The sequence below is a fragment of the Crocodylus siamensis genome, chromosome 1, assembly GCF_052110815.1.
Source record: "Crocodylus siamensis isolate JL-2025a chromosome 1, ASM5211081v1, whole genome shotgun sequence".
Lineage (NCBI taxonomy): Eukaryota > Metazoa > Chordata > Crocodylia > Crocodylidae > Crocodylus > Crocodylus siamensis.
This window is the reverse complement of record NC_143395.1, coordinates 164,457,783-164,744,459: the sequence shown is the minus strand read 5'-3', so window position 1 is coordinate 164,744,459 and position 286,677 is coordinate 164,457,783. Positions and strand designations below refer to the sequence as shown.

General features: G+C 43.6%; 6 protein-coding genes and 1 long non-coding RNA gene across 11 annotated transcripts; 5 read left to right on the top strand and 2 right to left on the bottom strand.

The window, feature by feature from the left end:
* Positions 1-15,292: 15,292 nt before the first annotated feature.
* Positions 15,293-27,355, top strand: SRP9 (signal recognition particle 9). The gene is made up of 3 exons (XM_090047849.1): positions 15,293-15,446; positions 22,871-22,939; positions 25,709-27,355. Exons 1-3 carry the CDS (start codon positions 15,375-15,377, stop codon positions 25,826-25,828), a joined length of 261 nt encoding a protein of 86 aa, XP_089903975.1. The 5' UTR covers positions 15,293-15,374; the 3' UTR covers positions 25,829-27,355.
* Positions 27,356-44,283: 16,928 nt separating this feature from the next.
* EPHX1 (epoxide hydrolase 1) lies at positions 44,284-88,591 on the top strand. The gene is made up of 9 exons (XM_090047860.1): positions 44,284-44,433; positions 70,025-70,212; positions 72,092-72,272; positions 73,983-74,210; positions 76,426-76,555; positions 77,274-77,488; positions 80,251-80,359; positions 83,770-83,895; positions 87,099-88,591. Exons 2-9 carry the CDS (start codon positions 70,030-70,032, stop codon positions 87,322-87,324), a joined length of 1,398 nt encoding a protein of 465 aa, XP_089903986.1. The 5' UTR covers positions 44,284-44,433; positions 70,025-70,029; the 3' UTR covers positions 87,325-88,591.
* A 384-nt stretch (positions 88,592-88,975) lies between these two features.
* On the top strand, positions 88,976-104,863 carry LOC149873598 (uncharacterized). Its single transcript, XR_016442393.1, has 6 exons — positions 88,976-89,116; positions 90,175-90,243; positions 92,621-92,969; positions 93,933-94,282; positions 97,361-97,447; positions 103,104-104,863. It is a non-coding gene; the product is annotated as an uncharacterized LOC149873598 (long non-coding RNA).
* Positions 104,864-105,931: 1,068 nt separating this feature from the next.
* TMEM63A (transmembrane protein 63A) lies at positions 105,932-148,304 on the bottom strand. 5 transcript variants are annotated; one of them, XM_090047804.1, is made up of 25 exons: positions 148,223-148,303; positions 145,461-145,716; positions 144,462-144,740; positions 143,500-143,696; positions 141,535-141,614; positions 139,952-140,015; positions 136,685-136,722; positions 135,152-135,294; positions 131,761-131,812; positions 130,401-130,509; positions 129,911-129,981; positions 129,274-129,354; positions 128,561-128,684; positions 127,226-127,359; positions 123,420-123,557; positions 120,869-121,022; positions 119,994-120,100; positions 118,032-118,118; positions 117,643-117,705; positions 116,476-116,638; positions 115,587-115,692; positions 113,752-113,919; positions 110,144-110,259; positions 109,531-109,593; positions 105,933-108,416 (listed from the first exon to the last, which is right to left on the bottom strand). In XM_090047804.1, the coding sequence occupies exons 4-25, from the start codon at positions 143,683-143,685 to the stop codon at positions 108,258-108,260; spliced, it is 2,406 nt and encodes an 801-aa protein (XP_089903930.1). In that variant the 5' UTR covers positions 143,686-143,696; positions 144,462-144,740; positions 145,461-145,716; positions 148,223-148,303; the 3' UTR covers positions 105,933-108,257. The 5 variants fall into 5 exon arrangements, with proteins under 5 accessions (XP_089903955.1, XP_089903930.1, XP_089903938.1 ...); XM_090047812.1 differs by lacking the exon at positions 148,223-148,303 and adding an exon at positions 146,413-146,451; XM_090047798.1 differs by lacking the exon at positions 145,461-145,716 and having other exon boundaries at positions 148,223-148,304.
* A 30,651-nt stretch (positions 148,305-178,955) lies between these two features.
* On the top strand, positions 178,956-183,157 carry LEFTY1 (left-right determination factor 1). Its single transcript, XM_090035943.1, has 4 exons — positions 178,956-179,175; positions 180,162-180,405; positions 181,467-181,706; positions 182,818-183,157. Exons 1-4 carry the CDS (start codon positions 178,956-178,958, stop codon positions 183,155-183,157), a joined length of 1,044 nt encoding a protein of 347 aa, XP_089892069.1.
* Positions 183,158-210,980: 27,823 nt separating this feature from the next.
* Positions 210,981-224,424, bottom strand: SDE2 (spliceosome associated SDE2). The gene is made up of 7 exons (XM_090047784.1): positions 224,213-224,424; positions 221,860-221,977; positions 218,985-219,096; positions 218,278-218,447; positions 217,357-217,468; positions 215,989-216,352; positions 210,981-211,836 (listed from the first exon to the last, which is right to left on the bottom strand). The coding sequence occupies exons 1-7, from the start codon at positions 224,318-224,320 to the stop codon at positions 211,621-211,623; spliced, it is 1,200 nt and encodes a 399-aa protein (XP_089903910.1). The 5' UTR covers positions 224,321-224,424; the 3' UTR covers positions 210,981-211,620.
* A 28,642-nt stretch (positions 224,425-253,066) lies between these two features.
* On the top strand, positions 253,067-261,355 carry H3-3A (H3.3 histone A). Its single transcript, XM_090047704.1, has 4 exons — positions 253,067-253,222; positions 254,522-254,676; positions 256,983-257,136; positions 260,691-261,355. The coding sequence occupies exons 2-4, from the start codon at positions 254,549-254,551 to the stop codon at positions 260,817-260,819; spliced, it is 411 nt and encodes a 136-aa protein (XP_089903830.1). The 5' UTR covers positions 253,067-253,222; positions 254,522-254,548; the 3' UTR covers positions 260,820-261,355.
* Positions 261,356-286,677: the final 25,322 nt, after the last annotated feature.

Here is a 286,677-nt window from a genome sequence, read left to right as displayed (position 1 = left end):
CCGCTACTGGCTCCTGGGCTCTGAGCCTCATGCTGCAGCACTACAATTTCCCTATACCTTGGCTCAGCACTGAGGGCTGTCTTAGCACAGGCCAGGCCCTTCAGGCTCTGGCCGGCCATTCTCATGCTGGGTGGCTATCCCAAGCAGCCTCTGCTGCTCCACTGCTCTGGCCTGTGCGCCACCCTGCGCACCGTGGGACCTGGCCACTTGCCAGGAGATGAGATCTGAGCCACCTAACTGCAGACCCAAGACCTTTGCCCCGTGTGCTGCCCCACACTGTGTGACCCTCTGGCCCTGCCGGGGTTGCAGACTCAAGCCACCACTTGTGGCTCCCAAAGCCTGGGCTCCGTGGACCGAACCGTGTACCGTGATGGGCCTGAGCAATCTCACACCACTCCCAGGGCCAGACTCTGTGCACCGTTCCTGTGCGCCATCAACCGCCTGAGGGGTCTCGCATTGCTCCCAAGGCTGCTCCTTCAGTGGCAGCTTCAGGAGCCTTGGGCCTATTGCCTGCTGAGGGATAGCTCCCAAGCTTTTCTTGGCTCCGCTCTTCTTGAGTCCCTTGTTGCATCTCTCCTTGTGCTGGCCCCGCAGCTCCTTTATATGCTCCAGGGCTCCACCCCTGAAGTCTTCCGGACCTGACAGTTTACAGTCTTCAACCAGGTCCAGAGAAGCTCCTCTCCCCCTCCCCTCAGGGAAGGGGCGTGACTTTATTTCTCCTGCTGCCTCCTGATTGGTGGATGGGCTCCACCAATGAAAACAGCAGGACCTCAAGGCTGGGACTCAACCCAAGCTCTGAAAGGTTATCCTGCTACACTTGTAATCATGAACACCACGTGCCCCCGAAGGCTAGGGGGGCACAGCAACCTCCCGCAGGCAGCGACCAGGGCGGGGGGAAGGGTGTTGAGCACCGACCAGTGGTCAGAGACCGGCCAGTGGTGATCAGAGACCACCCGCAGATGCTCCTGCTCGCCAGTGCTTTTTGCAGGGGGTGCACCACCAAGTTCAGGGGGTGCATGTGCATCCCCTACACATCACCAGTGCTTGTAATGGTAAGTCTGCACTCTCATCTGCACAAACATTCTGTCAAATGCAAACACCTCTTCAGCACTCCACCTTGCTACACAGAAATGTACCGTATGTGAATGCAGGACAGCTCTCCTGCACCATGGATTCTACCTAAATGCTGGTGTCCTGAATTGTTTTATTGATTCAGAAACTAATTCAGTTCAATCCCCAACTGTGGATGCAGTTATACTGATATAAAGGCACTCAAGATAGACCAGTAAAGTACTGGTAAAACTCTATTTTACAGTAGGGGCTTGTATCACTTTAAATACAATAGCATAAAAAAGTGGGAAAAACAACCCCAAGTCTAAACTCCTATCAGATAACACTTTATTTTTCATTTAAAGAATGACATAAGCATGGCTGGCTTTTGCCAATGCAGGGTTCTGCAAAATCAGCATAAAATATACCTGGGAGAAAAAAATACATGCAAGAGTGAGAGAAGTGGTAGAAATTATGAAATCTACAGCAAAATATGTAATTTTCCTTTTGCTAAATATTGTAAAATCAATTGCATAATTCTTCACCACTCATAAATATGTATTATTATTTTAAATGCATTTAATACAAATATGTAACACAAAGATAGGCCATATGAAATTCTATCCTGTATATTCTTGCAAACAACACCCCCTGAATAAGATCTGCACCTTGTTTTCAAAGGCAGAATGAAGAAAAAAAAGTGAGCTGGGTAAGCAGCCAGCAGTACATACCAAGTCAGCAGGGGGACCAATACTAGCCCCAGCACCTGCTGAATCAATAGCAGCTGCCCCCTGTGCAGCATGGTGCAGCCCTACTTTCTTTTTCCCCAGCAGAAGCTGCTATTATCTTATTTCGTCACTTAAAGCACACACCTCAACTTCCAGTTACTTAGTTTTGGGGAAATAAGTGTCATATGCCCAAAAAATGGTATTAAAGTTTACAAAATCAGGAAGTAAATCAAATCATGCAGGGACAAGGAAACCAGATTGCTTTTGCTTATCCTTTTTAAACTAATTAAGAACCAACCTTCTTTAAGTTTTTAAATATTTTTAATGTGAAATCTACAAGTAATTAATGTTAACAGAATTTTGCTTCTTCCAAAGTGATATAACTGCTGCTTCATGTGCTGATGACCAATGACTCTTCTTTTCCCTACAGGCCAATCCTAAAATTGCTATGATACACTTATAAGTCTCTATGGCCAGAGTAATGACAATATAGATTCTACTCACTAACATATGTCTCTTGCATGATGGCATATTGCTTTGAATAAATCATCATGCTGATGGGATCAAAATGAGCACAGTTATCACTTAACAGAAAAGGACATGTCTTCCTACCAGACAGAAACATATGGACTAATGGGAACATTTTTAGAGCAATGCCCAGAAAATGAACAGGCAACTTCTGTTCAGGCCAGTCTGATAAAAACATAAGTAAAGAGAGATCTTTTGCTATTTCAATGACTATTCAACATACATCAGTAACTTTTTAATTAAATTCATGCAAAATTATCTCATGAAATGACAATGTTTCTAGTGGTTATAGCAGAGGACAGGCAGTTAAAATCTCTAATTTTTGTACTTAATATTACACCTGGCTTTTTGAGTGACTGACAGTTAACCTACTGGTACTGTATTTTCATTGTCTGCCAAATGGTTAGAGCAATACTTAATTACCTTGTAAGACCATTGAGTTTTAATAACCTAATTAGTATTAAGTGCTTAAAGAGCTTCGTATGAAAGGTATTATGAAAGTGAAAAAACAGCACATATGCATTCAATAATTATTAATTAATATTTCTTTTATTACCCTGCCCAAGCAGCATCTTAGTGTGTTCAAGGGCCCTGCTGCCTGGTATTTTTGCAGTGTAGACATGGTTTCAGAAGTCCCCAATGGTCAAGACCTCTTTGCCAGCCAGAACATTTTCTTGAGTCTCCTGAGTCATACAAGAAACCCCCAGGCCACGACCACCAGCCTGCTGTTCTTTACATCACCCCTGGCAACAGCAGAGACACTGACAGTAGGGGTTTGCAAAGCTTTGGTCACCAATTCAGCGGCTGAATCATCAAACCTGAATTGAATCAGGAGACCCATTAAAAGTTCCGAATCGATTTGAAGGATCCAAATCGATTCGGAAAAAATTCGGAAAAGTTTCAGCAATTCGGAAGGCAGTCTTGCAGGGAAACAAAAACTGAAGAGGGGAGAAGGGGTTGGGGGGGAAGACTGCTCTGATATTGACATCTGTAGCTGACCAGTGACTGTGATCTTTCCCTGAGTTCCCTTCCAATTACAGTGCTCTGGGGGGGGGGATGTAGAAACAGCATATAAGGCTGTGTGTGAACTCATCTGTGTGCCTTTTGTGAGCTGTCTGTCTGGAAGCAACAGGGTGTCAAAGATACTGGCTCCCTAGTCAGTCTCTTGCTAGTCTCTCATCTTGGAAAGGATTGGATAAACCTTACTAATTACCCTCACCTAGAATCCCTCTACTCATCCCTATCCAATCCATTACTTTCAACTTATTCTTCCCCCAAAATCCTCTTATTTGCTCTTTCCCCCCACCCTTTTTAAAAAGAAAGCTGTCTTTTCCCTGACAGTGTGTCATCCATTACTGTGCAGGAAAGCACATATATTACACACACACACACAATACATACAAGATGTATTACACACACACACACACACTTTCCAGCACAGCAAACATTATGGAGCATGCTAGACAGGCAGGTGCCAGGTCTTCTGGCAGGGAAGGGAGAGGGGCTAGAGGGGATAAGGGGAGAGCTGCAAGTTCCCCCTTCCCCCGCAAACATAGTCTTCTGCTTCTGCTGCCAGTGGGAGCAAGGAGGTGGGACCAGTACCTGTCCCTGCACATGCACCACCTCCACTAACACCAGAAGTAGCCACCAGCACCAGCATGACAGTCTTCTCCACCCCAATTTCAGCTCCCAGTGTTAGCCTCTCAGTGCCAGAGGGGGAACTGGATCTGGAAGCAGAGGAGCTGAGTGCCATAACTAAGGAAATTCTAGGGAAGAAGGGAGAATCTGAGTTTGTGCTCCACACCCCTCAAAGTTCCCCTATAGGCAGGTCTCTTCTAGAAGGCACTTCAGAGGAGGTTGTGGGGGCAGGTGGCTCAGTTTCCCCTGTTGTTGTGCCTCTGCCTGGTGAGGAGGGGGATAGGTCAGCGATTTGGATGAGGGGGTAAAAAGCACCCTGTTCAAATTTGCTGATGACACTAAGATGTGGGGGGACGTGGGTACATTGGAAGGATGCAACAGCCTACAATCAGACCTCGACAGGTTACAAGGGTGGGCGGACGAGAATAGGATGGGTTTCAACACAGACAAGTGCAAGGTGATGCACCTCAGGAGGAACAACCGGCACCATACCTACAGGTTGGGGAACTCCCCTCTTATCAGCACAGAGGCAGAAAGGGATCTGGGGGTCATCATTGACTCCAAGATGAACATGGGCCGGCAGTGTGGAGAGGCAGTCAGGAAGGCCAACCGCACCTTGGCATGCATCCACAGATGCATCTCGAGCAGGTCCAAGGAGGTGATCCTCCCCCTCTATGCGGCACTGGTCAGGCCGCAGCTGGAGTACTGCGTCCAGTTCTGGGCACCGCACTTCAAGAGGGATGTCGACAGCATGGAGAGGGTCCAGAGGAGGGCCACTCGTATGATCAGGGGGCAGCAGAGCAGGCCCTATGAGGACAGGCTGCGGGACCTGAACCTGTTCAGCCTCCAAAAGAGAAGGCTGAGGGGGATCTTGTGGCCTGTTATAAACTAGTCAGGGGGGATCAGCAGGCATTGGGGAAGTCACTGTTTCCCCGAGCACCACCAGGAGTGACCAGGAATAACGGTCACAAGCTGGCAGAGGGTAGATTTAGGTTAGATATCAGGAGGCGCTACTTCACAGTCAGGGCGGCTAGGGTCTGGAACCAGCTTCCAAGAGAAGTGGTGCAGGCTCCTACCCTGGGGGTGTTTAAGAGGAAGTTAGATGAACATCTTGCTGGGGTCATTTGACCCCAGTATTCTTTCCTGCCATGGCAGGGGGTCGGACTAGATGATCTGCTCAGGTCCCTTCCGACCCTACAAACTATGAAACTTCACCATCACGGCGATGCTGCTGCATCTCAGAAGGCAACACCCCCTTGCCCTCATTCCTACTCAGTCTGGCACCAGTGGGAGCATGCCCAAAAAGAAGCCCATGTCTTGTTCCAAAGTCCCCATTCCCAAGAAGCAGAGGCAGGCCACCCTGCCTGCAGTGGGAGAAAGCTGCAGACAAAGCGGGGCATGTTGCAAGGGTGAGCAAGGTCACCCAGAGCTTTGGAGAGATGCTTTCTCTGGACAGCCATCCCTTCTCTTTTATTGAGCATCCAGGGTTCAGGCAGCTCATTGTGCTCGTGGCTGCATCCTACCAAGTGCCCACATGCATCACCTTTAGCAGGACAGTGGTGTCCTCCCTGTATGAGGTATGCAGGGAGTATCTGAGGAAGGAGCTGCACAGGGCAGGTCTGCAGGTAGCTTTACACTTCACCCTGGACATCTGGAGCAGCTGGGGTGGAGATCATGCCTACCTCTCCCTCACAGGGCACCGGTGCATTCAGTCAGGGTGTTGGTGGGCTCTCTTTCAAGCGGAGGTAATGGATGAGTCCCACACAGCAAGGGAGATGATGGTGGCCATGAACCAGATGGTGCAGGGGTGGCTTGTTGGGCAGGCTGAGCTCACTTGGGGGTTCATGGTCATTGACAACGGGGCCAATATGGTCAAAGCAGTCCATGATCCCAATTTTGCTGGCATCCACTGTGTGGCACACAAGTTCCACCTCATAGTCAGGAATGCCTTGGAGGGGGACAGGGCTCCTGGTGATGGTGCTGTCACTACCACTACCAGCCAGCCTGCAGGAAGGTGGCAGGCTCCACTGGAGCATCCAGGGGGCCAAGATGCTGTGGGACAAACAGGCAGAGCTGAGCATTCTGCAGCACAAAAACATGCAGGAAGTGGAGACTTGGTAGGGCTCCACATACCTGATGCTGGAAAGGCTGGTCAAGCAACAGAAGCCCATCCATGAAATGGCCTTGGTCAGGGAGATTGGGATCAGCGGCCCTCTTAACAAAACAGAGTCAGATACCATCTCCCAGATCTTGGTGGTCGTCCTCAAGCCATTCCTCAAGGCCACTGAAAGTGTCAGTGCTGGCGATGCCCTCCTCAGTCAAGTGATACCCATAGTGAAGGAGCTTAAGAATCAAATGGAGAAGTTCCAGGGGATCAATGTTCCTGGCTGGGAAAAGCCGCTTTTCCCAGAGGTGCAGGCAATGGTGAAGCGGCTGAAGGAGGGCATGAAGAAATGGCTAGATCCACTGTGGTCCAGTATGGTCCACATTCTGGTAGTGTGCATGTGCAACCTGAGGGTGAAGGGGAGCATCTGCAGCAGCAAAACCCTCAATCACTGGATGGAGGTGGTGGTGAACAGAATTAGGGAGGCAGAAGGGCAGAGGCAGGGGGACGTGGAAGAAGGGGCTCCACTTCTCCGTACCAGCACTCCAGGCACCAGCCAATCTCCTCCACCACAGCCACTGCCAATGTGGGCCAAGGGCATGGTTTTAATGTTGGGGTCTAGAGGCACCAGACCCCACCATCTGGCAGGTAGCACAGAGGCCTTGGTGGCTACCTATCTCACTAAGGATGTAGAGCTGCTGCAATGCCACCTCTTGGCCTATTTGGCAACCCGCAGCCAGATGTGGCCAGATCTGGCCACAGCTGCCCAGGAACACCTGTCCTGTCCACCGACCAGTGTTCCAAGCAAGAGGGTGCTCAGCAATGCTGGGGATGTTGTGACATCTCACTGCACCTCCTTTGATCCTGGTTTGGTGGAGCAGCTGGTGTTCCTGAAGGTGAACCTCCTGCTGCTGGGGTTCCCCAAGCTCCACATGCAGATGGAGTGAGTCCCACCCTCCTCACTCCACACCTATTTCCTTTCTTTAGTTGATTTTGCAACCATTTAATGCTCCACCCTCAGAGCTGGAAGCTGCAGTTTAGTTTTTCACCAGCCAGCAGGGGAAGAACATCTCCCTGCTGAGCTTCCATGCCAGGATGAAGATGGAGGTATGGGCCAGGGCTATTGGGAAGAAGGAGGCCTCAGGTCCTGGGCATGACCTAAAACTGCATCCTGCCAGGGTAGGGAGGCCTGGTGGGACTGCAGATAGTGTGGCAGCCCCAGGAAGTGTCAGGACCGTGAACCTCCCTAGTGAAAAGCAGTTAAGGGGTGCCTGAAAACCCTCAGCCACCACACGTACACACAGTGTACACACAGTCCTGAGCAGGGGGAGCCTGGCTGGGGAAAGCCATTGCGAGGTATGGGCTGCAGTGGAAGGGAGGTATGAAGCTGCAGAATGGATCTCGACTCTAGACATCAGGGGCCTAAATGGACAGTCTTCCTCCTGGGTAACATCTGAATCAGTTTTCCATCAGGCAGGTTATAGTGTGTCATAAATCCAATGTCTATATTGAGTCCATGATTTTTATATCCAGTAAATTTATGAAGTGAAGTTTGTAGGCTTGTCCTCAAAAGGTGTTTTGTAAATTCCCTTTGAGGATCAGGACTGAGAGATTGGAGAGAGAGTGTTTTTCTTGTGAGAAATGTGGACCCACTGGTAATTGGGTGTTCTTGTCTTTAATAGATGTCCCATGTGCATTCATTCGGGTGCGCAATTGTTGTTTGGTCTCTTCTACATATTTTCCATCAGGGTATTTGGTGCGTTGGATGAGATGTATGTTTCTGGAGGTGCAGCTGTAAGATCCAGGAATGGTGATTATTCTGTTGTGGGGTATAGTAATTGTGGCGGTGGTAGAGATATGCTGACAGTTTTGTATTTCTTGTCGTGGCATGGTCTGGATCCATTCGGTGTGTTTTGGGCTGTAGGAAGTATGATTCTGGTGATGAAGTTAGCAAGGTTCGGTGCTTGTTTGAATTTACAAAACATTTTTCACAGACAAGCCTATGAACTTCACTTCATCAACCTCCTAGATACTAAAACTCATGGACTAAATATCGACATTGGATTTATTACACACTATAACCTGCCTGATATTTGACTCCCCAGGTACCTCTCAATGTTTACCTACTACATTCCCCCTTCCCTCTCCCCCACCCCCCCACCAGCCTGTCTCTCGCTCCCTGATGCCTCAATTTCCATTTTCCCAACTGGCTTTCTTGCCTGCAGCCCAGACTTTGGCTTCTTTACTATTCATTCCATCCAGGAAGAGCACACACACACCAAGTGCAGATGCTTCCTCAGCCTGATGAAGGGTTTTAAACCTGAAAGCATACTAAGATATATTTCTCCAACTATTCAGTTGGTCTAATAAAAGATATCAGATCGACCCAAAGAATCTTATCTGCCTGTGTCCTTAGACCAACATGGCTACAACCTACACCCCTTAACACACATAAATGATATGAGTTTTGCTTTCAAGAGTTTAAGGGGCACTTCCACAGAAACCCCTGCACCTATCTCCTTGAAACTTGGCAGGCTTCATGCCCTCAGAAGGGGCTACCAACCCTGCTGTTTTCGTTTGAATTGGCAAAAAAATAACAAAGTTATAGGTATTTTAGTGATTCCCCATTATACTCTATGGCCAAATCTCTGAATCAGCACCGACTCTCTGAATTCGATTTGGCCAGATTGAATTGGGACAGTGACTCAAGTCACCAAATCAAATCACTGTTCCTCTGAATCAGCCAAATCCAAAATCTGAATTGAAAAATCTGAATCAAATATTTGCTGCTTTGCAAAGGCCTAACAGACAGTAACAGTGAGCAGACATGCTTTTTGGATTATCCATTTATGCATGCAAATGTGTGATCAGTCAGCATTTGTTTAGGTTGCTAAACTTCAGCAGCCTTCAATGAACTTGTTGTACCCCAGCAGCTGCCTGGGACCATCTATAGCCCATATAGCTCCCTAAACTGTGGGCATGCCAAACTACAAAGGCATGGTTTCAAGTTACAGCTAACTACTTATGACAGCAATGCACCTTCAGGATATTACCAGGCACAAGAAAAGAAATAGCATTTTTCTCTGCCATTGTAAACAGCAGATGAAGCAGGCCTTCCTCATTCAGAAGTTCTCCCACCACTGCTAATTATCATCCCCTCTCCACAGCATAGTCCTCTACCACCAGTCCATGCTTCTTGTATCTACAACCACCAGTCCATAGACTAAAGACCATCACAGAGCATGTCATGCTTCCCCACCTCCTGGATGTCTTTGTTTTTGGGAGTCTCCCTACCCTCCTGTGACAGGCTGTGTAAGTAATGGAACTGTTCATCTTAGCATTTTGGTGCTGTCCCTGTTTCTCAGTGTGGCTAAGGACTTGCAGTAAAGTGCCTAGTTGGTGGCAGGAAGCCAGGTACAGCACTGAGATCTGGTGATTGCTGGGGTGTAGCAAGTCCATACTGTTGCTTACTGTTTGAAAAGGACCCATCTCCATCCTACAAAGAGGTCACCAGATGAATCTTGGGATGTCAGCACTCTGGAGCTGGCACAGGGCATGGCAAGCTGTACCTTGGGTACATCCTCATACACAGGAACAAACCAATCTTGCTTGTTTGATTTGTAGAGCTGCCATGGTGCAATTTGCTCCACGTTGATGCCTTGAGCTTCACCTCTTATGGCTTTTCTGTTGTCTTAAGGCCCCTCTAGATGTTCAAGTAAAGGCATGATAGGATCCTTTGCATGATCCACTCAATTGTGCATCCTGCCACACTGCACATGCATGGCAGGAGGTGCAACTGTGGGATCAGCATCAGTCCTATCACTTCTTAATGCTAGTGCAAGGGGAGCTCAGGATCACCATCCCAGGCTCCCCCTGCTTAGGCAAGTAGCAAGCGCCCAAAGCTGCCAGGGTGGGGAGTCCCACACAGACAGGACTCCTGGCCCTTGCAGTGCCCCACAGTTGCCGGAATGGGGAGTCCTGTAGCTGCAGACTCTCTGTCCTGGCAGCACCCAGTAGGCTTCCCCACCCCAGGCTTCCCCTGCACCAGCAAGTTGCAAGCTCCCACAGTTGCAAGTCCTATGGCTGACCGGACTCACAGCCATGGCAGCACCCCACAGCTGCTAGGGTAGGGAGTCCGCAGCTGCTGGATTCGTGGTCCTGGTAAGTTGGGGGGCACTCTTGGGGCTGAAAGTCCCTTCAGCTGCAGGGTTTCCAGCCCCAGTGGCACATGGTGCACCCCTGTGGCTAGAAGGATGCAAATTAAAGCTGAATAAAAATCAGCTATAAAATTATTACACATTTTCCAGCTCTAACTTTACAGCTGGATAGACCTTTTTATGGTGTGATAGTTACTTTGCACATGTAGCTCATCTAAATGAATTGTGTAATACATGTAACATGTAGAGGGAGCCTTAGAGTGCACATGAGGGAAGAAAGGCTAATCATGACTCGCAGACATCTTACCAAGTTCAGTTCTGCTCTCATTGAAGTCAAAGGGAGGCCTGCTATTATCCTTATTCAGACCAGGCACGAGTCTGTCATAAACAGAAGTTAAAAATGTGTCCATGAACCATGATACATTTTCTGTATAATTACCTTGTGCAAACTTCCCTATGAGCACATATTTTACAGAAGCTGCAAAAGGATACACGGGGCAAGGTTCAAGTTTTACTTTGATCTCTTTTACACCTGTGCAACTTCACTGTAAGATCAGGATTAGCCCCACCAGACCAATCTGTGCTCTTAATTACAATGTTGTAAATACAAAAATCACTCCATTGAAATCAATGTCTCTCTGCATTTACAACGATGTAATTGAGAGCAGAGTTGGGCCTATTGTTTCCAGTCACATCCATAATTTAACAACATAATGTACAATGTTTTATGCAGAGCTTTTTCTAGCCAGAAGGACTGGCCTGCTTTGCAGTGTTCTACAATGATAGATAAGAGCATTAAGTTCCATTCCGGAAATCAGAAGTCTACCCAGTGGACTGTTTATGTAGAAAGTAAAAAATCTGTTAGCACAGGGAAACAAGACACCTGAATCTTAAGCCAGTGAAACACAAACATGAAAAGCAGGTAAACAAATGCCTAGTCCATTACCTTCAGTAGAAGTTGCTGACACTCATCATCTATTAGAATTAGACCCTAAGATAGGATGTAAGAATTTGTTTCTATTGTTTTTTAATATATAATTTATGAAAAAGAAGGTACTAGACAGAAAACAAAAAGTACCATGTGGAATCCAGATGCATAAATGTAATTATATGGAGCAGAACTTGCAGTGGCAATGTATGTCAGATCTTGCTTAGAGAGAGATCATTAATCATGCACATGCAGGTTCAAAGAAGGGAAAGGGCCCCAGAGAAAACCGCAAGTGAGACCCAGTTCACCACACCAGTGCTTATATTATTCCTTTACAGGTTTTCATGGCGCTAGATCCAAGGAGAAAAAAATATTATCAAAAGTGGGCTAATGGACTACAACTCAGATACATCAGATGAGGCTAAGGAAAACTGAAACTTTATACAGTGCTAGAAGAATCATACAGATTTGTGGAATGGTTTCAGAAAAGAAAAAAAGACAGCTCAAAAAAGGAAAATGAGGAAGACAGAAAACATAAATCTCTGTATTCTTTTATTTTTAAATAGAGCTTATTCATTTATTCTCAAACACTTGATTATTGGTTCAAAATCAGACATCTCTCACACAGATAAATTAATTTTCAGTCTATAATATGCTGCACTAAACAAGCAACCTGCTGAAAAATCTTGAGGATTCCTACCTACCTACCTTGTTCTGGGACTTGGTTGGAAAATATGGTTTTGGACATACTTAAACATATAATTTCAAACTAAACAGCTGCAAAGATCAAAGGTATACTTCAATCATGCAAGAAAATACTTTGGCTTCCATGCAGGATTAAAACAGCAGAGTGAAATAACAGACTACTTAGTACCCATCATTACCTAAGATCAACTTTTCAGAAATAACCTCTGCTTTTAGGTGCTAAACTTCAACTGCTGGACCTCATTTTCAGAGAAAATAAATACACATCTCCCACTGATTTCAACTCTGAAAACTAGCCCTGTGATGAATTTATGATAGGTTGTACACTGTAGGGTAGATGTCAAAAACTGAGACTGAAAAAAAAGATATCAATGGACACTTTTGAAAATTTTGCTCCAGATCTGATGGGTAAGTGCACCACAGAACATTATCTATTTTAAGTTCTCCTTTCTCCAGCTTGACTCCTTATGTAGCCATTACATCTCTTTGGTGGGGGTTAAACACTCTTAAATCAAAAGAAAAGAGATACACAATTACAGCCACTTTTCAGAGTTGTAAATAAATATACAGCATAGTAAAGAATCAGACTCTCTGTGATGGATTCGCTAGTCCACTAAGGCCACTCACCAATCCCTTCATTCACACTGTAGCACTTCTGAAAGTCAGACCTAAGGTTTTCTGAGGTGGGGTCCTCAAAAGCTGAGCTATCCAAAAGTCTATGGGTATCCACCTGAAAGATTTTGGTGGAAAAATGTTCAGGTCCCAGGTTAGGGCTCAGGATGCCCTACAAGTCCCAGTCTGCAGGTAGGTTCCTGACCCAAAATTTCACCTGAGCTCAGACTTCTCTGAGCTCATCCCCAAGCCTGAGAACTGCCCTGGGGGCAAGCACAGAATCACTTCAATAGCAAACTTCTGGGCCTGGAATGTAAGAGCGGACATAAATGGGCAGGGCATACTCAACCTGGTCCTTGTCAGGACCTGTCACTGCAGCTGTACAGACAAGCTCACTACTGCTTATTGCTTCTTTGCGAGTTCTACCAGAAGGTAAACTATCAGTATCACATAGCAGCAACTTACTGAAGTCAAGTACAAAAAACCATGGCAGGCTTTTCTCCCATTAGGTCCCATAGTAGCAATTATTTTCTGGCTCAGAGAAATTCACTCAAATATCTTCTTCCATACCACACACCTCCTCATTCTCTCTCCTTTTCCACAACATCTCCTCTTTTCCCTCTCCTTCCTTTTGTGGTTAACAAAACCATTGCTAACATGTCACCATGTTGCTGGTAGAGACTGGAGCTGCTCTGCATATTTCATCCTCTCCTATGCAGACCTGCCTCCTTAACTGCTTTTCTACTTGTTTACTTCACCACATGATGGAGTTTTGTTCATTTCAGTATAAGTAATCTGAAACAACCACTTCCATTGTGATTCAGATCTGGGACTTAGGGGGATGCACTTAAAACCCAGAAGGCAGATAATAGAAAGCTGCTATTTTGCTTGCTTGTTATAATAGGGCAATTATATAAGCTTTATAACATCAACAGGACTAATGGAGCAATCTGATTGGTTATGATCTCAACCTGTGCAATTATGGGGCAACAACCACAGATCAATGCACTCAAGAAAATGAAATAAAAATATGGAGCAGGGAGAAAAAGTGTGCATATTTTTCCTAATTTTTCTTTTCAATTTATTTTTAATCAGTTTAAAATTATTCTAGGGGAAGGAAAAAACAGGATTCCCTAGGATGGTTATAATTCCATAGCCTCTAGTCCTTGCTGAAATCAGCAGCTTCAACTTCGCTTTCAGCCTCAGCCACAACGTCTGTTGTGAGTCAAGCCTTTGAAATAGCTGCGGCTGGGACTTGAAGCATTTCTCAGCTAAACAGAGAAACTAGTGATTTTTTGTTTAAAGATGTTTCTGTTCTGCACACAGCTGAGTTCCAACTTAATGAGGGGCCTTCCAGCCTGGGGAACTTGAAATAGATTCAGCTTTAAAAGAAATTCATTTCCCATTCACAGGGTTTACATGATATTCGTGACCATGCTTATTGGGTCACAGTGCAATGTGGGCTTAAATCTGAATTAGAACCACCCCTATGGCTTGGACAGTCCACCTCTCCTCAGGGATTCACTCTCCACTAACCCTATTTCCCTGCATCAGGCCTCACCCCTTGTGACCCTAATTCTTAGTATCTTCCCCTCTATTGCTGACTTCCATTGTCATCATCACCTGGAGAGACCCCTTCTGCCCCAAAGCACTGCTTCTCCTTTCCCTTAGAAAACTTTGCTTCTGAGCCTGGGTTTACACTCAAACCAAGCCCCAGGGCTGTGAGATCTTGCATTGGCCTGCACTGTGGAGAGATGCACATCCAGAATGGCAGCAGCTGGGGACAGCTTGGCAGGAGACTGTGCCCAACCCCCTGCTCAAGTTCAGGTCCCTGCCCAAAACATCCTACTCATTGAAATGAAAGCTAGATAAAAACCAGCTTTCTAGAATTGTTACACATTTCAAGCACTAACTGAGGAGCTGGTTGGCTCTTTTCATAGCCAGAGAGCCCTTTTTATCATGTGATAATTACTTATGTCATTACTTGTAATAATTACCTATGCAACTGGTGTCAATCTATTATGCAATTCACTACTTACTTGCATAATAGACCAACTGCAGATGCTTCCTCAGCCTGATGAAGGGTATTTATACCTGAACTCTTGCACAGAAGAGTTTTTCCAATTATTAGACCAACTCAAATAGAGCCCTAAGAACTGCATAATAGATAGAACATGTAGCAGGGTCCCACCCCAGGCACATGTCTGGCTGGCCTGCACTCAGGGACACCTGCCCCCCTCTCTGCATGCCCTCTGAACTAACACCACAGCCAGTGCTGTTTCTGGTGCCGGCACAAATAGCCACCCCACCTCACCTGGCTGCCCATCACTGATGCTACCAGGCCTTCAAACAAATAAGGACAGCAAAACACTGAATGTGGGCTTCCTCTCCCAGATCTATCAGTATCAGAGCTGCCGGGCTGCCCTGGCTTCACGTGCCTGAATCGGCATTGCTCCTGTGATCCCCTGACTCTAGTAGCTAGGGCCTTACACAGCACTAGAGCCACCAGACGCCCCCTCAACAAGCACGAACCCAAACAGGAGTCCTGAGGCGGCGGAAAGGGGAGTGCCCCAAGCCCCAACCTGCGCTCTGACTGCCTGCTGCAGAAGCCAATGACGTGCCCCGGGCTCCCTCCGAAGAAAGCGCCCCTAGGCCCGCAGCGGCGGTGGGTAACCGCCCCGCCCGATCTGCAAGGGGCGCTGTAAGCCCACAGCCAAAACGGCGTCCCGGCTCCGCCGGATGGCTACGTCCTCTTCCCCAGCTTCCGGTCTGCTTTTGCGGGGAGGGGGGAGGAGTGGGAAGAACCTTTGAACAACGCGCTCTGTGGTTGGATGTACCTTTGTAGGAGCACCAATAGGACGGCGCCTTACTGAACTCGCCCGGCGGTGTCTTGGGGAGGGGGAGCGCAGCGGTGTGGGGTCGTCATGCCGCACTACCAGACCTGGGAGGAGTTCACGCGCGCCGCCGAGAAACTCTACCTCGCCGACCCTATGAAGGTCCGGGCGTCTGCGGGGCGGGGGGTGCCAGGCCTGCGGGGGGGAGGAGAGGCCCCGGCCCTAGTTCCAGCTCTACGTGGGCCAGTGACCACAGATCAATGCAGTCAAGAAAATGAAATTTAAAAAAATGGAGCAGGGAAGAAAATCTTGCTTATTTTCTCTCACTCTTTTCAGTTTATTTTTAAATCGGTTGGAAATTATTCTAGGAGGGGGGAAAAACAGGATTCCCTAGGATGGTTTTAACTTTATAGCCTCTAGTCCATTACTGAAATCAGCAGCTTTAACTTCACTTTCAGCCTCTGAGTCAAGCCTTTGCAATAGCTGTGACTGGGACTTGCAGCACTTTTCAGGGAAAGGGAGAAACCAGGGATCCTTTGTTCCTATTTTTTTGCTTAACGTTTTTTCTGTTCTGCATGCAGCAACTCTGCTGTTCCAACTTAATGAGGGCCCTTCCAGCCCAGGGAACTCGAAATAGATTCAGCTTTAAAAGAAATTAATTTCCTGTTCACAAGGGTTTACATAATCTCCTGGGCTCTTTGTTTTTCTCCCCTGCCTCCCCACCATGAGTTCTCTTCTAACAGTCCCCTTTGCTGGAGGGTGGCATGTGGCACTGACATGACAAGGCAAAGTGGTGATGTTTCCTCATAAGTAGGTCTGGCTCTGTGATGTCATTTGGCCTCGTACCTAGTGCTGTGGCTCCCAGCCTTTCTAGATGTGCCCCCTCAACGTGTTTGAATCTGGCAACACCCAATTCAGATCCCCCCCGTTGTGCTGCCCTGGCTTCCCTTCTCGCTCCTCAACCTGGGAATGCCAGGGCCGGATGGAACAATCCTGAGTACTTCATGAGAGAAGGGCTAGAGTAGGAGTGTGAGCCCCTGCTTTTGTTAGTTTCCTGATAAACCTAAAGCAGGAGTGGGTCCTTGTTCTTGCTGCAGCTCTTCTTGGTCTGGCATCCTGTGCTCATACTAGAAACAGATACATAGAGCAGTTCCACCAATCTGCTTTGCCTCTTTCCGGGACAAGCATGCAAGGTTGGCTGGGAAAGGGCTGTGACAAGAGCAAGCCGCTGCCACACACACACACAACCCCCCCCCCCCCCCCCCCCCCCCCCCCCCCCCCCCCCCCCCCCCCCCCCCCCGGTTCTGGAGGAGGTACATTTAGGGTTTCACTTGGTTGCTACAACAGTGGCATTTGTGCCATGGCACCTTGAAGGGGTTTTGTGTAGTGAGCCTGGGGTGGTGCTGTGGCACCTGGGTTCAGAACCACAGATGTGTAGTGTGAATTTGGGACTGTAACCAGTCCATCTGGTCTCAGAGGTGTCTTCTGTACTTGGTCTGTTTAAATGTCTGGTAGCTTTCTTGCATTTGATTTCAGTAACACACTTGAAAACTGCATTTTGTTTGTGGTATGGTCAGGAGTAAGTGTATATTGGTATCAGGACAAATCTGTGCAAGGCTTGTAAATTGTTAAAAAGGTGTTTGATTCGTGGCTTGTGCGTGTTTATCCAATAGCCCTTTTTTCTAGTATTTTTTTTTTTATTCCATTACTGTGTAGTAGACCAACTTGCAAAGCTTCATCAGGAAAGCAAGCATTTATTAAGCTTCTAAGTTACCTTGTGGGTAGAATAGCTTACCTCTCCAACTAATGAAGTTAGGGGGTTCATTGTAGCAGACAGAAGAAGGAAAGGGCTTAAAGAAAATCTTTATGGGGTCAGGTACTGGGTGTAATTGCTTCATCTCTCAGTGAGCTGGCATCAAAAGCTTTTTATGCTGAAGTTGGTTTGTGAGGAAAAGTTTTCACCTGTTTGTCACGACTGATGGGTTCAGAAAAGGATGCTGCTGTGTTTGCTTACTTGACAAAACAGCTGTACAATAAGAACTGATATAGGCATTCATTCAGATAGTGAAAATGTTCAGGATTTTGTTGAAATGACTTTTGGTACCTTGTATATGATTAAAGGCCAGGATGGGTGATAATTTACTCTCCTCCTTAAACTTAAAGCTGCATGATAAGAGCTGACTTCTCTGTTTATAGCATTTATTCAAGAGAATGACTGAATATGAGAGTATTTGCTAAAAAAGTCTTCCATTATACTAGGTAACCTAAGTGTGTGTTATGCACTGATGTAAATTATGCCAGCATCTGGACTGAACTAACTGCTTTTCTGGAGTGTGTTTGAAGTTGGTGCTATTCAAGTGTTTGCCACTGTGGTAGGGAATGGATAGTTGCTATAGGCCAGAGGTTCCCAACCACCAGGCCACAGCCTGGTAGCAGGCCATGAAGGGTTGACGGGTCCAGATGCTCTCCACCCCAGGGTGTTGAGGAGCTAGCTGGGGTTATTGCGGAGCCCTTGGCATGGCTTTATGAGTGCTCGTGGTGCTCAGGCCAGGTGCCAGATGATTGGAAGATAGCCAACGTGGTCCCCATCTTCAAAAAAGGGAAGAGGGAGGACCCGGGCAACTATAGGCCCATCAGTCTTACCTTAATCCTAGGGAAACTCTTTTAGAAGATCCTCAAGGACCACATCTGTGATGGGCCAGCTTCAGGGATGATGCTCAAGGGCAGCCAGCACGGTTTCATTAGGGGCAGGTCATGTCAGACCAACCTGATTGCCTTTTATGATCAGGTCACAAATGCAATGGATGCAGGTGTGGCCGTGGACATAGTCTTTCTGGACTTCAGCAAGGCCTTTGACACCGTCTCCCACCCCATCCTCATTAAAAAACTAGGCGACTGTGGCATTGATGGTAGATTGGCTCAAGGGTCATACTCAGAGGGTGGTGGTGGACGGGTCATATTCAACCTGGGGGGAAGTGGGCAGCGGAGTCCCCCAGGGCTCAGTCCTTGGACCTGTGCTGTTCAGTTTCTTCATCAGCTATTTGGACAACAGGGTGAAATGCAACCTGTTTAAATTCGCTGATGATACCAAAATTTGGGGTGAGGTGAGCACACTAGTAGGGAGGGAAAGATTGCAGCAAGATCTGGATAGGTTACAGGAGTGGGCTAACATAAACAGGATGCGTTTCAATACTGACAAGTGCAGGGTGCTGTCACTGAAACCAGCAGCACACTTTTATAGAATGGGAAACTCCCTTCTTGAGAGCACGGAGGCAGAAAGGGATCTTGGAGTCATTACTGACTCCAAGATGAACGTGGGCCGACAATGCGAGGTCACGGTTAGCAGGGCCAATCGCACCTTGTCATGCATCCACAGGTGCATCTCAAGTAGAGCCAGGGAGGTGATCCTCCCCCTCTAGGCAATGCTGGTCAGGCCACAGCTGAAGTACTGCGTCCAGTTCTGTGCACCCAACTTCAGGAGGGATGTGGACAACATTGAAAGGGTCCAGCGGAGGGCCACACGTGTGATCTGGGGACAACAGGGCAGACCCTACAGTGAGACACTGCGGGACCTAAACCTGTTCAGCCTTCACAAGAGAAGGCTGGGGGGGGACCTGGTGACCATCTATAAACTCACTAGGGGGGACCAGAAGGGTTTGGGGGAGACGCTGTTTCCTCTAGCACCCCCTGGCATAACAAGGAATAATGGACACAAATTATTGGAGAGTAAGTTTAGATTAGACATCCGCAAGAACTACTTCACAGTTAGGGTGGCTAGGAGCTGGAACCAACTTCCAAGGGAAGTGGTGCTGGCTTCTACCCTGGGGATCTTTAAGAAGAGACTTGATGCCTACCTGGCTGGACTCATTTGAGTCCAGTTTTTCTTCTGCCCAGGCGGGGGGTCGGACTTGAAGATCTACGAGGTTCCTTCCAACCCTACTTCTATGATTCTATGACTGCCAGGTCATGGCACGAGCTTTAACCCCTGCTAGTAACAGTTCTATGTCCAGGCCACATCCACACCATGCTATCAGCTGGGTGAGAATACCTTTACTTGGCCAGTGACTGTGACATTAGCTTTTGAAATTGGACTGCGGTAACTGTGGCTAGTCACTTCTGAATCAGCGAGACTGACATAGCTACTGGTTTATCTCCATGTATCCTCGGCATCTAGCTAGCTAACGTTAGCTGGCTAGTGATGTGTATGTATGGTTTTTAGTTATTGTCTCCAACTTTATTGATGATGTTCCTTGCAAACCCTACCCCCCTAAAAATTAAATTGTTTCTATACCTGGTCTGCCAAAATTCTTTGAGTGAGTTTGCTGGTCCACAGTATAAAAAATGTTGGGAACCACTGCTAGAGGCAAGCAAGCTAACAGCTACTGCATCTGCTGCACACCTACAACACTTACACTACTTATGCACGAAGTGGACACTTCAGTCTACATCTATAACTAGCTTGACCCAAGCCCAGGCCTAAAATAAACCAAGTTTAAAAAAATGCACTGGGACAAGGCAAGCTGATGTACGCTTCTTAAAGTTCATGGGTTTTTGGATTATTACAGACCCCCCTCCCCCCCCCCCCCCCAAAAAAAAAAAACAGACAAGAAAAAACAAAACCCCAAAAACAATCACTTCAGTGATTGTGATGGAACAGGTGCTTCGTAGTTTAAAAGGTTGTCTTCTCTCCCTTCTAACAGTCAAGAACTTACAAAATTTGCTAGGCACCTATTAGCTAGAAATTGATACAGGGAAACATTACAGAGATTTGGTGGGGTTCAGGTAAAACCTTACTTGAAAAATTCAATTCATACATCTACTCTTTCTGAAAGATGGGCCATAGTGGCTCCTCTGAGAGTGTTGTCCCTGAACCTGTTGGTTGGTATGTAAATGTCTGATAAAGCTGTCTAAAGCTACCTTACTACCCACATAAATTCTTTAGAAGTCAAAAACAATTTTCTTGCCTTCTTAAACCCTAGAGCGTTCTGGCAGTCTCAAGACCTGTTGCTCCTCTTGGCATATCTGAGATGCACCTTTATAGATCTCTGCTACCAGCTCTCTTGTAAATGGTGGTGGTTTTTATGGGGAGAGGGCTTTCCTTCTTTCATAAATTCTACAATAGGTGTCTGCTTGCGTAGGTATTTAATTGGAACCACTTGGTGGTACAGTATTAGAGCACCTCCCTAGCAGTACTTGGATATTTTTAAAATGCAATGTGTTCTTCTTTCCCAGCCAAAATAGCATGAATTAGTTATTTCTTGTGTTAACAGCAGTTCTCAACCTTTTTTGTACCAAGACCCATTTGTAAACATCAATGGCCAGTCCTGACTCACTGTCCACACCTCCCAGTATGTGGGGAAGGGGGTGTGGGGGGAGACAGCTCCTTGTAAGCTGGAACTCTGCCAGCCTGCAAGGTAAAAGCCACAGTTTCCCATGTTTTTCTCCTTTAAAAGATAATGAATTTTTAAAGTTTGTTGATCCATTTTTTAAGTTTGTTTGCAACATTTGATACAGTGTTGTGACCCACTTTTGGGTTACAACCCACAAGTTGAGAAACTCTACCTTAGAACACTGCAGGAACAAGTGAGCTAAGAAAATAACAGTTGGTCACAAAGCTAACCAATTCTAATTCTTGCCTCTGGAATAAATGCTATAGATAGATTCAAATACAATCTATCTATATGAAAGCTGCTTTCATTTTCCCTCCTACTTCCCCCCCGCTCCCAGCTTGTTTCAGTGTTCCAGTGGAATGCAGGCATTGTGGACAAAGGGGTAGAGAGACTCTTCTTGAGTAAGGAGTTGGTCTCGCAACAAGGACTGTTGATGAACATACCTGTAAGATGCATTTTTTGTATTTGGTGAGGCATCATTGCATAGTGGGGCAACAAGCTGGTGATGACAATGACCTGTTATAGTCTGACTGAGGTTTTACTGCTGGGTATGTGTTCTATAAAGGATGAACGCCATAAATATGCAGATCACTATCAGCAGTTCTATATTCAGTTGGAAGGGAGGCAGTTTTTTGGTCATTTGCAGGTAGAAATGCATGGTGTGGGGAGAGGTGTATGATTTGTATGTCTTGTTGCAACAGCTTTAGGGTGTTCAGTAACTGAGTCCAAGAAGATGTGAAGGTTGTATTTGAATGTAATCTGAATACAAAGGATTATTAGTGGCGATCTTATAAAAAGGGCACACTTCAATTGCTTTTTCACAAGCAGCAACAGAATGTAACTGAGAACTATTCCTAGTTTAACTGCTGTCCGCAGCTCTAATTTTAGGAGCTTTAAAATTATCTGTATACTTAATTTTCTCTCTGCTTGCGAAAACAACTATCAGCAGGGGTGTTGGAACAGTCTGCTTACAGACTGTAGCTCGGTTACATTGGCTTGTTTGGAAGGATTTCTTAACTACAGTGGCTAGAAATTAACTTGTTAAACACAAGTTTAGATATTGTAGAAGTTACTGGCATAAGACTGGGTTGGGTTGGGTTGAGCTGAACTTCCCACTACTCACCATAGCCAGTAGCAAGCTTTGATTCAGCTTTTCAGTTTACTTTTAAGCAGGAAAATGTTTGAAAAGGTAATTTCCAGTGATCAAAGTATATCTTTGATATACAATCCTGCGAACTGTGTTTTAAGGTTTTTTTGCCCACTTTCAGTCAGCCCCCTGCAAAGCTTTCTGCTGTGTCAAATCATTTTTTCTCTTGAAGGTGCCACAGAAGATACTGCTCTGGTGTATTTTGATACCAAGTTTTATGTTAATGTGGATAGTTGCGTTCAAAGCTGTCTCTGTTCTTTTGCGTCCTTTCCAGTCACCTGGACTCTAGATTTCATACCACCTGAAAAATCTCCTGTAGGGATAAATCCTGACTGGGGTTGGGGTATGTTTTGAGTGGGGAGGGGAAGGCAAGGATTGTAAAGAAATTATTTGTTCTTTGTTATTCTCTGATCCAAAATATGAATTATTTTTCTTCTTTTTTTCTGTCCTTAACTAGTCCCACAATGATACTCATGTAATGCTTCCACCCCCCATGGCATATAGCAAAAACATGGTTGGTTCCTAGTCTCTCTTCTCGGGCTTCCCCATCCTATCAGGAACAGTTTTGCCTATCATAGCCTGTCATGATGAGATTCAAAACAATTCCTATCTCATTATTAGATATTTAATGGCAGTTTCTTCTGCCTCATTTGGAGGTGACAAAATGTTTTTACTCTTATATCCAGCTAAATGGATTGTGGTGTGACCAAATAATACATTTGAAAGTCGTAAACTTAATAGGATAACAGATGGGTTAGGCTTCCATCATTTTATGAGACTGTCTGTCTCTAACTGTTATAAAAAAGCACACCCACAACCTTTTGTCACATTTTAGATAGTTCACAGTGTAGGCAAGTTTTAAATATTCTGATAGTGCGTGGAAATGAAAGAAATGGATCATAAATGAACAAATTAAATTCCATGGCGAAACTATGTACAAGTTACTGAAACCAGTAAAATGTAAAAGTGAGGCATTGCAGTTCAGGAAAACTTGGTATAAATTTTCAGATGTCTGCATATAATTACTAAAGATGTTTTTGTCATTTCAGGTGCGTGTGGTTATTAAATATCGCCACTGTGATGGGAACCTTTGTATCAAAGTAACAGATGATGTCGTTGTAAGTAAGGAGCATTTGTTACCTTGGCTTAATAGTGCAGGCTTTTTAAGACAAATGATGTCATGTAATCTGACCGACAGTGGAAACTGCTTTTGGGAATCTTGCTTAATTTTGCAGGATCAGCTGTAATTTCTCAAGTCATCACAGTCCTTAAATTTGTCTGAGTGCTTCTGATGTAATTCCCAATTCTTTTCTCATTGACTCTAACAGTTCATAACTGTTCCAAAGGAATTTACTGGATTTTTTTTTTTAAATTATAAATACACTTGCTCCCATAAAAATCCTTTATTTTGCTTATATAAAAAACTTGGGCGAACACAAGAAAGAGTTTGCTACTTCATTTTAGCTGATTTTCCAGTGTAGACTCAATTTATACTAGCCAAAAAGTATTTTGTTCCAGGATCTTATACTGGCTCAATGAGTAATGTAATCTGTACTGAAAAAAGCTCTTATACTGGTGCAGATGCAGTTATACTAAGCCTTCTGCCAGCATAAAAATGATGTGAAAAATCGCGTCCCAAAACTATGTGGAATTTTTTTGTTGATATATCAATATAAAAGTTCCTTCCAACCCTATTTTATTTATGATGGGAAGGAGAAAAGGTGCTGTATGTTGAACCAGAAGGGTACTCACAATGCAATATTTTTATTGTTAGTTGCATATAACATTACCAGGGATCCTGGTTTTCTTTGTTTTAAAAATCCCAAATTCTCTGGTAATAAATACAAATCCTCTGATTTTAAAAAAGCCCAAATCTGCGCTTTTTTTTTTTTTTTTGGTGTGTGATTGATTGTGTATATGTGAATAAAAAGTATATATGTCCAGGACTGAGGCAGGATGGACCAGCTCTGAGAAGGAGCTGCCTCCATGGCCCAGCAGGCAGAACCTGGCATGGGACGGGGTGCTGTGCTGCCAAGGTGCTCCCTTCCGATAGAGGGAGCTGCTCTTACCAGCCTGCCTAGCTGCCATATGCATGTATGACATGCATGCATGTGGCATCCCCTGTGTCCTCCCTGCAGCCCCTTGCAGGCTGGAACTCTGCTAGCCTGCAGGGGGAAACCTGCTGTTTCCTGCATTTTTTTTTTTTCCTCTAAAGAAGAAAATCCATGCGTTTCCACAGCAAACAGTAATGCTCAGGGATCTGGGTTGTCTATCTGATCTGTGCAGATCAGTCAGAAGGGTTAGCCAGTGCTGCTGAGTCTAGGCTGTAGAGAAATAATTCACCATCCTTGGGTGAAACTTTCAGTCCTTCCTTTCTACTGAATACAGGTACTTAGTGACAGTAAGGCTTTAGGGGGAGGCAAAATCTGCTTCTTGTAACCAAGTCACAGTGAGTAACTTTACTAAGTTAAGTTTTCCTACTGTTTACTTGGCAGAGCTGGTATAACTGGGGGAAAAAGGATACCAGCTTCTGTTCTCTTGAGTGTCTCAGATTTGGGTGTGGGTGGGGTTTTTTTTGGGTTTTGTTTTTTTTTTTTTAAGTTTTACGGTGTATTTAAGGCTGGTAAAACTGCTATGTTGACAGCCCTGGAGACTGAAGCTTTCCATCGTTAAGTAAAAGAACAAATCTGCATAGCTAGGTAATTCCTGTGCTTCTGCTGCTCAGGCAACTAATAATTAGGTAACTAATAATTTTTGGCATCTAGTCAGATTTTTCTGCCAAGTTTATTTTCTGTGTCAAATAGGGTCTCTAAATCTTCAAGCTGCTGCTTAAGAAAACAAAAGCCTAGATGTTTTCCCACTTCTCTGTTCCTAAAATCAGTACTTCAAATTCAGGTTTGCCATAAAGAAAAATCCTTTGTCCAGTATGTAGTAGTCAGGATAGCAGGCTGGTTATGCTTACAGTGACTGTAAGGAATGGTCATTGTACTGCACCTGTCCTGTCCCCTCCCACCCCAAGTGCTGCTGCAGGCAGTAACAAAAGCCAGTGGGTTAGAGGTGCAGGTGCAGTCTGGTGGGGAGGGGGAACTGTTTGGTGCACCATGCTGTTCCACCTCCCCTACTTGACTGACTGTGATTCTGGGACGCTCATTTTAATTTTCACCAACTGGTAAAGCTGGCCTTTGAGATCTGGGCAAACCAGGATGTATTGTCACTTTAGTTACATTTGTCTTGACTGTTTGGTATAAAAGTTGTGGGGAAAATGTTCCCTTAACTTTAAGAAGGTGTCCTATCCTCATTCTTCAGTATAGCCCCAGGGAGCAGTACCTCTTGAATGTGTGGTCTGTCTATGGGGAAAAATCCAAAATTCACTTTAGCTTTAAATCAGTAGCCAAAAAGTATAAAAAAAGATCTAAAAGGGAAATAACTTTAAGCTTAGTCCGCTTCAAATTTTTTTAATATCCCATTTAAAAAGAGGATACCTTGGTGGGTTTTTTGTTGTCATTTTTCTAGGCTAGCCTTTACTGTACTCAAAATGCTGCACATTAGTGGGAAATTTGCTTTAAGTATAAATTATTTAACTGTTTTCAAAATAAAAGGTAGCACTGCTGGAAGGAACTTGCAGTGCAAATGCAGATACAGGAAGACCCAGAGAAAGATCTCTTAACAATAACTTATTGTAATAGTTAGAAGCTTGAATGTGTAAAAGCTTTGTTGACCCCTTAAAGTGTGGGATACAGTACAGTACAAATAGCACCAATAAGGAACTTGGAACTTTTCAGGGTATAGTTTAGACTTCATTCCAAATGCATGAATTTGTATTTTCTGACATTTAGTTTTAATAAGTTTGAAATAAAACCTGATATTCAGTAACTTTTTTTTGACAGTGTCTGCTATATAGAACAGACCAGGCTCAAGATGTAAAGAAGATAGAGAAATTCCACAGTCAGCTGATGCGACTTATGGTAGCTAAGGAATCCCGCAGTGCTGCTATGGAAACAGACTGAATTGCTTTGAATGCTCTGGTCATATTTTGCAGGAAGAAAATATCACTTGGATTTGAGCACACATTGGGACAGGAGGTGCTTTGTGATGAAGTGGACTGCTGAAAAGTAAAGCATTTTTTTCCCCTCTCAGATTTCACTTCAGATAACTAGGAAAATAAATGCTTTCAATTGAAAGCCTCTATTTATTGGAAAGCAAGCAAGAAAACATCTTCCATGGAAAAATATTTTTACAGGTTAAGTATGTTAAACAATACTTGTGCATTTTGTTTTATAAATCTACAGTGCTCTAATTGAAGTTGAGACAAAGGCCCTTTAGAAAATTAAAATATAGCTTTATGTAGTTCTTGTTTAGGTTTTTTTGTGTTCATATTCCTTGGTGGTGTAGTCTCACAGTGAGAAGACTAATAATCTGACCAACTAATACTGTAACATGGGAAGTGGTCTAATGAACCACTAATATGTTATATTTCTGAAATGAGGCTTTTTTTAAACAAAGATATTAATATTGCCAAATATATATTGAAACTAGCTAGCAAATTATTCTGTGTAAGGTTTCTAGAATTTAATGTTAAGTCTTGGTCAAGTTGTACTCTTCAGCTTGCACATAACTATAGATCACCGTTTGAAACGCATACAGATATGAATTTGAAAGATCAAAGTTAACACAATGAAGTCTGCTCAGTAGCATGTGTAAGTTGGAAGCTTCCAATTAAGTTGTTAGCAGGCAAGAGTATGCATGAACTAGCAATGTGTATGCCACTGATCTTCCTTTTTGTCTCCAGAGTTGAAGCTGTCTAGCAGGTAGGGTATGGAAGCCACTGTCCATGATCTTATGGTTCTGTGGATAAATTACATCAGTGTCCAGGTTCTGTTAAGCAACTCACTAATGCTAGTAACTTAAATGAGTGTGAAGCTTGTAAAAACTGAACTTGCTGGATGCGAGGTAAACACTTCCTTAAACTTTGGTGCACGAAACAGACGAATGATACTTGCATGGCTTAGACACACTGGCTATTGCTGCCTTTCATGGTAGAAGAATATATTCACCCCTCTCAATAGCTTCCTGCTTGAACACCAAACAGTCAGTGTCAGGTTGGATACTATTATGAATTGAACTTCATTTTTAAAATGCTGAGGTGATCTCTGTGTATACTGCTCTTGTAAAAGAATTTTTCCTGTGTTATTTTGGCTTGACCTAAACCTGTAAAAGCAAAGGAAGGGCCATACAATGCTTTGATTTTCATAACATTGAGTGTTCTTGTTGTAAATGTTGTACTTGAATACCAGTTACCTGCTGTAGCTCATACGAAAAATGAGGTTGTTAACATTACTAGTAACATCACTACTTGGATGGAATAGAATTCAGATGTTTGCCAAAGGTTAGAAAAATAATCAACTCTTGGATATTGTATTAAAATTTATTATTTCAGATGGAAGATAATTTGCATGGTGAATTGCCAGTTGCTATCTTAAGTGCTGGCTTGTGAGCTTTGAGGTCAGCAAAATAAAATACTCTGATCAAGATAATGGTTTCAGTGAAGTCTTATTCCTTAAATGCCATGCATGTTGAATGTATTTAGTCTTCTTCAAATATAGGTGGTGTCTGATCCAGTCCTGCCCTTCTCTGCCTGCTTCTTACTTTTTTTTTTTTCCTTTCAAATGAGGGGTGTATTGTTGAGGAGGCTGTGCATCATAAGTTTAAATTACTCTCTTTGTTTATTAAGTATGAAAGACAATGGTGTAAAGTGCTTTAAACTTGAACAGAAACTAATATCCACTTGTTACTATAGCTGAGAATTTTTTTAGCTACTCCATTTGCTTTTAAAATGGCTTGCAGTAATCCTAATGCACCAGGGGTCAGCAGCATTTTTGGGCAGAGTGCCAAAAAACACCCACAGCCTCAACTTGCTGGGGCAGATGGTGGGGGAGCTGCAAGGAGCCTGATGCTTGTTGTGGCAGCACTGCCCCTGCCCCTTCCTTGAGGTGTGCATGCCAAGCAAAATGCCATTGAATGCTGTGTTCTGGCATATGTGCTGGGGGTTGCCTACCTCTGTAATATATCTCCTAATATAAATATTATTTTTGTACTAAAGCACAAGTCTTGTATTAAATGGCCAAAATGGAACTATTGCCTGTCATGGCACCAGAGGTAAAGATGACTCCTATTTCAATATATGTAATGTAATTGCAAGGCTTTCTTTTTAATTACTTGTCTATGCAAGGGGAGAAGATATGGGACTGAGTGGATTACTGTATTATATGGCCCCTTTGTATGCTGTAAGGAATAAAACCTGGACTTTGCAGGGAGACACAAATCTCTGAAGAGAGGCTTTCTTTCCCCAGAAAGTTTGACTAGACTAGCTGTCTTTCTATCCTGAGGAGGACAAATTTATATTCTGTCTTTTGGCAAACTAGTTATAGGGGAGAGGTGGAGAGCACAAGCTTCACCCAGAACTCATTCCTGCTGCGCCATTAAATAGATGGTGAAGATAACATTACTGTGCCTTCGCATGTTTTACCTTCTTTGGTGTAATGTAGTTAAATTTACTTGCTGGCTGTATGTGACTGTTGTGGCAGCAATATTGGCTTTCTGTGTTTTGGCTTAAAAAAAAGTCTATCCTTTCTTTCAGATTCCTTAAGTTAAGCCAGTAGTTCTCAATCAGGAAGCTGCAACACCATGGGGTGCTGTGAGATCCTTTCAAAGGTGCTGCCGTGTACCATGCTGTGTTAGCACTGTTAGGTGTACAAACATGATTTACAAGGTAAACTCAGATTTCAAATGGGATTTTATGCTGGCAAAACATTTTGACTTGTAGTTTCTGAGTTCTTTGCAGTGGTATTGCTTCCACTCCCCCACCCCCTGCCTTGTCTATGATGAATGAAAACTGAGCTGCCATTTCCTGAGGGGTGCCTTCAGCTTTCAAAGGTTGAGAACCACCAAGTTAGGTTATACATTTGAAAATTTCTTTACCATTCTCCCCTAGCTACCTCCTGGAAAGAGTCCTGGGCATATTAGTAAATCTGAACCTATCAATGAAATATGCAAGGGAGCTTGCAATGTTCCTGCTGTTTCTTACGTGAAATCTAACTTGTGTTTCCTTAATTCTTTAGCTTCCCTTTTGAGTGTGCTCTCAATTCCTCAAAATTAGAGGTTTAAACACTTATGCAGGTGATTTTCTTACTTATCCTTGTGCCTGTGTGAATCTGTTTTTGTTCTTTTCTGTGGCTTTTCAACAAGTAGCAGTTACATGGTAAGCACTTGTCTTTAAAGATGTACCTCTATTGCAGGTAAATACTTAGCTGAAATGGAGAAGCAAGTTGGAGCTGTCTGGGAAGTACCAATATAACATGTTCATGACTGCCAAACTCCTAATAGCCTTGGCACTTTTGGAAACGATTTGGCTTCTAAGGCATTTTTTCCAGGAATGCTCTCAATTGTAAGAGGAAAGTTTTTTCTTTTTTTTTTTCTTCTTTTTTTTTTTAAAAAGCCAGTCACTTGAACCAACTTCCTACTCCTGTTGTACTTGTAGGAGCTCTGTTCAAGTCTATCCTTGATGGGAGTCCTTGTTTCCTAGATGAACATTTACTGTAATTTCCTCAATCTGGTATCTTTTTACTCCAGTAAACTTACTGGGGTAGGGGTGAATTTTGCCTTAACAAGGTCTTCATGATTGGACCTTTTAACTGTTTACTTCTCCTGCTTTTCCCTTTTCTAACTTCACATCTTTTATTTTCCCCATTTGAAAAATAGAAATAATGATACTGACTCTTAAAGTGCTTTCTGATATAAAGCTAGAAAACATTGTTTGAGCAGCCAGATAATACATTTAGTCAACATTTTGTGTCTAGTAATTCTCATCTGAGGACTTCTTTCTTTACAAAACTGCATGTTATGCCCCAGCTGTCTAGGTAGGTCACTGTCTAGCCAAACGTCTACAAACCTGTCTAGGTTAACTAGGCTTTGAACAATACCATGGCATACATGAACAAAACAATGGCATTCCTCAGCAGTATTAAAGGAATGAGCTATTACATGACTTGTAAATGAATTGCATTGTTGGAATAAGGCTTAAACCCCCGCCCCCCCTCTTCTGTTTGGACATTGGCAGTCTACATGCAGTGTAGATGTGTTGGAGGTACCAGAGAGAATATCAGCTAGGATAGCAAGAAGCTGCAGCAGGGGATAAGAAAGCAGCTCTCTGTATGGAAGAGACAGGGCTGCGTGCCAGCAAGCAAAGAAGTGGGTAACTGATCCAGGTTGCAAGCCTTATTACTTGCATCTTGGTGGCAGCCTGCCTTCAGAGAAAGCTGTGCTAGTTTGCGCTGCTGATCTAAAGGATGTAAACTTGATTTACCATGGGGTTAGACTCACCCTGCCCCCCTGGGCCTAATCCAGACCATTGTAGTAGCAGTCGTGGGTATTAACGGCCATGGCTTGCCCCCCTGCCAGTGATGTGCGTGGCCAGTGGGATTCTGTGTCCCAGATTTTGGGAGGCCCTGCCCCTGCTTGCCTTGCTTCCAAATTCACAAGCCCCTGAGAGCTATGCAACACAGCTCCATGGGTTGGATCTGGCCTGATTCCCCTAACTTGCATGAGAAATAGTTAAATGTGTTATATCTTACTTTGCCCTAACCCTGGTACCTTCAGTGAAAATCCATTCTCATCTGTATTATGGCACTCCAGCAGGATTTTACATTTTTTTTTCTTGGTTGCTAACAGGGCTGCATTTTCTTCCTAGTAATGATGATACCACAGTATTTCAAAATCAGAGTAGTTATTCAATAGACTAGTAAAAATGGAATGTTCACCATGCCTTGTTTCTTAGATCCAGTTTTATAAATCCCCTTACTGTAGTATCTGATGTTTTGCAATGTAATGGACTAAATGCCATCAAGACAGCATGATCTTAAATTAGATCATCTAAAGCTAATGTCTGGTGGGAATGAAGCCAAGAACAATTTAGTCATTACATGTTTGTAGTATTTGTTACCCTAGTGCAAGTACAGACCCTGTTGTTGCATATGTAATTCTTATTTCTGGTGTTGTCTTGTGGCTATTTAAAATTTTTGTCTATATGTTCAGTTATGGGAAACTGACCCACATGAAGAAAGTGCATTTGCTTTCTACTGTGCTAGAAATGTCTGCAGCCCCTGAAGGCAGTTCCTCTGAAAGGGCCCTAACTTTTACTAGAGAAAAAGACTAGACTGTTTGGATCCTTTTAGATTTTTTTTTTTTTTCATTTGTCACTGGAAGTTGTGAATTTGGGGTGTAAATGCAATATTTCCCTATGTATTCATTTTAACTGAATTTCTCTCAAGTTTAACAGAAATGCTGGTATCCATTTTATAGCATTGTTTGTTTCTTAAAAAAACAAACAAACACTTTCTGCAGAAATTGAGGTTATTTTGGAGATATTCTACATTGTATGCATTGCACCTGCCTCATTTTTTGAAATTATACTAAGCCATTTTCTTGCTAAAATGTGAACAAAACTGTAGTACTGAGGAGTTTTGTCTTTTTTTTAATCTATTGCACAGTGATTACATCTTATGCAACTACAAGGGCATCTGCATTCAAGAATACTTATAAATGACTGTTTGTGCTGAGAGCATAATCTTGCTGGCTACCAAAAATATAAAAAGTATTGCTTATAGCACCATTTCTCAGGCTAGCCTGGATATGGGCCTGTCCTCTTGAAATGTATCAAACACATTTCACCTAGTTAATAATCTTTTCCCTCCCTATTAAGGAAACTTAGTTAAGGAAAAGATATTAAAATAACAGTAGTGACCATGTGTAAATGTGGCCACATGTAGCTTGGTTCTGCCATTATGAAGCCAGGATCTAGGGGTGCTGCTCTGGGGCACTGTAATTATGTTGTGTTGGAGCAGATTTGATTAATCGAGTTTGTGGGAGTGTACTAATTACACACCCAGGGAATTAGGCACAGAAAAATTCAAAATTATGTGCCGAGTCCTGCGGACTGTATGTGGCAGTATGGAACCAACCTGGTCTGGCCCACTGGCGTGTACTTTCAAATCAAACCAGGCTGGCTCCATACCAGCACATGGAGCTCGCAGCACTGCAGGTGGGAGCTGTGCCCCATTGGGCTAGACAGGCTCTACTTCCATATGGGGCTTCCAGCACTCCAGTGGAAAGCTGCATGTGGAGGAACAGAGTTATGTACCTTTGAGCTGACCTGGCTCCATGCCTCCACATGTGGCTTCCCACTCGAGTGCTAGAAGCCCCATGTGGAAGCATGGAATCAGCTGGCCCAGCCTGATGGCATGTGGCTCCTGCCTGCAGTGCCACAAGGTCCACATGCTGGCATGGAGTCATGCCAGTCTGGGTTGAAGGTGTGTGCCAGCAGTTTGGCTGGGCTGCCCCTGTATCGCCATATGCAGCCTCTGAGACTTGGCTGGAGCTGTACACTCCTGGTGGGGCTCTGCCTGCTGCAGCCATGAGCACCCCTAGGTCCTGCTGCTGCCACCACTGGCAGCAGGGGCTCTGCACCATAGATTTCATAGACATTAGGGCTGGAGGGGACCTCGGGAGATCATCGAGTCCAGCCCCCTGCCCAAAGGGCAGGAAGTCAGCTGGGGTCATAGGATCCCAGCAAGATAAGCATCCAATTTACTCTTGAAGGTGTTCAATGTAGGTGCTCGAACCACCTCCGCTGGCAGACTGTTCCAGACCTTGGGGGCTCGGACAGTAAAGAAATTCTTTCTTATGTCCAGCCTGAAACGGTCTTGCAGGAGTTTGTGACCGTTCGACCTCGTCATCCCTTGGGGCGCTCTGGTGAACAGACGTTCCCCCAGATCCTGGTGGTCACCCCTGATAAACTTATAGGTGGCCATCAGATCACCCCTGAGCCTGCGCTTTTCCAGGCTGAAGAGCCCCATGGCTCTCAGCCTGTCATCGTAAGATCTGTTTTCCTGACCTCTGATCATGCGCGTGGCTCTCCTCTGGACTCTCTCAAGCTTCTCCACATCCTTTTTGAATCATGGAGCCCAAAACTGGACGCAGTACTCCAGCTGCGGCCTCACCAAGGCCGAGTACAAGGGGAGAATGACGTCCCGGGATTTGCTTGAGAAGCACCTATGGATGCACGCCAGCCTTTTGGCCGCTTTACTAGCCACAGCATCGCATTGGAGGCTCATGTTCATCTTGTGGTCAATGATGACCCCCAAGTCTTTTTCTTCTGTAGTGCTAACCAACGTAGCACTGCTGAGCCTATAAGGGTGCTGCAGGTTTTTCCTCCCAAGGTGGAGAACCTTGCATTTTTTGGTGTTAAACACCATCAGGTTCTCCTCTGCCCATTTGCTGAGCTTGTCCAGGTCAGCCTGGATCACCCGCCTATCTTCTGGCGTGGATGCTTTGCCCCAAAGTTTGGTGTCATTGGCGAACTTGGCCAGTCCACTCCCGACTCCAATGTCCACATCGTTAATGAAGATGTTGAACAGTATGGGTCCCAGGACAGAGCTTTGAGGGACCCCACTGGTCACAGGGCACCACGATGAGTGACTGCCATCAATTACAACCCTCTGGGTCTGACCATGGAGCCAGTTTCCCAGCCAGCGGATCTTGGTGGAGCCAAGGCCACAACCGGCCAGTTTGGTCAAGAGGTGATCATGGGATACCAGATCAAAAGCTTTTCTGAAGTCAAGATATGACATCAATCTCTTCTCCCTTGTCCAGGTGATGGGTCACCCGGTCATAGAAGGAAATGAGATTGGTCAAACAAGACCTACCCGCAACAAACCCGTGCTGGCTGTCCCTTAGAATGCTAGCCTGGGCCAGTCCCTCAAGGATGGCCTCCTTAATAAACTTTTCTAAGATCTTCCCCAGGATAGAAGTCAGGCTAATGGGCCTGTAGTTAGCCGGATCCACTCTCCTCCCTTTCTTGAAGATCGGCACCACATTGGCCTTCTTTCAGACTTCAGGCACTACACCAGAGCGCCAGGAGTTTTCAAAGATCCATGCCAGGGGCTGGGCTATGACGCTCGCCAGCTCCTTGAGTATCCTGGGGTGCAGATTATCAGGGCCAGCTGACTTGAAGGTATCCAGCTTCTCAAGGTGTTCCTTCACGAGGTCAGCATTGACGGAGGGTAGGGGATCCCCCTCACCCAGATTTCCCTGTCCCATAGCAGGCATGGGCATCCTGTGTGACTGATGAAAGACTGACACAAAGTACCTATTTAATAGGTTGGCTTTTTCCTGGGCGTCAGTTGTCAGTTGCCCCATCTGGTTTAGCAGGGGTCCAACATTGCCCTTGCTTTTCCTCCGGCTCCCCACATATCTGAAAAAGGACTTTTTGTTGTCCTTGATGCCTGAAGCTAGTTGGAGTTCAGTTGCAGCCTTGGCTTTCCTGGCTTGGTCCCTGCAGGACTGGACCAGCGCGGAGTAATCCTCCTTGGAGGTGAATCCCGTCCTCCATCCATGGGGACAGGAGGGAGCATGTGGCGGGGGGCCCACCCCTACCTCTGAGCTCCCTTCCCCACCCATCAGTTGTCCAGTTGCGCATCACTGTGCTCAGTGTTTCCACATGGTGCCCTCAGCTGGAGTGCCAAGAGCCCCACAGAAGTGGAGGCACAGAACCTGCCTGGGTTAAATTATGCATAGTCATACATTTTATGTGCAATATTGTTTGGGTGCATAATTCCTTTGGGTGTAGCTAATTAGTGTGCTCCAGCAGCCTCTGCGTCTCTTATTCAGTGTCCCCATGCTTCAAAATGGCAGTGGGGGCACTTTCATTTGACAAGCTTTAGTTAGCTTTAGTTCAAGTCCCCCCATTGCCATTTTGAAGCACAGGATGATGAATACGTGAGATGCTGCAGACACTTTCATTAGAGCAGCTCTCAGAGCCACTCTTAATAAAGCACTACCTCTTTCCCTCCCCCCAGCATGTGTAAAGATACCCTAAAAGGCTTGTTAGATCTTGAAATTTCATAATCTTCTTAGCACAGCTGTTTACAGACCTGATGTTTACGAGTGACCTCCTGTGGTTTAAGTCCATGCTATCTATTGTTCCAATGAACTTCGATTTAGCAAGTCTAATACTGGTTAAGTCTGAACTGTTTTGGTCTCTGTCTCTTTAGTGAGATTATGAATGTTTCCTAATATGGTGTAGAACTGAAACTTTCAAGTGCGTCTCCATGCAGTGCTCTGATAGCCATTTTAGATCTCCCCAAACCCATTGTTTCTGGAAACTGGACACTGCAACTTTGGAAAGGTTTGCAACAGCACTGGAGTAGATTCAGTTTTATGCTTAATATTTTGTGATTCATATACATGCACTGTACTGTTTGGGTTTAAAATGTACCAATTCAGTTAGGAATGGTTTGTTCCTTTCAGGTGGACATACATGGCCATGATTAAAACTTAGAGTCATAGAGAAGTAGGGGTGGATGCGTCTTCTGGAGGTCATCTAGTCTGACTCTGTACCTGAGCCAGAATCATCCCTTCCAAACCATCCCAAGCAAATCCTTGTTTAACCTGTTACTAACACTACAGACAACCCTGTCACACAACCATAGAGCATAACACCTAAGCCTCCCTTGGTAAAGCAGGGGGACAACAGCAGCCAATGTACTGCTGCTGCAGGAGTTGTTAAAATATGCATGAGAGATCCAAGGAAGAGAGGCATGTGCTTCCCTCTACTTTGGGAAGTAAAATCTTCCACAATCCATACCAGTCTGACTACGGGATAAAATTCCTTCTTGACATCAAATATGGTGATTGGTCTGATCTTGAATAAAGGGACAAGACCCTCTAGCCAGGAAACTCTGGGTTTTAGTCCCAGCAGGAGGACTAGCCCACCCTAGTCAAAATCCCCAACCTTGGCTGCATCCAACACCCAGTGCTGCTGAGGAAGGTGTGGGGGGGAAAACCCTGACATGTGTAGCAATAGAAGGGGGGGAAAATTCCTATCTGACCCCATGTGGCAACTAGCATAGACCAGAAGCACTGGAAATGCCCATAGTATAGGCATCGCTACTTCTAGATCATCTCTGACCGATACTTACAACCTTCCTAAATACCTCCAATGATGGAAAGTCCATAACTTCCTGTCTTGCTGTTTTAACCGTGATGTTGTTCCTGATATCCAAGCTAAACCTACTTTGCTGCAACTTCAAGCCATTGTTCTACATTCTGCTGTCTGTAGCTAGAGAGAAAAGGTGTTCTTGCTCATCTTTATGGCACCCCTTAAGATATTTAGGCTGCTATCATGTCCTCTCATGCATCTTTTCCATAAGCTGAACATCCCTATTTCATTCAAATTCTCATGTGGCTTGCCTTCCATGTTCTTTATCATTTGTGTCCTGTTTCTGAACCCTGTCAAACTTCTCAATATTCTTTTTAAAATGTGGAGCCCAAGATTATTTATTCTACATAAAAACTAACCAATGATGATTAAAGAGGTGCTATCTAATGTTCCTGTTGATGCAGCCCAAAACCACAATTGCTTCCTGTGCAGCTGCATTGCACTCCAGACTTGTATTGAGTCTGTAGTCTACCAGGATCCCTAAGTCTTTCTCTATAATGCTGCCATCCAGTCAGGTGTTGATGGCTGTAAAATCATCAATAGCTGAAAGCGCGTAGTAAGCTGGACTAATAGTAGATGCTGGAAAGAAATAATTATGACTATTTGGCAGACCGCAGTAGAACATGGGGACCTTGGCCGCTAAGAAAGAAAGATAGAAAAAGTTGTTGTTGGCTTGCTTGGTTCAGATGCAGAACTTGGCAAGGTCGCCTGGGACAAAATAAAGGGAAAGCTGGTGTCCATGAACAGTTGCATGTGAATGGCATGGGACCAGAAGCCTTAATGGTCAGTGTGGTCAAGGGTAAAAAAAAAATTAACAGGAACTGAGTCACTGTGTGGTGTGAGCAAAAGAACAGTGATATAAAAGAGATCCTCTTAAGCAGCCAGGGGCTTCTCTTCTGAAAAGTTCCTGAACCCGTGGAAGGTGGCAACATTCCTAGCCAGACGCATCAATCCTGTGAGACCCCTCATCAGTGGATGGTAAGACTTGCTTAATTGCTTGCTTTACTTATCATTTGCCACTTGTGCATCAATAAAAGCCTCCTGTTTATCAAATGGAAGCATCATGATTGGTTATTAAAGTGGTTGTACCTGCCCATGTGAAATTCAGGCCAACAGGTTCACCCTTCTTGCATCTGTGTTTTGTTCTTCCCAAGGTGTAGTGCCTTGCATTCGTTAGCACTGAATTTTATTTAATTAGCTACAGCCCAACTCTCCAGTCTCAAGATCCTTCTGAATTGTGCTGTCCTCCAGTGTGTCTGCAGTCATTCCTAATATTATCTGCAAATTTGATCAGATTTCTGCTCCAGCAGTCAAAATTCATAGACGTTAGGGGCTGAAAGGGACCTCATGAGATCATCGGGTCCAGCCCCCTCCCCGCTATAAGCAGGAAGTCAGCTGGGATCAAGTGACCCCAGCAAAAAAATACATCCACCTGTTCTTTGAAAAAGTCCAGAGTAGGTGCTTGCACCACCTTTGGAGGGAGTTTGTTCCAGACCCTGGACACTCACACAGTAAAGAACTTTTTTCTTATGTCTAGTCTAAATCGGCCTTCCTGGAGTTTATGGATGTTAGACCTTGTTATCCCTTAAGGAGCTCTGGTTAACAGCTGTTCTCCCAGGTCCTGAAGAGACCAGCTCTTATGTAATTGCTGGCTCCCACCGAGCTTTCTTTTCTCCAGACTGAAGTGTGCGGAGTCCCTCAGCCTCTCCTCGTACAGCCTGCCCTCCAGGCCTTGGATCATACAAGTGGCTCTCTGGACTCTCTCGAGCTTCTCCACATCCTTCCTGAAGTGGGGGCCCAATACTGGACGCAGTACTCCAGCTGCAGTCTCACCAGGGCCAAGTAAAGTGGGTTTTGCTTGAGATGAATCGGGGGATGCATACCAGATTTTTGGTTAGCTCTGTCAGCCACAGCATCCCATTGGTGGGTCATATCTTTTGGTCAGTCAAGACTCCCAAGTCTCTTTCAGTCATGGTGCTAGTGAGCATAGCACTGCTGAGCCTGTAAGCATGCTGGGAGTTCTTCCTACTGAGGTGCAGCACCTTGTACTTCTCTGCATGGAAGGCCATGTCAAATCTTTAATAAATGTATTGAGCACTGGACCAAGGATAGACCCCCATTTGGATTCCCCTCAACCTCCTACCATCAAGGATCCATTTATAATTTCACTTTGCTTGCTGCTACTGAGCCACCTTTTATGATAGTTTTGTCTAGCCAATGCTTCTCCAGTTTATGAGAGAGTCATATGGGACTTTGTCAGAAGCCTTGCTGAAATCCAGATGCACTATATCCACAACATTTCCTTCATCTGCTCAGCTAGTTATCTTGTCAAAGAAGGAAATCTAATTTGTTTGGCCCAATTTGTTCTTAGTAAACCCATGCTGGCTGCTTGTGATCAGCCTTTCCTTCTCCTGATGCTTGCAAATAGACATCCTTATGATTCATTTCAGTAACTTCCTGGGTATTGAGGTAGTATGGTTGGTCAGGTCTTCCTTTTTGCATGCCCTCTTCTTTTTTTTTTTAGAAGGGGGGGGGGAAGAGGGGCACTATGGTGGCCCTTTTCTGATACCTTGAGTACCTTGCCTGTGTCCCATGATTCTGTAAATATTATTGCCATGGGCTCCAAAAGATCCTCTGCCAGTTCCTTCAGTATCCAAGGGTGAATTTAATCAAGTCCTGTTGACTTGAATTCATTCAGACCCATTGAAAGTTCCCTGTTTCTTTTGTTATCTCATCCCTCAGCTAGTTCCTTTCTTTATACAAATAATCCTTAACTATCTGGCTGCAATCTAACTTTTTTGTGAAGACTGAGGTAAAGAAGTTGTCGAGCTATTCTGTTTTCTTTGCATCTTCTGTTAAGAGTTCATCCTGGCTACTTTAATAGTGGACTTGCAGCTTCTTTAGTCGTCTTTTTCTGGCTAATATTATTCACAGAGCCAATTCTGGTTGTCCTTATCTTGCTTTGCCAAGCTTAAAAAAAAAAAAAAAAGAAACTTGGGTCTAATTTTGTCCCTGCAAGTTCTTACTGTATCCTGGTAAGCTTCCTTGGTGACCTATCTTTTCATTTCCTGAATGTTTTTCTTTTGCATTTGAGGAATCCTAGAAGCTTTCTGCAGCCTCATTGGTCTTTTGCTATTCTTCTTGTGCTTCCATCTTGTCAGAATAGTTTCTTGTTGGGCTTCCAATACTGTGCCTTTCAAAAGCTTCAAGCCCCCTGGGGCACTGTTACCCTTCAGTTTGTCTTCCCATGGCACCATGCATACTATCGCCTTAAGTCAGCTGAAATCTGCCGCCTTGAAATCCAGTGTCTTAAATTCTCCTGACCCTCCATGCTTTCCCAGTGTCAGGATCACAAACTCTACCCTATCATATCGTGATTACTTCCTCCCAAGTTTTCCATCACATTCACATCCACCAATTCTTTCCCATTGATTAGTACAAGATCCAAGATAAATGATCTAATGTGGAGCTTTCTGTTCCAGAAATCTGAGATATGCTAAGTTAAGCACTTTCTCAACATTGTTTAGCTGTATGTCTTCTAGCAGATATCCAGAAAACTGAAGGCTCCTATCAGTAGCAACTCATAACTTTTTGGATAATTTTATTATCTTGAAGATCCACAACCACCTCTTCAACCTGACTTAGTGAATCTGGTAGGTCCCTAACTATGGAAATCGTGTAATTGGCAGTCTACTGTGAAATAGCCATGTCCCCATAAAAAAGGGAACCAGCTATGTTCAAAAAGCCAGCAAAAAGCTGTCTCCTAGAAGGGCAGGAGGAGGGGGAAGGGAGCAAAGAAGAAAAAAGAAAGCAGACTGCTCATCTCCCTAAGGGGGACGGGCAGGAGAGGGGGAATAGAGAGAGGCTGGAAAAGCTCATCTCTGTTTTCAGAAAGGGTGGAGAGGGGCAGGGGGAAACCCACCAAAAGTGCCCTGCTGGAGGGGAGAGGGTTGGGGGGGGGGGAGAGAGAGAAAGAGAGAGTGCTCCTGCCTTCTGGAGTGTGGGGGAGGGGTGTCTGCACCTGCTGTGGGTGTGAGGAGCGGGGGAGGGCAGGGGTAGGGTTGCCAACCCTTCTGGATTGGCTAGGAGTCTACCGGAATCAGCATCTATCACCTGGTGACTATTGAAAGCAATCTGAGAGATTTACATTACGTTAGCTATTTAGCTAACATTACATCATGTTGGAGGGGGGCTGGAAAAATCTGGAATAGCTTCAATTAGCAACTCTAGGCAGGAGGTGCATGCAGCAGAGCTCCCTTGGCAGTGTGGTCCTTGCTGCCGCCTGCAGCACTCCGGCATCAGAACAAGAATCAGGAGCCATAGTTGAAGTCAGAACAGGTTGGGGTCAGAAGCTGTAGCCAGAGATGGGCACGTCAAGGGTTAACCAGGGTCAAAGCAAAAAGCCAGAGCTGAAGGTCAAATGGAGAACCAAGAACTAGCCAAGGATCTTATCTTACCAGAATCTTAAGCCAGAGTTGGGATAGAAACCAGAACCTGAAAACCAGCTGGGAAACACATGAGACATTCTACTTATTTTTAAAGAAAATGTAGTTTTCAGGGCCAAATCAGTTCCAAATTAAGTTTCAAATTTCAACTGAACAGAGCTCAATCATTCAAATCTGTGTGGTGCTATCCCTGACAAATATCCTGCCTCCGAGACTCATCAGTCTGGGCCTTCAGATATTCCCAAATCCACGTCAGGCATCCTATGTGCAAGCCCCAAGCCTGGAGGCCTTGGAGTTCAGATGTCCCCTAGCCTCACTTGCCCCTAGCCAAAGGGAGTAAGCTAGGGGAAAAGTCGGAAAGATATCCCCCATTGTCATATATTGTATAACTGAGATCCTTGTATTTGAAGGCATTTGTAGTCTTGCAGGGGTCAGCCTGCCCACAGTGCAAGAGACAGGCTTTCACCCTCTCCTCACCCTTGAATGGAAGCACATGAAAGGTCAGGAACAAGAACTTTTGGCTTTGTCCAGACAAGGAGACTGCAGTATGAGACAGGCTTTTACGGCATGGCACATCCCACAAGGAACAACTGCTGGTTCAGTCTTCATTTATGCCTTGTATGTTCCCTAGATGACCCCTAGGCATGAACAAACAAAGCAAAGAACAAAAACAAGTACGCACACCCATACACACACAGCTCTCTGGGTCCCTCCTGCAGCAAACTCCCTTTGCTTCTTCTCTGTTCACTGCTCTTGTTGTTCACAAGGGGTTGCCTTTGTTGTGTAAACAGTTAAAAAGTGTAGTTTAAATGTGGTAGAAAAGTCCACAAAGACAGTGGAATGAGTAAAACATCAATTTGAAACTGTAAACCCTACTTCAAAATGATGCATTCCTCAGTAGGTGACCTATTCAAATGAGACATGCGTCATAACCCCCTTTTTATGCTGTAGGATAAATCCATTGAATTCTAAATCAGTTATTAGGCAAAGTTGTTTGCTTTGTTCTATCTTTTGCATGGCGCTACTAGCGATTGAATTGAATCTAGACAATTGTTCTCTTTCACGTTAAAACAGCAAATTTAGCAAGACAATTTCATTTATCTAGGATTATAGATTTCCTATCCCATCATTGTAGATGTTTACATGAGTTAACGTCTCCTCTCCAAAAAAACCTGTTTTTTCAGACTAATAAGAAATCTTTGGAAAACATAAAGCCACAAAACCTGATCTCAATTTCGTTTTTATTACAAGGGAAACTGTCCTAGACCACACAAAAGCACTGCTGAGAATGTTCGAAGCAGATTTCAAAGATGCCTTAATAGCCATCTTCTGCATTTTGTATTTTCTCCCCACCAACCCCGTCCCCCCAAGATATGGTTACTCTTAATTTTATTTTAGAAAATCTAAGCCAAAAGCTGTTCGACTGTTTCTGTGGAGCTTCTTTCCCATTTCTAAATCTCAAGCACAGAATTCAGCTTTCAAAACACTATTCACAATGTATATAAGGTAAGCATTGCTGAATGCAATGTTTTTAAACCCTCCTGAGCCAGTGCTTCTCTAGCAAGATTCTCTTGCATAGCTGTGGTACTGTTCATAAGTAAAAAGGGCCAAATCAGGAGCCTAAGATCTTAGGAAATGATGTACTAGATCTAAGCAGTAGTCCTACAGTCTGGTATCTTGACAGTATTCAGTATCATATGTTTTGGCACAAAGCTTGAACTCCCTCTAAAATGCAATTGTTAAAACATTTTTTCGCCAGGAGGCTTACAAAAGAAACTTCAGGGGAAATTTTGAAGGAGGGGTAATAATGTAACATCTGCAGATGGGTAAGAGGCAACTTATCCCAAGTGAAAGGAACAGCCTGGGAGAAAGAATGTAGGTGCTTGTTTGAAAATGAATCAATTGAGTGATAAAGGTTGGAGCTGATTGGCATTAGGAGCTGACATTTTGGTGCTGGGAGGTGATAGGGAGCGTGGAGCTAGGCAGTGAAGGCCCCTAACAGTGAAACTTATGCCACAGGAATTGTCTGCTTCAAATAAATAGAGGGTCTATTGAATAGGGAGCTCTCCCCTGGCATCTGTTGGTGAGTAAGGGGAAATGACTGAATAGGCCAAGCCCAGTGTGCATTTCAGCTGTGACAAGTTTGAGCATTCTGGCTCTACTTCAGCTCAAATAGTTAAGTTTTGAATGTGGAAACCATTAATGAAGTGCTCTCATCTCTGCTGGGTGATGGAGACAAGAAAACTGCCAAATGTATATAGAGCGTGGGGTGACCCTGCCTACACATGACAATGTAGAATATGTGGGTCAAGGAGCCTGGGTAAGATTGGAAATAAAAAGGGTCTTGTGTCAGATGGCAGGGGATCCTCTATGCCCATTTGTAAACATCAGTGGCCAGTCCTGACCCAGTGCCCTTCACTCCTAACCCGCTGCCCCCCACCCCAGTGTGTGGGACAGGGGGGACCTCAAGCAGCCCCTTGCAAGCTGGAACTCTGCCAACCTGCAAGGGGAAACCCACGGTTTCCTTCACTTTTCTCCTTTAAAGGAGAATCCACTGTTAAAGTTTGTTCATGACCCTTTCATCTATTCTTGCAACCCACTTTTGGGTTGCAACCCATGGGTTGAGAAATGCTGTTCTTTGCTACTCACTTCTTTTAGAAGCCTGAGCATGGTACCTGCAAAGTTTTTAACCGATGAACAGAGCTGAGGTGGTATAAAGGTAGCTGTTTGGTGGTGAGAACTGAGACAGGAAGAAACTTCAAGGCAACAAAGCTGAGATGGATTGGAGGGCTGAGACTAGGCTGAGCTTTCAGGCTGAAACTACACATGCAGCCTTATGGGGTGGGGGGAGAGCAGTTAGTGAGCACCCTGTTGTCTAGCACTACAGCTGCTTCGCCTGAGTAGGGACAAGAGTGACTTGCTCAAATGCTGCCCACTGCTAACCGTGGCCAAGGAACTCAGTGAAGGAAGAAACGGGCTGAGACTAGTTGAGCACCTTTTTTAGGTGGTCAGTCAGCTGTAAGGGAAACACCAGGGGGCTGTTGCCCAGACCCCTGCGTTTCTCAAGGAGTCTTCCAGTGGAGACATTAGCATCCCAGCTTCATACCTTGGACTTGGGTCTTGGTGAATTGAGGCTTGCTTCATCCAACAAAAGCTTGTGCTAGACATTCTTCTTTGCAAGCTTTCAGGTATAAATACCTGTCAGGAGGCTGAGGAAGTCTGCAGTTGGTGTGTGCTCTTCCTGGATGGAAGGAACAGTAAAGAAGCCAGAGGCTGGGCTGCATGCAAGGAAGCCAGTCAGCTAGACATTGGTATTTTGATATATATGTGGGGGGGGGGGGCGGGGAGGGTGTGGAGAGGTAGGGAGCTTTGCTAGTTTCAAGTCACAGAGAAGGCAAGGTCCATTTGCACTTTATAGACTAACCAAAGTGGATTAATTGATTGGTTTGTCTATGTGCTGAAAACAAAAGAGGGGCAGTTGAGGAGGGACACAGGAGTAAGCTGAAACGGGAGGGATATATGTATGTACCAGATGCCAGGAGACAGCTGCCTCCTCAGTGGAGCCTCTATGATAGATAGATAGATGGATAGATAGACACACATGCACATGTCTCACACATTTTGTATGTGAATGAACATACGCTTCACACTAACTTTTCTCTCACGCACATGCACGCTTTTCTCTCACACTTTTCTCTCTCATGCTGTGTGCACACACGCTTCTGTCTCGCACGCTGGGATCTCACACCACACACGTCTCTTACATGCGCATGAATATATGCCACGCACACATGCCTTTTACACACGCACGCTTTTCTCTCTCACACACCCGTGCACACTTCTCACACCCGTACCTCTCGCCCACCGGTGTCCATGCCCCGGTGCGGAGCCCGGGCGCACTGGTGCCGGCGGGACGAGACGAGACGAGGCGGACGCCGCTAGCCCCGGCCCCGGGGCAGCTCGTGGGCACGGCGCGGCGGGGCCGGGCGGAGTTGAGGAGCCGGCCCCGCCCCGCCCCGCCCCGCCCCGCGTCCCTGTCCCTGTCCCCTCCCGGCAGCGGCTCGGACCCTGCCCGGGCGGTGGCGGTGCTGGCTGCGTCCTTCCGCGCCCCGAGGTAAGCGGGCTCAGCTGGGCAGGGGCTCCGCTCGGGGGCGCCCCCAGCCTCCTCCAGGCCTCCCTGCTGCTGAAGGGGCCCCCAGGCTGCACCTCCTGGGGCAGCTCCCGGGTTGTTTGGTGGGGAGGAGCGCAGTCGGGTCCCTGCTCTTGCTGCCTTGGCCTGGGCCTGAACTTCCCCCTTCACACTGACCCCTGCGGGTTGGTTCTCCCTTTCCTCTCCTCTTTGCTGTCAAGGGGCAGCTCTGGCACACTTCTTCTGCCCACATGACTTAAGTGATGCTCAGCCTGGATCCTGCGAGGCCCCAAGATCCTGTCCAGGGTACCCCAGGCAGCTAGGTATTCACAAAATAAACCATAGGCCACAGAATGGGGTGGGCCGTCTGGGACATGGCCCGGCCAACATTTACCATGTTCATTTATATAACCCACAAATGTGCAGTTGTCATTCCGGTTAAATCTGTATAGCTGGTTTTTTTAACGGCATAACAGTTGGTGGGGCCGTGGCCCGGGTGGCCCACCCTGTTCCGCAGCCTGTGAAATAAACCCACCAAGCAGGGTGTCAAACCTGTTCTGACCTGGTTTCGGAGTTCTTTGCAACAGAAGACACGCTCTACTATTTTTCCTGTGGTCAAAAAAGAATGAGTGAAAACGAAGCTGGCGTTTTCCCAAGGGGCCTTGAGTCTAACAAGGGGTGCCTCAAGTCGAGGAACATCAAGAACTGTGGTGCTACCTTCTCATCAACAGCAGCTTCACATGTCTTACGCTTTTAGCATACTATGACAGCGTTTGGGGTTGTAACTGTCACAAAAGAATTTCTGCTTGCACCTACTGTACTGTATATAACAGGGCAGTATATAATAGGATAATATTGTATAGAATAGCATGTTTACTAGTCTCAGTGTTTCTAAAAGTTTACTCTTTTACAGTTAGCAACATCTTCCTACGCATGTCCTTGGTAGGCAGCTGTGTGGATAGATTCATGGGAGACAGCCAAGCATAAGATTTGGAAGTTGCACTCCTTTCCCTCCTTACAATAGGCAAGCCAAGGAATTTCTGGATCTGCTCTCTCTTCTCCTCTCCGCTTCCCTGTTCTGCCTGTTGTTTTGGAGAGGAAAGGGTTATGTTCAAAACTAACTCCATCTTTCCTCCAGGGATTGATTCTTGGGGTACACTGAGATGAGGGAATGGCAGAGTACAGCAATTGCATTGAGATTAAACCCGTGTCTTTCTTGTGTGCAGATTAAGTTACAAAACTGCCTTGCTCAACGTTACTGAAAGTCTGCCACTTGCATGTGAGCCTCCTTGTAACTTTGATTAGTACATCACAGATTCAGGGGAGAGTGCCTTATGTTTTTTTTTATTTGTTACTTAATAGCAAAAAAAGGGAGGTCTGGATGCAGAAAGGAACAGGACGAGCAAGAAATTGAAATTTGATAATAACTTTCAGCCAACTGGTTATTCTAAGTAAATTGTATTAGAAGTGTGCAGCACCAAGCCACTCAAAACTAGGAGAAGGAATCTAAAGTATTTTTCAACATGTCTGCTACAAGCGGTTTTATCCTTTGTAGGCCAGGGTGCAAAACCCAACAGAAATCTATACTCAGGGAATGGAGAGAAAGTATTGATCATTCAAATCTTGTTTTGAATGTTAGGTTGATAATACAGACTGGGAGGAATCATTGGTTTGTCTTTCTGCAAAGCTGCTGCTCCTTCTGTGCTACCTTCCCTGCCAGAAACAATAAACCCTAAGAGACAGGCAGGGTATAATTAAAATCACACTTGTCCATGAGAGTTTAATGTTTTTTGCATTTTCTCAGACTTTTTTTCTTCAGCTGGCAGTGCCAAGATATTACTAATAATGGGAAAAGGTTGGCGTGAACTGGCCTCTGCAAGCATGAACAGGAGAGTTTCACGCAGTCTTTTTAAGTGAGAGTAATGGAGACTGCAAGTTCCACCCAGTCCCACCCTTATTCCTGCTAGTGTGTCTTGCTGCTTGTTTGTTCTTCTTGCTCATACGATACCCATTCAAAGTTTGTCCATGTTTTCTAGTTTCATTAACATAAAAAAGAAGCTAAAATCCTCTGCAGGTATGTTTAGAACAAATAGCTCTGAAAAGGAGAGTAGGAAATTATGGTCTTTGTTCCTTTTGTAGTTGACAAACTGGGATACAAAGTTGAACTTTTTGCCTCAGAGGCCATTTGCCAAACACGAAAATGTTGATGGTGACCCTTTCAAACATGGTGACCCTCACTGAGCAAGCATTTGAGGGGTGAGGGAAGAAAATCTTTTAGTGTCTAATGACCCCAATTCATGCATAACTGAGCAAACTGAAAAGGATAAGAATAAATGCCAGGCAAAATCCTTGAGTCTGGCTTAGTTTGTTAGAATTCAGCTTGAATTTTGACTCTGCCACTTGGCAAGGAATTGAAACATAATCCTAATTGGGCATATTGTTAAGATGTTGTGTGGTGGTAGTGAAATAAACCAATTTTCCTCCTGTGTTTTCGCCTGTGGCTCTGTCTGATGTAAGAAAGCAGACTTGATATTGCAGATGAGCCTGTAAGACAAGATCATTATAAACAGGCCACAATATGGAATTGTTCTTTTTACCTGTAAAAGTAGGCTCAGTTAATGGAGTCATATGACTCTCTGTGTGGAATCATACCTCACTCCTTGAACCAAGTTTTCCTGACCAGAGTAGGCAAAGTAGGAGACTTTCAAAGGCACAAATGGCAGTTAGGGGTGCAAACAGAAGTGCAGCTCCCAGCTGTAACTCAGAATGATTTTTGCAAAGCATGCTGAGTTATAACCTTACCCCAGGCCAAACAGAAGTTCCTTGTTGGTTCCAGGGGGAGGGAAATCAAGCTACAGGCTGGGAGCCTGCAGCCAGGTTCCCACAGCAATGGCCAGGGCTCTCTGCCAGTGCTCCTGTTTTCAGAATGGGAAGAAGGGGAAGGCAGTGGAGGGAGCTCATCCTTGGGGCTCCCCAGCTGGTGCTGAAGGTTAAGGTGGGTGAATTGGAGCCCCCACCCCACCTTGGGAGGCTGCAATACATCCATCCCACCCTTTGGGGGGGCTGAAAAATGCCTAGACTGAGCTCCCTCTGCTCCCCCCCCATTTTGAAAAGAGGACAGGCTGGGAGCCCCACAAACAAGTTACCGAAGGCATTACATTTTGTAACCTCCTTATCTGATACCTCATGCAGTGCAGGGTCAGATTTTCACCCAATTGGACATTTTTAAAGCTGTTTGCAGCTGTGCATTTGTGTTTGGTCGCAGGTATAAACATGAATGACTGGGGGGCCACCATGGTGGTAAGCAGGGACTACCTGTAGCTGCCGCTGACACAGGGATGGGGTGGGGGATGGCGAGCAGTGGGCAGCGAGCAGAGACCGCCTGCAGCTGCCTTATATGCTGTTAGTGGCAGCAAGTGAGGACCGCCTGCAGCCGCAGGCGACTGCATCAACAGCAAGTGGGGTGGCGATTGCTCACAGAAGCTAGAGGTGGCCAATCTCAGGGGGGGCATGTGCCCCCCTGTGCGTCACCTATGGCTATAATTTGCTTTTTGTGGCCAGATCAGGTGAAAATTGTCACTTCTGTCTGCAATATAGACGTCTAATCTTGACAGGAATTCAGTGGAAGTAAAATACCTGGGCACTATTTTTGCATTTGAAAGTCAACTGTAGCTGAATTGTACAAGGACACAAATGAAAATTTTGCCAGAGCTACTATATTATGGCATATATAGTATGCTATCTAGATGAGCTCCAATGTTAAGCTTATAGGGTGTGTCCAGACTAGCATACGCATTTACTTTACAGCACCTCAGAGGCTTTTGAGGCCCCACAAAATGCATGCAGCACACATGGAAGGGTTCTTCATGCTTCATATTTGCAGTGCAGAGGCAAAATTAGATATCGGGAACTCCTGATATCTTAAAACCCCACACAGCAAATAAAAGTCGGGCAGTGCATGTGGCTGCAGCTTTACCACCCAAAACCAGAGTCTTGCTGGCCAGAGCCACACTGGCTGTTGGCTTGGCTCCGCACATCTGAATCAGTACCACTGCACCCTTGGGAGGCCCCTAGGATCCCAGGCATAAATATGTTCCACTGCTGTTTATCACCAGGGAGATACATGTTCCTGCCTGTTACCATGCATAATGTCTACTGCCGTATTTCCCCCGTATAAATTTGTATGCTGCAGCTTGCCTAAGCTGTAAATCGTTAAAAAGATCTATTTATTTTGAATTCCATTTATTTCTAAATGGTGGTGGCAGACAAAGTGTCAAAGTAAAGATTAACTGTAAATATCATAAATAGTAATGGTGTTATAACGTAGAAAACCTGTCTACTGATATGCCAAAATCCAACGTCAGCTTTACCTGCACCAAACATGTTTCAGGACATTTATTATGTTTTATAGGGCTTTTATAATATGTAATACATCATTCAAAAACTCTAGTACCATTAATTACAAGGCAGCCCTTTTATACTGTTGGCTAGAGTATATTTTTTTCATCTTTATTAAACATATATAAACTCAATACTTTGACAAAGCCCTAGGTTTATAATCACAAAATCTTAATGTGGGGAGCACCTTGAAACAAGTTACAACTCCACAGTAAAACACGTGGTCCTTTTGACATAGTTAATTACAGTGAGTAAAGATATACTTTTAAGAGGAGTTAAGATACTTAATGATTAAAAGCTGCAGTTCTTGGAAAATCTTGCTTCAGGGCTAGCAGTATTATTAAATAAGGGGCAGTGTTATTCAGTAGTGTTCAGTTAATTGCAGCTTCTAGCTCATGAGGTAGCAAAGGGGTGTGAGTTAGTGGAAGCAACACATTTCACTAGGGATTTTTTGCACTACAAATTAAACATTAAAATTTCACAGTCAGGCAGGCCAGCAGTGGAACCTTATCCTTGCAGCAGAGGCACGACAGTCTGGGTCTTGGAGAGCTGCTGTTTTTTCTAGACTTCCCTGTGTGATATTCCTTTAATGCGCAGATTCAGAATGAGGCCAAGAATGTTCCAATTACTTTAGGAGTCCCTAAAGAAAAGTCACTTGGAAAAGAAAGCCCCTTGCCTTTCCCAGAACAGCTTTGGCCTGTTCACAATATTGAAGATGATTTTTCCCATCTGAATACTTGCAGTGAATAATTTCTGAATTCATATTCACTGAAGACCTTGTTTTAATTAAAGGCACCTTAATATATGTGAATGGACTATTTACAAAAAAAGAACCCAAAACCAAAAAACTTTAACCAAAATGCTGCTTTCTACATTTAATCTAAAACCATGCTTCCCTGCTTCTGTAAGGCCTTGTCCATGCTAGAGGTGAAATCTTGATAGCAATAAGAGGTTGGTGAACGCTTGCTGCTAACACGTTTAGTTTTTCTCTGTCTGCTGTGTTTCTTCCTTTCATAAAATCATATGAAATCTAGAGATTGTCTTAAGTCATAATTTCATAGATTTCATAGACATTTGGGCTGGAAGGGACCTCGGAAGATCAAGTCCATCCCCCCACCCAAAGGGCAGGAAGTCATCTGGGGTCACAGCATCCCAGCAAGATAAGCATCCAATTTGCTCTTGAAGGTGTTCAATGTAGGTGCTTGAACCACCTCCGATGGCAGGCTGTTCCAGACCTTGGGGGTTCAGACAGTAAAGAAATTCTTCTTTATGTCCAGCCTGAAACGGTCTCGCAGTAGTTTATGACCGTTCGACCTCATCATCCCTTGGGGCACTCTGGCGAACAAATGCTCCCCCAGATCCTGGTGGTCACCCCTGATGAACTTATAGGTGGCCATCAGATCACCCCTGAGCCTGCGCTTTTCCAGGCTGAAGAGCCCCATGGCTCTCAGCCTGTCATCATAAGGTCTGTTTTCCTGACCTCCGATCATGCGCATGCCTCTTCTCTGGACTCTCTCAAGCTTCTCCACATCCTTTTTGAATCGTGGAGCCCAAAACTGGACGTAGTACTCCAGTTGCAGCCTCACCAAAGCCGAGTACAAGGGGAGAATGACGTCCCAGGATTTGCTTGAGAAGCATCTATGGATGCAAGCCAGCGTTTTGGTCGCTTTAGTAGCCACAGCATCGCATTGAGGGCTCATGTTCATCTTGTGGTCAATGATGACCCCCAAATCTCTTTCTTCCGTAGTGCTAGCCAGCATAGCACTGCCGAGCCTATAAGGATGCTGCAGGTTTTTCTTCCCAAGGTGGAGAACCTTGCATTTTTTGGTGTTAAACACCATCAGGTTCTTGTCTGCCCATTTGCTGAGCTTGTCCAGGACAGCCTGGATCACCCACCTCTCTTCTGGTGTGGATGCTTTGCCCCAAAGTTCGGTGTCATTGGCGAACTTGGCCAGTCCGCTCCTGACTTCGATGTCCACATCATTAATGAAGATGTTGACCAATATGGGTCCAAGGACAGAGCCTTGGGGGACCCCACTGGTCACAGGACACCATGATGAGTGACTGCCATCAAGTACTACCCTCTGGGTCTGACTACAGAGCCAATTTCCCAGCCGGCGGATCATGGTGGACCCAAGGCCACAATTGGTCAGTTTCACCAAGAGGTGGTCATGGGATACCAGATCGAAGGCTTTTTTGAAGTCAAGATATATGACATCAATCTCTTCTCCCTTGTCCAGGTGATAGGTCATCTGGTCGTAGAAGGAAATGAGATTGGTCAAGCAAGACCTACCTGCAGCAAACCCGTGCTGGCTATCCCTTAGGATGTTGGTGTAGGCCAGTCCATTAAGGATGGCCTCTTTAATAAACTTTTCTAAGATCTTCCCCAGGAAAGAAGTGAGGCTGATGGGCCTATAGTTAGCCAGATCCACTTTCCTCCCTTTCTTGAATATTGGCACCACATCGGCCTTCTTTCAGACTTTGGGCACTTCACCAGAGCGCCAGGAGTTTTCAAAGATCCGTGCCAGCCCCTGGCCTAAACACCTCTTGTAAATTGCAGGGGAGTTCAAATCTGGATCTGAAGTTAATGGTACAAAAGACAAAACAAGTTGTAGAACATGCAAGTGTCTTAGGCTGGACTTCTTTTCTATGAACAAGTTCCTGAATTGGGAAGTCAGTTAGAACTAATCAGTCAGCACCAAATGGCATAAAGTAACATTATCTCAATGTTACTGTTTCCTTTTGCTGTTTCTCATGACTACAAGTAACCTTTCCCTCGGTTTTATTTTAATCTGCAGCAGACTTGATTTTGAATGTTGTTTTGAAGAAATTTAAATGAAAACAAACAGGAGAGAAGCAAAATTAGTTTATCTGGGAACTTCTGAAAGGGCAGGAATATATGTGCTCTGAGGTTTCCAGGAGCAGTTAGGAAACAAATAATGGATATAGTGATGTAGGTCAGTTGTTGTGATATGCATGAGATATGCCATGTTTGTTGTCTTTCCTGTGGGCAGAGGAGACTTTGTCTGTCCAGCATGCAAATTAGTAGTAGCTGTGCTAGAAGAAGATGTTCAGGGACTAGCGACACAAGTATATTCAGAGGCCTACTAGATGAAAGTCATAAACTGCTATTGCAGTCAGGGCTTACTTAAGAATCTGAGAGGACTGTGCAGTAGAAACTGAATAACAGGGAAGATGCTTGACATAGAAGGATCAGAATACTTTCAGACTGTCAGCACAGATCTATGCCCACAACATCTCATTAATCATTAGAGAAAAAAGATCAGAAGCATAGGTTAGACAGCAGGGGTCACACTGCCGTAGGGATGGCAGTTCTGTGACTATCACACTCACCAGGAAGAGAGTGGCAGCAGCAACTGGGGAGTCTGTCCTGCTGGGGATGGAACCATCTGTTTGTCATCTGGACCTGGAATCCTGTGAAATGTGAAGCATGCACAGAGCCTGAATTTGGGACATGATGCAGAAATTTCCAAACTGTATCTGATCCTTGGACACCTTCCTACCCATACACATGGGCATTGATGATAATTCCAGGAGTGACTCTAATGAGATCAAAAGAGACTTTAAGGCTTTGGGCAGGAGGATAAGGGGCTTAGTGTGCAGGTGATGTTCTCATCAATCTTCACTGGGAAGGGCCCAGGCAGTGGCCTTCATATTATGAAGAAGGCAGCCAAAGGCTTTGGCTTCTTTAAAAGTGGGTTGATTTTCTGTAAAAATAATTGCTGTGCATAGATGGGTTCCATCTGATGAAGACAGGGAAACATATATTTGAATGTTGTCTAGCTGACTGATGAGGAGGGCATTAAGCTAGGTCCTATGGGGATGGTGGCAAACTGACCAGACAACTAGCAAAATTAATATAAATAAAGTTAGGGAAAGGATGCAAATCCTGGTAAGTAAAGAGTACATCACAGAACTTTTGAGTACCTTGAACAAATGAAAGTCAGCATGGCACCTTTGGATTTTGAAGGAACTAGGTGAAGACATCTCACAGCCACAGCTAATAATATCTGCAAGTCATGAATAACAGGTAAGTTCTCTAAGGACTGGAGGAGGGCTCATAGATTCATAGATGTTAGGGGCTGGAAGGGACCTCTCGAGATCATCAGGTCCAGCCCCCCTGCACTTGGACAGGAAAGACTGCTGGGGTCAGATGCCCCCAGGAAGGTGAGCATCCAGAAGTTTTTTGAAAATATCCAGAATAGGTGATTGTACCATTTTGGGGGGGGGGGGGACTTTTGAAAGGGGGGGGGCTATTCCGGACCCTGGATACTCGAATAAAGAAGTTTTTCCTTGTGTCTAATCTAAAGCGGTCTTCCAACAATTTATGACTGTTAGTCCTATTCCCCACCTGGGGAGCCCTGGTGAACACATTCTCCCAGTCCCTGATATGCACCTTTCATATTAAGAAGGGATAGATAAAAGGAGGACCCAGGGAATTATAGGCAGGTTGATCCGACTTCAGTACCTGGAAGTTACTGGAGCAAAGTATAAAACATTTAATCTCTGACTATTTGTAGGATGAGGTTGTGATTGCTAGCAGCCAGCAGGGGTTTGTTTAGAATCAAATCAAATTGATTTCCTTTCTTTGACAGGATAACTGGTTTGGTGGAGAAGGAGACCATGATGGACATAATAAACCCAGACTTTACTAAGACTTTTGATACAGTTCAAGATGCTGTTCTAATAAACTGGAGAAATATTGGCTAGGTAGAATTACCTTTAGGTGGATATGTAATGGGTCGAACAACAGCAAGTGTAGACTAATTATTAATGGATCACTGTCAGAATGGCAGGTGGTATCAAGTGGGGTTCCAGAGTGGTCTGCTTTCAGTCCAGTACTGTTTACCTTTTTTATTAGTGATTTGGATGTAGTGAGAAGAGTATGTTGGTTAAATGTAGGGATGACACAAGACTGGGAGGGGTATCAAACACTTCGGAGGATAGCATTAAAACTGAAATAGATCTTGATATATTGAAGAACTGGACATAAAAGAGATAATTTAAAGGTGCTACTTGTAGGAAACTAAAACACATGTACAAATACAGAATGGGAGATTTGGATGGTATTAATGGGAAAATATAATGTAAAACATTAGGTGATGGATGGTACCACTTTACTTGATGCTGATTATACCTTGGCTGGAATATTGCATCCAGTTTTGGCACCATATTTTAAGAAGGGCACAGAGATCCCAGAGTGGGTCCAGAGGCAGGCAATAAAGATGATTGAAAAGCAAGCTGTATGAGGAAGTGTGAAGGAATTAGGTATGTGGAGAGAAGATGAGACTAAGGAGGGATTTAGCAGTAATTGAAAGGCTGCCATAAGAAGGTGGAGAAATATTGTCCTCTCTTGCCACAGAAGGCGGAATATGTGGTAGTGGGTTTTAATAACTGACAAACTGATTTAAATCAGGTTACAGGGAAAAATTGTAACTGTAAGGACAGTAGGATAATGGAATAAGCTGTCTAGGGAAGTTGTGGAACCTCTTTTACTGGAGGCTGAATTGGCATCAGTCAGGGATGGCTCAGGAACAGTGATTCCTGCATCTCTGCAGAGGGCTAGACTAGATGCTCCTGGAGCTTATTTCCAGTCCTGTGCTACTATGATTATTAGCTTTCTCAGTTTGCATTATGGAACCATAACACCATGAAACTGATGTAAAATCTTGTTCTCTGTTAAAAAGTTCAGTGTTTCACAGGCACGCCAAAGTCTGTGTCAATGGGGAACACTGTTCTGTCTCTTTTACTTCTTGCCTACATGGTAATTACTCCAATGTCATGGCTACAGATATGGCATTTAGAAATGCAGCCTTTAAATCATAGCATAACATGAGCACTTTTTCCATTCTGTTAGCAGCAATTAAAATAGTAGAGAGAAATGTTCCTGTTAGATGTTTACTTTGGCACCTCCTTTTGGTGTTGCAGCATTAGACAGAAAGTGATGATTACCATCTGTTCCCTTCCCCTGTCACCATCAAGGGTTCCCTTCCTCAATGAGAGTGAAGTCTTTATAGGGAGATGACAGTTTTCTGTCTCCTTCTTTCTCCATAGTTGCAGTTATTTTGAAAAAAAATACATTCTGGTTTCTTACTTCCATCTTCACATTTTCTTTCATGATGCCTTTTCTGCTTGGAACCATTCTTTAAATCCTCATCTTTTTGCAAAAGTTTTCTTAGAAGCAATTCCTTCCAACAGTCCCTGTTGTATTCTTCCAGATAACATTTCCATGCCTTTCCTTAAATGCACAGTTTCCCTTTGTCTTATCTTGTCTGTGTTTATATTACATTCAAACTCTGCTGTCTTTGGTGTGGAATGTGTCTTGTTCATTTAAATAGACCATTTCGGGTGGTGTTAGACTTGACACTGCCACAGAGGATGAAGAATGGTGTCCTCATTAAGACCTAGGGCTAGGGATTTGAGAAGCTGAGGGTGTATTTTTAGTTTTACCAGACTTTCAGATGACTTCTTTAAATCACTTGCCCGAGTTTTGAACTCACTTTAACATCTATCAGTGCTGGGCCCTCTTCCTTAGTTTCTCTGCATGTGAAATAAGGATACTAAAATGCTTCAAATGATGTTGGTACTGAACTCATTCATGGTTAATTATAAAAATGCAGATTTTTTACTATATATTTTCAGTTGTTGGATCTCTACATCTACAGTAAGCTTCAAGGCAGTTCTTTGGAGAGTTATTTTTGGATTGCAGGGTTTTATTTTGTTTACTCCTAGGTTATTTTTTTAATGCATATTGTGCTTTAAAAATAGACCATTTGTTTTTAGTTATTTCTTTCTGACAGTCCAAAACTTTTAGTCATGGTCACCCATATGCTGGATCTGGACAAAATTTTATGCTAACTTTCATATACTGAATTGACTAGTTACACCATATTGTAAATATCAGTGCATGCATATTTAACAATTAACTGGTTTGATTTTGCAAGTCTTCTGCATATGGAAGTGAGTGGGAGACTGCTAAATAGGACATGGAGGACTGAACTCAAACTGAATTAGTTGTTTAATGTCAATTGTGTGAGATGAGCACATTAACCTTTATGCCATCTTATCTGTCTGGAATGCCAAAATTAAAGTTAATGAACAACTCCCCAACCAAGTTGCACAGAGGAGTAAATTACTTCATCTTATTAAGAAGCTGTATAAAGGTAGTAGGTGAAAAATAAGTAATTAATCTTTGGTTACTGGAAGATTTTTTGGAAAATTTACAACAGGGAATCTCTTGGGAAATTAAGACAGACTGTGGGAGATGATTCATAAAACCTCTATTCCTGATACAGTCCTGATATCTGTCTACCTATTTAAACTCCTGTGTAAATACATTGCCAGACTTTGCCCTCAGCAGAGTCAGTGTGAAGGCTGCAAGACTAAGCGTAACAGAGGGCAGAACCTTGCCTGTGGTACTTGACAAAGAAAAGGTATTTCAGTAATACCTTGTGCCAAACTGTGCTTTATTAGATAAATCCCATAGTGTTACTTTTTTGTATGGAATGTGCTCTTTTGGGAGCTTTGGTCTGAAGATTACTAAGTAGAATTATGGATATTAAAACTGATCTTGCTCCAGCACGAGTGTTTTTGGATATTAAGCTGGTTATTATAAAATCATGATAAATGCTGAACAGTTTTTCCATCTTTATGTTTTCTATCTTTTTAGTCAGCCAAAATGTGTCTGACTAAACTCTGGCACTGCAGACATCCTGCATTTGTGTTGCCCAAATAGAAATGTTTCAAAATAGAGATATGAATACACTCTTCAAAGACGTGGCTTGACATCTGCCTCTGATCTCTGAATTTCTATTATGCCACCTGAGGAAGGAAATCAAATGTTGTCTTCTTATGTCCATGCAGTCCCACAAACTTTTTTTGAAGTCAGTAGGTTGACAGGGGCAATAAAGGTAGGCAGAATCTATCTGGCTTGTTCAACTCTTAAGCAATTAGTCCTCTGTTTTTAGGCACAGATTCACAATAGCTAGTGATTTTTGTCTACGTTTGTAATCCTGAAGTGTAAGTTCTAAACAGTGTTTTAAATTGTATATAATGCAGTGGATTTTTCATTTTAAGAGTGAAAAATATACCATGGCATTTATAATTAGAAGATGAGCCTTTTAATAATGTTATTAGTGATGTATTAAACTAACTCCATTCACCACCAAAGTCCATTTTAAGGTCTTCCCTTTAGTGATTCACTAAACTTCTGAGATACAAGGATTCTCCCTTTCCTGCTGCCTGTTTCTTTACTCTGATGGATACGCATCCTGAGTAACCTCATTCCAGGCAGTTTGGAGTCCTTCTGAAGCAAGACAGTAGGTCATAAGTTACTATCTGACATTATAAAGAAACTTGCTGGAAAACTAGGTCCCTGCCCAGCAGTTCTTTACACAGTAGCAACTTTCATTGGAGTCAGTGACAAAATTTCCCTTGCACAATTTTGTACAAAGGATTAAAGATTGGGGAAAGCAAACTATGTCAAAGATCAGTAGTGGAAATGCTAAGCAAATGCTTTCCTGACACTGAGTTTACAAGGCTTTCAAAGAGAACATGCAAGTTGCAAGGCATATGGGAAAGAGGGTTTAAGCGTAGAGAGGAGATGGCTTGTTACAGCTGAAAAGCATTTGTGGGGAACTCTCATCTTTAATAGTATTTCCAATTAACTTTAAGTTGATTGACAGCTATAGGGGGAATAGTTTGGATGGAGAGCTCTGTGTTAAGAGTCTTTATATTTTCAGAATGGCATTCTGTTTAGGATAAGGTACTGCAAGAAAGCTTAATGTCAATCTGTAAGTAAAAGGCAGTTGAATGTGCTCTTTTTTGTTGTTGCTAAAAGCTTGCTGGAGAGTTTTTATAACACAGTAAAAATACATTGAAACATAAATACCTTATAAATTGAATTCTTTCTCCAGTGTAGCAATTACTAATCAATCAATAAAATTGGCCTTTGACAGAGTCTAGTTGCTCAGACTGTTCCAAGTAATCTCATGATCTGCTGGTGAAAAATTAGCAGCAGTAAAGTATATTTAGTCTTAAAAGTTGTCTTAATAATAAGTATCTGCCTGAAAACAGTGAGTTCTGTGTTGAGGCAAATGCTCTATCCATGTAGCAATTTATTTTCTTGTGTTTAGGTATTTCATAGTGCCTTAGAAATGAGTATGTTGCATATTACATGTAGTTGTATGTGAGATTGGCTGAATGCACCTAATATTGTCTGATCTTGGAATTTAAGCACTCATGGACCTGATTAGTACTTGGATGTTATCCCAGGCACCCTAGGTACAAGCCAAAGAGTTGCAGTTAAATACTTGGCCAATATTAAACCACAGAACTGAATGAGCAGCAAGATTCATCTGGCCCCATCATTGCTCATGAACGAAAATAAAAGGCAATAAGCACCTGGTCTTATTAAAGTGATATAAGCCTTTATATTTTTAGAATGGGATTCTGTTTGGGATAAGGTAGGATTAAACTATGGCTCCCCAGTAATAGTTTAGAGGTTCTGTCCATCATTTATCCATTTACTTTAAAGTTTCCCCAAGGCTTAATTATTTCCCTCACTTTTGATCCTTCAGGTTTTTAACAGCTTAAAAAACCAAACAAACTTCTTGTTGTTACCAGTTCATCCCCTTCAGGCACCCTTTGTTTTAACCCATCCATACTTAAGTAAATTTACGTGATGTGATGTATGTTTCAGTGTGTTCTCAGAGCTCTACATCTGCAATGGAAAAAGGTTCTAGGGATAAGCATTACAGGTGTAGCTCTTAAGGAGTTGCATCATTGTACCTATTTCAGGTTTAGTTTAGCTCTAAGAATTACTTTTAACAACCTAAATGCGTCAAGTGATGAAACATTACTTACTTCATGACTGACTATTGTTTAGTAAAGTATCTGGGAAAGCACAATTTAAATACAAGCAACATTTGGCTATCAGTGAAGTCTTGATCTCAGTTTAGCTTCTAGTTTAGTTGCTCAAATCAGAAGGGTTAGATATGACCTGACTACAGATGGCTTAATGAATCAGTGGTTCAACTGAGATTAGAAACCAAGATTTTCCTTGCTTCTAGTTCTGTGTAAGGATCACTAGACCATGTGATTGTTATAATGAGGAACATTAATGGTAATGGTTCCTAACACTGCCATGGAACAGAGCAGAGTAAATTGAGGAAGGAGAATTAGAACAGAATGTCTTCATTCTTTACTCAGGCATGACTTACAGGAGGAGTAACAAAACAAAAGTCAAAGAATACCATCACCACATTCTGGAACTAACGTGATATTTGTGGTCATCTTGTCATTCATTCTGCTTGACTATTTATATCCCTGTCCCTGCTTTTTTCCATGCTCTCTGTTTTAGATGGTAATCTATTTGGGCCAGAATTTGTCACTTATTCCATGTTTATCACAATAAAATAAATAAATAGTTCAGCAGTGCCCTCTTCTCAGTTGTCCCTTAAGCATTACAGCTATAATAAATGTAAGGAACAGAATTTTGATTTTCAGAAATAAGTCTCTGAGTTGAATATGTAACATGTAATATGTAAAACATATTACACACGTGATATGTAAAACTTAATATTTCAACTTTCTTTGGTCTATATATGTGCTTATTGTTTTATTTGCAGTTTAAAATTTATTTTAACATCTCTTTTGATTTTTTTCCCCCTAAATATTAGGTGTTTTTACTAAACAAGAATATTGCATTTATAGTATCTACAAATATGTGTCTGGTATAATAGATCTAAATGGATCAGAAGCAAAAATGAATATGAACGTATTATCCAGAAGAGGTAATAAAGAGGTAATAGAGAAAAGGTAATAATTTAAGATTGTTAAGAAGAAATCCCTTTTTAAAAAGTCACAAATTAAACTTTGGAAGTGATTGTCAGAAGATATTGCAACAGTGACAGATTCAAGAAGGATTAGACAAGTGCATATTATATCATGTATGTGTAAGAGACACATTTTGATGCTCTAATATATGCAGAAAACAGTAACTGATAAGGTGAGATGGAAAGTTCTCCTAGGGTCAAGTTATTTCATAAGTGAGCATTACTAAGAATTTCAGCTCAGATTCAGTACATAAAGTACATTCAGGCATTGTGAAGAATATTTTTTCAAATGGGATTTTTTTTAAAGTAAATACTTCCTTTTCAAAAACATACTAGGTGTATTTACACATGAAATTCATGCAACACAATAAACTCCAGCAGAGCTTGTACCAGAGTTTACTGCTCCTGGGCTCAGTGTTTACATGTGCACCTGGGTCTAGTACATTGAGCTGGGGCAGCACAGCCCCAACTGGCAGGAGGCCTGGGGGCCAGCCTGCCAGCCCAGAGCTGCTCTACCCTGGCTCACTGTGCTGTGGAGGATGCTACAGTGTAGGACTAGTCAGCAGGCAACCCCTGCACTGTAGCATCTTCATGCCCCAGCCAGCCCTAGTCACCAACTACATATGCATTATGGCGGAATGAATGATTCCACCATAGAATAGTACTTGTACCAGGCAGTACTAACCTACAGCAGAGTCAATTAGTTTACTCCAACCTAATAGCTCTGCACATATAGAGGGTGATGCTTTACTACAGAACTAATTAGGCAATTCCATAGTAAGTGGTTGTGTAGATGCCCCAACTAAGGTTCTTTTCTTTTTTTAATACCTACTAGGTCTTGGGTGCTTTACTTAGTTTCTTAAATTTAGAAATATTCCTTAAAAGGAGCTTTTAAAGGTAGCACAACAAAAACATAATTCTTGCTTAGACTGCTCAAGAAAAAGCACCATCTACGGTATCTAAACATTATCCATTCTGAGGAATAGTTAAGTTCTGGACTGTAAATATGTTACCACAGGATAAATTAAGAGATTTCTTTCTAAAATCTGGCATTGAGCCATTTCAAGAAAATAAACATTAACTTCCCTTGAAGTTGTAATCTCCAAGGCAGCATACCAACATTGTCACGCCAAGTGACCATCGGTTTAGGATGTTTGTATAGGCAGTCCTCGACTTTTGAGTTACGTTTCGTACTGACAACATTTATAAATCGACACCCTGTTTCAACTTTATAACGTCAGTTTCGACTTTACAATGCTTGATCTGATGCAAGACCATGCCATACAAGTTCACTGCGTCTCTCATCTCCCTGGAGAACATCTGTCCAAACTTCCTTGGACATTTTAAGAAAGCAGACAAGACTCCAGAAAAACCTGCAGCGAAGACTCCTGAGAAGACTAGTTCTCTGCTAGTTAGTCTTATCTTGATCCTGGGGAAGCTTTTTGAGAGAATTATCCTGGCACATGTCCACGAGGGGCCAGTGGGGGAGCTTATGCTTAGGGGCAACCAACACGGGTTCATCAGAGGCAGGTCCTGTCAAACCAACTTGGTGGCCTTCTATGACCGGGTCACAAATCCTTAGATGCAGGGGAAGCAATGGACATAGTCTTTCTGGACTTTAGGAAGGCCTTCGACACTGTCTCTCACACCATTCTCATTAAAAAACTGGGGGACTGTGGTGTTGACACCTACATAGTCAAATGGGTTGCCAACTAGCTAGAGGGCCGCACCCAGATAGTGGTGGTGGATGGGTCCTATTAGACCTGAAGGGACGTGGGCAGTGGGGTTCTGCAGCGCTCGGTCCTCGGGCCCGCACTGCTCAACATCTTCATAGGTGACTTGGATGAGGGGGTAAAAAGCACCCTGTTCAAATTTGCTGATGACACTAAGATGTGGGGGGATGTGGGCACGCTAGACAGGAGGAATAGGCTGCAATCGCACCTAGACAGGTTACAGGGGGCGGATGAGAACGGGATGGTTTCAACACTGACAAGTGCCAGGTGATGCACCTGGGGAGGAAGAACCAGCAGCATACCTACAGGCCGGGGGACTCCCTTTTCGTCAGTGCAAAGGCAGAAAAGGATCTTGGAGTCATCATTGATGCCAAAATGAACATGGGCCAGCAGTGTGGGGATGCAGTCAGGAAGGCCAACTGTGTCATGCATCCACAGATGCATCTCAAGCAGATCCAAGGAGGTGATCCTCCCCCTCTATGCGGCACTGGTCAGGCCTCCGCTGGAGTACTGCATCCAGTTCTGGGCGCTGCACTTCAAGAGGGATGTGGACAACATGGAGAGGGTCCACAGGAGGGCCACTCACATGATCAGGGGTCAGCAGAGCAGGCCCTACGAGGAGAGGCTAAGGGACCTGAACCTGTTCAGCCTCCACAAGAGAAGGCTGAGGGGGGATCTAGTGGCCTGTTACAAACTAGTCAGAGGGGACCAGCAGGGATTGGGGGAGTCCCTGTTCCCCCGAGCACTACCAGGAGTGACCAGGAATAACGGTCACAAGCTGGCAGAGGGTAGGTTTAGGCCAGATATCAGGAGGCGCTACTTCATGGTCAGGGTGGCTAGGATCTGGAACCAACTTCCAAGAGAAGTGGTGCAGGCTCCTACCCTGGGGATCTTTAAGAGGAGGCTGGACGAACACCTTGCTGAGGTCTTTTGACCCCAGTACTTTTTCCTGCCAAGGCTGGAGGTCAGACTTGATGACCTCCTCAGGGCCCTTCCGACCCTATTAACTGTGAAACTCCAGCCAAGAGTCTTTTAAAAAGTCAAACCAAGAGCCTTTCAAAAAGTCCATCAAAGTCACCTCAAAGAAGTCCTTCCAAATCAATATGATTGCTATTTACAATATAAATATGTTAATGTAGCTATATTACTCATCTATAATTGATTGAGTAAAGAATTCTGGGGTATTTTTGGTGAAAATAGGGTATCGGGCCTTGGTTCACGAACCAATCTCCCATTTATAACATTGTTTTTTATGAGAAAATTGGTTCTGAGTTACAGCATTTGGACTTAAGATGCGGTTTTCAGGAACCAATTGTGTTGTAAGTCCGAGGACTGCCTGTACACGTGACACCATTACCATGTACACATGACAAAAATGTCACTTTATGTGGCTTAATGGTGTCATGCTGTACAAGTGTAGGAGTTTTGCTTTTTTTAATGAATTTGCATTGTTGCAAATTAAACTACATCTGGATGTAGCTTAGTTTGCAACGATGGATTGCAGCTATTAGTCAGCTTAGCCTCCAGCCATGGGAGAGGTGGGCAGGCTCCACAAAAAAAAAAAGGATTGGGCCCCTTGCTGCTTCTGCCTTCAGCAGGCACCTGCTGAAAGCAAGGTGCCCGATCCTTTTTATTTTGGAGATGCCTACCTGCCTCTCTTGCAGCTGGGGACGGCGAGCTGCTGGCAGGCCAAGTGACCTGTGAGCTAGGGGGGGGCCCGGTTCTTCCCTTAGTGGTGGCAGTGCCCCACCAGGGCTGCCCAGACAAGTTAGGTGCTGCCCCTCCTGGGTTGGGGGCCTGAGAGGCAGGCATTTAACATGGAGTTCAAGCCAAGGCCTCTTTCTCTATATTTAGACCTCTCCTTTATGTTGCATGCTGCTAACAGAGAGATCACCTCTCCTCTTTATCCATGATCTCCCATGTTAGCTGCTTTTGTTTGGCACTGTGACCTCGATGCTGTGAATCAATAAGGAATACCTATGCAGGGGGCTGAACTTGGTTGTTTGAGCTCAGGACTAGATGATAAAATACCTCTTTGTGTTTGGAATGAATTGCAAACAAATGTCCTTGATCTGGCTTTCACATAGTAAATTCCTTAAATCCTTTCAGATGATAAACACACCCACCCATGTATACCAAAATGAAAGTGAAAATAAAAATGCTAAGTATTTAAGGTTTTTAGAGAAGCAGATGGGAAGGGAGAGGTTGTTGCTTGGGAGGCATTTGGATTCTTCTGTGATGCTGTCCATATACTTTTTCGTTGTGTGATTTTTTGCAGGGGGTAAGTTGATGTACTTCCTTGTGCTTTAGTTTTACTTAATAATTAATATTTACTGGCCTATATCAAAGTGTTTTATAATTCTTAAATGCCCCTTTAGTTTTGGCTGGCAACAGCATTGCTCCTGGGTTGGGCAATTTGAAGAGAGGCTGCTCATTTGAGCTGAATTGCGAGGGGACATGCTTTCCATCTGAATACGTGAAATCTCTGATCTGCTTTTTCATTTTTGCTGTAATGCATGCTTTGGGCATGAGACTGGAGCAAATCTTGGTTAGGACTGAAGAACATGCTTGCCAGAAACCAGTGCCTCTTCAAAGGGTGTAGACATATTTATGAAAGGTTCCATGAAAGTAGTTGGCTGATTTAGCCCCCTGTGTGACTGCAAGTTGTTTCTCTAGTCTCTCAGGGTTTTTAAGGAACTGAAAATTCATTTGAAAGTAAGCTTGCAACAATTGCATATGTGCTAAGCATCTTAAATCTTGTAGTTGTTTTCACATTTTCTCTATTGTTTTACTGGGTACCTATTTTGCCAGCACAACTTGTGTACCAGCCTTTAGAAAATTTGCCTCACACCAAAAATGTCTCCTCTCATGACAGTTTTAAAGATGTGGATCAGCTTTAGTCCTGGTATAACTGGGTAAAGTCCCATTAACTTATATCAGGGCTGTCCAAGTGGTAGGCATCAAGCCATGTATGATCTGTGAGGAGTTAATTTGTGACTCCTGGGCCTCCCACCTGGCTGCTGCTCACTCCATCGCTCCAGCTGCAGCAGTAGTCAGGGTCTCCGGGCCAGCAGCATAGTAAGTGTGGTTTGTGCCCTGGGCAAGCCATATGGGAGAGCAGGGTGGGGAGAGCTGGGTGGTATGCACTGCAGGAGACTTACTCAAAACAATCCCCAGCTATGCAGCTGCCACCACCTCATGCTCTGCCTGCCTCAGCTCTTGTTCTTAAACCAGCAGCAGTGCAGTGTCTGTGCACCAGCTGCTGCTTCAAGAACAACACTATGGGGCTGCCAGGACTCAGAATCTGTGGGGTGGGGGCTAGTTGGAGCCTGGTGTTGGTGCCCGTCTTGCCACCCCTAGTTACGCTACTGCTGCATGCTTCCCCTCCCTCCCCCAGCTTTTGCATCCTGCAGTGCAGTGCGGTGCAGCACAGCCCATGGTGCCATAGGTGCCCATGACCAGGAAGCTAAGGGTGAGGCCGAGACATCTGCTGATGTACGGCCTGGGGGCCCTGTGGCTTGCAGTGGCTCAGCCATGACTTAGATGCTGCAGTTATTGTTTTGCTCCAGGGGTGCATTTGGCTCAGTATCTTCAGTGAATATTTTATTTAGTCCTTAGAGCACTTTCAAAGCATTTAATTAGCCAGTGCAGCCGCAGCAACAAGAAACCCTTATAGTCCTGGAAAGAGCATGGAATAGCATGCTCCATAAACAATGCCTGCTCCCCAGGTTTGACACACTTTCCAATTAACCAAGCTTGATGGGGCTTTGAAAGGTGACATGTATTAAAAAAATAATAGCAATGCCCCAAGCTTCTATACACATGTTTTTCATATTTAAAAGACAGCTCCGAAACATGAAATATTTAAAAGAAAACTTGGTTATTTCTGGTATTTTTACTTAAGGCATAAAAGGCTTAAAGGGGTTTAAAATGAACTTACTTCATATTTTATGTCTAATCTCTTTAACAACAAAAAAGGCAGAACAAGCCTGAAGCCAGGGTTATATGAGACTTGGGTAGAACCAAGGTGTCAGAATCTCATAATTTAAGGAGAGGTGTTATGAACCCAAGCATTTTCATACTTTCTGGAGAGTCCAGAATAAACCAAAGAGGAACTGGTGGGGAGTCTTCTCAGTACTTCAATTTCAGTTTACTCTGCAGTGCTAGAGTGTGGTAGTAAGAGACACAAGATTATCCATGCTGGTGTTCTTCCCTAGTTTATTATGTGAAAAATAAGTCATGGGCCTGTGGGAGATTCAGAGCCTGAATACACACATTCCATGAATTTTTGGAAAGAGATAGTGAGGTTCAAGAGGCTATTAGTGGGTTTTTTTAACCTGGTAGTTGTGATCAAAAGTTTAGTATCAGTTTTATTATTCAGCCATGCCAGGACCAAATGGTTATAAAAGGTCCACAGACAAGAAAAAAGCATGTTGTAATGTAATTGGGCTGTAGCATAGATGTTCCACAAAATTTATGCAGGAATATTTTGACAGTGTAAACTTGTCTTCCAAATTCATGTTATGCAAGTATTTGCTCTTACATTTTCTCTCTTTTTGCTGTGCTTGTGTATACACATATTCTTAGACTGATGATCAAACAGAAGAAGAGCTTTCTTTTGGTGAAATTGTGAGTCATTATAGAGAATAGTGGACTTTTGAGATCTATATTATATTTTCCATTCATTAAAAGTGGAATGTAGAACAGAAGAACCCAGATTCTTCACAAGATAAGGTTTCCGCCCCCCCCCCCCGTGAACATGATGGTTTAGAGGCTAGCCAGGGGTATATATACCTGCAGTAAACAGTGGTGAAGGACCATGGAGATGTACCAGCTGATTGCCATGGCTTTTATTTCAAAGGCTGCTGATTCTCTGATGAGGTATGTGGGATGGTACCTACACATCAGATGATTGCAGAAGTGATGTCCTTTTGAAATCACCTCCTCTGCTTGTGCCTGTAGGGGGGGCTGTCAGGAAAGCTTAGGCAGACATAGAGCTAGGACTAGCGTCCAAGATCAAGGATAATAAAAAGTCCTTTTTCAAATACATAGGGAGGATGAAGAAGGCACCAGGGTAACGTGGTGGAGGACCTGGGCAACTATAGACCCATCAGTCTTACCTCAATCCTAGGGAAACTCTTTGAGAAGATCCTCCCCTGTGATGGGCCGGCTTCAGGGATGATGCTCAAGGGCAACCAGCACGGTTTCATTAGGGGCAGGTCATGTCAGACCAACCTGATTGCCTTTTATGATCAGGTCACAAATGCAATGGATGCAGGTGTGGCCGTGGGTGTAGTTTTTCTAGAATTCAGCAAGGCCTTTGACACCGTCTCCCACCCCATCCTCATTAAAAAACTAGGCGACTGTGGCATTGATGCCTACACAGTCAGATGGATTGCAGATTGGCTCAAGGGTCATACTCAGAGGGTGGTGGTGGATGGGTCATATTCGACCTGGGGGGAAGTGGGCAGTGGAGTCCCCCAGGGCTCGGTCCTGGGGCCTGCGCTGTTCAATTTCTTCATCAGCGATTTTGACAACGGGGTGAAATGCAACCTGTTTAAATTCGCTGATGATACCAAAATATGGGGTGAGGTGAGCACACTAGTAGGGAGGGAAAGACTGCAGCAAGACCTGGATAGGTTACAGGAGTGGGCTGACATAAACAAGATGCGTTTCAATACTGACAAGTGCAGGGTGCTGCACTTAGGCAGTAGAAACCAGCAGCACACTTATAGAATGGGAAACTCCCTTCTTGAGAGCACGGAGGCAGAAGGGGATCTTGGAGTCATTATTGACTCCAAGATGAACATGGGCCAATAATGTGAGGTCACGGTTGGCAGGGCTAACTGCAGCTTGTCGTGCATCCACAGGTGCATCTCAAGCAGAGCCAGGGAGGTGATCCTCCCCCTCTCTGCAACTCTGGTCAAGCCACAGCTGGAGTACTGTGTCCAGTTCTGTGCGCCCCACTTCAGGAGGGATGTGGACAACATTGAAAGGGTCCAGATGAAGGCCACCCGCATGATCTGGGGACAACAGGGCAGACCCTGCATTGAAAGACTGCGGGACCTAAACCTGTTCAGCCTTCACAAGAGAAGGCTGAGGGGGGACCTGGTGACTGTCTATAAACTCACTAGGGGGGACCAGAAGGGTTTAGGGGAGACACTGTTACCCCTAGCGCCCCCTGGCATGACAAGGAACAATGGACACAAGTTATTAGACAGTACATTTATATTAGACATCCGCAAAAACTACTTCACAGTTAGGGCGGCTAGGAGCTGGAACCAACTTCCTAGGGAAGTGGTGCTGGCTCCTACCCTGGGGATCTTTAAGAAGAGGCTTGATGACTACCTGGCTGGACTCATCTGAGTCCAGTCTTTTTCTCCTGCCCAGGCGGGGGGCCAGGCCTGAAGATCTACAAGGTCCCTTCCAACCCTACTTCTATGATTCTATGAAATAAAAACTGCAGCAAACAGCTGAACAGCTCTTTATTAATTCAGTAACCTGTTGCAAGTTAAGCATGATGTGAACTATCCCTGTACAAAAAAATCCAAGTTTTACTGTATCTTCTTAACTGTGGACCCAGTTTTGAAGCTAATTATATATTTGGACTAATTTACTGTAAGCCAAATTTATGACTGGGTCAACAAGTACCACTGAGTCCATACCACTGTTCATTTGAAATAACTGGGTGCAGTGGCCTCTTTTTGCCCAGCCAGTTAGAAGCATGTTCAAAACTGTGTTCTTGCCTTATGTTGTCCTGTTTGGGCTTGAGTGCCATCATGTATTGATCAGGTCAGGTTTTTTTAAAAGTGTCTAAATGACTTAGGTTTTTACGTCCAGTTTTTTAAAGGAGCATAAGTCATTTAAGTGCCCAACTCTCTTTCAAAGAGGTAGGCTTCCTGGTACTTAGGTACTGTTTTTAAAGTGACGGAGCTCTTTTACAAATGGTATACAGCAGGGGTGTCCAAACTTTTTGAATGTGGGGCCGGATCATGAACTTTTTATCACCCAGTGGGCCAGCAAACCATATTCAAAGACCTCACAGGAAGCAGTATCACATCAGAAAGTGATGTCACGTGACCTCTGACACTAATGAAGTGACAATAAAATGGGTCTGGAAATGTGGTTTAAAATCCAAAATAAAACCAATATAAAAGCAACAATGAAATAATACCAAACACTTGACTAAAATAAACACTTTCGCATAAAGCATAATAAAAGAAGCATAATGCAAGTCGACAGATCAAATGTGGAAAAGGTATCAGCCAGAGTGGAAACTACTCAAAGGTGGAGGGATATGTCTCTGCGGGAGACACTTGTGCAGCGCTTTGCAGCCTCCACCGCTCGCTGCCCTGCAGGGGACGGGTGGGCGGGGAGGGAGCCAGGGGCTCCTCAGTGCATCTGAGAGGCTGCGAGAGAGACTCACGGTTCAGCTGGGCATGGCCACAGGGCAGGGTGAGCAGCTGCCATGCGCAGGAGCCCCAGTCCAGGCTCCGCCTTGTCCTCCTGGCCGCAGCCTCCCCAGGATGTTCCGGAAAGGCACCCTCTGCTCTGCCACCGCCTGCCTCGCTGCCCTGGCAGCCAGGTGTGCCTGCGCCGCCCTCTGCTCCCGCCTCGGCCCCACGCGACTCTGCCACTCAACCCCAGCCCCAGCCCCAGCCCCGTGCCACCGCCTCTCCCTGCTTTCAAGGATGCGCAGTAAGTCATCTGGGCACCAAGGTGAGCATGTGTGCCTGGGCCCCGCCGCGGGGCACTGCTCACTGCGGGCTGCGTGTGGGAACCTTGTTCCTTCCCCACCCCTTCAGCAGCCCCTAGGAAGCTGCTGAGGGGCTGGGGGAGAGACAAGGGGTGGGAACGAAAGTAAACAGTGTTTACTTTCATTTCCTGTTGCAGCACCTCGGGCCTCAGAAAATGGCTTTGATGTAAAAATTACGGTTCGTTTCTTTGGAGGCTCGCGAATAATAATTCCTCAGGCACACATTATTTAGCAACACAAAAGGTATATTTGCAAATAGGGTTGGAGTGAAGACAAAAGACCACTCCACCACCGAAGAAACCTCTCAGCCGGCTCTATATACTCTCCCTCCTGGGCACGTGTGCAGAAACGGGAACTCTTACAACTTATTTCCGGTTCATACAAACATATATGTAAATACGTCACTTCATACGTCGCATGTGCATTATAATTAACTACTTAAGTATGTGGGGCGGATAGGCATATATGCGTTAGCTAATTACGCATGCTTAGAAAGCTCTCCAGGTTACCAAAAGTTCAAATCCCTCTCTCCTCCAAGGACACAGCCAATTAAATCACAGCTTCTGTAATCTACATGAGAAAGGTTGAAGGTATGTGTGATTTAGTATAGGAAAAAGATAGTAAATTAGCCAAGAGGGGAGGGATGTCCTTGGTGGTGTTTCTTTTTATCAGGTACGAGATACAAACTGTGCAGTTCTAACAACACTCTATTCATTATACATTTTTAATAATATTTCTAACAGCTTGATGGGCTGCATGTTGGACAAGCCAGGTGTACAGCATGTCTCCAGTCAAGTGTTCCTTAACAGCAAAGTTCTGCTCTTCTCTTACAGTCATCATGCTGCTTGAAATACTGCTGACGCTGGCCTTTGCAGCAACTGCCTACCTATACTTCTTTAGGAAGAAGGAGGAGACATTGCCCATTGAAGACAGATGGTGGGGCAGTGGCCAGAAACCTGACTCCGAAGAAGATGCAACTATTCATCCGTTTAAGGTGGAAACCACAGATGAAGAGCTGAATGTAAGAAAGTTTCTTTTCTGAGTAGAGAGTAGGCTGAATACGTGCATAATTCATTTTGGAGTGATTTCAAATGGTACCATACCTAAAGTCACAGAAGTGAAATAGAACTAATGAAATTTAGCCCTGATGTACAAATATTGATGGCATAAAACTTTGCTTTCATTCAAAAAGCAGTTGTGCATAAGTAAACTTCAAGATCCAGTCATAGTTTGTTGTGTTCCCAGCTGACTGCTGTCATCTTAGTAGCGTGTGAATCTACTTGGTAAAGTCTGATAATCCCAGATGACAAAGCACATGCAGTGGAATCTGGTTTTGGCAATTATTCAGATCTTTGTTGCTGGGCTTGCCCCTCATTCAGACTTGTCATTATAGAGGCCAGATTGGGACTAATGTATTTTAACTTACTCTTCAAAGGCAGGTCAGCATTTCTCACTTGTTTGAGTGCTATGTGGCCACCAGTAAAGAACATCACAATCAGGGGGAATGCTAGTTAAGGCAGGGTGATAAGTGCAGTACAGATGAAACACATATATGATAGGATTTTGTAAGTGATAAAGGTTTTGTTTGTTCATGTGCCCAATGGTCCAATTGTTCAAAAATTCTGTACAAAATGGGTTTTCTGGATTTGTTCCTTTATAACAGTTTTCCATTATTTTATTATTTAATATAACAGTTGCTTTTTCCCCTTTTATATGTAAAAAATAAATTAGTGACCCCTATTAAGTGCTCTTTTCCACTGCAAAGTAAAAGTGTGCTTAACTGCTGACTTGAAGGCAGCTTTTAAATGAAAATGCACAATTCTGTTCTATATGAAAGCTATTGTAAAATAAAAATCACATGGTAATAAACTGTTTGGGTTAGGTATAAGAAAGTTTGAAATCTTAGGCTAGAGAATGTGGTGATGTTAGCACATGGTAGTTACCTCATTTTTTTTTAAGTCTAATGCAGAGAAGTCAGTGGAGTACATGAAGACATGAGGAAACATAATAACTTTAGTTAAGATAGGAGATACTGAAGGCAGTGTGCCTTGTCTGCACTCAACTTTTAAAAAGAACGTGTTAGTTAACGTGCTGACATCAAGACTTTAAACAAAGATGAATCTTTCTGTTAGCTCTATTGGAAATTATTCACATGTTTGTGAATCTGAAGATACTGCCCAGGATGAGACCCCTGCAGTGGTTTGCAGTCAGGAGGTGAATCTTGTTTTGTACAAACCATACCTCTTTACTGAATGGTTATTACCTTATTTGCATGAGCTCTTACTCCACAGTTTAAGGGTCTTTAGCCATTATGGTAGAACTGGAAACTGATATTGTTAATTTATTTTCACTATGAGGATTGCAAAACTGGACTCCAACAACATGATTTTTTTTTCAGGATTGCCCACTTGCATGCATAGGGCAGGCACATATACTATTGACCAGCAATCTGCTTAGGCTCTTAAGTCACATACACACTTCTGAAAATCCCACCCTGAAGCACCAAATCTGTTACCCAAGTGTGTGGAAAAGAGAAAGGATCAGCATGAGCATGATGCAGAATGGATGTAAGCATTGAAAACAAGCTGCTTTGTGAGATGCTGCTCTTCAGCTGCTGTGAAAAGTTTTCATTCTCCTCTAGTTATGGTAGCAGCAAACAGACCCAGCCTTACTGGACAAAGACAAGAAAAATGGTGTAGAAGGCATGGCACAGACAGAACAGGAAGGGGGAGAGAGCATCAGTGGGCGTAGAATGAAATATCAGCAAAGCTGCAAATCTCACAAACAACACATGGCGATAAAGTAGGAAGTGTCCAGAGTAAAACATGTTTGTGTCTATGGTATTGTCTTATTTCATCTTTTGTTTTCCTTCAGCTCCTTTCTTTTTTTGTTTGCTGTAGGACTTATTTAGAAGACTTGATCAAGCTCGATTCACAGAACCACTGGAAGACAGTTGCTTCTGCTATGGCATTAACTCTGTTTATCTCAGGAAAGTGGTCTCCTACTGGAGAAATCAGTTCAACTGGAAGAAGCAAGTGGAAGTTCTTAACAAATTCCCACAGTTCAAAACTAAGATAGATGGTGCGTGGTTTTCTTGTAAAGAGTTCATTTTAAATGTTATGATTGCCCTTAGCTTGAGCGCCCTGTTTGATTTGGTTCAGTGCTATTGATAAAGCCTATTTCTAGTGATACAGATCAGTGCAGAGTGGTTAGTTTATTCTTTTTGGTAGTCCGATTAACTTCAGGTGAGAGCGTCTGTGAGTATGGATTTACAGGATTGGGTTTTGCACTTCAAGACAAAGTTGCTATGAATTATGTACTAGTAGTTTTGGTGCTCCTATCAATACTAGTAAGTGGTACACTCTGAAATCCAAACCCTGCTGCTATAGTGGTATCATCTCTAATGAGAGATATAGGGATATTTCTTGCCACCATTTTAGCACTAATAGTATATGCAGTGAGAGCAATGCTGTGGTTGACTGCTCAGAGTTTTACAACTGTATAATGAATTTTACAACTGTGGGTGGGTGACACCATGGTAAAAATGCTGTTGGCCACTCTAAATAAATTTTCTCTCCAGTCAGTATCAATGAAACTACGCCACTGCCACCTATGGTAAGACATTTTCTTACATGTCTCAGTTGAAACAAGGCTAAAGAATGACAAGCAGAGTGTCCTGCTGCATTCACAGTATCTCCATTGAAACCACAAAGTGCTAAGTACAGACATGTTAAAGATTGTTGGACCTCAGTGTTCCCTGGTTTGTTCTAAAACATGCAAAATATCAAAATTTCCCTGTGGTATCAGCCATGGATGCCATATCTTCTTTCATCTGCAGTTTTCCAGCTATCACTTATTCCTTTAGCCTCTCAATCTCAGTCTCTCAGAGACTCCGTCCTTGGGTCTGAGAAGGCCTGGAGGACCTCCATGGGTCCCATCATATTTATGGCAGAAGAGCAAGTGAGTACTACTCCAAAGGGATCTTGCGCTCTGTTGTAACATCAGCCTCTGACCACAGAATTGTGTTTCCCTTTATAGTATCATGGTATACTGGTAGGTGGCCAGGCTACCTCTTTTTATTTTTAAATATACTGAGAAAATCTCTTGAAAGTGGTTGAGGTAGTGCTGAGCTAGACCAGCTGCTGTCTAATGGAACCTTTGAAAAGCTCGGAGCAGAATTAGGCTTACTTATTCACCTGCTTTGTGGGAAGAAGTTGTAAATTCAGGGCCAAGCAAACAGATTAAGGTAAATGGCTCTAGATTAAGGTAAATGGCTGTAAAAAAAAAAGAGTTGACCTTAGGAGACTATCTGTGTTTTTCGCCAGGGTTCTGTAATGGTTGGTGTACAGAGACTTCATTTGCATGCTGACAATATGTGTGGTGCTACATGAGATAAAAACAATGCTTTCTGGGCTTTCAAAAGATTTGCAGTCTAAAAGACAGACACATAGAATAGGGGAGACTGGGCACATTGGGCAGGCATACAGCAAAGAGTAATTAATCCTCTTTTCCTATGAAGAATTGTTACTAGGTTGGGCAGGAGAGCATGATAAGGTAAGATCAAACATGTAGTTGGTGCCTTCCTTGTTTGACTGTTATGATGGTTAATTAACCTTGTATTGTGCTTTAAAGACCCAGAAACGTGCAGAGAATTTGAGTGTTTATATAGTTCTGGTTAAAATCCAGAGTCATTAACAATGCCTTATGAATAGATTCATTCCTCATCTCTTGCCTTTTGGTGATTAGTCTTTGCATAAGTGGGTGTTTAATTAACCAGTTTTATTTTTACAGGCATCAGTGTCCATTTTCTTCATGTAAAGCCTCCCCACCTACCTAAAGGCCACTCTGCAAAGCCATTGTTAATGGTTCATGGCTGGCCTGGCTCATTCTATGAGTTCTACAAAGTTATCCCTCTCTTGACGGATCCAGCAGGCCACGGCCTGAGTGATGAACATATCTTTGAGGTCATTTGTCCATCCATCCCTGGCTACGGCTTCTCAGAAGCGCCACATAAAAAAGGTATATTGTCTGAATGGAGTAGAAATTGCACTGACCCAGTGTTTAGCCTCCCTGTGGTGAGGAGTTGGTTAAGGCTTTTTCCCTTACTCTGTTCCATATATTCTGTGCAGAGCAGACAATAAAATATCTTTTTCTTATAATATACTTCATTTTATACCTGTAAAGCTGGGGTATCAATCATACAGGTTGGATTCAAGGCCTGGATCTAGCCCATGGAACCACTGTATGAGACCCACTGGGCTATAGACAGGTTACCGAAAGTTTGGCATGTGGGCAGGGGTAGTAGCCTGCTGCATAATCTAGGGCCCTTGGGCCTCAGTGTACAGGAGGGTGAGCAAGAGCTGATACAGTCTGTTGAAGACCCAGCTCCAGCTCCTCAGCTGCAAGCCCTATTGCCTATGGCCACTGCTGCATCCTGTGCTCTGGAGCCAGTATCTCATACCCTGTGCTCCACATAGCCACTGCATGCTTTGTACTAGTGCCACTATATGCCCTGTGCTGGAGCTGGAGCCAGCACCACATGTCCCATGCTCTGTGCTGGAGCCAGAGCCCTGTGTTCTGTTCTACTGCAGCATGTCCAGTGCTGGAGCTGGAGCCAGTGCTGCATGCTCTGTGCTCCATGATGGAGCTGTTGCTCTGTGTTCTGTGCCAGAACCACAGCCCTGGCATGAAACATGTCAGCAGCAGCAGCTCCAGGTCTGGCATAGGGAATGCAACACTTGGTAAGAGGCAGATCCAGTGCCGTTGTCATCTCCACTGCTGCTGCTGCCAGAGCCACCCCATTCTCTGGGCTGGATCTGGCCCGCAAGAAGCTTCATGGTCCATATCTGGCCTGGGTCAGGAGGTGAGTTTGACACCTCTGCTGCAAACCACATATATATCATGTGGAAACCAAAGGAAACATGGCTGGAAGCAGATATCTTCAGTGGAGCATGATCAGCTGCATGGATTGTGTGCCATGATATGTCTATAGATCGTGTGCTGTGATATGTTTATAGATATCCCTAGCTGTCACACCTCAACTTATGGTGGCACAAAGATGACAGCTGTTTCTACCCTGTGTGACTTAATGGACAGTGTCATTTTGGGACTTATATCTATATAGTCTTGGCATAGTTTAAAAAGCAAAAGAATTCCTTGTAAAAGCTAATAAGGAGGGGAATTTCTGACTTCTTAAATAAAATCGAAAACCATGAGTGGTGTGGGTTTTTTAAAAAATGTTTTAGTTTTGAATCCAAAAGCAACATCCAAATGCTCATGAGAACCAACAAATTAAACTGATTAATTCTAGAGTCTATAGGTCAGTAATTCTCAACCTTTTCAGACTCAAGGTGCCCCTCAGAAAAGGCCAGCTCTTGCTTTCACTCATTTCTTGACTACAGATAAATGATGGAGCAATTATTCTATTGCAAAGGACTCAGAAAGACCACTGCAGGTTAGAATGTTTTTGACTCTATGGATTTCTACTTGGAATGCCTGGGTCTATCTTGTGAATCATGCATAGGTGTTTGCACACCTAACAGTGCTAATATTGTGTGGCACATTACAGCAACTCTAAAAGTATCTGATGGCACCCCAGGATACAACATCACCCTAGTTAAGCATCACTGTTTTAGTCAAACTGTGTTACAAACAAAAAACAAGCAATCATCAAAACGCTAAAATGAAAATTTAAGGCTGTTATAGTGTGAAGCAACAGAGAAATTATTTTAAAATATAACTTTTTAGCATTCCTTCACAAAATATGAAAATTGGATGATACCCTAATGTGCTTTGTGTTTAGTTTTCACACCCTCAAGATCTGTAGTAGCGTACAGATGGGGAAAGCAGAGTTAAATGACCAAGAACCAGGTATGTATTGTAGCATCTATCAAGGTACAAATCAGAAACAGGAAATGGGCTGCCCATAACAGTTCTCAGTGTTGGAGAAACTTGTGTGCTGTGCTCTGCAGCAGTGGGATCTGTCGTTTATCAACTAGAATGCACAATGCTAATCCATTAAGCAGGCTTGAGGAGGACATAGGAGGAAAGAAATTTGGGAAGCTGCCCAACTATCTGAGAGAAGAGTATACATATGTGTGTGGCTTTTGCTAGCTTAGGATCATTGAATGGCATCTGCATGTTCTAGAAATGATTGAAAGTTTGGCAGGTGACGCACCTGAAGTTTAGGTTGGTGGCTGAGGCAGTAACATATGGCGCCCTTTGCTTCTTGCAGGATTTGATTCTGTGTGTGCTGCCTCTATCTTCTATAAACTGATGCTCAGACTAGGATTCCATGAATTCTATGCTCAAGGAGGGGACTGGGGCTGGCTGATCTGTACCAACCTGGCTCAGATCGCTCCCAAGTGAGTATCTTGGCATAGTGCTGTATAATCAATATACAAGACTGTTTTTATTCTTAACATAGCAGACTTATGAAGGGCTCTAACCTCTGCCTTTAATTGGGTATTATGCAATTTTCCCCTAAGTTGTGGTGCATCACTATCCTGATCTGGATCACTGCTGATGCTCTGGTCCTGGGCTTTGCTCAGGTAGAAATGGGCAGTTGTGTGGCTATTTTGTGATGGCTGCTAATCAGGCCTAGAGAGGGAAGAGCTCTAGTAATAACAGAGAGATCTAGAACCCGCTCGTTGAAAAGGAGACCTGTGAGCTTCAGTCCTTTTGAAATATGCAGCTGACTAAAGTTTGTATGTAACTTGCTGCTTGAAACTACAGGCCTAGGGGGCACTAGAGCAGGGGCAGGCAATTATTTCGGGCAGAGGGCCACTTACTGAGTTTTGGCAAGCCATCAGGGGCTGTGTGACAGGCAGCCAGGGGCAAATAAGTATTAATTTTCTTAATTGGGGAGGGGGGGCCCATGGGCTGAATAGAATGGCCTGGCGGGCCACATCTGGCTCCTGGGCCGCATTTTACCCACCCCTGCAGTAGAGCCATGTGCTATAAGAGAACTGTGTGACTGAAACTAGAGAGGTTGTGCCTAATGTGTTGTAAGTATTTTTATTCATAAAATTAATCCCAAATGTCTCTTTTGTTAATTTGTATCTCATTTTTTAATGTGTTTAGCCACGTAAAGGGCCTCCACTTAAACCTGGTTTCGGTTTTGAACATGAGATTTACGCAGTTGCTGTCCATTCTGTTGGGCCGCTACTTCCCAGGACTCTTTGGATTCCAGAAGGAAGATGTCAAGCGGATGTTTCCTTTCTTGAAAAAGGGCCTGTATAAGATGTTGATGGAGTCTGGCTATGCTCACATTCAAGCTACAAAGCCCGACACTGTCGGTAATGAGACTTACCAAAAATCCCACAGTATTGTACAGTCATCCTGTTATTTGCAGGGAAAACTGTGTACTCTGAGCTGATTATTTTTATTGTACCAAAACCAAAATACATCTAAGAAGACATGCAAATAATCAGCATTTTCCAGGAAAAAAATCTAGAGACTAGTTTAAAAAAAATCTATATGGTTTGTTGTGCACATGCTGTTGTCAAGGGTATATAGTACCTGACATGCATGCAGCCAGCTCTGCATTGAACTGACCCCAGGTTACAATTGTTCCAGATCTTCTCTAAATGCCTTCAACCTCATTTTCAGTTTACATCAGTGTTGCTCAACCTTTTGGCCCTACAAGCCCAGATGAGTGGTGTGGGGTTGGCGCACAGGTGCATTCCTGTGCACCACTCAATCCCCTGTGCCAGATCCAGATATGCTCTGGCTTGACTTCTACCTCAGCCTGACCCCACACATCAGATCCGGCTGTGAAGTGACCCAGTATGCCAGCCCTGCTGCGGACCACTGATCTAGTGCACAGGGCCATGTCATCCCGCCTGCAGGGCTCCCCATGGACCTGGAAATTTGTCTGTTGTTGCTCCTTTGCTGCCAAATTTCTGGACCTGTGGGGTGCCCCACAGGCTGAATGACACAGCTCTGCTGGCTGGATCTGGCCCACAGGTTGGAGGTTGAGCACCACTGATTTATATAACTGGGGTATTTATAATGATCCAGAAAGTATTGTAATTTCTTCTGTAGTTTCTGGAGTTGAGTCCACTTCTGTGACCACAACTCCCTTAGAGTCAATGCATAGTCTCTTAGTAGAAAATGCATTAGATATTAAACTGATGTTAACTGCTCTTGGCTGTTTCAGCACATTGGGCTAGATTGGTATGTTATGATAAGTAATACCCTACAGTTTATACAGTCAATCAAATGTAATTATTCACTGATATGAATCAATTACCAACTTTCAGAAGAACTGACTGGAGGCATTGTGGGAAACAGCCAATTCTTTCATTATAACAATGGCTTATTCTTTCTGAACTAGCTAATTCATTTAGATTGCCAGGCCATATTAGTGCTTCCATTTAGCAGTAACTTTTGTTACTGATTGGGACAACTGACTCTAAAAAGCTGAATAAGGAAGTTAGTCCTGTGTAATTTAATTAAGAGACTAAAAGGTGTAAGGGAACTTTCCTTGTGCCAAGAGCATAGATTTTTCTTGTAATACATGTTTAAACATAGCTTCAGAAACTGTTTGATAGTAATAACAGCTGTTATTTTGAGAATGCTACAGCGTGTAGCCAAAATGGGATTCTGACTTAGAGTCATAACACGCTGTGGGAAAGCTCTGATTTACCTTCTAGGTAGAATGTTTTCTCCAGACTCTTTGTGGTATCTAATTAGTAATTACCTGCTGATTAAGGAGAAGGGGAGCTGCAGATGACAGACTGTTCAGGACAGGGTCAGAATGAAGAGGTGTCTCAGCTTATGAGCTCAGGAGTGTGCCAGTCGAGGGCAGTGTCTTCTTTGACAGATGGCAGTTGGTAGTACACTGCTTTTGCAGTCATGAGGTATCCATGCTGGCATGTTACATAATGAGACTGTGGATCTGCAGTTACCCCTGCACACTTTGGGGAAAACTTGCACTGCTTGTTGGCTTACCATCAATGGATGGCAGCATTTCAGTATGTGTCTGGCAAATGTATTTAATTCAGTGAGAGGCAACAGTTGTCTTTTTCATTGTGAAAAAGTTTCCCGTGGGGACACTGCCTTGGTTTTGTAAGAGAGATACTTATCTACTCTGCCCACCTCATGGTGGTCTCAATGAGAATGAATTGATGCCTGCATGGTACTTTGGACAGGAAAAGCATACATGTCAAATATTACTACTTCAGCACTTGGAATTTAGGTTTTAAGCCTCAGTCACCTGATGGTTGAAACTTTGCTAGTATTATTCATGTTTCTAACCAGTGGTTGCCTTCATAATTTTATCCAAAGTGTTAAAAGCACCTTCTCTATGTGGGTGGAACTTTAAGTATAGGTTTGTTTCCATCAGCAGCATGCTCTTGAAGCCAAAAGCTGTGGAAGTTCTGAAAGGTAGAAGTACACACGTTGTAAAGCTGGAAAAGTCCAGGATCTCTTTGTCACACAGCACTGGGAAAGAATATTATGTCATCCAGCATTTAAAGCCCTGGAAGCAGGTGTTGTTTCACTGGTCAAGCCAAGTGAAGCATAAAAATAGAATGTAAATGGTAATAAGTAAATTAGCTAATCTTTGGAAGGTAAAATATCAGGTAGTAGAAACACACAAGAGGCTATGTTAAAAACAATGCTATCCTCCCAACCCCCAACTAAATGGTGTTCCTTAAAAAAAACTTGTCCTGTTGACGGAATGGGCCAAATCCTGCTCATCTCTCACAAATGGGCAAGAGGATTCAGCCCAGTAATGCTGTTCTTAAGAGGAAGTATCTTTCAAATACTAATGGAGGCAAAAGCTTAATCTTATTAATTTATAAAAATGGTGGTAGAAATCCAATTCTTTTACAGTTTATTTGAAAAGTGCAGTATGGAGGTTAACACTGGATTTATTAGCATGCAGATGCAATTGGCTTATGATTAGTTGGTTGTAGGTTCTGACTTGTTCTCTTTGTGATAGCTTAAAAAACACCTTTACCTATTCTGTGCATTATCATAGGCAGCTCTTATGCAGCTTGAGGTGAAGAGTGGTGTATCCCCACTTTACTTCTAAATTTTCTCTTCCTTCCAGGCTGTGGCTTGAATGATTCACCTGTGGGGCTGGCTGCCTACATCTTGGAGAAGTTTTCGACATGGACTGATCCTGAATACCGGAAACTGGAGGATGGAGGACTAGAAAGGTCACTACAGCTTCCTCTTTCACTCACCACTAGCCTTTGCCTAATATTCTGGATGAAGTTACTCAAATAGTGTTATGTTTAGATGATAATAATTTCTCTGGGTTATTTGGTTTACCTGCCCTTCTCAGCAGATACACCAATGGTTCCCTTAAAGCCTAGGTAGAGAAATACTGGTACGTGCAGAAGCATACCCTGCTGCTGCCTAATCTTGTACTTGTTTAGCAGGTAAACAGAAAAATTGAGTTTCAAGGATTGTTATTTTGGCACCATGCACAAGTATTAACATCACAGGTAATAAACAGAAGCAAAGACTATTTGGAAAATTGAAGAGAGGAGAAATTATTTAAAAAAAAACCACCAAAGATTTTGTCTGTATTAAGGTCTCAGGAAATATCATTTTTGATTCCGTGTCATGCAGATCTTTCTTTATCCAGTGATTTACTTTAAATTAAATATTGTCAGACAGTGTGTGTAGTACAAAAAGGCCAATCTTGGATACGGGTAGAAATCTGTGGGAGATTCTCAAGGCACCCTGAAAGTCATTGAGCTCTGACTGGAGCTGAACCTGGGTACATGCTAGGATAAGCTCTGATGAAAATTATTTGATTACATTTTTCCTGTGAATGGGTATGATACAAGAGCAAGATTTGTGAGGTGAGGCAATATCTTTTATTAAAACAACTTTATAGTTGGCAGTGATGTTAGACAAGGTTTTGGGCACAAAATGTCTTTCCTCAGGTCTGGAAAAGCAGCAGCTACAGACAGAGATAAATACTAGTTATAATACTTACTTTTATCTAACACCATGATGTATATGATAATGATCACTTGGGAAATGGGCACTAAACCTGTGAGGGCAAAGAGAAATTATCAGAATTAGTTACACACCACCTTACTGTAGTTAAACATATATAATCCATTATGTTAATGTATAAGACCATTCAAAGGGGAAGAGGGGCATTATCACATATGGAGCAAAGAGAAGGTAACAGAGTAGGTAATAAGTAGACACAGAATCATTGTCCATGTTGAGTCCATGGCTTTTGGTGTCTAGTAAAGTTATTATTTTTTGTTCTTAGGTCTGTTTTCTAAAGGTATTGTGAACAAGGACTGTGAGGTTGTGGACGGAGTGATGGTTCTTTGAAAAGCATACCCCCACTGGTGACTGGTTATTTCTGTCCTATATCACTTTTCCATGGAGGTTCATTCTGGAACATAGTGGCTGTTTAGCTTCACCCACAGTTTCCACCCAGGGCATCTGATGCAATGAACGGTGCAATTGGTTTGTGATAGGCACATTCCGGATCCAGGAATTCTGATGGCTTTCTTGTGTGGGCTGGTTTATGGGAGTGCTGGAGATGTATTGGTAGGTTTTGTGTTTGCTTAAAAAGGGTCTTGTTCTGTTGGTGTTTTGTTGATCAGAGAATCTGATGATGAGTTTGGCAAGGATGGGGGTTTGGGAAAACTTTCAAGGTGGGAGCTTCTTCAAGTGTAGGATGTAATTGTTTAATGATCTTTCTCTTTAAGTTCTGGTGTGAGGTGGACTAGATGATCAATCTGTAAAGTCAGTGGGAGGTTTCTTTCTGTATTATACTAGGTTTGTGTTGGGTATTTGGATGGCTCATTTGAAGATGTGTACTGCATCATTTTTACAATCTTGGATGAAACAGTTTTTAGATTGCCAGAGCATTTTCAGAGCAGGTGCAGTGGTACCTGAGGGCCTGGCTGCAGACTGCAGCTTCCCTGGTGTGCCTGGAATAGTCATGAGTCCTGTTGAGATAGATGTTGTAATCTATGGCATTTTCTATATGGCTGTTTGTAGGGTGCTATTCTAGATGTGGATCACAGCCTCTAGAAGTTGATATTTGTGTAAAAACATTCTGGAGAGAATCTCTTGGAAGGATAGCAATGGTGGAAATTGTGGTGGAGATCACTAAACAAATCCTGGTGTTCAGTCAGGATGGTTATGATGTCGTACCATACTAGGTATACGAAAGGTGTGCTGATACAGTTTGTTAAAAACTGTTTGGGGCGAGTCATGAAGAAGGTGGCACACTGGGTGTGGGGGACATCTTTGTGCCCATGCTTTGGAAAAAGTGACCATTTTTCAAGATAAAGCTGTTCTGTGTGGGGATAAAACAGACACATTTCCCAATACCTTGTAGTTGGAAATCCAAGTGTTGTTAATTATTTGGGGGAGGCTGTTGTGCCTCCATAGTATATCAGACGCCAGGGTATAGGCTGGGAATAAATGGTCTGGCAAGGATACTGTTCTCAGGGGTGGTTTATGTTGTAAATTTTGAGCGAGGAAATATGTTGGGTCTGGTATAAAACTCGCTATTTGTGTGATGAGTGGTCTCTTGTCAAACATCTTTCTCAACTATAATGTTGGTCCAATACAAAATATTGCCTCACCTCACAAAACTTGCTTCTTGCCTTATTCCCTGGACCATCTCCTTCAAACAACAGGAGTACAACACACTGGGGCCAAAATAAACTCTTTGGTCATGTCCACATGAGTGTGGATGTTTAGTTCCCTGGGGATAACCAGTGGAGGGACACTGTACTGCTGCTAGTTGTTCCTGGGGAACACCTGTGCCATGCACCCTGTAGCCATGGCAGGCTACCCCAGGTGGAGTAGAGGAGGTTGGCCCCAGCAGCCTTACCTGAGGGCCTCCTGGGGCTGCAGCAGCGGTGATCCTGCTGCTCACAGCCTGGCCGGCAGCTGGAGCATGGCTCTGGCTGGCCAAACTCCAGTTTTGAGCAGCGCGCACTGCCCCTGTGTGCTGCTGTTGTTTGGTGCAGGATTTTTTGTGCCTGTGCAGGATTTTTTGTGCCCATGCAGGGTGGAGAACAGTTGTATGTGTGGCATGTGGCACTGTAGATGTGTCTGTGGCACCACATACTGCATGGCCACACTCCTCTGGATGTGGCCTTTGTGGTGGAGGTTAGTCAGGTGTCTGTATTTCTGTCAAAAGCTTATGATGATGTTGAAGTTGATGAAGAATAAATGGCACAAGCTGCTTTACATGATTAGTTGCTTCTATCTGCCTATGTAGGAGATAGGTTTAGATATGGAAGGTGCTGTGAGTCCATGGTCTCTTTTCAGGGTGTTGGATTCTATGTTTCTTGTGAGGATGTTAAATTATCTCTTTGATGTTGAAACATATAAACCCTAAACAATCAGGAAGAGGAGTGCTAAAATGTTAGCAGAAGTTGGAAATGCTTGGATGAGCTGGGAGTCAGGTAGCTTTTGAAAGAATGTGGGAACATTGTTGTTCATTAGCTTCTTTTGCTCTAATTTTGACAACAAGCCAAAGTGAAAAGCTTCCCAGTAAGATTTGAAATGATTATCATACATGGAACAGTGTTCAACTCTCATAAGGTTATTTTTGGGTCAACCTTTTCAGGAAGTACACTCTGGATGACCTTCTCACTAACGTCATGATCTACTGGGTGTCGGGCTGCATGATTTCTGCGATGCGTTTCTACAAGGAGAATATAGGGAAAGGGATTGGCACGCAGAAACATGCTAAGTAAGAGGTTTTCTTTTCTATGTTTCTTTCTGAGTTTGCAGGTGGGCAGGTTAGTACGGTAGGCAGGCAAGGCATTGTGGGGCGGGGGGAGGAAGCTGCCTCACCACATGTACCCTGGTCACATACTGGACAAATCTGCTCAGTTATTTCTGCTGTATTTCTCAACTGTACTGTTATACGTTCCGTAAAAATACTGCAGTCCATTACATGTAGCTCAATGGGTGGGGAGGTCTCTAGGACCCCCAGCATCCCAGAGTTCTCTGTTCTTCCTCCCCTCTTCCCCATCAAGGGGGAGGATAGAGCTAACAGCTGGCTCCCTGGCAGCTGATGGCAAGTAATGCTGCATCTCTGCTCCCTGTGGCAACTGTTACAGTGCCACTCTGCCAAACAGCTGATTGGTGGCTGATCAGCTGTTTAGCAAAGCAGCTCTGTAACAGCTCTGTTGGCTGCAGTGGCTCTGCCAATACTCCACTCCCCCTCTCTGCCTTGAGGCGGGGGGAATGAAAGAGCAGGCCCCTGCCTGGAGAGTGCACCTTTAAGGCAATTTCACTTGCTCCAGCCAGGGGCCTGTGCAGGCACTTGAACATATGGACACACCTGTCATACTGAGTTTTTTTGTAGCGTTACCAAGTTCCCCAGCCCTTGTAGCACTACGGATTTAACATGTGTCCAAGGCCTGCTATATTTGCCAGCCTGAAGTGGAGTGACACAGCCTACAGCCTTGACCAGCCAGTTTTGTTATCCTTCTTCTCTTAACATGGCGTAAAATATTCAAAAGGGCTTAAGCTCCTTCTTCAGTGCTTCACTGAGATGAGAAGTCTACAATCCTGTCTCTGCTTTGCTATAGCAGCAGTCAGGTTAGTGTTACATTAGCAAGCTTAGGTGTACTGTTAGTTCAGAGGGATCTGAATGCTTAAGTGACCATTGTGCCTTTAAAACTCTCTAAGTCATTCTTAGATGGGACTTCAGTACCTGTGATATTTAGAGTCTTTTTACCTTGGGCTTATAACAAATATTAAAAAATTATAGGAACTAGAGTCTGTGAGCTAGTCAGGTCCCCTTGCCCCCACTCCAGTTGCCAATGCAGAATGTAAAGGACATTCTTGAGTATTCTGTGTCATCTAGGCATAAGTGACAGAGAGAAGGATTTTACCAGTGGGGGACTATTCCACCCACCAGCTGAGTAGACCTCACTATTGTGGCATGTTTCCTGCTATTTAGCCCAAATTGCTTTTCTACTTCCTCCTGTCATTTTTAACAAGGCCACAGTAGAGCAGTCTAAACAATTCCTGTCCCCACTGCTGTTTACCCCTCAGCTACATAGAGTCTAAGCACACCTCCCACCCTCTCGTTTTCTTGGCAAGTTCCACAGACTTGGTTCTGATCTTTCCTCTCCAGCTTTTCCTTTGTTATTGTGGCAGTGTTTTGAACTCTGATCAAACCTGGCCTACAAATCCTTGTGGGATTTTGTCAACGGGTGCAATGTAGCCGTATCTCTTTTCCCAAACCACTGCCTGCTTCCTTGTATTTGTCTGCCATGCCTTGATGGGAACAAAATAAAGGGAAGCTGACTGGTGAAACAAAATGGGAACAGCATTTTCTCAGCAAAGGAGATATATTCTCTTCACAGGGCTATGCCTTTCTTATACCCTGCCCTTACTACATTTGTTGGGTGGACCTATGATTTCCAGTGATGTCTGAGCCACATGGCTCCTGGCTTGACTAGTCATGCAGCCCTACTGCAGGCCTTTCCGTCCATGAGCTCTTCAGGGTACCCTTTACTCACATCTCTTATTTTCTATGTACAGTAAAAACCGCATTATCCGGCACTTCATTAACCGGCAAGCCGGTGGACACGACAAAAGTCAAACCGGAAATGGGACTTCAGGTTTCACCAAGTCCCACTTTGGGCCATGGCCCAGGGCAAAGCAGCCTGCGCAGGGCCCCTCTCCCTGTCCCCTGGCACACTGATGCACCTCCCACACCGGACACAGTGGGAGGGGTGTCTTTGCATGACCAGGCAAAGACGCCTCTCAGGTAATCAGCATAATTGATTATCTGGCACCCTATTCCCCATGGGTGCAGGATAACAGAACTTTTGCTGTAGTCCCTTTTTCTTGGAACTTGTCAGTTTTCTTGTCTACATCTTCCCCAGCCGTATCTCATCCATGGGTTCCTGGGCAGTGCCCTGCTAGCTGGCACCATCATCACTGGTTTGCCCATTCCAGGGACAGGTTTCCCAGAGAGACCTTCATAGCCATTACCTATGCCCAGTCTTACCCCATGTCCTGTGTCTGACACTGGTGGGTTGTGTGTTCAGTTTTCTTTTGCCAGCTATCCTTCACCGGTTTGTTTCCATCTTGGAGTTCACTCTGGACTCAGACCCAGGTTCAAGTTGCTGTAGATCAATTTCTCTGTGTCTCTGTACAAACAGGCACTGCTCCCTTCTGTACAGAAGACACTACATTCATTCACCTCTCCAGGGGTCTGCAGGCCTCAGCCCTTTCACTTTGAAATCTGCTGGGCCTCCTAAAGTCCAGTCATTTCCTGCTTCCCCATCACGTGGTTGCTGGCAGCTTGGGATTGCTGGAAGCCAAGGTTTGCCAGCACTTCCAGGTTCCCTTCTGGCCATGCTGTTAATGGCAGCAGTGACCCAGCGTGACCCTCAGGCTGGATTGGGCAGGGATCCGGCTGGGCTGATAAAGGAACTGGCTCCCTGCTGTGTCCAGGTGAGTTTGCCGGTGACAGTGGGGCTTCGGCGCAGCACTGGGGTAAGGAGTGGCAAGCTCAGGTGTGCCCAGGAGCCCGCTTGTAACAAGGGCCAGGAGTTGGCTCCCTATTATAGATATAATCAAATTTCCACCCAGATGTTACTTCAGTTCCCCCATCCAACCCTGAGTTTTGTTTTCTCTTTCATGTTTGTGGCTCTCTCCTAATCCATCAGAGGACACTTCACATAAATTGCCTTATAAACAATGAGGATGTTGGGTCCTACATTTATGTAGAGAAGGAGCTAGGATTTTTATTTATGTTATTTTCAGGAATTGGAATGATTTTTATCTGATGGCAGGAGCCCCCTTTTTAGATGGGAAAACAGCTTCCTATTTCCCCGAGGACTGAATTTTACTGACCTGTTTCTGCAGAGCTTTGATTCATTACTGAAAGGTGCTCCAAAAAAACATGTGTATTCTTTCCTGTTGCAGGCTCCCAGTACGAGTACCAACAGGTGTTGCTTCTTTCCCCAACGAAGTCATGCATACTCCTCAGTCTTGGGCACAGAAGAAGTACACCAATATCATCACTTTCAACTTTATGCCCCAAGGTGGTCACTTTGCAGCCTTTGAGGAGCCAGAACTTATGGCTGCAGATATTCAGCAATTTGTAGGGAAAGTGGAAAGGGAAGAAAGCTGGAGAGAAATGAGGAAATAACTGCTTTGTAGGGTGCTTTTGACTTTGAGCACTTTGAAGCAGGGGTTCCCAAACTGTGTACATGTACCCTGCGGGTACGAAAGACATCTCCGGGAGGTGAACAGGAGAACTTGTGTAATGGCAAATTTAATTTTCATTATAATAAATAACTGGAATGTAAGGGGTTAAAATATAAAATGTATGCTAGTAGAGGTACAAGGGCAGCTGGTAAATCTGGAATAGGGTATGCAATAAGAAAAAGTTTGGGAACTTCTGCTTTAAAGTTAACCAGTAAGGCCTCTGCTATAGTTTGGGTAATTTATAGCCCACCCTGAAACAACTGTGAAAGATGAGATAAAGCAATGAAGGTAAGAGATTTCGAATGGATCCTGCTCTGCCTTTAAAATCTTATGCAGTTGTAGTTCAGCTTGCAATTTAAAGAAAACCAAAAAAAGTAGGATGAAAAAACACTTCAAACAGAGAGATTCTACAATGTAATATCTGGACCATGCAACTTCCCTTTGATTTGGGCCTGGCATTGAGAAGACAATCTAATTTTATATCCATTTGTCTTTGGAGCTAACTCTTTCTTGCACTCTGATAAGCAGCTCACGACCAGCAGCTACTGTAACTAGAGCTACAGTGTTACTAGCCTGAGCTTCAGCACCACTTGAGCTCTCATAAGCCAGTTGGCTCAAGTTTTAAAGATCATTCAACTCATGTTAGAGTTGTAGTTAGAGTAGAACTCAAGTTATAGCCCAAGCCAGCAGTGCAGTTAAGATAAGTCTTTATAGATAGGTATTAAAACAGATTGAGGTGTTCAGCGCTTTGGAGGATGCGGCTGGTTTTCTTGCCAAAAGGCCAAACACAACATTTTAATATGTAACTAACTGAACTGCTTGCAGCAATTAATCTTTCAATAAAGAAACATATATTAAACTTCTTCATGGTGAATTTTTAAGCCTTTCTCTGAGCAGAAGAAAATTCCTGCTCTGCAGGGATTTTGTTTAACCCAGCCACCAATCACTGACAAAGCTTTCATCAATACTGTATCATACCTGCTGTTATTTGCACAATACAAAAGGTCAAAGGAAAGGCAGCCTGTGGTGGAGAACTGAATGTGTAAAGCTGTATGTTTTGCCAGTAGGCTCCACTATTTGCAATTTAACTTCAAATGCTTATGTACTATATCCAGCTATCTAATGTGTTTTATTCCACAGCTATGTCTAATATAATTCTGTATCCTCTCAGCACGGAAGAAATAAATAAATATCTCTTAACCAATTAATATTTGCATGGATTAGCATTATTACTTTACAACAGTAAATAAAATGGAAGAGTTGAAATAACAAGGCATTATCCTTCCAGCACACAACATTCCTCCTTCCCTGTTCTTCCAGCTGGACAGGCCTCCAGCTGGAAGAATGCAAACATCTTTGTTCAGCAGGAGAGAAGTCAACACTGCTCTCAAAGAAAAGTTTACATTTTAGGGCTTTGCTCAAAGCCACCTGACCTCGTATGACTGGCAAGAGAAAATTATTACTAAAGACTGAGCATTTCAGTCAGGACTAGAGAAATTCTTGGGAAGCTGGCCAAAGTAAGAGGCAGCTTTTCCACGCCCATCCGATTCCCTTTAACATGTTACTTACATGCTAGAGCTCAGCCCCAAGGACAGCAGCTCAGTTCTTGCAGTTGTTCTAAGTGGCATCTTTGTCTGGTGGGCTGCCTTGGCAAACTGAGCACTGGGAAGATTTCAGAATATGGAAAGGGAGGAAACCTTTTTAAAAGATCAAGCTGAGATTCCTGAACAACAGTGAGTACTGATATCTGTGCTTTGCCTCTTTTCATGAGTACAGTGTCCCCAGTTGTGTTCGCTGTCACAGAACGCTTCCTGTATTAGCTGAAATTCTAGTTTCTGAGCCTAAACAGACAGGACATAAATAAGAATCATCCTCTTACTCCTAGAAAGTTTTTCTTCTTGCAGGGAAGGGTGATGTTTAAACTTATTCCAAGCACACTGCAGGAAAAAAGGCACTTCTCTCTGGAGAGTTGGTTCACTTGATACTAGCAGCTGTTGGCAGTTGAGTCCTTGGACTCTGGCTGCTTGTTTTTGTCTTCCTTCTTTTGCCTACCCCCACGTGTAGTCTTACATTTCAGGGCATAAGGTCAGCCTGTCAACTTTATAATGCACATGCAGACATCTGCTACAGAATTAGAGAGCGCTGCTGTAAGCTAATGTAAATGAATATTTCTCTAGGGACTGCTCCATCACAGCTCAGACAAAGCAAGCAGGAGGTAAGATTTGCTATGCACTGTCTGCCAGGTCAGTTATCAGAGGTAAGTAGGTGGAAAACTCCAAAGCTTGCTTTCCTTTTTTTGCTGCAGTTTCACGTGCATAGGCCTAGCCCACAGGAAAGGAAGCAATTGAGCAGCCTGTTCTATGTTCTTGTGCTACAGCAGCCTTTCCAGGCCCAGTCACTATGAGAAAGCCTGGACAAAGGACAACTAACCAGAAAAAAATTCAGTTTTTACATTCGCCTGATGATGATTCAGCATTCTTTGCACTGAGTAATTTGAGAATATGATAATAAAGCCAGACACAGACAAAGCGTGTGCTGCTGCAGCCTATACAACCAATCAGGGTATCATCTGTTCAGAGCAAGATCTAGGTCCACATTATCCATTTCACACACCAGTGTGTTCTGTTGTTGGACACGCCGTAAACCCAGCAAGAAAGTGGAATTGACCAGTCTCCTGCCAGCGTTCTGGCCACAACATTTAAGGTGTTAAATGTTTATTTAAATGAAGTATTTCTGTTAAAGACACTTTTCTGGTTTTGATCTGTTTTCCTGTCATCTCTCTCGCATCTAGATTATATATACCAACTGCCACAAGAGGCAATGACCGTGCATTTAATTATCAAATGCAGAAACTCACATGGTAAAGCCTGCTTTTTTTTTGTTTAATTTAGACCTACATGTTTAAGTCTGTTAACAAATGAGATTTAATTAAGACTAGCTTATATCCCTTGCACACAAAGAAAAGAATCTACAAGTATACTGCTATTCTCTGTTGCTTTGTTATAACAAGATTTATCGAACTGGAAGCAATACTAGTGGTGAACTTACAAATATTTGGTTAAAATTAATATCTGCAAGACAGTGATGAAGATGATTGTTTTACTCTCCTGCTGGACAAAAATCTAACTTAACAGCTGGGTTTGATAACTTGATGTCACAACTGCTTTGAGTAATCAGAAAGATATACCCATTCTCCGCTATGCCCCAGTGCTGAATAGAGGACATTGCTGGGAGTATGGGATAACTATCATAACTGTATTACATTCCTAAAGGCTTCAAAAAAGAGGGTTTGGGGTTTTTTAGAACAACTTTAAAGTTCCTTATTAGCTAACCTTTGTACCCAATGGATCCAGTGACAACAAATAACAGTAACATGGATCTGATTTAGCAGTAGCTCCTCTTAGAAAGAAGATTGGTCTCTGACTCAGCTGAGCATCTTGGCATTCTGGCACTGATACGGGTCTTGTTCTTTGAAACTGTTCAGCTAGTCCAAGAGCTCTGCTCATTACCTGCTTGAATCGTTTCTTTACAGGCCAAATATTCCAATAGTTTGGACATTCAGAAAGAGCAGGATCTTCACCAACCTGCTGACTTGACCTGGGAGTGGAGATCTTTAGTTACTGACCAATTTCACTAACAGGATCCCTCCACCTTATGTTTCTGTTAAAAAGCCAGAGGCAGAAAAATAGCTAAGTTATTTTCAGAAGATTATTTTCTCTGTGAAACCAGTTGGTGAATTCTGAAGCAAAAGTAGACCCTGGGCTTTGACAAAGGAGCTATTGTTTTGTCAAATAGCTATTTGTCTTGTAACACAAATGATCCAAGTATAGATAAATCCATGCACCATAAGGAGACCAATTTGCTGGAAGCATTTGTCAAAAAAGCATTCTTCTCTTAAGGCTACTTCAGAGATCCTTGCATACCACACCAAAGAATGGACCTAGCTGACCTAAACCATGTTTTCAGTCAGCTAACTAAAGTTCTTAAAGATTCAGTTATCTTCTAAAGCACTGAAAATAAATGGGATATAATCTTCTAAGTGACATGAGTGTTTGGAAACTTTTAATCTGTTTAATAACCCCCACTAAAGTATTTATTCACTGTTACTGCAACCTCAGAAAGACCATTAAACTCTCACTACATACAAGTTTAACCATTTTTTAAAGACTAAAGCTGTTTGAGAAGTCAGGACTTAAAATGTAAACCTCTTCAAATGCCAATCTGTAAATAATAAGACAACTTATCTACTTGAAAAAAACAGAAAAGTTTAGGTGCTATTCAGGCACTACTTAGATTATGCACTGAAAAAGCTGGAGTAGAGACCAGGACTTTCACACAACGCAAACTCCTGTTAAAGTGCAAAATCAAATGCACTGTAATAATACAGTCCTGGCAAAGCAGATTCTTGTCCCCAGTGGATACAACTCACTGCTCTGATTCAGCCAATATTGTTTCGGGGAAAGCAGGATGTAGGTTCTTATCTGTTCACAACAGATTTACATGCTCTTTTACACCAGGTGCAATATACAAAACATATGAAGATGAATACAGAAGATAAAGAGTTGGGAAATAAAAAACCCTACCAGGTCAAGGACAAAAAACATTCCTAGATGTAAATCCATGCTACTTTCAGGACAGTTTAAACATGGAAGCTACTACTTATTTCACCTGCTTTAAGATGATTTTAAATAATATTACCAAAAACTAATCACCCCCCACCTACTTGCCCTTCCCACACATACACTTTAGGGTTCACTCTCCACTCCTAATGAAATGTGTAATCCTAAAGATGTAGTAAGGTGGTTAAGATGATGTTTATGTGGGGTGGGGGATTAGGAACCTTTCAAATCTGGCAGTTTTCTGTGTTCATGAACACAAATAGCTAGAAGTACTGAACTAACCTTTATTGTCCTGAGGCAACATACAGTGCGTAGCGCAGGGGTTCCCAATAACTTCTTCCTCCTAAGCTTCAATCAGGAGGGTGGCATCTTTTGTAGCAGCAAAGGGCACTGCCTGGCTCATGCTGATGTGGCAGCTGTGCCTTTGGTTCATCATCATGCAAACACCACCATCTTAAGGGAGCAAATGAAAACTACCAGATTTCAAATAACACTGCCTTTCCCCAGTAAGCTCCCTATTCCAGGCCTAACCTCATGAGGAAAAGGGTTCACTCTCCTAAAATTACTCTGTATTATTCCCTGACTTGCTAAATGTTAAAATCCCTACCCTATTAAAAGGAAAGAAGAATCCATTCCTGCAGCCACTGATGGGCACAGGAGGGCCTCAGCTCCATTTTAAAGAAGAGACAGACAGAGGGTATGACTCTCTCCAGATGACATGGCACTTCAGTGGAAGATGTGAAGACAGTACACAGCCAGAGTTGGAGAGACAGGTGGCGTGGGAGCCCACCCTGAGACAATGAAGCAACTTCAAAATCTTAAACTGGGTGCGCCACTAAGGAAAGAGGCACCCCAGCTCACTAGTCGCTTTGGCAAACCTTAGCCCATGGCTCCTGCTTCCTGCTCCTGGACATTAAATCACTGTCCTTCACTGCCTCCTTTAGTTAATTTCTCTCTATAGTTCAGGGTAAGTTTTTTAAACACTTACTACACCTGTTAATATGGAACAGATGCAGATTAGTCTGCATTTGCATACTCTGTTGTCACTTCTTGGTTTAATATTCTACCCCATTATAAGGCCATTGGTTCTCCAATGAAACCATCTCCTCCTATGCCCACAGTCACAGGGTTATACTGTATCCATCCTATTAGAAGAACAATAGGAGTTCATTTTCACAGTCTCTGGGACACTGGGTAATGTAGGACGAGTGAACAAGCATGCCAGGATTGGAGCTCAGGAAAGTGACAGAAATGGGAATTAAACATTTACTCAGTATTTCTCAATCAAAAACCAAGGGGCCCAGCTCCGCTAAGAGTCTCCCTTCCCTGACTGCAGCGCTGGCTCAGTCCAGCCCAGTGGAACGCATTAGAGGTCACTCCTTTCACCATCCCTTGTGCTTAGGCTAATTCCCTTCCAGCTGAGCCAAGTCACACTCTGCTTCTGGCCTATGGCACTCTCTGCTTGGACAGCGTGCATTAACCTTTCACCTCCCTGATAATGGAGGGGGTCTGTCCTCCAAGCAGATGTGAAACCGTTTGAAAACTCAGCCTATGTTGCCTGCTTTCTCAACGTCCATGGGTGGCTATTACTCTCTAGTGCTTCCCTTCTATGGCCCTAGAGATGAAAGGAAGTCCCTCCCTTCATTTTCTGATCCTTTTATATTGCCCTAAGTAGCCGAGGCTGACAGGAGGTGAGGAAGGATTCTGGTCCCTGTTTGTCAGATGGGGGAAGTTGGGCAAAATTAAACAACTTGCCTTGGGTTTTGCACTGGTTCAGCAGTGGAGCCAAGTCCTCCCCCTTTGGCCCCTGGACAACACACTTTCTTTTTTCAAATGGGCAAGTGGAAGGTTCATATCTGCTTAATGTGGCTCTTCCTGCTGGAGACACACAGCTACTTGACTTCTCCAAACTCTTCCTTGCTTCCCACAGGAGCAGGTTTCACTGGGAGGCTCCAGCAGATACCGCACACATCTGATTAAAGTACCACATAGACTGGGAACATCATGAAACCAGACAAATAAAAGAAACCTATTCCACTGCCTAAGCTTTTGCTTGTGTACTTATGAGGGATTATCTTCTGTTTTGCTCTATAAAAAAAGACGGCTGCTAGTTCTGCTTAATAAACCACAAAATAAAGGAATACCATACTTCACCTGGAAAGAAGCAACTGGGGGCTTACCAGACCAGGAGAGCAGGAACTGAGCTGAAAAGGAAAACCTTTAGAAACAATTCACTTTCACTAAGTGCCTGGAAAACATCTGTAAGCGTAGGACAGACAGGTAGGTGGGGAGAGCTGTGTAATAATCTGTTGTTTTTGCACTTTCTGCGCAGTTCCAGACAACTACCAAAAAAACTCCATGCACACAAAAACCCCACATCTGTCTTTCCCTTTTACCCCATGCAAAATTTTCACACCAAATTACGTTGCTATGTAACTTGAAATGAGAGAGAGAGATCCAGACCAGAAACAGATTTCACCTCCATGTTAAAGAGCCCAACTTCAGTGGTTACTTGAAAATTTTGATCCTAAGATCCACAGCCTCATGAAGAATCCAGGCTAGAAACACTTACCATACAACTTTATAGAGCTGAGACACATTCTTCCTGCCTTTCTCTGCTGTTTCCAGTGGGATACAACATTATGACCTCATTCATGTAAGCAAGTCAAGAAAGTCAGGTACAGGAATCTCATTTTAGTCAGAAGAGTAAAATAGCACCACATTTTTAAATCTCCCAATAACTGTAATGCTCTGTAAACTCGGCAGCATGTACAGGACAGAGAATGGGGTGGCACCAAATTTATAGCACAGCTTTGATTTGCACTACTCAGTCAGGCTTCACCACCACCGGCTTACACAGCCATCCTAAACTCACTGTAATGAAACCTTTAAATTCCTACTGAAGCCCAACTTTGCTCAACCACATCACTGAATCCTTGCTTCCTCAACTTATTTTTTATTGACCTGTCTCCAATTTTTTGAACAGCTTTTTACAAAACTATGGCCAGCATTCATCAACAGTCACCCACTCCCCCCACTGCAGGGATGCCATACTCTCTTCCTGCAAAATCCCTTTCTGAGTGGGAGGAAAATGCTGTACATCAGCCTCAGGGAAAAGACCATGCTCTACATCTTAATTCAGAAACCATGGTGACTCAGTCACGTTCCCCTGTGGCTTGCCTAGTAAAGTTATAGCTGCTAAATGAGGGAAATGATTACATTTAAACTGAGAGCACCCACAATTAAAGCTATTCCAAGAATCGCAGCTGCAAAACGTAGGTATGCAGCACATAAACATGCTTACAAAGCAGTGAATTAGTCAGCAATATTAGGTGAGGAGGCATTATGACAACTGCTGATTTGGCTGCTGTAACAGAAAGGAGAGGACCAATACGCAAGGAGAGAATAAGAGAGAAATTCTCCCTCTCCCTGATGCTGTTGTGCTCTCGTGTGCTATTAAACTGCTGCTCCACTCAAAACCAGAGGAGGCAGCATTTCCAGTGAGTTATGCAGGCAGCTCCCAACAAGGTTAGTAACAAAGGCCAAGCCACCCGCCTCTTACTACCATATTGGACCTGCCAGGTCACACTCTGCTAATAACATTTCAGAAAGAAATAACATTTTAAAAATAAACATTAAAAAGTTAAAAATATTAAAATTTAATTAAAAATTAAACAACATTAAAAAACCCCCAATATGTTTTGCCTTCCAATTAATACTTTGACCCCAGGATCCTGCATAGAGTATGCAGGAGGCCTGATTTGTTTTTCTAGAAGGAAGTTGTTCAAAATACAGAGGCCTCAAGCTATTTGCCAGAGTTGAGGAAAAATCACATTGCTGGTTCTGTCATTTCCAAATGGGGTTACAGTTCTCTTTCTACTCTCTCCATGATTGGCACTGCAAATATATTTAGCTGCTTTAAGACAGTGAAAATCCTCATTTAAATACCACACACAAGTAACATGCTAGCTATCCTGTTGACCTAAAACCTGGGCTCAAGGTGGGAATTTCAGTCCATCAGATCAATTATAAGCTGTACTAGAGCTTCCCCAGGTGGAGGAGGGGATGAGCAACTATAGAAGAAAACAAATCCTGCCCCAGGAGACATAAAAGCTTATGGCGTCAAACAAGAATCCAGATTTATTTCCCTGGGAGCTACAAGCTCCAAGTTTGAAGAGATTAGTAATGGAGACGCTGATGAGGGCAAGGTAGTGTCACGTACTGTGCCAGCAAATTCAGGAAGCCTCATTTTCTACGTTCTGTCTGAAGGATTAGATGTTAATGCCTGGAGTCAGCAGTAGAAAGACAGCTGGTCCTGATTCACTCTCTTCTCAAGGGACAACTGCTTAAGGACTGTATTGACAAGACCAACTTGAGAGAACCCAGCAACTCTGCACTTGAATGAGAGAAATTGGGTAGCTGTACTTGCTGCAGCTGAGATCCTATAACTCTGCATACAACCCAGACCAACTTTGATGTCAGATAAGACAAGACCCAGTAGATGCATCTACAAGCCAGAGAATTACAGGGAGAGCACCATCTTAAACTGAAACAACGGGTCAATTTTCACTGCATCTGCCTTTACTGGCTTGTTCATTGTTATGATCTGGTGAACAGCTGTTCTTAGGCTAGGAAAAAACTTGAGTTTAGCCAACCGAAGTATGTCAAGTAAACATTCACAGCTGTTCTGGGCAGGGGACAGAGTCTCCTGCTAAGTCCATTCAGGATCTGACAGACAAAATATTGGTCCAGTCCCATTAGGAACCTGGGCATTCTTGCTCTATTGGAGAGCTAGCTGTCATTAAAAGGAAAGCATTCTCCCTGAGGCCAATCAGTCACTAGCACCAAGGCTTTGTACTTGCAAAGTTTCAGACATACAGCAGGCCTGGCCCCTGTATGTCAGAGTCTGCTGCCATCAGTTGGTGCTGATAAGTAGACAGGATAAAAATCTTGCACAGAAGCCGTCTTATCCCAGCTACCTGTGGTAATACATTTAGTCAGGCTTCCGGCCTACTTGACTAGAAAAACAGACAAAGACCAGAAGAGCTGATACTGCTTATTTCAGTTACATGTTTTGAGATAAGAAATCCTGCATGTCTTATTACCCTGTGCACAGATGTCCAATTAAGTAAACTTGTTTTAGTTTCTCCAAGGTCGTATTTTTTTCTCTTTATCTGTCTTAAGTATAAAAATGCTTGACAACTTAGAGAGGAGGAGGATTCCTTTGAAACAGACAAGTGGGTGATTCGCCTTGCTGTTTGAAATCCTCCCTGTGATTACAGCATAGCCCTAAACAAAGAAAAGCTGGCTCTGCCAGTTCTGATTCAACCACAACACAAAGTTTGATTTCTTCCACAGTTTGGTGCCCTGACTCGAATAGAGACGCCTGGAGTGATCAGTTGAGACACAGACGTCTCTTCACTGAAGATCTGGCACCAAACTAAGGTAAGAGACCTTTTGAAATATCTACTGGGGCTTTTCAGTGAGAGGCTGTCTCTGTGTCTTCCTGATTCACTGCTTGAGGCTCACCCTATCCAAACTTTTTTCTGCCAGAACTGTCAGACCCACTGTGTAAGTAGTAACTCTGAGTAGAAAGAGTTAAGGTTAAAGACTCTGTGTTGCTGTTGTCAGTGAAAGTATTTCCCCGTGTGAATTGAGTTAAGGTCTGTAAAGAACTATGAGGTCTCTCTGAAGCCAGGAGTGGAAACCTTGTGCAGCCGCCCCAAAGACAACAGATTTGTTCTGTGTGCTCTTCGAAAGCAAGGGTGCAAGGTGGAAACTTTTAGAGTGTGAGTGTTTTCCACAATAAGGATTGACCAAAGCTGAGACTAAAGAAATGCTCTTGAACCTCATGCCTCAACGCAGAAATTCCCTCGTGTGAACTGAGACTATGAATTGAGAAACATGAGCCACTGACCAGGTCTGAGACAAAGGTTGGGTTCAGCCGCCCCAAGGCTGTCTGGAAGGGCAGTTTTGAATGCAAGGGGGCCCAACTGGAACCTTGTGACCCAGTGGACAGGTTTACCCTTTCCCCACCCTCATAAATGAGCCGTGTCTAACAGCGAGTAACTGCATTGTGTGCCATTATTGCTGTGGAGTCTTTGGACATTAGCCACAGCATCTCTGTGCCACTAGCAAATCTCACAACCTGACCGGACACCCTGAATAAGCCATTCCTGCATGAAAGACCTGTGTGAATTGAGTTTAAAGATATGGGGAGCGGAGAGTCTAAAGACATACCCCCTCTGCCAAAAAGGGACTCCAGCATTGTATATGTACACATACTATGGCCATAAAAGTTGTAAGTTTCTAGAAAATGGAATTGGTATACCAGAAATGATTTTAGCCAGCAGTTTCCCCTGGAGGGAACATTTGATTTAAGTAAAATTGTTCATCTCCGCAGAGACCTTGAGTTAAGAGGTAGTAATATACCACAGATTCAGTGGGACACATTTTTTGATTGGTATGAAGAACCTTTCAAAAGACATCAAGAATCTCAAGTTCAGTCTTAAGGACTCCCGAGAGAAACTGAAATCTCAGATAAAGGAATTAAAACAGAAAAGTGCACCAAAAGGGGGGCCCCCATCAATAGTACCATCGGCCGCAAAACAACTTTATCCACAAATAACTGAGAATGAATCTGCAGAAGAGATAATTAATTTTCTTAATGTGCCACCCCCATATCAGTCCCAGGCACAATCTGAACCTGAAGTCCAAAGTAACCAAATAGACTCTTCCAGCAGGATTAGCCCACCTCACCAGGAAACTATCACTCAACAAGCATCACCTGCCCCCGGGGCATGCCCACGTCCACCGGAGGCATGGTGTCTGTCTCCTGAAATCTCAACCCCCTCCTCTTGTTTAAGGTCTGGTACCCAGTATGGTCCAGCCCCTTCTTTAAAATCTAAAAAGACTTAGCTTATGGCTTTATGCCAACTTCCAGGGCAAGGTCCAAATGGGGAAACTACAATCACAGTCCCTGTCCCCTGGACCCCAGGAGATCTCCTAAACCTTGTTAAACAATTTCCCAACATCAGAGAGGAACCCCAAAAATTTAGAGATGACTTAGACACAATAATCTATTGTTATAATCCAACATGGGCAGATTTGAACCAATTAATGAGAAGTGTTCTGCCCTCTGAGGTCCGCAACCACCTCATCGCACAGGCTACTTGGCCTACTCAAGACCCTGGAATTGGAGATCATTTAGCAGATGCCTGAAGATGCCTCCTTAAGGCTGTACTTAAAATTTGCCCCAGGAAAACTGACTGGGCCAAAATACATAATTGTAAACAAAATAAAGGAGAATCCCCAACAGACTATATGGACTGCTTGAAACTAGTATTTGAAAGACATTCTGGTATTGAAAATGCAGCTGAAACTGCCCCAGAAGCAGTTGCTTCTGCTTTTGTCCACTGACTTCTTTCTAAAGTCCAGGAACAGTTGTGCACAATTGCTGTAGGTTGGCAGACTAAGCCACTTGCAGAACTAGTCACCATTGCAAATCATCGTACAACCTGCCAGGAAAAGAAAAAGGAATCCACAGAAACTAAGCTAATGTCATTACAATTACAGACTTTAGGCAGGGGCAGAAGCCAAGGTTTCCATCAAGGACAGTTCAGAGACAGGTGACGTGGTCATGGGATGGGACAAGGATTTCAGTCCCAAAATAATGACAGTTGTCATTATTGTGGCCAACCAGGACACTGGAAGGCTCAATGTCCTCCCTGGCCTGGCCAGCCAGGGATGACATTTAACCTGCCACCACTTCCTCTCACTCAATTCTCTGTCCCGAATCAGGGAGCCTCCTGTTAGGCCAGCCTGAGAAATAGCAACGTCATCACAGCCCCGCTTCTCCCACTTAATCAAGATGATCCCTTTGTTTCCTGCGTGATAAGGCATCTCTACAATAAGTTTAGTAGACACCAGTGCAAGCCGCTCTACTCTTCAAGCTGAAGAATTTTCCACAACTCCCCTCTCCTCTGCTTGTAAACACTGTAGGAATTTCAAATCAAATAGCTCCTCATCCTGTTTCCCAACCATTACATGTTTCTCTTGGTCCTGTTTCTGATCAACATGCCTTTCTCCTTAGTCCTTGTTCTCCTGTTAATTTGTTAGTCAGAGATTTGCTTTGTAAACTTGGCTGTACTATCTATTGCTCTCCTAATGGTGTTTATTTAGATGTCCCTGTGATGAGATAGCAGTACTTGCCGCTTTAGTTAGTTCACCTCCTGAGCCTGAGTTCCTTGATTTTTCTGTGTTGCAACAAGAAATCATAAAAGCTGTCCCTCTGTTTCTCTGGTCCCAGCATGCTAATGAAGTAGAACAAATCCATACTGCCCAGCCTGTAAAAATTAGATTAAACCCAGCTAAACCTTTACCCAAAGTTGTTCAATACCCTTTACGTACAGAAGCTAAAGATGGGATACACCCTGTTATAACCACCCTTTTAAAGCAAAGTATCATTGTCCCAACTAAGAGCCCTTGTAATATGCCTATCCTTCCTGTAAAAAGCCTGGAAAGAATACCTATCACTTTGTACAGGACCTTCGTGTGGTAAATTCTGCAGTTTTACCTACTTTTCCTGCTGTACCAAATCCAGCTACTATCTTGTCCTGTGTTCCTCCTAATGCTTGTTATTTCACTGTTGTTGACTTGTGTTCTGCATTTTTCTCTATTTCTATACACCCTGATAGCCATTTTCTCTTTGCATTGACCTATCAAGGACTTCAGTATACCTGGATGTGATTGCCCCAGGGCTATACTGAATCCCCTTCTCTTTTTTCTCAAATTCTGAAGAAAGATCTAGATGACATAATATTTAAAGAAAATTCTGTGCTTGTGCAATATGTTGATGATTTGCTCTTGGCATCTAACTCCCTTGAAGCCTGTGAAACTGATTCTTTAACTCTCCTCACCTCTCTTGCCCAAAAAGGCCATAAGGCATCTAAAGAAAAGCTACAACTTTGTCTTCCTCATGTCCACTTTAGGTCATGATATTTCTGCTGGAGAATGACTGCTTTCCTCTTCTAGAATAGAAGCTAGTCTTAAAATCCCTAGACCAACTACTGTATTCCAAATGCGTACCTTCCTAGGTATAGCTGGCTACTGCCGTCAGTAGATACTCAGCTATGCCTCTATAGTCAAGCCGTTGCAAAATCTGACTCTTATTAATATCCCTGAGCCTTTACTCTGGACTTCAGAGATCGAAGCCGCTTTTGCCTCTATTAAACAAGCTCTGTTGCAAGCTTCTGCCTTAGGCCTTCCCCATTATACTAAATCTTTTATTCTCTTTGGTCATGAAAAGGACGAATTTGAACCTGCAGTACTTACTCAGACACGTGGAGACAAGCACCATCCCATTGCCTATTATAGCTCTGCTCTTGAACCTGTTGCAGCTGGATTTCCTCCATGTCTCTGTGCTGTAGCTGCAGCCGCCATCACTGTTGAACTTTCCTCCACCCTTGTATTAGGTTCTCCCCTTACTGTTGCTGTCCCACATGCTGTAGCAGCCCTTTTACTAAAAACAAAAACCCAACACCTTTCAATTGCTAGATTAACTAAATATGAAATCTTGCTTCTCTCTGCTGGAAATGTCACCCTAACTAGGTGCCCTGTTTTAAACCCTGCTTCCCTGTTACCTACCCCTTCAGATGGTGAACCACGATTCCATTTTTGTTACTGCTCACCTAACAATGCACCACACTGATCTAAAGGACAACCCCTTACAAAACCCAGATCTAGTATTCTATGTTGATGGATCATGTCAAAGAAAGTCAAAAGGTTCCCTTGTTGCAGGATATGTAGTATGTTCCCAATCTGATGTTATAGAAAGCCATCACTTACCTAATGCGTATTCAGCTCAAGTTGCTGAGCTTGTGGCCCTCACCAGGGCTTGCACCCTAGCCTCTGGTGCCTCTGTTAATATTTATACTGATTCTCGCTATGCTTTTGGTATTGTACACGATTATAGTCAACGTTGGAAACAAAGAGGCTTCCTCACTTCAGGAGGTGCCAAGATTAGTAATGGTCCATACGTAAACATCTTGTTGAATGTTTTACAATTACCTTCTGCTGTTGCTATTATTAAATGCCAAGCTCACCAGAAACCTTATGATGATGTTACACATGGAAATGCTCTGGCAGATTCCACTGCCAAAGCTGCGGCTATTTCCACTCCTCAGGCTACGCCTGTGTTTTTGTCCATTCCAACTGACCAGTCTCCACTGGCAAGTCTTCACAACGTTGCCCTCCTCCATGATCAGGCTCCAGAACCAGAGAAACATACATGGAGACTGGCTGAGTGTTTGTTACACCCTATTTGTGGCGCGCCCCAGACGGCTGCCTGGTTGTCCCAGTGGTCCTTCTTCGTCCTCTTCCTCACATACACCATGGCATAACACGATGATAGAAGCTGTTAAGCTTGATTGGTTTGCTCCAACTTGTCCATCTGTGGCTCAACAGTACTGCCACACCTGTCCTATTTGCCAAGCCCCTAATGTGGAAAATCCTGTAAAAACAAATAAAGGCAGCACATCCCCTACCTTGGGGATCATTTGTAAATTTACAATTAGATTTTATTCAAATGCAGAAATGTTCTTATATGTTCTTCTTATTGTATGTATGTTTTCTGGATGGGTAGAAGCCTACCCATGTGCAAAAGCTGACACCATCACTGTAAGCAAAAAGTTGCTCAGAGACTTTATTCCAAGGTTTGGTATTCCTTTATCCCTAAACTGATAGAGGAACTCATTTTACTTGACAGATAATGAAAGAAATCTGCAAAGTCCTGCAGACCCAACAGAACTTTCATTGCCCATACCATCCACAGGCCTTGGGCCAAGTGGAACATCAAAATGGCATTCTGAAAAATAAACTGGCCAAAATTTGTGCTGAGACTCACCTAAAATTGCCAGATGCACTTCGCATAGCCCTTATGAGATCTACTGCCAACCGAAACACTGGGCTTAGCCCACATGAAATTCTAATGGGAAGACCCATGAGGCTCCCTGCCTCACCACCTGTTGCCTCCCACTTTTGCCTTATACATTCACTTGATACTATTCTGGACTATTGCAAGGCACTAATGAAGTGTGTTAAGGCTTTTCATTCACAGGTACAAGCAGCTCTCCCCAGAGAACCACATGAGCCGTGCCATTCTATCCTGCCTGGAGATTGAGTCCATATAAAAGTCCATCAATGAAAGTCATCGCTGGAACCTTGCTGGAAAGGCCCATTCCAGGTACTCCTAACCACCAACGCTGCAATAAAGTGTCAAGGACTCCAGACATGGATCCACGCTTCACACAGTAAGAAAACATCAGCCCCGTTAGACCCAGTCTCCTCCATATCAATCTTGTAATCAGCCTCCACAAACCGGTAGTGAGGCTAGCGCCTGCCAGCAAGAGAGCTCAAGACCAGTAGTGAGCCAAGTGCCTACTGGTGAAGAGGATTTGCCAGTACAGAGCAAAGAAGATGTGCCCCAATGACACCACTATGCCCTTTGAGACGGGAAAAAGTCCTCTAGCTTGTTCCTGGTTTCCAAAGTGGAGTTGGTTAGTCGTGATTTGCGTAGTTCTCAGTATTTCTTTTTGGGCCATCTTATATGAACTTGACTCATCAATTATAAGAAACTCTGTAAACCACACTACACTTCCGCACTGACAAAGAAGATCACTTCATGAAAATGTGTTCTTGTCTTTAGTTAATCAAACTGGAATAGATTTAAATGTTTCTCGTTGTTGGATATGTAGTCATGTCCCTATCTATTCTACCGGAGGGATACCCTTGAATGCAACTCAGATGTTAGCTCCTTACTATTCAGATTTTCATGGAAATGAAACTTGGCAGAATGTAAGTTGCAACCAGTCTATGTACAATTAGCTCATGCCACTCCTGGAAAGTTCTGTTGGACCTGTAATGGATCTCATGTTGTAGCAGGAGTCAGTAAGTGCGAGGTAGAATTTAAGATAAATGGTGCTTGGTTTTCTATTGGTTCATGGATATCTAACTACTCCCCGACAGGTCAATTTTCAGGCTATTATTCACAAGGGATGATGTCCCCACACTGTAATACAGGTGGATATACTTCACTAGCTGGTCACTATTTTGTGTGTAGAGATAAAGGCCTATAAAAATCTTCCCTCCAGTTGAAGAGGAACATGCTATGTCTCCACAGTGTATCCTGCCTTTACTATTAAATCTCACTTACCTAAAGGAAGAATTCACAATGTTCACAAAATTACAGAAAATCAAAGGTTTTGGGGTATAATGTTGCCCAGCTATAGCACAGGCTTAGCTATGTTCGAGATAAAGAAAGTTGCAGCATCTTTGGAAAAGATTGTTAATACTACTGCTGATAGTTTTGATAAAATAAATACAGAAATGAAGGAAATAAGGCAAATGACACTGCAAAACCGACTTGCGTTAGCTTATATACTAGCCAGCAAAGGAGAAGTCTGTGCTTTAATTGGTAAAGAATGTTGTACTTATATCTCCGATAATTCAGAAGAAATCTAGGATTTAAGTACATATATTCGAAAAGCAGCAGCTAAATTGCATGAGTCAGATAGTTAGAATTTGAGTTCTGGGTTTAGCTCTATTTTCAGTTCCTTAGGCTCTTCTGTCATTCATAGTTTGTTGATATTGTTTGTTGTTTTTATTGGAGCATGCCTCATGTTTATGATAGTACAATGTCGCTTAAGTTGTGCTGTCAAGCAAATGCCAAATAGCCCATCAACTAGAAACAAAGTATATAATTCATATGATACTGCTTATTTCAGTTGCATGTTTTGAGATAAGGAATCCTGTATGTCTTATTACCCTGTGCACAGATGTCCAATTAAGTAAACTTGTTTTAGTTTCTCCAAGGTTGTATTTTTTTTCTCTTTATCTGTCTTAAGCATAAAAATGCTTGACAACTTAGAGAGGAGGAGGATTCCTTTGAAACAGACAAGTGGGTGATTCTCCTTGCTGTATGAAATCCTCCCTGTGATCACAGTATAGCCCTAAATAAAGGGCTCTGTCAGTTCTGATTCAACCACAATGCAAAGTTTGATTTCTTCCACATACTCACTTATGAGAACTTGCTGTGATAACTCCCCTGCCATTCTCCAACTGCAACTCCATCTTTCTGAAAAGGAGTCGGCCATGAGTGACTGACTGGTGCCTCCTGAATCTGGGGCAGAAGGGCTGGCAAGCACCCGTAGAAGTCAGCAGTGGCAGCAGCGGCACGGACAGGGCTGGTGAGCATCCACAGAAGCCACCAGCAGTGTTAGCAGCAGGGAGGACACATGCTACCCCATGCCCCCCCCCCAACTAGTTGCCTATGGATTTAGCAGTCAAGGCCCACACTGCATTTTCTTCCTTCTACAAGAATCTCAGCCTCTGCAAAGATGCACTGGGGTGAGCAGAATCTCCCAGTACCCAAAGCAGGCTCTATTTTCCCATTCTGGATTCAGTGTAGGAGAATGGGGCCTTTGTCATGTCCATGTGGAGTCCTGGACACAGCTGTATCAACTGTAGTCACACTTGAATGTCAGGCTTTCCTGAAAAATTCAGTCCCCAGAATGTGAATAATGACTTTGCAAGAAGAGAGAAGGTGGGGCTGTCTGAGCTATGCAAGACAGGCAGCAGGCATCAAATCTGAGGAAATACACCCCTGGCAGGCTGGGATCAGCAAGTCCTGCTGGGCCATTTGCTTTGGTTTCCTGCCAAAAAATTCGTAAGACGTACAGCAAAGAATGTGCAGTGACTTTAAATATGCATTTCAAGTATTGTACAGTCCAATATCATTCACTGAAGCTTCCATCACACACTGCAAGAGGCTTCATTCTAAGGCTCAGCAAGGGATGTGAGTTGATTTAATTTTATTCATACCAACAGACATGACCGGCAATGAAACAGAGCACCCTTCACCTGTATGATGGTAACCAAGAATGGCTACCACAAAACAGTGGCTTGTTGACCAAGGTGACATAAGGTGGTAGCTCCACACTACCCCCCCTTGTTTGCATGCAGAGACTCCAGAGAGTAACTGTTTAGCAAAACGGATCTCCTCTTTCCACCTTTTGTCTTCAATCTTGATCAGGTCCATATTGGGAGGGCTACATGTTGGAGGGCTGAACCTGTCTTGGGGACAGCTTCATTATCAAAGACTGTAAGCATTCCCCTTTTGCAAGCACTGCAAAGGCACCACAGGAAATCAAATACCAAGCTAATCTTTGCCCAAGATATACGACTTAGAAACTTGTGCACAATTGAGAGGTGACATAAAAGACCTGAGTGATGCAATGGAGGGCAATGGCTCCAGGATGACCCAGCTAGAGTAACCAGGCCAACCATGGGAGCCAAAAGCCATTAATCACTGTAATTAGCATCTACAAGATATGTGAGAACTACTTAAACAGACGCATGTTGAAGACGTGGCTACTGCATTTTGAATGGAGGCAGACAATTAATCTCAATGCTGCAATTGCTATACTTTCTTCTGCTGTTGATTTAACATGGCAGGGAACCGCAAGACTCATACCTATTATAAAATACCCAAATACAAGTCAGAATGTACAGTAGCAGCTCTAGGTCAGAGTGTCATTATTACTTAGTTTTCATTCAATCCTCAGAGCAATAGTTTGCATCCAATGCATATAACATCTCTGGTGATTCTATGGTAGTTTTAGAATAAGGAGACAACACTTAAGTGACTTAGAAAGAGTTGGGTATGTTAGCCAGCCCTCTTCCCACAGGCAGGACTCCCTTCATAGACTTACACAAAAACACCTAGCTTTAGGGATCACCCAATTTACAGAACAGGACCCCTTTCCAAAACTTATCGTCATGATGTTAAAAGAACTACAGGGGACACTATGGTAGCAATGCACGGCATCTCCTTCAGCTGAAGTCCACCAAAGAACATAAACCAAATCCTGGGAATTCAGGACCCATTCTGTAAACCACTAAACACCTTTATTTACAGGTTTGTTGTAGCATGCTACAGGTGCTGGTTGCTTTACAGACACTCAAGAACAGAGTCCCAGCATGAGGAGCTTGCAGTCATGTGACAGCCAGCCAGCCAAATAGAGAAACAAGAGAATAGGAGTTTCTATGCAGACATCAACAAGACTAACTGCTGGGAAGAGTGTCAGGAGCACTTCCTCTCTTAGCATTCAAACAGTGCATTGCATATTTGGTCCTAATTGACTTTTTTAATGACTTGTCAGTTTTGCTTGGGGTCCAAGCTGGCACAAGATGGAATATTTTAAATATGCAAAGAAAGATGGTCCATAAAACCCAGTTATGGAATCCCTCTTTGAACTCAGTGTTTTATTGCTTGTGCTTATTGCTTAGTTACAGTTTGACACAATGTTGCTTTGGGATAAATTGGCACCTACTACATAATTTAAAATACCACATAATATCTTACAGCTTGTACAACTGGCACTCATTAAGGAAATACAAAGATTTATCATTTTAACCCAAGATTTAAAAAAAAAAATAAAATAAAATATTTATATCCTTTATTGCTGGCAGGTGAACGTTCATTGTAGAAGGCCCCTCAACAAGTGACCAGAAAGTAAATAACTACATCCCCGCAAAAATATATATAAGTTATATGAAAGAAGTCTCTTATTCATACCAGCCCTCCGGGTTTGGTACTGTGCACTTTTCTGAAAGAGACGAGGGCTTTACATTCACTAGCAAAGTAGGATGTTCATGTCTAGACTGGATACCTTGGGTGATAGAAGAGACAACACTGTACCACAAGTTGTCTTCCTGGCTCTTGCCAGTATGGTAATATTTGCTCTCAGTTTTTTCCATCTAAACTGACAGTCTCAAGATCTATCAGTTCCTAGTGATTAATAAATATTTACAGTTGGTTAAAATTTGAGGAGAGTCATTTTGAGTAAAGAGAAGACACCTGCAATCAGGGCGTTGCATTTGCTCCACTGACCTGTTATCTACGTGAAGTGTGAAAGATCTCCATAAGGTAAGTGATTAAACAGTAAATGCAAAGAAGTCCTCGAGGGCTGCCTCTCTCTTCTCATCCCATTCACAACGGTAGACAGCTTAGAAAATAATCAGTCCCAAGGCGGCTGCTCTTTAATCTCCAAGCACAGCTGCAGATCACACACTGAATTATTTCCATACCTCCCCTTCAGGCACAATGTGCAGTTCAGAATGCTTGGGGGATTAGCTCTTTTAAAGCAGGACCAAGTGCTCCACCTTGTGTTAGTCCTGGAGATGACCAGAAAGGCTTCTATGCCTCTTCCAGGACCCTATCAGGTTCCACTGAATACGTAACAGAGTCTTCTGCTTGAGTACCCTTTGCTCCCATGGTGCCATATGACTGGTGCCCAGTCTGAGCTAGTGTTGTCCTTTCCGTAGGGTGATGAAGCAGGACCCGTGGGATGTACATCTAAAATAGTAGAAGTTTGGGATTTTATTACTCCATCACGTAACTTTAACAATGGAATACTTTGCTGCATTTCAAATCTCTTCCTATCACCATCCCTCTATCTTTGCATCTCTGCCTGCCTCACCTGAACACCTACATCTCCCCGAACCCTGGAAGAAATATTTTAGTGCAAAACTCAAGTGTGTATGCATGTCAAACAGCATGCCGTTACGCACCAAGGTTTCTACCCACATTCACATGGGCAGTACAGGAAAACCCGATATACAAATCAAAATGCTGTGGCCATTTTTGGTGATGTAGCATTCACATTCTAGCATTCACAACTCCCTCTTTGTCCCCATGCAATGTGACTGGTCAGGCAGCATTCAAAAGCAGCCAATCACACAGTGCATGGTGTAAAAATGTAGTGAACTGGAACACATCATAGATTTGTACCAAAAAAAGAATCTATTTAAAAATACAGTATTGCACCTATTGCTAAAACATCGTAATAGGTCAGTTGTCACCAACCAGTGGCTCTCTATCCACCAGTAGATCTTGGAGCCTCTTGGAGTCTATCCAAGACTGGGGTGGGGGGCTGAGTGCCCATGTGCACACCTCAGCCCCACAGGTCAGCCCATGGGGGAAGGAAGGGCCAGCGGCTAGATTGACACCCCTGTGGTGAGGGACAATGCTGCAGAGGCAGGAACAGGGGTAAGTTGAGTGAGGCCCTGGGTGGGTGGGACTTACTTGCTTGGGAGGCATGCCCCCAAATAATTTTCTCTCCCTCTGCCTCAATCTGCGCCCCCCGCCACAGACTTACCTATTGGATGCTGGAGGCGTGGGGGAAGGCAGCGCACAATAGATCTTGGGTTGCTTTTAAATGCAAAAGGTGATCTCCTACTTAAAAAAAGTTTGGAGACCACTGTTCTAGGTGGTGTTGCTACATCACCACATTCAAACACGCTGGACAAGCACACTGTTTTGATTAGCTTGTTCTTAAGTGAATTAATACCTGCACTCCCACACCACTCAAACTAGTAATGTCCTACCCAAGCCCTTTGCCTGGCAGGGTTAGGAATTCATTTTTCAAGGCAAGGTAAGAAAGACTACTATTTTTTTGTTAAGGACTTACAGAATGTCTTGGAGCTTCTGCTTTGTCAGTGTCACTTCCTCTTCCACCTGACACTTCTTCTATCTGAAGGCAGAAAGGGGGTGGGAGGAGGGGAAATGTCAAATTAGTAAATCAGTGCTACAAAGAATGGTTTGGTAGAAGGTAGGGTGGGAGAGACTAACAGGCTAGTGTCTAAGATGCACCCTTCCCTAGCTTCTGCTGAACTTCAAGGTAACATGGTTAACTACCTCTGTGCACACAGAATAGGATGTAAACCTACATGCAGTAGTAGGTTATTAGAGTGTATGTTAAGCACAAAGCCCACTTACAAAAAGTTACAACAAACTCTACTATTGCAGATGCTTCTCTCAACCCTCCCCCTTGTATCTGCCTCTCACACAATCACCTTGGGCTTTGAACTCCTCTCCCCACCACCCTGTGACATTTTCAATATGCAAAATTACCCCTCTCAATCCAGAACCTCCTCAGCACATTACAGGAGTGAACCCTTGTGACCCAGCTGCCACTGACATAAATGGAAGTTTTGCCTTTGGCTCCAGAGGGAACAAACTGCAGTGTGAAATTGGCCAGGGCTGCTCGCTGCTTATTGTCACTAAAATTCAGTACCATTTACCTTGTAATTCAGAGGGCTCAGGTACTTGAAGCAACCAAAACAGGTGTGAGCTAAGCAGACGACAATGGTAATGCTGACAACTAGGAATGTGAACATAGTTGTGGGTGCTTTAAAACCTAAAATAAAACAAAAACAAACCAGACAAGGTGAAAAAAATCCATCAAATAAAAAAATATTAGTGTGGGAGAAAAAACAAGAACACCTACTGCTCTTAACCCCCAAGTCCCTTCTCTGTGTTCTCTCCCATAACCCTCAGATACTCATATTTCTCCTAGAGTACTGGATAAAGCTACCTTCAATGCTGGTTAATGAAACAGACCAGCTTACCCCAGCACAAAAACTTTTATCCTGGGACCCTACAGAGTACAAGCTCACTGTCCCACTATAAGCACCCATGGAGTATCCAATAACATTGCTCTATGACAGCCAAGGCTAGTTGCAGTTAACTGATACTCAAGCTGCACGTATAAACAACTGTCCCAGACTGATGAGATGGGGGTCAAAACCCAGGACAATCAGCTAGGGATTAAACTGGCTGTCTGTTTTTTGCTTTAGTTATCTATAACAATTGTTGGGGAGTTCTACAGGTCACTCAAGAAGCTGTAGAAGTTGTGCACACAGCTATTGCCAGGTTAGGGACTGAGACTGTTAAAACTTAAATCATGAATTAACCACAGATTCCACCCTTGGCATCTGCCCTTGTCCAATTCATTATTTTCACTGCCAACTTGGATGATGAAACATGAACTACAGCTAGAACATTTGTAAAAAGTGCCAAGCTGGGAGGGGCTGCAAGCCTGCCAGAGGACAGGACCTTCAGAAAGTCTGGATAAAGACTTGGGAGTGGGCCAGAATCTACAAGATGAAAGCCATTAAAAATAAAGTGCAAAGTGGTATGCTGAAGGAGAAGGAATCAAATGCACAAATACAAAATGGGGAATAACAGGCTAGGCAACTGTCTGGTGCAACAGGACCTGGTGGTTGTGGTGAAGCACAAACTGAATAGGAGTCAACAATGCAGTGCTGCTGCAAAAAATAAGCAAACTTCATTCCAGGCTGTATTTTTAAGTAGGAATGTCACATGTAAGACTATTCCTATTTCTGCTCTGCTTGGCACTGGTGAGGCCTCAGCTGCAGTGCTATATAGTGCTGGACACCCTGCTGACAGAGACAGAAACTGCAGTTTGTTCTCCTCAGAACTATCAAGAGAACAGGAGCCATGAGAAAAAGCTGAAGGATTTGTCTAGTTTCGAAAAGAAAACACTGATGTGAGACAGGACAACAGTAAAAGGACAGCGATCTACTATCTTCCACATCCACTAAAGGTAGAACTAGAGGAAATGGTCTTCCCTTGTAGCCTCAAAGATTTAGCTAGTATGATTGTAGGGGAAAATTTTAAATCAAGAGGGCAATGAAATAATAGAACACGCTACGTAAGGAGGCTGGAGTCTCCTAAACTGAAGGGTTTTTGAAAAAAAAAAAAACACAAACCCCCAAAAACAGGAGACAAATACCAGTTGGGGATGGTTTGGACATTACTCGACCATGGATCATCGATCTCTTGGATTCCCCCCTGGTTTTAAGAGTCTAGGCCAGTGGTCACCAACCAGTGGCTCTCAATCCACCGATAGATCTCAGAGCGTCTTTGAGTCGATCCAAGGCTGGGGTTGGGGGGGCTGAGTGCCCATGTGCATCCCAGCCCAGCAGGTCAGTCCAGGGAAGGAAGGAAAAGGGACTAGATCGAGGCCCCTGCAGCGAGGGATGGTGCCATAGACAGGAGCAGGGGTAAGTTGAGTGGGGCCTTGGCTGGGGTGGGACTTACCTGCTGGGGAGACACGCCCCCAAATCATTTTTTCCTCCCTTTGCCTTGATCTGCCCCCTCCCCTCCTTCCCACCCCACAGACTTACCTGCTGAGTGGGGGATAGAGCATGGCAGCAGTGCACAGTAGATCTTGGGTTGCTTTTAAATGCCAAAGGTGATCTCCTACTTAAAAAGGTTGGAGACCACTGGTCTAAGCAAGGAAATTGGAACATCACAACATTTTGCAGCTACGCTGAGGCATTTGGTTTTAAAACATATAGTCAATGAGCTGCACAAATCTGTGACTGAACAGCTAAGTCTCACAAATAAAAGCATCCCCATTTTACACTGCTGTACCCAAATTCTTTTTGCCCAAAGATCCAGTGGCAGCTCAAGCCTCTCCTGACTCTCAGCCGTGTGGCCTCTGGTCTGGTCAAAGCACTAGAGATTGTGCATCAGACAAGCCTATACTGGGCCCCCAGGGGATTCCTGGTAATCCAGCCTCCAACTGCCATTTCTAAATGCTAGGACAAACAGGAGGTTTTATGTCCCATGCAGTAGACACAGAATCAAAGATAACATCATAAAGATTTAATTTCCATTATACCAAGAGCTTTCAGTGCAACTGAATTAGAGAGCCATGTGAATTAATGTGCAATTGCAAGCTTGTGGGGAAGGGTTTTTTCTGTTTGTTTGTTTTTAAACCAGATACTCCAGCACCTCTACTTTGATGCAAAAAGTTGTGAATCCACTAACCTGCCTAGGTGTGAAGATGACTCTCAAAATATTAAAGAGGGTGCAAAATGAGGCAATGCTGTAGCACCTGCCCAAAATGCAGAGAGCACCCAGAAGCAGCTCAGAGTGAAAGTACTCCAATTTCATCTCAGTGGGGAACTAACACTAAAGTCAGATGAGACAGTCTTCAACATTTTCTTTTTCACTGTAGTTATGTTAGATCATTTGCTATCAATGGTGTAGTGAGAGAGACTAGGGCAGAATACTGTGAGGTACCAAGGGATGGTAGGGACTGACAAGCTGAGTGCTTAGAACAGAGCTAGGCATGCTTAAACCAGAGACCAGGTTGCTGGAATGTAGTAGTTTTAACAGTAGGACTGCATTTAAAAGCCTGTCTCTAAATCTTTCCCAACCTACATAAATTCTTGCCTCCCTTTTTTTTTTTTTTTTTAAATATTTAAGAATTTTGTAGTGTCACTCTGCAGCCCAATTGGCTGGCTCAGACTCCACACATTTAGATAAATGCATGATCATCATTTTCTCAATAAAATGAAGTAATACTATGGATTTGTGTAGATAGCTTAACACTGACGTATTACTTCACTCTAGGCATTTCTACACAATACGCTGTAATGTGCAGTAGCCTATTCTACATTAGTGTGTCACAGCCAAAAAACTGTACTAATCCACAGTAGAATTAGCCTACCATGGATGAAACTTCCCCAAAACAGCTAACCACCCCACAAAGCCCTCCAAAAAATAAACAAACCTGTTTGCGTTTGCTACTGCACATTAGAATAGGTTAATGTGCCTTTATGTAATACCTCATATTACAGGTACCAAATTTAATGTGCTATAGCAAAGGCGCATTAACGAATGTGTGGACATGTCCTCTATCGCCTATCAGAAGACCTCCAACTACTTTGCAGATGGTAAGCCTTGGGAAGTATTATTATTCCCATTTGACAAAATGCAAACTCAGACAGCTTTAGAGAACTTGGTGACAAGTCACGGGTCCCTTTGCTTCATATGCAAGACCAGGTAATTCCATTCACTGGAAGATGCACCTTACCTAATCGCAAAAATGAGAAAAAAAAGAGCCAGAACAAACACAGGATTGGAGCTGCAAGGGCTTGATTCACAGCTGCAAAGTGGATCTTCTTCTCCAGCTTCGCAGGGAGAAATGCATAGTAAAGATTGTGGCGGTCAACCATGTGCTTCAGCAGTATATATATCAAGCCTGAAGCAGGGGACAAAAGCCAAAGACAGATTAATGAAAGGCTTGTAAAACTGGCAGGGGAACCATGCAGATGTGATGCACAAAATTATTTCAGAGGATCAGATTTCAGATCAACCCTGCTGACTCTCTTACCCTACTTAAGTCAAGATGTTCCCAATTGCAGAGCAGGGACAGAAATTAAAAAGAGATGGGAAGTCTCTGTTATGCTTTTATTTAAGCAACAACCTTTGTTATTTGACCAATCTGAGGTTCATTTCACAAACTATGTAGGGAACAGGTTTATTTTTTCTGTTTATTTTATGTCTTGCACTAACAACATGATTGTGCAGATGTGGATTTGTGTGGGCTTCTATCAGCTTTCCACCTATTTGCCTGGGGCAGGAACTGGCAACCTACAGCCCATGGGCTAGATCTGGTCCCTAGATCCAGGATGCAGAGCTGCAGCTTTGGCAGTGGGGGCTCTGCCCACAATGTACCACAGTCAGGTGCCTAGGGCACAAGCAGAGGGGGCTCTCCCAATGCTACCCGAGGGAGAAGTGGTGGAGGCAACTAGGTTCTAAAGCCCACCAACCTCAAAACCGAGCTGAGTCATTTAGGCCTGCCCCCAGAAAATGTTGCTGACTTCTGATATAGGGCATTAAAAATGAAGTAAAGACTACATACTTCAAAAGGAAGGACAAACTCACATAAGTGAACTTGTTAACAAGGAAACTACACCCAGTTATTCTTGTTATTAACATATATATGCTCTGCAGCTACAGTGAAAGAGCACAGGGTGGCACCTGGTGCAGAATCTGGCCCCCAAAACATTCCAACGTTCATCATGAGACTATTATATGCCTACAGCAGGCGATAGGTACCACTTATAATTAAAAACACTACATCTAGTACCTCACATTTTGACAATAGCAGATTAGCAATAAGTAGTAAAAACTAGACATCAGTTAATTATGATTTTTTTTTAAATTGTGCAGCACTTTTCCTAGTAAAAAGGCATCAATTGTAGAGTTCTAGTCAAAATCTAATTTGGGTAACTACAATATGCTTAACCCACTCTGAAGCTTCAGATTAGGAAAGAAAGAATACTAGAGCAAACTGTTGTGCAGTACTGCTTCCATCTGAAAAATCTGCTGTAAAAGTGGCAACATTTAAGTGGTTGCATAAGTGATCCTTTTTATAAGTTTGTGAGGTTCTCTGAGAATCAAAGGGCATTTTTATACGTGCTCCGGGGTGGGGCAAGCATTTCACTTAAAGTGGCTCTCAGGAGCTGGTCTAATTAAAAATTTCCGCATCTTGTGTATTCAGCATCCCACGTTTCGAAACAGTGGTAGGAGCACATTAACCAATGTTTGTTTAATTAATTTTAAAGCGCCCTTGCTGCCATTTTGAAATGCAGGGATCCTGAATACCTAAGACGCTGCAGCATGGTGGAGTGTCCCAATTAGAATGCTTCAGACTCAGTTAATCAGAACACATTGGAGCATGTGTATAGGTGCCCAAAGATGTTATATAAAGGAGAACAGAAAATGAGTGCTACTTGGTCAGGTATGTCAGAGACAGCAAAAGTCATGGGAGGATAACTCTGAAGTTCTTGGCTACTAGTCATGTGCTCAGATCAAACCTCTCCTTTTCCTCCTATGGTACACAGAACTCAACAGCAAACTTACCAAATGGGACAATAATGGGACATGTGATACTATAGGCCATGATGACGGTGAATACACACAGCATCCAGGCATACATTGCTCCAAACTCATATTCAAATGCTTGTTGCTAGGAAAAAGAAACCCATCACAAAATGTTAGAATTGCAGAGACTGAATTACATTTACTAAGGCAACAACTCTGCTTATACCTCATTCCTTCCTCACAACAGACAGACCAGTTATTTTCCTGAAAAAACAACTTACAGTTCCATGGAAACCCACTACAGATGCACAAGAAGTATAATATTATTACATGCTTTGAACAAATATGGATGTAGCAAACTGACACTTCCTTTGCTGCCAAAACTTTGTGCTGTATGGCAGCTCTAGGTGAACCCTAATGATGTTACAAACACTATAGGACCCGCATTTGTGTGACTGTAAATGTGTACACACACAGGACCAATCAATGAGCCCTGCCTGACTTCTGTTAATCAGAGAAAGGATTCAAGATATACATTTTTATTCTAAAACCAGATTTTAAAAACAAACAAACAAACTCAGCTATTACAAAAATAGAAGCTGTCTGTGGAAAAAAAAGCAAGATACGGACAAAAAATGGGGATGGAAATAATAAACTTCCTGAAGCTCAGCGGCATTCAGAATCTAGATTTGGATATGCATCCATCTCCAGTTTTAGTGATAATGTTTCACAGATCCCTAGACATCCACACTGCACTAGGCAGAGAGGACGACATGAACCCATTAGTCTGAACAAAATAAAAGTTGAAAAGAATGATCCCAGGTAGCTGTCAACAGCTGCAAAGAATGGAAGTGCACATGGTTTCTTTGTGAAGATTAATCATCTCTTTTAGGCTTTTATTAACCCTGGACTGAAGAGACCCTTCTACCTGTTTAATGTTTTTTCTTTCAACAGTGGACCTGGCCATTATCATGCGTATGGTGTACAGGATGAGACCAGGTAAGCGCAGCAGCTCCATCCCATTGCCAATGAAAGCAGAGGCAATCACATAGTTCACAAAGAAGGCTCCCTGGTCAGGCAGGAACACACATCTGCAAGGAAGCAGAATCATTGGACGGAATGCAAACAACCAAGCAGACGGGGGGAAAAAAAAAGATGGGCTTGTGATAAGAACAGGTTGCATTTAGAAAAATCTGCCTTTTGGAATGAACACTGGACACCTGACCAAAGATGGTTGCAAGATCTTTGGTACTCTGAACTCAATTACATGAATTTAGTGCTGAATTATCTAGGCAATAGCCAGGTTATATTTTGTAAGTGCTATTACATGGAAACAGGAGCACCTGCAGTTGTACTAAGTCCAGGGAGAAAGTAAGGGGGCTTAGGGCTTTTAACTTTTGTATTTTCAGGAATAAGTTGGTTAGAATTAAAAAACAAACAAGCAAGCAAAAAACCCATTGCATGATACGATGGATGGCTTATGCCAGCAGTGGTCCCAGCCTCACAGTGCTTCCAAATGCTTGCAGTTCTAGAAAAGGTACTTGTACCACTTCTATGCAACAGCTTCCAACACAATCTCTTGCGTTTCTTTGTGTTTCTGAATTGGTGTTGCTTTGGCCTGTTGTTTTGTCCTACTCTAAGAGTGTGAGGTCTTCGGGGAAGGAACTCTCTTTGTTTTGTATTTATATACATTATCAAATGCAAAGAGGGCCTGGGCTCCAAGTAATCTCAGAGGAATTTATTTCTCATCATTCATTCCGAATCTCTACACTATAATATAGGGCAGAGCTGTCCAACTGGTGGCCCATGGGGATTAACATATGGCTTGCAGCCTCCCACCTGGCTGCCTCTTCCTTCCACTGCACTTGCTTCTGCAGCAGCCAGCCATAGTCCCCCGGGGAGGGTAGACTGGTGGGAAGGGACCCAATGAACATGCTGCCTCTGTGGTATGTGGACCTCAAGGTATACAGCTGTGCAGTGTGGCCCCTGGCAGCTCAGATACTGGACAGCCCAGACACATGGCTTGTGAAGAAGCCCTATGCAAACACACTCAAGAAAGTTAGCTGGCAAAATAAAACAAGTAATTAATACTTACTCTAATCTGACTGTAGATTCGGCTGATTCTCTGTCAAACAGCCAACGAAAAAAGAAGTCAAGACTGGAAGAAAGATGGTTAATATTACTTAGCCTCCACAGTCCAGCAAAACCAAACAAAATACGTGCACACAGGAACCCAACTGTTCTAACAAACACAGGTTTTAAATGAGTGACCTGAATTCTGCTCTAGCCATTATTGTATAGTTACTGAACACTCTGTGGTCAGAAGTGGGAAGCCAGACTTGGAGTCTCATCACACAGAAGAGTTTGATTTCATGCGTATGTTTCAAAGTTTTAGCTTCAGAAGACAGCATCAGGATGGAGACAAGCATACTCTTAAGGACAGAGCCATATTATATAGTATTAGAACCTCAACACAATCTTTACCTGGTCAACCCAAGAGAAGGCAGAATCAACACCATGAAGATCAAAAAAATGTAGACTTTATGCATTACTATTCTGTTTTCTCCAGACCTACCAAAGAGAAAAAAGGCTTATTAAGGAAGGACTTTTACTGCTAAACACAATCCTCTTCATCCTCTTCTATCTACACTAGTCCTGCCATAAGTACAGCATGTATAACATTCTGGAAAACAAACTAATTTATTTTGGCATGCAATATGTTATCCATAAAATAACTAAATAACACTGGAGTCTAGTCATGCAACAGAAAAGATACCATATTTTCCCTCTCATATACCCCACACCCTTTCCCCCAAAACTAGCTGGGGAAAATTAGGGTGTGCATTATATGCAAGGAAAAGGACTCCCCATGGATCTGAAATTAATTTTTTTTTTTGGAGGGGGGCAGGGGAGGACATGCAGAGAGGAGAAGAACAGTGGCAGTATTAATAGCTGCAGCTCATTAATTGTCATAGCCTCCTACTGGCCCCCTCGCCAAATTTCTGGCCACACTGGGCCTTACCACTTGGCATGCAGGATCAGGCCAGCGAGTGGCCCCCAGCCCTGGAGACCCCAGATCCCTGGTACTAGCTTGCATTCTAGGGTAAGATTTATTCTTCTTCTTTGGGAGCATACTATATTCAGGTACATGTTATATGCCAGAAAACATGGTACCTTCAATCACTACTAGCTCCTAGTTCAGCTAGGTGAGATCCACCTCAATATTAAGCACATTAACACATGGAATAAAGTTCTTCACCTGAACAGTCTTGTTCAGTGGGGCTCAATCTCTGGCCTATAGGCCAAGTACAGCTGTGAGGCCATGTTACCCTATCTATGAGGCTTCCCATATGTCTGCAAATTTGGTGGGAGGGGAATGATGGTAGTGTCAGCTTCTTGAATCGCAACACTTAACATCATGCTCCCACCACCATTATTTCCAGACCTGTGGGGAGCCCTGAAGGCAAGATAACACAGCTCAGTCTGCTGTACAGGTTTGCTTTGTGGCTAGATCCAATGAACAGGGCTGGAACTGGTGCATGGGCTTGAGCGTTATGAGCAAATCTAAAACATAAGATTGTTAACAACAACTAGGCTTTGCTGGGCACATGAAGCAGATCAGGAAGTCTGTTGGGCCACAACATGAGTATATCCATTAGAGTTCTATCAAAAGCAAGAACCATGCATATGTCCTTTTACACTTTCAAAAAGAGATTTAAAAGGAGAGAGGTGGTGGACCCCACCTTTAATGCAATTAGCTAGTGGTTAAAACACTTTCCCAGAAAGTGAAGGAACTGGGATCTATGACTTCCTCACCCCAATGGGGGTTTAAATCCACATCTCCAATCCTCAGAGAAGTGTGAGCAACACCTGGTGATAAAGTTGGGCTGAGATGGGAAAACTCCACATCTCACTGAAGATGGGCCACTGCTGCCCAGAGCGCAAGATTCAGAGGCAGAGGGAGAATGATGCTGCAGTCAAATGATAGGACACTCAAATGGTAGGGAGCAGAGTTCTAGGTCCTGGGCACTGCTCCCAGAATTGTTCATAAGCCTTTTTCGTTCATCCTCTAATGCCAAATGCAGCAACTGTCCTCATTTTTGCCATGCCTAAGCCCCTTTGAGGATCTGATCTTGAGTTTCTTTATTTAAAACATTTTCTCGCCTAAGGTGGGAGGAAACCGCCCCCCACACCATATAACTGGATATTATCCTGTTGTGTCAGCAACTATGAAAGAGGTAATTCCCTCAAATGTCTAGCAAAGAGGCCTATTAGATTGTACCACTCAAAGTGCTTCAAAAAGAAAATAAAACTAGTCCTTTTTCCTTATCCAGAGGAGAATAGATGGGACACAGAGAATCTATTTTGTATGAGATGCAAGACATCTTCCAGTTTCCCCTATAATTTGCTTTATAGGATAAACTAAAAGGAAAATGTGTTGCTTACTTTGTCCAGTGGGATTCCAGCAACGTTGAGTAATAGACCATTGTTGGTAGCAGAGCAGAAAAGGACCACAGGAGGACTGTTGGGAAGAACTGACTAACAATTGGATCCTAGCAAATAAAAACATTAAGTAAGAACAGGTGCAAACACTCCAATGCAACTGTGGTAGAAGAATGATTGTGACAGGGATTGACTTTCTTATAAATAACCAAACTGTTAGTCTCAGAAATGACACAGGACAACAATATTCAAGGCTGAAAATAGGGTTTGAGATTACATACCAAGATAGACTCTAATGCAATCTCGACAGGCAAGATTACAAGCCCTCTCCCTCTTCAAAGGAGTGTAAACACCACCTGATGACAATGTTAGGTTGACATAGGGAAGCTAAAGGCAAATTCTCACAAAAACAGGATGTATGAGATTTCAGTGGAAGCTGAACTGGAATTGGATGCTCATACTGGTAGATACAATGTAAGTGTGACCTGCATTTCAGAGTTTAAAAATCTGAGTCCTCACATCCAAAAAATATGAAGGGAGCTTAATTCTGAGATTATATTTCCAGTTCAAATGTAAAAAATATTGTTATACAAGTTTAAAGGTATTAAATTTTCATTTTGCATTAAAAAAAAATAAGATTTATGAACATGGAAAGCTTTAAAAGGAATTGATTTCACACTAATACCAATTAAGAAACAGGACAATACTAAAAGAACAAAAATGTAATGTTTTACATCAGTTTAAGCTTGTGCTGGGCATTTAAACTAGTGGAGAATAAGTGTATGGTTGAGTCTGACTAACAGACCAGGCAGGCCCGGTTCCTGTAATATTTTCCCAATCAGTTTACTAACGTTTTGATACGATGCAATAATACTTACATTAAGGTAACGAATAGGTTTAGTGACATTGAACTTGTCCATGGTAGAGATGATTATGGAAGGTGTAGTCAGAAAAAACAGTACAATAAAAAGGAGCATATTAATACAAAACCACCTCAACCACCATTTTAGCCCACGCACTGAAAAATTCTTCCTGTTAAGAAAAAGGACAAAAGAGAGAGGCAGTCAGTATCTTGTCGGTGTAGATAAATACTATCTGTCAAGTGACAGGTAGATGGTGCTTTTTTAAAACTAGATATTCATACACATAGGAACCATAATAAAAACTCTCCAGAAATTCATTAAATGAGTTCCAACTGCCATTAGTCATTAATTAGCAAAATGAAAAGTTAGTGTCATCATGTTGGAGAAACTCTTAGACTGTTTTTTCTTTTTCTTTCTTATCTCAGGCAATTAGAACCCAATTAAAAACAAACCTTTTCTGCTTAACAATATATTCAGTCTCGTTTAACAGACAAACTTGCCCTAGTTTAAGTTATATTAAACTAGGTTTATCACCACTGAATGTCAGTTCCACAGTGATTCGCAACAGAACGTCCAATTGCAGACAGGGGATGAATATGTTCACATTTGAACTACTGTTAAGTATTCAGTGGGAATCTCAAGGGTGGTAAATACAGAGGGCAATGACCAGGTATGTTTTTAAGGTACCTGGGTACTTTCACACTTATACTTAGAGAGAAGAGAATGATAACTGGTAATGACTTTAATGTCTGAACTACTTCTATTCAACAACATGAATTGAAATAGACCATAAAGGGCTTTCAGTCTTACATCATTTCAATTCTTACCTCTTGTCACGATGGAGACCTTTTGCAGGCTAACCAATGTTGGCATTTTAAACAAAAGAAAAGTTGATGTGACATCAGCAAAGAAGTGAAGAGTGTCAAAGCAATAACTGGCAACATGGTGAAAGAATTGAAGTAGGAAAGAAAAATGGTTGTCCTTTGTTTGAACAGTGGGGTAAACCACACCATCTCCAATCTAATATTCTCTGAAAGCCTTTGGGCATTTAATGATCATTTTGCCCACCTCCAACGTAGCCATGCTCTGTTAAACAGCAGTGCTACAGAGGAGGTCACAGCAGAAAGTGAATGAAACTAAAGGGGGGATTTTAGGTAAGGAGAACAACTCTGAGAGCTGGACTCTGACAAAACTCATTGCAGTAACAATTCTTAAGATGAGACTGAGGATGTTTAATGACCATAAAGGTCAAAACCTTAACATTGTGTGTTATCTAACAGGGCACCTTCAAGTTTCAAAATGCTTTTAGAGTCCACCAAATTCTAGTACTTAGAAATCAGGAATGCCCAAGTTCCAGTCTCCAGTTCCAGCAGTGACTCACTGCAAAAACATAGGGAAATATTTATTATACGCTACATAAAGGATGTATTATTCTAAATCATGGCTTAAAACCTCTCTAATGGATAAATACATTGCTTAAGTCTCCACTGTGATTATGTGAAGCAGTGGCAGCCTGTAAACCATTTTTTCCCCTTATAATACATGTTACATTGTTTTAATATATAGCTATATCTATAGATAGATATAGATAAATAAAAATCACTTGCAAGTATATTGGAAAGAATCCATTGATCTGTGGGGTCTCTCTGGCAAAGGGGAAGGTGAGGAGCAATGGCTAGGGCAAAACAGTGACTGAACAGTACTTACTAATTTTTTAAGTTTTCCCCTATTGGTGGCACATTATGTTTGACAAGTTTACTAGTCCACCAACATTTCAAAAGGCAGACAGTGTTTAATAACAGAATAGGGTGAACTGCTGCCTTTTTTTTTTTTTTTTTTTTTTTAAATAGAAATCAAACACTTTCATAACATTTAACACTGGTACAGGGCTAAATGAGATCCTTAGATTTCATAAAATAGATCTACACTGTCCTCATTCTGCAAGTGGAAAAGCTGAGGTATACATGTTAAGAGACTGATTTTCTTTGAAGGCAATAGAAACTATGGGTATCTAGAACCTCCAAGGAAGAAAGAGACAAGTCAGCCATAAGTGACTTACCCAGGGTAGCTAATTCAAATAAAGCAATAAAATAGAAAACAGTCAAATAAAGTTTGGCTAACTGACCAGTCAAATATAGGTCAAATGGTAAATAGTCAATAGGTCTAAATAATACAGAGAAAAAGCACAAATTTGCCATTAAGAAATGTGTCAAAAAAGGTTTAAAATAATATTTCCGTCAAGAAAACTTCAAAAAGGTAGGGTTTTTTTGTGAAATTGCTACAATCTTTGATCAGTCAAAAATATGCAGTCAAATGACAGTATTTGATGGGTCAATTGACTGGTTTGCTAACCCTAGCTGGAGATAGAAAGAAGTCACAGATATCTCAGCTTCCAATTTTCTGCTCAATTCACTAAGACAGTTATTCACAAAATTGTTTTCTTCAATGCAATCCCTTCTCCCCTCCCACAAAAAAAGCCCAATTTTCTTCTGGCAACAGACAAATAACCCAATCTCTCTCATCTGAAATTTAAATTATGAATTAAAACTTAAAAGACAGAATTTACCAACAAATATTTTCGGGGTAAGTTGCATATGTAACATTCCACTTCCAAATGCAGAGTTCTTTGCTGTACGTGGATGGCTGAGGTTCCCCTTTACACTTAAAACTTTGGCATTTGCAGGCATTGAAATCTTTAAGGATACTGGAAGAAGAAAGAAAATGCAGTTTTACACCTGGAAGCATCACATGCATAAGCAAGGAGATTGCTAAAGATTAAAGTTTTTATTACACCAGCTTGAGACTGTTATTGGATAATACATGCATATCATGTAAAACTGCAGTAACAGAGAGGTAGGTAGCCATATTAGTCTGAAGTTAGGCAAAAAGCAGGGAAGATTTGCACCTTTATAAACAAAGTCAGAGATGCATAGCTTAAGCATGAATAATGACACAGCATCTGATGAAGTGAACTTGGGCTTATGAAAACTTATGCTATACATCTCAGATGTGGTTAGTCTCAAAAGGTGCAAATCTAACTGGCCTTATGCATGTAACCGTTAAATATACATCACAGTTTGCCTCTGTCAGCTCTTACAGGTATCTAACCAATAAAAGCCTTGCCTTAAGTTGCTCAGTGGGCTATCAACAAAGAGGAGCTTCTAGTGCTGCCTTGTAAAAAGTCTTAGCGCCTCACATGCCTTTCCAAAGAGCTCTAGTATAGCACAAGCCACTCATTACAAAGCAGTGGATTTGTTTGTATTCTTACTCAGGACACAAACTAAAAGCCAGCGCTAGTCTAGGATGATACTTCTGAAAATGTTTTTGCTATGCTGGTGATGTTCTCAAGTTGCAAAATCTCTTCTTCCCCCTCTCAAAATGTAAATTTAAGACATAGATATCATCTCCTAGAATCAGTATTTAATTGACATTTGTTAAATTCACATCCAATGAAAGCATGGGAAATTCAGGGCATTTACAGCTTTCCCAAACACAGAACTGCTAAGGTTCAAATTCTGAAAGGCATAATAACTATGAGGGTTTTAACTGTTAAAAATACACCGTGATAGCCAAACTCTGATGATATAAAGGATGGAAAAAGTATGCACTGTATTTCAATGGATCACCTATCTGAAGTACCTGAACACAGTAATCATGCTTCAGTCACATTTCTTACATGTCAAAAAAACCCAACTAAAATAGAGCAACCAGCGTGGATAAAAATCGATGCTTTTTCACTTAAAAATAAGATTTTATTTAATCATATTTTTCATGTTATGTTAAGATGCTTTTAAAAAAAAAATGAACATATAAAGATAGTTTTAATTTAAGATATGTTAAAGCTCAAAGGGATCATCATGGAATAGGGATTGTAACTTCTAACGATATATTATTTGACCCAATATATTCAAGCAATCTTTTTAGAAGTTTTATAAATAGGTCACAACAGGCCATGGACTACATATGGAGCCCAATCTCATGGGGTTCCCAGAGGCTCTTCTATAAATTAGTAAAGATTAAAAAAAAAAAACAACTACTGTATCCAATGGGACTCAGTGCTCAGTCTGGAAGATCCCATTAAGCATCTCTGTGTTGCTTAGTTTCAGTTCTCAAACTGTGGATTTGTCTCCAGAGAGTATAAGCAGACAAGGTTTTTGGCTTTTTTGTTTGTTTGTTCGTTCATTTGTTTGTTTTTAGGTAGATGTGATATATTTTACTAAACCAACTAAGTTGGAAAAGTTGTTTTTTGCAAGCTTTTGGGCACAATCACCCTTCTTCAGGCATAGGGAGAGTCTGTAGTCTCCAGAGATAACGTCCATGTTAACAGCAGCTTATGGAGATGAGAGAGAACAGACCTGATTACCTACCCTCAATCCTACTGGCTCTCTGCAAGTTTGTGTGCACACAGTCAAGCCCTTACCTCTCTCTAAAAGTGCAAAGTTTCAAGAAGTTAAATGAATAAAGGATATCAAACAAGAATGTATTTTTGTAGAAAAAAAAAAAAAGATTAAATTGAGGCTTCCTGACAAGTAACTTAAATCAATACGATTTAAATCAAATCTGCCCTGAGCAACACATACCAAACTCAACACAGGAAAATGGGGGTTCTAACTGCAATACAATTATTCTCATAAAATCTCAATATTTTTGCACCACATATTTAACACTAAATAATTATTTGGAATGTTTTTCCACACAAAATACATTGGAAGTCAGCTCGAGTGTCTTTGCTATAAAAGATGCCCAACTATGGATTACAACCAGGCCTCTAATCAGAGTCAAGGCATCACAATCCTGGTATGTAGCACGTTTACTATGCCATCCAGAGCAGTGGCTATCAGCAGCACTCAACTGCTTGATGCTAACTTCATTGTCATGCATAACCCGACCCACTTTTTCAAAGAAGATGATCCATCCCACTGACTACTGGTCTAAATGATACTAACAAGAAGATTTGAAACATCTTGTTCAATTTCCCCAGAACTGAATGAGACATCTCTGTTCGACAATTCCAAAGAAACTCTGAGCGGAAAATATCCAAATGAAGAGGATATCTTTGTTAAACTGAAGTTAGGAAAGACTCTGTTTATTTTTAATATCAACTTCCCATCAGACAGATAGTAACCCAGACTCTCCACCCCTTTAAAACTTTTTTAAAGTTACAATCTATAACAAGAGCAACAGAACAGCAAACTCCAGCACAAATTCCTCAAATTTCTAGAAGCAGCCCCACATCCTAAACTTCTTGACATCTCTGAGCTCACATAGACTGGCTCTGCAGCGTGGCCCACTGATCAGGTAGTAACAGGCCATTTGATTGAAAGGGTTATGAAGAGCAAAACTGAGGGACCCACAAAATGAAATAACCCATGGGGCCACATTGTTCTACGACAGAGACCCATTTCCCACCACTCCCAACACGCACACCTTAATTCTCCTTTTCAGCCTCTTAGGAAGAACACTGCTGCTAACAAACACTTGGCCAATAACAGAATTGAGCTGAATTCCACTGTAAGTTACCAGGGACCCTGGTTCTCCGATTGAAAATTGGGGATTTTTTTGTTTAAAAAAGTAACCCAAAATCCCATTTTTCCATGATTAAATTGAAACACCACTATATATAAAGTTGGGGATTTTTTTTTTAAAAATCGGAAAAAACCAGGATCCCTGTAAATAACTCAGCTCTGGTGCTGAGCACACCCACTCCCAAAAAGGTCAACATGAGTCAAAATGGCTTAGCAAATTTCAACAGCAAGGCCTATAAATAGCTGTAGTTACACAGAAATATCAAGTATATGTTCAATTGGACAGTTTCCAAAATGCAGAGGTGCAGGCTGAGGGCCGAGTAGCATACTGCTGGCAGGAAGTATTTTGAGAGGGGAAAAAAATGAAAGGGTGTCAGGAAACTCTCTCTTTTCATCACTGTCAGCAGCAACTGTTACCACCAAGACTATTAGGGACAGCCTTTTACCTGCTAACAGTGATCCACTGTGAATTATATATAATATATATAGCTGTTGATAGCTCATTTTCTGTCACCCAGCTATTTTCATCCATTTCTAGCTTAGGCAGGTAGTTAGAATCCAGTTCTTAGAGGCAGCACTCTTTGCTCCATTAAGTCCCTACAATCATCCAGTCCTTGGCTAGACTAATTTTTAGATCACGAAGAGGCAAAGGACCTCTAGGAAAAGGTCCAAGGAAGTAGAATACACCAAATCCAGAAAGCAGATGAAGAAAGGAGGAACCAACTCAGGTGAACAAGATGGATTCACTCATAATGACAATATTCAGAGAAAAAAAAAAGACCCCCCTCTGGCCCAACCAAAAAAAAAAAAAATGAAAAAAAAATCCACAACACACACAACCCCTTACTATGTGGCCATAGATTTCTCCTGGAATGTTACAAAAGCCATTCCCAGTGGGTTATTATGAACAGTTTGTTCTTCTTTCAAGTATTCTTCCAGCAGCTTCTTTGCAACTCGGGTATAATAATCTATGGCATCTTCCTGTTGGAAAATGGATTCCTGTTAGATACCAACACCAAATGGTGACTTTTTTCTTCTCATTCAATACAACCTCCACAAACTACAATCCACCCTCCTCCTGCTTCCCTGCTATAGTAAGATACCAGTCTTCTGGGCAACTCTAGTTCTTTAATGCAATATAATATACCGTATTTACTTGATTCTAATACTAGGTCCCCTCCCCAAACACTTTTAACATGGGGGAAAGCCCCTTATCTCAGAATCGTATATAAAGGCCAGGATGGGGGCAAGCTCAGGGTGCAGCCCCTACCCAGGGTCAGGGCCACAACAGCAGCTGCTGCCCATCTTCTTCCCCACCACACTACATCTGCACCCCACATCTTCCCCCTGCAGTCTCTTCTTCCCCCACCCCTGCCCTTCTCCCTCCTTACCCTTGCTCCATGCCAGCAGGCTGCAGCCTGAGGCACTGAGCACAGCCCTAGCCCAGTCCTGTACCACCAATCCAAAGCCCATATGGGTGCTATGGGGTCAGGGTGGGGCCTGTGCTCAGTGCCCCAGGCTAGAATGGGGATGGAGCCTGCCAAAGTAGAGCAGAGGCTGAGGAAAAGGGGTGGGGGAGGGTAGGCAAGGGGCAGAGATGGCAGAAGTGCAGGCACAAGCAGGAGGCAAGCTTCTTGACATCCCCACACTACCTGCTTCCCCATAGCCTCCCCCCCTGCAGTGGTGGGAGGGATGAATTAAAAAAGATGGACCCCCCCTCCAGTAATTAGATTCTAAAAAATGGAAAATTGTAACATGTATTCATTTTCTACGTAAAGAATCTACGTGGAAAAATTGGGGGGGGGGTCATCTTAGATTCAAGAAACTGAAGAATATTTGTGTTAATACAACATGCACATGGATTTTAACATCAATGTTAAATTCTCTGCAGAAAGTCTTCAAGATGCAAGGGCTTTTTGTGACATCTTTTGTACAGTTGTTCCAATAAAAGGAACGGGTGTCCAACATAAAAAAAATACCGGCATCCTACATTTCCAACACTCCAATCCTAGATTTCAGATATCAGGGCTAGAAGGGACGTTAGAAGATCTTTCAGTTCAGCCCCCTGTCCCAAGGGCAGGAAGTCAGCAGGGGTCATAAGATCCCAGCAAGATAAACTGTAAACTCTTACAGCTTTCCATTATTCTGGCTGATGACAGAAGCAGCAGAAACAGATTCTTACCCTTTTACATCTTCCGATATCACAACAGCAGAATTGACCACATAGCTTTGGGTTGATTCGGACCCGCCTGTCATACTTCTGATGCAGGTGTGTAAAATAAGTCAGGCTTTTTTCTGCCTTTTTTCTAGATACAAAAATACATACATTAGATTTTACAATGGAATAGCAGAAACACAATAACAAGCCTAGGGAAAATGAAATCCTGAAAGTAAAAAGTTTTCCCAGGGATTGATCAGGAATAAACCAACCAACATAAACCACTTCCCCCAACATGCATCTTGGCTGCATAATACAGTTAACTTCTTTACCAAACTAAAAGGAAGTCTACAAAACCAAGTTGTGTTCAGGACTCTTCTTGCATTGCCCTGAACATAAAATCTACTGTAATGGGTCCAGTCTCATAGACCTAGGAACCATCAACCTAAAATTACTAAGTTAAAACTAGAATTTCTTGTTCTGAAACTCCTGCACGCTTCTCAAATCACTAAGTCAGAGCTAGTCATGATGTGAAATGTATGGTGCCTACTAGAGATATACTGAAGCCAGAGCTGCAGCCCTCAACACCCTTAAAGTTCAAATCAGGTACAGACCTGAACAGTAGAATTCATCTCTAGCATTTATAAGATTCCTACTCTTGATATATTCTTAATAAAGCTTGGGAATATTTATCTAGAATTATAAAAAAGAAGTAGGCATATTATGCATACAAGTACCTTTCCCTGTAAAGATAAATAAGCCTAGCTACATCATAACACAACTGGACCTCTAGCACATTACAGGTTGGGTATGCAGCACTGAAAAGGAAGAAAGAAATACATTAGGAGAGAGTGTACATGACAGCGTGTCTATTAATATCACAATCAATTACTTTGCCTTCTAAAAAGGAGACTGTAAAAATGGAAATGTGTTGTATATTAATTTGTAGCGACTATGTTTAACACATGACAAGTTGCCTTGTTCCCAGGCTAAGGCCAGATGGGAACCATATTAAAAATAGTATGAATATACATGCAATTTCTTAGGCACTAAAATTAAGGTAACTAACTTTTTTCCTTGAGAAGTTCAGCACTCATTCAACCCTCTTAATCTTACACAAAAAACTATGGAATAAGATGAGAGAAAACACAGGCATTCCAGTTTCCAGAGCCCATCTCCTCTAACTCACTAACCCCAATCCCAGAACCAGGATAGAACCCAGGCCCCCTCTCTCTCATGTAATCAAGATTTTTTTTTCCTGATGAGCAAGAGTAGGATGACAATTTCTGAATGGTTTTGAAACCAAGAGCCCTTCTATGTTGGACCTTTAAACCTGCTCTGTATACATACGCCAATCAAGCATGGGAGACTTACGTAAAGTGCCTTTCTATAGTTTCTTTCTTCGCATTTTTTGGGAGACCAGTAATGAATAATGTGCGCTTGACCTAAAGGGGAGAGGAGGAAAAAGAAAGAAAGAAATCCCAGTTTCTCAACACTACCACAAAGGAAGAAAGCAAACAGGACCACAGAGAAGGCAGTGACACAGCACATAAGTATGTTAGTCCTAAAACAAATGAAGAGAACAGGAAAAAGGCCAGCTATTGACTTCACTGGGGGTTATATATGCTTTCAGTAGTGAATTAGCCTCTACATTAGAAAAAGACCGAAACAAAGTAAGTATTTTTCCCCGCTTCCTTCATGCAATTTATTTTCTTGGCCATCTGAAATCAGTGTTCACCTTTTAATAGAGTCCTTCATATTTATTTGCAAATTGGCAGGGAGGGAAAAGTTTTTATATCAGCTTTTCTTTAGCATTTCCCACTTACAAATATACTGTAGATTTTCCCCAAACACAGAAACTTACTGTGTCTTCCTCTTTATACTTGACATACTTCACATGATGTCTCATGAAGATGACAGTCAAAATCAGGTAAATAACAGCAAAAACTGTGTGCAGCCAAAGAAGATCATTGCTGTGGGACAAAACATTTAGAAAAGGGAAGAAATGTCACACTGTTGCAGGCAAGGATAAGGGGCTATTAAGAGTACAGCCATCTGCAGTTTAAAGTGGTCAAAAAGGGTAATTTGGTGATGTTGATTTTATCCCTGCAGGCACCTGGTGTAACTATATCACTTACAAGACAGCATCTTCCTAGCATAAACAAGTAGTAGGTATCTAAGAAATGTAGCTAGTCTAGAACCACCCATACTTTTTCAGCAGATTTTAACTGTGCATTTTTCTGCCCAGGTATGCAATGGTACACTCTGCTACGCTCCATTTATTTACTGGCATTTTTTTGTCAATATAAGAAGTCTGTGTTGAGTAACTAAACAAAAGGAATGTCTAGGAGATCTCCTCTCATCTATAAGATTATTCTGGTCAATCAAAAGCATAAAAAGAAAAAAGGGAACAACCTACACTGGGCATGCAGATGAACTGCTTGCAGAAGGATGGATGAATAGCATGCATTCCTCCTGTAGTAGCCTCCACTGCTGCGCTCTTACCTTTGTGTGCGTCAGCCTCTCTTTCAAGACTTGCATAAGAAAATCTGTACTGTCAACAAAGTTCCTTGCATCTGTAATGGGATTACTAACTAGCACACACTTTCAAAGACACTTTATTTAAAGGCACATAAAAACAGATTTGTGCATTTTAATTTAATTTTTTTTTTTAAATACTCCTTTATTAAGTTCCTAGGAAAAATATCACTTAAGATGACAGGTAGTGTGATAAGGCTTTTTAAGAGAAGGGAGTTTTTTTACATTAAGTTAACGCACAATGGAATTACAGTATATATTCAGATGTCCTGGTATGTTAAAGCTTATTTTATTTTTAATAATTCACATGTAATTGTAATAAGAAAATATATAATAAGCTAAATCATATTTTCTACTAAACCTGCTAATTTTATTTTAATCTCAGAAATATGGTTCCTGAAAGCAACAATGCTATATTGCTGGATGTTAGTCAAGACATGCATGTGCTTTAGAATTTGGAGCAAAGACCAGAAACCAGGACTGTAGCTTCTAGTCCCAGCACCAGGCAAGTCACATACCGTGTTTCAGTTTATGCACTCAAACAATGGGAATAAGTATAACACCAAAAGAATGCCTCGTCTTGGCTAGTGATTAGCACTTTTAAAGAAGAAGGGAAGTATTAAAGTTTAGGTATAACTGCCCACAATGTAAAACTTTGTATTTAATACTTCCCTATGTTTACTTACCCAGTTTCTAAATTTGCTATAGTTGTCCTCCCAAAACTATATGGATCTTTATCTAAAAAGGACAAAATGCATACTTTATCAAGCACAGACTTCATGAGGCACAATAAGGATATCAAAATATAAAGAACAAGGAATAAAATACCGTATTTTCTCACACCCATCATACCCCCAAAAAATCAGCCCCCCAAAATTGGGGTTGGTGTTTTAAATTGGGGAAGCTGTTATCCTTACTAGAAAAGCAGCAAGTCTGGATACACTGTGCATACCATGCAGCTGCTAAGATCAGAGTCCTGTATTAGTCATAACTGTTGGCTAAGCACTGTACACTTCATGCCTAGAACAACAAATGAGCCTGCTAGTGGTATCCCGATGAGGCTTGTGATTGGAGACAACACTTTATTTACAGAAGCTTATATAAAAAACTACTTACAGTAAATAAATAACAAATTTGCTACTGCCCTTGCAAGGGTCTGGGGCCTAACTTGTGAAACAGTATCCAGCAAGGGTGGTATTCCAGGAGAGAGTCTAGGTGAGGTAGCTGGCAGCAGGACCTTCCTGGTGCTACACTTCCTAGACACTCTACATTCTCAGGAGGATTTACTGTCACACAGTTGATCATGACTGGAAAAAAAAATCTTTTCCTACACATTGCCTTCCAAAAAAAGGTGCGTGTTTTATTTGGGGGTGTGTTTTGTGTGTAAAAATACAGTATTGAGATAAGTAAAAAGCTGTTTTTGCTTATTTTTAATACATTACATTTAAAAGTAATGAACATTAAAAAAAAAATCATATTTCCTGCTGGTCTAAAAAAGAAAAACAAGAATATGCCAGGTTCAGCCTACATGATAGACAGAGCTTAGTGTTAAGATCTGGATATCAGGTATCTACAGCATGTGTCCCACCCACAAACACTTTTGTTTATGGAATTAAGCCAATTTTTTAATCTGCCTGTTTTTCTAATCTCAGATGTTTGTTCAAATCGTACAAAAGTGCTGTGTCCAGAACTGTCACAAGAGCTTTGCTAATCCCAATCAGAAGATAGCATAGACAATTCAAGGAGGGGAAAGACTATTCACATCTTCAGAAAATTACCAAAAAAAATCCCATGACTTTCCACTACACACTTTATCACAACACAAGATGGGCCATCACAAAATTGCAGCAGGAACACACACACACACACACACACACACACACACACACACACACATTCCTGAGTTCACCAGGAACATCATGGTGTATTGCTGTGTTACATATTCTGGTCAAACAGAACTTGAGGTAGCAGCAGGCATAGGACCTGCCTCTTCTTATTCCAGAAGAAAAGGAATCCTGACCCTGGAGCTAGAAACAGCTCTGTCCCATGCAATACACAGAATCAAAGAAAATTAGGTTTGGAAGGGACCTCAGGAGGTCATTTAGTCCAACCCCCTGCTCAACACAGGATATAAGGGAAAACTTTCTCACTAGGAGATTAAGTAACCTGTCCCAGTATTTCACCAGAGCAGTGGTGGAATCTCCATCCTTGGAGGTGTTTGAGACCTGGGCAGACAAAGCCTTGGCTGGGATGATCTAGTTGGGGCTTCCCCTGCTGCAACTTGAACCCATTGCTCCTTGCTCTGTCATCTGCCACTACTGAGAACAGGCTAGCTGCATCTCCTTTGTAACCACCCTTCAAGTAGTTGAAAGCTGTTATTAAATCCTCCTTCAGGCTTCTCTGCTCCAAACTAAATAAGCCAGTTCTCTCAGCATCTCCTCAAAAGTCATGTGCCCCAGCCTCCTAACCATTTTCGCTGCCCTCTGCTGGACTCTTTTCAATTTATCCAGATCCTTTCTTTAGTGGGCAGAGAGCGGGGGGGCAGTCAAAACTAGACAGTACTCTAGAAGTGGCCTCACCAGTGCAAAACGGAAGGGAAGAATCACTACCTTCAAACTGCTGGGAATGCTCCTACTAATCCGGCCCAGTATGCTGTTAGCCTTCTTTGCAACAAGGGCACATTGTTGGCTCATATTCAGCTTACTGTTACTGCCTACTGTAACCCCCAGGTCCTTTTCTGCAAAGCTCCTGCTTAACTGCACAGGCTGGGGACTGACTAAGTGCATGGGTTTGTTCTGTGTCAAGTGCAGAATTCTGTACTTGTCCTTATTGAATTTCATGAAATTCCTTTTGGTCCAACCCTCCAATTTGTTGAGGTCTCTCCAAATCCTAGCCCTACCCTCCAACATACCGCTCTACCCAGTTTGGTGTCATCCACAAACTTTCTGAGGGTGCACTCCATCTCATCTTCTATACTGTTGATGAAGATATTGAACAAAACTGGATGCTGAACCGACCCCTGGGCCACTCCATTTGATACTGGCTGCCAACTAGGCATCAAGCCCCCTTTGAGCCCAACAATCCAGCCAGTTTTCTATCTACCTTACAGTCCATTAATCCAACACAGACTTCCTCAGCTTGCATGCATGAATGTTGTGGGAGACCATAACAAAAGCCTTACTAAATTCAAGGAAGTCCACTGCTCTCCCTGCATCCACAGAGCCTGTCATCTCATCATAGAAGGCAATTTGATTGGTCAGGCACAACTTGCTAACTGTTCCTAATCAGCTTCTCCTCCAAGTAATTAGCAGATCCTCAAGGAATCCAGGTCTCCATGATTTCTCCAGGGACTGAAGCAAGGCTGACTGGTCTGTAGTTACTGGGATAATCCTCCCCTTTCTTGAAAATGGATACTATATCTACCCTGTTCCAATCATCCAGAACCCTCTCCTGATCACCATGAGTTTTCAAAGATAATGGCTAGAGGCTCTGCAAATCACTGGTCAACTCCCTCAGCACTCTCAGTGTATCGCATTCCACCCCATGGACTTGTGCACATCCAGCTTTTCTAAATAGTCCCTAACCTGTTCTTTCAGCACTGCTGGGTACTCACCTCCACCCCAAACTGTATTGCGACCTTGCCTATGGAGGCTGAATGTTTTTTGTTTTTTAATTTAAGAAGGCATTGGGTACTTCTGTGTTTTCCTCATCATCTGTTGCCAAGTTGCCTCCCCCATCCACTAAGGGACCCACACTTTCCCTGATCTTCCTCTGCAGACATTGTCAAGAAGTTCAAGTAGAGCCACACACACCCACCCACCAGGCAACACATAGTTACCACATCAGAAGAGGGAAGAATTTCATATAGCCCATTATCCTGTTTTTGAAAGTAGCCTTTTCTAGAGGCTTCAGAGGAAACAAGTCTCCCCCTGATATTGATAAAGAATAACGTTATCTAACTGTGCAGTATTCTGCTCCTTGCTGGAGGACTTAATATTTTCAGAATAGGAGGGATCCTTAAATTCTGACAGTGACACAGAACACACTCTTCTTCCCAGGATGTAGAAAGATTCTTACCAAGCAAGTCACCAGATAAATTGACAGGCAATATGACACACACTGACAAAATGCTCATAGTAACCAGCAAGCAGATGATGTGGCGCTGGAAGGCAAGGTAGTGTATGGCATCATCACCACACTTCTCATTAATCTCTTCCTCACTGCAGAGACAGAAAGACACAGGGATCAGTTTACTTTGCTTCTTGGAATAAAAAAAAAACATTAATATCCAAGTCAGGGGTGCTCAACCTCGAATCTAAGGGCCAGATCTAGCCCCCAAAGGCATGCCATCAAGCCCACAGGTCCAGAAATATAGCGGTGGGAGTAGTGACAGAATCCCACCTGCAGTGGCAGATGAGTAGGGGCAACATTAAATTGCGGTGGCTGCAGGAACTGCAGCTAGTAGCACTGCCACCACTCCCCTAGTACCAAATGTATGGACTCCTGGAAAGCCTCATGGGCTGGATGATGGCTCCAAGTGCCAGATTGCATTGGGAATTGCTGCTACTAGTGTCTGGGCTCTTTGTCCCTCCCAGTTCCACTGCTTGTTTCCACCACCAGATGGGGTGACCTGGCTTGCAGCACTGAGGGAGTTGTGGGAGGGGTGGGAGGTAGGGGAGGGGTGGGGGTGGGACTCAGAAACCCCACATGTCATTGTGTAGTACAGCAGTATGTGGGGCTGGACTGATGTGCCTGGTCATACTCATTGACTAGCCCTGTCCTACATCAGGCCTATGGACCAACCCCACATGCAGGATCTGGCCCCATACTACTCATCCGATTCACAGGATGGGACAGGCTGAGCACCACTGAAGCCCTACAACCACTACCCTCCGCTAGACTGAGAAATGAAAGTGCAGAGTTTGTTTGTTTTTTTGTTTTTTGGTTTTTTATATACAAATACATCAGCGTAGCATTTAAATATTAAAAGGATCTCTTTTTTTTGCTGACATTAATACAGATTTGCTAACTGGGGGGAAATTTTCAAATGCAAATGTGCCTCTAGAGCAAATTTCATACTACAAAAAGCATCAGTTGACTATACTGCAAAGGACATAGGGTACTCCAAAAATGTTGTGCGACAGCAAAAGAAATGAGGGGTGTTGTTTCAAATGCCTTCTTACAGCCACATGCAGGGGGGGAAAAAATATTCAAAGAACTAACAAGTTGAGCAAATGTCTACTTTTCTGGACAGGTAATAAATGATGAGGGAATGTAACAGACATTTTCTCATTATTAGCCTGAAACTAGTTGCTTTGCCTCTGGGCTGATAAGTTTTCATGCCAATTTTACCAACTTGTGTCAAACCTAGATGTCACTTAGGGACAGGATTTCCACAACAGGAGGTTGAGGAGGAAAATGACAATGTGCAGATCTTAGTTTCACTCCCAACCCATGGGTCACCAGTTAAACATTCATCTAGAGCTCATTTGGGATCCCATACTGCTAATTCTACCTCTCTTGGTACTATGTCTCAAAGTCTATCACTTCCTATCTTTGAAAAATATCAGGAAAAGTAAACCCTGGCTCACTACTATTTCCTGCACTTACCGCATTCGAAAGGCAGCCATCATCCAAGAACAAAACCCCTATAAATAAGAGGTGAAGTATGTTAGAATCTGAACGAACATGAATTGCTTCAAAGAGATACTGATATCTAATTTTTCCAATTAAGGACTTTTTCCATTAAAAAACTCACTCTCAACATGTAAACAAAAACAGCTATCAGTTCAGTCTAGATAATATCAGAGTTCCATATCCCATTTATATTCTATACATATACAGAGAACACACCCAGCACCTAAAAATGTCACTTCATATATAATGATTTACAATTCACCAATATTGAGAAGCACAGATGTCAAATATTCAAGGAATTAAACAACTAAGATAAGTGTATACACTTAAATTTCAGTAGTCCAAGAGTTTCTGAACTGAAACCATGATTTTTTAAAAACACCCTTCAAAGTTCCCTCCCATTTCTAAACAGCCTTCCATTCCATCCTATCTTGTACAATCTCCTTCTACCTTACCACATCTTCACTTATTCCTTCCAGATGAGTTTATGTCATAATTCTACCATTGCCTTGGTCTACTCAGGGTGTGATACCCACCACCTTAGCTTCCAAAAATCTGCCTCACATGCTTTCTTTCATCAGGTCTCATGATACACCCTGCCCATTTTAGTCTCTGCACTCTTATCTTGCTCAAGACATCAAGTTCTCCTCCTTCATACTGTTCTTTTGTACTATACCATATATTTTCCTTAGCATCTTGGTTTTAAACACTTGCAGCCTTTTTTCCATTTGCCTCCATCAGTATCCAGGATTCACATCTATACAGGAAAGGCTGAACAACTGTACTATAAAGTTGGATTTTAAGGTCTCTTGAGATTCTCCTTGCAACTAGGCTCAACATGCATATAATTAGAACTAAATTTTTGCCTTCATTTCTTCAGTCTTTTGATTGCCCTCAGTGATCATTGTTTCTAAATATTTAAATGTCTCTGTTTTCCATCTTCTTTTTCTCTATCCTTATCTTCCTTTGATTTTGAGATTTATTTCTGGATGTGATCAGGTATTTAGTCTTGCTGACATTGACAGTAAGCCCAACTCCTTTGGTGTTTCATGCTATGATCTCTGTATTCTTTTGTACCATTTCTATTTTCTCTCCTACTAGGCAGATGCAATTTGCATAAGCAAATACCTGGTACAGACATTTTCATTTTTCTCTTATGACCTTCTCAAGCATCAAGATGAAAAGCACTGATGACAGTGCATCCTCTTTAGGAGTGCACCAATAAAGATTTTCTTGGCTGACAGAGATAGCTGATTATTAACCAGCCATACTGTCCGATACCAATCTGATAACCAATTTAAAGGAATGCAGCCAGGCAGTGTGGAGAGCAACTCCCTGCAGGTAAGTCTGTGCAGGGGAAGCAACATGGGTGAAGGGGACAAACTGAGGCTCTCATGTTGAGGGAGAGAGTGCAGCAGGGGCTGGGGGCACTGCCCAGCCAGGCTGGTGAATAGCACGCAGGGCCAAGGCAAGGAGTGGGACACAGCTGTGGGCAGCTCATCCAGGGGATCAGTATCCCAGTGCTTAAAAACACTGGCAGTGGCACTTGACTGAACTAAAGTTCATTTGATGAGCTTTAAGTGCCGCTGCCACCATTTTTAAGTGCAAGGACGCTTTTAACCACAGCAGAGCCAACTAGGGCGAGGGCAGATGTGGGCTGCCTGCTGCAGGCTCAGGGCTCTCTGCTCTGCTGCCATTCCCTCAGGAGCCCTACAGCAGCCCTGCAGGAGGCGCAACTTGCCACCCCCACCACTGTCAGGTGGGCAGAGGACATGCAGCCAGCATGCAAATAACTTAAAGGGAAAGGCAATAGAATGGAGAGCCCCAAGCCCACAGCAGGCAGCCCACATCAACCCTATGCACAAATCTGTGGGGCACATGGCCCCCCATGCCTCCCCCCAGGAGTGTACGCAGCAGCAGGGAGCCATCCCCACTCCCGACACGCCCTGGGCGAGCCACCCACAGCTCCATCCTGTTCCCTGTCCCAGATCCCATTCACTGCCCTGGCTGGACAGCGCCCCCAAGCCCCAGTCCATACTGCATTTTCTCCCTCATCATGGGGACCTCAATCTGTTCCCCCCACCTCTTCCCCTTCCCAGACTTAACCAGAAGGACCCCAGCCAGAAGGCATATTATATTTATCAGTGATGTTATTGGCTACACTGGCCAAAAAAAGCTGATAATGTTAATTTTCCTTTTAAACAGTGCTGATCCAATAGGCAACCAATATCCACGCACCTCTAGTCCTTGTTTGAGCCTGCTATTGGATTTCCATTGGGTCCAATAGCTTTCCCTCAGTTCTCATGCAACTCATTGATACTTCAATGCACACCTTAATACACCATACCATTTTGGGGGGGAATTAAAAACTCCACCATAATTGACCATGGTGACTTTCTTCTTATACTATCATAAGCTTTGACATCTTTTGCAATTCCCCCTTTCTTTTCCAACAACAGCTTTGTTGAAAATACCTGATCACAAATTGATCTCTTTCCTGAACTCACACTGGTAAGCTCTCAATTTTTTTTGCATATGCGAGCCATCCGTTCACAGCAGCTCTTGAGAAAAAGCTCTGTATGTTGTGCAAAGCTCTGTATGTTGTGTGATACCCTGATAGTTATTACACACTCTTCAGTTACTCTTCTTCTTATTATTGTCTGCTTCCACTGTTAGGGTATACTTTCTTCTCTCCAGATCTTTTCAATCATCTTGTAAAGATGGCATTTTAATGCTTTGAATGCAAAATTTCAGGCATTTAGCTGGAAGACTGTCCATCCCTGGTGCCTTAACAAATACTACCTACCCATACAAGCGTGTTGTGAAAGTCCGGTTTGCAATACTTGTAAAGGAGAACTTTGTACACAAAAAGTTCTCTACAAAGGGCAAAACACACATTGATGTTATACTTTTACAAAGACTATTAAGCCTTTGTTCCTTTCTTCCCAAATTTTGTGGGGAAAATCTTCTATTGTAAAAAAAATTACAACACTGGTAAATTATTACAGCATACCACTATTTATCAAGGGCTAGAAAAAAAGAAGCCAAGAAGTCTAAGGTTCCAGAATAAACATACACACGTCATATGTTAGCATTTCTCACACTGGAAGTGCATGGATGTCCCACCATGCACAACCTATTTATATACACCAAGTGCAGAACAATGGCAGATTCCACCAAATCTACCTACTTCACACACACACTACCATTTTATTTTATGGGTCTAATTCAAATACTGACCCTGTCATATTCAAGGTCATCCATTGCTGATGAGGATGATGACATTCTGCAGTGTCTTGACTCACTAAAATTGCAAAAAGACACATTTAAGTTATTTGTAGAAATGCAGAAGCTCCTCCATGTCTGATGAACCAAGTCTTAACAATTCTGAAGTGGGTCGGTAAGGAAACAAAAACAAAAAAAGAAAAATTAGAGTCACTAGTTTGCATTTCCAGACTGAAATCATAGAGAATTTTACTTTAAAACATCCATTCAGCACTCAAAAGTGAGAAAGGAGAAGATCCTGAAGTAACAGGAGGGTGCAGTGGTGACACAGTAATGACACAGAATTTGAAGGAAGTGGATCACTAATATGGTGCCTAATAAGATAGGGTCTGCAGGCGTCATTCCTCTTCAGATTTGCAACATTATATAAAATATCATCTTTCCCCATCTTCCCCTTCCACATCTCTGCAGTTTCTGCCTCAGTCCAGATTTACCCAGTACCATTAGGAGAGCTGCCTTAAGTTTCATTTTTCTGCTTCTGTAGCACAGTGAAGAACTTTTAGTGAATTTTTCATCTACTGTAAACTAGGGTAGTAGCCGTTTCCACTTGTTAGGAAGTAAAGTGGTTTCCTCCCATTTCTAAACAGCCTAACAAGTGGGTATGTCAACACTGCATTCAGAAGATTTAACTGCAGCATGCATAAATATATGTGCAAGTTAAATAGAACCTAACTCACTCACATAATGCAATGAAGATCTGGTACCACAGGCTTCAGTGAGGAAGCCTATGCTACACCATCTTCATCCCCACTGTTAGCCAAGTTTTCTACATACAGGTGAGCTCAGGTCCATCACAAATCACACTTCCTAACTAAGTGCAGACAGGCTCAGAATAAACACACACAAGCTTTTTCTTCACATATGCTTGGGATACATTACAGATACTGATAGTTGTAGCTTATGGTAAATGCAAGAGCACTAAACTTCAACCCACCTTACAAAAAATATTTCTTCTTGAAGTATCCATAATATCATCAAGCAGAAGCAGTTAAAAAAAAAAAAAAAAAAGTCAGAGGATCATTCCAGCTTCCATTAAAGACTATGTCAAAACTCTCAGAGACTTCTGCTAGGGCAAATATCAGGCCCTTTGTGATCCGTACAGGGACAGAGTCTCAACAAATTCTGGGAAGACTTGTATTAACTGTTACATTGGAAAGACCTTTGATCTGAAGACAGCCAAGTGCAGCAGTTAATATTCTACTGCTGCAGAAAGTGTAGGCACCAGTAAGTGGGCAGATGATGTTAACAGATTCAAGCAACCTATTGCCTTTCTTCTTCCCTCCACACATGATATCCGAGAAGAATTCATAATTACAATTGTAAACACACAGCTTTATTTATTGACACTGCAGGAAAAAACTTTCAGACAAGGAAGTGTTTTACACACCATAGTCAGAAGCGAATTTTAAACAAGAAAGAAAAATGAATGCAAGTCCAATCACACTTATTCATGCAAGCAAACAAGCAAGCAAGCTAACAGGAACCTCCACATCTTTCCTACTTCCACAACCCGCACATGGTTTTCAGCAACACTATACCTTTCAGTTTCTGACAGCAAGGCAAGTCGACCATAATCCCAGAATTTCTTCCTTATTACAGAGAAGGCCAATATTAAGATCTAGAAGATAAATCAGAAATAAAAATTGTTTAGTTTTTATTTTTCAAATTTCAAAATTATTCTTTTGGAAAGTAGGATTTACTGTAGCAAATTAAGTCACTGATCTGTCAAAAACACCATTCTACTTCTACAAGTAACTGGCTCTCGATAAGTGAGACTTATCCTGTTTGTCTGGGACCTCAGATAGAAGAAGATTAGAACTTCAGTACTTTTGTTCAAATTGCACATCTTGGCCAAACTTTAAGATAAAAATAATCCCTTACCTCAAGTTCTATTATCATGGTACACACACACACGAGTACTTTACAGTTAACTGCTTCAGAGGACAAAGAAACCTTCATAACAGACCTTTACTTTAAATTACTAAAACAAAGGCCCAAACTAAGACGACTAGCTCACAGTGCAAGTTTTACAACCATGCCCTTAGCCTAGGCACATTAAATTCTATCCTGTGTGGCTGAAACACAAAAATTACTTGAACCCTTCTTAGCATCCATAACTACAATGATCATAGTTCATAAGACTAAATCACCCACCAAGACCTTTTATAAAATCCCTTCCTATAGATTAAATCCTTTCTAGCAAGACAACCAATTAGATTATTCAAGATCTTACAGATTCTTTTCTAACTTGTATTTCAGAGATTTAGAGAACATTAAAAAAATAAATAAATAAAAAAAATCAACAATCAGAAGCAGTCAAATGGGAACTAAACTTTCCCTAAACTTTTTATATTTATAAAAAGCTGGCAACAAACAACACTCTCAAAGAGAGGAATGAGGGAGTTGTCATATAAATTCAGACTATCAGCCCTTCCAGTTTGATATCCAGACGTGAATAAGTGATTCTTGGAGGAAAATCAAGAAAGCCCCTGGCTTATAGATTCATAGATTTCATAGACATTAGGGATGGAAGGGACCTCAAAAGATCATCAAGTCCAGCCCCCTGCCCCAGGGGCAGGAGGCCAGCTGGGGTCATAGGTTCCCAGCAAAAACAACATCCAGGTATCTCTTGAAGGCATTCAAAGTAGGTGCTTGAACTGCCTCCGGCGGCAGACAATTCCAGACCGTGGGGGCTCGAACAGTAAAGAAATTCTTCCTTACGTCCAGCCTGAAGCGGTCTTGCAGGCGTTCATAACCGTCTGAACTTGTCATCCCTTGAGGCGCTCTGGTGAATAAACGTTCCCCCAGATCCTGGTGGAATACCCCTTATAAACTTATAGGTGGCCATCAGATTGCCCCTGAGCCTGCGCTTTATGTAATGCTGTCCAAAAAACAAGAGATTCCCCCCCAGTCTCTATGCAGAGCAGCCTAAAACATAGACGTAACATTTTAAAATCAACCATTAGAGTGAAGCACATCAGTTCCCAAAGAACATCCAGCATGGATTTCCAAATCACAGCTCACTGTCACATTTGTTCAGCATTAAATAACTCTGGATCCACACAACTGGTGCCCAACCTGCTGGAATGTGCATACCAGGACAGCTAAGAGATTTTAACTACTCCATTTAAAATTATTTTATTTTGTAAATTGGGCTCAAGATCTGGTGGGCCTTGTACTAGCGTGGGCCTTCAATGGGCCAAATTTGGGTTCCTTTGCAGTACAGTTTCCTAGATTCTTTAAATTGGACAGCTCGCTCCTTGAGTCTCATTTTAATATTGGGACTAATAACTGACACATAGTGCTTCAGAAAAAACAAAACAGGATAAATTGTGAGATCAACTTGCAGTTCTGCCTCTACCACAACCTTTTAAAATTATTTCTGTTCTGAAAATAAATCTCTCTTACCCTAATAGACAGGGAAGGAAATTCTGAACAACACTGATGTTAGACAAAACGTGAACTGTTGGAACTGCAAGACTTGGGGGGGGGGGGAAGCTTACCAAAAAACAGGTAACATCCAGGAGCAGGACTGTAGGAATTCCACCAAAAGTTACTCCCTGAAGTACAGTGCTGCCCTGTGCAGTGCTATAGCAGTACGTCTCATTTGATGAGTTGGTAAGTCCAGTTCTGTTCCAGAAGTAGACTAGACGGGAATGTCCAATATCAAGAAACAAAAAAGGGACCATCTTGTGTCTCCCTCAAAAAAAAAAAGTAAGTACAGCAGTTACATTAACAGCTTGCCTACTGAGTCAGGATCCATATGAGATACTGGTCATAAAAGTACAAACACGGAAAGCGTTTAGATCAAGTAACATCCAGTGCAAGCAGCAGCAAAGGAAAGTAATCTCTCACAGAAAGTTTGACCATTATCCCCAATCACTGAGAAAAATTTTGCTATAATTGCACCAACAAACAGCCTCCATTACTAAAACACTGTTCAGCAAAGGATTCCTACTCACCTACTTTAAACTCTTAACAAGACAGAATTCCCAAAAAGCCAGGCAAAGCTCAAATGCCACCTGAGGAAAGCTGCAGGACACCAATGTTAACTCTTGTATTCCACCATCTATAACCATTAAAATCATTTAAATATTTGAGATTTGATTTCTGGTTGCTAGAGTCACCTACTTCTTGGGTGTGAGCTCATTCAATTCAAAATAAATTCACGTGAAAAGGTCAGGGAATATTAGGCTCATTATACATCCCATTAAAAAGCTACCATATGCCTACTTAGTGATGTTTAATTAATGTTTTACATCAATTAGATATCCTTAGATGAAAGGACAATAAATGTATTAGCTATTTAACAAGAAACAGTAAGGACATTTAAGTTTTTCAGAAAGTACTCAGCTATCCAGTTCTACTCAATTATAACTTAAGCTACTCAGTCTATTACCAACATGCAAAATTCTACCTTTCATACAATAGTCTCTTTTACCAGTGAAGGAAACTGCTTACTTACTTGTGAATTTACTGTTTTATAAAAGTGTCTTTTCAAATCTTCTTTATTAATCCCCAGTGACTTTCAATTACTTGGCATAAAAGAGCATTTCAGGTGCAAGAGATTATTAGTGACAAACTCTCATGGAGAATACAGATCAAACTTCTTGGGAGCAAAGATTATGGATCCTCATCACAAGTTCAGAGACTACCTCCTGGGTGTCATCTAGTATATCCAAGTGCAAGCATTTGCTTCTTACAAAAGTGTTTCTCAGACCTGCAGAAAACACCGTTCTAGATTCTGAAAAAAACAGAGACATTTTATTGTTTCATCCCTTCCTTATCTTTATTGGTTTACTATTGAAAATTCTGGAGGCTAAGGTCTTATTTACAGTGCAAATGCAAGATGGGTTGAAAGAGTAAGAGCTGCCTTACCTGCCTCCTTCCCCATAACCTTAAGGAAATACTCCTTGAAATATTTTTTTAATACGTGTCTGTAGGCACTAGATCCAAAAGCACCTCAAAATTCATTTAAAATAAGTCAAGCACCCCTCATATTACAATGACTTAAGTCCCTACAAACTCTGCTTGAATTTATCTCAGTGACCAAATGGTAAAGGGTCCACAACACAATACCAGTTCCCAAACACCCACTACTCACTCATGATTAAGCATTTCAACACCTGTACTATCACATGACACATAAGCAACAAATGGCCTGAAAATTGCTACCATACTGAATGTAAGTAGCACAGTATTTCAGAACCAGTGATTTTATTCTTCTCTATTGGAGCTTGCAGGCCTTCTGTCATTGCAGTACAGTTGCATCTTCAGTCAATTACCTTTCTTCTTTGTCACGATACTGGCCATGCTTTCTAACAACCGCTTTGGCAAAAAAACCTGGAATATTTCTTGAATTTATTTTGTAAAAGATTGCTAGGACAGTTGTGAAAGTTACAGGCTTCAATTAAAAATGCACTACTGGGTCTGATCAGGGCAATTCCTAACTTTGTAAACTTACTTGTTTGGAAACTAGCAGAAAGTTAGCAGGAAGATTACTTCAGTGTTTGACAAGTAGGACACCTGCTGTGTGGATGTTACTGGCAACCCAAGGCAGAAACCAAGTTCCAAGCTTGAATTTGTGATCTTTTGGGGGAGCCTGACTGTTAAAAATTGTAGGGTCCACAGCATCAGTCTTCACCAGGAGTCTCTGTTGAGTCTGCTGATTTTTCTAACAGATCCACAGAGTTCTAGAGCAACAGGACTGGTAGCACCATCTGTAAAGAATCACAGGGTCTACGGCTGATTTAGGTATTTTGCCACCTTTCACCCTTCCTCCACTCCTGCTTGGCTCCTTTTCTGCTTGAGGACACGGTGCACAGATAAGTCCACCGCAACTGGGCTACCAAGATGGTGCCTGCATCTTGTCAAGCTAAACTGGCCTTCCCAATGCTGCCTGGCCTCTTTCCTGCCTAAGGGAGCGAGGCAAAGGTAACACACCTTGACCAGAGCTGGGGGGGGGGCAGAGGGGAAATGCACTTTGAGCACTTCAGATTGCTTGGTGGGCAAAAAAGGTATTCAATCAGGTTTGAAGGAAGAGATGCACCTTTTTGCCCCTTCTCGGCCTAGCTCTTCCCCAGAAGCCTGCAGGGATAGTCATGCTACTCCGCTGCCTCAGAAGAGGAAGCAGAGCCACAAGAGCAGTCATCTCAAAAAAAGAAAGAAAAAAAAAAAATCAAAACAGAGCCCTCCTAGGAAATGGAGATGGCTAGCAAGATGGATCCTCAACAATTCAAATGCTAAGCCAGCTACATGACACAAAAGGCCTTAGCCTGCCTCAGAGAAGCCCTGCAGCAGAGGCAGGTTACTGCGGGAGCAGGACATTCCCCTACTGCTGGTGACTGACACGGCTGTTATATCCCCTCTTCTCCTCCCCCCGCTTCAAGTAGGCCTCAGTACCCAGTGGGACATACCTGGGGACCTCAGCACAACCGAAGGGTCCTTTTGAGATAGGTCATTCAAGTCAGCCCTGCCATGAAGACAAATGTGTGAGCTAGCCTAGCTCCAGTGACAACATCCAGTCAGCATCTACACAAAGCTGCATTCACTTGCAAGTGGCACCAAGGCTTCGGCTCGACTCGCCTAGGCCTACCCACCTGATGGTCCGGCAGCTATCAAGCTGCCAAAGTGTACGGACATGTGCCTGCTTCTGGTGGCTCCAGTCAACAACTGCACCAATAGAGCACAAAATTCATCTCGGGGAGGCACTAGCCACTGAGCAGAAGAGTGGCAGAGAGCACATAAGTGTTTACACATGCTTTCTACCCGCTGTCACACAAATCCAGAAGCCTTGCTTTGCCTGGCAGAAAAGAGACCGCCGCCTCAAAAGAGGCTAGAAAGTGAATGTGCTCCAAGTCCCACCAACAGAACTGGAGCCCTGCCTGCATCCCTCTGCAGCCTAAGATTTCTGCAACCTGCCTCACAGAACGTGCTTCTAGCAAACTGAAGAAGCACTTGCCTGTTTTTTCCTAAGAGCCCAGGGCAGGCACTGGAGCCTGAGCAGCACTCAAGTGAAACCTGTACTCCACCAACAGTACGGATTCTTCATGTTGGCAGCTAAAGTGGCACCAGCTCGAGCATTATTATCCTCTTCTTACCCTGCTACATGTTATATACACTACTCCAGGTTGCCAATCTGTGGTACAGGCACCACCAGAGGTACACAAACAACCTGTCAATGGTAAGCGTTAACACATTTATTATAATTATTTTATATGACAAAAGTGTGGTGGTGGTACCTAAGGTTGTATCGTTTTAAATTGGTGGCGCACAATGTGTCAGAGTTTGGGAACTGCCGTATTACACAACTGACTGGTTCGTCGTGCAATACTTTTAGATCAGCCATCTATGCAAACCAGCTGTCTATACAAACCAATTTTCACACAACTACCTGGAGAGTGCTGCAATAAATGCAGACCAGCCACATGTGCAAGGTAATTATCACACCATGAAAAGGACTCTCCACTTACAAAAACAGCCAACCAGTTATCATGACATGACCACTCCACAGCTGGTTTCTACCCAGCTTTTGCTGGAATGAGTAGCAGGGCCCTTCCCCGCAGCCAGCACAGCAACCAGAGCTAAAAGCCTTGCCAGGCTCCAGCATTGCCAGCAGACTAGAGGGTTTGAACTCAGCAGGCTTGGGCACTGTGTACTGACCAGAGAACTTGCAACTTAACAGGCCCGTGCATCATGAGCAGACCAGCGGGCTTGCAACTTCAGCCAAGTTACACTACAAGCCCTCTGGTCCACAGGCAGCACTTGAGCCCGGCCAGGACTTTAGCCCGGGTGCAAAGAAGGGCAAAGCTTGGAAAGGCAAGAAGGAACCTGGCTCGCTGCCAGCCACAAAGCCGCAGCCAAGCAAGCGCTACGTGGGTTCAAAGGAGACCCAAGGCTCTGTCAAGGGACCCAAGGGCTCCGAGAGCAGCGGGAAGCCCTACCTGCGCTGCTCCCAGGCTGGTGTCTGCTCCCCTCGCTTGCTAGGTGACCGGGAACGACAGCAGCAAGCCCAACGCAGCCCGCGACGCCTGCCCCGCACTAAGGCCACTTCCCGAGAGATGCCAGGGCCACCCCTGCCCGACTCCTCCAGGCCTGCGGCTGGCCCGGCAGAGCCCAAGAGGGGCGAGCCCGGCCCACTGGGGGTGCGTGTTTGGCGGGACACGGCACAGGGCTTGAAGGGACGGAGCTGCCTCCCCCAGGGCGCGGGCACAGCCCGGTACCTACAGGGCGGCGGCCGGGGTGTCCCGCTGCAACAGGTCGGAACCGGCGCGAGCCCGGGCTGCACAGGGGAAAAGCAGGCGCCGCCCCTGCTGCGCATGCGCCGCTCCTGCCCAGCCCGCTCCCCGCCCCGCCCGGGCTCGCGCCGCTTCTTCCGGGGCTTGGCAGGGGTTGACCGCGCGGCTAGTGGGAAATGTTCTCTTCGTCGTCAGCTTTGTGGGCTTTGCTCCTAGTCCTGTCCCCTAGAGCCGCAGAGAAAAGCCCGTCTCCATCCTCTCTATAATCGCCTTTCCGGTGCCTCACCAGTCTTTCTCTTCTCCAGGCTCAATAACCCTAGCTGTTTCAGCCAGACCTCGCGGTTTGCCAAGCCCCTCCACCCATGGGGCTTGCCAACCTACACAGGCTGGAGAACCTCCCGGTCCCCTCAGAAAATGCCTGTTGAGTTTTTCCCCTCCTTGTTTCACCACAGACAAATGCTGCAGCGATTGTTCTGTGGCTAAGAGCTGAGGGAGCCCAGGAGGCAGAGTGGTTGGTAACACCCTGGGTTCCCAGTGGGAATCTGGGTTTATTCTGGGAATTGTGTTTATCTACCTGACAGGGCTGGCGCTAGGGTGGCCATCGTAGAGGACAGTCCAGTTGTCCTCTAGTGATACGAAACCGGATGCCTTTACGTCCTCTATTTTTCTCTTGAAGAGAAAAATAAAGGATGTAAAGGTGTCCGGTTTTGTATGGATAGAGGACAGAGTAGCAGAAAACTGGAATGTCCTCTACGATGGCCGCCCTAGCTGGCACCCAGGAAAGGATCACCCAGTTCTCCAGGATGCTCCGTGCCTCCCCAGTTGAGAACCACAGAGCTAAGCAATAGCGGGTGCCAGAAAAGACCAGGGGGCTAGTGGGTCATCAGGGAATGTTTTCCCTCCCAGCCTGTACTGAATCAGTGGATCCAGGTGCACTTCCCCCCCCCCCCCGCTCCATCCAAAGTTTAAAGTAGGGGCTGCATTGCTACTCAGGGAGTGCTGAGGGAGTCACTTGATTTCATGGCTCATCATTCTCTACCCGATACCTTCTAAACTCTTCGTTCCACAGGTGTGAATGACCCCATCTCCTTTATAATGGTCTGGATGTACCACCAGTCAAGCCAGCTTTTCCTCTGCCATACTGCTGGTAGCTGTTCCTGGTCACAAAGCTCCTACTTCCGAGGCCTGCAAAGGGTTTTTAATTAATTCCAGTGATGTTCTATTTGTTTGTGCTTCAATTTTAAACTGAATTATACAGCCCCAGGCCCACAGACTGTTAGTACAGCTTCTAGTTTATTTTTAAACTGGAGAAAAATGTGTTGTTCTATGATGATGATGATGATGAAGATGCACCTTGCCATCTGCACCCCCTTTTCAAAATCCTAGCTCTACCTGTGGTCAGTACCATGTCAAGAGATGCTGCATAGCTACAGTAGCTGTGTTTTCCTGGCTTCCTAGAAACTCATTCACCACGGTGTAGGATACGTTGCTTTTCAACACCTGTGTGTATGATGAGTGTCCAAAACAGATGGGAACAGCTTGTTCCACTGTAGCAGACTGTAGGCTGCTATTACTGCACCTGTTCATGTGAACAAATGATTACTTCAGAGTAAACTGTAGAGGCATGATGCCCATGGCACTGTACCTGACATCCCAGTATTGAGGTAAGAAATCAAGGTAGTGCTAATTTGCAGTCATTAAAATCTACACGTGGTGCTTCTCATGGGATCCCATGACAGATTTCCTGGCCAGCTGACAATTCAGGTGATCACATTTTCCTTAGCAATGGCCAGTGTAGGTCAAACTGATGTGTGGCACTATGTTCTCACTTAACTGTACCTGTCACATTGAAGAAGGGCATTTTATCAGCTGCCCCAATTTCTTTGCTGGGCCTGCTGGGTTCTTTGGTAAAGTGAGTTCTCTGAAGTCCTGATCCTGCTTTTAAGTTTCCTAGTAGACATGGTAGCAGTTTTTCCTGTGTGAATTCTGCATTGGAAGGTGGACACACTAATTAGAATAATAGAGGAAAGTTACACATAGCGTCCATCTATCTGCCTACCTGTGTTAATATTATTCTTTTCTGTGCTGTGTATTTTTTTGCATTGGAGAGGAACATACTATATTTGAGACACCCTCTTAGGCAGGCAAGTTGTTTCACAGTGTAAGTAATGCTTTCTGGATCCTGCCCTCTCTGGCAGCATCTCTGATTATCCTGATCTGCCTGAAACCCTGCTGGACATAGCTGGGGGCCCTGATAATAGGGCTATGATCAGAGCTCTGGTCTCTATTCAACTCATGTGCTTCCAAAGCGGAGGATACTGATCAAGGTGAAGCATGATCAGAACTGAGTAATGCAAGCACAAAGGAACATTATCAACACCTTCCACATAAGATTAGCTACTGTGCACGAGTGAAAAGAAAGCTAGATAAAGGGGCAATTGTGCAATCCTTACATTGCACAGCAATATATGTAAATTTAGATATATCTAAAGGGACATGCACCAGGCTTTTTAGGCACTACAATTAATGTATGTTAATAAAAACCTAATGATTAGAGAAGAGCTTGGAAGTCAGAAAATACAGGTTCTGTCTTGGTTCTTTACTGACTGCATACCCCAAACATAACCTACATAAGTCTCTTAACTAGTAATGGGTACAACCAAGTATCCCTACACTTTGCAGAATCCTGGATCCAAATTATATATTACCTTTTAATTGAGGCACTGTTTTTTAACCTATACATCCTTGTCTCCCTACCAGTTGAATGCTTATCTTAGAAGAATGATGATATATTTTCATAACTCTGGGTTGTGTTGCTATAATCTTTCAGTACATCTTCCCTTTTTATATTGGTGCTATTAGAACTACTATCATAGCATACAGACCCCTAAAGCAGCAGAATGTTAAGTGATTTTACGACATGAGTAACCTGGGGCCATTTGAGAATCTTTATTTTTTTCCATTTGTCTAGGTCAGCAAAAAGGCTTCGAATTGGAGGCAGGAGTCTGAAGTATTTCCTTTAAAACATCTTGAACCAAATTTACCCCTGTGTAACATCAGTGAAGTCAATGGAATAAGTAAAAGGAATTATCCCAATAATGGATTAGGTCTCTTATTTTGACATTTATAACTTAGTTGTAAAAACATCTGAATCTTAATTGCAAGATCCCAGTAAAAGACTCCCTTTAGGAATCTGTTTTGCACTTCCACAATTCACAATAACAACCATCCTTCTCTCTCACTGCCTTTCCATAAAATGGCCCCCAAGAAGACTTTCTATAACTGAAAAGGGAAAAGAGTTCAGAAATTCCAAGGAGACCACTGAGGACTTCACAATTCCTAGATTATGAAATTTAATGAAGGAATCAGGTTAGTATCATGATGAGCATCAGAGAAAACATTAGCAAGCTCAAAAACAAGTTAAATCTTGATAACAATATTAAGAAATTACCTAATTTATAGCACGAGTCCTCACTTAACTGTACCTGTCACATTGAAGAAGGGCATTTTATCAGCTGCCCCAATTTCTTTGCTGGGCCTGCTGGGTTCTTTAGTGAAGTGAGTTCTCTATTATCTAAGTCTCCCAAAGCACTCTGTATGCATTTAATGAAATTGTCTCAGCACATTCATGAGAGGAAAAATTAGTCTGGAATATCTGAATTACATTGGAATAACTAGACTATAGCGGAATAGTTTCCCACATAAAGACAGGGCCTAGAGTGTCTGTGTATATGTATGTACATGTACACATGCATGGTTTTTTCATAGTCTTTGAACCAAAATCCCTTTAGTTGATTGTTCTTCAGATTTCATAAGCTATTTGTGCCCTTCTTTCTTAGAACTAAGAATATTTGGTGCCCATAACCTTTCCTTGGCTAGAACATCTAACTGTGTCTAACACAGGTTATGTTCAAATACCTTGACATTGTACCTAATCTTGCTGTTAATACCTTTTGTCCTGATGTAAAATAATTTTTTTATTCTCTCTCCCAATTACTAGTAAGCAAAGCCTTTGTTATTTGCTTCTTTCTTCCCCTGTCTAGACAAGCTCTTTAGCTAAGTGGTGTGATTTTTTTTTATCTCTGACTTCAACACAGAGCCACATTTTCCTCCCCTGTTGTTGTAAACACGTTTTTGTTTGACGCTGTCTGTCCTTCTGGTGACAAAAGCCACATCCTTTCAATAGTTAACAAATATTTAATTCCGCTGCTGAGGCAGATGTGAACCCAGTGCCAGAGTGTACAGTAATCTAGAGAGTAGATCAACACCATTTGAAATCTGTCCATCTTCACTTAATTTTACAGGGTCCATATCAACTTTGACAGCTCTTTAGAATCAAGTTGAATTAGTGTTTGAACATTGACATTAACATGTGTGACTCTCTTCCTATCTGGTTTAGTATCTTTGGTCAAAGCCATTCTCAATGTAACCCCCCTCTGACTCAACCTCAGCCTCTCGCTTGTAGCTTTATCCAGCACAGCAGGACTTTCCTACATAGGTGAATTTCCAACAGAAGCATAGGATTCTTAGAAATTTGGGCAGCAAGTGGTCTGAGGCTTTGCCATGCATGGCTCTGCTTTTTCACTACAGTTGGTCTTGAACTGAGGAGCCCCCTGACCTGGTGGGCTGTTACTTATGCATCTCCTTATTTAAATCTACCTTAATGGATCTAATTTGGGTTTCTACCCTGATGGCCCATTGCCACCTCTTAATCTTTGCTTTCATCTAACAGGGTTTAGAAGCCTTTGAATAGGCTTAAAGTCATGGTGTGGGGTTTTGTTTTTAGTTTTTTGAAAGACCTGAGCATTTATGGGAGCGTCTGCAAGTCCATTAAGGCACTTTTCCTAATGCACATTAATGTTAGTGCTTATGGGCTCCTATAGACATGCTCAGAGCCTGTTCCGACACACTGGAAATCCACAGCATCGGAGCAGACTCAATTAATCGAGTCTGCTGGAGCATAGAAATTGATGTGCTCCAGCAGCCTTCTGTGTTACGTGTATCAATATCCCTATGTGTCTTCACAGTGAAAAAAACGGCAACGGGGTGCTTTGAAATAAAACTTGTTCGATGAGTTTTAGTTCAAAGTGCCCCACCACTATTTTTTCAGTGCAGGAACATGCAGGGACACTGATACACATGACAGGCAGTTTTAATTAGTGCAACTCACTAATTAAAGCACCCAACACGGTGTCCTAAAACAAATGTAAAAATGCACTCCAATATGAGGTACTAAAAATTGTGTACTAAACACCCTGCCACAGGAATGCCAGGGAGAAAACAAGAGACAAACTTACCAAGAGATGCTGGAGAAACTGTGGTGAGCCTGGGCAGGAAAAATACCGCATCCCGAACAATTATGAACCACCTGGGGCCATGGCAGTTCAAAGGCTGCTGCAGCAGCAAACCCAGCTGCCAGGTTTTGCTCCCAAGAGAAGGAAAGTGGCATGGCCAAAAAAAAAAAAAAAACACCGCACCAAAGAGGGAAAGAGGAAACAGCTGCGTCAGGCAGGCAGTAAATGGGAGAGTGCCACAGAGGACCTGACTGGGCAAAAAGGAAATTTAAGGGACTCTGAGAGGGCATTCAGGGGTTGATGGAGAGAGGGAGAAACGAGGAGAGAAAGAAGAAAACAGGAGAGAAGACAGAGGAAGAGAACCAACACCAGAGCTTAAAGGAGAGCCCTGGTCCCCCAACTTACCTGGTGAGAGTCAGCAAAGAATTTGCTCGGATGAGGAGAACCAGCGCAGGAGTGGAGGAAACTGCTCAGCTGATGAGTCCAGTTTTGGGGGGTGAAGGTAACCACTCTGGGAACCTGGAAGCAGATGAAAATACAGACAAGATTACTCCCTAGGAGGGAGAGAGTCTGTCCCAACCCTGAAGGTAAGGGTGGGATTAGAAGTAAGGAGTAGTTGTCTTGTGACCCATGTAGGGAAGAATGGGGCAAGCAGCCAAACTATGAGGTTCTTAAGACTGAGACTGGAGCATCAGAGGTGAGTAACAATGTGCCCAGAACATCTGATGTGATTAGGGCAGGGGATGGGTATGGTGGAGCCCTGCAAAGATCAGCCAACATCTTGAGCCTATAACCTTTCATCTCCCATAACATCATAGTTTCATAGTAGCTAGAGTCAGAAGGGACCTAGGTGGATCATCTAGTCCGACCCCCTGCCTTAGCAGGAAAGAGCACCGGGGTCAGATGACCCCGGCAAGGTGCTCATCTAACTTCCTTTTAAAAATCCCCAGGCTAGGAGCCTGCACCACTTCCCCTGGAAGCTGGTTCCAGGCCCTAGCCGCCCTGACTGTGAAGTAGCGCCTCCTAATATCTAATCTAAACTTACCCTCCGCCAGTTTGTGACCGTTATTCCTGGTCACTCCTGGCAGCGCACGGGGGAACAGGGACTCCCCCAATACCTGCTGATCCCCCCTGACCAGTTTGTAGCAGGCCACAAGGTCCCCCCTTAACCTTCTCTTGTGGAGGCTAAACAGGTTCAGGTCCCGTAGCCTCTCCTCATAAGGCCTGCCCTGCTGACCCCTGATCATACGAGTGGCCGTCCTCTGAACTCTTTCCATATTGTCCACGTCCCTCTTGAAGTGTGGCGCCCAGAACTGGACGCAGTACTCCAGCTGCGGCCTGACCAGTGCCGCATAGAGGGGGAGGATCACCTCCCTGGACCTGCTCGAGATGCATCTGTGGATGCATGACAGGGTACGGTTGGCCTTCTTGACTGCCTCCCCACACTGCCGGCCCATGTTCATCGTGGAGTCAATGACGACTCCAAGATCCTTTTCCGTCTCCGTGCTGGCAAGAGGAGAGTTCCCCAACCTGTAAGTGTGGTGCCGGTTCTTCCTCCCCATGTGCAACACCTTGCACTTATCAGTGTTAAACCCCATCCTATTCTCATCCGCCCACCGTTGCAACCTGTCAAGGTCAGCTTGTAGCCTATTGCACCCTTCTAGTGCACCCACATCCCCCCACATCTTAGTGTCATCAGCAAACTTGAACAGGGTGCTTTCTACCCTGTCATCCAAGTCACTGATGAAGATGTTGAACAGTGCGGGCCCGAGGACCGAGCCCTGCGGAACCCCACTGCCCACATCCTTCCAGGTCGAGAAGAACCCATCCACTACCACCCTCTGGGTGCGGCCCTCCAACCAGTTGGCGACCCATTTGACCGTGTGGGCATCGACACCACAGTCTCCCAGCTTTTTGATGAGGACAGGGTGAGAGACAGTGTCGAAAGCCTTCCGGAAGTCCAGAAAGACTACATCCACAGCAACCCCTGCGTCTAATGATTTGGTGACCTGATCGTAAAAGGCCACCAGGTTGGTCTGACAAGACCTGCCACTGATGAACCCATGTTGGTTGCCCCTAAGCATGCATTCCCCCGCAAGGCCCTCCTGGATGTGTGCCAGGATAATTTTTTCAAAGAGCTTACCCGGGATTGAGGTAAGACTAACTGGCCTGTAATTTCCCGGGTCCTCTTTTTTTCCCTTTTTGAAGATAGGGACCACATTGGCCCTCTTCCAGTCCTCCGGCACCTCGCCAGAGCACCACGAGTGCTCATAGAGCCGCGCCAGGGGTCCCGCAATGACCTCAGCCAGTTCCTGTAGAACCCTAGGGTGAAGATCGTCCGGACCAGCGGACTTGAACACGTCCAGCCTCTCCAGAAGTACCCTAACTAACTCCTCGCTAACCCCTGGCCCAGGCGTGTCTCTCTCGGGGCCCGAGGGGGGCCCAGCAGGGAGGTGGCTGAACTGGTCCCTACTTAGGAAGACAGAGGCAAAGAAATCGTTAAATATGTTAGCTTTGTCATCTGGCGTGATGACTAAGTTGCCCATCGTGTCCTGCAGGGGCCCCACATTACCCGGGACCCTCTTTTTACCCCCTATGTATTTGAAGAAGGACTTCTTATTGTCCTTAATCCGGGAAGCTAGTCCTATCTCCAACTCTGCCTTGGCCCTCCTGACTGCCCCCCTACATCCTCGGGCGACTGTAACATAGTCCTTCTTGGTGATGACCCCATCCCTCCATTGGGTGTATGCCTCCCTTTTAGCAAGGAGACATTCCCGGATGCTCTTAGTGAGCCATGGGGGTTTATGTGCCCTCCTGCTCCCTTTGACCCTTGTTGGGATTACCTCCCTTTGGGCATGGAGGATCGTCTCCTTAAGGAGCAACCACTCACCTTCGACATCTGATTCCCTTCCCCTCTGGGTCCTCAGCGCTTCCCCAACGATCCTCCTTAGCTTGTTGAAGTCAGCCCCCCTAAAGTCTAGGGCTGTTGCCTTGCTGCAGCCCTCTGCCACCTTACGCTGGATGGTGAATTCCAGCAAGCGATGATCACTGTCTCCCAGGTGGCCCATCACCCGCAGCCCCCTCACCAGGTCATCACCCGTGGCCAGCACCAGGTCCAACAAGGCGTCTCCCCTGGTGGGACTGTGCACCTCCTGGGTTAGATGGAGGTCCTGCACTCTGGCTAAGAACCGACGTGAGCGATCAGACTTGGCTGACTGCTCCTCCCAGCAGATGTCTGGGAAGTTCAGGTCCCCCATGATGACCACATCCTTAGCCCTCACTGCCTCTGTAAGCTGACCTAAGAATTCCTGGTCGAGCTCTTCTCCCTGGTTGGGAGGTCTATAGTAGACTCCCACCGTTAAGTCTCTCTCCCCTGGACTGCCTTTTACTCTAACCCAGAGCACCTCAGAGTGCCCCCCCTCTACCCCCTTGCTAATTAACGAGGAAGTATATTCCTCCTTGATGTAGAGTGCTACTCCTCCACCTTTCCTTCCTATCCTGTCCTTCCTGTATAGCCTATAGCCCTTGACACTCACCGCCCAGTCATGCGATGAGTCCCACCACGTTTCTGTGATCCCTACTATGTCAGGGCTGGTGACAGCTAGGAGGAGGGCGAGTTCCTCCTGCTTCTTCCCCATACTTCGAGCATTCGTGTAGAGGCATTTGAGGCCTCCAACGGTTGTGCCCACTGACCCCCTAGTCTCAGCAATGCCCCGTCCCCCATCGCTTACCTGTTTCTCCCTTTTGACCATTGGTCTGGGCTCGCTGGCTGTTGCTGGGCCTGGTAGTTCATCGTCTCCTCCGCCCTCATCTTCCCCCTCCCCCGACGAGCCTAGTTTAAAGCCCGCCGAAGGAGGTTCACCAACCTGGAAGAGAACACACGCTTACCTTTAGGGGAAAGGTGGAGCCCATCCCATCCCAGCATGTCTCTCATCACGATGTGCCGGTCATGGCTGAGGAAGCCAAAGCCCGCCTCGAAGCACCATTCCTGTAGCCTCCAGTTGGTCTCCGCTAGGCACATCTCGTGACGTCTGCCTCGACCGCTCACTGGCAGGATGGAAGAGAAGACCGCCTGTGCGCCCATCTCCCTCAGCACGCCTCCCAGAGCATGGTAGTCCTCCATCAGGCGATCAGGGGCTCTCCTGGCCGCATCGTTAGTACCCACATGGACAAGGACCATGGGGTAATAATCGGTGGGCTGGATGATGGACTGGAGCATCCCCTTCACATCAAAGGCATGGCAGGCGATTTTCCAAAAGACAAAACACTGCCATCTCGACAGGGAGATGACTCAGCTCCAAGCAGCACCTCCTACAGGCTGCCTTAATGCACTGCCCTAAGTAATAAATGTGCATGTTTTTTAAGTTATGTTTAATGCACAATAGCAAATATTACTGTGCGTTAGCATAATAGTACAGTTTTTTATGTGATACTCTAATGTGCAGTAAATAGACTACTGTGCATTAAAGTGCACATGTAGATGCGCCATATATGTATACAAAAATACTAGACAAGAACAAAGTAGGCTGATGTAAATCAAAGTGACTTAATCTAGTTTAATAATTATGTGAATCAGAAAACAGGAAACATGGATTTAAATAATCAATTTCAATCTTCTTTTATATTTGTACTTATTTATTTTCTTTAGGAAAGGTTGGTAATTGTTAAAAATGTTGCTTTGCAACAAATATACATCCATTATAGTAAATTTGTTGTTTTTATTGCTAATCAAGAAGATGAATTACATCTATACAAACTTATTGAAGCAAATAGATCTTAACATATATTTATTTAGTCTTAATTTTTAAAATTTTATATTATTTTAACAAATGGCAAGCGCTGCATCTTTAATTTATTAGTTGATTCATTTTTATTTGGATACAAATTGGAAATCTATTATAATTGCACACAGATGGCATTTCAAAATTGTTTGTATTATTTATAATTAATATGCTGAATATATCAGAAAAAGAGTATATACCAGAACATGCTCTGTATTTTTAACTGGTTTATGAAAGAAAAGAAGAAATAAAGAATGCATTGTTTTTGATCATCACTGTGTCCTTCTGGATTTTAGGACTAGTAAATCTAACCTTTTCAATTGTTTTTATTGCTGAAGTGGAGGACACTCTATTCCTTTTTTTTCCCAAGTCCCAATTAGTTTCTCGATGTTTAATGAACCAATTACTGTACTGAACTGGTTCAATAAAATTAAATGATAAATATATTTACCCTGCACCTACAGAAAAGACTGCTGGAATAAAAAAAAAAAGTTTAACCCTTCAACAAGTCTTGTCTCAAGTCTTTAACCAATGACTTCTTCAGTTAAGTCACTTGGATTGCCCCTTATCCCTACAAAAATTCAACAGCAATTGTACTGCTTGAATATGTTCTAGTGTAATGTATTTTAATAGGTTAAAATAACATGAGGCATTAGTATCAGTTACCATATTTTCAGGGGCTGGGGTGGCATGGGTGTTAAGGCAACTGATAGCCTAGAGAGGTTACAAGTTTGAAGGAATAAACTATATTTTCAGATGTATTTATTTTTTAAGATAAAAAATTATGTAATATAAATACAAATCTGATTTCAATAAACACATCTAGGAATGACAAAGGGAATTGTTGGTTTTGTTTGTTTGCTTTTTAAATTACTGATTTTTATTCACTCTGGACAAGAATAAAAAGTGATTCTGTTTGTCCTTCTCCTTGGATGTGAAATTAGAAGAAATTTACTTCAGGTTGTGTGGATTTGTCAGAACTTTGATATAATTGAATTTCAAGTTAATTCAAATGGGGGGAGCAATAATTTGAATTAAATCACCATATTTTATTATTTTTGTGCATTGCTCATGGCTTTGTAAGGGATATTGTCTGAGACGTTTTGTTTGACCCAACAGTCTTACTAGATGGCCACTAGTAATAGACTTAAATTCTGAAATTGTGAGTTGGATTGTAAAAAGGCCAGGAGGCTCACTGTTGCGGCTCTCACAATTTTCTTTGTACATATGCATCCCAGCAGGTAGGTGGTACAACGTCTCCACTAATGACAGCAGGATGATCCTAATGCATGTAAACAGTCAAGAACTGAGATTGAAAAAGGGAGAATCTAAGACAGCTCTCTAGCAAGCTTGTTCCCAGCAGGCTGCAGAGTTCATTACATGGAAAATCATACAGTGAATAATGCTGTAAGAGCCTCATGCCCTTATCAAGTATAGAAAGATCCCCACTCTCATAAGAGCACACCCAAAATGTCTGGGATTCATGCCTCATGTGTCTATTCACTAAAGCACTGAAACAAGATGGGTAGGGTTGCCAACTCTGTTTGAATCTATTCTGGGAGGTTTCATCATGTGATGTAATGACATTACTCACTGATCTACTATACTGTACTTAGGAAGGCAAACGTACATTTCTATTACATTTTAAAAACCCAGTGGACTACTGTATAAATCAGATTCAACATTTAATATTTATTTGAATGAATCCCCTATCATTTATCTCCTGGGCAACTCTCAGCAGTCTCCTGGAGATTATATCTAATTCCTGGAGCCTCCAGGGCAATCCTGGAGGGTTGGCAACCCTGGAGATAGGCTGTGTCTCATAACCAGAAATAATGCAGCTGGCTGAAAGGCAGAGTCTATGTGTACATATGCAGCACTATACTCTGCCACCTACACTAAGCTGGCCATAACGCTACTTGTGCAGTTGGTCTCCAGACCTGAAAGTAGTGTGGCTGCTTCAGTGAGGTACTGTGTATATGCAAATACTGGCACTGTCCCAGGACAGCACTCTCCCTGTTCAGGCTACTATAATTATAGTAGCTTTATTTTACTGATTCTCATTTCTTTAGATCCTTTTTTCATGCTGTTCTTTCCATTCCTATCTGAACAAGTGTTTTTCTCTTCACATTCAGCCAGGTTGTGAGCTGTATCTGACTTGAGAGCCCTAGCATTGCAGCTGGCTAGAAAGGGAAAGAAAATTAAATGCAGCATTCAGGCACCTGACTGATTATCTATTGGTTGACAAAGAAGTGTATATATATATATATATATATATATATACATACACACACACACACACACATATTATATGTAAACAGTAGCAGGTAGCAAGGTGCATATTGTTGGGTTTACCAGGATGATCAAGGCACAACAAGTTATTAGTGGTAGTTGCTTAGCAGAGCTTTGTCAGTGGAAGCTGTGGTTGTTTGGTACCTTTGAACATTAGATTGTTTATTTAGGCATCTAAATAAGGCCTTGAAAATTATGTCCTATATGACTTGTTCAAGGCCATGTGCTCAGTCAATAATAGACTTGGGAACTGAGCCCAAGTCTACTGTACTACGCAGCTTTCAGAAGTAAAGGAAGCTAACTGGTTATGATTAAAATTGCCTATGTAGGAAGGAGGTAAAACAAGTTTTGAAAAAGGTTACAGAGTGACTCTGATAGCTATCCTGAAGGAAAGGCTATCAGGGTCTCCACCTAAATTCTTATAGAATCTTATTCCACCCTGCTAAGTCCCAGAAAAACTGTTGATGCATATCCTTTTGTAAGGCACTGGGCAAGTCTAAACAAGATGCTACAGTGCAGTAGAGTTGCCGAACACTGACTGTGATCCTATCAGGGTGGCCATCATAGAGGACAGTCCGATTGTCCTCTGTCCTCTATTGATACAAAACTGGATGCCTTTATATCCTCTATTTTTCTCTTTCATATCAGTAGAGGACAGTTGCAGAAAGCCAGAATGTCCTCTATGATGACCACCCTAGACATGATGCTACTATGGAGTAGTTCATTGGTACTCCGCAGTACCATCAGAAAAAAAACGTGTGGCAACAGTACTGTGCAGGAATGCCAGTTATTGCACATCATTTAGTACTTGCATAAGAAAGTACTAAATGACTGTTCAGTAACAACTGTGCAGTCCGCCACACATGTAGACGCAGTCACTGTCACCTTAGCCTTAAGACTGCATCACAAAAATGCAGCAAAGAGGGCGAGGACTCATTCACTTTTTGTGTTATCAGTTTTTCAAGCACTCCAGCAGAGTGGAGTAGAATCACACCTAGTCATGGGCAGATCCAGGATTTTGTAAATGGAAGGAGCAGCAACCTGTGCTACAGAAATGGCTGCACCCCTGCTCCCAACTTCCCCTGCCTCTCTGGAACAGGCAAATCACACTGCAGAAGTAGTGCTTAGGGATTTTTTTAAGTCCCTGACTCAAGTAAAAACCTCTCTTTCCCCCTACTCATGTCACCCCCTCTCATCCCCTCTGTACTCAACAGCACCTGCCCTTCTCTTCCAGTTGCCGTCCCTCCTCCTCCTGCTGTTTTTGACTGCCTCAGGGATGGGAAGAGTTCCAGAGCCATTTCTGATCCACGCCAGCTAGAGCTCCCCTCATCCCTGAGGCAGCCCCAGATAGTGCCAGCAGCAGGCAGGAAAAGGGAGGAATGGGAGGAGAAGGGACATGCTGCTAAGCACGGTGGGGAGGAAAAGGGGGATTCTTACATGATTCAGGGACTTGAAAAAATCCAAAGTTTCTGCTTCCACAGCATGGTCTGAAAGGGCCTACCGTACCCCCCTCTGGATCTGCCCCTGCACTTAGGCACTTAAGGCCACTTATGTACCTAGTAGCTGGAGTAGGATATATACCTAGGCACATTTTGGAATGGCAAGCAAAGATCAACCAATTGATCTTAAACTTCTCCTTTATCAAATGAACCCTTGTTTGGATATGTAAATAACATCTATATTCTCCTCCAGAGAAATAGCCTGGGAAATATACTGAGATCTCCAGTATTTCCCCTCTGCTTAAAACAAAACAAATGTAAGAATAAAAAATGTCAGCATGCAGATAGATATGCAGGTAATGAGATTTTCTTGAACTTCCCCTTTTTTTTAGATTTATAAAGCAGTCTTTGGGCCTAGAAACCTATTTTTTTGCTGTACATGCTACAAACAATGAGAGGCCATTACTGGACTGTGATTTACTCTAATTAGATTTGCAGTTGTCCTGGGCAGGTGACATGGGCAACTGGTGCCTCCTAAGTCTTGGGGGGGGCACCTGCAGAAGCTGGTGCTGGAGGACAGAGCTCATGAGCACCCGCAGACACTGGTGTAAGTAGCATCTGCGGGGACAGCCCTGTCAGGGGGGTATGTGCCCCCCCATGCTGTCCCTATGCTTTGCCTATGGTAGGTGGTCTCAGATCTCAGATTCAGGCAAAATATATTCTTACAGGAAGAAAGAAATAGGGTCTTGTTCACTGTTTGAAGAAATAAGAGGAAAATAGATCTCTCCATTAGTGAAATAATTTAAATACTAGGCTAATGAATAAAAAACCATTTGGCTTTTCTCTAACAACTTGTAGCCTGTTCTATATTCCCTAGGTGTATTTGTGTTATTTGCACAAAGAATGAGAGCCAAAATCAAGTAGAATTCCCTTGTTTAATCTTATTGTCGACTGCTTCATTTTATTTTTTGTATCATCATATGCTATGCTCCTCTTCAACTGTGTTTAAACTGGTAGAATATGAAATCTTATTGTACACTTTCAGCAAAAATTATAAACTATACACATTTTACTGTTATTTGAATAGCAGTTATTAGTTATTAGTTATACTGTTATTGCATATTAATAATACTGTTAAACAATTATTAATTTTACTGTTATCTTACTGTTGATGTTATTGTTCATTGTATTGTATTGTTTTAACAAAAATTGTGAGTAAACCATTACTACTACTACTACTACTACTAATACTGCATTTTGTGGAAGTTAGTTGCCACCCCCATGAAAGCATATTAATGAATTACCACACATGCACATATATTGAGGAGTATTATGCAACTGCTTAAGACTCAGTTTCAACTGAGAAGGCCATCAATTTCAAGAGAAGGCCAAGAAGTAGTGCATTTTAATATTCAAGTATGACCAAGGACCCTGGCTCTGAAAACTTCCTGTATTTCAGCAGCATGTGTTTAAGAGCTTCCATGAACATGGCCTTACCTGTAGTCTACAACTGAGTATCTGGTTTATGAAGGGCTGAGAGTTAAGCAGAAACTGAAAACATTTTCATGACTTTTGCATGTGGTAGCAATTTCTGCTGAAACTAATGGAAATTTTACATGTACAGGATTTGGAGGATCTGGTCCTTATTGGAGCCTCTATCTTCTCTTAGCCTGTCTCTTGTGTGTGTTAATGGATCATAACAAAGACGGATTAGTATCTCAAAGGAATTTCCAGTTCAGCCAAATCTGTTTTGGTTTGTGGTTACAGTGGCTTACTACATCTAGTTCTTCTCTTACTCTAAGTATAGACAGTCTAACAGCCCTAGGCTGAATCAATTAAATTTTCACAGGTTAGTCTATACTGCATAGATTGAACTGATAAGCAAGTAAACAGACATTCACTTTTGATTCTGGAAAATGCTGCAGGCCAGAAGCCAGGGGGCACTAGAACATGCTTCCCTGCTCAGCGGGAGCAGACAGTTTAGGCCAAGGCTAACCCATCCACCCTGGGAGGAATGGGATGTAGGGAAGATGCAAAGCATCTTGGGCAGCGTTCCCTCTAAGCTGCATGGCATGTGCAGCTACGCAGGCACTTCTAGCAGTGTGGCATGAGCATGCCTGTGCGGCCGTGCATACCACACAGCTTAGAGGGAAGGTGGATCCTGGGATGCTGGGGGATTGTGAGTTAATTTAAATCTGGAGGGGATCTGGGACAGAAATTCAATAAATAGGTTTAACTTAAATCAATTAAATCTAACGCTACCTCTATCCAGGTTTATCTTCCACTGGTTTTTGCCACTTTGAATGCAGTTTATGTGCAGTGAACTTCTGTTGTATTATAGATTTGAACTGGTTTCCAACCACTTATACTGCTTTATGTGCACCTCAAGATTGGATTGATAACTATCTAAAAACCTGAGGGAGGTAGTCAGTTTGCATAAAATGGAGCAAATTACATCCACGGCATCTTTGATATAGCAATGAAACCTGGAAAGCCTCCAGGCTCCAATCCTGGATGGATGGATGGTACTGTCTGCAGGGACCTAGAGTCTCCACAGGTTAAGCCAAAGATCAAGAGAACAGCCAGCAACTCTACTGCATTTTGGCTCCTCTTGACTTCATACTGGGTATGTCTACATGTGCATTAGATCCAGGAGCAGTTTAGGACAAGGATCCTTTAGATAAGGATCTCCCAGCCTCCCGCTTCCCAATCATGATCTCAGGGTGGGAGGCTTGGAGGTGCCTGCTGCCAGGACAAGGGGACATAGCCTTCACCTGGGCTCCAGTGGCAGAGCTGCCCTGGCAGCATGCAACTCCTGGGGGCAGAGAGCAATCTCCTGCCCTAGGGTGGCCAGCTGACCAGGAGTAGCTTCTGGTCAGGCATCTACATGAGTGCTACTGTACAGTTAGTAATTGCAAGTAAATTTACTACTTGCATTTGCAGGTGACAAATTTACTTGTGATTACCAAGGTTTACTGCACAGTAAGCATGTGCATGTGCAGATGCACATGCTTACTACCCAGTAAACTACACTACTTCTCAGTAAAGTGTCTCATGTAGACATAACCACTTTTGAGTAAGCCGATGATCAGGTAAGAAAATATTATCAGACATGCTTTTATCTTTGTTTCACACTTCACTGGTTCTGACAGAGCCTGGCTGGGTCTTTCTTTTAAAATCAGTTGAGCAAGATGCATCTCACATTGAGTGAGGGCTCTCTAGTAAGGATGCTAAAATGATTAGGACTATTTTAGGTTACATTACTTAATCTTCTGTCCTTGCAGGGACCATGTTAAATCCTGGATTATGTTTCCTTTGTTTTCCTTGATGTAATTACATGGCAGGAAACTGCACAATTTAACCCATATCTGAAATTAAAATATTCCTTCGTGTTACAGTTTAGAATCAAATGCACAAAGAATTTGATTCACTATAATTCTTTCTTTAGTGCTTGTTTTAAAAAAATAGCATGGGAAAAGTTACAGAAACTACAAAATATTGTGTTCATTTGAAGATTTCTGAAGTGAATAGACCATTGTGGGTTTGTTGTTGTTGTTTTTTATTTCAGTCAAAGCAGCTTTTCTTGTTATTGTTTAAATATTAGTACTGCACTGAAATATCTGGTCTCTAATCATCAGAAAAATGTTAGGATTTGATTGTCCCAAAAGTGTAGTGAGGTGCCCTAAAGTCAAAGGAAAAAGAAACTACATCTAGACAAAACAGTTTTCATTGTCCAAGATGAGTGTAAAAGAAGGAATTCACATATGTAGCGAAAATTTAATCAGAGTTTTAAAACTGGCTTCAGTTTTTCCAATTTGAAATGTTATTCACAGAATTAAGATTTTTTTCTTTAACATGTGTTTTAACCAGTGTCTCTTAAGTTTACAACAGTGTTTTAAAACAAGACAAAAATGTCTAAAATGATACAAGTTAATGTAATTTGATCCTGATCATCTTATTAAAAGGATTATTTTGCACTTTTTTAATCATGCCTATTTTGAAAGCATTTCTCTTCACTATTAGTCCACTTCACCCAGGGATCAAACAGGCAGATATGGTTTTACTGCTGGACCTATTTAGAACTCCATTTCATCCTTGTTTTGATTATTAAAGCAATATTTTGTTAAAAGCAGGAAAAAAACCTTTGCACAAATATTTTTTTTTTGGTAGATAGGTTCTACAATACAACACTTGCAGACATGTAGTAGTTGTAAAAGCCACCGTATATGTTATGGATGGAAAAGTTCTATAAGAATAATTTAGCCCATCTTCCTGCCATTTATTATTTCAAATGTATTTTCTAAGGCGTTGTCCAGGCTATTAGTATTAGTGTTAAATATCTCAAAGAGGAAGTGATCCAAGTCTCTGGGTGGCTATTCCACAGTCCAACAAATGTTCCCTTAAAAGTTAATATATGCATCAATTCTACCTTATCTTTTTTAAGTATGATCTCCCAAAACCATTCTTCTCGAGCTGGCTTTGCAATATCACTGCAAGCAACTGCCTCTTTCTTTGTTTACCCTGTATCAAAGAAATAAGCCATTTTACATTAAACCTTGCAGATGCTTAGTTGAAAAGGCTTATTTCAAATTTGATTCAGAGTGGCCTTTTATATGTACTTTTTACCTACTGTGAAGACACCTTTTAGTAAACTGAGAAATGTAAATTATTCAACTTCATTAACATGTCGTTCATAGCAACTTTACTACTGCAGGCTCTTTTATTAACAAGACCTAGTAGAGTGTTGGGTTGGCCATTAAAAAACGTTATATTGAAGTAGAAAAAAGGGTAGACCAGAACAGTACCTATTTACTCTGCAATCATAGGAAAGGATAGGAAGAACAAAGGATACTCAATGACATGAAAAGTCACTAGAGTCCTAACTAGATGAAGGAAACACTTTCCTTTACATAATGCATACTTAACTCCATGGAACATGCTGCCTCAAGATGTAGAAGCCAAAGATTTAATAGTATTAGTGCTATTCAGAAAAGATCAACAGCATGCAAACAAGGAATGAGCATGTCTAAGTTACAGGAATATCTTTGACAATTACACTAGCTGGACAAAAAATGGATAAAGATTTCATGCCATAAGCCATCAATGGCTATTAATGCAAACTGTTACATATTTCTCCATTATGGCTAAGGTTATACCAGGAGTGTTTTAGCAGCTTAGGAACACAGTAGACTATACTGATGAAGCACTCCTAGTACGGATGTAGCTGTACTAGCAAACCTGTGCTTTGTACCAGTGTAGTGACCCCTCCACCCCACAACCTCCCCATACAAAGCAAGTTGGGCCAGTTAAACCGCTTTTGTACCACAGCTTTGTCTAAACTAGAAGTTTCAGAGGGCTCAGCTAAGCTAAGCACCGTTCACAGCCCTGACAGACATAATTGAAAAGCCTGTAGTGTAGCCCTGGCTGAGGCTGATACTGTTCTATTTACTCTGATACTGGACTGTTCTATTGGTATACTTTTGTCTTTACACAGCTGTGTCATCTTCTAGGTATAGGTCTGCATTATAAGGCCTCTGTCACTGTAACTATGCCAGCATGGCTGTATCAGAAGAGCCCTCTAATGGAGGTGCAGCATACGGCAATAGAAGGCACTTCTCCAGACAGCATAAACATAAGCCAGGGTTAGGTAAAATATGGCCTGTAGGCTGGATCTGGCCCATGGAGGGACTTTGTCCAGCCTGCAGCAGGTCCCTCGGTCCCACCTGGCCCGGGTGCTGCCCAGGATCCCCTGCAGCTTCTATCCACTGCCACCACTGTCCCACTGGGGCAGCCCTGAGACAGCACTAGTGGCAGTGGTGACAGTAGCAGAGAGGAGCCGCAGGGCAGCCCAGGCACAGGCTCCAGACAGCCATATCAAGAAGTATCCAGCAGCAGCAAGGGGAAGGTGGCCTCTTTTCCCCATGCCCAGCAGCAGCTTCTGCCCAGCTGCTGCCAATGCTGGTCATTATGGGTGGCCCAGTCTGGAGCAGGCGCAAGGTGGGCTGGGGTCAGGGCTGTACATGTAAGTCCCAGGTGGTCCAGAGCTGGTCTCCTCTGGCTGGGGCAAGTTTGGAGTGTGTGTGCAGTGGGCCAGAGCTGGGGTCAGGGCTGGAGCTGTGTACTCAGCTGCTGCTGGGTGCTGCGGATGGTGGTGGGGAGGAGGCTCCAGGCTGTTGTGGTTGGGTGGTGCTGACCGGCCTGCGACAGCTCCCCAAAACTGCCTGTATGGCCCAGGGGCCAAAATAATTGCCTGCCCTTGCACTAAACCAACAAAACCACTCTTCTATTGGCCCACATATATCTATCCCGGGGCAGGCAATTATTTTGGCTGGAGGTCTGCTTAATGAGTTTTGGTGAGCTGCAAAGGGTCACAAGGGTGGCCCCAGCCCTTGGCAAACACACTTGCCATTTTGGGACTGGAAGTCCCACCCAAAATCACTGGCCTTACATAGAGAAGTAAAGCTGGAAGGGACCTTCAAAGATAATGAGGTTTAACTGGGAATCAAACCTACAACCGTTGCATTATTAGTACCAAGCTCTAGCCAACTGAGTTAAATAGTCATCTCCATTTACCCTTAGAAATACTCCTTTTGGGAAGGGGGCTTGCCGTTCTTGGAACCAGAAAAAAACAACAAATTATACACTAAAATCAAAGATCCACAATAACATATTTTAATTTTATTTTACAAAAATCTTTTTGTCGTGATCTGTGTGTGTTTGCATTGTGTATATAGAGGTGATTGCATAAAATTTAGTCTTACTCTTGTGTATTGCAGGGGGTATGGATGGGTGGGTATGGGGTTTGTGGGAGGTTGTGGGGTTTGTGGAGGGGGAGGGTGGCTGGGGGGTGTATGTATGGGTGCATGTGTGTGGTGGGGTGCATGTGCACAGCAGTGAGTGGGGCTATCCCCAGAGGCATGTGGGTGTGTGTGTGGAAGGAGGGGTTTGTGGGGGAGTGAGGAAGGGTGTGGATGGGTGCAGTGTTCGTGGGGTGTGTGATTGCGTGTGGGGAGGGTGTGGTTATGGGGTTTGTGGGGGATGGTTTGAGGGTATGGTAGGGTGTACATGGTGGGAGCACACACACCCCTGTGAGCCAGTCAGTGAGGTGTGGTTTGGGGTGAGTATGTGTGTATGGTGGGATTGGGAGGGCTCTGTGGGGAGTTTGTGAGGGGATGTGGCTCTGTGTGGGGGCAATAGGGTATGTTGGGGTGGGTATATATGTGGGGAGTTTTGGGGGCAGGGTGTGGTTGTGTGGCATTTGTGGTTTTGGGGAATGGTGGGGGGGCTGTGAGGACCCCGCCCACACACTCCTCCCCATGATGCGCAGCCCCTGCCACAGGCAGCAGTAGCAGCAGCAGGTGGGGGTGTTTGTAGCCTGTGCAGGCACTGCTGCTTGGCAGCACACAGCTCCAATCAGCACTGCACATGGTGACAAGGAACGCAGCCTGCCCAGCCTGCCCAACCTGCCTCTATTGTATGGAGCTCCATGTGGCACATGTGCAGATGCTGGCACAGCACTCATGCACCACCAGGGGAAACCCCATGATGGAGCCGGCTGCCTTTACCACCCCCTGCCATGTAATACATTCTTTGTCTAGCCCCCTGCTTCCCTGTACTCCACTGGAAAGCAGGGGGTGGCAAAGACAGCTGGCTCCATCGTGGGGCTTCCCCTGGTGGCACGCAAGTGCCAGCAGCTGCGTGTGTGCCGTGTGCAGCCCCGGCAATAGAGGCAGGCCAAGCAGACTGCACTCCTCATCACTGTGCAGCACTGGCTGGAGCCATGTGCCGCTAGGTGGCAACACCTGCGCTGGGCACCAGCATCCCGAGTACCTCCACCTGCTCCTGCTGCTGCTGCCACAAGCAGGGGCTGTGCACCATGGGGGGAGTGTGCAGGGCACTGGGAAAGCTGAGCAAGTCCCCCAGTGGCTACACAAGTGACAGCAGCAGCCCTGCCCAGAACCTGTGTGCTGGCTGGGCCCGGCCTCTCTGCCCACGAGGGTGGGAGCCAGGCACATGGGCTGGGCAGGGTACTTGGTGGGCACCCGTGGGCTAGAGGAAATTTCCTGGTGGGGAGGAGCTGGCTTGCAGGCCTTATTTTTCCCACCCCTGTCTTAACTAATATCTTTCTAGGAGGTGAAGCTATGACAGTAAAGAAATTCCTATCAGCATATGTCATGTCTCCACCTAGGCACTATGACAAAATATTATGTACAATGGCCAAGGGTCTTCTATTGTAGACAAGGCCTTAATTCTGCCTAAGTGTGGGGGTTGGACTAAAGGATCTGATGAGCTTCCTTTATATTATATCTCCATTAGAGTTTTTTCTTGCAAAAGTCAACAAAAATCACACTCCTAACCTACATTGTTAAATAAACCATAGACAGTCCTTAACATTCAGAAACAGGCAAGTAAGGGAAATTTTTTTATTAGAAAAGTAAACAGGTGCTCCTGCAAAACACTAGGAACTCCTTAATAAGGCAAGACATTGAGGAACAATCATGCAGTTCTTACACAGCTTTTCTGCTCAGCAAAAGTCTCATTCAGCTAAGAAGTACAGAACTGAGTCTTTAGAAAGAGTTTCCAAGTCACAGAGTAATCAGCGACATAAAACAATCTACAATGCAAAGGCTGCAATATAAAATGAGCCATTTAAGGTCCTGTGACTGACTAGCTTTCATTTATTTGACATGATAGCGTTCACCAAGTGTCAGTGGCTTCACCTAATGCCTTTTCTGCAGCCATCTTAGAACTGGTAGCAAACAGAACTTCCTCAGCTCCTGACATAGCAGGGACAGGGGAAGTGGGGAGGAAGAACAGAAAAGGCTGTATCTGAACACTTGTGTTTGTTATTACTGTAAAATTGACTGGAAAGATCCTTTGTGCCAGAACACTGGAACTTTGCAAATGTTGCCAGCACAAATAATCTGAGCAAGCCATCTGACGTGGCATCACCTGACTTGGAGCACAGTGTATTGCCAAACATTTCTATCCATTCTTCTGGTAACAATCAGGCTTTTGTTTTGGTCATTTGACTAGAGAAAGTCCATAAGGAAAAGCAGAATCCTACTTACAGAAGAACTAAACTCTAAGGTCTGTACATTGATTTAATCTGTGTCACCCAGTGCCAGCATGGTACTTACAGTATGGAATTCAAGGTCAGATTAATTTGTAGTCTCTTCAACTAAAATGTAACTCTTATTGTATTAGAGAAGTAATACATATATTTTAACTTGGGGGGTGCAGAATTGTAGTTTGGGGCCACAGCACAAGTGAGCATAACTCTAACTGATTTCAGGGGCTTCCTTGACTGATTTTGATCCTGTGCCCAAAAGGAGATCTAAATGGTGCCTGATTGGTGTGGACTACACAACCTTTTTCACAGAGGACTGCTGAATTAAATCTAGAAAAGGCTGATATTAAGTAAAAATGACTAGTCCAAATAAAGACTTTTTTTTTTTTTTTTTTTGCAAATACCTAGTTGGTCTAATAAAAGATATCACCTCTGCCATGAGTTTTGATTCCATTATTCCCTAAGGTTATTTTGATGGCTTGGTTTGAATGTGTTGGGTGACTTAACAGTTTTCTGCCAGGAATGGTATTTATGTCATTAAAAACTGCTTCCTTGCTGGCAATTATTCAGAGATTAGAGGCTGTGTGGATTAAGGAGACTACGGAAACCTGGTACCTCAGAGCAAGGCTGAGGCACACTGAAGGGCAAGAGGGCAAAACTCACACAGTGCTGCTGCTAAAAACAATGTACATGTTCCTGGGATACACATGGGTCTGTAGGACTGTGAATCTGGCACATGCTATGTCAAGTTATTCAAATCCAAATGAGAAAGCAGCTGTTTACGGGTATATCTGGGGCATGAATGGAAAGCCAACAAACTGGAAAAGTTCTTTCACTTTATCTTCCAGTTGGTGTATGCCATCTTTAGGGAAAGTGTGTGGCATATTCATAGATTCATAGAAGTTAGGGGCTGGAAGGGACCTCGCAAGGTCATCAGGTCCAGCCCCCCTGCCCATAGGCAGGAAAGAAAAGACTGCTGGGGTCACATGGCCCCAGCAAGGTGTGCATCCAGTCATCTTTTGAAGATCTCCAGGGTAGTTTCTTCCAGACTCTGGAGAAGCAAACTGTAAAGAAGTTTTTCCTTAATGTCCAATTTGAAGCAATCTTCTAGGAGTTTATGTCTATTGTTCCTTGGCTTCCCCTGGGGTGCCTTGGTGAACAGATGATCTCCCAGCCCCTGATGTTCACCTCTTATTTACTTATAGGCTGCCACCTGTGGTGAAATGCCGGGCTAGCGGCTCCGGCACCGCTTAGGGGAGCCGCGGGCTTTGCGGAGTTGTGCGAGCGCGCGGCTTGTGGGGCGGGATTGAGGTAGCTCTTAGCCGCCCTCGAGGTTCGCCGAGTTGGCACAAGTAGACGACTTAGAGTAAGTAGTTAGTGTCTCTTAATCTATAGGGTGTCCGTTGGTTCACGAGGTTCCAGAGCCAGCCCTTGCGTTCCAACAGTGGAGCTAGTCCAAAGCTAGGTGCGGCTGCCGACTCCTTAAGTCCCAGAACTGGTCAACGGCTCATTGATATGGAATGTTAGTCATAAAAGTTATTACGGAGTAGATTTAGAGTAAAATAAAAAGATTTATTTACTCACCTGGCCTCACCCTCTTACAAGTAAGAGGGGAGGCCGGTTGGAACGAAGTTGCAGTAAATACAAGTATAGCGAGCGTAGATATGCTGTCTAAGCTACGATGAGAGGCAGTCGAGAAGCGGAGTCTCCGATGTTTCTTCAGTTACAGTATGCCGGATACTAAAGGGGTCTGTTGGTTCACGGGGTTCCAGAGCCAGCAGCTGCCGGCTCCGTAGTCCCAGAACTGGTCAACAGCTCATGAATGGGATAGTCTATAGGGTGTCCGTTGGCTCACGAGGTTCCAGAGCCAGCCCTTGCGTTCCAACAGTGGAACTAGTCCAAAGCTAGGTGCGGCTGCCGGCTCCTTAAGTCCCAGAACTGGTCAACGGCTCATGAATGGGAAATACAAGGCAATACTGTAACACAGTGAATCGTTGTCAGTTGTCGGATTTTTGAGGCCTTTATCTTCGCTGGGATATGCCCAGGCGGGGAGGCTGAGAACCGGTCTGCGGGGTGATCAGGCCCACAGAGTTTTCCAGTTGTCGTCTCTGCTGCTTCCTGCTTTTTTGCCTCTTTTATAAATGTTTGTTGGACTGCCTCTATGACACTAACTATAGTATACAGATAGGATAATTTTCTTTTACATAATTATTGCTAGGCAGATTTTCTACATAAGTTTCATTTCTGCAGAAATGACACTTCTAGATAAGAAATGAAATTTACAGAATGCGCATGTGTAGCTTAATGCCAGTGGAGAAAAGTACAAAGCGTTCATTTTGATTAACAGTCCACTTCAAGGTTACATAAATGTGAGAGTGCCGCGCGGCAGTTATACAGAAAAGAGAAAATAATATAAAGTCTTTGCTAAAAACTATAAGACAGTTACACCACCAAGTCCCACCTAAATCTTCTCTTCTCCAGGCTGAACAGTCCCATGTCCTTCAGCCTCTCCTTGTATGGCCTGTTCTCCAGACCTCTAAACATACATTGTAGCACGCCTCGTTACAAAACTGCCTAGGGCTAAAGTGCCAAGCAAATGTGATAACGACCCTCTATTTCTCAGAGCATCTTCCTCAATGGAAAAAAAAAAAGGAATACTATTTTGGGTCCAATAATCTAATGCTTTGCACTATCATTTGGAACAACTAGATTTGACATCTGGAGTCAGGTTCCTATTCCGTGGGTTGGGTGTTCTGTAGAACCAAAGCATCATTATATGAAGGGACAGATATAGACCTGCCTTGAATGGTTAAAGAACAAAGTCTCCAGCTTATAAAGATGGTCTCATAACTAAGTGAGCTCTGTCCAGCCTTCTCCTTGAGAAAGACTGGATTGGATTGTTATGGCTCTTGAAAACAATTTCAGGTTACATATTTTTGAGACCTAAAACTGTATCAAAGGGAGTGAAGGTGGATCTTCTAAGTGGAAGCGACAATGGCATCCAATTGCCTTCCACATAATAGGTTGCAAAAATGGGTAATCCACTGAAACATTATTCAAGGCCTGATTTTGTCAAAAATGTTGTTTAAGGACACTGGCTCAGCACTGGGTTCTCTAGTACCATGCAAAATGGTGAAACAAATGATCAGGGAGCTTGTGGAAAGCATAGGAAAATGAAATAGGTAATACTTCACAACATTTAAGAAGGAAGGTTTTGACAACCACCTACAAGAATGGCAAGCCTGTAAAGACAAATGAGGGAAGACAATTGCTTTAAGGTGGCCTGAGGGGTTATAATAAGGAATAATAAGATGGAGGAGAGAAAAAATAAGAGGTTGAATAGCATAAAAATTGCCAGTGAGGTCAATTATACTGTGAAATAGTCCCACAGTAGAAGTTCTACCCACTAGACCTCTCTGCAGGAATGATTTTGTCAAATTTTCCCCTCTGTGTTCTAGCATAATTGCTGCTCTCGCAATATCAGCAATAGTGGTACTGTTGGCGCTAGTGTAGAATGGCGTATCACCACATAATTCAGGCCTGTGTCACATACATCAATTTCTCGTGAATTTCTCGTGAAATGGCAAAAAAAAAAAAGATGGATTTTTTCAGCTATACTCACACTGAGTAATATTTAGTCATACATGTATGCCCTGGACCTTAAAACAGGCAACCCCTGCTTAATGCTGTTTTGCTTGGCGCTATTTCGCTATAACACTCATTTGAAAGTAATACCTGGTTCCACTTATCGCTCAGTGAGATTGGTTATAATGCTCACGGTCGCCATCCTTGGTCATCAAAAACACTTGTGGTTGCCTTCTTGGGTCGTCAGATATTTTAGGTTGCACTTAATGCTCATTTCGCTTAATGCTCGGTTTTTCAGGAACCAGTTAAGAGTGCTAAGCTGGGGTTGCCTGCAGTTTTTAAGGGCCTGATACAATCCCTGTTTAGATCAAGGCTCATTCATTCTTAATATGTTTGTAAACAGGAGAGATGCCATAGGCTAAATGTAAGAAGTGTTAAATTAAAAAATAAACATAAAAATACAGACTCTGTCAAAATCAGTCCCACAGAAAATCAGTGAAATCCAGCCAGAGGAGAAATGGAAGAAGCCCCTGGCCAGTGTGGGGTGGCACTAAACTAAGTATTTTCTAGTTGCTGAGTCTTTCACTGCTGAAGTTAAAGAAAGTGGTAAAACTGAAAGCTATAAAAGCTATAAAACTGGTTCTGCTTGGATGAAAAAAAGGTAACCACATAAGAAAGGGCAATCACAATAAAGACTGGCAGTAAATCTGCACTATATCAAGTAGCTCTCAGTGGGTGTGTCTACACACCCACTTTAATGTGCAGTAGCCTATTTTACTGCTCATTAAAGTATGATCAATAAAATAGGCTACTGAGCATGAAGCATCACTTAAAATCCCTGCATATTCATTACTGTAAATTAAAGCAGTCTAATATGCATCTCTTTAGTACCTTACATTAGAGGTACTAAATTTAATGCACACTAGTAAAAATGCCTTAATGCACATGTAGATGCATCCAGTTAGTATTTAATTTTGCTTGTTTAATTTTTATGACATCTTTCCTTTTTACAAACTTGCTTTCTTTAACATTCTTTCTGACTGCATTGGTTGAAAGAGTTGTTATCAGATTGTCAACTAGCATGTGCTTTCTATGCATGCACTTTTGCCTTCTGCCTATCAGAGTCAGTGTTCTGCCTGGCGTCAAGTTTGATCTATTCAAACTGGTTTTGTCAATAGTGCTAGCTTGTACCAGCCTACAATGGAACAGCTCAGGTATGAATAAGCACGGACTTTGGCTAACTCTCTGTTTCCCATGATGGCGTAATAATTTAAAGGCCAAGGACCAAGGCTTAGTCTACACCAAGCAGGGCCATTCAACTGGCGGCCTGTGGGCTGCATCTGGACTGCAAGGGGCTAATGGATGGTCTGCAGTCCCTGCCTGGCTGCCACTCCCTACATTGCTGAAGCTGCTGCAGCAGTGGCAACTGGGATCTTTGGGGCAGACAGCATCGTGGGAGGCCTGTCCAAATGGAATCCTGATTACAAATCTGGGCCTGCTTCTACTTGAAGGATAAAAGTCTTGTGGATGAGACTTATTAGTGAGGCAGAGAGAAGGAAGTTTCCATGGCTGCTGCATGTGCAGTAGATAAAGGGAGGAAGTTAATTTTCAAAGCTTGAGGCGCAGCATTTACCATAAGCACTACATTCCAGTTGTTTATTTGTTAACTATGTACTAATGCTTAATGTGCTTCAAATTGAACAAGGAGGGTAAGAAGATGGGGTGAACCCAGAGCTCTCAACCTGAGCTCTTCTAAAATTTAATCAAGTTTATATCTCAGCTTTAATATGGCAGTTTTATTTTCCAATCCCTAGATTCAAATACTCCTGATCTTTGTGCAAACCAGATTCAGATACCAATCTGCAATTTAGCTCCAACTCTATCCCCATGTGCACATATCAAATTAGCCATTTTTCTTAACATTTAAAAATGGTATGTTTAGCATTTGCTCAGGCAGAAGCTGTTCAAATGTGGATCAGCTCATGACATAAAAGTTATGTACATGGAAACATCAATTGCAAAAAGCTGAAGACTCAGCTCTTCACCCACAGACAGGCAATGTATTTTTCTGCTGGGAACATCAAGTCTGTCTGCAATGTCTCTCTTTCTCAGGCTAAATTTGCATAATTAATATAAGTATTTCACACTTTACTTTTAACCCATTAGATTTATTTATTAAAAAGCTTGTAATGACAATGTAGATGTGCCCAACCAACAAAGTTACCCTTTCAAGCCAAGAGAACTACTTTAGAATTAACTAAAATCTCATTTGATTGATTCCCTCCCACCACGTATTGTATTGAAAATGTCAGTCCCTCATATTTCATTCCTTGCAGCCACTTTAAATCCCTTGTCTGACATTTTAAATGTACCATGTAGCTTCCAATCCACATTGACCAGAAAAGGCTATTATACAATTTCTGACTTTTCTTGTTTGCATGACAAAGAGAGAATGGCAAATCCTCCAATTGGGCCAGATAATCACTATCCTGTGAAAAGCCTGCAATCCACATCCCCACCTGTTTTTCAGCTGAGCTTCATTCTGTTTACTCAATTATTTTATTTTACATGTACAGTCCATGTATCTGCTTCCAATGCACATTTGGCAATGAAGAATCTTCAGCCTAGATTAGACATCAGACATGAAGCAAGTTACTTTCTGATCAAGAAATCCTTGCTGCAAAAGGATCTATGAAGAACTTTCACTTTACATAGCAGTATTTGTTTTAATAGTTTTTGCTAGTCAATGGGACTACTTAGACAAGCACAAATTAGTAGAAAAGATACGAGGACTAGAATCAGTCTCCTGATCAGGTTAAAAAAAGAAATCAGACAGAAACGCAAATCAGAATGCATGGCCATTCACTGTTTTACAACCAGTGATCTTCCTCCCTCTGAAAACATGTCCACATTCAAAGCTATACTCAGTTAATTGTTGCAGATTATTTACTGAAAAATCAATATGTCCAAGAAAAAAATTGTAAAAATTGTAAACCATGGTTTTACCATTGGCCTCCTCTCAGATGAAACTCTGCCAAATCAACATTTAGCCGTACGAGCGTTGTGTAACTCAAATGATCATCTCCCAGTATACCAGTGTTCAAAATGTCAATGTTACACTGACATGTGTGGAATGCCAGGGCACGGTAATATTTAAAAGGATTTCGGATTTCAGGGTGAAATCTTTGCTTTGGTAAATCACAGGAGCTGAAACTTTTGGTGTTGCTTAAAAATACAACTATTCAAATGAAGTGGATATTTTCTCGCTGTTTATGCATGACATGGAAATCAGTGCAGTGAGGTGGGGGTGGTTTGGCAAACCAGTGAATCTGGTTTCCAACAGTAGCTAAAAAATACCTCTGTATAATGAACTGCTCTTTTAAACACAGGTTATATTGTTAAATCTACAAGAAACCATAAAAATGGCAAGGATGCTTTTCTGAAATGTAAAACTTGCACATGTTTGGAGTTCTTTGGCTTAGAAATGTCTTACATGGTTTAAAAGGCACGAAACCCCCCCAAAAAACACTAGGATTTATGATTATTTGGTACTTGTAAAGAGTTTGGTACAATCCATGAAAATCAAATCAGTCCCTGGCACAAAAAGGTTATGATTTAAAATTAAATATTTTTTAAAGCTCTATCATTAAGAGACTGAACTTTCAGCTGTACCACTGATGAATTAAGCACTGGAATGACATTATCTTCTATTTTAGGCTGTGAGTCCTTTGTAGTCCAGGACAGTGTCTTCTTATACAAGTGGTACAGTACAGTGTATATTGGTGAGATAGATAAATAATACATTCGAACTCTACAGAAATAGTTCACTCTGGCCTACACTAAACATGAAACATTTCCAATTGTCTGGAGCTTTTGTGGGGAACAGTTAAAAGGGAGCTAAAAGAATAGAAATCCTTTTCTAACCCAGGTAACTAGAGATGCCTTGATATTCTTGTATTAAGTTCACAGTACATGAAAGTGTTAACATGTGTTACTCTCAATGGGGCAGCAATTCTTTCAAGTCCTCTGCTTCATTTCCACTTGTGGAATTTGTTGTGCCAATGGGACTAGACTGGCTATAAAAAGCCAGCACATTAGATCTCCTTCCCACACAGACAGCTTGTGCAAGCAAGAAGGCACCTCTGCCAAGAGCAGATTCCAGGAGAGAGTGACCAGCTTGTTCTTTCCTGATAAGTTATTTGGCGACTGACAGAGGATGAGCGTGAGGCTCGGCTGGCTCTTCTGTGCACTCTGCCTATGCATGACTGTCGGTGGTCTTACCCAACAGGGGCTCAAGGAAACTTTGCTGCAGAAACTACAGCTCTCTGAGGTCCCTAAACTTCAGAAGAGGGATGTAATGAATCTGGTTATCCCAGAGCACATAAGGAACAAATACATTTCCATGCTGAGGCATCACAGAGTGAAGAGAAGAGCCTTGCCAAGTTTGGCTGGCATCCTGAGAGGGATTCCTGGCAATGCAGGTAACACCGCTGAAATTATTACTGTTAGCTTAGCAAAGCCCCAGATCCCGACAGTTGCTGAACTCGCAGGGGCAGGCCAGGGACTCAGATCCAGGTTTGCATCCAAACTTTCTTCATCCAGTGTTAATAATGGGCTGAAATAAATTATTTGGGGATTTTGATAGCACTGTTTCTGAAATGGAACTTTGTCTCAAAACACCTTTCTTTAATTAAGCAGGATAATTTAGGTTAATGAAGATGACCACTTAAAGATTAACATGTTAAAAAGGGGATTATAAATTATACATGCTGAGTAGACCTTTTTAGAAAATTGTCTTTGCCCCACACCTCCCCCACTGGAAAATTTAGACAAACATTTAAAAAAATAGTTTTTGGCCAAAATATTTGGGAGAAAAATTACATTTTTCATCAGAAAACCTTTATTCTCCACTCTCCCCACCGCATTTTCTGGTTTAAAAAAAATGTCAGGTTTTTTTTGTAGAAAGTGTATCCTTTCTATGAAGATGTTTGGTTAGCTAAAAACCCAGTTTTCCATTGGAAAAAAAAACAAAAAGAAGCAACTCTGTCTGCTATATTAATGCTACTTATATGTTAACTCTTTTAAAATCTGCTTTTTTCAATGATTTGTTGTAGTGCTTCAAGGCAGATAATAAAAACTGTTTGTTTTTTTTAAATTTTATACATTATAGCATTCTGCTTTTATACAGCCACTGGAGTTTTTGATTTTGGGGGGAAATAATATAGTAAAAGTTGTGATTCCTTCCCATTGTCTCCCTAGTGGCAGTGGAAAATGATAAGGGTGTTTGTAAGTTACTGATTCACTGAAGTCATTAGAAAAGGTGTGTTTGGTATCTGCTTATAAACTCAAGCAGTCACTCTTTGGAGCATAATGTGAGCATGTTGTAATGATAATTGTGAGTGACAGAGAAGTGTGACAGCTTTGGGGAATGACATCAAGGTCTCTTTGTTATTCCCAATAAACACAGACATTGCTGGAGAAGTTCTCTATTCTGACACTACACGCCAAAATCTGGTCTTTGACATGGAGGGGAGGATACCTGAAAACAGTGAGGTCACAATGGCTGAGCTGAAACTTTTCAAAAAGCCCATGAACAGAACAAACATCCCTTATAAGCAATCTCACAGGCCAGTCACCAATGCCAGAGTCAGTGTTTACTGGGTTCAACGCCAAGCTGATGGCACCAACCGGACTTCCCTGATTGATTCCAGGTAAGCAATAATTCTCTAGTGGGGATTTGGATTTTACTTGACCTTGTTCTGATGTTACCTGCACTTGCCTACATGAGGAGAAACTCAGTGAACTTGGTGGAGTTACAGCTGTAACCGATCAGGGTAAATGAGAGCAGAATTAGGCATGTAGCCTTTATTTGTAAAAAAAAATGCCCAAAGCAGGGACTCCAGGATCAGGCTCCATATCCTGTTTTAAGCCTATAATAAAAGGAGCTTCTTTATTGCCAAGAAGCCTGAAATTTGAACTGACCGTATTTCTATAATTGGCCTGAAAATCATAAATAATAAGCACACTAAAAGATTGCAGTTGCATCAAGTAGTCAGTTCTAGTTCTTCTTTTCACAGCCTTCTTCTGCATCATTCACCTCTCTTTCTCTGTCTCTTTTGAAAACTTGGCTGGTTGGCTTTTTGCTTTTTTCATAGATTTCTTTAATTAGTCCTTATTACTAGGTACATGCTACATCTAACTCTCATTCTACCCCACTGAAGTCAATAAGAGCTTTGTAATGGAATTCAGTAAGAGCAGGATCAGACACAAAACTGTCAATTTAATTTTTGGGTGGATCTTTATGGAATGCATTCAGCCATGGCATTAACAAGTAGGTATAAGTGCCATAGCTTGCAAAGACAGCTACACTTATTTATGCTGCTGCTGAATATGGTCCTGCACTGTCAAATCTCTTTAACTAATAATGAGTATTTTGATATGAAGGACTGTAATAATCCTTTAGTTAGAACATCTTGTTCTCTCAATTAATAGAAATAGTACATCTCTCTTAAAATCTAATCATTAATTTTGTTCTGAAATTTGACTAAGATTACCCAGTAACTATTACTGAGACATCAAGAAGTGTGACAAACTGGAGGAACCAAATTCATCTGTGTACCTTTTGTGTAACTGCAGGGTCTATAGGCATTGCCTGGCCAAAGGACGATGATGATGAAAAGGAGGAGGAGCAGTAAGAGGAGTAGGAGGTACAGGTCCTGTGCCATCAGTTCTCTGATAGTCGACCTTTTTTTATCCCTACCTTGTCTCACAGGTTGGTTCCAATAATGGAGTCTGGTTGGAGGAATTTTGATGTGACCCAAGCAATACATTATTGGCTGAAAACTGAGAGGCGGGGACCAATGCTACTAGAGATTTGGATTGAAGGAGAAAGGCTAGGCAGCTACGCCTCAGAAATGGCCAAAATTGTGCGTTTTACCTCTCAGGACCCTTTGGATAAAGCCATGGGCAAACCTGAACTGGTGCTTTATACTCTCAACCTGGAAGAATATGGGTATGTGTCAAATCTAAGTCTGTGCTGTGTGTGGTATTTTGTTGATAGCTAACGCTGGAAAAAGTTTTTCAGTCAAGATGACCGGAGGCCTTGATTTAGTTGGGACATTTCTAGAATGGGTTGGTGCAAGTAGAGATGTGATTGGACCACAAAGTTTGGACAAAAATCTATTTCCAAGCTTCCCTGAAGTTTGTAATATTTGGATCTGGGCTTTCAGTTTGGCCCTATCTAGAGGTAGAAGTCTGCTCTGAAGTATAGATCTCAATTTAGTCTACTACAGGTTTTAATTAGGGTCCAGCTCTAGTTCTAACATATTTAGCAAGTGATCATTCAAACCACAAAAACTTAGAATGTGGCTTCACTCTAGAGCTTTTGAAAGGACTGGTGTGTGGGCAAAGCCCCCTTGGAGAGAGACAATATACAATGGCAAAAAGGTGCTTTTGCTTCTGAAGCTCCACCACCTCACCGGCCAGCATTAGCTATACTGGCAAAAAAGTTGTTTTGCTGATGTTGTATCTGCTCTGGAGGGTTGCTGGCAAAGCTATGTTAGGTAGGAGGTGCGGTGTTTTCAGAACTGTAGTGATCATATTTACATCAGCAAAACTTTGTAGTGTTGACCAACCTGAAGAAGTAAAGGTGTTAACTGAATTTTTAAAGACCGAAAAGGATAGCTGATTCACTACTACCTTGGGTAGCCATTTATGCAGAAATAAAATAAGTGCAGGGAGTTTGTTGAGCATTTCTATTTCAAGATGATCGTTTATCTCACTCATTTAGTACGAGTATAAATCACTACACAAGATTTAGGGCAGAGAGACACAGGCCCAGAGGGTTCAGTTTCCTCCTTAGAACTCAATTATTGAAAATGTAATGGTTGGGGCATGCCTCCAGTTCCAGGACTCTCTTCTCCCTGTATTTTTTGGACTCAAGTAAGAATGGGTTTGAACATGGACTTTAAATCTAACCATGCCTGATTTCTATGAGCAAGCTCAAAATCCAGATCCAAGCTTTGCAGTTCAGACTAATTTCTAAGTTACTGACGGAGCTATTTCTTCAGCTCGAGTCCTAATTTCCAGTCACAGAGATAATTCTTGGCTGTGTTTTATGATAGAGGGCCTGGAGACTGTAAGGAGGAAACCCTGAAGAAGAAATCAACTTGCTGTCGGCAGGAACACTACATCAACTTCCGAGAGCTGACCTGGACTCAGTACTGGATTATTGAGCCAGCAGGATACCAGGCCTATCACTGTATGGGTAGCTGTATGCAGCCCAAAAGCTTGCTACGCCGATTTGGCTATGGGGAGAGAACTTGTGCCATTGTGGAGAGCTCCCCACTTCCCATGATGTATCTTGTCAAGAAGGGAAACTACACAGAAATTGAAGTGGCTGAGTTTCCTAACATGATCATAGAGAAGTGTGGTTGTGTTATGGACAATATAGCAGTGATGTAGAGTAAGCATGTACACCCAGGACCAGACTACTGCTGCACGGGGAAGGGGGCCACAACAAGTCCTTCCCTTGCTTTCCAGGCCAATTCAAAGGCAGTCATAATCCTAATGCGTGGTTTCTCTGTGTGCAAGGTGCAGGCAGATGCTGCCATCCACAGTATATACTCCAGAAAGAGGGCATGGGTGCAGCAAAGCCTCTCCTTTGATGCCAGCTGCACCCTTTGAAATAATTTAGCAAATAATTTGAGATAAGTTGCTGGAACTGCATTTGTTCCTCTTCAGGAATTCTGCTTGCCTGTGGGTACATCTACATGTGCTATTCATGCTATTTGGCTTTACTGTGCAGTAAATTTACCTGCACATGTATTAGACTAATTTACTGCACAGTAAACGCCAGCACATGTAGATGGTGATGCTTTACTGTGCAGTAGATTAGTCTACTGTGTAGTAAAGTGTCTTGTGTAGACATGGTCAATGTCTTCTGCACAGAGTACCCCTGTAGACATTGTCCCAGCATTATGCCCCTCCATGCCCACCATCATTAATGAAGCAGATGTGGACAGAGGAATGCTGTGTGTTTACTATATGCACATGTACATGCAGGTAGTGTGTGTGAGTGAGTGTGTGTATAGAAATATGTACATAATACATGTATAGGCATGTATTTATTTTGTTTTCATGTATATTCTCTAAATATGGATCCTGATTTTATGCCAGTGTAACTCCCCGAACTTCAGTGAAGTTACTCCTGATTTATATCAGTGTAAAAAGCAATCAAATTTAAACTCATAATGAAACACCTGCAGATGAAAAAAGCAAATGGCAGTGACAATTTCCAGCTAAAGTAGTATCTTGCCAAATAGTTTTAGCCATGTGTGGGAATCTGATGCTCACCAATTTTGTCCATGTCAGTCCTGAACATCCAAGCACAGTTATTTTGAATCACAGACTGGAAGCACTTACGTGTATATACTGTATAACTTGAAGGTGTATATTTCTGACCTTGTGTCGTCAGCCAAGTACAACTTCAGCCCACAGGCTAATATACATAGTTACAGGTTCTGACCCTTCAGTCCTGAGGTCAGTGCAAATGCTGGGAGAAAGGATTACTCTCTCAGTAAGGATTTGCAGGATCAGACCTTTATTTTTTCATATGTAAATTACAGTCATTCCAATGTAGGGATATTGTTTCCCATCTTGTATATTTTGAAATGTGAGGAAAACAATAAAGTATAAAATTAAAACACAGGTGCCTTTTGTTGATAACCATTATTACCTACAAGTCTACTTTTATTGGCTCTAAATTTGCTGTATTTCAAATTAATTTATGGTCTCCCTGTTTTTGTATCATACGAAAAGCCAGGCAAGAGTGCCAAGTGCTGCACTATTTGGCTGCTGAACTTTTCACCCATTCTGTCCAGCTCTTCTAGGACTGTACATGATTCTTGAGAATCGGGCCAATATTTTTTCCACTGGTCTGACCTTTCTGCATAGATATGGAACAAAACTAAAACAATAATAGAAAATATTGGGAAACCAAATGTTCTCATTCCAGAATTTTTAGTTAGTTATCAAACACACGTGTTACTTTAAAACCAAGAAACCATCATTTCAAACTATTTATTTGGCTTCCAGGAGTGTTTCCTTATAACATGATTATTTGTTTCCTAGTCAGAATTGTTTATTGGGATTTCATGTTACAGAGTCACGAACTCACACTTGCATGCTGTTTGTTCTTACCACGGATTCCAAATTTCTGGTGGTCTGTTCCTTTCTGGATCCATTTATGTGAGAAAAATGATGCAAGATCAGGATTTTGTAGTATCTCCATTATCTGGGAAATGAAACTCCTTGAACAGTCTTAGCCTGGCATTATTTCCATCTCTTGAATGGCTTCATCAGGCTGTAAAAAGCTTCATCACTGTTACCTGAAGTACAAACACTAAGAATCAAACTATGTCCTAATGTACACACATATATATGCAGAACATGTATATGGTAGGGCTGACAAATGATTAAAAAAGTTAATCGTAATTAATTGCAAGAATAAAAAAAAGGCGCAATTAATGGCAATTTTGATTGCACAGTTAAACAGCAGTCAGAACGCTGCACCCAACAGCCTAGAGCCTGTGCGTCCTGAGGCTCCTTCCCACCATCACCAACAGCACACAACCCCAGCTCTGACCCTGGCCTGCCCCATGCCTGCTCTGGATTCGCACTGGCTGGAGCAGACCAACCAGAACCCATGTGAACACCCCAGATCCCAGCCCACCCTGCACCTGCTCCAGACTCAGCTGCCCATGCCGAGCAGCAACAGTGGTGGCTGGTAGGGCTGTGCAAAATGTAGCCATCAGTTTTATTCCAATGCTGTTTCAACCTGTTTCAAGGTCAAAACATCAAAATTGAAATGAAACAGATATGGTCGAAACAGCCTTGAAACAAAATGAGGCAAGTCGAAACGTTTCACTGTTTCGCTGCTGTTTCGACATTTTGCCCATAGGCTATAATGGGGAAGGTTGAAAGAGCCTATAACTTTGTCATTTCTGGCCAGATTTGGATAAAACATGCAGAAATGGTAGCTCCTGCTGAGGGCATAAAGTGTGCCACGTTTCAAGAAGATAGGTGCAGGGGGTTCAGAGAAACTGCACCCCAAAGTCTTGAGAGCCAAACTTGGGTCATGTGTACGTGTTAAGCCACAACAGGGTCAAAACTGCAGGGGTGGTAGCCCCTGCTGAGGCCACAAAGTCTGCCAAGTTTCAAGGAGGTGGGTGCAGGGAGTTTGGGGAAACAGCACCCTGAAATCCTGAAAGCAAAACTCATGCCACATGTATGTGGTAAGCTACAGCAGGGTCAAAACTGCGGGCATGCTAGCCCCCACTGAGGCCACAAAGCCTGACAAGTTTCAAGGAGATAGGTGCAGGGGTTTGGGGGAAATAGCACCTCAAGCTGTAGACAAGCAAAACTCGTGACACAGGTGACAGTGTGTGTGTTAAGGCACAGCAGGGTGAAAGCTGCAAGCCTACTAGCCCCTGCTAAGGCCACAAAGTGCAGGGGAGTAGTTTCCCCTCCCCTGTGCCCCAGGACAGACACAGCTTCACAAGCACCCATGTCACGAGTTTTGCCTGTCAGCAGCCAGAGGTGCAGGGTCCCAAAACCCAGAACTTCTACACCTATCTCCTCGATAGCTGGCAGGCTTTGTGGCCTCAGCAGGGGCTAGCAGGCCTGCAGCTTTCACCCTACTGCGCCTTAACACACACAGTGTCACCCACATCACGAGTTTTGCTTGTCCACAGCTTGAGGTGCAGTTTCCCCAAACTCCTGCACCTATCTCTTTGAAAATCGGCAGGCTTCGTGACTTCCAAAGGGACTAGCAAGCCTGCAGTTTTGATCCTGCTGTGGCTTAACACATACACGTAGCATGAGTTTTGCTTTCAAGATTTTGGGGTGCAGTTTCCCCAAACCCCTGCACCCATCTCCTTGAAACTTAGCAAGCTTTGTGGCCTCCACAGGGGCTAGCACACCTGCAGTTTTGACCCCACTGTGTCTTAACACATACATGTGACATGAGTTTTGCTTTCAGGATTGTGGAGTGCAGTTTGTCTGAACTCCCTACACCTATCTCCTTGAAACTTGGCAGGCTTTGTTACCTCAGCAGGAGCTACCATCCCTCCAGTTTTGACCCTGCTGTAACTTAACACATACACGTTACATGAATTTTTCTCTCAAGTCTTTGGGGTGTAGTTTTTCCAAACTCCCTGCATCTATCTTCTGGAAACATGGTAAGCCTCATGCCCTCAGAAGGGGCTACCATTCCTGCAAGTTCCATCCAATCTGGCCAGAAATGACAAAGTTATAGGCTGTTTCAATCTTTCCCATTATATCCTATGTTGAAACAGGGTAGAAATGGCAAAACGTTTTGACAAAACAAAACAGCCATTTCAACTCAAAACAAAATTCACAACGAAACACTGTTCTGTCGAAACATCGGTCGAAATGGAACACTTCTGTTTCGCACAGCCCTAGAGGCCAGGCAGAAGCTGCTGCTCACTCAGTGCAGGAGGAAAAGTGGCCTCTCTCCCTTGCCAATACCAGGCCCTTCTTGCTGCAGTCACCCAGAGCGCATGCCCAGGCTGCCCTATGACTCCTCTGCACTGCCACTGTTGCATGACCTGAAGGCAGTAGTGATGGTGGTGGAGAGGAGCCACAGGGCAGCATGGGGATAGGCTACAGGTGGCTGCAGCAGGAAGGGCCACTTTTTCCCCTGCATCAAGCAGCAGTTTCTGCCCACCTGCCACCACTGCTGCCACTGCTTAGCGTGGGTGGGCAGTCCAGAGCAGGCACAGAGTGGGCTGGGGTCGGAGCTGCATGTGCAGGTTCCATCCAGAGCCGGTCAGTTCTGGTCTGCTCCACCAGCCAAGTCTGGAGAGGGTGCAAACAGATGTGTGTCATTAATGCTCGTTACAAAAATTAACGTGTTAATTTGTTTTGCGTTGATCGCATACTTTAACTGTAATTATCTGACAGCCCTAGTATTTAGATATATGTATGATCATGATCTCACACATCTCTATATACACGTTTACATAAGTGTGCACATTGCCATAGCCCTTCACATGTTCAGATACAGTCATTTAGGTGTATGTACTCATGATTATCCTGCCAATGTTCTGTATGTGTGTGTGTGCAAGTGCATATATCAAAATGATCTATGTCTTTTATTGTAATCAAAGAATGACTTTCACAAATGACTTTGAGGGGTACTGGATGTGTCAAGGTACTTTTAATTACATTTGCAAAGTTCTTCCAAAGCACCAGTTCAAATCTAGCCCAGCTTTACATTAAGCAAAACTTGTGCACTGTGATGAGTTTTCAGTGGCTACTAGGAGATGCCTCTGGTCTTCCTTCCGGGTCCCTGCTATACTGCCATCCCAGCAGTCCTGACTTACCCAATGCCAGGCCTGCAGTCTCAGAACTGGAGATTTGGGTTTGGATCTTTCTAAAGTCAAGGAAGAAATTGAATCCAGGGCTCCCACTTTCTGAGTGAGTGCTCTAACTATAAGGCAACACTATTTAAGACGGGGTCCTACTCTAGCCAAATGTTATAAGTGGCACTTTCCACTGTTGTGTGAGGATTCTAATCCTGTTGGTGTGTCCTAGATGTGTTTTGAGAATAACTAAATCCTGTGAGCATACCAGCATGCTATGTAGAGACCCACTTATTGGAACAGGCTTAGGCACTGAACTTTTCCACACTGTCAAGGTAGGGGCAGTTCCAGGCATTCATAGAGGTGCGTCTCCAGAAATATGAGGTTTAAATTCAAAAGGAGCAGGACCTGTGGGTTTAGGTGCCTCCAGGATTCTTTGGCAGCTGAGCAGTTTTCAGAATTTCAGTTTTGGACTCGGGGACTTAAATTCCACCAATGTTCCTTTTTGGAACTGGCTCCAAAAATTTGCAATTTTGTTTTCCCTGTATGGACAGCAACACTACTTTCCTGACTCTGAAAGCTTTGTAAAGCTTAATTCTGCCCACTGCTTTGAAACCCTCAGCTAAAAGGCTTAGGCATGTGCACGCACACATGCGCACACATGCAGGCGCACACACACACATACACACACACGATGGAAAAATTGAGATTACAACCCACAGGATATGATTTCTATGCCTTTCTATAAATACTGTGAAACATAAACATTTGGGGCAAGATCCTGTTTCACCTATTGGGTGTCTACGTGGGCTTAGGTGCCTAAGTGTGTGTCTATTCAAGTCCCTGAAAATCAATTAATGCCTCTGATACTGAAACACGACATCATCCTACCCGTAAGACTGAATCACAGCAAAGCTTTGGGAAGGAGAACCAACCATCCACCTATTCGAGTTTTTGTATAAGAGTTTTTCAGATACTGGAGTGGGGTGAAATTAGACCACACTTTAAGCACCTAAGTCCACCTATGTGTCTAACAGATGGAATAGACTCTGGCCCCTGTACCTGTTAAAAAACAAAGTATAAACATCCCTCCCTATTCTAAGAAGCCTAAACCCAAGGGCACTAGGTTCATACACTAAAAAAGTCATAGTTATATGATTAGAATGGAAAATATAATGATAAAGTAGGAAGCATAAAGATAATGTACGGTCAGGTCACGTGACATACACAATGTTTCCTTTGATCTTGTTTAATTTGGTTCTGCATTTTTAACTCCAGTACATTTCACAGTAAAAATTAAGCTGATCTTGGGTCTGTTGAGGTGAAGGGAGGAAAGAGTTGAGAGTTTTGGAAAGGAGTTTCCATGATGAATCAAACCTCTAGGATAAAAGGAGTTTATGAAATATAAGACAAAAAGCTCAGCTTTATCAGGAATTGTTTCACTGCCAGTCACTAGTACAGCAACATCTCCCAGCTCATCTCTTCAATCCACCCCAACCTGTTGTAGGTATCTTCTGTTCAACATCCTACAGCTTTAACTTATGTGCATATTGTAACACACAAAAGCTTATTGAGCTGTCATTTTCCCCCTCTTTCATTTTCATGTCTCCCATTTTGAAGGAAGTCCAAAGTTTTTTCAGCAGACAGTTTCAGCTTAGTTTACGCTCAACTTTTTATCTCATAAAAAGGAAGAGCAGAGGGAGGTACTTACTAAAGCAAATGTGGTGTTGAAAATATAGCTCTGGGACAGGGCACTGGGAAACAAAGGAAAGTACATGTTAAAAAACTGAAAGCAAAATGGAGTGGAATTAAATAATCTGGAAATAAGAGGGGCTCTTGCAATCAGACCAATACAAGCCAGGCTGTGTGCCCCCACTGACTGCAGCAGGGCTCTGTATAGCCATTCATGGGACATGATTGCAGGGCGAGGCTAAGGGCCCAGATTTTTAAATATCATCTAATATTAATGGTGAAAAGAATCACAGATATAGGAGAGACATAGATGCCCCACAAATATGGACATATTTTTTATCTCAACAGCTCCATTAATAGATACTTACTATCAGTTTCATCTTATGTTGGCATCTGAATTTTTATCCTAAAATAATAATGTTAACTCTTACCTTTCATTAGAAGCATTAGAAAGACACTTTCCACTTAATTATGGAAAAAATTTCTCAGCTGGTATGAAAAAAACTCAGGCACCCTTCTTGATTTACAGTAGTATAAAACTGACTTAACTGGGCACATCTACATGTGCCTATTAATGCGCAGCAATAAATTCTGGAGCTTATTGCTCCAGAGCTTATTGCTGCTGGGTGCATTGCAGCATGTATGCCCGGGATTGCAGCACATTGAGCTGGGGAGAAGCCCTAGCTGGCAGGGGGCTTGGGGGGCTTAGCCTGCCAGCCCAGGGCTGCTCCCCCAGCATAATATGCTACAGAAGAGCTGGCTGGGGCATAAGGGTGCTTCAGCATGGGGCTAGCAGGCACATGCACTGCTGCAGAGTTTTTTACTCTGCAGCAGGATAGTACTTGTATTTACAAGTTTACTCCAGCCTAATAGGGGTGCACATGTAGACATCGAGACATTTACTGCATGGCTGATTAGTCTACTGTGCAGTAAATGTCTCATGTAAAAGCGCCCACTGAGAAGTAGCTCAAGTACAAGATAGTGTTATAACATTCTTTTAGGTTTAATTAATTTCTGCTTTTTTAGGTCATATTCCCATGCACACGCACACTTAATGCTGAGTAGTTAAATAGTTCGACTATTACTCACATGCTTGAAGTTAAGAATGTATACATATTAGGGCACTAACTAGCACTGTCTCTGAGAGACCTAATCTTGAATCTGAGAATAAAGGTCAGTTTTTTCCTTAGTTTTATTAAGGTACCAATATGTGCAGTGCTGAAATTCCTAATGACACTGCCTGTCAGGACATAAGTTATATGAGTGTTCACTTCAGAATTATGTGAAGATTTCTTTCAATGTGTCTAGGGTCCCTGGGTGCTAAAAGTAATAGGGATGATGATGGTGATAATGCTGATATGATTTTATTCAAGTAGAAGGCAGGGCAGGGTGGCACCTTATTTATTAAAGTAGAAAAGATTGGGTTTCTTTCTCTGCATCATTTTATTGTTATATTTTTGGAGGAAAGCGAAACATAAGATATTGAAAACAACTTATTAGATGTGATTCACAGATTAATTAAATTGCTCTACTTGTCTTTGATCTATTATCATTTTAACCAATGTTGCTCTGTTACCAAGGTAAGTGGCAACCTTATCTGCTGGAGAGACTTTATTCTCCCCTCCTCCTTTCTTTTGCATTTGACAAAGTCCTGCAAAGAGCGTCTGACACTTAGGCTTTCAAGGTTGACCTAATTGATAGAGTAAATAAAAAGGCAAATGTCCAATCCACATCTGAACAAAGGTGATAATCAGTGAAGATCCACTGGGCTTCTGCTGAGAACAGCTGGAGCACTGGGGAAAGGAACTCGAGACAAACAAAGAGAAGTGGGGGAGGAGGGCGGGAATCAATAAGTAGACTGTTTTTAGGGCACTGTGGGATTCCTTCAGTGTTATCATCATCTTGAGATGCTATTTTACAAGCTCTGACTACAATTTCAGGTTTTCCTTTTTCATTTGATGCAAAATGAAAGGGTGGACTGACAGAACTGGGCACTTCCGTTCTCTTGCTACTGACAAAGTGGCTGCAAGATAGGCACTTACTGTATTGTGCTCATGTTAGCACTCCCTATCCCAGCATACTTCAGCTGTGATCCATGAGAACCACAAATAGAAAGTAAGTGGGTAACTCACTCTCTATGACTCAGGTAGTCTTTTAGTCTCTCTACTGAGATGCTCAGTGATAGGTGACAGTTGTATATAGTGCATTTTGTGGCAGGGATTGTGGCACTACACTGTCAGTGCAGAGATGAAAGGGGATGGATGTGCTAGAGGTTGGAGGGAGGGATGAATAAAGAACTGAGGCGCAAGAGCTCATCCATATACAGGCAACCTCCACTTGGTGCTCTTAATTGGTTCTGGAAAAACTAAGGGCCAAGCGAAACAGCGATAAGTGAAACCCATTTCTCCATAGGATTTAATGTAAATAAATATAATTGGTTCTGCACAACCTACTGCCCTGCTGCTGCCCGATTGCTGCAGGCTCAGGACAGTATCCATGCCCCACAGATGGGTGCATGACTGGAACAGGGCACGGGCTGCAGCCTGGGGGCAGGGGGAGCTCCGCAGGCTCGGTCCCACTGCGGTCTGGAGCAGGGGACAATGCGCACATGTCCTGCTAGCCCAGGCCCCATGCTCCTGCTGCCCCGCCAGCCCAGACCCCATGCTCATGCCCCCTACCCACCTGCCCCTTCTTGCTGCCACCATCACTCTTCCCCACCTGCCCGCCAGCCGCGGGCTTCTGCTGCTCTGCCCTGGGCATTGCCGGGCCTGGCCCTGGCCCTAGGCACCAGCCGGGGCTCCCTGGTCATGCATCCTTCTCCCCGCACTTCTCACTGCCGCTGCTCCTCCCTGCCAATTCCAGCACCACGTGCAGGAGCAAGCTCTGCTCTCCTGCCATCCTACCCTGGGACCCCACTGGCTGTCAGTCACCTCTTCACTGCCGCTGCTTTTCCCCAGCCCCACGCTGAGCATTATAACAAAACACTCTGCACGCTAGGTGAAACCAGGTACATATTTTAAATGAGCGCTATAACAGAACAGTGGTAAGCGAAACCTCAATAAGTGGGGAGTGTCTGTAATCAAGAAAACTGCCAATAGATTTGGTTTTTGCAACCTGGGCTGGATTTGAACAAAGACCCCATGCTACATTACAAGCCTCTGTGGTAATTAATGACTGGAGCAGAGGATTAAGCCATGGAGACATGGAGTTGTCTTTCTGGCTTTGTTAACCTTTTGTGAGTTTGCAAGCATGCCACTGACCCACCTATGATAACCACCATGTGCAGGGGAGGATCCAGGGGTAGTGAGCTAGTATGGACACAGACCCGCTTCTGCTGTAGCCACCATCCTGACCCAGAGGCACGGGGAGCTCCATGCTGCACATGGCCCCTACTTCAGCTGCTTTAGGACAGGCACAGGGCTGGTTTATGGGTCTGGTCTGGCCCAGCCTGCAGACTAGCCCCACGCCACTCATCTGGCTCTGTGAGCCAGGTGAGTTTGATTCCCCTGCTGTAACACTAACTTTACTAGCCCTGGGTGGGAGACCCCTCCCAGTCCAACCATAAAAAATAACTTAAAAACCTCATCCTTAAAACAGGCTGCCACAACTCCCAGTACAGCAAGGAACCCTACCAGACACAATGAGTATTAATGGAAAGCTATGCTGCATTCCTGAGTATCTACCAGCAGTCTCTGGGGAGTGCTATGTGCAGGGTGAGGGCACACATAACAACTACAGCATTCCTAAACGGCATTGATTGGGAACTGGTTCATGATTGCATGAAGTACTATGGCTCCAACACCAAGAGGTGGGACTTATTACCAGCCCAGCATGTCTTACAGTAGGTGAGTCAGAGGAAGTACTTGCACCCATGCTTTGGGAACATCAGTGGGTAGGTGACCTGTGGCTAGGGTTGTTTTTACTTTTCTGTTTGTCCTTGTTTCCTAAATATGAATGCAATAAACATCAGTAGCCTGCAAGTGATCAAAGTCTGCAGTGTGCCTGTCTGACTTATGTGTTTGGACTCATGCTTTTTGGTTTCCAAGGGCTGGAGGAGAATGATTAAGAGCCATGATCAAGCTGGGAGTGAGGAACAGCTGGCTGTTAGAAATAAACCTTTTATTGAACAAGTAGTGCAAGCAAGCTTGTTGAGCCAATGAAAGAAAAGGGAGCAGTAGAGTTCAGAGAGGCCAGTTGCAGCAGGGTGTGTTGGGGGCATGTAAAGAGTGATGCAATGTAGAATGCCTGGAGGACTGACCAAAGCCATGTCACCCAACTCTTGCTATGCAGAAGTAACATTAAACCAGTTCACAGTGAGCCAGTTGAAAATAGTAATTGATTTTTCGGGTGCACTTTTGAGCCATTCTAGGCAGATTTAAATCAGGTTAACAGGTGTGTCTGTCTGTCCACTTCAGATTTAAACTCCATTCAAACCATTCAAACCTTTCAAACATGGCCCAAGTCTGCCTGAAGTGTGCACTTTCCAAGACTGTTGGTCTCAAATTAGAGCAGCTGCAATTTGTTTGGGATGTGTCTGCGTGGCCAGAATGCATGTTCACACTTCATGCCTTTCTTCCATTTTGCCTACCCACAGTGCACTAAGCAAGCATGGAGAATGATTTCAGAACACGAGAGACAGTAATATGCTCTCAAAGCACCTGGTCATAATGTTTAGAAAGGAAAATTGTATTATGGGGATTATCAGTCTTGTTTTTGAAGAACTCTCCATTTTCATTCCTGGTGGGTTTTTGCCCATTTTTTTTTTCTTCCCCATCAATTTTGCTTATTTTCCTCAGCTTTAAGAAGTGAAGTACTGAGTATATATATATACACGTTACTAATTGCAATTTATCCTCTCTTTGCCAAAATGAATGTAATCAAGTCATGATCACTGGTCCCTAGGTAAATATAAGCTTCCAGTCCAGTGATCAATTTATCCTTATCCATTATAATGAGGTCTAAAATGAATACAGACTCTTACATGCTAAAAAGGTGTAATAGCTGGACACTCCCACCATGTCTTGCTTCTAGCAGCATGAAACTTCCAGCACATCTCCCAGACTGACAATCCCCATAATACAATTTTCCTTTCTAAACATTATGAGCAGGTGGTATGAGAGCATATTGCTGCCTCTTGTGTTCCGAAATCATTCTCCATGCTTGCTTAGAGCACTGCGGGTAACTAAAATGGGAGAAGGGCATGAAGTGTGAACACATGCATTCTGGCCACACAGACACATCCCAAACAAATTGCAGCTGCTCTAATTTCAGACCAACAGTCTTGGACAGTGCATACCCCTTTCAAAGCTGTAATGATCTGTGAAAGAACACTGCCTGCACCCCCAATCCCCATGGTGGAGTGCTTCACAATAATCAGCGCCTCCTTATCTGCAGGCTGCATTCACTATGTTAATCTGTAAAGTCACTATAATTAATTAGTCATCTAGAATGCCAGCTGTGAAGTGCCTGTACTCTACACAGCCCTGTTTCTAAAAGCTCCAGTTGTTAAAAACTTTGGAGAAACCCTCCATATTTAAAAGGAGAGCAGAGAATGGGAAAAGGTGTGTTTTGTGGAGGATTTCAAAGTGTGTTTCTGTTCTGTTAGGAACAACAACACCAAATGTCAAAATCCTCTATAAAAGAAAATTCTGAACAAAAATTAGTTTCAGGTTAATTTAAAAATATTTCATTTCAATGCTGACTTCTTAAGTGCTTATAATATAACATTTAAAACATTATTCAAGGATTTTTCAAAGTATCTTGTTCTGAAAATGTCAAGAACAAGTTAATAAAACAGAGAAAGGTAGGGCTGGAAAGGACTTCAGCAGGTCATCTAGTCCTGCTCTAAGCAGCATCATTCCAGTCTAAATCATCCTGTACTTAAAATGGAGATGCTACATCCTCTCTAAATTATTCATCCCTACATACAGTGAAAAAGACTTCCTAATATCTTTAATCTGAATCTCTCTTGTTGCAGTTTAAGACTTCCTGTCTTATCCTCTGTGGACATAGAGAACAACTGATTCCTCTTTATACATCCTCCTTTAATCTTCTCTGGACCATGGGTATCAAACCTACAGCCTTCAGATCTACTTCATCTGTTTCACTGGGTTACCTATGGGCTACCAGGAGGAGGAGGGAAAGGGGAACTGGCTAGATGGGGTATGGCCTACTGCAGAATCCAGGACCCTGGGCCCCTGTGGACACAGCCATTAATGGCAGGAGGGTAAGCGAAGGCTCTACTGGTGCAGCCTTGCTTTCCCTGTGGTCACCAGTCCTACTGCTACTGTCTCCACTGCTGCCCCTTCTGCCCCATCCCCTGTGCTGGTTCTGTCCCACAAAGGAGCCCCATGGGTCAAATCCAGGCTGGAGCATGGGGTGAGTTTGACACCCTTGCTCTAGACTAAATAATCCCCATTTCCTATCTGTCAGATTATCTAGACCCATCTTCATTTTGTTGCCCTCCTGCGGACTTTTTCCACATTATTCTCAAAGTGTGGTGCTTAAAACTAATATTGGTCATAGTACTCTAGGCAAGGTCTTACTAATGCTGAATAGATTAGTAGCACTTCCTGTGACTTGCGTAGGACACTTCTGTTAATTCATCTCAATATGCTCCTAGTTTTTTTTGCAACAAGATTATTTTGTTGACTCATTCAGTTTGTGATCTGCTATAATCCCCAGGCCCTTCTCTGCAGCCTAGCCAGTGATTCCCCATTTTGCATGTGTGCATTTTTTGTTTGATGTTTAATGTATTGGTATTCCCCCTTCCCATTTTTTTGTCTGAAAAAGCATTATAACAACATCAAAATTATTTTGCAAAGCTGGCTGGTTTTAGAAGGACTTGATTTTCTAATGGAAAAAATTATTAATCCTATTGGCTGCCCCTGAAAGGAGAAGTTACAGGCAACTTAACAGTTCCGTATAACTTTAGGGCCAAGGGCTTTAGTGTTGCTAAATCATTTTGATAACTTTATAACTACAGCTTTCTTTTTTAGCTTCTATTGACTTGCAAAAGTCTGCCTAGTAAGTTTAGACTTACCTTTAAAGATGTATGCCTGAATTATTATTAATTACTGTGATTTCTTAAGCTTGTGGTACATGAAAACATGATTTTTCTCTCAGAGATCATACAAGAGCTGATCTACATAACCAGGTTTGACTGTGACCGTTTTTAAAACAATTTAAATTAAACTTATGTGACTCTTCTATAGACTCATATAGGCCTTGGTTTAGGTAGATCCATTTGGAAACTAGTTTTGTCTATCTATGACAAATACTGATCTACAGTTAAATCCATGTAATCCCTTGTGTAGATTCAGTTATATTAATATAAAGGAGTAGCTATACTGGTATAAATATTCTAACTGTATTGACACCAGGATTGCAACGGTACAGGTGCATCAGTGAAAAGGAACTTTCAAATACTTATAAAAGTAGGCTGAAACACAGACCTGCCCTTAGTCTGTTTAGAGATTGATTTGGGTTATAGTTATACTACAGAGTCCCAGGACTTCCAAGCAAGGACTGAAAAAATGACCCCCACTATGCTGTTTCTTCTATATGTGCATACATACATGCATGTTTTAACTTATACTGATGCTTTGGTAAGATGTGGATTCCTGTGGAAGGAAAAGGCCTTCTAAGGGTTGTGAAAATGTTCTTCTCTAACTCATTTTATTACCAATAGACTCAATATTCAAAGGAAACCTGAGACAATACTACAGATCTTCATTAAAGGAAGAGACAAACTTGAACAGATGATCCACAGGAGAAGTCCATCTGACAGACTTCTTGCTTGCTGAAGGGTTGGTGCAAGGCAGAAAGAGTTGTTTCTCTTAAAACAATACATACTCTTTTGTAGCAAATGTAAGGGTGCCAACCTAGGAATCTCAAGTAGCAACATAGACAGCAGCAGCACAACCTTTACTTCATCCAACTTCAAAAACGGAACAAAAAGAACTAACTCTACTAGTAAGAAAGCAGCATTTTCTTTAGATTTATTCAATACTTGAACTTTCGTGCTGAAACTGCTCCAAAGTTGGCTCCCTGTCCAGTGGGAACACAATGGCAAACATCACTACATGTTGAGGGACTACTGAAACATTAGGATGATGTAAATATATTTATCATGTTCTTTTGCCTGATGCTAGCTGAATATTCTCCGTTTGTATTCAGTCTCTTTCTCAGCAAACTTCTAGACAGCCTTAAGCACTTCCTCTTTTTGTTAAGGGGTCATTTTTACATTTATTGTGAAACTTCTTGTTATGATACTATCTTCTGAGGGCTGCCTTCTGGGAATATAATATCCTGGTGTTACAGCACAGAACAGATAGCATTTTTGAGACATGAACTTATTCCTGGTTAACTCCTGATGGAGATTCACTCCCTGTGCGGACACTGTTATTCTGGAATATGAATATGAGTGCCTTGTTTCTGTTCAGCTAAATGCACATTATTCTGCAGCCCAAGTGATAACCCTGGAGTTAATCTAGGCTAACTAACTCCACAATCCCTTCTAGGGACAGTGGATAAAAGGCTCACCTTTTTCTCTGAGCTCTGGGACAAAATCTTGCCTTTCTGAAGTCAATATGAATATTGCAGTTGATGTGCCCTTTGGGTAATCTACACTAAAAGAGTCCTGTGCTGCTATAACCAGCAGAGGACCCTATGGAGATCCATGGCAAAAGGAGATTTTTCCGCAGACCCAGCCATACAGAAGGACAAAAGCCGTCTTTTGTCAGGATAGCCCTGTCTGATTCAGGGGAATTGCTGACCCAAGTACTAGCAAAGGGATCATTTCGTTTTTTTCTCTCTCCAAGCTGATAAAACTATAATGGCAAAACTTCATAGTGCAGATCTGGCCTGCAGTGTATTTCATTTCATTTTCAATTTTAGGACCCTTCTAAAACTTATGCTGGGAAAACTAAGACACACTCCCTTGTATCCAGTGGCACCTTGCTCTGTCACCTTCAGCAGGAGATGTGGTTTGCAAAGGAGATTTCTTCCCTTGTGAATTTGAAAAAGGATGGGTTATAAACAAAATGTTTGTTTGTTCTTTTCTGCTATCAAATGTCAATTTCCCTTTGTAATTACTATCTGCTCCATCTAAATAATTACTCACTATGCAAGGAAAAATCCTATTTTAAAGCAAATGGGATTATTAATAAGGGTAATCTGCTAAGGAGCACACCCATTAATTTTAATTTATATACATATGAATAAAAATGTCAATGTTTTATTTAAGCATCCATCTATATTGCAGCCTAAATTTTCAGAAAACTTTGTATGAGATAGGCCTAATATATGTAAGATTGCAAAAGCTGTGATCATGCACAAAGATAAGACTCAGTCAGAGGTAATTAACATTAGATAATTTATGCACATCCCTTTCTAATCTCACAAGAAGTGTCACGAAACTTAATTAATGAGTGTTTATAAAGCACTTGGGGATCCTCAGATGAAAGCCCCCCCCCCCGGGAGTGCTATGTGTTACTATCATTATAATACTTCACACTTCTACATAATCTCTTATCCAATGGCTTTACTGTGCTTTCAGAAATGGGCACTGTTCTATCCATTTCACCAGTGGAGAAACCGAGACCGCCGAAAAATGGATTTACTTGATTAAACCACCCACTAAGTCAGCTACTGAGTCTGGAATAAAATCCAGGTCTTCAGATTCCCAATGTCCTTGTTTAACTACTAGATAGTGATTCTCACCCAGGGTGTCACAGCACCCTGGGGTGCTTTGAGATCTTTTGAAGGGTGCAGCAGGGTGCCATGCAATATTAGTACTGTTAGGCGTGCAAACACCTACACACGATTCACAAGAAACACCCAGGAATCTCAAATAGGAATCCAAAGTGCCAAAAACATTCTGCCATGTTGTAGTCTTTCTGAGTTCTTTACAACAGAAGAATGAGTCTATTATTTTTTCATACTCAAAAAAATGAGTGAAATCTAAGCCTACATTTTCTGAGGGGTGCTTTGAGTTTAAATGAGGGGTTCCCTTAGTCTAAAAAACTTGAGAACCACTGTATTCAGCAGAAGTCAGGGTAGTTTTGCACCTTACAGACTAAATCAGAGATGCATCAGAGACCCTTAACATCTGATGAAGTAAACTGCTGCTTACAAGCCTATGTATCTTTGATTTAGTTGGTCTATAAGGTGCAAATCTACCCTGCCTTCTGTCTGATTTCAGAGTAATATAGATAATTACCTCTAACCACTCAGTTAGACCAACGTGCCTCCAAATAAACTGTAATGCCACCCAAACTGATGCTACCTCAGGAGTTTCAGTGAAAAGTTGTGTGACACATCTGTACATCCAGCTTTTTAGTTTAGCAGTTTGAATGCCCTTGCTGTACAGCATGTCTGCCCAAAGCTATTTTGTTCTAAAGAGAATCTTCTGATTTTTAGATATGCTTAGGTAAAACCAAAATAATTCATCTGTAAAATGGAGTTAATTTCAATTTACAAGGGTAGCAGATACCAGGTTTAAAATGTATTAAGTCAGTGTAAACCGTAAAAAATTCTTCATAAAAATTTTGCTGGCCAGAAAGCAAATTAAACTTCCTTCTGCTTACATAACACATCTACCATGTAGCTCAGACCTTCTTGTTATCTCTTCTTAAAATTCCTGCTACACAACACCCTGACAACTGGGGAACAGGTATGTGGGCCTGGCAGCACTGGAGGAGACTGGGCATGAGGAAGAAGGTAGGGAGGAAGCCACGCTCTCATCCAGCAAGCCATCATCCGTACCAACTGAGCATCATCCAGTGACCCAGAGGAAGAGACGTCGGGTCATCATCATAGGGGACTCCCTCCTCAGAGGAACAGAGGGACCCATCCGCCACACGGACCCCAATGTGAGAGAAGTGTACTGTCTCCTAGGAGCCAAGATTGGGGATGTCACAGGGAAGATCACTGACCTCATCCGGCCTTCCGACTACTATCCTATGGTCCTCATCCATGTAGGAACCAGTGATGCGGCCCGGAGTAGTCCGGACCAGATCATGGATGACTGCAGGGCTCTGGGGGCCAAGCTTAGAAAGTTGGGGGCCCAGCTGGTCTTTTCGTCCCTCCTCCCAGTTAGTGGAGGCCGTCAGTGACAAAGCACCTGCATCCATGAGGTGAACCGGCGCCTCCGGAGTTGGTGTCATCACACCAGATTTGGCTTCCTGGACCATGACCCACACTTCAGATCAGAGGGCGTCCTGGGGCATGATCTCCATCTCTCCCCCAAAGGTAAGAATTTGTTTTCTTACAGGCTAGTTGACCTCCTCCAGCGGGCTTTAAACTAAGTTCATCGGGGGGTGGGGATCCACAGGAGCAAGAGAAAACTCAACCAGGTGTAGGACCCGCCCAGGTAAGAGCTCAGGTATATACCAAGGGACCGGTTGTCTCTCAGGTAGGGGGGTGCCCAGGGCTCCCTCGGGGAGATTAAGGTGTCTCTTCACTAATGCAAGAAGCATGGGGAACAAGCAGGAGGAGCTTGCTCTCCTGCTTGCAAGTAGTAAAATCGACCTGGTTGGCCTAGTGGAGACATGGTGGGACGAAACATTTGACTAGGCAGTAGATATAGAGGGCTATAGGTTGTTTAGAAGAGATAGGAAGGGGGAAAAAGGTGGGGGGGTTGCACTCTATGTTAGGGAACAGTGTACCAGTTTTACCTTCCAAATGGGACCAGAGGAAGGCTTAACTGAGACCCTGTGGGTCAAACTTCAAGGAGGGCGGGGGGAGAGGGATCTGGTGGTAGGGGTTTACTACAGGCCATCACATCAGGAGGAAGAGCTGGATCTGGAATTCTCCAGGCAGGTGGGGGAGGCCGTGTGTGCAGAGGATGTTGTGGTCATGGGTGATACGAATTACCCTGACATCAACTGGGAGGAGCAGTCGGCCAGGTCTAGCCACTCACGAAGGTTCCTGATGTGCATACAGGACCTACACCTCGTGTAGGAGGTACTCGTCCCCACTAGGGAAAACGCCATACTGGATCTGGTGTTAGCCTCTGGGGACGACCTGGTGGAGGAGGTGCTAGTACGAGGGAGCCTAGGGGACAGTGATCATGAAACGATCCAGTTTGCTATTCAGAGAAAGGTGGGGAGGGTAACTAGTACAGCGCAAATGCTTGACTTTAGGAAGGCCAACGTCAACGTGCTCAGGGCAGTAGTCAGGGAGGCACTCAGAGCCCAAGGTGTAGCTAGTATGGGGGTCCAGGAAAGGTGGTCATTCTTCAAGGAGGCTATCCTTGGGGCGCAGCAGGATGCAATTCCTCTGCACAGGAAGGCGGGAAAAGGATCTAAGAAAACTTCATGGCTGAGCGTGGATATCCTGGCTGGCCTGAGGGCAAAGAAAAAAGCATACTGGTGGTGGAAGCAGGGGGCAGGGACAAAGGAGGAATACACCTCCCTGACTGAGCTTGTAGGGATTTGGTAAGGAAGGCTAAAGCAGCACTGGAGCTTAGATTAGCTTCTGGGATTAAGGATAACAAAAAGTCCTTCTTCAAGTATATAGGTAGCAAGAAGAAGTCTCAGGGTAACACTGGACCCCTATGAGGCAGGGCAGGGCAGCTGGTGACAGACGTGCGAGAGAAGGCAGAACTCTTCAACAAGTTCTTTGCCTCCGTGTTCCTGTCTGCTGACAATGGGGTGCTCTCGGGTGACAGCGTAGAGAGGCCCAGGAAGGATGCGAGTCCCCCGACTGTTAGTTCGGACCTAGTTAAGGACTACCTGGAGGGCTTAGATGTGTCCAAGTCAGCGGGCCTGGATGACCTTCATCCGCGGGTGCTGAGGGAATTGGCTGGTGTCATTGCGGAGCCATTGGCACGGCTGTTCGAGGACTCCTGGTGTTCGGGCCAAGTCCCTGAGGACTGGAAAAGGGCCAATGTGGTCCCTATTTTCAAGAAGGGGAGGAAGGAAGAGCCTGGCAACTACAGGCCAGTCAGCCTCACTTTTATCCTGGGGAAGGTCTTTGAAAAAATTATCAAGGGCCCCATTTGTGAGAGCCCTGCAGGGGAAGTGATGTTGAGGGGTAACCAACACGGGTTTGTGCCAGGATGATCCTGCCTGACTAACCTGGTCTCTTTCTATGACCAGGTAACAAAAAGCTTAGATGTGAAGGAGGAAGTCGATGTCATCTTCTTGGACTTCCAGAAGGCCTTCGACATGGTGTCCCACCCAATTCTGGTGGGCAAGCTGAGGGACTGCGGCACTGACGAATGCACGGTCACACGGGTGATGAACTGGCTCCAGGGGCGCACCCAGAGGGTGGTGGTGGACGGGTCGATGTCGGCCTGGGAGGATGTGGGCAGCGGAGTCCCCCAGGGCTCGGTCCTTGGGCCGGTGATGTTCAACATCTTCATTAGTGACCTGGACGAGGGTGTGGAGAGCACCCTGTTCAAGTGCGCTGATGACACCAAGCTGTGGAGTAAAGTGAATACACCGGCAGGCAGGGACCACATCCAGGCAGACCTGGATAGGTTGGAGAGGTGGGCGGATCTGAACAGGATGTGGTTCAACAAGGACAAGTGCAGGGTGCTGCACCTGGGGAGAGGGAACCAGCACTATGGTTATAGGTCAGGGGCTGCCCCCCTCAGCAGCACAGAGGCAGAGAGGGATCTTGGAGTCGGGATTGACTCCAGGATGAATATGAGTTGCCAGTGCGACAAGCAAGAGGCAGAGACAACCGCACCCTGTCGTGCATCAACAGGGGCATCACTAGCAGGTCCAGAGAGGTCTTGCTCCCCCTCTATGCGGCGCTGGTCAGGCCGCAGATGAAGTACTGTGTCCAGTTCTGGGCGCCGCACTTCATGAGGGACGTGGGGAACCTGGAGAGGGTCCAGAGGAGGCCACTCGCATGGTTGGGGGCCTCCGGGGCCAGCCCTGTGAGGAGAGGCTGAGGGACCTGAATCTCTTCAGTCTCCACCAGAGGAGACTGAGGGGGGATCTTGTAGCTGCCTACAACCTTATCAGGGGCCAGCAGCAGGGACTCGGGGAAAATCTGTTCACCAGGGCCCCCCTTGGAGTCACCGGGAACAATGGCCGCAAGCTGAGGGAGGATAGGTTTAGGTTAGATATTAGGAAGAACTACTTCACTGTAAGGGTGGCCAGAGCCTGGAATAGGCTTCCCAGAGAGGGGGTCCTCTCACCTTCCCTGGAAATCTTCAAGAGGAGACTGGACAGGCACCTGGCTGGGGTCTTATGAACCCTCCCACCCCCCAGTGCTCCTTCCTGCCCATGGCAAGGGGGCGGACTAGATGATCTGTCTGGGTCCCTTCCAACTCATTGATTCTGACTGGCAACCTGAAAAACATGAGTTTGAGGCTGGTTGTGGGAATCCCCCACTCCATTTGGGTAGAAAAGTCAGCCCACCTGACCAGTAACAGGGCTCTGGGGTGCAAAAATGCAGGGCCTGGTGTGGCAGGCTGAAACCCCAAATGAGTTTCTGCATGGTAAGTCAAGTTCCAGACTGTGGCTCTTGCTTCAGTCTGCGCCCTGCAAGAGTGTCTGGGGTGGCTTGGTCTGGCCAAAATCCTTTTTCTTTTTTTAAATTTTGGGACAGCCGAGATCCTTCAGGCCCTATTATACTGGGCGGGAGACCCAGGAGGCTTGCATTGTGGCTCTGGGTTTGAACCTCAGGTTGTGATAAATAATGATAAAAGGGTGGGTATTACAGGCTGCCTGTTTCCTCTTCTTGATGGGTAGAGGCCTTAGCCTGTGTTATGAGTGCACAGTGCTATCTAGTGGTAAAATGAAGGTAATTTGCTTCTCGTAGTTGGTCTGTCATAGATTATGGTGGTATTAGCATAACAAAGCTGACGCATATTACTAATTGTAATAAGAAGTCACTGCCCAGGAAGGGCAGATGTTGTGCCACAAGGCAATAAGACAAAAAATGCAATGACATAGCACTAATTATACCACTTCTAAGTCATACATGGTCAGTAATTTTGTCGGATGTGTTTTGTATTCAACCCATTGCTGTGTGATTCTTAGTCTTGGGTTGTATTTTACAGAGGCTACAGGGGTAGAAAGAAGTGGGAAAAGACTTAGGGAAGAGAAAGTCAATGGGGCATAATCAACAAAGCTAAATAGAGCTGGGTCACACATCCAGCCAGATTACTATCCACTGACCAATGATGGGTATGACAGAGCATGAAAGAGCACTTGCTGATTAACAAGTAGGCAGGCACTGCACTGACCATCTACATCAGTGTGGGGATTTTACTGTACTTTCCTTGTTTTCCTTCAGGACACAAGGCCACTAGCAATGGTGGTGGAACACTTGTAGAGGAGAGATCATAACAAAAAAACCACTCTAATTAAATAAATGCTGATAGACTGTGGAGACCTCAGGATAAGGTTGTGCAATACAAAGGTGGCTGATAGTCATGACAGGCAAGATGGAAAGAGCTCATAACAGCTCCATTTCCAGCTCTAATTAGTTTTCAGGCAGTACAGCCGTATTCCACTTGCTTTAACAAGCAAGTGATACAGCAGGACTTTCCCCCACCCATGAGCAAGAGAAGCAGCAGGCCCTCACTGCAGGTTACTTGGGTGGATGACCCAGGTTGAGCCTAGCACAGGGGCAAGTGGCCACACTACAAAGTCATATCAAAGCACACACGCTGGGCTGCACTCACAGCAATACTATCCTGAGTCCTGGTAAGGGCTTCATCTCCTTAAAGTATCCTCTGTGGTGCTTAGCTCTGCAACAAGCTACGCCACTCTTTATTTTTTTCCCCTATTGAATTCTTGGTGCTCTTGTCTGTCTCTCTGGAAACACAAAAGAAAGGGTTAAAAGGCATCACAGGAACACCTAGCCTATACAGGACCTATACAGGTCTAACTAACTAACACCTATACAGGCCTAGCCTGCATAAGAACATATGCTATAGTACTGCAGAGTGGGGAAGTTACCAGCCCAAGGGTAAGCAGTGCTCCTACTTCAGCCCAGCTGGTGGCATGCAGACTGCATACAGCCTCTGACTAGTTAACATACAGCCCCCAGGCTCCCACCTGGCTGCCACTGTCCCCACTGCTCTGAGAGCGTAGGTGACCAAAGTGACCAAACACCCCATCCCTCTTCCCACTTCTGCTTCTGGGCTCTGCTTTTGGGGCATGGCAAGGTGGGGCCAGGCGGCAGAAGGATACTGCACATGCAGCAAGGGAAATTCAGATTGCATGTGCCATGCAGCAAGGGAAATTCAGAGAGCCGTGTGCCCGCAGCTGAGTGAGTCTGCTGTTTGCATGGCAGGGAGGAAGAGCTGTTTAAGAGCCCAAGTCTGCAGTGAACATATTACCATAGCAAAGGTGGGTATGTTGCCAACCCATGGCTTGATTAATACATGTTAAAGACAATGCTATAGTTATATTCCTTTTGATTTCTCTGCATATGGTGCAGGATAAAGGGGGTACAACACACTGCTCCTCACACCATGGGGGGATGGGGGGCAAGGCAAGTTGGTGGCTGGAGCCCTGTGTTGGTGTGGGATACCTAGTAACTAGGCAGGCAGCAGGTATACTGTTGCTGTCCCTAGCTGACCTGAAGGTGGGGACAAGGCAGCAGAGCTGTTCCTGCCTCACTTCAGCCAGGAGCAGTGAGGAGCGGCTGCTCAGGGAGCTGGGCTTTGCCAAGGACAAAGGCAACAGTACATGGTTACTTCCTTCTGGCACCTGCTGTCTGCTGCCCTCACCTTCCCTATCCTTTAGGGTTCCCATACATCAGGTTACTCCTGGACATGTCCTTGTTTTGGGTCCTCCCATCCGCTCCTGGGCAGTTTCTTTAAATATCAGCAAATGTCTGGGATTTTACTCTACTTTCCCTGTACTTCCCAGCTTGCCCCAGCAAGAAGCTGCTTGGGGCTGGGGGCAGCAGGGGAGGTAATTGGAGGCTGAGGCATCACGTGCTCTGTGCACAGGCCCCAGCAGCTGCAGGCAGGTAAGTCTGTGTGTGTACATTCATGTGCATGTGCATGTGCATGTGCCTGCTGGTGTTGGGGCTGCAGCATGGTGGGGAGGCAGGGGAAGGGGGTGAGGGGATTATTTGAGTTCAGCAGAGAGCTGCGTGGGCAGCAGGGCTGGGGGGGCAGAGAGCTGCAGGTCAGGAGTAAGGGATATCAGCAGGGACAGGGGGGCTGCAGGTTGGGAATGAGGGGCACCAGCATGGTCTGGGGGCCAGGGCACTGTGGGTTAGGAGCGAGGGGCAGCAGCAGGGCTTGGGGGGCTGTGGCCTGGGAGTGAGGGGCAGGGGCAGGGCACAGGGATATCACTGCCCCCCCAATCATATACCCTATCTCCTCTCCCTTCCCCCCAAGTGTCTTCTTTTTTGAAACTGGAAATATGGTAACCCTATACCCTTGGTGTCCCCCACTGGCCTGGATTAGTTGCTGGAAAACAGAATGTGTCATTGCTGCTGTCCCAGTCTGAGCCCAGCTCCCCACACAGCTACTCCCTGCAGCACAGGTCAGGAGTGACTCTGGGGCTCCCCCCACATGCCTGCATTAGCCAGGGACAGTGGTAGCAGTGTTCAGGTTCCTCTTTCTAGTGCCTTCTCCCAGCTGATGAGGGACATCTGGGTGGGGGTGGAATGGGCAGGGAACAGACACTCCAAAGAGAAACCTGTGGTGCCACCACTGTCTCCAGTCAAGCCTGCACCCTGCACAGCTGCAGTTGTGGCTAGAGCAGGGCAGGAGCAGTCCTGGAGCTACCCATTCCCAGATCAACCACAGACAGCAGTGGTAGAAGGTGTGGGTGCATCCACATGACTGCATGCCCCCCAGATCCACTGGAGATAGTGCACTACTGCTTTTTCCACCCCTATTAACAAAATACGAAACACTGGAACAGGGGGGAACCTTTCCATTTACTGTCATTCCTCCACCTCAGCCCTACTTTCTTAAATAATTTTTTTTTGAGAGAATTATTTTGGATACTATTCTGGGAGCAGATTACCTCAACTAGATTTATTTCCTGAGAAACCCTTCCCCCAACTTGCTTTTATTTTACAAATAGTAGCTCTATAGTTATGCTACATTGTGGTTTAGTTTTGCCCATGCCAATTATGACATCAAATTGTCTCCATGTTACAGCTTTTCCAGGGTAGTAACTCAAACTATATACCTGATTAAAACACTGTTTAGTTTCATCTGCATAGGCAGGATCAAGAAGTATTACAATACAAATAGGGCACCTGCAATGTTATAACATGTCCTTCCACCATGCTAGTTTAAGTAGTGCCGCTAGCCAGGAATTACTCACTCAGCTTGGATAATAAATAAATACAAGTGAGCAAGGAAGAAAGAGTCCCGTTGGCACTGACTGCAAAACAACACGGTTGGGACTACCAACACCAGCAGTTACAATCTAAAACCTGGCTTTTAGAAATAAAGAGGAGGCAATTAACAACTTAGTAAGGAAGAAGGAACACAATTCCAGAAACTCCTTTAAACTCTAGAGGGAGTGAGCTGTCAGGAAATTGACTCCAGCATTGTTCCCTTTCTGCTACACATTACAATCTAGAGTGTGCCAAATTCATCTAAAATTTAAGACTGGAGAAGGGAAGAAGCAAGTGACTAGGAAATCTCATTCCTTCCTGGAAAATAGCAGGGGTAAGATAATCAAAGTGACCCTTTTCAACCCTTAGTATTGAAAGTATATTTAGTTGGAAAGTAGCTTTTAAAAGAAGGTCCTTTGAGGTGCTACCAGTGTTAACTAAGCATCACAGCACCATAAATTATCTCCTTTTCTACTTTTATATTTAATGAAGACTCAGGTTTGCACTTCTTGACATGTCAAAAGCAGTAGCAATGTCAGGAAGAGAGCCTGATTCTACTCCACATTTTAATCCTAGAGGTAGGCAGCCTACTTTGCTAGAGTTACATTATGTATGATTACAGACAACATTGGCCCCTCCAGTAAGCCATGTATGAGAACCATTTGTAATTGCCATTACATTAATGTATATAAAAATTACAGTACAGGCCATATTAGCAATAAGAGTGCAAGGCCATAGGATTGCAGTATGCATTTCAGAACCATCCTGTGAAGACTGTATACACCTACAGTAGCTATTTAAAAGCTGGTCTTCACAAAGTTCCTCAGGAATAGATATTAAACTTCATAAATTCACATTCTACCTTAGTCAGGATTATCTTCAAATGTAGATAAGCTTTAACTGGGGAGATAGGGGGAAGGGCTATTGCTAGACTACAGAGATTGGTTATTGATGATTCTGTTTTGTGAAAACAGGAAGTGAAGTATGGGGATGTAGGATTCCAACACAATCTGATTGATGCAAAGTAAATTGGTTGCCCAGCGGGCGATTCTTATTTTTCACAGTGGTTACTCTAGTTCCCAGGAATACTGGATCCTGAGGCAAATCCTATTGTAGGGAAGCTGCAGGTAAACAGGAGGGAAGAGCTCCCTCTTTTAATTTTTCTAATGCACCTCTACGCCTCAAATTTTTTTGAAAAATTAATTTATTTCAAATTTCAAATTAATTTGAAAGAGGAAAACATCTTCTGGGAATACCATTCTTTCAGGCTACAAGCTGAGTCCAAAGTTGTCAACAACTTTGCTTTATGGGAATCACCAGTCCTGTTTTAAGTGTGTTAAAAGGGGGTAGCTATGGACATGGAAGCTGTCCTTGTACCTACTATTATCTCACAGTAAGTGAAAGCAAAGCCAAAGCAAAATGAGGCTAAGCTCCACAGTTTAGCTTTCATTTACTTTGGTCTAAGAGCAAGTGCAGGGACATTTGCTATACAACGTCTGCTGTACCTCACTGTAATTTGGCCTATTGCCAAGTGATCTCATACTGCAATTCCACTGTATTCAACAAAGGATTTGTTTTGCTTCAATCGCTCTGCCAGCAGAAGCCAAATAAAAGTAATAGAAAAACATAGTTTTATAGTTAGTAGGGTCGGAAGCGACCTGAGCAGATCATTGGCAGGAAAGAGTACTGGGGTCAAACAACCCCAGTAAGGTGATTCTCAAGCCTTGACCCCCAGAGTAGGAGCCAGCACCACTTCGTTTGGAAGTTGGTTCCAGATCCTAGCCACCCTGACAGTGATGTCAAATTGGCAGATGATGTCCTTCTGGGTGGGGTGTGTAGCAGGGCCACCCGTGCCTGGGAAGGGTCTGTCACCTCCTGGCAGCTGGTTTTTACCTGCTTGTCCTCCTGACATTCTGGCTGCTCCCACCTACCGCATCTTGCTTTTACCAAATACATAACAGGCCCTCAGTTCAGTCGGGTACCAATCTTGGGTGTCCCATTCATTATTCATATTGCTGGGCCACCCCTGAGGAGTGACAGTGTTGCTGGACCTCTCTCAAACCATTCTCAGTCTTATCCACCCAATCACCCCCTTGGGCTCATCACTTTGTACCACTTGCTCCGAGTGTCACAGGGCTCGGTACCCCCTCCTCCGCTCGGCAGGGATCTCCAGTCCAAACCAACCCATAAACAGACAATGTGCTCTCACCGTGCTCTCAGCTGCCTCCCATCTCCCCTCTCTAGCTGCCTCATGCCTGTGGCAGGACTTCTACAGCTGGATGTCACCCTTGTTAAAAGCAGTGCAAACCTAAACATAATCCACTTCAGTCAGGGCCTTTCCCCAGAGCCCCTGTCCCCCACAGACTTCTACTCAAATCCCAGCAGGCTTTCCCAGCTACAGCCCTGCCGGGCCTGCTCGCTGTTTTGTAGCATAGCCTCTGCCACTCTCCAGGGAGCTCCTCTCCACTGTACTGCCACAGCCTGACCGACTGCTCTGCCCTAGAACTGGGCTTATGCATCCTCAGGTGTTGCTTTACACATCCCAGCCTCCAAGCAATAGTTTATTTCTGTCCCAGAAAAAAAAAATGGTATGTGTGGTACTGAACTGAGCACCACCTTTACATATGCCTCCCACCCAAGGCAATGGAAACTGAAATCATAAACCACTGCTTCATATCTGAGCTTTGCAGTTCTGCAGGATCACTTGCAACATCTACCTCCACTCACTTCAGGATACCCAGGAGTGGTGCATATGCAACACTGCCTCAACTCCCTGGCCGGCCAGAGTTAAAAAAAAGAAAAGAAAGATAACCCTTTAATTTCTCACTCAACTTCAGACCATGGCACCTTTATCTTCTGGGTAAATAGTCTTCCTTCACACATTTATTTCTAGAAAGATTATCACATCTTTTCTTTTCCCCGAATGCAGACTATTCTCTACAGTTAAACAAGTAAATATTCCTTTAATAAACATTTCAGATACTGAACATGTATATTTACAGAGAATCATAGTATACCAATATTTGACAACACCAAGGCAATATACAGAATAGTACACCTAATCCATATTTGAAGTTTCCCATACAAAATAAATCTTCCCTCCCCTCAAAATCAAGCTTCAGCTATTCAGCCTGAACCATATTTTAAGTTATGGTTTCTTTATCTAGAAGGGAGTACCCAGAGTGCAGATAAGCAATCCTGTATTAATTTATTTCAATATTCTCATCACACAATTTACATATATAAAAAACACACTATTTTTCTATAAAGGAAACATTTTTTTCCCAAGCTTCCATGGACACTGTATGTTCTTTTATTTACAAGTCTTCACAATTTCCCATCTTTATGCTTTGCTACCTTTAATATTTAGTGCACACTACTTTTTTTTTGTTTTTTTATTTAGTAATTTATTCTGTGTAGTACATTATTTAGACTCCAGTTAGAAAAAACAGAAACTACCTACAGATGCCAAAGTAGTGCAGGCAGTTAGTTAAAAAGAATGACAATAGAACAAAAAACCCTCAGGTGAAGAGAGATTTTTTTGTGTGTATATAAAACCCCCAACATTTATTTCTTTTTCCCTTTAGAAGGCTTTGCAAATAAGGCAGGATCAATCTGGTCTTTAGGCAGACCTCTCACAGAGAAAAGTCTTGCTGCTCTTTCCTGTAAAGTGCCTCCGCATTTCAGGCCCAGAGCCATCAGTTCAAACTTCAGCTTATCTAATCCTAGCGCTTCCATTTCAGTAGCAGAGTTGAATGCCAGAAGATTTATTGGTGTAGACTTCTGCAAAGACAAGAATACACAATCCTTGCATTACCGTTTTGAAAAAAAAAAAAAAAGACTTAGTGCCTCTTCTGGCTTACGCTTATTTAGTCTCCAACTAGATTTTACTTTTATGGAACACGCAACTAAACATTTTCAAAGTGTGATAACACAGTTATACAGAGTCTCCAGGTATAGCATGCTGGGCACTTCCATAGTTACACTTTATCTACATTGCAGTCAAGCTGTGGCTACAACCTGGAGACATACCTGAGCTAGGCTGCGTAGCTGTAGCAGCACACAGATCAGCATGGGCTGCAAACCTGCTTGAGAAGACTGGTAAGTATGCTGATGGTTTTGCAGCCCATACTAAGTGCCATGCCATCACAGCTACATGCTAGCATTACCATAAATAAATAGCTTAAAGCCAGCTCCGATGTCTAAGTGGCAATAAAAGCTATGACTACTGTAGACACACCTTCAGGTATAAATTTAAGATCATTTCGTTGGAAATCAGATGGATTTCTAACCCCACAGACCGAACTGGTGATCAGGATAGAATGCATTGTGCCTATGAGGACTCACAAAAAGAGCCTGAAATAAGAAAGTAACCAAACCAAACCCACCTCTTTCTTTGTTGGAAAGTAACAGATAAGGTAGTTCCACCTGTCCTCTCCCAAACTTTGGGATCTCTGCTACATGAAATTAAGAACTGTGTGTTCATAAAGTATTTAGGAGAACCGAAAACACCTGATGATTCAATGCCTCATTCTTACATTGCACAAGTCATGAACTGGGTGTGACAAAAGCTACCAGATCTCAACTGTAGAGTAAATTAAATTTACCTTGGCTACTTTCAAAGCTAAGCACTTCCCCATTAGTGACAGAGAAAACAGATGGACACCACATGTTACTATGCAGTTAATCTTGGAATTACAGGAATAGCAGATATTTTACTTTTTAAGAAAACACTTAGGGGATGCTGAGCTTCCAGAGATGCTTCTCATTTTGACGAAGAAGAAAAAGCAGAAGTGATGCAAATTATAAATTCATCCTAAACAAAGAAATTAGGCATTTTCCACTTCTGTTACCTATTGAACAGCATCTCAAGAAAAATCAGAAAAAAAAAAAAATCATTCTTGCAACAGATCTACCGTGCTAGAATTACCAAAAGGGACATGGGATAGTCCCAGGGATGGGAGACTGCTCAGTCACAAACCCTGCATTCAGCACTAAGTGCTTGCTGTATCAGTGCTGTTATTTCTGAGTACAGCACCCTGCCAAGATATGCACATATTTAAAAAAGTGCTCTTTTTTAGCAGAGAGGAACTTTAATAAAGATCTCTTTACTACACACAGTCACTACTTTAACTAAAGGCATAAGCACTGTTATAAGAGCCATTTACCACCTGCAATAACAATTAATTGTGGTTTTGGTGGAGTTTCCTGTCCCAGGAATAGGAAACGTTGCAAGTACTGTCTGAAAGGTAAACACTGCCTGGTGATAAACATCCAGTTGAAAATACTGCCCACTTATAGTACAGTGTACAGAAAGTTTCAACTGACTGAACTATATTTTGCAATATTTCCCCATTTTAAATGCTTGTTCACTCATTTACTAATAGAGGTGCACCAATACATTAGTGCCATATCAGATCAGCACCAATAAGAGGAAAATTAACATCATCAGCTATTGGCTTTTTTGGCCAGTATAGCCAACAATGTACCAATAAATACAATAGGTCTTCTGGCCAGGGTCTCTAAATGCTGCAGCTGTGTGCATGCATGCCCAAGGCCAGGAATGCAGCCAAGCAGTATGCAGAGCAAGCCTGTGGAGGGGAAGGGGTATGGGGGCAAGATCAAGGCCCCCCACAATGAAGGAGTGGGGCAGGGGCTGGGTGGGAGTGCTGCCCAGCCAGGGCAGTGAATGGGACTCTGGGGCCAGAATGAGGAGCCATGGGAGTCTTGTCCAGGGGCACAGAGGCAGCTCCCTGCTGCTCCACATACCCCCAGGGGAGGCATGTGCCCCACAAAATCTGTACACAGGGCAGAGGCAGCCTACCCACTGCAGGCTCACGGCTCTCCATCCTGCTGCCTTTGTCATGGAAGCAGCACATTGGCCATGCGTCCCCTACCTGCCTGGCAGCAGTGGGGGCAGTGAGTTGTGCCTCTAGCCACCAGGCAGGCAACATGCAGCCAGCGTGCAGCTCCCAGGGCAAATGCAGCACGGCAAAGAGCCCCAAGCCTGCAGTGGACCTCTGCCCTCACTCTACTCTACTCCTAAAGGCAACAGAGTGGAGAGTCCAAGCCCACAACAGGCAGCATGCATATGCCCTTGCCCCACCCATTCTGTTTAAGAGCATCTTCATGCTTAAAAATGGTGGCGGCAGCACTTGAACTGAAGTTTATTTGATGAGCTTTACTTCAAACACCACCACCACCTTTTTTAAGCACCAGGACACTGATCCCCTGGATAAGCCACCCAAAGCTGTACCACTCCCTGCCCTGGCCCCAGGTCCTATTCACCACCCGGGCTGGGCAGCACCCCCAGCCCCACTCCTTCCCTTACTGTGGACCCCCCCACAGACACACACATCCCCCCACCCCTTCCCCTTCACAGACTTACCTGCAAGGCCATGCTCTTCATGCTGCTTAGCTGCATTCCTGTAAATCGGTTATTGGATTGGTATCGGCCAATATGCCTCATTAATAATCAGCTACGGATATCAGCCAGGAAAGTCTTTAAATCAGTGCACCCCTATTTACCAATTATCAACATTCAGTAAATGGCAACAGGGTATCCAACCATAGAAACTTACAAGTTTCTACACAATGAAAAAGAAATGCTTTAAATTACAATGACAGACTCCTCACTCAAGTCAAATGGGGCACAGAATCTGAGTCACTCAGGGATTGGCATTTTGTTATACTGACAGATCTCAATGTTCCAAACAACACTGAGCATATAATAACACTCCACAAGCTATGGGCAAGTGGGTGCCATTATTGTTGACACTTATTTATTTAGTGCTGGTGTGCTCAATATCAAAAAAATCAGGTTTTTATTGCTTAGAGCCAACTCAGGCTTCTCATGTAAGAGGTGATCAGTCTACAGTCAAAGCAATGCACTTGTCTAAGAGCTAATTTAATTTAAAGCAGAATACTCTCAGCAGCAGTTGAGCAAGCCTCATGAATGACAATGAATTGCTCAACCCCATTGGGGCAATTCATTCCAACATCAGTACGGAAGTTACTCCACCACTGAGGTAATGGGTAATTTCCTTTATATCTGCTTTTCTACCTGCATTTGTAAAAACTCAGACATATCACATATCATTGCCCTTCTCACCCAGAAGATCTTACTGTCAGATATGCAGCAGCAGAATCTTATTCCCCAAACAAGAACTGCAGTTTGAGCCAGATCAGTGCAATTTTTGGACAGCCTGGATTAAAGTGTTTAATTTAAAAAGGAAACCAAATAAAGGGGAATTCTGATAGTTTTGTCTGCACCATACAGAAGTTGATCTTTAGGGCTTTAACTTTATTATTCATCCTCAATAAGGCTAATTAAGTCAAGCTACAGTACACACAAGATGAACAAGCCTAGTGCAACTTCAATTACTGGTACAATAGTGAGTGTAAAACTTGCTCATCCCATGAAGTATCTGCATTATACGGACATAGAACTTTCTACACAAAATAGGGAAGGGGAAAAAAATGGCTGCACATGGAGGAGGAGGACACAGGAGTGCCTCAGCCCATGACGGGAAGAAGAGGGGGAAAAAGACTAGCTAGTCAAGAGCAGAATTACTGAAGTAAGAATTCCAACTGCACTTTGATCTCTCCAACTACAAAAGAAAATTTCTGAATATGGATTATGATCTTATACATGTACACTCTAGCATTTTAAAACGGGACATGCAGTGACAAAGTGTCTGAACTACTATAAGGAGCTATAAAGAATACACTCATAGGCAGAAAATGTGCATCTTGAGCAACTGTTAAGGCAAGGGAATTTTTAGACCCCAAAACACTTACTTTACAATAATGGAAGGCAGTCTATTCAGTCAGTAGATAATGGGGAAAAGAAGTGATCTAAAAAAAAACCAGATGGGGTAAAGCAAGAAAGGAGGCAAATAGCATGTGCATCTAGACTTTCGTGGTGTTGCTCACCATGTTCTGTAATGGAATTATTTCCTCTTGAGTAGCTGAAACTTTTTCTTGCTCCTCTTCTTTCAGGGTCTCTGTTGTGTAATTTTTTTCATCAGCTGGAATTGCAACCTGCCCCTCTGTGGGTACCTCCTCTGGTAGATCATCTTCAGCATCTTCTGCCTGCTCTTGTGGTTTTTCAGAGGTATTGGTGGTCAAGCTGCATCCTAGTGAATCCTCTGAACTACTGGGCCACTCAACTGTGCTTTCAGTCTGTTCAATGTGGCTGCTGCTTGAGTGGCAACTTCCCTCTGCTGTACTAGGAAAATTATCTTCACTATCACTGTCATCTGTGCTCTCAGGATCCTCCAGTCCTTCCAATCCCATCCTGTCATAAACAAGTGCTCAAGTTAAAGGTATTTTCAAATAAGAAAGTGACCTACTTCAAGTGCCCGATTCCCTAAGGAGCCTCACCATACTAATATACCAAGGAGGGGCTATAGTCTGGAGCCCCACATCAGCTGGACTCCCATGCTAAGCAAGCCAGAAGTCACTATTGTTATGTATGCAATATAAGCAATCATACTTCCCAAAGAATCCCCAGTAGAGGAATCCATCACTCCCACAAAACAAACTATTGCTGTGCCGACATCTTTATTTTGCCAGTAACCATTTTAGCTTGCTGTCTTAAATAGTGGAATTGAACATCCCATCTGGTTAAAGAACGGAACAGTCCATATGCTATACCCACTATGAGAAAGACAACCAGACTGGAGACTGAGAAGTCAATCCTCAAGCTACATACTACAGGAAATAGGAGGAACCCAGTGTATTTAGACAAAGGAATACTGATAAAAAAAAAAGACAAAAACCACATCTGGATGTGGAGTGGTAGAGGGAAGACAGGAAGTGGGGATGGGGCAAAACTCCTGCCACTGCTTTCACTTGTTCTATGTATTACAGTAGAACCTAGATACTTCAGAGGGTTACTTTCCTTACCACCCTGTGAAGAGAGCTTGAAAAGGGCATATAGAGCTGCAACAAAGACCTGTGAGGGACTGCTGAGACATTTTTTCTTTCAAAAGGATGCCATCCTGCCAGTTAGTTGTGCAGAATTGCAAATAAGCTCCAAATGATAGGAGAAGCAGCACCCCGAGGTAAAAGCAATAACCAACCAATGAGATATTCTTAAATTCAGCAACCCCCTGCTACTTGAGTGGGTTACACACAGATGCAAATGATCTGGGTTCTACCCTGCCTTTTGGGACTGTCACAATTACATTCCAGAAGTTCCTGGTAGTTTTTCTGATAGTCTGCATCTCAAAAGAAAAACCGACCCTTTACTCTTAACTTCCTTCTCCTTTACCAAGTGGATCAGGGAACTACACTTACCACAAGCATTTCCTTTTCTCAGATTTTGCTCCACACTTTTCAGACTCATTTGGGCGCTTCCGACTATCGCTGGTCTCTGGAGACACCATCTTACTGGAGGAGGCCTGCATCCCTTCAATGCAAAGGGAAAAATGGAGTTACCCTGTAGAACCATAGTAACCTACATACTATGATACTCCCAAGTCCACAGGGGAAGATTTAAAACAAAGCTTCCTAGAGAACTGGATGCTCTAAGATACCAGTTATTTTCTGAATTTGTTTTCAGTTACTGTTAGTAGAAGTGCTGGAATGCGAGCCCAAGACACCAAAGTCTTTTATACAAGTTCAACAGGCGTAGAAACTCTTATTGCTCTGCAGTTCTACAGAGTTGACCCTGAATTAGAGTGACCACTTCTGAGCTGGCTCCCTATACCCCAGTCAGTTCCTGGTCTGTATGTCAAGACTGCCACCAGAGTAACATAGTGGCTAAGTAAAATAGCCTAAGAGAATGGGTATGTGAATTAAGATATTTTATTATGTTATACTCAGTTTCTCCAGTTTTCTATACATTCTGTTTATACAGTCCTTTAAGCTAAAGTTGATTCTTCTAGATCAGCACTTACCATTGTTTTAAAGATAATTCTTAATGTCACTGCCACAAATGCAGAACGTATCTACAGATTACCTTAAGTATAAGGATGCTTTATTACTTGCATCTGTGTTCTAGTGTCTCACAATATTCTAACAAAGCTATTTAAAAAATTAGACCACATTTTAGTAAAACCAAGTGTACCTCACCCAAATGAAAACAGTACTGCCTAGTCCAAGATATATCAATAACCATTTGTCACATAAAAGTCACTTAGAGCCATACTTTAATTTAGGTGCCAACTGAAGATAATTCTATATCTATTGATAAACAGATCAGTTCCTCAGCAATACCTTTAAGTACCGAATCCTCTAGTCGCTCAGCCATTTCATTACACTGCTGCTGGTAATCCGAATTAACAAAGAAGTGTTTTGGTTCTGCAAGTTTACGCTGCAGCCTTTCCAAGCGTCTTTGTTCTTTTTCAGCTTCCCGCTCCGCTTGTTGCTTCACCCACTCAGCCATTCTGGAAAGACAGAGAGAGAGATATATCTTGGAAACAAGAACCAAACTGAGGTAGCCTTCCAGTTACTGAACCCTTTCACCCACAGCTTGGGGGGGGGGAGGGGGAGGGGGATGGAGGGAAGGTTGGGGGGGGAAAACTAAACTAAACAAGGACTGGGCAGTGAAGGAGAAAAGAAAGAAAAAAAAAAGTAGATGATTTAATAGAGATGTAGCCTGAAGAAACAAAGGAATTTCACAGATGAATGGACAGATGGGCAGAAAACTGCCTTCAAAAGTTGTGATGACTAGGTGCCAAAGCTGCATGAGTAACAGTTCTGCAACTTTACCAGGGGCGGGGCGGGGCAGAATTAAAGGATTCTCAGAGGACTGTTAGGTAGAAGGTTTTTCTACCCATAAGAAAAAACATAAAAGGAGGATTTATTACTTGTTGGTAACAAACAGGTTTCACAGTACAGCTGCCTCTATTTTACACTAGCCAACAACAGAATACATGGTCATTCTATTTTATAACAATATTATGAAGAAATAAGTGCCTCACGCTTTTTCATGATTAACATCTCGGAGCCTTCTTCCACTAAGGTCTCGGCAAGCCTCTCGATTTGTTGTCTTTTCAATTTGAGCACCAAGTGCTCGGAGCATTGATCCAAAACCTGAGGGAAAGAGTTAACAGAAGTAACTATGAAGCTGTGATAGAGATCAAGAGAATAAGAACCACTACTGTTTTAAAAACATTCCCCAAAAATAAGGGGAGACAGTGAAACACAATATGTACCTACCTTAAGGAAAAGATTCTTTAGCCTCACTGTTAGCAAGAAATGGGACATAGCAGAGTTGGTGATTGGCCTCTTGGAGCCCAAAAGATGAGGTATAGTTTCATAGTTGGTAGGGTCAGAAGGGACCTGAGCAGATCATTGAGTCTGACCCCCTGCCATGGCAGGAAAGAGTACTGGGGTCAAACAACCCCAGCAAGGTGTTCGTCCAGCTTCCTCTTAAAGACCCCCAGGGTAGGAGACTGCACCACTTCTCTTGGAAGTTGGTTCCAGATCCTACCCGCCCTGACCGTGAAGTGGCGCCTCCTGATATCTAGTCTGAACCTACCCTCTGCCAGCTTGTGACCGTTATTTCTAGTCACTCCTGGTAGTGCTCGGGGGAACAGGGGCTCCTCCAATCCCTGCTGGTCCCCTCTGACTAGTTTGTAACAGACCACTAGATCCCCTCCCCAGCCTTCTCTTGTGGAGGCTGAACAGGCTCAGGTCCCATAGCCTCTCCTCGTAGGGCCAGCCCTGCTCTGCTGTGCCCTGATCATGCAGGAACATATTTAAGAGATATGATCAGGTATACTGTTGGGCCAAAAACCCAAGGGTATGGGCATAATAGTTAACTGCAGAGCAAGGACTGAGGATTTATCATGCATCAGTGTTCCACAGGAACTGATTGCTCCTAGTCTGTAGTTTACCTCTTACATTCCCCACTTACCATGGGATAAAAGCCAGTTACCACAGAGTAGCTGACATTCAGTAAGCTTCTGCATCTTTTAGCCAACCATAGGTTGTTCATGTTTGTCTATACCTCCAAACAGCAAGTCAAAGAAAGGCGTTTAAGGTATAACTAAGTGAAAAAAATTCTCACATTAGCGCAGGAATTCACCTGGCATGATTTTGAGACAGCCAACAAATATCACAGCACCTATGCTTCCACCCAGAAGCGACAAACTATTATTGGAATCCCCTAATACAGTGTTCCTCAATTTTCTCTGTTCTGAAAGCACCTCAGGACGTGTCCCTTCCATCTAACTAGTACATCTCTCCCTGTGGAACCACTGTCACAATCCCTGACAGACTCCCTGAACAGTAGTCTAGAAAAATGCCTTTTTTCCTCCAAGATGCACCCTGGATTTTGTAAAAGTCTGAGCAAATATCCATCATCTGACAGAAGCCATCATACAAAGCATTGTGGTTTGGGTTTTTTTGTGGGGGTGGAAAGAGACTATCAGCAGAGACTTAGTAATGCTAAGATTACATTACACATCTGGTGTCACTAACTTGTAACACCAGCTTGGGTGTCTTGGTTTTTATCACCCAACCATGAATTAGCAGAGCTACATTTACCTCAAAGAGGTGCAGCATGGATTAACGTTATTAGAGTGCTTTAAAGTGCCAAATGTTATTCTTTAATTTAAAAAGTAGAAGAAACTGTACTGTACTCCAAGTCTTAAGGTGCTTTTCAAGACCATCATAAAAAGCTTACATAATTGGACACTCACCTAGAGAAAGTTTACTCCATCTATTAAAACAAAATGAATGCCAGAGGTAAGCAGACTTTTACAAAGCAGACATTGAAGGAGGAGCAGCTTTATTAAAGGTTGCCCAGGATTTGATATCCCAAAGCACATAAGGAGCTATTTCCTAACTCTGCCTGTAGGCATAGCAGATTAAAATATTAAATCCAGTTCTCTCAGAATGTAAATATAAGAATTTATTGAAGCAAATGTGAAAATCATGCAACTAAACTGCTTTTTAAAAAAACGCAACAATTAACAAAAAAAAATCTGCAGCACCATAAGCAGCCAGCAATGCAAGACTTCTACAACACAATTACAGACTGAAGCAGGTGACTGGCAAGTGACACCTAGAAGGGGAATTTGAGACTGCAGGATGAACAACAGAACTGAATGTTTCTAAAGCAATCAGCAGCAAAATACTCTGACCATGTAAATAGTCTTTTTGGGGTTTCACAGGTACAGTTTCAAACCATCTGAAGACTTGTGACTTTAATCAATGCAGTATTGTCCTACCATTTCTGTGATCACAGTTGGGAGCTTTAAAAAAAAATATGAATGCTTGATTTTGTGTAGGGTTCTGCAGCAGATTTATGGTCATGAACCTTAAAATAAGGAAACTCAGACACGTTTTCAAACAAGGTTCACTACTTTTAATATGAAACAATAAGCTAAGAATCTGCATGTTGTAGCTTCAGCGCTTCTGAGGGTGGAAAGCAAACAAACAAGCCGTACTTTATAACGTCAAAGGGCGCAAATCACTTTTGAAAAAAGTCAGATTTATGTTCATAAGTCACTTAAGCCAGATGAATTTATGGACTTCTGCCAGCACACCTACAATGATCAAGAGCATGCAAACATGGAATCCCCAAAAGAGGTGCAAACATAATAGCAAAACTGAGTTTTTACTACTACATCTTGTCTTACTCCTGGAGAGTGGTTTCACTATACTGCTACAAAAAAGTGCTCCCCAAATAGGAATGTTTTGCCACTATAGCATACCAGTTGTGCACTCAGTATACCGATAACATCTGAGATTTTTTTAAAACTTTGAGCCTTGACTCCAACAGACAGTTGGTAAAATTGTGACAGTTATTCACCTCTATTTAGTACAAGAAAAGAATCAGTAACTAACCTCCTTTTCCACCACAGAGTCTTGGTTCCAAACTATAAACAGCTCCATCCTGGAGCTCATCTTCAGGGTTAACCAGTCGTCCATTGCACTTGACATAGACACAGTCCTCAGGAATTCCCTAGAAATTATAAAGCTCATTCTATAAAGACAGACTAGGATCATTCAGCATATTCCATTTTAAGAGTACAATTAAGAGGAGAATGGCCTCCCCCACCACCATTTTTATATGTTATTAAAAAAAAAATCCATAAAAGATCTGAAACCATTCACTGAATAAGTAATTGTAAAAAGTTACAAATGACTGTATGAAGAATGCCTGGCATTTAAAAGCTTCTCTCTCTCTCAACTACTCAGTTGGTCCAACCAAAGAAATTCTTGTTTCTTGCATCTAGTCCCATCACTGCTATAATGTTAATTTTAACACTGTAATTCTCAGCCAAGGTGCTGGAAATACGCAGATAAACTAGGCAGGTAAGCCCAGTTTCAGAGATGTCCCCATCCCCACTGCCAGGACCTTTTCAAAAGAAGAAAGCATTGTAGTCTAAAAATTAGTTTTTCACAGAAGTTATAGGGAGGTGCCTTGAATCCAAACAGTTTGAGAGTCATTGCTTTAACACTACCAAAAAAATTACAACCATTTCAAATCAAGTTACCAAGCAACTCATTTGATGAACAGGATTTAATGTGCACGATTTGCCATTTAAGATTATAGTGTAGGTTAACGGTGCTCATACCACAGTTTACATTTCAAGTCTACTGTTAAAATACACCATATTTCACCAACTGACACACAATAGCATTCTTCACCATCCAAAAATGAGTACCTTCTGCTCAGCTAAGCTTAGGCAATGGGACAAATCAAAGAGTGTGAAAACTCATCTAACATGTTTGTCAGTTCTCACAATAATTGTGAGGCTTTGCAACACAGGTGGGCTGCTTGCGGCCTGACTGGCCCCTAAAAAAAATTTAGAAAATTAATATTTATCTGCCCTGGGCTGCCTCTCATGCGGCCCTCAATGGCTTGCCAAAACTCAGTAAGCAGCCCTCTGCCCAAAATAATTTCCCGCCCCTGCATTCAAGATCCCATTTCCCAGAACAGGAGCAGGGAAGTGAAAACAAGTGAAGCACAGCTGGCCAACTGGCCACAAGGCACGAGAAGTGTCACTTCTGCCACCTGCAGAGGCTGAGCATGCAAGCTCTGATGTTTTCCCTATGGCTGAGAAGGGAGAATAAAAAGCTATTTTAATTATGAAAGCAAGCTTTGAGTACAGCTGATTTCTGTTTAAATACAGGGGTAATGTTCCTTTCGGTAGTGAAGTCCTAGACTTCGCCCAAGTCAATGATTCTCCACCAGGGTAGCACAGCACCCTAAGGTGCCCTGAGATCCTTTCAACAGTGCTGCGGGGTGCCGTGTCACATCAACACGGAGATATGCAAACATGAAACCCAGAACTTTGAAATAGGCATCCAGGGTCATGGTCTCCCCAAGTTCTCTGCAACAGAAAAAAACAGCTCTGTTCTTTTTCCTGGAGGCAAAACTGAAAATGGAAGGTAAGAGCTGGCATTTTGTCAGAGGGCAGCACCTCTAGTCTAAAAAGGATAAGAACCATAAGCAGGCCATTCACAACTCTATTCAAATTTCCTATGCAAGTTCAGGCTACTCACATCACATCTCCCCAGATATTTACACTGTGAGCAGTTTGGGGCAAACATCTACAAGCTGGCCGCACACTCGGTGCTGGCCACACACCAAGCCATGAGGGCAGCAACAGCTCATTTTGTGCATGTTTGGGGGAAACATGAAATCTGCCAAAAGGCTCCATCGGCCTCTGGCAGCAGAGGAAGACCCCACGGGGGGTACCCAGTGCTGGGAGTGCCAGGGCACTGCTATGGGCAAGGCACACACATTACTGGCTGGAGGAGATGCACAAGGGGCAGCCCCCATAACATGCCACAAGGCCCCCTCTACGGCACCCAGTGGCAGCCACAACCACCAAAGAGACAGGGCGCAAAACAAAGAAGCCTTAGAGAGCAGGGCTGGAGGGAACCTCCAGAGGTCAAGTCCAGGCATGAAAGGCCTCGTGGCCCATGCGGGGACCCAAGCAGCGACACTGGCAAGACAGGGCTCGCACAGGCCCCGCGCCCCGCCCCTCCGGATTCTGTAGCAGGGAACTAGACCGCCCACCCCCCGCGCCCAGGAACGGAAGAAGCCAAGTCGGACGGGGAGTGGGGGTTAGAGATGACGTCACACCCCTAGAACCCCGTGCAGTGGGACTTTCCCTACAGAGACAACATCACCACCACCCCCAGGAGAAAAGGAAGGGGCTGCGCCGCGCCGGGGGCCCCACCCTACCTGCGCCCTGCAGCGAAGGCGGAGCAAATCCCGGACCGAGCCGCCCCCAACGGGTAGTGGTAACGGCCCGGCACGAGAGGCCTCCAGGTCTCGCACCAGCAGCGCCATAGCCACCCAACCGAACAGCTGGAAAGGCAGAACGGCGCGCTTTGATGACGTTTAGGAACCAACGCGGAAGCAGAGCACTAGTCACATGACCCACGACACCCGTTCCCGCGAAAATGGGCTAAAAAGAGGCTTATAAGGCGCATGCCCAGCAGAATGGTCGTCTGAGGCGTGATAACGCGCGTGCGTAGTGGAGTTGGCTGGCTTAGGGGGTTGATAAAGCGGATGCGCGGGCGGCAGCCTGGTTGGTGGGGGCAGCGGGAGAGACGGGCTTGAAGAGAGTAATAACGTGCATGCGCAGCGGGGTGCGCGCTGTCCGCGTCGTGGCCAAACCTGACGCCAGGCCTGGCCGCAGGAGCGGGGCCTGGCAGAGTGCCCCCGGCTGGGCTGGAGGAGCAGCCTGGGGGTGCGGGTCTGCTCTAGTACTATTACGTCACCGGCTGCGACTGGCAGTTCTTTCGTCACCCTAAGCTGCTGCCATAAAGACGTGACAATGGGGGGCAGCAGGCTAGAGGCTTCTGCCTAGGGAGCCTTGCCTTGTCCCCTTGTTTTGTTCTTTATTTACCACACATGGCACTTTATTCCATGCTTCACTCGAGCACTTAGTGTCTCCAGCTGGGGGCCATTACCTGAGATTTACAATTTTAGCCAAAAAAAAAAATTGAGCCTCATGATTGTTATTTTTTTAAATCATGTGATTTGCAAGTCAGTCTCAGGATTTTTAGGGGTGTGATTCATAAACTCTGAGCTCTTTTACCTTGGAAAGACAGGACTCACCTATTTTTTGTGTTCAGTGATGTCATCATGATGGTCCAGGAATTATGCAGGGGGCAAGGATTTAAGGTGAGATCTCTTATTGGACCAGGTATATAGTTGGGATAATAAAAGGAAAACTTGAGAACAAAATTCAAGCTGGCTGGACACCAAGGGCTAAATACTGATACTAGCAAATTGCCTGTGAAGAATGACTGGGGAGTGGGGCCAGCAGGGACAAAACCCTGTGTTTGGACCCCCGCCCCCACCAGTTCATTGAGGTTGGTGGTAGCAATGGCAATAATGGTAGTGTAGATTACCCACCTGGTTTTACCTCTGTCACCTAATCCAGTTCAGAGCAGGTCTAAATGATGAAATGATTAAAAGACTATGCATGATGAGAGAGTTAAAAGACTGGTGAGCCTATATTGTTTTTTACTATACTTATGAGAGATCCAGTACAAGAAAGTACTTATAGATATTATTGTGATAAGGGTAGTCTAGCAGCCTTTGTGGAACAGTAAAGTTCATATTTCAAAAAGAGGCACAGTTTCAGGGAATAGCAAAAGCATCTCATCTCAGCTGCTGGAGCAAGGGGCCCTAGTGGTTGGTCAGAAGCCAAGTCAGGGTCAACTGCTAGAGGTCAATTGGATCAGAGAACCCAAATCAGGTGTGAGGATTAAGAGGCAGGTCCATTTATACCAGGCCAAGGTTAAATGCCAAAGGTCTACATCTGAGAGACCAAGCTACCCTAGTTACTGAAAGAAGGAGCTGGAGCCAATCAGGTAATTCCAAGTCTCCACAAACTTTCTTTAATCACCAAGTCATGGTGTGGTGTGCTTTCAGTTTCTTCTGTCCAACTAATGTCTAAACATTCATGGGATCAGGGAATGAAACCCAGGTATCCCATCTCCCATTGGAATGCCCTAACCACCAAGCTAACAAGTCATTCTATCTTTCAAAGAGTAGTGGATTTTTTTAATAGACCCGGGTTACCTGCATTTTATGTGAGCGCCATTGGTTAAAAGAGATCATGGCCAGCAAAGTTTTGGATTTTTTTTAATGTAGTTCCCCCACAAGTTCCCCCCCCCACCAAAAAAAAAAAAAAAAGAAACATCAGCAAAATCAACCTGAATTCATAGACAGTTTCGGGATAACTGAAACCTCAAATTTGCTATGGACCAAAAAGATTTTGCCCACTCTAGGCTAAAGACTTAGTCTTGCATATTTAAGAGAATTGTGAATCTGCAAAAAATCAGGATCAGGCCAGAACCAGGATTTAAGGCACTTCCTAATGATGATGATGTGATTTAAAGTTTATGTACTTCCTTTAAAAAAACAACAAACATGACTTTCTACGTTAATGATCTGATACTATTAACCAATAGACTGGAATGACATCAAGAAGGTGTTTTGTTGTTCTTGCATTTGAAAAGGAATGGGAAATAAGGTCTCTACCTGAGGTGGGCTGCGGTGATTCCCTTAACCAGCTAAGTAATATTCAGTTTCAGATACATAGTACAATCCTGAAAGGATTGTGCAGAGATTGCAGTATATACAAGTCATATCTCAGGGTGGATGTCAAACAATGCTTTGTATTCTTTCATGCAGCCTTTCCCTGTTTACCTGGTGCTAACAGAGCTATTTCTGTAGTGTTTGTAAAGTGAGTTCAGTTCTGGTTTAGCCCTAGGGCCAAAGCATCCTCCAAGCGGCCTTAAAGCACGCGCAGGTCAGGCAGCACACACACACACCTGCCTCTCCTCTGCTCTGGGAGCAGGCCTGAGTTCCAGGCTCCCCCACATGTTTGTCTCTTGGCATTGCTGCTGCCTTTAGCAACAGGGCAGTTTGTGCAGCATGTTAGGTTGGAATGGGAACAGGCTGCTCCAGCATCACCCCACCCCACCCCAGGGCTCTCCAGAATGATATCAGCAAGCCCCATCTGGGCAGGGTTTCCTGGAACTAAAGGACAGCTGGGGCAGAGCGGAGGGCCATGGAGACAGATGCCCCTGCTGCACAGCTTTGCACAGGGGTGGGACCAGGGGCCCTGCATGCAGTGGGTTGGAGGCAGGCAGAGCTGAAAGAGCCCACAGTGCCCAGGGAAAGAGGCTTTCCTCAAGAGGATCCCCCTCTACTCCAATCATTCTGCTGTAGTTACCAGGGATTGGTTTGTTTTAACCCTGCTGATCTACAGCTAAAGCATAAGTAACTCACAGGAGTACATGTAACACACAGCCCCAACTCAGGGGAAATGCATGGGATATTTGACCCTTGGCTGAGACTTAGGGCACCAGGATTCATATTTTAGTTCTGACACTGACTTCATGTGTAGCCTTGGTCAAATCATTTTATCTCTGTATTTCAACTCACTGTCCCTTAGGTGAGGATATTGCTGTCATTTAAACTGTAGGCTCTTTGGGGAAGGGGAGGTACTATGTGTGGTTAAAACATAGAGCCTAACTCACCGAGGCTTGCAAGTTGCATACTCAGAATGGACAGGAAGCAAGATCTGGTTGAAAGTCAATGTCATATAGCCTCCTAAGCACCTTTAATTGCTTTTAAATATGGGTGTAGGCTCCTTAATCACTGTGATGCTCTGATTGTTCTACCTTTGACCTACAGTCTTTGCTAGCATTATAATTTTATATACAGTAGCACCAAAAGGCTGCACCAGAACTGCAGACCTATTTTATGCTGAGGGCTCTACAAATACACAATCCCTCCTGCAAAAAATTTAATTGAACTAAGTGAAACAGAGAGTGAGAGGGGGAACGGAGACAGAGAGCAATGAAGCAGCTTACCTCTAACAGAGTTAGAAAATCCCTGTAGTCAACAGTATCCCCTCCTAGGATTCGCCTTAACCAACAAACAAATATTAAAATCCAGTCTGCCCTATGCTTTAAAATACATCAGCTAAAACATTTTAAAACATACCTTCTATCCTAGTCTAGCCAAGCCCTTAGTACCTAACTTGCCATAAGGAGGAGATGTTTTTTAAGCATAGGTCACCTTCCTGCAGAGAGCGCCTCCAGAATCTTCTGAAGTCTGTGCAGTCTGGAATGCTGTGGTTATTTTGTGCTGGATCAGGCCCCACGTTCAGGCTGACATCTTATCCTGCCATCACGTGGCAGTGGTCCTTTCATTCACAATCACAGGATTCATCTTTAGAAAGTCACTTTTAATGCTGGTTTTTGGGTATTTGGTTTTATAGGCTGCAAGTGCAGCTTGCAACTTGTAATGAGTATACAATATGTATAATGAGTATACATATTTATATACACTGTTTAAAATATCAGGGATTTCTATTACATTCAGAGGGCATAATTCAGTTCTAGCTCTGGAATCCAGACTGCTGGCGTTCAGGGTTCTTATGGGCCAAAGAGTAGGCTGGCATGTCCAGAAAGAAAGTGGCTCCAAGGTGTGTTGGATTTTGCTGATTCAGCACATTTCCTGGGCAGTGGATACTGGTGGCGTTCCTGCTGAGCTCTGGTTGAACTCTAAGTCCCCTTGAATGAGTGTTTCAGCTGGCACAGCTGCTGCCACAGCCGCAGGAGGAGCAAACTGTAACTCTCTCTGCACTCAGAGTAGGGAACTGAGCCAGACAATTCTATTTCCATGGCTGATCATCCAGAACTCTTTTAAAGCCAAATGTTATCCTCCTATACCTATTATGAACCTAATTCTCTCCCATATGCTCATGTAAAATCTGAGTGAGGAGCTGAATCATGCCCTCCTGTTCCTCTATGTCATGTTATCATCACGCAAGGGGTTTGGGAGTTTAGTACCGAGAATCTTCTTCTGTATGATGTTTAATAGCCAAAATCTGGATCCCTGCACAAAGTCCAAAGATGGCAAGCAAGTGACCTCTGCAGTAAATGTGAGAGTGAGAAATGCAGCATTTCTTCAAGCTGATCTCAGAGCATGGTACATCAATGCAGCTGTTTTTGCAGCCTGTGTTCTCCTGATTTGCTTGAAGCCAAACAAACATCAGTACTAGAGCAGAGATTTAAGTGTTCAAGAGCTCCTGTGTCTGCTCTTGATTACACTGTTGTCCCCAGAACCCATTACATAGCTTCTTAATTTCCTCCCCTCGCAAAATTGCATAAATCAATGAGCCCAAAAAGCGGTAATTGTATCAGACAGCTATTTCCATAGTTTTCTGTTTTCAGTCTACTTTCCAGTGAGCTTGTGCAGTGTGAATTTTAGTCTCTGGATAAAACAACAAGCAGTCTCTGATTCCTAAGTGGAGTTTTAGGCTCAATCAATAAATAATACCTACTGTTTTCTGTATTGAAAGTATTTTACAGGCAATAATTAATTAATATTCACATCACCCTATGAGATAAGAGGATCCTCTGATTTTTCAGAAGGGGAACCTGAGACAGACATACTCAATTACTTGCCCAAGATCACACTTTTAGTCAACGGTAGGGCCCGGGTCAGAATGTAGAATTTCCTACTACCTTGGCTTATGCTCCAGGCATTAGTTTACAAGCCTTTCTCCTGTTTACTTCCAGGTCTCCAAAAAAAATTATTGGGCTAGGGCTAGGCAGGAAACTAGACCAGGTAATCCTAATGATCCCTTCTGGTCTTCAAGTCTATTAATCTGTTATGTGTAAAGTTTTTTCCTTTTTAAAAATACAGTTCCATATTCATTGTCTGTCCAACTCTCACATCATTCACTTCTTTTCATTAGTAGTAATTGTCTTACATAATGTTTACAGGCTCCGTTATGCTAGGTGCCATACAACCACAGAGTTTACCACCTAAATCCAAAAGGCAGATGTGGGATGGAAGAAAGATATACAGCACAATATTAGAATGAACAGAGAAAACTTCTTTAAAACTTAATAAAAATATGTGTGTGAATGGAGAAAAGAAAGAGGATTGTTTCTATTGTTAAGCACAACTAGAAGAAAGCTGTTATTTAAAATGTGAAAAATACTGCTTTCTTTTAAAAGGACTGTATCACTTTAAATGGTGAACAGTGATGGGACACTATTATGGTTTATGCATAAGTAATCACTGCAGGTATTTTAAGGTATTATACACTGAAAAATGTATTTTAAGGAGGTGGTTTGTAGTCTTCAGGATGGTGTGTTAAATAACACAGTTTACACAGAGACTGGTTGATCAGAATACTTTTTAATTATATTTCTACGGCGTTTTAAGTTACAAACTGCTGGATGTCTATTTTCTGTCCATAAACTGAAACAACTTCCGTTTTGTGTATGGAAGGTTACAGCAGCATGTAGAGGAACTTTAGTGTGTGTTCTTGGGATAATTATTTTGAATGCTGTGGTACATGAGAGAACATTTTTCATTTCAGATACTATGACATCATGTCATTTGACAAAAAATGTAATTAACTGGAATGAATCTAAGTTGATATCAGCAAGTACAGCATCCTGCCAAATGTCAGTAGTCATCTGCTCCACTTTCAGTATTACTGGCATAACGGGTAAAAGCAATGTATTATGATATCTGATACCGAGCTGGGAGCACTACACTACACTCCAGGAACACAAATATTATATCATCCTAGAATCAATGCTATAGCTACTGTCAAATCTACTGAGTAAGTACAGTCAGTGTCTTGATTTTAGTGCCCATAAATGACACTGATTAAATCCCTTAACAGACACGTGGTGAATAACTGTTTTTAGGTTCAACCAGTGGTTGACAACAGGTAATGGTGGCTATTTATTTAATTAAAAAAAAACAATTGGGGCACTAATATGGTATTTGCAACTGTCACATTATTCACTCCATTTATGTATTATTTTCCTTCTCTTGTACTGTTTTGGTCTTGTCTGTTTTGATTGTGAGTTTTTAGGGGACAAAGTGGGTCAAATCCACATCATTCTCAGAGGTGGCTCTACTTCTACTTAGGTATCTGACCCCAAGCATGTAACGCAAATCAGTGGGTTTAGACACCTAGGATCCCTATGTCAACAAGGAGAGAGAGCTGCCTCTGAAGAGCAATCCAGAGCAGCCAGGTGCTGAGCAGGACAGGCCCTAGTGCTAGCCAGTAGAATTTCTAGATGAGGGGATATCCCTGAATTTGTCATCTCCTCAGAGCTTAGGGGATCTGACTTGGGTCATGAAAGGTCCCTTCATCATCTTGGGATCCAGAGCGCTCAGGTGTCTACTCAGCCAGGATGCCTGGCTCACACCAAGTTCATGGAATACAGTACAAAGCAGGGCAGTAAACACAACTTTCACTCTTGAGTGCTAGGAGCAATAGTGTCCATGTTTTGCATGATAGCCTAGTGGTCAGACCACTTGACCTGGAAGTAGCAAATGTGGGTTCTAGGCCCTGCGCAGCTGAGTAGCTTCAAACCTACATCTCTTCCCAGAAAAGTGCACTGACCACCACCCTATAGACAGGTTTGGACACAAGCATGGGTGAACCAGGTGGCTGCCCTGGGCCCAGACAGAAGGGGCCTGAAAATAGTAGTTATTATCATTATCTCTGGTGAAGGGGGCCCAATACTAAAAGTTAACCCGGGACCGTCAGGAGTCTAGGTACAGTGCTGCCTGTAAAACAGGCTGATATGAGGCACTCATCTGGAAAGGGGAAAACCTGGGTTCCTGTCCCTGCAGCCCAGACTGTTTATAAATTTTGCATTACACAGTTACTTAGCAAGGATCCTGGTTTTCTTTGTTTAACAATTGCGACTTCTCTGATAAAAGTCCCAACTTCTCTGATTAAAAACTCCAAAATCCACCTTTTTCCACAATTAAAATTAATCACCACTATATATGTATCAGTTGAATACAATGTTTTATTGATTTAGTTGTAATTTTAAAGGAATTTGGAAGCCTATCAATGCCTCAATCATTATAATAAAATAAATTCTAAATGCCGATATATTTTGGCTTTTGATTTTGGGTTTTTTTTATCATGGAAAATCAGAGCTCCTCCTGCCACCTTTGATTACCAGGACGTGAGTCTAGCTGTGGCTGTCCTCTCCACTGCTTTGTGGCACTGAGCAGCCCTGATATGCCAGTGCCCTGCCCCTGCCAATGCTGTTGCCCCTCACTCCCAAGCCACAGACCCCCGCCCCCTGAGCTTTGCCAGTGCCCCTCACTCACAACACACAGTTCCCATCCCCCACCCCCACAGTTCCCATCCCCCACGGAGGGGGAGCAGGAGGGGCCCAGAGGCTGACTCGTGTTAGCGTGGGGCAGAGGACCCAAACTCAGCTAGAAACTCAGTGACTCCTACGACGGTGTTGACACTGTGGCCTTCCCGGGGCTTGTCTGAGGCCTCCACCCAGACGGAGCCCACGGGGGGGCTGGCGTCCCCCAACCCCCTGGCCTGCGGGAGCTGCCCAGCAAGGCCTGGGGGGGCAGGGACTGGAGACCCCCACACCTGTCCTGCAGGCGCCTGCCTTAGGGCCCTGGAGGCGCAGGTGAGGGAGCTCCAGGAGGAGGTTAGCAGGCTGAGGGGAATCGGAGGCAGAGGAGGAAACTGACAGATATTTTCTTTCCCTGCAGGGTTGTACGACCAAGGAGGATGCACCTCAAGAAGAGCCCTCCACTGCTAAGTGGCAGACAGTCACCTCCCGTGCCAGGGCTGCTCGAGACACGGCAGCACCAGTTCCTCCAGTCCGGCTGGAGAACATGTATGAAGTCCTGGCAGCCCTGGAGGAGGAGGAAGGAGCGGACGAAACCGGGGAGGAGGCAACTCCACGTTCACCATGTTCCGTGCAAGCTGAAGGAGGCAAGAAGGCCAGGAGGAAGAAGCGTTGCGTGATCGTCATTGGTGACTCCATCCTCAGAGGTACGGAGGGCCCCATCTGTCACACGAGGTATACTGCCTACCTGGAGCGAGGATTCAGGACGTGAAAGGGATGCTCCAAACCGTAATCCAGCCCACCGATTATTACCCCACGGTCCTAGTCCATGTGGGCACTAATGATGCAGCCAGGAGGAGCCCTGATCGCCTGATGGAGGACTACCACGCTCTGGGGTGCGTGCTGAAGGAGATGGGCACACAGGTGGTTTTCTCTTCTATCCTGCCAGTGATTGGACAAGGCAGACGGCATGAAACGTGCATCACGGAGACTAACTGGCGGCTGCAGGAATGGTGCTTCGAGGGGGGCTTTGGCTTCCTCAGCCATGACCAGCACATCACGACGAGAGACATGCTGGGATGGGATGGGCTCCACCTTTCCCCTAAAGGTAAGCATGTGTTCTCTTCTAGGTTGGTGGACCTCCTCCGGCAGGCTTTAAACTAGGCTCGTCGGGGGAAGGGGAAGATGAGGGCGGAGGAAATATCAGACTGCCAGACCAAACAGCACCCACAACTACAGCCCAGCCCAGACCAACGAGCGAAGCGAATAAACAGGTAAGAGATAGGGGCCAGGGTAACGCTGGGACTAGGGGGTCAGTACACACACCCACAGGAGGCCTCAAATGCCTCTACACAAACGCTCATAGTATGGATAACAAGCAGGAGGAACTCACCCTCCTGCTGGCTGACACCAGCCCGGACATAGTGGGGATTACAGAAACGTGGTGAGACGCAACGCATGATTGGGCAGTGAATGTCAAGGGCTATAGGCTGTACAGGAGGGACAGGATAGGAAAGAGAGGTTGGGGGCATGGCACTCTATAGTAAGGAGGAATACACATCCTCGTCAATTCGCAAGGCGTCAGGGGAGGGGCACTCTGAAGTGCTTTGGGTTAGAGTACAAGGCAGTCGAGGGGAAAGAGACTTAACAGTGGGAGTCTACTACAGACCTCCCAACCAGGGAGAAGAGCTTGACCAGGAATTCTTGGGTCAGCTCACAGAGGTAGTGAAGGCTAAGGATGTGGTAGTCATGGGGGACCTGAACTTCCCAGACATCTGCTGGGAAGAACAGTCAGCCAGGTCTGAACGCTCACGTAGATTTTTGGCCAGAGTGCAGGACCTCCATCTAACCCAGGAAGTGCACAGTCCCACCAGGGGAGACACCTTGTTGGACCTGGTGCTGGCCACGGGTGATGACCTGGTGAGGGGGCTGCGGGTGCTTGACCACCTGGGCGACAGCGATCATCACCTGCTGGAATTCACCATCCAGCGCAAGGTGGCAAAGGCATGCAGTAAGGCAGCGGCCCTAGATTTTAGGAGGGCAAACTTCAACGAGCTAAGGAGGATAGTTGGTGAAGCGCTGAGGTCCCGGAGGGGAGGGGAGCCAGGTGTCCAAGGAGAGTGGTCGCTCCTTAAGGAGACAATCCTCCAAGCCCAAAGGAAGGTAATCCCAACGAGGATCAAAGGTAGCAGGAGAGCACACAAGCCTCCGTGGCTCACCAAAAGCAGCCGGGAATGTCTCCTTGCTAAAAAGGAGGCTTACACCCAATGGAAAGAAGGGGTCATCACCAGGGAGGGCTATTCTGTAGTTGCTCGGGGATGTAGGGGGGTAGTTAGGAAGGCCAAGGCAGAGATGGAACTGGGGCTAGCTTCCCAGATTAAGGACAATAAGAAGTCCTTATTTAAATACATAGGGGGTAAAAAGAAGGTCCCGGGTAATGTGGGGCCCTTGCAGGATGCGTTGGGAAACTTGGTCGTCACACCAGACGGCAAAGCTAACATATTTAATGATTTCTTTGCCTCCGTCTTCCTAAGTAGGGACCAGAACAGCCACCTCCCTGCTGGGCCCCCCTCGGGCCCTGGGGGAGGCACACCTGGGCCACAGGTTAGCGAGGACTTAGTTAGGGAGCTTCTGGAGGGGTTGGACGTATTCAAGTCAGCTGGCCCGGATGATCTCCACCCTAGAGTTCTAAAGGAACTGGCCGAGGTCATTGCAAGTCCCCTGGCACAACTTTATGAGCATTCGTGGTGCTCTGGTGAGGTACCGGAGGACTGGAAGAGGGCCAACGTGGTCCCCATCTTCAAAAAAGAGAGGAAGGAGGACCCGGGAAACTATAGGCTGGTTAGTCTTACCTCGATCCTAGGCAAGCTGTTCGAGAAAATTATGCTGGCACACATCCAGGAGGGGCCAGCAGGGGACTGCATGCTTAGGGGCAACCAACAGGGGTTCATCAGTGGCAGGTCCTGTCAGACCAACCTGGTGGCCTTTTACCATCAGATCACCAGATCATTAGATGCAGGGGTAGCAGTGGATATAGTCTTCCTGGACTTCCAGAAGGCCTTTGACACTGTCTCTCACCCCATTCTCATTAAGAAACTGGGGGGCTGTGGTGTAGACACCCACACAGTCAAATGGGTCGCCAGCTGGCTGGAGGGCCGCACCCAGAGGGAGGTAGTGGATGGGTCCTTCTCAACCTGGAAGGACGTGGGCAGTGGGGTTCCGCGGGGCTCGGTCCTCGGGCCCACACTGTTCAACATCTTCATCAGTGATTTGGACGAGGGGGTAAAAAGCACGCTGTTCAAATTTGCTGATGACACTAAGATGTGGGGGGATGTGGGCACACTGGAAGGATGCAACAAGCTACAATCAGACCTAGACAGGTTACAGGGGTGGGTGGACGAGAATAGGATGGGTTTCAACACAGACAAGTGCAAGGTGATGCACCTGTGGAGGAACAACCGGCACCATACCTAACAGGTTAGGGAACTCCCCTCTTGTCAGCACGGAGGCGGAAAAGGATCTTGGGGTCATCATTGACTCCAAGATGAACATGGGCCGGCAGAGTGGGGAGGCAGTTAGGAAGGCCAGCCGCACCTTGTCATGCATCCACAGATGCATCTCGAGCAGGTCCAGAGAGGTGATCCTCCTCCTCTATGCGGCACTGGTCAGTTCTGGGCACTGCACTTCAAGAGGGATGTCGACAGCGTGGAGAGGGTCCAGAGGAGGGCCACTCGTATGATCAGGGGACAGCAGGGCAGGCCCTATGAGGACAGGCTGCGGGACCTGAACCTGTTCAGCCTCCAAAAGAGAAGGTTGAGGGGGGATCTTGTGGCCTGTTATAAACTAGTCAGGGGGAATCAGCAGGCATTGGGGGAGTCCCTGTTCCCCCGAACACCACCAGGAGTGACCAGGAATAACGGTCACAAGCTGGCAGAGGGTAGGTTTAGGTTAGATATGAGGAGGTGCTACTTCACAGTCAGGGCGGCTAGGGTCTGGAACCAACTTCCAAGAGAAGTGGTGCAGGCTCCTACCCTGGGGGTTTTCAAGAGGAGGTTAGATGAACATCTTGCTGGTGTTGTTTGACCCCAGTATTCTTTCCTGCCATGGCAGGGGGTCGGACTAGATGATCTGCTCAGGTCCTTTCCGACCCTAGAAACTATGAAACTATGAAACCCCAGGCCATGTTTGTGCTCCTCACTCCTGACCTGCAGCCCTCTGGCACAGCCCTGCTGGAGGGGACCTCCAGCTGTCCCCCATCCTGCTTGGGTTGGAACGCGGTGGCTCCAACTTGTGCGGATGGTGGACCAAGTCCAGCCCCATTGTGGACTGAAGGGAGGAAGAGGGGAGGCTTGTGGCATCCCCCACTCTGGCTGTGGCTCCTGTGCCATGCCATGTGGCTTGGCCACAGCACCCCCCAGGCAGCATCTCCCAGCCACCCTGTCCCTGTGAACATGAGCACCAGCCCCACTACTGCCGACCCAGTCACATAGCTCTCTACTGCCCTGAAGGGCCCCCCCTCCCGCTTTCCCTATTGGAGGGGCAGGCACCTGCCCTCCCTGCCCTGCTGCAGCCCCAGCACCTGGACACCTTCCCTCAGCACCAGTAGTCACCCACCCCCCACACACACACAACGCCCTCACACACCCCTACCACACACCCACACACATGCCTCGCACACCCCCAGATACTCCCCAAGGCCTGGCCCTCTAACCCCTGCCCCCCGTAGACTTGCCTGCATCCATCTGCTGGGGCTGTTCCCACCATCCTGCCTGGCTGTATGCCAGCCACGTGTATGTGCGCACACAGGCACAGGTGGTGCCCCCTGCCGCCAGGTTGGAGGGCTGCCAGCCTACAAGGAGAAACTTGCTGTTTCTTGTGGTTTTCTCCTTTAAAAGAGGAAAATCCACATTTTTCTCCTTTAAATGAGAAAGCCTGCATTTTTCTCAATGAGAAAAATGGTGTTATTCCATAGCAAACAGGAAACCCGGATCCCTGGTTATTGGTTAAGACAGTGCCCCTGGCTAGGCTGTTCTAGAGCCTGGCTGCTAGGAAAATGGGAGACATGAGTTTGATTTCCATCAAACTGAGGAGGACCTTGAACCTGGGTATCTTGTAGGACAAGAGCTCTAGGCTATTGTGCTTGAAGATTTGTTCAAGACTTGATGGTAGGTGCTTTGTACTGAACTTAACGCTCTCACTACCGTGTTTCCCCGAAAATAAGACACTGTCTTATATTTATTTTTCCTCAAGAAGACACACTATGGCTTATTTTCAGGGGATGTCTTATTTTTATTAAGTATAGTACAACAATCTACATTTATTCAAATACAATTAAGTCGTCTTCTTCTGGAACGTAGGTAGGTAGGTGCCGCCTGTGGCAAGGGAGCGCGGGCGGGGCCGGGGGTGGGGCGGGGCCGGGGGCGGGGCCCAGCGCTCATAAGGCGGCGCCTTGGCCGTGCTCCCACAGCATGGCCGCGCGGGGGCGGGGGCGGCCGCGGTCAAAGTCGGGACGCGGACCTCGCACCAGGCCGGCTGTCATGATGGGGCAAATGAGAAGGGCTGCCCGTCTTATTTACCGCTTCGCGCCAGTACGCTTAGCCACGCCTATCACTATGTCTTATTTTCGGGGTATGGCTTATATTGCGCAAATACATAGAAATCCTGCTACGGCTTATTTTATGGGTATGTCTTATTTTCGGGGAAACACGGTATTAACTAGGCATGAGGCATGCTCTTTGATCACGTAAGGAATTCAGGCAGAATGCGAGAACTTCTCAGGTCTGGTTTGGTTTGCACCAGAGCTTAGGCAGGAGTTAGGTGTTAGATTCTTGATCTGAATTGCAGTTGTTCATGTACATGAGCCTCAGCCCTGATGCTCAGAGAAAATTTCAGGCTAAAATGGAGGTACCAAATAAGCCTAAAAACATTAATGATTGTGCAAGAGCCAGAGCCAGATCCATCAGCATTGTTTTGGGCATGGGCAGCTGAACACTTATCCTGGTATAATGTATATCTGTTTTGCACATTTATGCAAATTACATTGTGATCAGAAACAAAAAGACTGGCTGCTATCCCAGGGTAGCTCATACAGTGGGCACCCACTATGGCATCTTGCCATTCAGGGGCAAGAGATGTTTTAGCAAACAGCTGCCTCAGGATGCACGCGGACAGTCAAAACCTAGACCGGTGCAACTCACACCAACAGAATTTTAATTCTCTAGGGAGAAATTCTCCCCTAGATTAGGCAAAGTTACCCTGGTTTAGGGTTTCACATTTTTCACACCAGTGGAATGCTGATTACATTAATATTAACATAGTCTCTGTCCTGAGTTATAAAGACCTAAATTCCACATACTGTAAGTTCTATTTAGTTACCAAAGAGAATATGAACCTGGGCCGCAAAAGCTATTAGAGATTTATTTTATACCATGTCTAGCACAAGGGGACCCCATTCCTGGCACAACAACAAATTTGAACACCAGCAATAACAGACCTTTTTGAGAAGTTTGGGAAACCAAGTTATTTTCTAGAAGTTAATACTATTCCACCAATCAGACTTTAGGGGCTTATCCTCATAGTTTGCCTCTTCCAGTTTGCTAGTTGCTTTTTGCAGTTAAATTTAGTCTGTTTAGGTTATTTTAACTGGTTGTATCTGGAGAGAGATAAGTGGGTAACAGCAGTGTGCAATAGTTTTTTTTATAGAAGAAAACAAAATAGTTCTCTGCCTCCCTTTAGTTTTGCCGTCCCTGTAATGAAGCTCACTGCCTTTAATTATAGCTTGCAGAGACACTGTGCTGAATTACTTAATCTCTGTGTAAGACCTGGATTCTAGTTTCCTAATTGGCATTTGAGTGTTTGGCAATACTGCCAAAATCCAAAGCTAAGAATGACCATACAGTACAGTATGAAATGTATACTATTTCATAGTACATTTCTTTTATCTGTCAGGCAGGTCCCTGAGCATCAAAATATTTAGGAAACAGGAGAAGGCAAATTTTGCATGCCCTTATAACATGACTTCTTCATCTGAACATGATGCTGTTTGCAATAATTTCAAGCCGACAGACCAAAACAAGCTGCAGCTATTGAGACAATAGCCTGAAGTAAAAAAACACAAAACTGACATCCTTGTTTTTCAACTGAGATGAGAGTTGATTTGCAAACTCTCCTTCCTAAAACTGAAGTTGCATTTCCAGTACTTGGGAGTAGCTCCCAAATTACACAGCCCCACCCACATTGGTTTAGTAATGATTTGCCTGAACTAACACAGAAGGAAGGGCAGCAAAAAAAGAGCACAGAATACAGGTCTAAACAGACAATTTAAAGGCAAGTACCTGGATCCAGTGGTCCTCATTCTGCAGTTCCTCTCTGCTAGGAACAGAAATCTGCTACCACTAGGTAGGAGATTTCTTCAGAATAGATTTGAATAATAGATTTGAATAATAGATTTCTTCAGAATAGATCTGGTGGAATGGTTCTATATGGTTCCTTGAGGTAACCCCTGGAGTACAGGTGTGCTAAGAGGAAGGAGTGTGACCTGAGCACAGTGGTGCTGGACATAACAAAGGTTGGCAAGTGGAACAATGAGAATGTTGGGGTTGTTAAGAAAGCAACAAAGGAAATACTTGATACTTTAGGCCCCATTTAAACCATGAGTAGAGCTATTTTTCTGGCTGGAGTATTACCAACCCTAGGCATTCAGAAATCATGTTAGGCTCCAAACAACAGCAAGATTAGCTTTAAAATCATTATGTTTTAAAAATAATACATTTTAGGATTTTTTTATTGGCCTTCTATGTGTTTTGGCTGGTTGGTTGGTGCTGGGGTGGAAGGGCTTTTTGTTTTTGGTGAAACTTTTGTGAAACTTAAGGATTCACATTTTCATTCTTTCCAACACAATCATCATGAGGCATAGAAGATGATTCTTTTTAAAAGGCTGCTGAGATTCTCATGTAATCACAGGATTGAAGGAGAAGAAGCTATAGAAAAAAAACTGTAAGACTTGGAATAAAATCACAAGAGCAGGGAATATTAGTTATGATGATACTTTCATCTGACCAGGATAAAGCCATCACAACTGAGATGGTTTCACAAAACAGATTTTTCTTTTTCTTTTTTAATTTAACTGTGGCTATAAGTTCACAACTACAATCCTGCTTGACCCTCTTTTTATCACTGCATGCTGAGAAAATCTGGTTCTTTGGGTGAATCTGATATCTTTTGTTAGACCAACTTAAATAGTTGGAAAAAAAAATTTCTAAGCAAGCTTTTGGGTTTAAAAACTTTCTTCCTTACCTTCACTGTGGGGTATCAAATGCTTAGAAAACATGAACACATTCTGTTGCTAGGGATAAGCAGGCAGCATACTCTGAGATTTGCTGCTTCGGAGAACTATGACAAAGGACTAGCCAACCTGGCTACGTGGGTTTATGTATACTGTTCTCCTGCATCTGGGTAGTATGTCCTGTCTATCCAGCCAATGTCCTGCATATCCAGCAAAATAACTGTATTAGACATCCAGACAGACCCCCAGATACTGGTTAGACTATTGGCAAGGGTGACACACAGTTGCTGGAATTCCTGCCCATATTATCAGCTGTGTTGCTTGTGGTTACTGACTTTTTTTAGAGCCAGTGATTATGACACAAATGGTTGAGTAATTTGGTAAAATGTTATAGGCCAGATTCTCAGCTGGTTTTAAATTGGCATAGCTGGGTTGATTTTAGTGAGAGAGTTCTGAGCTGAGGATCTGGCATGTGTGTGCTTCATCCTTTTTGTGTTGAATTCAGCATTGTTTTCTTTCAGATATGACTACATTTCTAATGTAAAGGAACAACATTCTTGTAGAACTAATAGTTAATGCATTTCTTTCTATAGAGAAAATTCTGCTAGCTTAAGATAACCTGCAAAGAAAAAACCATAGTGTGTACTGTGTTCCTTTTTTTTCACTTTTCATTTTTTTAAAGAAGGGATAAAAGTTGTTTTTGTTGGGGTTTGTTTTTTTTTAAGTTCCTTTTCTTTCTCTGCTTGTTTCTACTGTAAATGTGGGCCTGGAGAACTAGTTACAACATCAGATAACAAGGAAGTGACAATTAATTGACAAAAGAAGTTATTCCTGCTATTTAAAGCTGTTTTGTTTGTTTGTAATCATCTGTTAAACATGGGCTCTTGGACAGTGAGCTCCATTAGATAAGGATTTAATGTCTATTCCTTAAATTAATAGTGGAGAAAGTTTTCATTCTACACCTCTGGGTCATTCTAGCAGTCTTCTAACAAGGGTAGGGAACACTGCTAACGTTTCTAAAGGGCTGGTAAGCACTCATGAATTATACTAACTTAAGAGTCAATAAAGAAGCTCAGTTTCTTGATAGAGCGACTTCAACGTTTTTTTCTTTGCAGGTCACCTTTAAACTGCTGTTACACCTCCATACTAAGTGAGTTCTAATCCAGTTTGAAGTCTTGGTTTGAGGCTGTACCTGTAGGCCATTTTGCCCATTAGGTTATACTAAATCTCTCAGCACCCATTTGACTGATCTGTATTCCTTTGATATTTCAATTTCTTTTTAAGTGGACTACGTATATCTTGGACTGCCCTCCAGTGTTTCTTTTTGTCCTAAATGAAAGATACGAGTTAATCAGTGAAGATAAATAATTAGGTGTTATCCACAAGGAATTTGAATATAGCACCTTGCCTCTTATGTCACATGTAAATGAAGCCTGAGAAGAGTGTGTCTACATCCAGCAGAATTACCTGTATATCAGTGACACATCTGTTGCTTCAAGTACCTTCCTGGTTTAGTCACTGTGAAAAGTGCCTCACTGTCACATCAGAGGAAGGAAGATTTTGCAAGTGAACTGAAGGCAGCTTTTTGAAGTAGCAGTGGTGGTGAGGGAGGGTGGTGGTTCATAGGGTTTCTTTGCTACTGGGGAAAACATTTAGAAGTACTTAGCCAAGAAAAAGAATCTCAATATGCTTTCAAAATGTGCTTTGTCTATGGAAAACCATGGTTTACACATGGGATGAGTGCTGGATTAGTTACATAATTTGTATGGGCTGCCCCTTAATTTAGTCTGTGAAAGACAACATGGTAGTATAGTGCTATATAACGCTAAGCATTATTAAGCTGTCGTGTAGGGAATTTCTAGATCTCACTTATGCTACCTGTGGGGATCACTCTGGTGATGAGAGCACTTACCCTGAAACAGATACCTAGAAGAAGAGTAGATAACTGGTCCCACTGACTGGGTGCATAAAGCTGATGAGGAATGAGCACTGCTTAGAAAGAGTTTTTCAGGGGATCTAACTTTTCTAATCCATCTGTTGTATATATGTGACAGACACCCAGGGACTGATATCCAGTCTATTCCTTACAAAGATTGTTGCTTCCATCTTGAGATGCCTCATGAGATACGAGTCTGAGATGATTTGGAAGGACTGATTGCTAAGGAAAAATGGAAAATAATATTGTGGACACAACAATTTATGTGGTCTACAAGAAATTTCAAGGGGAGAAAAAAGCCCCCCTTTGATAAGAAGTGTTTTGGTTTTTTTGTTTAAGAAACAAAACTCTCCAGGCTCATAAGAGTGAAAAGAACGTAATTAAAGTTACCTGCTGTCACTTTAAAATATACTGCCTGCCACTCCAGCACCTCATTCCTTTTTCAGTTTTCTCTCAGGAGGCTAGTTTTCCTCAAAGTGGGTTTTGAGACTTAAGAGGATTCATTAAGAAAGATGGGAGGCTGCAGAACACCTCAGAACTGCATTAGGGACAGACCTCAGAATAATGTTTTCATTTCTGTGAACATAACTCAGCTGATGTTCACAATTTAGACTTGTGATGCATCTGTACTTTTTCAGGAGGCTCTTACTCCTGCACTTTCAAAATGAAGCAGGATCAAGGATTTTGAAAGGAGCGGGTTTAGAGAGGATTAGCATGCCAAAGACAATAATGATAGCGAGGACCCAAACTGGTGCCAAGGTCTGCTGCTTATGCTTTGAGTAGCCAGCCCTGTGGTGTTTGCATCGTACTAAGTATGCTTGAGTTTCTCCGTATAGCTGCTGCTCCCCTGAGCACCTGTGAAAACAAACTGCATATCTCTTGAGACAGTGCCACTGAGCATAAATATGAAATGAATGCTATGTCTCTTTCAGCACTTCTAGGTACAGTAGTTACAGAAAGATGGAAACTTTCAGGGCAACATCACTTAGGGTGGGTATTGTGGTAGTGCAGAAATAGACATATTTTACAAGATGAGCACCATAAAATGAGGCCAGTGTGAGCCTAATGAATAGAAAGTAGCAAGCCACTGTTTTTTGCATCATGGAAGTTTTCAGGGGCATGTTTGCTAGAGTGTGGGTCTTGGGGCAAACCAGCTCACTGAGGCTCTACTAAACAGAAGATTAAAATAAATCAGTGGAGTCACAGGAATCTCATTTGATAACTAATTAGGCTTTATCCTGTTTGTTTTTCCTCAGCAGTTTTAAGTCAGTCTATCAACACAGAAGTAAAGTACTGGGAAATAAAAGATTTTACACTAGGCCTAATTATGATAAGGCCCCTTCCACAAGAAAACATGATACTTCTAAAGAGACAGAAATATTTGTTATCAGAACTTGATCATCTGCAAGGGGCCTGGACAGCTAGAAGTAGAACAAGGTTAATTATTGTGTGATATTGTAACTATAGAAAGTGATTTTTTCCAGAACAGTTGCTTGTGCTCTTAAAGTATTCATCTCTAAGAAACCCACCTATGCAATCTCTTTTTGTAAAAAATAATTTGCTCTGCTGGGCCAGGTTTCAAAATCTGGTGTTATCATTAAGGAGAGTAAACCCTGTTTTCTCTTTATTTCTCCACACATTTTCTTTATAATGAATACAGACTTGGATTAGTGCAGTAACTCTCATGCAAAGACAAACACAAATTGATTATATTTATTAGAAAAAAATTATTATATTTCTAAATATAATCAATTAAGCCTCACAGAACATCTGTTAAGTATGTATTACCACGCTTTCTGATGAGGAAACTGAACTGGAAGTTAGATGTGCACCCAAAGTTAAACAGAGTATCAGTAGAAAAATCGACTCCCAGGTTCATTCTCTAACCAACAGGCAACATTTTCCCTAAAAAGCCATAAATAGTTTCCAAGGGAGATCACAGAATTTTCAGTCTTTGGCCCTGTTGTAAATTAATCTTGCAAGCACTTGTCTTATGTATGTCATGCTTTGAGCCCTAGTGCGCATGCAATTATTTTGTGTCTGTTTCAATTAACTGTTCCATACCACAGGAGGACTGACAGTGTGTGTTTAAAAGCACAGTGCTACGCAGTGAGGAAAAAATTTACAAGGTTAGAGAGCCAAGTGAACTCTACAGTAAGCTGCAGGTCCCTTGACAAGGGCAGGCTGACAACTGTATATAGTGGTGGTGTTTATTCATATCAGTTGTCCTTCACCGTATTATATGGAGAATATAATTAAAAGCAGCTTGAAAATGCAGTTAATGAGGACAATCAAGAATGTATTGGAAATAGAAACGTAAAGAAAAATCAAGTGTGACTGCCATGAACAACATGTGCCCCTGACCACTGTGGGGGGCACGGTGGCTGGTGGGGCACAGTGGCAGCGGGAGCATGGTGGCGGTAAGTGGGGGAGCTCCCGCAGACACTGCCGGCACTGTCAGTGGCAGGGAGGGGCAGGTGGCAAGCGCTGACCAGGGATCGGCAACTACCCGCAGACACTGCCAGCAGCATTGGCAGTAGCCAGCGAGGATTGCAGACTACCGCAGATGCCACTGGTGGTGTTGGCGGCAGGGTGGCGAGGAGCGACCACCCTCAGGGGCCGCCAACAGCATCAGCAGTGCCTTTTTGTAGGGGGAGCACCGCCACACTCAGAGAGGGTGCACGTGCACCTGCTTGCACCCCCTATGCATCGCCCCTGGTGACTGCTCAAAAGTTTCCCAGGATTAGGAATACTGATTCTTTTGCATTAAGTTTGAATTGTTCTTTCTGTGACACACTGGGCACGTCTACACATGAGCAATTACTGCGCAGTAACCAAAATTACTGCATAGTACAGGCACACAGTACAGGCACATATCTACATATGCATGCCCATACTGCACAGTAAATATGGTGATTTACACTGACTTGAGCGTAAATTTGATACCTGCATCATGCAGATATCAAATTTACACCCGATTAGTTACTGTGGGTACTTGTCTTACTGTGCAGTAACACTGTATGTGTGGACTGACTTGGGACTAACTTTAGTCCCAAGTCAGTCCATACACAGCATTAATGCACTTTAACACCTGCACATGTATATGCTGGCCTATCCCATTTACTGTGCAGTAATTTACCACACAGTAAATTTAAGCTGGTGTAAGTGCACATGTAGACACACCCACTGAGTATCTATGTACAAGACTTTCAAAGATGATACATAAAATAAACAAATAAAGACAGTGGTTACAATACATACACCAAACAGTAGATGACTCTATGCACAAATTCTGTGGTCATTCTGCTTTTTGTAGTACATAGGGCAGCAAATACATTTTTTTAAACTTGTGGAAGTGATGTGTTCCTTTCTATTTATGCTCTCCTTCCCAGAGACCTTATTAGGTTGGGTAAAAAGTTGAAATTCATTAAAACTGTTTCAAGTAGTATTAATTACCTGACTCTTTGGTCCCTGCTAGAAGGTTCACAGAACACAGGCCACTGTCCAGAAGCCAGTGGCAGCAAGATTATTTTGTGTGCGTGTAGTGGTAATGATAGGGGGAACCTGGAATATGTACACTTGTGCCAGTTGATTGGGATCCATGTGTAATGTTAAGTTTGGAATCATTGTTTGAAGGCAATGGGACTAAACATGCTCAAATCTTTTCAGGAACCAAGCTATAAAGATGGAAACAGAGCCATCCTGTTTAAACTACAGGAAGTCAGTGATAAACCTGAAATCCAAATAGAACCCAGGAGTCCTGATTCTAAGTTCTCTGTGCTAAGTCAGCCTTATTTTCACACTCCTAGAACTTTGTCTTTGAAATTCTTTTTGGAATTAAATGTATCAGTCTTAACCTAAAAGCGTAATTTAAAAAATGTTCAATAAAATTGGATCCCCTGATTTGAGTTATGAGAGCTTGAAAAAATACATTTCAAGGACAATGTTCTTGCCATTTTCCAGTTGGTCTAATAAAAGGTATCATTTTGGAACCAAGAGTTCAAGTTTTTTTTATTTCAAAATTGAAGGTATTTTTACAACTGTATCTTAACAGTGGATTTCTCTGAAACCTCCAGATATGTATATTTAATGGTCAGCAAGAAAGTGACTTTGACAGAATTGGCACTACTGTATTTTAGAACAACTAATAATGAGAGTGCAAGTAGGTCTGAATATGGATATGTTTTTATCCACTATTCAGAAGTGATTTAATTATTGTAATAGCCTGTCTTTCAAAAATCTATATTCAGGAAAGCACGTTAGTATGTATGTAATATTAAGGATGCCCTTAATATTTCCATTGAAGTCAATGAGACCTAAGCACGGCTTAATTTGTTTTTAAGCATCAAGCCCATAGTATCTAAAGTGTGCTAAATATTTTACAGAACAATAGAAGTGGCCTGACCCAAAGATCAAATTAAAGTAGGCTAAATGAAAGAAGGAAAATTAAGTTTTACTTTAAGATCATGAAATTTTTAGATATAGTCCCACTGGAGGAGGACTTCTAAAGAATGCAAGTATTTTGTACACCTAGGGAGTGAGATCTTGGGCATGTCTATCTTTGCACCAGCACTAGCTTAGAAAATACCAGTTAAAAACAAGTATATGTATGTTCTATATTTAGAATAAGGAATTCTACAGTTCTAATGTATACATTGTATATAGTCACTCTCATAGTACTATAGCACATAAAGCTGCAAGTTCAAGACATAACTGAAAACCTTAACAAAACACAAATGTTTCCATCAGAAAAAAATATTTAAAATCCTTTTGAAACATTACAAGTAATCTTAAATTTACAATCACAAATATACATTAGACAATAGATTTCACAGACATTAGGGCTGGAAGGATCCTCAGAAGATCATTGAGCCCAGTCACTGGACACCACATAGCACAGCCTTCAAGTATGAAATTTGTGTTGGTATACATGCCTGTTGTGTGAGTAAAAAATAAAATCATGAAAAGAATTCAGAAAAGAAAAAAATCCGCGCATAAAAATGATGCAGAATTCTAGTTGTGAATGGTTTAATTACAGAATGCTAGAGTTTAGGATTTAAACACAAAAAATAGGGAATCCCTACTTAAGTTTCTAGTAGAAGACATATGTTTAATGCCACTTAAATGACACTTCTTTATCCCGACACCTGCCCTATTTATAGGGGCTAAAAAAAAAAAATCACTACCCTTGCTATTGCCCACCTTTTTGCCCTCCTGTATTTGAAGTTGCTTATAAGTTTCCCATTTGGGCTAGAATTTTCCACATTGGGTATCTGCATCTGGCAGACAGAGAGAATATGAAAGTGAGACAGAGAGATGTTTGTAAATTTCAGCCAATATGTTGCATAGGAGGGTAGGAAAAGGTAGTGTATGTGTGAAAAAAAATCAGGCAATTTGTTATTTGGCAAGCTCTAGTGCTGTCATGGTTTCTACTAGGGTCCTTTTTCAGGGATGTGCCTTTTTGCATTTCTGTGAAAAGCTGCCCAGATTGAACAGGTTTGGCCTTTGAAAAAGTGCATTTTGCACACGTTATTTGAGACTTCTTGATTTTAGCAGGTACATTCTTCAAAGACTCCAGAGCTGAATGAGATTTTTCCTGCAGTTGGAGCTCTGAGCTTCTGAAAGCCATGATGGGTCCAAGGCTTGTCACCTGAATTGAGACCTCTTTTTTCTGTGGTCTTTAATGTAGCTTGGGCTTGATCTAATTGTCTTTAAAGTTAGGAATGAAGCCTTCTAGCATCTGAAGTTGACTAGAAACCATTGAAACCATTGAAGCAACATGATCTCAGGCCTGATTTATTCACAGTGGTCTGAGCCATATAGAATGTGGACACCCGTGTTCTCTGTCAGCTACAGCCTGTATGTCATCCTCATGTTCCGAAAGATAGTAAACCAACCTGATGCTGACAAATCCATGGATTGCTGCAACCAGATCCTCATCTGGAAAGATGGGATAACAAGGTGGAGGTGGAAGATGGCATTTTTGAAAACTGATGTAACTTCATCAGCCAGGCTTATTGAGGAGATAAACAGCAGCCTGAAGACTTCACATTTCTTTTATAAATGGGGCAGTGCACCTTCTTTGGCAGGTGGACAAAACATCTTTGCCAGTTTTCTTAAAAGTTTATTTCAGACCAGCCTCACTTTAATCTTGCCTGGTTTTAATTTGAGCCAGCTGCTCTTCATCCATCCAGGGGCTTATTTCCTACAAGCATTCTGATATTTTAGTAGTTAGAATTATATTAGTTTTAGATTTTAGTTGAGAGAAATATATAGTTGTCAATAACATGCTAGCTCAGCCCATGGTGTCTCACAACTGATCTCAGAGAGGTCTCAATCAGGTCTTAAAGGGAAGACAGAATAGTATTGATAGTATGGATCCCAGTGGGATGCTTCTGGTAAAGGTGTTCCAAAAGGGGAAAAAATATGTATCACCATGCTGAATTCTCCTGGAAAGGAATATCTGGAGTCATGTTATTGCTGGGGTTTTATATCATTGGACTTCTATATTGTGTAAGTATTTTAATAGTATCTTGTGGTCCAGTGTATCAAATGCTGCAGAGAAATTCAACGGTCCATGGAGATCTTACCTATGTCTACTGCCATTAGGAGACTGTCTTTGAATGCCACTAGACTAACCTCTCTGCTCTGGTCTGAACCCCGATTATGGGTCATCAAAGATGATTTGTTTTGGTGTACTTTTATTGCCACCTTTCAACACCTGACAGACACTTAAGAGAAAATCTCTTCTTGTGAAACATCAGTCTTATTAACAATTCTCTGATCCATAAAGAGTCTTCTAGCAAAACCCATGGAAGTAATAACTTAAAACCAGAAACATTAAGGTTAAAGCAAGAACACACACACACAAAAGTTCTGGGAAAAGTCTTTAAAGTATGGTCATAAATTTCAAAGAAGCAGCAAAAATAGGCACAGATACATTTTCTTCTTTTGCAAGTTGCCTTCAGGGACACTAATTCCCACATCAGTAGGAAAACAGGAAGGAGGAAGAAAAAATGATTTCAAGATTTCATGACCAGTTCTCCCATCACATACTCATGTGCAATTCCCATTAGCTTAAGTGTGTATAATTAACTGAGGGCATAATTTTGTCTAACTACATTATTGTTTTAAGACTTTAGTTCAATAAGAGCTATCTAGTTCAATAAGAGCTATCAGCAGGATAACAGCAAACAGCTGTGAAGTCCTCCCGAATAGATAAAGAAGCATTTGATTTCCTCTTTTTCCCTGATCAAGGTTTGGCTTGTAGAGGCTTCTTTCATTCATTATCTCCTGAACTGTTTGTTTTGGACCCATGGGAGAGGAAAGGAACTGTGCATTGCATCTTGAGAGCCAAGAGAAGCAGCGAGGTCAAGAGCCAGAGACAGACTGAGCCAGCTGAGACAGAAAATTTGCTTCCTCCCAGCCCCCACCCCCTCCATGACATCATGGAATTCCATGGCATTTCCACCAATGGGAGAGCTTCTCACTAGGAAAACAGAAAAAGGTATCACTCACAGCAATGTTGAGCCCGAGTTATGCATATTTTACTACTAATATCAATTATATTAAAGATAATGGCACCCTGAGAATACAGCTTTTCCTTGTCTGCTACAGTGTAATATATAGGTTCATTCTTGCAATTCGTTCTGTACACGAGAATTCCCTCTGAAATCAATGGGGTTTTTCATGTTAACAAGGGTGTATTGTATAGACCCGTATAGTAAACAGAACTCCAGGGCAACGTTACAACACACGAAAGTAGAGTCACTTTATTTTTTACCTTTTTTTACCATTTTCATATTTTATTATTATGATAAACAATAATGACCTTAAGCAGGACATTTTCTCTTGGTTTAATAATTGGCTGTGAGAATGGCCTTGGTTCTTTTTCAGCGTGTCATTAAAGCCTGTTTTGTACCATACTGCTAATAATGTTAAAGTAAGCATTATTTTATATGATCGTACAGCAGCCTATGGTGTAATGATTTAATTATTCAGCTTTGGGCCCTTGTCCTGGCTGTTCCAAAAACAGCACTCCTCCTTAAAAATTTGACTGGTAAAGTGATGACAAGGGGGGTTGTTTTCTCCCTCTTTTACAAGTAAAAAGAAGCTTCTTTCTAAACATCAGCTTTACCAACTCATCCTCCCCTTTTAGTCAAGCTTTCCCTTTAGTAAAGATCCTGCATCTCACACTGCACTCTTAGTTACACCAGTATATCTGAAGACAACAGGGATTACAAAATACAGCTGAAATTTAACTAACAAATATATGGATGATGGACAATTCAGAACAGAACCTAACTCACTCCCCCATAGATGTTTTAGCTTCTCAGTGTAACTGAACTATAAAATGAAAATGTCTTTGCTCATTAAACAATAAGGCAGCAGGTGTAACTAAATAAACACAGTGATTTGATCTGTTGGGTAAGAAAATGTCATTTTTGCAAATGTTTTTGTGATCCTAATGGCACTTCAAAGTTGGAACAGCCCCACAGGAGTGGTCCATCTCTGTCGTTTCCATGTGGCTTATCTCTCTCTCTCTCCCACTCTTTTCAAATCACAATCATATTTTTCCCATAGCCTTCTTCAAAGCCCAGCATTTCACCACTGATTCCCCTTCCTAGTCTCTCAGGCCCAAGTCTACAAAACCTCATTTTGAAGAAAGCGAGATGACCCTTTCAGTGTGGATGATCTTTGAGGGTCTTTTAAATGTGTCTCATGTTTTCAGTAAAAACTCAAGTTACTTGGAGGGCTGCATTCCCTGCTTTCTAGATGCCCATGGGTTGCACTGGCTTTGACTACAGTGGCAGGGATCTGCCCATGGTGCTGCTACAGCCTTAAGTCTCACTAAAGTGCTGAGCCTTAAGTCTCACTAAGGTACCATGGGATGTCCCACCACTGCAGCCAGAACCAGGATACAAGTCCACCAGCTGCATAACTCAATTCCTTGGCTTGGGGGAGACAGATCCATGGGCCAGATCTGGTCCGCAGGCCAGATATGTGACTCCCCTGAAACAGCTGATTTGGGATTGACTTCAGAGTTGGGCCCATTTGATAGACTTGCATACAATCTTCCTCAAATATTCCCTTTAGAAGGACTACTGAAGCAGCCGTCCAACTTTGCATACCCTCCAGCTGTGGTGGCATCAAGGACAATTCAGTCCCTGAGGCTCCTTCCTCTGTGGCTGAAGTTTGCCCATGTGCTTGGGCAGGGGAACATAAGATGCCCAAAGCATCTTTAGTAGTTTGGGAGTAGGGTTGCCAACCCTCCAGAATTGCCCTGGAGTCTCTAGGAATTAGATGTAAATTGCCAGGAGACTGCTGAGAGTCACTTTGGAGATAAAAGATAGGGCATTCATTAAAGAAATATGAAATGTTGAATCTGATTTCATGCAGCAGTCCAGTGGGTTTTTTAAATGTCCTAGTCACATGCCTTCCTGACATAGAGTCTACACATTGTAATTGTAACTGCTATATGCAAGCACATGGACACACTCGCACTGTTGCGGGCACGCTGGTGGTCTGGAAACCTCCTGGCATAAATTCCAACAGAGTTGGCAACCCGACTTGGGAGTCACTGTGAACTGTGCTGGGCATCAGTGCCCTACAAGGCACCAGCAATGGCCACATCACATCACGTCACTATAACCCAGGGGTAGGCAACCCCTGGCATTTTGCTTGGTATGCACGCCTCAGGGTAGATGATGGGGAATGGGGCAGTAGCGTACTGATGGCAGGGGTGAGGGGGGGCCGTGTTCCTGGGTGCTGGCCTGGGCAGGGAGTGCATCAGCCAGGCCCTCCAGGGGGTATTCGGTCCCCTGGCGGCACTTGCGGTTTCACTGCTGTCGTTTTCAGGCTTAGTGATCAGTTGCCAGGGCCCCCGCCCTGTTGGCTTGGTGATCATCCACTTCCAGGGGGTGCAAATCAAGCATTGGCCTCTGGGCACCGGAGACCACAGTACACCACTGGGAAGAGAAGAGAGCTGTGCTGCCACAACAAGGATGGAGACTAGGGTGGCCATCACAGAGGACAGTTGGGTTGTCTTCCATTGATACAAAACCGGATGCCTGTATGTCCTCTATTTTTCTCTTCAAGAGAAGAGAACAGAAGACATAAAGGCATCGGGTTTTGTATCCACAGAGGACAGAGTAGCAGAGAACTGCAATGCCCTCTATGATGGCCGCCCTAATCAGGCCCCTAGCAGCTTCATTGACATCTGGCCCTGGCACAGTGACATCTTACAAATGAGGTTGCACTTTTTTTGGCACCACCTTTTGGCTAACCCCTGCCATAACCTCTGGGGCAAGCTCATGGAGAACCTCACTACCCATGCGGTGGGGGCTGTCCTCCCATTAAGCTCGGTGGATCCAGCTCCACTGACTTCCACGGGGGGCAGGAGCCCAGCCACAGTGCCACAGGCTACCGGACCTCTCTGCTGCCAGGCCGGGAGGGGAGGGGCTGGTACAGGTGGGGGCAGCCGTTGGTCACCCCGCGCGCGGGGCCCCAGCGGTTGGGCGCCACCAACGGCCGGGCGCCGGGGGGAGGGAATTCCCCGGCACTCCACGGCGCTGGGCGGCTCGGGGCGCGCGGCGTGTCTTTTGTGTTTGTACACACAGCGCCCGCGCGCGGGGAGGCGGGGCCGCGCCTTCCCTCCATTGTGCGCCATTGGGCAGCGGGCGGCGGGGGCGGGGCGCGGCGGCAGGGCGGCCCTCCCGAGTCAGCCATCTTTCAATTGTGCTCTCGGCCGCCGCCGCCGCTCCAGCTCCAGTGCCGGCTCCGCCTCGCCTGCCGTCGCCGCCGCCCGCCCGCCCGGCCCGGCCCGGCCGCCGCGCTCAGCCCAGGCGCACGGGGTGAGGCCGCGCTCCCCTGCCCCCGCGGGGTGCCCGCCGGCCCCCCTCGCCCGCCCCGCAAACTTTTGCGGGGCGCCGGGCTGCGTCGTCCCCCCCCCGACCCCCCCGGCCGGGGCGGCCCCGGGCCCGCGGGCCCCCCGCCGCCACCACCCCCGACCCCCTCTCGGGGTGCTGGGGAGCTGCCGTGGAGCGGAGCAGAGCCGCTCGGGCCGCCCGGCCTCGGGCCCCCGCCGCCTGCCCGCCTCGCCCGCTCCCGCCCCGACCGCCGCCGCTCGGCTGCACCATCTTGTCTCTTTTCTCTGGTCACCGACCATGTTTCCTCCTCGGGCTGGGAAAACACCCGCGGGGGGAGGGGCGCTGCGGGGGCTTGGCCCCGCTGCAAACTTTTCTCCCCGTCGTCGTCCTCCTCCTCCCCCCCCTGCTGCCGCCGCTGCTCCCCCTCCCTTGCTGCCCTCCCGGGGCCGGGCTGGGGGGTTGCTTTCTGCCTCTCTTTCTTGGTTTTTTTTTAAAGCCATTTTCTTTCTTTATTTATTTATTTTTCTCCTCCTCCTCCTCCCTTTGCAAGGCGGCTGGCGGCTGGGCGCGGGGAGTTGGCTGGCCCCAGGCTCTGGACAAGGCCATCTTGTGTGTGCGAGTGTGGGTTTGTCCCCCCCCCACACACACACACACAGGGGAGGATTTCACCCCCCCCACACACACACACACTAATTCTTCCCCCCCCTTTAAATAATAAAGTTTGCTGCTGGTGAGACTGCACTGGCTGCAGCTGCCCGGGAGCAATGGTGAGGAGGGCATGGGTATCCCACTGGCTTGGGAGCAGAGCCATATTGGTGCTGTGCCCCTACCCCCAACCCTTCCTACCCCCCTGGGGTGCTGGCAGCCAGGGAGGAGGATTGACAGTAGCAAGGGGGCAGCGCTGTGCTGCTCCGGCTGACACTGGCAGGAGGGGCAGCTGCTGCTCTGGGCTTCTTGGGAGGGCTCAGCTAAAGTGGGGGTCTCCTTCCCATCTCCCCAAGGCAGTCAGATGGGTGGGGGCGGGGAGGGGAATGGCTTAGTACTGGTGTCTCCACTGTGCGCCCTCAGGAGTCCCATGTGCAGGCAGAGTGCGGGGCCTCCTCAGCTCCTTGTCATCCTGGCAGGGTCGTGCTGGCTGGGGGCGGCTGCTGCTGCTGTGGAGACACGGGAGCTTTTGGGGGCACCCCAAACAGGAGACTCTCCAGCAAGCCAGGGCGACTGGGTTGCAGCGCCTGATCGCTGGCTGCTGGCTTCTTTTCTTGTGCATGCGTGTGTGACCGGTAGGTGTGAGGAAGAGAAGTTTGCGGGAACATGGCTCGTACCAAGCAAACTGCCCGTAAATCCACCGGCGGGAAGGCACCTAGGAAGCAGCTTGCTACAAAAGCAGCTCGCAAGAGCGCGCCCTCTACTGGCGGGGTCAAGAAACCTCATCGCTACAGGTACAGCAACGGCTAGGGACAAAAGGCTGCCAATCCAACCTCCTCGTAGTGTATTGGCAGCATCAGTCAGAGTCGGACTTCTTTCTTTTTTTTTTCTTTTGGGGGGCTTCCTTTCAAAATCCTCACTGGGATTGTATTAGTCCAGCTTTTGCTATTGCCTCACCTGATTTTGAGTGACTTCTGGTGTTGATTGCAAACCCATTGTTGGCCCCACTGCCTCCATGTACCCACCCTGAGACCCCATGCGTTTTAGGGGGCGGATAATTAATTTTGAAATTCAGTTTTTATGCTTGTGACATCATTTAAGCACAGATTAATTGGCATCCAACCATACCTGGAGCTTGGGGATTGGGCTTTTAATTAATTTCAATATCATACTTGAATGGAACCCTTCCAAACTTGAATGTGTAGAACTGATTTTGTTTTTTTAATTTACTTCAACTGGTCCAATTCTGGCCTCGGCGTGTATTTTGCTGTTTTAATGAGCTGAGGGTGTAGTTAGAGCAATCTGCCGTTAGAGGGCAGGAGATGTCTATACATAAGCAGGGCCTGGAACTACAAATAATTTTACTTGGGTAAGGTAAAATAAAAGACTTGTGTGGAGGAGGTAATAAGCGAGAATTAGAGGCAAATCTCTTGTTGACCCTTGTTGAGAAGTAAACTCTTCATTGTGCAAGGGTCCTTCTGGGTGGAAGTGTTTTAATCTATGATTGTTCATCTCCATGCACAATTGCTCGTTATCAAAAATCCCTCTTGGGAGCAGCAAGACCTCTGGAAAAAATTAACTTATTTATGTCATAGAATTGTAGGAAAATGAGTGTTGGAAGGGACCTCAGGAGGTCATCTAATCCAACCCCCTGCTCAAAGCAGCACTGTCCCCAACTATCACCCCAGCCAAGGCTTTGTCTACCTAGGCCTTAGATGATATAGCTGGGGATGGTCCTGCTCTGAGGACCATTTTTGAAATGCTACAAGGACAAACCCAGTTTGACACAGAATTTCTGGCCCCAAGGTAGTTCTTTAGATAATGTGGATGGGACTAAAAGATGCAAACTTCAGCAAGTGGCTTACAGAGGATTTCCCAAATGTTCACAATGACATATTCACAGTACTGATACTGAGGATACACTGTGTTTGCAAAAAAGATGCCAGTAATGTTAGAAGTTTGGTTTTGAAGACACACAACACTAGTTTAAAAGAAACAAAACAAACTTTTACGTTCTTGGGATAAAACTATAATGGGAGCTGCTGTATTTTTTCACTGTTAGTTTTATGATTCTGTGTTGGCCGTGTCTTAAGGGGAGAAGGTATATTTTTAATTTTTAAGGGTATATTAGCTGGTGACACAAAACCCTAGGGGGAACTTATGGTATGACTGGACCAGGTGACTTTGTTACATTATAGCATGCCTTGTCTACACTAAGACTTTAACACACGTCAGCTAACATGTGTTAATTAACATGTTATGCACCTTTTTCCTAGTGAAGACAAGGCTTTTGAGGGCCCACTCTTGCCATTTTTCCACATGTGGGATGTCTGAGTGCAGTAGAAGTTCCGAACAAATCAGTGGTGAGGTCAGGCCCTTTATTTGTAAGTGAAGTTGCATATTCTAAATATTAGGATGCTTCTAGCCAAAACGGAGCAGTTCCTACTTGAGTTAAGAATATTGAATAATTCAACTATAGAATTATAGAAAGTGAGAGTTGGAAGGAACCCCAGCAGTTATCTAGTTCAACCCCCTGCTCAAAGCAGGACCATCCCCAACTAAATCATCCCAGCCAAGGCTTTGTCTAGCTGGGTCTTAAAAACTTCCAAGGATGGAGACTCCACAACCTCCCTGGGTAACCTATTCCAGTGCTTTACTGCTCTCCTAGTTGGAGAGTTTTTCCTAATGTTTAACCTAAACTTCCCTTGCTGCAACTTGAGACCATTGCTCTTTGTTCTGTTATCTGCCACTACTGAGAACAGTTTATCTCCATCTTCTTTGTGACCACCCTTCAGGTAGTTGAAGGGTGCCATTAAATGCCCCCCTCCTGCTTCCCTCCTTTTAAGCCTATATAAGCCCAGTCTTTCCTCAGCCTCTTCTCAGAAGTCATGTCCCCCCAGGCCCCTAACCATTTTCATTGCCCTCCACTGGACTGTGTCCAATTTGTCCACATCCTTTCTGTAGTGGGGGGCCCAAAATTGGACCCAGTACTCTAGATGTGGCCTCATCAGTACCAAATAGAGGGGAAGAATTGCTTCACTTGATCTGTTGAAGTGTGATACTTGTTCATATTCATTGCTTGTCTTTCTCTTAATTAAAGGCCGGGTACTGTGGCCCTCCGTGAAATCAGACGTTATCAAAAGTCTACTGAACTTTTGATCCGCAAACTTCCCTTCCAGCGTCTGGTGCGTGAAATTGCTCAGGACTTCAAAACAGATCTGCGCTTCCAGAGCGCTGCTATTGGTGCTTTGCAGGTAAGAGTTAAAAGAAGGCCATTTTCTTAGGCCTGATTTAAAAGAATCTCTTACGTATAGAGGAGCTTGTCTAGCTGAAGGCGGTTGTTACTCAGACTTAACGTGTATGCCTCTGTGTTTTTATGTTTAGAAAGTGGTTACTTGACGTCCCTTTTTGTTAGTTACAACTCTTCAGAATTAGGATGCTGCTTAAGCAAAATGAGTTATCTGATCTTTCCCATGCAAATGACCAAAGAATTACCAGGGACTAAGGGACCATCCCTAGCATACCTATGATTTTTTAATTTGTTTGTTTATTTTTTTGCAATTCATTTCTGTAGAGACCCTTGAATGCTAGAATTGAGCGGTAAGCAAAATGTTTACTCGTTTTAAATGCTGGAGAAGAGCTTTACAAAGGAAACAACAAATCAGAAACAGGATGGTACTGTTGAGACATTACTATAAATAAACACACAACTTAATTTCTAACTTTTCTATAGGACGTCTTTTTTAGTCTTGGGATAAAACACAGATAATGTAAGAACTGTAAAGAATATTTTTCTTAGTTCAGTCACAGATAGTGGCATGCTGTTCTTTGTTACTGTGTGAGAGAGAACGTGATAGGTCAGTTGCTTATACTCATGCAATTGGCCAGGCTGTTTCTATGGTTAGTTAAAATTTCACTTGATTGGTGGACTCCAGAATTAGGCATACATCAATTCTAGGTGAGTTGATACTGCCTGTGTTCTACTTGTCCAGAGCAATTAATGCCATATCATGAAATTAATCTGTAATTAGGATAAAATAATCCACTCTGATATGGCAACAACTCCTTAAAAATGCCATGAATGCTTTCTTAAAGTTCTCTCAGAAATCTCCTTTTTCACTTGTGTTGTATTTGTATTTAGTAGAGCTTTAAGATAAAGCTGTCGTTTCTTCACTCCTGCTTAAACTTTATTGGAGCTAACATTTATGAAAGACGAGGAATTTGTGTGTGGAATATTGGTGTATTTGTATTCATGCACAAGCAAAGTTTTTTTCTGTGTGGTGTTTTCCCTTGAGACCTTTGCTTAAAAGAAACCTCCAGTTCTGATACAAAATTTCTTATAATGCATTTAGGAAATGGAGGCTTGTGTGCAATATAGTGGTTATAACAGTGTGATTGCAGGTCTGTTGTTTGAGTTGTGCCGTATGCTGAGTATGTTCCTGTGCAGTACTGGTGGCTGCTTATTGATTCTGATCTTTAATTTTTTTAGAGTAACTTAAATACTGCTTTTTTTCTTAATCGCATCACATTTAGTCAAGAAAACGACATAGATAAAATGATTGCAACTTAGCGACTTTATCCAGTTGTGACTACTATATTCAATGCTGCGATCCTGTCCACTTGTCATTTTGAAAAATACACTACTTTTCTGACTAAAGATCAGTTAAGTAGAATTTCTCATGATAAACATTTGCAGGATCAAACATGTTTGAGTGGGTGGTGGTGTTTGTCTTTAAACCCAGAATATGGTATTAGAGGGGACTGTCTAAGGCAACTGCATCATACATTCTCTCTCAAAATGATATAGCTTTATCTTAAAAGTAGTTAGGAGTAGAGGACACCAAAACCTACCAAAAGGCTATTCCAGTACCTCACTGCTTTTGAAGGTTAGAAAACTCCTAATTTCCAGTTGAAACTTGTTTGTGCCCAGTGTATAGCCACTTTTTTTTTCTTGTGCCAAGTTGTCTTTTGCTTAATTAATGTGTGCATTTTTAAAGCAAAAATATATGGTATGAGGTCCTGCAACTCCTTTAGCATATACTTACTCTTAATGACTGATTTCAGTGGAAGTACACATAATTTAAAGTTGAGCATCTATACATTTTCCCCAGCTCATAGCCTTTGGCTTTTTAAGTCCTCTAACTAGTGTTCTCAATCAGTGATAGTAAGTAGGAGAGCTTTTGAGCTCTGTGGCTTGTCTGTATGAATCTTTTTACCTTGAATGAATTGATTTCAATAGTAACTGAAGATAGCTAATACGTCTGCAAAGACTAATTTGGACAGACTCCCCATGTTCATGCTGGGGCAGATTGCTGGTAATCTTTACTAGTAAAAGTATTCATAATGTGGATATAGCTAAACTGGCAAAGTTGCACTTATCAGTACAGTAAAGCCACCCCCTCACAAATTGGTGTTTGTGGGGGGGAGAGTGGAAACTATGCTGATGAAAGAGCAGTGTTGTCATTATAACTGCCTACGCAAACATCTGTGTTGGTCAGGGGTCCTTGCCTGTCATGCTGCTGGCTCACAGCTTTACCAGTAGAAATCTAGAGTGTAGACTTGTCCGAGTTTCAGGCTAGAAATTGTAGTCAGCCTAGAGGGTATGTCTTGACAGCCAAAAGCTGCGACCTTCCCCTGCCATCCGCCTCTCCCCCCAGTTTGACTCTTCCTAATCGGCTCAGGAAGCCCTGTTTTGATTCAGGCTAATATGTTTCAATGCTGTGTGAAAATCTTGGTCTATTTTTTTTCTTTTGGCTCTCAGATACCCTTTTTGCTACAGTGTCTTGTCTGATCATTCTATTTACAAATACTCTGCTTTAAAACAAGTTGACATTAAGTTTACAGAGTCTGGAAAAACCTTATGCAACCTACCAGGTTTGCTTAGCAGTTTCTATAGTTAGAAAGTTTTATGTACACACTTTCTGTAGTAGTAGGATGTAACCTGAAAATTATTTGTTATACCTAAATGATTGCTAACCTTAAGCAACATAAATTCTTGCCAATAAAACTGCTGCTGATTCTTGTATAATGGTGGGATTTGCTGGGTCTTGTTTCTTTAAAGGAGAGAGAGATTCTGAGAGTATTTTAATAATCGAATATCACCTTTTTATTTATTCATGTGGGTACTATCAGAATCTTTCTGTAATTCTCTTCAGAGGGCATTACCATTCAATAACAATAGTGTATCACTGGCTTAAACTTCGTTACAGAAGTCTGCTAGCATTTCTTTGTCAGCTAGGGATGTTTTGATGAGCAGATATAGCCATACTAGTGAAGCTCTGATGCAGATGCAGTTCTGGCAAAGCTGCTACTGTCTATGAGAGCTGGTGTAACTAATGACTGGAAAAACTCCTGCCAGTATACACTGCACCAACAATAGGGGGCTCTGCTGCTGTAGGTAAGGTGGCAACAGCCCTGTAATGTAGGAAGGGCCTTTTTTGGGGGGCCAAGATGCAGAAAATGTCATCAACTAAAATAAATGGACTATATGCTGGCAGTCTTTAGAGAGTTAGTTAGAGATTCTTCTACTGTTTTAAAAAAATACAAAACTAGGTACATAGACTAAAGATAAATGCTTACACTGAAGTTATAGGCAGAAAAGTTATTTGGGTAAATGTGATAGTTTTTTTTAGACCAACTAGATACTTGGAAAAAATGTTCTTTACAAGCTTTCAAGAACAAACACCCTTCTTCAGGCATAGGGAAATTACATTGAGGTTACTGGGGTTCTGCTCTGGGCACTGTGGTGTGCTGTATGTAAAACCACTCCTAACTTTTTTTTCTTTTTTTTTTTTTTCTCCTTTAATAGGAGGCAAGTGAAGCCTACTTGGTTGGCTTGTTTGAAGATACCAACCTGTGTGCTATCCATGCCAAACGTGTCACAATCATGCCAAAAGATATCCAGCTAGCACGTCGCATACGTGGAGAGCGTGCTTAAAATCCACTATGATGGGCTTATCATTCTCAACACACAAAAAATCTCTTCTTCCTGTTTATTGGTAGTAATGAACGTTAGATATTTTTTCCATGGGGTTAAAAGGTACCTAAGTATATGGTTGCAAATGGAAAAATAGGGGACAGAATCGGGTATTGGCAAGTTCTGTTTTGTTTTGTTTTGGGTTTTTTTTCTCATTTTCATTTGTGTGTGGATTTTTAATATAAATGCGGGGACATAAAGCATTAATGCAGTCAAAAATGTTTCAGTGAACAAGTTTCAACAATTCAACTTTATAACAATTATAAATAAACCTGCAAATTTTTCTGGACAATGCCAGCATTTGGATTTTTTTAAACAAGTAAATTTCTTATTGATGGCAACTAAATGGTGTTTGTAGCATTTTTATCATACAGTAGATTCCATCCATTCACTATACTTTTCTAACTGAGTTGTCCTACATGCAAGTACATGTTTTTAATGTTGTCTGTCTTCTGTGCTGTTCCTGTAAGTTTGCTATTAAAATACATTAAACGACACTTGCTTTTAGTCGTCTTTTTTTTTAACTTTTAAATTGGATCATATTTAATCTAAATGTTCAGAGAACAAGATTCTGGAGGATTCTTCATTCCTCTTCCCTGTCAGTATTACAGCTGAATGCTTCTAGTACTGTTTAATATTAAATCTTTGTACTATGTAACCCTTAATATAAGTAAATCTTGCATTACCTAAAATAGTTTCTGTTTTAATGCATCTTTAATATTGAATGTTAAGTAAAAACACTGGAACTTTGAGTATTTAAGGTACAAGCAATACTTTGGTAAGTATATCAAATGCATGAAGGGACTAGGGTGTGGAAATGGTATGTAAACTTCAAGTGCTATAATATTTACCATGGGTGGTGAGGGGGTGAATCATCAGCTCTGTTAATAATTTGGCTTTTTACCTGTACCCCCAATACTTAATCTGAAGGAGGCCATGTTTGTTTTGAAGATGTTCTTTTTGTTTAAGCCAAATTTTTTGACTGCTGTGCAAGTCCAGTACATGTTATGCAGAAGAGTTATGAGCAGTTGTACACGTTTTCTTGATACCCAATGCAAGCAGTAATCGGATACCACAGTACTGGGCAGATACTACAGTACTTAAATTATAATATTCATTTCCGATTTTTTAACTTATTTTGGTTATGTCTCCTCCTTTATGTTTTGTTCTCAGTGAACTTCTTAGCAGATGACTAAGTGAATTACTCTTAGTGAATTACTGGCTGAAATGGTAAAGTTAAATTAAAATTAAATGTTTAAAGCTTAAATCCACATTTGGAATTGTTGATATTATCACCTGAAAATTGATTAAGGATTTTGATGATCCAAGTGAGAAACAATACAACTCATTTCTAATCAGCAGCTCCAACACCTAATGCACTAAGCTACAGTGCACGAATTACTACTGGATGAAATTCACCCCCGTGCAACCAGCCCTTCCAAAGCATAGCTGCCACTTAGTGCCTCAAAATGAGACTTAAAAGCTCGCATACATCCTCCAAGCTATTTAATTCAGGGGTGAATTCATTCTCTGTGGATTTCTTCAAACAACAGATTCATGATCTGTTGTGGCAGTTCCTGAACAGAGAGCGCCTAAACTTACTGAATAAATCATGTTGTTCATAACTTGTCCAGCTGTAGTAATGAACAGTGTCTGCCAGGATTGTGCTGAATAAAGTATGTCTTAATGGAGTAACTTGTCAAGGAAAAGTAATGCAATACAATGTGTGGTCAGAGCCGATTTTTGGATGCTAAAGCAGTCTGCCTATGAGCAAAATGTCAATGAAAGTTTATTTATGGTTTTAGAACACAGCAATGGAACAACTAGTGAGTTTTCACTGAGTTTGCAAAAGGCACGTGTACGAAGCTAACAGGCTTGAAAACTCAACTTGGTTAAATAATCCTAACCATAATCTGCAATGCAGCCTGTTCTCAGATATTAACTACCTGCTATGTTCATAATTTTGTTTCATGTGCCAAGTGACAATACTGCAACCACGTAAACTGATTAAAGAGATTCTGTTTTTACTCTGTCCTTCAGGCAGTCCTGTTGACTATTTCCCGTATCTTTGAACTGAAGCGTTGGTAGGGAAGGAAAGATGTGGATGATTTCTGCACATTAGAAAAATAAGTCCCAAAGTTTGAGGGTGGGGAAGGGACTGCTAGTACATTTCTTAAAGTGAGGATGGACAAGGTGCACAATCAGACCATAGGCTTCAGCTTTCTGTAAACTAGGTCTATAATATCTAAACTTTTTATCTAAAATGTAGGTGAACTGCAAATAATACTAAACGGGCCAAGGCAAGGTAATTCAGAAAAGATGTCTGGAAAATTAAGAGGGGCTTCGTAGTCATGCATTTGGTTAGCATCAAAATGCACATTGTTACTGTTCTGAGATTCTTGCTTATTTTTCAAAGTGCTTGTTGGGACTCAGAGCCATAAAACATTACAAGTATCATTTTACAATAACCACAGTTGATGCCTGTCTTTTAGCCATGGTGACTTGAGTATTCAAATTCCCTTTCCATCCTATGAAAGCCTGAGCTACCAGTGTTCTGCTCTTGTTAATAAGTGGCAGTGGACTTGTGGGCATAAGTCTATCTGAAAATATTGCTAAATATCTCATTATTCCTGTGCTCTTCAGTTGTTGCCTTTCCAGTGTTTCATGCCTTATCAGCATTTACCATAAGAACTGCTGATTAGCTCTTACCAAGGCAAGAAGATAATTTAATTAGCCCTCCTTCCCTCTGCCCCCACAGGTATAATGGACCAGTGTCAGTTTAATTTTTGCTAAAGAGCTACATAATTAAGAGGGTAATGGTATGCAAGTAACAAGAAATGTGATATTTCCTGGAGTTTGAGTGCAGTTGTGTGGCCATCAAGATAGACATTAGGGTTGTGCAAAACAGCACTGTTCCACTTTGACTTGCATTTCGATGGAACAGCATGTCGTTTAGAACTTCATTTAGATTCGAAACCACTGTTCCGTTTTGTTTCATGCGCACTGTTTCAATGTTGTTTTGCTGTTTCACCCATAGGCTATAATGGGGAAGCCCAAAACAGCCTTTAACTTTGTCATTTATAGCCTGATTTGGATGAAACATGCAGGAATGGTAGCCCCTTCTGAGGGCATCTAGCCTGCCAAGTTTCAAGGAGATAGGTGCAGGGGTTTCAGAGAAACTGGACCTTAAGCTGTGGACAAGCAAAACTTGTGACATAGGTGACACTGTGTGTTTAAGGTGCAGCAGGGTGAAAGCTGCAGGCCTGTTAGCCCCTGCTGCAGCCATGAAGTCTGCCAGCTGTCAAGGAGATAGGTGCAGGGGGAGTCTGGGTTCTGGGGCCCTGCACTTCCAGCTGCTAATGTGCAAAACAATGCTGCTTTTTATGTGGTTTTTCCATCCCTCTCCCAGAGCACTGGGATTGGAAGGGCCCTCAGGGAAGGATCACAGTCAGTGGTCAGCTATGCAGTCAATAATGAGAGCACTCCTTTCCCCCCCCGCCCCATTTCCCCCCCCCCCCCCCACCGTAGTTTCTTTTTCCCTGCAGCCTGAGCTTCGAAACTCAAAACGTTTCGAAAATTTCTAAACGTTTCAAATTGCCTCGTTTCATTTTGAGGCTGTTTTGAAGCTCTCTGTTTCATTTTGATTTTGCTGTTTTGAGCTTGAAATGAAACTGCTGGCAAAATTTCACGCAGCCCTAGTAGACATACTGAAGAGACTTTAGGAGAAACTGAACTGGAGGCCCTTCTTGGCATAACTTGTATAAGACCTGAGGCCAGTGGCTCCCTTTCTGGATCTGGAATTCTTAAGGGGAGGTTCAGTGCAGGACTGATGGAAGGAGAAAGTAATTCAAACATGAAAGTTGCTGGGGAAAAGCTGCTGCTTTAATTCACAGGGGGTTTTTTTCCCCTCATGCTGCAGGCGGACTTTTGATGAGGGTAGTGATGTGGGAAGAAGGTTATACAGAGACGGTGTTTCTTCCTTGGTTGAGACCAGTACATTAATGTACTCTGTCATGGTAGGGGTAGCATGACACTTCTAAACAAAGCTAAACGTGCTAAGTTTTTAGGTGCTGTCTGCTGTGTAGATTCATCTGTGGTGGCTAGTGCTCTGCAATCTGTTTCCAAACTGTTTGAGATGAGTGATGTAAGATCTATCAGGCTCTCCTTGTTCTTTCAAGGTGGGAACCTGATGGGGAGAGACAGAAATGCTTATACTCCAGCTATTTGTAATGCTGTGTTAAAAATAACTCAAGAATTATATTTTGATCAGTGCAGTGCCCTCTCTTCACACATCAGCACACACTCATCGTGCTGCTTGGCTGGCATGAGCAGCAGCTGCCAGCAGGTCTAGTTGCCATGTGTGTATACAGCTTGGGCATCAACTGCAATGAAAATCAGCCTGTAGATGGAAAAGGCTGCATGAAAAATTTAAAACTCTGTATAGTTACAGACCAGTTAAAAATGCATTCAGTAGATGTTATGAAGAGACTTCTTATCAGAAGACAGTTGGCTGGAATTCTTTCTGTTGCTGGCAGGTGAGGAAGTGAAAGTGAGAAATAACTAAATGACAGGTTGATAATTGCAAAAATGTTTTATTGTCAGTTTTAAATTTCCTTTGCATAAAATCAATGAGCCATCCTTACTGGGAGCACAGAAGTCTCTGCTGCTTCAAATGTGAAGATGCTATTTGAAAAGTAATGCATTTGGAATGAACGCTTTTTTCCCCAAAAATGTGTCTCCGAGATTGCTCTCTCAAACGGTGATAGGTTTCTGTTTTAACATGGTTTTGAAAGGGAGTTGTGTGCGTGTGTGTGTGTGTGTGTGTGTGTGTGTGTGTGTGTTGATGTAAACACAGATATGTGATGGGCTGGAGAATGAATAACAGAAAATAGAATATGAATCTTTTGATGGGTAGTGTAAAGATGTTCTCCAATAGGAACTAATTGTTATCAACGTAGGGCAACAGTTTTTGTTCATTAGTAATCTGTGTTAACTTTTCCCCATTACCACTTTGGAAAAATCGGTTTCGCAGAGTGGAGCTTCTCTGCAGTCATCTCAGAAACAGCCACATTGGGCAACCAGGTTAGTGAAGAAGCTCAGACCAAATGTGTATGAGGATTGACTAGTTCTTCTCTTTTCAATGGGATGGTCCCTGAGTGTCAGAGTTGAAGTGCACAGGGCTTTCTCAGGCAAGACTGCCCCGCAGTTACTGTCTGTGAAGCATTTGTTTATGGGGATAAATATAGGACTTCAGCTTTTAGAGTTGCCACTTTCCTGCATTCACAAAAGCTACTAAAAAAACAACTTGCAAAATCCCCACTAGTACCTTGTAATAACCAAGTGTGTGTATTCATATTACTTTATATTCTAGAACAGCCAGTATTTCTCTCAAAAGGCCTTTTTTTATAGTTGCAATTAAATGCAACTCATCTTCAGTTGGATTTTTTTTCAGACAGAAAATTATGTCCGTGGCTTCATAAAAATGTTTCTAAATTGTAAGATGCTTAAAGATATGATTAGTGGATTAACCCTTGTATTCTCCTTTCAGCTCTGCATTTGGGGCTAGGGAAAATCCTCATTTTTATACTCATTCTGCTTAGTTTGTCCCTGGAAAACAAAAATAACTTGGACGTGCAGAGAAATAGTATTATCTGCTAAACAAGCAAACGTGTCTTATCTGTAACAGAGAGGCCTGAGAGAGGAGTAATGGGCGTTACAAGATGGCAGTCTTGTTTGAAAAAGATCTTGACGCGAGTTCTGCCTCTTTCTGAAATTTCAGTAGGTTAACCTTGGATTTCTAAAATGAAAGTTCCCCTAGCAGAGCCAAGTGTTAGGATGCTTAATCATAGCTGAAATTTTGGTATGCATTAGAGCAGGGGTGGGCAATTATTTGGGCCAGAGGGCCACTTATGGATTTTTGGTGAATTGTCATGTGCCAGGTCAGCACTCTCCTCCCTGCAACACCTCACCAAAACTCCGTAAGCAGGTCTGCCCCGTGCCTGCTCAGGTGGGATAGGGCTGCAGGTGGGTAAGGAGCAGCATCTGGGAGCTGGATGGGCACTGAGGGCAAGGATCAGGATTGCCAGGCAAGTGACAATATGGGACTGGGACCCAGGGCAGAGCCGTGATCCACTCCCTGCACGTTCCCGTGATGGGCACTGGGCCTGTGGGCAGGGTCATATGGGGAGCAGATCACAGCTTGGCCCTGGGCCCCATCCCCGTGCTGTTACTGCCCAGCAATCCCAGGGGCTCCATGGAGACTGGCCTGGGGCCCGCATGGGCAGGATGCACAGATGGGATGGTGCTGTGTGTGTGCAGGAGTGGCATCTGGGCAGGCATGGCCAGGGCTTGGGTCAGGATTGCAAGGCTATGACAGCATGGGGCTAAGGTCCAGGGTAGAGCCATGATTCACTCCCTGCTCTCCCCTACCCATGGAACTGGTACCCATTGCAGAGATGTGCAGTCAGCAGATCATGGCTCTGCCCTGGGCCCCAGCTCCATGCTGTCATTGCCCCACAATCACGATCCTATTCTTGGCCCTGGCTGCCCATTCCTGCCTGCCCACTCTGTCTAGCACCCCAGTGGTGGGTGCAGGGCAGATGGGCTGAGGTACCCAGACAGCAGGGCCAGATTTGGCAGCAAGTGGCAGCAGAGACTGGCAGCTGTTGGGAAGCAAGTCTGGCTGCTGCGCCACCCCACCCCTGCTGCATGCCCAGGGGCAGTGGGACCAGCTGTACATGCCACAGCCTGGGCTGCTCCCTGCGCCAGATCCAGGCAGAACTCGGGGGTTCACTTCAGGCTGCAAAAAATCCTTCGGCAGCCCAGGTTTGACCCATAAGCTATTTTGATCACCCCTGTGCTAGGGTCAACTTTAGTCCTTAACTGGTGGTAAACTTTGTTGTCAGGCATGCTACAAGTTAAGCCCTGCCTACTATCCAGTCTGCTGCTCTACTCCTTGTTCCCTCCCTGATCTGTCTCAGGCCAAACAGGGCATCTTCCTGTGCCATTTATAGCATGTGTGCTGCAAGTTGGCCACCCCAGTCTGTCATGCAGATGTAGACTCATCCTGGGTGAGTAAGTAGCTCAGTAACTTCATTGATTGCAGTAATTACATGGGAGAGGAATATTACCTGGCTCATTATCTGTTAGTAATAACAACAAATGTTTGATTCTTTTTCAGTGTTCAAATGCCTTAGTATATTTTACTAAGCAATTTTACAGGGTTATGTTTCTCCTTTTACATATTATGAAAACGTGACCATTCCTGGAAAATAGTGACGTGCATGTGCATGGTGTGAAAAGAGCCGAACTAACATTCATATTTTTATTTTTATGGTGTCCAAATGCAAGCATAGAATCTCCAAGATTTTATACCTTCCTATTAGAAACAAGTTGCATGTAATTTGGAAGAAACTTACTCATAAGTTTATTAGTCTTTGTGTTGCTTGTGTAACTTTTGAAAGCTGAAAATTTTAGCAATCTTTATTGCAAGTTGTTAGAAATTAAAGCATATTCTATGTAGTATTATTATTTTAAATTATCAGTTCTATTATTAAATAATTTTCACTTGGATTTAACTGTTTTACTACAGAGCTTACAACTTGAGCATTGACTTAGTAAATGCAAAACAGCAAATAATCTAGGGTGTTGATAGATACAATAAAAACCAAAAACTGTTTTACCGGAAGAGGCATCGCTTTAGGTTGACCCAGCTCACCCAAAGTCTGTTTAGACTGGGCACTTTAGCAGAGCTTTTTGGTGCTTTTATCTAATAGCTGCTTCAGTCAGTAGTAGTAATAATAATAAGTGCCAAAAAGCCCTGCTGAAGCACCCAATCTATACAGACACTGGGTGAGCTGGGTCAAACTAAAACGATACCTCTTCTAGGCATGCACTGTGCCTGGTGCGGGGGTGCATTGAGCTTAAAGTGCCATTGGGGGCAGGGGCACAGTAAACATCTGTATGCAACCTAGTTTCTAACATCAAAGTGATTGATTATGGTTTTCCCAAACTTTTTTTGTCACTTTACTTTGTAAGCAGAAACTGAAAGGTGAATCCAGTTTTAGTAACATCATTTACAATTGTAACCCGGGTGGTACTCCAAGAGGTACCCCCTCTCTAATTAAAGGGATCAAAGCAAGTGCACAAGCGCTGTGGGAGGTGTAGATGGAGGAGAGTCCCTACAGAGCAGAGTCAGACCACCAGTGGGGACTTAACCATATACCTTTTAATACTGGGAACATAACAGGCATAAATCAGAGGGTATAGTGGACACTGCAGCGCCCCAAGGGGACAGGTTTCAACAAAGGTTAGATGCTTACAATCATTGACAAAAGACAGGGTTAACAAAATATAAAACACAACAGCAGAACAAACAATACGTGTTGGTGAAATGTAAAAAGGTGCGAAATGTTAAATGACAAGAAAACATAGGACCTTGGTACCTGGAGGGGGAGAAAAACACAATGGCCCCTTTCTACTGCAAGAAGACTTGCTTCTTGTTATCTCAGTCATGCCAAGTCATCTCAGCAGGGACTTGAACCCAGGTCTCCCACATAGTAGGCTAGAACACTGCCACACAGCCACCACTGGTGATCTTGTGCTAACTTGCTAGGGGTCTTAACCTTCCTGAAGCCCCAGTCTCACATCACACTGCCTGGCTTCTGATTGGAGGAGCTGGGAGCCTCTCAGGTTGCTGTTCAGATCCTTCCTGGAGTGGGGGAGCCTCTCCTGCTGGCTGCAGCCTCTCCTTGGGGATCCTAGAGCCCAGTGGGGAGCCTCTCCTGCTGGCCGCACACCGCACTGCTGAGGGTCCCACTGCTGCCTGCAGGTCCTGCTCTTTCAGGCTCTTCGGGGGCACTGCTTCTGCCCCACTGGCTCAGCTCTTGCTAGCTCTGTGAAGCTCCTTCCTTGTTGTCCCTCACTGGTCTCTCCTGAGTCAGCCACACTGCCCCTTTTATCTCCCTCCAGGTGACCCAATGGGGTCAATCGGGACACCTGGGGGGGCGGTCTCTGGGGCCTGATTAGTACGGAAAGGGAATCCCAAGTCCTCCAATCATCTTTTTACCCTTTCAAAACCCCTGGGCCAAATCATTACCAGATTGGTGAGGAAAGGGAATCCCAAGTCCTCCAATCATCTTTTCCCCTTTCAAAACCCCTGGGCTAGAACACTGCCAGCTAGCGTTTACAATAAAACAATGTAGTAGTAACAATAACAATCCAATGCATTTAGTGGCAAGTGGAAGTAGCTGCAAGAATTTTATGTGTAAGCCAGCTACCATTCCAATTCAAGTGAGTTCTTCAGAGTTTTAAAAAGCTGTGTGGCTTGTTTTTCCCTAAGCACCCTCATTTGTATTCTGGAAGAATAAGCCTGAACAATGACTACTCAAAGAATAGAGCAATTGAGCTAATAAAGTTATTAAAATATCAGTAAAATTATTTTTCCACTTGCATACATAAAATAAATAAATTGCAAGCCATTGATATAGAGTGACTGCAAACATTAGAAATTGGGTATCTTGTAATCTCTCACCTTGTTTGATTTATTATTTGAATTCTAATTATTCTATAAGTACACTGGCATGTACATGCAATGTGCTCCATAGCTGACTGAACACATGAGGCAGTCATGAGTCAGGATTTGGAAGAGCACAGAAGCCTTGTTATGCAAAGCAAGGAAGGCAGTAGTGGCTGCCTATGTGCTAAATTCAGAAAGCAAGACTGGCTTGGAAATAAGGAAATAAAATGTCAATTGGTCTGTGAGATGGGAGTAACTTCCTGATAATTTCACTAGATAGCTGTATTTGCTGCCATGGGTATTAAATGGAGCAACGGGGTGGAGAGCAAGCTATCACTGGGTTAAATTCTTTTCTGCAGAAACACACTATCTGCTGGTATTTGGCAATCGGCAGATGGTATCCAAGCATCTGCAGGGGATAGTGATTGCTATGTAGTGGGGGGAGAATGAAGAGAGAAACTAGGGCAAAAGAACAAGAACGAACAAGAATACATAAGGGTTTTGCCACCGCAATAGGATGATTAAAGTCTCTCATGAGATGCCATGCTGAAGTCAAAGATGAATTCTAATCTATCTCTTTGATCATACCCTACTTTTATATAGTGACTTACATGAGTTATTGTCTTACATGTAAGTTGCATCCCAAAGCCTTTTACAGTCTAGGGTGGATCAATTTATACCAACAGAACACAAGTCTTCAGGAGCTGGTGGTAGATAGAAACTAGTTAAACAACTCTCCAAAGTAGGCAGAACCAGCATAGTAAATGTGAGGTGAGGCCAGCCAGACAAATGACATGTTCAGTCCCTAGCACTCCCTGACAGAATATGAAGCTGTGCTCCCTTGGCCTGAACCTATTGGAGCTGCCCAGGAATGCAAGTGGGTTTTACATAACAGGCCCCTGCAGGAAGTGACCGTGGCCGAATATTTATGATCATGTCTCTCTCATTGAATTACTCGCATCCCCAGAGTAGGATATGGCACCCATTCTGCACCAGCAACATCCCACACTATTCAGGTAGGTAAGTGAAGAACAATTAATCCAGTTGAAACTCGAGGAAAACTGTAATACATAAGGTGTGTGAATTATGTCAATGAGGGAGTGAGAGTAAGACCATGTTGAAGGGATAAAAGACATGAGCTGTAGTTGGAGATGGTGCTACTTTAACTTACATGGCTTTGTCACATCTTTGCATTTTGTGAGATACTCATAGTTTTGAGCCCCAATTTAGCTTTTGCATCTGGTCCAAACTTATGCAAGGTTTAGGAATGCTTGGATTCAGGGTTTTGATTTCATCTTATCTTCATTGTCTGTTTCATTTTTATCACATTATAATTGGGCAAATGTATGTAACTGTCCTTGAGTCACTGACGCGATAAGAGATTTAAAAACTTAATGTCACATAGAACTCCAGAACTGGACTTCTCCTTAGAGTTCAAAATATTTTCTCGAGCTGGAAAACAATCCCCTTGGTAAATCTCATGACATCAGTGGTTAGAAGTTTTTGCTCAACATTCACTTGCGCTTCATTGCAGTCACAAAAATTATTGTGAGTGAATCTTCAAGTTAGTGTAACTAGCTCTTCTGCCTGCACTAGTATTGAAGTCTGATTAGGGCTGGTTTGTTTCCAGAGACAAATAACAGTTGCTTTGTTCACTAAAAAGTTACAATCATGTGGTTTTAGCAAAGGAAGTTCTGTGGTTTTCTACGGTTTGGCTGCTGGGATGTCTGTATGTATTTGAGTAACTGAAAATCTCTGCATCCTGTTGATAGATTTGTAGATTTTAAGGCCAGAAAGGACTGTTATGAACATCTAGTATGATATGCAGAACGCATGCCACAGAATTTAATCAAGTGATTCTTAAATCAAGCCCATAATGTGTCAGGTAGAAGCTGTTTTAGAAACACATCTTCATTTAAAGACTTCAACCAATGGAAAATCTACCACATCCCTAAGTAAGTTGTTTCAATATTGAATAACTTAAATGTTAACAAAATGTACTGTGTCTAGTTTGTACAATGAATATTCTATCGTGCACTTGACTAAGGTACAACAGGAAAGCAAACTCCTTCTTTCCCTAAAATCCCATGATAAGATATTACATCTAATGAAATATCGCAGATGGTTGCATGGTATAACTTAGTATTGTATAGGGATGCTCTTTATATCTTTAGATTACAAGCAACAGTTAGCTGATGGAGGGAACAGGAACACTATTAGCATCCACTCATAATACAGCTATTTTTCTTGAGAGAGGAAACTACTTTCTGCCAATGGTATGAGTTGGTAGCTGGGCTGCATCTTTGACTGAACTGAACGTACATGGGAAGACTGGTAATGTCGACCCAGGAATCGAGAGCCACGAAGTTCATGTTGACTGATTTCCACATACTACCCCTGTTCTATATGACCCAAACCAAACTGATACTTACAAGTGCAACAAAGTGTCAAGAACAGTCTTAATTGCAGGTGTCCAAGCTAAAATCCAATTATTTTCCTCATCTGCTCAATGTCTTATAGCTGTAGCAGTGGAAGCCCTGAAATTCTGGAAGCAGGCAGTTGACGTATTATGAAAAATGTAAGTCGTTGGCTAAAGGTCCTAAGTTAGTCAGGTACAGCATGTAGTTCTCAAAAATACAGGGGTACAGCACTCTTCAGCCATATCCTTCTTGAGTGGGACATGAAAGTCTCTTGCCTATATCTACTGCAGTTTTGATGGTAGGCAGAGGTGTAGCTAGTGATTTCATCTGCATACGCTTGGTCTCTGATCTCTTGCTTCCTCTACCAGCAGCCCCTCTTTCTTCTCTCACAGTGGACAGGCCATAACTTGGTTACTAAATGCAGCAGGTGCAGTTGGAAAACTGGATAATCTGAAAAGGCCCAATGAAGACCAAAAAAATAAAACCCAAAAAGCAAGACTTGCCAGTACCATCAAAATGTAGTCCCTGAAAAAATTAAAATGATACATGTTTGCTTCCAACGTTGAACGGGTTCTGGACCCTTGCACACTCACCATCTCTTCGCTTTCCCCATCAGATGATCTCTCTTTTGTATTTATTTCACTGCCCATGTGCTATGTAATGAAAGGGTCTACCATGCAGAACCAATTGGACAAATTCTGCTGTTTGCATCCAGCCCACACTGGCCACCTGTTATGGACCAGATGGTGTCATGTACTTGCTTCTTTGGTAAAGTGTAAGCCTTGTGTCTTGCTCTCCTTTGGCTTGGATCATGTGTTAAGCCTGTTCACTGGTTTGATTATCAGAAGGGTTTGGGATGGATTTCAAATTCAGGTAATTTAAAGAGGTTTCCCTAAAACCTGCTGCAACTGAATCCTGCACTGATGGCCAGAATAAGGTATCCAAGCACTGAATCATCTTTGCCTGTATTGCAGAAGTAACTTTAGGAGGTAGAGGTAGAATGGGAACATACAATGCTGTCTTCAGGTAATGTGATATGTGGCTCCACTGTAGCACAGTGGAGAGGGAAGCCCTGCAAAAGAGATGGCATTTACAGTCCTGTGCAGGCTGCCTGTCTAAACACATCATCGCCTGGCAGCTGAGCCCTTGTCAAACAGCTTGTGAGTGGGGATGCTGCCAGACGAACACATGCACATAAATGCAGGCAACTAAGAGGCCATCACATGGCCTATGTGAACACAAATTCTGGATGGCTAGGGTAGGAATCCCAGCTGGGAGTGTCCTCAGGAAAGATTATTGCTAAGGAGCTGTGTGTCAATCCATCTAACGGTTGGAGTGACTTCAAACAATTTCTGCATGTCTTAGTTTGGGGCTTGGGAAAGGTGCCAGGCTGAGGTTTACACAGCCCCAAAGACTGCAAGCCTCTACTTAGCCCCAAAACAGATATATAATTGCCAGTAACATTGTGTTCTTCCTCATGCTGCCTTGGCAATATGTTTGACTCAGAGGGACTACCTCTAGGGTGAGGGGATGGCAGAGACAGGCACAGTGGCAGTCCTTGCACATGGTGACCACGGTCTCCCAATGCCTCTTGGGGCATTGGCTAGGTCAGGCAGGTAGGATGGAGCCTGGGGTATGATAAAGCTTTGAAAAGAGGTGGCTAACTGCACAGGGAAGCCTGTGCTACACTGTCAGAAGTGTTTTAGACATGTGCTCCATATGTTCCAGGGGGCATAATGTCTCTCAGAACTTCCTCTGATTTCTGTATAACTTTCAACATGGGTTGGTGCCTATTTAAGTACCATGTCAGAGCTGATGGCCATTTGAGATGGGCTTTTTCCACTAGAGGCTCAATTGTCACCTGCCAACTTATTTCATACAAGTTAGCAGTAAATCATCAGTTTTGGGTGACTGCCACTTTGCACTGGATTTGAACCAGACTTGGAGATTCAATATGTGTATGACACAACAGCAAATAAGGTGAAACTTTTAAGTTGAGCCTCTAGAATATTACTGAAGGCAGCAACGGTGTTGGAGCTAAAACCACAATGCCACATTTTCCTCTATGTGCATACACACATTCACTCTCATATTTACATGTATTTTACTATGATAAAACAAGAAGTAGATGGGGGTGTTTCTCCCATTTACAGCTGTCTCAGTTTTTTGTTTCCATCCAGCTTTAAAAAAACAAAACAAAACAAAAAAAAACAAAACAGGGAGGTGGTAGTTGTTGTTGTTATTATTATTACAGACAAAAAAAAAATCCGCTTCTTATTTGATCTTCCTGCATGTTCAAATGCTGTTTAAATTAATGGGTCATTTTGAAAAGACGGAGTTTGGGGCTCAAAGTCTGATGCAGCAGACAGCTGCAGTTTGTGGATCAAATCTCAGCAAGGTTCTCTTTCTTTTTTCACATTCTGGTGTCAGCTTGAGACTTCAGTCACAGAATCCCCCAAGAGAAGGGCACAGCTGTTCAGGAATCTGATCTCATTTCTGCCTTATAGACCCTCTCACTAAATGGACCATTTGCTTTCATGGGAGTAATTGCTTTGAACGTTGTGAAAAAAAGATCCAGAGTCAGAGCCACCATGCAACCTCACTGGTGTTTATCCAATAAATTAATAAAATAAATACTAATAATTCGAGTAGCTTTAAAGTTCAAAGAGGTGAGACAATCTATTTGTAAGGCTTCTTAGCTATATTTGGCACAGAACTTCACAAGACAGACACTATCTCGGTGGACTGAGGAATCTGTGACTATGCATGCAGGCATCAGCTATAGTGCACACATGGGCATAGCAGAACCCAGGCATTGGGGCTCCATAGAAACAGAGCTGTTCTCAGTCACAGAAGCATGAACTCAGAGTCATTCCGCTGACTTCTGCTGTAACTGAGATTGCATTTGTCCCATTGGCCTTAGCCACCTGAACTAGAGGAGGTCCCATGAGACCTGACACTCAGAATAAAGTGCCATTGCTCTCACCACTTTCCCTGAAAAAGCCCTAAGGTCCCTGCTGACTGGCTGATGATGTAAAGGTGAGAGCTCTAGACCAGAAAGCATCAAGCTCAGAAGCCCCAAACACTGAAGCATAGAGAAAGAGGTTAGACTAGATGACTGCCTGAGTCCCCTTCTATTTCTTCTTTCCTATGCTTCCTTCACATTCCATCTTCTTCCTTGCTTGCATCTCCCTTGAGCCCCTTTCCTCACCAAATAGCAGAGTAGCTACTACTGTACTCAAGCAGCAACAGAAACAAACTTTTCCCATAGGGCTGCTTCCTTCCCATCCCCCTTAGGGAGATGTAAGTAACTTTCTCCCTCTCCCTGCCCAATGCAATGGGGTGGAGGCTAAGGGGGGGGGGCATTACTCAACCTCCATGTCCACCATGCAGACTAAAGCAGGAATATTCCTGGAGCAGAAGAAATGACTCGTTGTATCCCTCCTCAAGCACACATGTCCTTGCCTTGCTGTCTCCTGCCCCCTGTGGACAGGCAATCCTCTTCCTCACACACTTTAGAGACACCAATACATCCCTCATGCCTGCAGAGATCTATGTTCCTGTAACTCGGGATTGTAGCTTTTGCCTCCCTTCAGCCATTTTCTCAGGCCCAAGCAACATGCTTCTCGAGTATTGTAACCTATTATATTGGTGACCATTTGTAAAAGCTTATAAGCGATTGTTTCCCTGTGTGGCAGGACAGCCTCTAGGGGTGCCGTGACCTCCCCTAGCGCCCCTACCTACCGTGCCAAATCCGGTTCAAATGCACCCTCTTTATCTCGCCCGCCATGTCTTTTGTGTTAATATGTTCAAGGGAGACTGCCTTTCTACACTCTTTGGCATGGCCTGGATGTATCATGGCTCGGTCTAACCTCCCGGTGCACTCTGACCTTTGGGCTGCATGTGAGTCCCACAATCGCCCGTGCCCTTACGGGTCTGTCTCCCCGTGGGCCTGCCTCTATATTATTGCCTGCGCCGGGGCCTGTGCCTCGCGCTCTCGCCCCCAACCGGGGCTCAAGCGGCCTTGACGTTACCTGGTCCCCATACCCCCTTCTTGGTTCTTATGCCTACTGGGCTCCTCACAACAGGGCTCAGGCGGCCTCAGCCTTACCTGGCCCCAGACCCGTCTTCTCAGATCTTACGCCCACCGGGGCTTCTTGCGTGCGCCCACACTGAGCTCCTCCTGATGCTGCCCACACTGGGGCCGGGACACCCCAAAACACAGCGCCACTCTCTGATGCTAGGAACCCCCCCGCAGCTGGGGAGCTCCTATGAGGCCTCCTCCACCCCTACAGCCTCGCCCGGTCCTCCGGTCTTATACAACAACCACAAAACAAAAACCTCACACTCCTGTGTTATAACATAAATTCCAAGCCGACTAGCTATCCATAGCTCCATTCATATCGCTACCAGGGTTTTCCTCCACCCAGCATCATTGGGCAGACACTGCTCAGACCATCAGGCTAGGATGCTCTAGCAGAGCTCCAGCTTCTTCTACTGCCAGAGGGGAACTGACCTCTGGCCTCACCCTGGCTTGTTTATGAAGGCCAGGCCCTCCCCCTTCCAGTGAGCTGACCAGACTGGCTGTCTTGGCAACCCGCACCTGTGCTGCCCTGGTGACTGGCAGCTGAGCCCATTGTACTGCTGTCCATTTTACAGGGCACCTTAGTGCCCTGCTACACCCTGTTTCTTTTTTTTTTCAGAAATGAACGGTCACTGGATAAGGGGGCAAATGTGTGAATGTTTCTTACAGAAATACAGTAGCAAAAAATGATCATCCTAGCAAAACTGTAAAGCTGATAGCTGCTGTAGAGGCTGCAGCCACTAAAGACCGATATAGTCACTTTCTAGGTTACTCTGACACTCCGCACAGCTAAGGTCAGTCTCTCTCTCTCTCCCTCTCCCTCTTTCAGTGACTGCCTTTCTCTAAAAGCTGTCCTGGAAAGGATACTAGAGCAGTTTGGTGAAGTCTCCCATTGTATAGAACCCAAGCCCCACATACAGGGCAGGATTAACACATAGGCAAACTAAGCACATGCCTAGGGCCCAAAGTGAAGAAGGGGCCCAGTTGTGCTTCTTATACATATTGAGTGAAAAAGTAGGGGCTCATGAGTTTGTTTGCCTAGGGCCCACTAAAGGGTTAATCTGGCCCTGCCTACACACTGTCCCACCTAGCTCCTGCACCAGGCTGGGGCTCCAGGCGCCTGCATTGCTCCTGGGCACTAGAATTGGGTTCTGGAGTCCTGTCTACTCCTGCCTGGCCCCACGTGCCAGGATCAGGCCCTGCAGCCCTAGGCTTCCCCCACGCAGCCCCGCATGCCAGAATTGGGCCCTGTACTAACCTGTGCTGCTGCAGGCCAGATGTGGCCTGAGAGCCAGGGAGGGGACTATCCCTGGTCTAAATAGAGAAAGTGCTGACACTGACAGGAAGTGAGGAGTGGGATGCTATGAAGCCAATGACTGAGCAAATGCTTCCTTGTCCACAGTAGTTAGTTTCATAGTTGTTAGGGGCTGAAAGGGACCTTACAGATCATCAGGTCCAGACCTACTTTCCAACAGATTGACTCTAAGTTAAGAAAAGAAGCAGTTTTTGCGGGGTGAGAGGAGGGTGGTTACCAGGGTTTGAATTATACTTTGACTCTTGGGGCGGGGGGGTGTCTGCGTCGGTGGCAGCCAGAAGGCATGGGGTGAGTTGGAGGTTGATCGGCCCGCAGTGGGGTTCTCTTCTCTTATGGAGAGGAGGATTTGGCCTCCCGAGCTCCCAGGTAATTCAAACCCTGGTGGTCACAATGTCTCCAGATTAATGGAGAGGGATCCCAGCTGGAGAGTCTGCCTCCTCTCTTGACCTTGGAGACAGCTATCTCTACCTCCAGAGCAGTGGCTGAGTTTAGCTGATGCCATTTTATCCCTATAGCTCAGTCCTGAATGGCTGCAACAGCACAATATTAGTAGAGCACAGCTGGTGCAAAGAAAAAAAAAGAGCAGCAATGAAAATGAGCCATGTTAATTTCAACTCTGTCAGAAACAAACAAACAAACAAATCAGTGTTTGTCAAATAGAAAAGGATTAAATGGGTAGGGAAAGTCACTTTGTTTTCAAACATCCACAAGGATGTTACAAGTCATGGGAAATGAAGTCTAGTTGAATAGTTGCAGAAATGCTCCATGGAAAAATATGGACTTATTCTTAAGCTATGGGAGGGGAATGCATTGAACTTCCCTACACAGCTTCATCAATTAGAAAGACTCTGAAAACATCCCAAGTCTCCATCTGCCCCAAATCCTAGTCTCAGTTTCCCTCCTACCAACCATGCCAACCTTCAAACCCAGGCTCCTTTTTGTTCCTATGTACATCCCCCATCCTCTTCCAGATCTGTCTTGTGTTCCTTCTGCATTTAAATTAAGCCATTTCTTTCTACCCCATCCTAGCCTATGCCTAGGAGTGGTGGGGCAGAGAGGGCACAGCAGAGCAGAATCATTGTTTTGTGCCCTGGGCAATAACAATGCATGGGGCAGTGGCAGCAGCTGTGTTAGCAGCAGCAGTGGTGACAGCAGGCTGACATTGGAGGCAGCTGCTATTTTTGCACCCCTCTGCCCCCTAAGTTGGTGCCTAAGGCTGGTGCGCTGCTTGCCCCCCACTTAGTTATGCTAGTGCTCTCAGTTCTGATGCCTGGACATGCTTCTGGACCCAGCATGGTTGGAAACAACTCAGAACTGCAGTGGAAAGGAAATTTCTAGTCAGACCCAGGCTGGAGCATGGTGAATGCAGATTGACTCTTCAGAGGTATAGTTGTAAAGCCGTGCCCAGTCTCCACTGAGTATGTGTGCATTGTGATTTTTTTTAAATGGTGAAAACCTGTCCAAATGGAAGCAAGTTTTCATGGTGATTTCAGAGGCTGGCCCTTGCCAAACATCCCATGCTTATTTCAAACCATGAGGGGGTATTTAGAGCTCTTCAAAGAAAAGGTCATCAGGATTTTTTAACTTTGGCAAAATAACATATTCTCTCCTACTTGGAAAAAGCTGAACCATTTTGGCTGCAATGAAAAAAAAAGAAAAAGAAAAAATGAAAAAGGACTGCTGGAGGCAGGCACCCAGCAAGGAAAATTTGAGTGTATATAGTTAAACCTGGCAATGTTTTAAGTACCCAAAATAAATGTCTCATAACAGGAAGTTTCAGGCCCCTTTAAAAATGTAATCAGCCCCACCCATTATGTAGAGATAATAGCAGCAAAACACAAACCTCACCATTTGAAGGAAGTGCCCCCTATCATTGTTACTTATACAAGGCCATAAATGTACTTAGGACTTCACTCTTAAATTAGAAGACAAGGAACCTATCCAAGCAATTTTTATAGCTGGCATAATTATGGAGTCAGTCAATGCATCAGACCATGAGATGGGGTGTACAGAGGATAAGGAAGAATGGGGAGACAACTGAAAAGTGTAGGAAGAAAAGTCTTGGAAGAGTTGTTTTTTGGTTGCAATTCACAGAGAGGAAAGAAAAATGTGAACAGATTCCAGAACCAGAAACTCTCCCATTTCCACTGACAATGACTTTCTCTGTGGTTTGGGGCAAATTTGTTCACCTCTGGCCCTGTTCCTCACATGTAAATAGAGGTGAATGCTACTTCCTTCCCCACAGGGTCTTTGGAAGATTGTTAATGAATATTTATAAGGCACTGAAAGATCAAAATGAACTAGCTTATAGGATTCTTCCTGCTTTTTTTTTTTTTTGTCAATCTGGTCCCAAAGCAGCCTGTCATGTCTTATTACAGACCCTGAAAAAATTGGAATGGACACTTCCTTGACCATTTGGTTGGTCCAAAATTGTGGTCAGGAATGCAGATGGGCTCTTCCTAGGACACTGGAGAGAGCAGCATTGTTATAATACAGATGTTTCTGAAGCCAACATTTGATGCCTCAGGTTGAACTTTACCTGACTAATTCAACTTTGCCAGATTATCCACCTCTGTCACAAAGATCATGGGAGGCAACAGAGATGGAAGATCTTATTTTTCTTCCAAAAATCACAGTGCAATACACAGTACAATCTGCTGAAGAAATTCCACTTTAAATAACATTACTGAGTTCCCTGCTGTTTTGGACCCTAGCATAGATTTTAATAATGATATTTATTAAATTCTCGAACAGATTCTAACAGCAGGAAATACACCCGCATTATTTAAAAGCTGTTAAATAAGCAGATTTTATTTACCAAAATACCATGCACTCCTTTGGCTATTAAACCTCTCCTTGGTGTTGTCAGGAGGGGTGCCTGTTTCTGTGTTTGATAATTGGCTGCACATTGCTGACGTCAATAGATAAAATGGGCTTTTAAATGAGAAGCAGTGGCATCCTTGGCTGGGAATATTGCCTCAGGTTTATGATTCTACATTCAGCCAATGATGTTTACATATTCAGTAACAAGGTCTTTTGATATAATACTGAGATTAATTCCTTCCATCATGAAAGTAGCAAGCTATGAGCTATGTCCATTACTATTCTCTGTTAGATGAAATCAGAACTGCTTAACGGTGTCTCATTGGTCCTATAGTGCTAATGGTGATCCTCTTTTAGCTCAAGCATGTGAGGTGTTGGTTTTGGAACACAAAGTTCTGAGTTCTGCCCTTGCTGCTGGCATGAAAGGGCAAGTACGACTTGTTGCAGTTCTACAAGGGACAAAGCTAATCCGTGGGGTCTACTGATGCCATGTCAGGACATCATTCTGCAATCATTTTATGGCTCCCTGCTTCTCCATTCCCTGATACTTCCACTCCGTTTTCCCACTCCTGTCTGACTGCTGAAAGGGATGGCATAGATGGATTCTCCTCATTAGTTGCTTTTCTCCTTCTGACTGCTTGGAACAATTGGTTGCTAAAGGCTCCACTCCATTTGCTCCACTTCCACTGCAGAGGCTGGGGTGAGCATGGGGAATGCTCCTTTGAGGAGTGCTGCCTGAGAATCAATACAGTCAGAGGTCCAGTTCACATATGTCTCTGGAGGAGTCATGCATCTTTACACCCACAATTTGAGGATCAGCGTAATAGACTCTGCTGAGTGCTTAACCTGTCATTTGGTTGGGCATGCATGCAAAGGCAAGGTGCAGGTGTGAAATCTAGCCAACCCCCCTGAGTCTTTCTTCAGAATTAATTGGCCTGGCAATCTCATATTAATGGGTGCTTTTAAGTTTGACAGGGCTTCCTGTTCCTGGCTGGGCAGTAACAGCAGTATCCCCCAGGGGACTGCAAGATTCCTCTGCTTCCATCTAGATCTGCAGAGCACATTGGCCTGAGAAAATGGCCAAGGCTAAAAGAACAATTCAGACCCTGGAAAGACGTTCCATTATTAGAGACATATGCAGAGAGCTCTGGGGTAGGTGAGGTGGATGTACTGAAGGTCAGGTAGGCTAAATCGTATTTCGCTTTGTGCATCCACATGGAGCTTATCCAGCTATGTAACTGCCACTTTCTGGCACCTACATGCAGTTTGAAGTCCTATGCCACATGCAGAACAGATGCACAACCATCCCAATGCAGTAGGCTGCACTCTGACCAAGCAGGTAGATACATTATATACTCTCTCAGGCCACATGTAGTTCTTGAAGTAGCAGCTCAGCCAAAAACCATCACTACTGGGGAGAATACCCTCCCATGTTTAGTCCAATAGCTTTGTGCTTCAGGTACATACGTAGGAAGTGTGACTGAGGTTTTATTTCCTCTCCTCCCCCATCCAGAGGGTGTTTGAATATGCATCTCATGCTTCCTAGAGGAGTGCTGTAGCCACCCAGCTACAGGTTAGGTGTTATTCAGTGCATTCTTCTCAAAGCTCATCCTCTGGGCAGCCAAGAGAGGGAGTATGCGGGGCCAGAAGGAAGAGAACAAGATAAAGGGTGTGTGGCTCAGTGAGCTACATGATAGTCTGAATGGAAGAGGGCCCTAGGTTTTAGCCTGGAGCATTGCTCCAAATAAGGCAGATACTTCCCCAGTGCACTGCTCCCCATTAATTTTATCTCATGAATATTAAATAGAAGTTGGGCAGCTGCACCTTCAAGAGGACACTGGAGAAGGGGCTGAGCAATGCCTAGTGTGTGGCCTGGTGGTTAGAGTACTCTGCAAGAAGGTGAAGAACTGTAGTTTCAGTCTCCCTGGGAATGAGGGGAGCCTAGAACCTGGGTCTATTGCTTCCTGGGTAAGTGACCTAAGCAGAGCTCATTAGGCTATTGGACTCAAAGACAGAGGGATCCTTCTCTATTTTGTTTTTGTCAGGTACACAGGCATTCAGGTAGATGGGCAACAGAATTGTGAACTGCACATAAGTGCTAAAACCTTGCTAATGCAACTGAGCAAGTGCCATCTAGGTCTGTAAACTGAAATAGGATCTAACTTAGATTGTGTTTGAACCAGATCGCTAGATTCCAGTTATGATGTGAGGGCTATCAGATGTAGCAATCATCTTTCATCTGGGGAGCACAAAGTTCTTTACAAATATTAACCCTCATGGAAATCCTTTCAGTGGGTCTGTCATTATTTGCTATTATTCCTAGTGGTCAGATGGTAACTTGAGAATTTACATGGCTTGACTAAGGTCACTCAACATGTTGGTGGCAGAGGTAAAAAAACAGCTACAGAACCTTGACTCTTAGTCCCCATTTGTGATCCCTCAGCCTTCTTGTCCCTTGTGCACAGTATCTGGAAAGATCAAACACCACATTACTGCAGAGACTGTATAATTATCGCTTACTGTGTTATAGTGATGTCTAAAGGTTCCAATCTGGAGTGTGCCCCTCTCTGTGACAGGCCGGTGTCTCTAACAGTAAAAGACAGTCCACCTCAATAGACAAGGCAGGTAAGTGGTAAGAGTAAATATGAAACAGTCTGTATTTTACGGACATTTAAGGGACTTGACCAAGGTCCTGTGAAAAGTCAGCGGTGAACTGGAAGTTGAATGGCCATCCTTTGAGTCTCCCTGTGGTGTATTGACTAGCAGACCATCCTTCCTCTTAATGAAAATAATTGTTCCAAGTACTTAAACAACAGCTACACAGATGCAAGGCAGAAAACAAAGACATATGTTAAAACTATAGCCAATGGATATTTGAATGGCAGGGTATCAATGTAGAATCCTGCAGCAATACTATTAAAATCCACACATTTAATGAAAAAAAATGCAAGGGCAAAGCTGTATTTTTCATGCTGTTATAGAATAAATCCATCACTCACAAGAAATGCTTTAATTCACATGTCTGATAGGAAAAATTCCCTTTGATCAATAGCATAATGGTCAACACAATGTGATGCCCATAGCAAAAATGATCTCACAGCTGCATCAAGCTAAAAGTCTGTGGTTCACAGTGTGCCACAGAAGTGATATTCACCAGGGTGATTTCCTCATCTCAGCAGCAGCAATACTCAAAGGTCTGAAATTATGATTGGGCAAACACTAGGTTGCTGCTACTGCCCATCGTAATAAAGGGTTTCTTTTCTATAGGCTCTTTAGTCCTAAAGCACTTCACAGACTACAGACACATAGAACAATGCCACTATGTCTGACTTACAGCATGGCAGTGACAGGTGAGGAATTGTATCCACTAACAGAAAACCTACACTCTTGCAATCAGTTCCATGCTACGTTTAGCAAACTGAAGTACCAGGTCAAATTGTGGTCGCAGTCAATAGTTTCTTGCCACTGATTTTAGCAGGGATTACAAGAAGCCCTAAATTATTTGTATGGTACGCTAAGGACATCTTTTTGGTTGGTGTAAATTAGCAAAGCTAAACAAAATGCAACTGTTTAAAAAAAAAAAAATCACAGCAGGATGAGAGATACTCTTACACTGAGGCTAATTGTGGGTAAAAGAGGAAACACTTCAAAATTCTTTGGAGAGGGAAAAGGCAAGGCATATCTCTGAAGTGTAATACGTCACATGCAATGGTGATTCTTATGGGCGTATCTACATGTGTCAATTTAAGGCACTTTAGTCCAATTTAAGGTACATTAAGGGTGTACATCTACATGTGTGCACCCTTAATGCACTTTCAAAAATGGTGATTTTAGGCTATTTGTGCCTAAATTTGATACCTGCAAAAGCACAAATAGCTAAAGCTCATTAACACATATGTAAACACATTAAGGCACATTAAAGTTAGTCCCAAGTGAGTACATACACAGCATTAGTCCCAGGTTAATCCACTCACACAGCAGTAATGTGCGTTAACATATGCACATGTAGACATGAGCCTAAATCACTTTAACGTACATTAAGTTAATGTGCATTACATTTAGGAGCACCTAAATGCACATGTAGACATGCCCTATCTGTCTGTATTTGTCCCGGTGCAGTTTTCTTGTACAGAATGGGAAGATGCAACTCTTCCTGCTTCCATTTGTTACTGGATGGTTGTATTAGAGAAGAATAAACACTTTACATTTAAAGGAAAGGAAGGAGAAGGAACTTTTTCCAAAGGAACCTAGGTCTCATTGATTAGTTACTATGATGAAGTTGTCGTAAGTTGCTCTTGTCCAATATAATATGGAATACTGGGAGCAATGGCATGCACTTGCTAAGCAAAGAGATTATGTAGGCTACATTAAAGTATGTGGACCAGTTTCCTGTTCTTTTAGCAAATCAGACAAAAATAAAGAGTGGCAGTAAGAAACTCAATTGGATTAACTGTGGAAAGAAGTTTGGGCAGGTGCGGAATCAATAAAGAGGGGAAAGACAGTGCTTGGCACTGGAAGGAAGGGACAGAATGTAACACAACTGGATTTTCAGTGTTCAACACTCTCAACAAGGGTCAGATTTCCATGTTGGCTCTCAGATCAAGTAGTCTGATGAGTACCTAGATGTTCCTTTTCATTTTGATTGGGGGTAGTGAGTTCTTACTGAAAATCTTGCTTCCTAGGTGATGATATTCCAGAGAATGATGTCGCAGTTTCACTGGAGCCATGAGGCCCAGGTATGGGCAATTCATTGAGTATTTTACAGCTGAGACTGAAGGAGAGGGATGAGGAAGACTTTGTTGAGCTGCTTCACATTGTAAAAGGAGAAACCAATCAACTCTTCCTTCTTACCCTATCCCATAATGACAACCAGGGCTAAGAAGCTGAACTGTATGATTGGTACGTTTAGAACAAATCCAAGGAAATAATATTCCACTTGATCAAGTGTGTTAAAGAGTAGTGTAAACCTTTCACATGGGGAGACTGACAGTTAACTGTGTTCTTCTGAAGTCAGGCAGGCAGAAGGCAGGGCAGGGTGGCACATTAGAGGCAAACTCAGAAAGTCACGAGCTTTTGTAGGCTACAACCTACTTTTTGGATGCTATGAAGGATGGTATGGGGAGACTGGGGAGGCTTTTGCTCTGCAATGTACTAAGAATGGCCAATTCCATTGAATGGAGCTTAGTTGCTACAGAGATGGATAATATAGAAAAGTGAGAGAGAAAGGAGGGGGTGGGGAGAGACAGAAGGGCCACATAAATGGGACTTAAAATATGTAGTATAATTATATAACTCTGTATGTCAGTACTGGAAAGAATCCTATTTCCAAACTACTGGAGCTGGCAGGCATGGTTGAGTGAGAATGTAAGAATATGCAACTGATTGCATTTGGGCATGTCCACATCCTAGGCCAGATTCTGATCTCAGTTGTGCCAGTGTAAATTTAGAGCGAGTTTGGAGGGATTATTCCTGCATTACAGTAGTATAACCAAAATCAGAGCCTACTTCTCTTCCATCTCTTTTTACTTTTTTGCTATTTTAGTGCCAAAAAGATTTTAAGAGGCTCCCCAAAACCATAGTTGCTGTTTTATTGCAAAATATTTAGGATTGTTTCTAGAAACAACCATAAGGTGAAGGCAAGTTCTCTTAAGAATCACAGG

What these genes read in the sequence shown, in the direction of transcription:
- EPHX1 (XM_090047860.1), top strand. Translation starts at nt 70,030, where the DNA reads ATGCTGCTTGAAATACTGCTGACGCTGGCCTTTGCAGCAACTGCCTAC. An exon ending in TACAAAGCCCGACACTGTCG is followed by an intron (nt 77,489 to 80,250) that starts GTAATGAGACTT and finishes TCTTCCTTCCAG; the next exon opens with GCTGTGGCTTGAATGATTCA. An exon ending in GGCACGCAGAAACATGCTAA is followed by an intron (nt 83,896 to 87,098) that starts GTAAGAGGTTTT and finishes TTCCTGTTGCAG; the next exon opens with GCTCCCAGTACGAGTACCAA.
- SRP9 (XM_090047849.1), top strand. Translation starts at nt 15,375, where the DNA reads ATGCCGCACTACCAGACCTGGGAGGAGTTCACGCGCGCCGCCGAGAAA. An exon ending in ACCTCGCCGACCCTATGAAG is followed by an intron (nt 15,447 to 22,870) that starts GTCCGGGCGTCT and finishes TTGTCATTTCAG; the next exon opens with GTGCGTGTGGTTATTAAATA. An exon ending in AAGTAACAGATGATGTCGTT is followed by an intron (nt 22,940 to 25,708) that starts GTAAGTAAGGAG and finishes TTTTTTTGACAG; the next exon opens with TGTCTGCTATATAGAACAGA.
- SDE2 (XM_090047784.1), bottom strand. Translation starts at nt 224,320, where the DNA reads ATGGCGCTGCTGGTGCGAGACCTGGAGGCCTCTCGTGCCGGGCCGTTA. An exon ending in GATGTTAATCATGAAAAAGC is followed by an intron (nt 218,448 to 218,984) that starts GTGAGGCACTTA and finishes CTGTCTTTCCAG; the next exon opens with AATGGCTGAGTGGGTGAAGC. An exon ending in TAATTCCATTACAGAACATG is followed by an intron (nt 211,837 to 215,988) that starts GTGAGCAACACC and finishes TTGTCTTTGCAG; the next exon opens with AAGTCTACACCAATAAATCT.
- LEFTY1 (XM_090035943.1), top strand. Translation starts at nt 178,956, where the DNA reads ATGACTGTCGGTGGTCTTACCCAACAGGGGCTCAAGGAAACTTTGCTG. An exon ending in AGGGATTCCTGGCAATGCAG is followed by an intron (nt 179,176 to 180,161) that starts GTAACACCGCTG and finishes CAATAAACACAG; the next exon opens with ACATTGCTGGAGAAGTTCTC. An exon ending in CTCAACCTGGAAGAATATGG is followed by an intron (nt 181,707 to 182,817) that starts GTATGTGTCAAA and finishes GTTTTATGATAG; the next exon opens with AGGGCCTGGAGACTGTAAGG.
- TMEM63A (XM_090047798.1), bottom strand. Translation starts at nt 143,685, where the DNA reads ATGGTCCCTTTTTTGTTTCTTGATATTGGACATTCCCGTCTAGTCTAC. An exon ending in ATATCGGAAGATGTAAAAGG is followed by an intron (nt 127,360 to 128,560) that starts GTAAGAATCTGT and finishes ATTTTCCAACAG; the next exon opens with GAAGATGCCATAGATTATTA. An exon ending in TCCCATTATTGTCCCATTTG is followed by an intron (nt 113,920 to 115,586) that starts GTAAGTTTGCTG and finishes CCCCTGCTTCAG; the next exon opens with GCTTGATATATATACTGCTG.
- H3-3A (XM_090047704.1), top strand. Translation starts at nt 254,549, where the DNA reads ATGGCTCGTACCAAGCAAACTGCCCGTAAATCCACCGGCGGGAAGGCA. An exon ending in AAGAAACCTCATCGCTACAG is followed by an intron (nt 254,677 to 256,982) that starts GTACAGCAACGG and finishes TCTTAATTAAAG; the next exon opens with GCCGGGTACTGTGGCCCTCC. An exon ending in CTGCTATTGGTGCTTTGCAG is followed by an intron (nt 257,137 to 260,690) that starts GTAAGAGTTAAA and finishes CTCCTTTAATAG; the next exon opens with GAGGCAAGTGAAGCCTACTT.